The 265,709-nt window shown below is 43.9% G+C and overlaps 3 protein-coding genes across 19 annotated transcripts; 1 reads left to right on the top strand and 2 right to left on the bottom strand.

The window, feature by feature from the left end:
* Positions 1 to 1,539: 1,539 nt before the first annotated feature.
* STAM2 (signal transducing adaptor molecule 2) lies at positions 1,540 to 29,348 on the bottom strand. Of its 6 annotated transcripts, none has more exons than XM_030485575.1 (14): positions 29,138 to 29,348; positions 19,878 to 19,980; positions 16,971 to 17,046; positions 16,657 to 16,752; positions 13,819 to 13,965; positions 11,822 to 11,891; positions 10,906 to 11,092; positions 9,952 to 10,046; positions 9,125 to 9,207; positions 8,813 to 8,900; positions 7,981 to 8,035; positions 7,162 to 7,315; positions 5,476 to 5,645; positions 1,540 to 5,250 (listed from the first exon to the last, which is right to left on the bottom strand). In XM_030485575.1, the coding sequence occupies exons 1-14, from the start codon at positions 29,175 to 29,177 to the stop codon at positions 5,016 to 5,018; spliced, it is 1,599 nt and encodes a 532-aa protein (XP_030341435.1). In that variant the 5' UTR covers positions 29,178 to 29,348; the 3' UTR covers positions 1,540 to 5,015. The 6 variants fall into 6 exon arrangements, with proteins under 6 accessions (XP_030341435.1, XP_030341436.1, XP_030341437.1 ...); XM_030485576.1 differs by having other exon boundaries at positions 19,878 to 19,962; positions 29,138 to 29,346; XM_030485577.1 differs by lacking the exon at positions 16,657 to 16,752.
* Positions 29,349 to 54,623: 25,275 nt separating this feature from the next.
* On the top strand, positions 54,624 to 199,446 carry FMNL2 (formin like 2). 8 transcript variants are annotated; one of them, XR_003991434.1, is made up of 28 exons: positions 54,624 to 54,969; positions 130,545 to 130,628; positions 139,558 to 139,638; positions 143,229 to 143,305; positions 144,621 to 144,704; positions 146,510 to 146,662; positions 156,700 to 156,808; positions 158,055 to 158,131; positions 160,903 to 160,996; positions 173,086 to 173,160; positions 176,993 to 177,103; positions 178,436 to 178,585; positions 180,536 to 180,637; positions 181,613 to 181,928; positions 182,382 to 182,585; positions 183,809 to 183,829; positions 186,149 to 186,273; positions 186,913 to 187,115; positions 188,224 to 188,458; positions 189,070 to 189,138; positions 189,309 to 189,389; positions 189,732 to 189,861; positions 190,036 to 190,199; positions 190,480 to 190,581; positions 191,068 to 191,166; positions 192,636 to 192,759; positions 194,414 to 194,578; positions 197,315 to 197,394. XR_003991434.1 is itself a non-coding variant. In XM_030486175.1 (28 exons), coding segments are annotated over exons 1-28 (3,282 nt in total). In that variant the 5' UTR covers positions 54,624 to 54,852; the 3' UTR covers positions 197,316 to 199,446. The 8 variants fall into 8 exon arrangements, 7 of the variants coding, with proteins under 7 accessions (XP_030342035.1, XP_030342036.1, XP_030342038.1 ...); XM_030486175.1 differs by lacking the exon at positions 194,414 to 194,578 and adding an exon at positions 195,848 to 195,941 and having other exon boundaries at positions 197,315 to 199,446; XM_030486176.1 differs by having other exon boundaries at positions 194,414 to 194,547; positions 197,315 to 199,446.
* A 1,567-nt stretch (positions 199,447 to 201,013) lies between these two features.
* Positions 201,014 to 227,594, bottom strand: PRPF40A (pre-mRNA processing factor 40 homolog A). Of its 5 annotated transcripts, none has more exons than XM_030486183.1 (26): positions 226,930 to 227,594; positions 225,459 to 225,596; positions 222,457 to 222,537; positions 219,445 to 219,475; positions 219,159 to 219,181; positions 217,013 to 217,090; positions 216,795 to 216,908; positions 216,228 to 216,348; positions 214,953 to 214,977; positions 214,274 to 214,579; positions 213,312 to 213,420; positions 212,326 to 212,390; positions 211,529 to 211,693; positions 210,723 to 210,831; positions 209,815 to 209,965; positions 208,879 to 209,012; positions 208,382 to 208,496; positions 208,133 to 208,236; positions 207,841 to 207,957; positions 207,195 to 207,332; positions 206,402 to 206,497; positions 205,336 to 205,422; positions 205,153 to 205,249; positions 204,993 to 205,054; positions 203,334 to 203,468; positions 201,014 to 202,195 (listed from the first exon to the last, which is right to left on the bottom strand). In XM_030486183.1, exons 1-26 carry the CDS (start codon positions 227,290 to 227,292, stop codon positions 202,103 to 202,105), a joined length of 3,057 nt encoding a protein of 1,018 aa, XP_030342043.1. In that variant the 5' UTR covers positions 227,293 to 227,594; the 3' UTR covers positions 201,014 to 202,102. The 5 variants fall into 5 exon arrangements, with proteins under 5 accessions (XP_030342043.1, XP_030342041.1, XP_030342046.1 ...); XM_030486181.2 differs by having other exon boundaries at positions 217,013 to 217,114; positions 226,930 to 227,593; XM_030486185.2 differs by having other exon boundaries at positions 201,016 to 202,195; positions 208,133 to 208,224.
* Positions 227,595 to 265,709: the final 38,115 nt, after the last annotated feature.

Here is a 265,709-nt window from a genome sequence, read left to right as displayed (position 1 = left end):
AAAGCAACACTCCAAGTATTGATCGGAATTGATTTGCATCAACTACCAACCATGAGGATGGAGGAAAAAAAATGATAAATCAGGAACTTAAGTGATTTGCTTGAAGTTAAAGAGGAAATCTGGGGAAGAATTTGAAGCAGGATGTGGATTTCCGGCTTCCCATTCCTGCACTTTACCTACGAGCACATTACACCTCCCACCACAATGAGTAAGAGGGGAAACATGCACATCATTGAACTGACCTCACTTTTACACCAGAAAGCTCTGAACACATACACACTCTCACTCTCCTCTGGTGAAGGTCCAAAGCACAACAGAGCAACCGTTCCTTCCTCGCTACAAACTCTGTACTTCTTTAATTCCTTGGATGGAATTAGGCAGCCCGGTTTCTTTACCAGAGTTGAATGTGGGCCATGAGTGCTGTAGTCTAAATTAAGATGATTTTAAAACTCAGTTTAATCATTAAATCCATACTTGGAAGGGTACTTTGCTTCAATCTTCACGTAACCGAGTACCCAGCTGACTTCCCAAGTTTCGCTACCAGCCAGAACCCCACATCCCCTTGTCTCACATCATAGAATCACTGGATCATCTGGTCCAACCATTCATGACCTAGACCAGATGGCCCAAGACCCTGTCCAGCCAAATCTTAACAGTGTCCAGTGCTGGGGAGTCCACCACTTCCCTGGGGAGATTATGCCAATTGCTGATTGTACTCAGTGTGAAATGTCAGCGAGACACAACATTAAGGTTGAGATTCAAAAGGAAAACCAAACCAGTGTTTGTCATATAGGCTTCAGCTTCAGTAAAGACTTTGTAAGATTTAGGTTTACAGCCTGAAGCGACCTGAAATGAACCCACCAGGATGAGTAACGTGGCTGTAAACAAGTGCTGAAATGCAGCAATTTATGCCTCAGTAAAGTTCTTTGCAAGCAGTTTTTGGTGTCCATTCACAGCATTAGCAGAAGGTACATTTAACGCACAAGGATTTATTCTTATTTCGTATGAGCCAGAAATCTCCTTCTGAATAATTTGTTCAGTCTTTGTGAGAACCTACAGCAAAGCTGTAAGCAATCATGGCTCTCACTTGACATGCAATACAATCAACTTTAAAGCACAGTGTATTTGCTTTCTTTATCATTTGTGAAGTACATTATCACTTCCCCTCAGTTCCCCAGCAGTCAACACTCAGCATGGAGCAGTGTTCTCTTGCTAACCTGAGCCCCGCTGATGGGCACGGTAGGTGATGGACAGAGCCCTGGTTCCCCAGCAGAAGAGCTCTTCAACAGCAGTGAAGCTGTGAAATACATGTCCTTCCAGAGCAGCGTGTGGGAACACGCCCAGCTGGAAGCAGCTGGGCTGGCAGCCGAGCCTGCAGTGCCAGCCCAGGATGGGCACCCACAGGGGAGCAAGGCTAAGGGAAGCGGGGAAGGGGAGGAGGGAGGGCTGCAACAGTGGTGATCACACAACTCGCATAGCTTGTGCCTCATTTCTGGCAAGGACTTAAGGACATAATAAAGAGAAGACTCTTCACCCGTGTTCGTTAAACAAACTTTAATTCACACAAGGCAAATGCACACATATTGCCGACAGGAGGCCAAATGATATTGCGACAAAACAGATTCTCTATTCCTTAATACTGCAAACTCTTTCGGACAATTTTCTGGAAGAACTGCGATACGTCTTCGCTGTAAACCCCAGACCAGAGAGAAGCACAACCTTGATCGGAATCCAAAATTCAGGTGTGCTGTCTGCTGGTGGCCAGGTTGCTCACTGGCCGATCAGCGCCGTGAGAGGTCAGACACGCTCAGAACCTGCCCTGGCTGCGTTTCCTTTCCTTCATTTTTCGTTCTGACCAATTCAAAACAGTTTTGAGTCAGCTTCATGTAAAATTTAACTGGCAAGAGCCATAAATTCAATGATTCAACAGATACATATCACAGTGCTCAATGTAAGCAAGAGTAGTGACTTCTTAGAAAAGATGCATAGATAAAAATAATGATAATAATAAAAAAAATCATCTTCCTATCAGAAAATCATTCCTGTAAGAGATTGCAGCTGCAGCCATGTCCCACTCAATGCTCCTGGCTAAGGGGCTAAGGGCAGCCTTCAAAAGAACTACACTGTTCCCCAAGTCCATGAACATCTATGAACAAAACCTAACACAAAATGAACACACAACATTACCTGTTACAAAAACAATCTGATTTTTATAAAGTTGTCACTTCTGTACCGAATTAAATGGACAATGCGTTTGTCACACCACGGTTGGGTGAAAGACCACAGTGTCTCAAAATGTGTCTCTGTGTGGTGGCATTACAGACAAATTCAGTTGTTGCTTTCAGCTGACTGTAACTGAGACATAATAGGTTGCCAACTCATACTAGAAGAAAGTATATCTAGTATCGATCTTCTCAACACCCATGACACAAATATATTACACTAAAAATCTCGTTATAAAGTTGCACAGATTTTTATGTTAACCATTAAAGTTTATATGAAAAAGCAGAAGTTATCTACCTGTTGATTCCCAATATAAAACAGTAGGTAGAAACCTAATGTAGAAATCTGAAGTTAGATAAATCCTTTGGCAGCGTATTCATTTATAATCAGGCCTTAAAAATAAATATGATCATGTCTAGAAGTATGAAGAGAAAGAACAGATCGTATTAACACCAAAACCCTCTGAATACACTATTTTAATAATAATTAAATTATTTTACACTATCTACAAGTTGTGTATCACAGGTTTAGGAATATAAGAGATGACAGGATGACAAATCCCGCTTTCATAAAATGTCAGGCTTTAAGAGTATGCATATATGTAGCTGTGTAGAAAATCTCAGACAAATGAGTATATACATTATTTATATTTAATAATTAACTGAACATCACCAAATCACATCTGTCTACTGATCTCAATTTAAGTTATTACTCAGTATTTCTGCTGGACCAAAGTTTTGAATCCAATAAAAATACCCATCTTAATCTCAATTTACTAACAAACATGGAGAATCTATATAAATGACAGCAAAGTTTAGTTTGACCACATATCAACTTGGAACAAAGTAAACTCTTACCAAAAAATCTCCAAACAATAAGAAATTTGAACAGCAGCTTCAAAATTAATTATTTTTCCTTAGAGAATGCAAGGAACAAGTCATCAGAATACTTCAGTATTTCAACATGTTACTTGGCTACTTCAAGGGGAAGGAGAAAGATGAAGTCATGTCAAAAGGAAAGACAAAAGCTTCCTTCCAATTGCACAAATTTAAATAAAAATAAAAGATTTCAAGAGCAGGTACTGAATACCTTATTGCGTAAGCATGAAGCTGCAAATGAATAAGGCTGTGATGCCAAATAATTAAATAAAATGTAAAAGAAATGGAGGTGCCACTGAGCGAAGGGTGGTTTTTATTACTCGACAAGAGTCTGGAATCCAATAGTCCCAATTTGGTAGAGAATTTATATGCCAAATATGCTTATTTAGACATCTGGGAGTTTCATGCATTTAACCAAGATGTTTTTATCAGTGATTTGCTTCCATTATTTTTCCAATCCGAAGATTATTGCTAATCATAAAACTGTTAGAATAGGTATAAATGACTATGCTGAAGTGAGTAGGTGAGTAGAAGAACAAAGTGATTTTTTTTTTTCAGAGGTTGAAACAATTTAAGAAAGAAGTCCCACATTCCCAAAAAATAATTCAGCCCATCTGCTCCACTTGTACAAACCCCACCCCTTAAAAAAGTGCATCAGGGAAGAAATTCTTCAATTTCTTTTCTTAGCCACCAAATGCTGCACTTCCACAGTTTCGAGGCAATTCCTTTCCCAAAGACATGTCTGTCACTTTCAATATGCAACCACTCCATGTATTAAACAAGGAGCATAATCCCACTCACAAGGCACACATATTTTGCCTATACAGACTGGGCATTGCATGCACCTTTTCCACATGGTGTAAGTTTCACTGACTGCAATGAGTGTTTATTTAAACATGGTGGCAGAGAAAGGAAATTCAAGAGAGGCAAGAACCTTCTGGTCCCATGATGATTTCTGTTCTACTCCGCTCCCCGTTAAAAAGGTAACAGGGTAGATTCTCACAGCCTTAAGCTTCAAACATTCTTGAGCCCCCTCCTTTACCACAAGGAACCACAATACTCCTTCACTTCTAAGTACATCCAAAAAGGAAAAGAGAAGATATTCTGTACAAGTTTCTGGCTCAGCACCTTGTATCCACATAGTGCCCACGCAGTCAGCTGGGAGCATCCCTTGCCTGCGTTCGCAAAGGAGACTTGTGCTTGCAGTACCACCTCTGCTGAAAGACGCAGGCCAGTTCTAGCAAAACCCCACCTGTTTTCTTCAAGAGAAACACATCAGAAGTTCTCCAAAAATCTACCAGGCAGCACTGTAAAATCTCATTTCTCCTATTCCTGTAGGTACATGGTCCTCACTGTCACAATATCAAATCATTTTCTCTTCCAGCTCTCATGTGCTGAGCTTGCGCAGTTGTTCCCACTATGGAGTGCACATCATACTGTGAAACTCACTACAGCAGCACAGAGAGAAGGTGGTCTCTAAATCTGCAGAGATTCTCTAAAGCCACTTGGATAGAAGGATTATAATAAGATACCAGAGGAGGGAATGCAAAATGAGAGCAACACATAACAATGATTAAGCATCCTCAACTTTTCAGAAACACATTTATAGGAAAATTATGTTTGGACTATCTTGTAACTTAAGATTCACAAGTGGCACTTCTTGAAAGCACTGAAATAAGGGCTCAAAGTAATCTGAAATTATTTTAAACCATCAGCTAATCTAGTTCAAGCTATCTTTATGCAAATGCTTAACAATCAGATTCGATGCATATTTTTACTCTGCATCATTCTAATGCAGTGAGTTGGGTTATTTAAAAGGAAAATGTATCTTGATATCCCGTGACAGGTATTCATAAAAATCATAAGGTCAAGCAACCTTTATTCATTAATTCAGAAGTACGAGCTGGTTTCTTTTTAAAGAAGAGGCTGTTGATGGTAATTTGCTTGTTGCTGTAGAACAGAATGAGCAGGAACTGCCACGGGATAACCTGGTCCTTGAGGCAAGCTTGATGTATTATTCTGGTAAACTGACATATCCACTGACATTCCCATCTGCTGCTGCTGGGTGTATGCAGCTGTGCTGGCAGCCGATGCAAGGCTGGGGTTCTGGTTCACGTACGGCTGGTTTAACACAGAATCTGGTCCTGGGCTGTAACACAACAAAACAAATCAAATTCTGACAAGTTCATGTCTATTTATCTGACATGCAAATTTGCAAACAATACTGTTTAGTCCAAAAGCAATCTCCCTATTTTCAAAGTTATCAAACAGTATTACATGTCATTATAAATATCCCAAGAACACACAACCTTTAGACCAAGTAGTAAAATTACCATCAGGAAGAAGGTGATTTAACAGTTTGCTGAAGCGATACCTTAAATACGCAGCTTGAGCTGGCTGAGTTGCTCCAGAAGAATTTATACTTTGAGGCAGAGACCTCAGCTGCCCCATCTGATCCGGTCCTAGGTTATAGCCTGGGGAAATGGTGACTTGGTGAACACCCTGGATCATGTAGTTTCCACTAGGTGGCTGCACAGGATATGACTGTAAATAAAAAAAACCCTGACATTGTGTACCTTTCATTTTCAATTAACTAGCAGTAAACATGGCACAGAATGCCACTACAGTGGTAGGGTTCAAAGACTGAATGAGCATCAACTAACTTTTTCAACAAGGTTCTAAAACCGAAACATGTAACTTCTCAACACACATTTTAAATAGGCATCTTTTATTTCACCAGCAGCTCTCCTTTCCAGAAATGCACTGCTAATAAGGTCAGTGCTTAGTATCTGAAGGAAGAACACCACATACAAGGCCTCTGTCCCTCACAGAAACCTTATTTTTTTCCCCTCTAAACTGCTTTGTTTTTAAAACGTTTGATCCTTACATATTTTGATGCACAGAGTCAAGTAGAAAGACAGGCACCATACGAGATGTGTTACTTAATGCATTTTGTAAATTAAAACATAGGAATATTCTACGACTAACACAAAAAGAAAGCAGAAAATTTAGCTTCTTTCATTTCTGGTTTAAGATAATGCAGATCTTTAGCCAAAATTCAGATAGAACAGGTGGTATAACACGCTTCGTCTACAGAAGTCTACGCCGCTCATTGGTTTTGGACTTTTCATTGTATATGGACACTGAAGGAAGAGACAATTTTGTACCAAGTAACAACACTAAGCTCAGCATGCTTAACATTGTCTTATATTTTTCACCACTGAAGTATGCATCTTGGAAGAAACAGTAAACTTCAGTTGCCTTTCGGCTTAAATTACTTTTTAACCTTCAAATATAAAGAATTTTCCATCGTTACCAGAAGTTAAGGACACACAATTACTTTTAACTGACATATTTTCAGATCTAGCAGTTGCTATGGCAACTATTCTTTTCCCACTGAACAATTAACATTAAAGCAAAATTCACTTAAAGCAAAAACGCTCATCCTATGTTTTCTCCAAAAAGGATCTTTAAAAATATTTCTCCTCCATTTTTGTTTCTTAAAACATTAATATGGCACATTGGAGATACTGTAACAGTTTTGAGCAACTACACCCCCTAATACAACATGTTCATTTCTTAAGGGAAAAAAAGAGCTAAAACAAGACTAGTGTTTCTATATTTGAAAAAAGTACACCGCATTCATGATTAATGCATTAATATTAAAGTTCACTCACATCCCCCCGATTAGATAAGAAGGTAACATTTTACTTTAAGACGGAGGACATGACTCACAGCAAGAATTTCCACCAAGCTGCCGAAACACAGAATTCTAACTGTAAAAAATTAACCAGGGAAGGGATCTTTTAGTATTTTCAATACAGTATCTTTCTGTTAAGTAGAGCAAAATTAACAACTATACCTTATTGTACAAGCAGGTGACTGCAAACTGAAGTACGCTGGTTTAGCGTGTAGATGATATTTTATTCTGAATGATATAAAAAGTCACCAGGCAATTGTTCACAGGCTAGCAGGAAAGCGTGCACTTCATTTTTGCTGTCATCTTCTTAAATAGAAAGCTGTATTAGGAAAGTGTCTATTTCTAGACAGGGATACTGACCTGCACTGAAACACCAGAAGATGTAGGTGGGTATTGTGCAGAATGGTGGAGTTTTGAGTAGGCTGAATACATTGGTGTTTCATTCATCAGTTTGTTATAGAGTTCCAGAGCTTCTAGAACTTTCACATTCAATTCCGATAATTCTGAATGTTTTCTGTTTCAAAACAAATACATGCAAACACTAAGTTTCTCTAACATCTAGTGTTAGATGGTGAAAAGAATGTTTCATGAAGTGGTTTTGAATATGCAAGAAAAAACCCAAGCCCTTAAAAGGTCAATTTCTTACACATCTATATTGTAAAGTTGCCATTCTGTTTCTTACACCAAAGGGACTGGAAGGAGAGTTCAAGAAGAACTGTTCTTCCCTAATTGCAATAAGGTAAGCAACTCCACAAGTGTTATTTACCTTTTCTTTCCACCCTCAAGTATCCCTTGAAGTCTGAGGGGAAAGAGGTGAAGATAGAGATGGCAAGATTTTCCTGTCATAGAGGACAGTCAGCAGAAGACTGAAAATACCAAGCTCTAGACAGATTGCAAAAGGCTACAGTCAAAAATGGCTAATACAAAATGCATCCAGTAACCTATGCAGTAAATTTTGGAGAGCAGCAATCAAATCTTTGCATGCACACTGGGACCTTGGTACCTAAACGCTAAAAAAAAAAAAAAAAAAAAAAAAAAAGAGGTAGAGTTGCCAAAACTTGTTTCTTGCAAGATTTTCTAGCTGGGGAGATGGAAGACAAAGTACCCAAAAAAATAAGTACAACTGCACAATTTACAGTATATCATAGTAAATAACACAGAAGCTACATTATAGCTCACCTATCTATCTCTTCTAGTTTTTCATCTATCATTGGACCCATCTGTTGACAAATATCTGTGAAGATGAAAGTGTCAAGGTAGTTCATGTCTCACACAATTAGAAGATTAAATGCATCCGAAAATTACTTTATCCAATTATACTAAAATAGCATACAGAATTGAAGAGTGCACCTAGTTATCATGTGTGTCCCATTCCTCCAGCCCAAATAGACAGGAAAAATACTTTGGCAATTCTGCTTTGTTATCTTCTCTCCTCTCTTCTCTCTACCCACTCCAACAGAAGACTATTAATGAAACACATGGAAAATTTTGCATTTCTGCTTGCACTGTGCAAGATCTATGACTTTCATCTCCTACTGGAATATCCAATCTGTCTAAATCTGCTGTGCTGTAGAGCTTCCTTTACCTTCACGTTTTCCACTCTAGAAACACTCCTTTATTAATGTACACTCAATTGTTATTACATAGCTTGAACTAATTGGCTCTTAAGTGAATGGAACTGCCTCTCCCCTCCTAGCCAGCGGTATTTTAGGGACATTTTGACACGAAGTTAATTGCCTATTTCAAGAAGAGTTTGATAGGTAGATGGATCTTGCAAAGATCAGGCATTTTACACTAGCTGGAAGTTATGCAAATTACTCTGCTGAACATGGAGTTGTTGGCTTGGCAACTATTAGAAAATTTAGAGTTATACATATAGCCTCCTGCTTTCACTGTGAAATAGGCTATTCTACAGCACACTGTTAGCCCAGACCAGTTTCTCTAAGGTTAAACACAAAAGAATTACCAGCCCAAAGAAGAAATAAAAAAACTAGCTTAGTGCTCAAAGTACCTTCTGAGTCTAGAAGATCTGGAGAATCAAGCTTTAAATCTGTAGGATCTATACTCTGAAGTACCTGCAGCGTTTTATCCATTTTATCCTGAAAGGTGAAGAGAAGATGAGGAACAGTTATTTCTGAAGCATGGCAGAGACTGTTTTAACTTTCAAATTAAAAACAAAAAAACCAAAAAACAAACAAAAAAACAACCAACCCCAAAAATCTTTACATGAAAAGAACTGGCTGCTAACATTCAGTAACAAAAGAATGTTTCAACCAATGTAAAATCTCAGCAATTTTTTTTTTTATTGAAAGTGACTGCATACCTCATCTATATAAACTGGCTCAGGTTCTGCTTTCTTAATTTCTTCTGTAGTATCCTCAGGAACAGAATTTTTATCCACAGTTGCTGAAAGAACAAACATTAGTTTCTTTTCTGCAGCTGTCTTACTATGCTAAATTATACACAACTTTTTTCCATGCTTTCTATCAGTTCTTTCAATGAAAGCGAAGTTTGAAGAAGTACTTCAAGCAGTGATTACACCTAGCTACTGGAGAAGGGAATGTGGGTTTGCCTAGAAAGCCTTCTGACAAGCTGCTTCCTTTGGGCTGTTAGCCTGATTATGAACCTAGTCCCAGCAAGGGAAAGACAGTTGAGTCACATTAGCATCTAAAAACACCTCCAACACATGTACAATTACTTTCAGCCAAGTCACGAGTGTTAAGTTTTATTTTGGTACCATGAGCATGAATAAAGCTAACAATGTGATTCTTATGAACCACTGACATGGGTATGAATGTTGTTCTATGCTAGGTCTGATGTCTGAAAAGAGACTTGAACATTTTAAATGGCAAGTTACTAGATTCAGATCTAATATACTACTGACAAAGAACTATGGTAAATTGAACTTGAACAGAAATTGAATGAATTTCTGTAATAGGAAAAAGGTAGCAACTTAGCAGAGCATTAGAAGATACAAACTGTTAAAGTGATCTACAGCAGTGGTATATGCGTGCTTGTTTGAAACAAGGGCATGATGTCTCTCTCAATTCCTTCCTTGGGCTGATTTCATGTTGCTCATGGGCTAGTTAGTAGTTCCACCATAAGCCCACCTTTCTAAAATAATCTGTCAGCTTTTAGGAGCTAACTTACCTGCCTCAGGTTCCACATTTAAGTCAGAAGTCACAAAATTAGACGGAAACAGTCCTACTCCTCTGTGATTTTCACCTTTCCACCAATTGGTGTCACTGGGAAGATAAAGATGTATTACAAAACTCTGAACATTAACACTCAGCATCAGCAATATTTTCAGGCTTTTGACAGAAAACCTGTGACATTTAACGCAGTGTTTCCCTTCATATTCAACTACAAAGGCAAAGGAGAACTTCTGCAGAGATTAGGAGCAAAACCAAAGGCAGAAGCGGGGGCAGAGGGTGGGGAGAAGGGAATGATCAGGGGAAGCAAAATCATTCAGTAGCAATCACTCAGAATTTAACATAAGTCTTCAATTCTTTAGGCTGATAAGATGATAGCCCATTACAACTTCATTTGAAAGGCTGTAAGAAGTTCACGAGTGGGGCTAACATTAGAGATATAATTGATCTGTCACAGTCTATTAAATTAGAACAGCATTCAGAGGGGAAGAATTTCTGCTTCTTAGCTATCATTGGGGCAACAGTGATAACAACAATAGGTATTTTTTCTTCAGTTTTATTCTTAGCAAATGTCATGCTAGATAGCCAGAAATTCAACAATTTCTGAAAGTAGCTGGAATTCAGCACTGTAATGTGTATCCATATTCTTATGACATGTAACTAACATTTATCTTAAAAACTACAAACAAATTGCATGTACACCACAGTATGAAATATTCAGTGTAACACAGTGAGGTTCTCCCTGCACCAATCATGACTTGAGGTCAAGAACTTGGGTACAGGAAGAATAGCAAAAGATAAAGGGATTTAAGGAAGGCCCAGAGTCACAATATACATTTTGGGCAGGTGGGGGGGTGGTAAAGAGCAACAGAGGAAAAATTTGCTACTCTAAGAGAAGAAAAAAAAAAAATCAGTTCTGGAATAAAGGCACCTTCAACTGAGCATATTATACCTGTCATCCAAAACAAAAATAATTTCTCCACTTTTAAAGGTGAGCTCATTGTCCTCGACAGCTTCAAAGTCATACAGAGCTCGCACCTTCCTCAAGTTCTGATTGTTTTGCTGAATTTCTGCAGACGGGTACAAGGATTTAGTTTCCATTTGTTGCTGTTTCTGCTCTTGCAAAGACAATTCGATAGCTACAATTAGGGGAGGGGGGCAAAAAAAGAAAATAAGCTTGTATGTTTGATCTCTATATGTAAATGCAGTTTGCTTTTCTAATCAAAAATAAAAATATTTTTATTTTTTTATTTATACTGCTATATTATAAACATGGTCTGTACCTGCTTCTCTAATATTTTAAGTTTAAAATCTTTGCTCCAAGCTTTACTCTAACCTGCAACAGGATTAAAAGACAAGATGCAATCATTTACAAGTTATAAAACATTTAAAAAACCCTCTGCTCTTCATGGTACAGCCCACTACTTGTAGCAGTGCACACACTACTAATGTCAGTAGCATCATTAGCATGATCAGAAATACTGATAAATTCTTCACTTTGACATCTGATCAACAATAATTATATTCAATAGAGAGAAAGAAAAAAACATTTAAATGTTCTTTTTTTTTTTAAGCATCAAGATGTAGGCTAAAATAAAACATGTGGGTGCACAATAGAGAAGATCAATCTCTCTGGAGAGAAAGCAGTGACAAAACAATGCTAATGGCTACATGATGGGGAAGAATATATCTTTCCCCAAGTCCTCACCCACAAGGTAACACCTTGAATGATACACTATATTAATTACCAACCTGCCGTGCTCTTGCTTTCAGCTCAATGCAAAAGAAAGTAGACTTCCTATTTCTCTACATTTTAACAAAACTTCTAGAGCACAAGTCTTAACCCAAGGCTCTGACTAGCAATTTACCTTTTGCTATATCTTCATCTTCTTTGTTTTTACTTAATGATGAACCATTCTTAGCAGCATTTGTGGAAGCCTGCAAATGTATTAACAATAGAAGTAGTTCACATTACGAACAAAAAAGAAAGCCCTATAATTATATACTTTAAAATTAGTAATAAGTTGTTCCTGGTTATTTGCCTTACTGTAGTATTTCATTACTGAATCAAGATGACCTTCTAGAAGTAAAAAATTATCACTCTTCAGAATCTCACCCACGTTTTATTTTGTTTTCAGCAAGGAACAAAGTAAAATAAATAATCAGATCTAATTTAAATAACTGATCTCATTTAAATAATTATCTCCATCTCATTTATTAAAGTGAGACTACTCATTTAAATGACTACTCTTTCCACTTTTGTCATCTACTCCTCCACCCCAACCTTCAAAAGGGAAGAAGAGCTCTTTGGATTCCTATATCTGCAAACATCAGGAACTGTAGAGCTAGAACAAGGGATAATGGGTTTAAATTTACAACAGGGGAAGTTCAGGTTAGACATAAGGAAGAAATTCTTTACTGTGAGGGCGGTGAGGCACTGGAACAGGTTGCTCAGAGAAGTGGTAAATGCTCCATCCCTGGCAGTGCTCAAGGCCGGGTTGGACAGAGCCTTGGGTGACATGGTCTAGTGCAAGGCGTCCCTGCCCATGGCAGTGGGGTTGGAAGTCAGTGATCTTAAGGTCCTTTCCAACCCTAACCACTCTATGATTAAGCAGCAGCTGGACTTACTGAAAAGGGAGATCCCTCTCAGAGGAAAAAGCCACCCTCTTTCTCTGCTGGTGGGACAATGGGAAGGAAGAGCAAATGTACATCAATTTGGAAGCTGCTGACTTAAATAATACGAATCTCCACAATGGCATAGTGAAATCATTCTTGGAGTTTTCATTCCGATGAGGAAGTCTTTCCACACACACAAGGAATGAAGTTTCAGACCCTAGCCGTGTCTAGGACTTATCAGTGGTCCTAGAAAACAATTCTGTACAAGGGTACCAAATACTAATAAGCTTCAGCTTTGCTTGTTTGAAGCGAAGTGTATGAGGTAAAAAACATCAAGATATCATTTCATATGTATTTGTAGGAAAAGCAGCATAATTGGTTGCCAGTACTCTAGATCTTCCATGTTTCTGCCATATGTTTTAACACATATCCTAGATTTAGAAGTGAAAACATCTTTGTGGAGAAAGGAAAGATCGTAAAAGTAAAAAACCCCTCTGTGTTGAATATAGAGAAAAGTAAACTTCATTTAAGGAATATGTAATAGAAGCTGTAGTTCTAATTTTTATGACTGATCTTCACCTGACTTCTAATCAGCATGAAAATATTTAGAAGCATCAATAAAGCGTTGGGAAAAACACACCTGTCATTATATCTGCCAGCTCAAAGATCAGGCATAATACACCACCAGGAGTAAAATACAAAGGGTGAAGTTAGGGATTGGAGCACCCCACCTACTGCAGAGACACAGACAGGTAACTGAATAAACAAGAAATGGGGACTTGGAAAATGAAAGCATAGCACAGATCATCTTCAAAAATGTCTACATTCCAGATATTGCCCTTTGTTTTGTGAGGCAGTGTGAAGAAAAACAAAGGTATGTGCTCCAAGTCAGCCATCAGAACCATGAAACACCAAGTACAAAGTGTGGGTGTAGAATTGCTTAGATTTAAGGTGGTGACAGCTCAATGAAGCTCTGAAAATGATCAGAAGAAAACAAGGATCTAAAATGGAACAACTCATAAGGGCATCATGAAATAGTCTTTAGTCTGTTCTTGTTTTTCTCTGGAGTGCAAGGACATAAAAAAGAAGAATGAATAAAAGTGAACCTCAGTATAAGGACACTACTAGAACAAGGTTTCTACTCTCCTCTGACTGAAAAAACAGAAGATCTCATTTGAACAGTTTTTCATTTGTTCACCGCCAGGAACAGTGAACCTACCAGTACCATGTATCCCAACCCAGCTTTTACCTGAGATCCAACTGCAGGAAAAGTTACACCTTCTTCTTTTAAAGATTTAATAGTTGCAGATATTAAGCTACATTGTGGGTCTTTCTGAAATTCTTCCGACCACTCCACCATTAGAGTTTTTAGCTTTTCACATACTTTTGGATGAGCCTAGAAGACAAAATTACATAGAAAGGGATACTTGTACTTCAAAATATGAAGAAAGAGTTGTTCCCTCTCATTAAAACTTTGTTACCAAAACCGTTTTACTACAAATATACTTAGTAACTGTTTTGATTAAGAAAATTTGGAAAACAGAGCCTAGAATATATGGTCTTCTATACACCGATTTGTGACCTTACAGGTAACATGCTTAGCTTCTGGAGCATCATCCTTTCTTTGGAAAGCTGGCACAGCAGTTTGCAGCACCATTAACCCAGTGCAGTGACAGAATGCAGGTAGTTCAGATTTCCCTGATTCTACCAAACAACTGGTTATTTTAAATCAGGGCTACTTCAACCCTTACAGCAATCCTTGGAGGCAAATTCTCTTGCACAGTCAAAGCTTAGATCTTGCAGGCATCTCACCTACCTATGCTGCTGTTATTTTAGTCAATTTTAGGTGGTTAAGGATGGTTAAGAAAAAAGACTGACTAACTTTTTGACTTTTCAAATGTTAGTCATGTTTCCACCTCAATAGTTTCGGAGAAATTCAGGCTCTCTACCATACTTATCCCAACTTTTCTGCACCTCCATGTTAGTTACCCTCCATTTTACCTTCACTACTTCTAATTTGTATTGTCATTCCCCTCCCAGCCACTTAAGTTAGTCTAATATAAGATACCATTTTATAACCTCTGCTGTCTTCTCCTCACATGTCAGAACACGTTTCTCCCTGTAGACTTCTCAGGTGACAGGATCTCACAAAAACCTGATCTTTGTACCATCTCTGTATATACATACGTATGTATGTTTCCTTGACTCAGATTCTCTCACAGAAAGGAATTATATATCATGTATGCATTATATACAGTGCCACCTAGCTCCTCAATTAGTAACTGAGGTGCAGGGACATAGTCTGTTAAAGAAAGATAGCAGAGGCAAACCAAGATCAAGTTCATGCTCTGCCTGCAATTCCTCTGGCTCCCACATTTTTCTCCAGCCTCTCGAATGACAGAGCCCCTACAGCTCCCCTTCCTTTAAAGGACTTACACCTAAATCCACATAGGACCACCAATTTAATTCAACACTGCAAATTTAGTGTTAACAACCTCACCCAAAGTCATAATCCACCTTCAGAAAAGCAGGTCAGTCATGTATAACTCTACGGTATGGTTAAAGAACACCCTTCTCTAACATTAAACATCAGCTGATGTTAATCCTGTAATCATGTAATAGCCTTCAAAAATTTGCTGGAGCAAAAAGAGCAACTCTTGAATAGAGCAGTTAATATATGTGACGGTCATGCCAACATTATAAGGATAAAACGTGCACCTTCAGATTCTATACGCTTTCTGGTTTTGTTCACAGTTGATGAAAAGACTACAGTTTGAACCAAAAGCATTCAAACTAACCTCAGGACACTTGCTGCTGAATAAGCATTCTGGGACTGCTGGGCTCACCCACATCTCTTCCACTTGGCTTGGCTGGGTAAGAGCCTGGGGCTGCACGGAAGCAGTGCACGGACAAGATTTCTCATTTGAGTGATCACACTGTAAGCCCGTGCCTCACACGAAAACATATGCTGAACAGTAAGAACATTGGCAAGTTTGGGCTCAAGCATGCATTTAATTGAAAGAAGTGCTGCAGCTTGATAGGCTCAGTGTCAGCACAGAGACATTTGTTACACTTGCCTGAACTAATTTTCTTTTGGAGAAAAGGGAGAAAGTACAGTTTTATCTGCCCCCTGAAGATTATCCCTCCAAATGGGCCAGAGACACAGGTAAAACAAGTCTTTCCCAACAACAAAATAAACTATGCTCCAATAGACCACTCTTCAGTCTAATTAAAGGTTTCCTTTTACATCCCCAAAGTGCTGTCAGACCACGAAGGTCAATGTTCCGTTTCAGAGTGGACCACAGCTAATGAGAACAAAGGGGAGGACTTTAAGACCTATTTTTCCATACAAAGCAAGAAACGGAGAAGCTGTGAACTCATTTTGCTTCCCAGCAATTTTATTAGTTTCCTTAATTGCTTTGCTCAACCTCTGATGATTTCAGGCCTCCAATATATATGACGACTAAATTCTTTTTAACCCATTAGCCATTTTTGTCTTCAACTGGAGCAATAATTAGGGGATAGCTGTTTCTCCTCACTCCATTACATCCAGATTTGGTTCCCATCTGCTGCTTGACCCTAACCATTTAGGTCTTTCTTTCCTGGTTACCTCCTCATTCAACATTCTGAGAACCTCTAGCAACTAAGCAAGTTGTCTGAAGACTTTATTCTTTTCTTTGTAAAAATGGAAATTAACTTTCTCCCAGTTTTCCCTTTACACTTCAGCCTATGAATTTCATTCAAGCCAAATAAAAACTCTGTTCAAGAAAAGCTGCCTTCACCATTACCAAATTAACTGAGCTTAAGAAGAGCCACAGATTTTAATTAAAATTTCTTACGTAATTTTGTAACAGTTTGGAGTGGTATTATAAGCCTGTCACTATTTTAATACATTTGTTTTTCATAGTAAAAATCAAAGTACACAAATTTCAGTAATAAGACAGTCAGCGCTATCTGCAGTTGCACCAAAACTAGAAAATGCATATTAACTAGAACATTAGTTTTGCCAATTCTTTGCTATGCTGAAATAGAGCACAGAAGTTACCAAAATAATCCTCCCCCAGTACTTAAGATTATAAAAAGTTACCTTATTTATTATACCTCGAGCTTCACTAGCAAAATCCCGAGAACATACTTCTAAGTGAAATAGTCTCCCACAGTTTGATACACAGGCTCCTAAAAGCTGACAACAGAAATACAATCGTGAAAATGTATGACGGCAATTGAAATAATCCAAAACAAAAGCATACATAAAGAGTTAAATGTAATCATCTGTTCAGCATGCACTCTCTGACTACTACTGAAGATATATAAAGGTATTAATTGATAAGCACACATTTAATAGCTGCATTACATAAAAGAATACAAAAGGGTTTTTGAAAATAGCGATAGTCTACTCACTGTAAGTGCTTGCAAAGCCACATGGGGAACTTTATGATTCACTCTCTTCATGATGGCTTTAAGGCAATCCTTTGCTCTGAAAAAGCAGCAAAGAAACTGTTAGCAATAAAGGTTACTGACATACTCTGTGGAATGAATGATACCAGATACTCAAGCTGGGTCTGTTGGAAAAAAAAAAGAAAAAAAAAAAAAAAAAAAGTAACCCAACCTAAACTTTTCCCAGAGCTAGTCTGGAAAAAGTACTGAACAACTTGTTTGTTCTTATATGTATTGGACTGGAACAAACTCCATTTTTACAATGGCATTTTGTATTAATTTCCATAAAACTGCTGACAGGTCATAAAGGAAGCTATTGCCATTAAGTTGAGGAAATTGAAAATTTCCATTGAATTGAGCATTTGAAATAGACAATGAAAGTCTACATAAAAGAACAAGGAGCAGTGATGATTAAATAAATAGTTATTTTACTGGCTACTGTAAAGGGTCTCTATGGATTTAATATAAAAATCGTGCTCACAGGTTGTCAGCTCTTGGATCCCATTTTCAAGACCCTAAGGACACATGAAGATTTTAAAATTTGGTTCGGCAAAATCTGAGACAAGTATAGAACAACAATTAGTGTGCTAAATGTTACTCTACTAAGGAATTCCATACTTAAAATGAGCATTAACGGCATGCATGATCCACATATGTTGAGGCATACGTACGGCTTCATTAACAATATTATTTTGAACTCCCTAAAATCAAGAAATCTCTATGTAAAGAGCTGATGCTGTATCTTTACTACTAATATCACTTGCTGTGTACTTGAGCCGCTGTATTATCCAAGCACAGGAACGTCTCCGCAAGGTGGCACTCCTCCATGTCGCCCACCAAACTCGGCTCAAACAATAAGGCTCTGCTTCCCCAGTCACCTTACGCAGGCACAAGGGAAAGCCACTGATGAAAGTGGTGGACCAAACACCTACCGCAATGCAGTCCCCCTCCCTTCCTGCCTTGAGGCTTTAGCAGTCATGCACTGCCCAGATTCAGGAGATGATGTGGCTGAGCATGTTAGTTGTCAGTGAGATCACTGCCAAGATCAGATCACCAGGAATCCATCACACAAGGGGCTAGAGAAAACATTTGACAACCCTCTTCAACACAAACTCTCTCTCCTGTCAATTTAAAGTTGTCATGGAATTGTAACCTTAGGCAAAGTAAAAAAAAAAAAAATGCCTGTGCAAAGATGAAGCCAGAACAGTTTCGTTGTTAACACTGAAAAAGATGTTTGTTTCAAGGTTTTGCTTTGTTTCAAAAGATGTGTCTTCCAATTTATTGTGCGTACAGTAGTGAGAGTTTATGCCACTATATTAAACAAGGTAAGAAGCTGCATCTATATTCACATTTTGGTTAAAGCAATACTTTGGTTTTGAAACAAATTTTCTGATCATTCCCACATGTTGCACATTTAGCTCACAGTGGGAGTTTTGCGCATGCAAATATATTTCCTTTTGGAAGAAACCAAGCCAGAAGCTCCTCTGTGCACACCAAATGTGCTCCAACCTCTAGAGAAGCTATGAGAGTCAGAGCCACTGACAGGATCTGCAGATAAATTTTCACCAATGCTGGAGTAGATATAAAGCTCAGGAGAAGAGATTAAACCTGTTCTCAAGGGGGGAAAAAAACCCCCAATGCCCTGACCTGCAAACTGGATGCATGCAATGGCTTCAGCACCAATTTCTCTGGTTTTCTACTCCAGCCCTATTGTGCCAAGTTACTCAATGATGTCCACATAGCCAAAGTAGTATGGTTTTACTCCTAATATTGAGTATGTCTGGTCATAGTTAATTCACAAATAACCCAACAAAGTCAACCTACCTATTGTTAAGCTATATATTTATTTAAGGGTAGGCAACAATATTTATTATTTTCAGAAGATGGCTCCTAACAAAGGGCAGGAGGGAATAAAACTACACAAAACTGAAATATTTTATACATGTAGTTGTATATTTTGCATGAGTAATTAAAAATACATTGCCTTACAATCTCCCCTCCTCCCAAACAAGTAGATTTAAAACAGCTCCCTCTAAAAAGTCTTTTGGCACAGCAAAAAATAAAACAGATTTTTAATAACGGACCCAAAGGACATCTTACGCTTTTTTTCTTCAGGATGAAAGATTCTCAGAATAGATTTGCTATTCCCTTTGGGAGGCAATTAATACCAGAAAAACCCAAACCAAACCCTTTCTCAGTGTAGTAATCTTAAACTTCACACATAACTGATAAAAATTCTAGGACCACTTAAGAATTCAGCGTATGCACTAATTCAGGTTTACTTCAAAATTGAAAACAACAATGTTACCACTCAAAAAGATTACCTTGAAATTCAGCAAATACTTTCGGCTGTTCTAAAATCACTGACCTACCACTTATGTTTCAGTATTACCACTTAGGCTAAACTGATTCAGATTGTGTTTTGATCCCTATTTTTTTTCCCTTTCCCCCTCCATCAGTCCCACTCTTCCTAATGAATAAAAACAGCCAAGTTTCTCATCTTAAATAGCTAACTGTCCTAGCTAAAGGATTTTCTGCAAAGAAACTAGTTTACTTTTTCGTACTGGCACAGTTGCTTCTCAAAATTTATGCAAGATCATTAAATACGAATAACTCGGTGTACTGCGCAAAACTCCATAAAAATTGGAATGCACTCAGCATATCCAAACTGCTCTACTAGAAATCGTGTTGGAACATTTCTTTCAAAGAATTTTAAAGCCAACTACATATATTTGTAGAGCTTGCAGAGGCGGGGTGGAAGCACTTTTTGCATAGCTGACTACGATGAGCATTTTGAGACCCATTCTCTCTGACACAGTATTCTTCACATAAACACGAAATTACACGTCATAACTCTGAGGTACAGCTTACCCATTAGGAGTACTTCCAACTTTGTCACATATGTCCATAATAAGACCCCAGTCCTCACTGGTGTTACATTCATTTGTAGCTTTTTCTGCAAAGAAAAACAAGACTGATGAAGCATAATACCCTATTAGGTTCAGATGCTAGTCAACAGACACTTTCTCAGCCGTGCCGAAAAAGGAGACTTCACACACAAATTGCTGAGAGGCAGCATCTTCTACACATTAGCACCGACTCTTGCTCTCTTGTAAAGTGTTACGTGCAGTTTTCAGCACTGGACTAAGAGATGTGATAAATATTAAAAAGTTCCAAAAATAGAAGAGACTCTCGAAGTGAGATGTTGTAAATGATGAAAAAGAAACTCCTTCTGTACAGTTCGTTTAGTTTCTCCAGGTTTAAGCCACAGCCCTAGTTTAGAGTTTGCTCAAGGTCTTCTAACATTTGCATGTCTTTAAATATTTCACATGGATATTCCAAGGAGGGGTGGAAGGAAATATCTCTTTAGGGCTTTAAAGGAAAGCCATCTCCTCACTCAAGACACTTATTAAAATAACTTTTTTCTACCAGGTTTTTCAGGAAATGTGCACACCACAGCAAGTGTTGAGAAAAATAAATGCCATGGAAGGCTTAATAAAAAAAACACAGAAAGGGGCAACAAAACCCAGACTGCTCTATTAAAAGAATGTATCTCTAATTAATACTTGCAGCATATAATTCTAAATACTAAATGATAAGGCTTAATTTTATTTGTGCTTTAAGTTTTTTTAGAGCCATGTTAATTTAATCACATGTAAATATAGCAGTTCTATTAAAATAGCTTATAAAGAGCAAATTAAATATTTTGTACGTTGCATTTGCTGCCTTAGGATTTAATTTTAACCCGTCAATTGAATATTTTAACTAAATTCAAAGATAGGTGCGTTTAGATTTTTATGTTGTATATTAATCCTATCAGAAAGCAATTTATAGTCATGGCAATATCACAGTCAGTGATATACTTTCTGTGGTAAGAGAGGCCACTAAATCCCTTTGGAACAGAGTATTTTAAAGACTATTTAGAAGATTAAAGCAGAACATAATGGTCACTCACTATTAATGTGATGGTGTTCTGTGACAGCAGCTGTTCCAAAATGACAAGGTTTGCTGACAGCAATATTACCGCAGGATAAACTCAATTTCATGTGTGCAATTAAGCATCTCTGATAATCTGCTTCACTACTTAGTTTTGCTGTCAAAAGTTACAATGATACTCAGGCTGGCTCAGCAGAATGCCTTCCACAAAGAAACTGCAAGCATACCAGCCAACAGTGCCCCTGAAACCTTTTGTTATAGATGTAAAAGCAGATCAAGAAGGAAGAATGGAAATTTGTAATTTTGGCCATAGGTTATCTTCATAGGGTAGACTACCTACTTAGAGGAAGCCAGTATTTTGTTGAAAGCACAAATGGTGCAAATAGTGTGAAGTATTGTTCCCGCAGCACAAACCTTTTCAAAAACTTACTCAGAAAGGACACCACTGTTAAGCTTTCTTTTAAGTATATCAGTATTTTTAGGACACTAAAAAATTAATTGCTTGTTCTTGAAAATAAATGAGTGCCTGCAATTTTAAACACTTTTAACATTCAATTTATGTACATTTCCTGGACAGGTGAACCCCAAGTACTGAAAAATCACAGAAGAACAGCATAACACAATGTTTGGTGCACACAACTTCAGCCTGGTATTTCCTATCAAGTTCTGCCAGTTAAAAATGCTTTTTAGAAGCATTGCCCTGCATGTCTCCATCCCAGTAGTATGGATCCTCACATCAAAACTTGTCAGTCAACTTAATCCATCTCATCAAATGACAGGAGCCATCAATTGTGTGTATAAAGCACAGATGCCTATAAAACACACTGGGCACGTTATTTAATGGCACTGCCTGGCTTCACTCTGATCTGAAACCTGTCTCCCCTCTGAAATTCCTGGAATATTTTAGAAATGCCTCTTTCTGCAAGTCTCCCTCTTCCATGAGCAGAGAGGGAGTAAATCATAAGAAACAACAGTAGGTCAACAAAAAGATGTGGAATCCAAGAAAAACTGAGGTTGTGTTTCACACCTGAGCCTTCAGAACCATAAAATGGCACAAACAGCAACAACCAATGCTGTACTCGGGCTCCTCCAGCTCTCAGCAATGCCCACTGATTCAGGAGGGTGCAAGCTCATCTGAGACCCTGGAGTGCTTCCATACAGGTGGGCACGCCAAGGGAAGCAAGCCTAAAGACAGGTATCATCACACACATCAGCTCTATTTCTCATTTCATTCGCTCCAAAACCCCAAAGCCAGACCTCCAAACTTTCCTCTTCCTACACTCCCTTCTCTTTCCCCTCACTACTCTCCTTTTAAAGTGGGAAACATACCAAATAATTTACTTTTGGAGAAGTTATTTAAAAAAAACCCATAACTGTATCCACAAAATACATCTAAGATGCTTTGAGAGGATACACCTATCTGATTTGCTAGTAAAAAGCACTCTTCTAAAGTACCACAGCAAGGAAACAACCTGAAATAGAACTCAGACATAAAAATATGTAGGAAATTTAACATTACTTTGATTGCTTACAAGCCAGTCAAATGCAAGCTTGTAAACTGATCCCACTGTATAAACACTGCAAAACCAAGCACCTCACTTTGTACATGCTGTCATGCAGAGCCAAGAAAAAGATACCCCACAAAGTGTAACAGATAAGGAACAGGGCAAAACAAGGGTGATGGCGCAGCTCTGTGGGGCTCCAACTCCTTCAGTCTGCTGGGACTCATCAACACCTCTCCTTCCCTTACGGTGTTTGTTAGGACAAGTGTCACTTTTGTCCTCTACAAAAGGCTCAAACGTGCTTGCCAGAGGATATACTGAAATGTTCCCCGACCCTTAGGGGAAATCAAAATCAGCTTTGCCCACCATAACAGATGTCCCATCTGTCCTAATCAATTCTTCCACTGTCAGTGGGAAAGTTTAATGTTTACCAGGCTTCACTGCGAAGTTTTCAACTCCATACCTTCCACACCTTGGAGAACAGCATAGCTACCAAGACACTTAGCTCTTCTTACTCATGGCTCCTTGCTTTTCCTCCTCTCCCCAGCGAGCATGTTCATGCATGGAGGCATGTCAAATGCAAACTCCCTCTCCTCTTGTATCTACATGCTGGTTCTAGAAGCAGATGCAGTCCCAGTGAGAATACGAAGGCTGCCCTACAGCAAACTCTCACAACTTCTGAGGTTTTCTTCCCTGCCAGCATGACAAATTAAACAGCATCTGGTTTTCAGCTTAACATGAGCTCCAGCTGAAGAATCATCTTGAACGATAATTACTTCACAGATACCGAAACATGGACTTTGATCAGAAGAGACAGATATGGGAAGATGCATTTTCCAAGATTTTCAGTGCTAAGAGAATATCAACTTTTTTTAAAAAAAGCTATGACTTACACTCTGTAGCCTTCCAATGAACGAAGGAACACCAGACTCGAGCTTACTTTTACAAAAATAACGATAAAAGAAAAATATGCTTCTTTTTATCACTGCTTGGTATATTTCTAAAAACCACTAAAGAATGCAAACCACAATTAATAATTTTTAACTGGATCAGTTCCCTGATCTGAATTGCCATGCAGCTGCGCAAAAAACTATGCCAACATAAAAGAGGAGAGAGTAGTAAAATGAGCATCTGGGAAAAGGATGGGAACTGTTTACTGATACCACTGCCAAAAGAAGAAATGCTTGTCAAGCTCCTGCCTTAAAACACTGTCACCAGCTCTTCCAGAGAAGAAGGCAATGCTTTACCCCTGCATGCTAAAGTCAAGTTTTTCAGGACTGTCCCTCTACCACACAACATCCAAAAGATGAGCTGAATGTTGGCCTTTCCAGCTGAACTGCATTAGTTCTTTTTCCCTTTTTCACAGAAAGGGATGGGTAATACACAAGAAATAAGACCAAAAGACGGGGGTTGGGGGGGGAAACACTGAGGACTGCAACTGGACAACACATTGCAATCCTCAAAAGCCTCCCTGTTTACATCTTTTCAAACACCAAGTCCTCAGCCTCTACAGATCCTGGCATAATGTCAAAGTGTCACAGATCTGCATTTGTCATTAAGTGTGCTACCACATGTTCACTCTTACAGGCCTGGAAACACCACACAAAGATCACAGCCTCCGTACCCTGCAGCTTCTCTTGAGGCCTGCTGTGATTTCAGCATTGGACAACCAGCACTGTGTTCCCTCGGGTTTGCAAATACAAAAGCAACACACCCCATTTTTTGTACGACACCGAGAATTCAGCAGATACATTAGGATCTATATTCACAATGGCAAGAAGCAAATAAAACAGCAAGAGCAACCAGGGGAATCTTAAAATACCTATATGAACTTGAAAAGGGAGGTAAAAAGGGAACTGCAAGAACCTCACAATCCCCGGAATTTCCCGAACATGATACAAGCACCCCAAAAGTTCTCTGGAAATCTCTGGCAAGGTAACCAACACTTTTGATTCATACCAAAAGTATATCACACTGTTGTACAACACAGATCTCTCACTGACTGCTTCTGCTGGAAATCTGTATCCCATTTAACACACAGTGTTAGCATTTGACACTGACACAGTGAAATCAGCAGTCCTGGTCTGATGACAGCTCTACCTCTATGCTGCCTAACCCATATGACCTTCAAACTTGCAAAATATTTTGTTATTTCAGTCCTGAATTCCCTGGAGCCAGGCTTGCCAACAGTGTCAAATAACATGCCTGTTAAAAAAAAAATAAAAATACTAGAAAGCAACAATTATTTTCCACCTGGGTCAATTTTTAAGTTAGAAACAAAGAAAACAAGCACCCAAGCACTGATTTAGCACAAAAAACTTTCCAACTTGATATGGCATTCACCAAAGACTGCAACCAGTAAAATACAATTTTCTAGAGATTGATTTGACCTGAAGCAATGTGAAATAAATCTTGTCTGTACATAAACATTTCAACATTCTACACAAAGCCTTTCCAAGTTTGCAAAAGCAGTGTTCATTGATGAAAAGTGAATATACAAAAAAAAAAAAAAAAAAATAGACTACAGCAGACTGCTGTTGTTCAAAAGATGAAGCAGAACCACATGGATGAAAACCAGAAATTTAATCCCACAGCCCCCTTTTTTTTTTTTTCTTTTTTTTGCCTTGCCTTTTTACAACTAAATTAGAAAATTCCAGTTTTGATTTTATTAGTGATTACAGACATGATGGCACTGTAATCATATGACTTGCATTTCCAGTAACACTGCATGGTCCACTTGGTCCTTGCTGAAAAGGCAACCCTACTCGTAATGATCCCTATTCATGCCACTGTATATTATAATCTAAAGTAACTTTTTGCAATGCAAATCCAGTTCACTGAGAAAGCTTTATGAGGTACAATTTTTGCTTAAAAAGCGAGCCTGACATTCTGTTTCATTGAGTCAATTTGCCAATAACTTGAAAAACAAACAATTCCATTTATCAGACAATCTGCAAACTACAAGAAAAACATTAAAAAGACTAGGGACGGATTAACAGAAACTTCTACTCTAGAGTCCAGAAAGAACCAAAATGAAAGCTACCAACAGTCACATATCATATAACAAAACATCCCTCACAGAAACAAAAGTGAGCCTACCATATAGTAAAAGAAAAATAATCAAGGCAGGGCTGGGGGAGCAGACCAGTAATAATCTCAAAAATTGATAAAGAAATGCCATAAAATTGCAGGCTCAGAATTTAGGAATTTTAATCAGGCAAATTAAGTTAAAGCTGTAGACTGAAGACTGGAATATATTGTTCCTACATTTCAAAAAAAGAAGAAACACCCAAGCAAAACCCCAATTATCTCATCCTCAAGTTTGCAAGACTTTAGTTCAGATGTTGAAGACAATAATTATTACAGACGGAGACATGAAGGGGAAACATGGTGAATTGTAACAGAAAGCAGCTACTCTTCTAGGCAAGGACACCTAATCAAAGACTCATCTAACATCAGTTGTCTGTTCAGACTGCAGAGAAACATACCATAGGATGCCACATGCAAGCTATTACCTACAGCTCTGGATCACTCTACAAGTAATGTAAAGCACTCTAATGAGGGTGGGAGAGTTTACTCCCCAAATGCCTCAAAAATCAGTTTTGAAATCAATATTAATATAACCTGGCTGACACTGACGGCAGGTTAAGGGTCTTATAAGGATGCTAGTGCAAAGTTGGTAGGTATCATCAACAAAAGGAAAAGCTAAAACATAAGGGGAAATGTAAACCCTTGATGACTGCATTAGGCAGAAAAAGAGAACAGGAGAACAAACTGCAAATTCACACAGAGTCAATAAAAGATTCTCCTAGAAACCTAAGTGCTCAGCAGTTGGAAACAAGAGGAGAATGACCAGCACGCAAAGTTCTAGCACAAGGTAAAGCCACCAAGGTAAAGCAGCCACAAAAAGGCAAATACGAACCCAGAATGAAACACACCAGGTAAACATTTCAGCAAAGCACAAGGAAACATGAAACACTACCGTACACATTATCAGCAATCGATGGTATGGTGTACAATTCTGGATGCCAGTCAAACTACACAGAAAAGCACTTCCTGCTCCCTGGATCATGTCAACAATCTTAGGAAAGAAGGCTAAATAAACAAAAGATGAAAGGGAATAGGCTTGTTGTCTACTGAAGGAGCGAGTACTTAAGAGATGAAGGTTATTTAAGAGGAAGGACAACGCTGGGAATACAGCAAGTGCACGTGAACTAACTATGAATAGATTTAGACAGGAAATCGAAAAGCTTCTAACAGTCTAAAGAACTGAAGTTCTGGTGTATGCTCTTAATAAGAAAAACAGATGGAAGAAACCACACTCCTCTAAAACACTATTCCATAGGTTAATCTTGCGACACACCATATCTATAACACAAAGACACCAAAGCAGATGCCAAGGAATTAAGGCTCTGCACAGCTCAGCTGAAGATCAAACATATGGGTTTAGAACCAAGGAAGCAAAACCAGCTGTGGCAAAGCAGAAGTGTGTTTACCTATGTTTTCTACAGGTGCCCTGAGAAAAGAGCAGTACTAGAAATGTGGTCTGAAGAGACCACTGGATCAACACTACTGCTTTCAGCTAACAAAAGCCAGGCCTCGCTCTTCCTATCAACCTTCCCAGGGGTGTCTTGCTCCTCTGTTTCACTCCCATTTTTCACAGCCTTTGCTGAGCTGATTTCAAGTCACCAAGCTTTCACCACCTCCATAGGTGATCAAACTCACCAGATAAATGCTTTCTTTTGGTAAATTAGTTTTCCAGTAAAAAAAGCGGAATCAGCTCAATGGTAAAAAACAAAAACAAAACTACACAAACCCAAAAAAAAAAAAAAAAAAAAAAGAGAAACCTGGGTGGATGGAGCCATGGAAAAGGATCTCTCCTTTCCAGTAGCATCAGGCCATCAGTTGGGCTTAACTGTTTCCTTGCTATGTACCTTATTTTTTTAAAGGAAAAAGAAAACAAAATGTAAAAAGTTCAATCCTGAAAGATGCATATTAAAGGCATGACAAAACACTCACATAAATACTGCAAGTTAAAGTACAGACCATCCCCATCTGATGAGTTCATATTCTGGATGGTTTCATTTACAATTGAATTATAAAAAAAAAAAAAAGTTTTGAAACTGCTCCTAATGGCAAACAGAGTTTGTTCCTGGCAAGAGACTGTAGGATTTACGTTCATTAATTGTGAAGTTCTCATTCCATTGCACTTGTTTAATTGTAATACGTGCAGACAGTTATGGTCAGTGTAAGTAATGCAGAATTTAAGAAACTGCAAGTGAACAGACTGCCACTTCTGAAGTACTACAGTCTTGAGGTTCTTAAAGCATTTGGGTTTGCCAAAGGCTTCTGCACAGCTGTGAGAGTCCCCAGTTCAAAAAAATCTTCATTTGTGCAAATACATTACAGCCACGTGAAAGATTAAGTCTGGCAAAATACACACAAAACTTAACAAACTATTTGAAATAACTCTGCGTAGCTGGTCTGGCAAGTTTCTGCTTTCAATTCAGTCATAGGTCAACACAATATCTCACGATGGTTTGTGAGGAAATAAAGAAGGGAATGCTTTTATTACACAAACTTTGAGGACACATTAAGAAAACTGTAATTTACACTCAACAAAAAAAAAAAAGAGATGGTGTGCTAATGTGAGCAATCACAACAACCTCTTCCATCTATATACATCCCCCCCCCCCGGCCTTGACAAAAATCCCAAGAATGTTGAATTCTTTTTTAACCTAAAATTCCAGTGTAAAAGAAATGCAAATCTGACTCTGGTATCTAGTGTAACTGAATCACTTTTTTGCCAGTGCTTCCATTCAGAATAGGCACTGTTTACAAAAAAAAAAAGGGCAACACACAGGTCAAGTTTGATGTTCGAGAAAGCACAGGACAGAGGAGAAGCACAAACCAAAACAACTGAGTCATCATCTTCACCCTGACGATGGCACCAACTCCAGGCCAAGCTGCTTCATGGTTTTGTAATGGGAAGAAATGTCAGCTCGGGCTTAACTTGATGTCCCCAGATCAGCCTCTAGACAATGCCTTGGCATTAGGTACTGAAACAGGCATAAGAATGGGATCCTAGTGACATTAATAGAGCCGGCTTTCACCCTCGAGAGTCCAGCATCAAAGCAAGCTTAACATACCACTTCACTCCACTGAAACTAAGCAAACCGAGCCACACGATGTCAGAGGCGGGAGATAACGAGACATTTCAGAGACACGCTGTAAAAGCTGTACAACTTTACAAGGCACTGCACGACGGGCCACAGAAACTTCCTTTAACTGAGGAGCGCAAGCGGGGCCACGCAGAGCCGGAGGCCGCCGCGCTGGAGCACCCGACCGGCCCCACAACTCCGCAAGAAAGCCGAGCAGGCAAGCGGGCAGGGCAGGGCAGGGCGGGCCGGGCCGGCGGCCCGGAGCTGCGGGACAGCCGGGTCCTGTCACAAACAGCACACCGGGTTTACCCCGAAGCTTGGCGGCGGGACTGCCCGCGCCCCGGCTGCTCACCAAACAGGCCTGGAGCCGCGGCACCCACCGCGGGCCGTCATTACTCTTCCTCCCTGAGTAGCCCAAGGCGCGCCGCGGGGAGCGGGAGGAGGCCGCCGTCCACAGACACCGGCCCTGCGCCCAGCCAGGCCCAGCCGCCGCTGCCCGCCCTCCCCGCGCCCCACCATCCCGCTCGCTTACCCACGTCCTGCTCGAAGGGGTTGGGAGCGAAGAGCGGCATCTCGGCACCCCCGGCCGCGCACCCGCTCCTCAGCCGAGAACGCCCCGGCCAGCGGCCGCCCGATCCGCCGCCGCGCCCGACCGCCGCCTCAGGCCCCCGCGGCTACCCCGCCGCGCCTGACCGCGTGCCGGAGGAAACGCCACAGCAAAACCGCGACGACGCGCCGGACAGGCGAGGGGTGCAAGAGGGCGCCAATATGTCCCGGTGGGACGGGCTGGAGCAGGGCGAGCAGCAGCCGCCGCGGCAGCGCGGCAAAGTCAGGCACTCGCTGGGGCACCCCGGCGGGACGGGGCCTCGCGGGGGCGGGGCTACGAGTGGCCTCCCCGGGGCGGGGCGGGGCGGGGCGGGACAGGGCCGAAACGGGGGCGCTATCGGCTGCTCGTGACGTCACACGGGCGCCATCTTGGCGCGGCGGGTGAGGGGAAGGTGGTTGTTACCGCCTGGTGTTTGCCCCCGTGCTCAAACCGGTGTTTAAAAGGTGCTTGAGGGCACGGGCTTTGTCGTCTGAGTGGCTGTGAGGAGGGGCGGAGGGCGAGAAAAGCGTGTCCGGCAGCGGGTGCGGTGGGAGTGTGGTTTGGGGGGCGGCTGTGGCTGAGGACATGGTGGCTGACGGGGCGCGGTTGGGGTGTATGGCTGGGGGAAGTACGACATATCGGGGCATGTAGGGCTTTTAGGGATGTAATATACAGTATTTCACTGTATATAGAGACTTAGGGCTACAAGGTTTCTTAAACTAGTTTTCACTGTATATAGACTTACACAGACAAGGCTGTAAAGATCCTCAAGGAAGGCGTGCAACAAGAGGAAGAGATGTATTCTCTCAAACCAGTGTAGGCCTTCCTCCTGTTGGTAAGGCCTAGGAAATAGGTAAATGGCTGCGAAAGAAAACAAACCAAGGAGCATCTCGGGGTCATAAATTAGACCAAAGAAGAACGTGTAGTTAATTGGCAAAACTAAAGACGCATTCCAGTGTCCTTAGCTAACAGATTTCCATAAAAGGATAAAATGAGTGGGGGTATTTCTCCCCAGCTGACCACCATGACTTCCAGAGATCACTCCTCAACATTCACAGCGCCTGAGCCGTACCCTTATCCATCCAGATTACTGTATGCATGAGTAATGAGAACTGGGTGGGTATTTTGTGGAATTATAACGAATATGTATATAATGAAGATGTATAAGCTGTAAACTTACCTTGGTGTACATGATATGTGGGGCTATCACTCATGCACCCAATACTGTAATAATGACGGTTTCTAACCTGTCATTCTGGTTGGAGAGTTTGCTTCCTGGATTTCAGTGACACATGGCTGAAGGGAGTATGGCCCATCTTGAGGGAGGGGAGGCATGCAGCCTCCTGCCGACTGTCCCCACAGCCACACAGGCAGAGTTGTGCAACCAGGAGGGGAAGCTTCCTGAAAAACCACTTTCTGGGCACACCTGAGGCCTCCTGGCCCTGTCCCCCTTGTGGGCAGCCATCAACAGCTGCTTGCAGGAACATGGGAGCTCCATGCTGCTGCCCGGTGTACCTCCTTTCTCAGAGGGATAATATGGCTTCAGATGAACTCAGACCAGTCGGGATGTGAGTCGGTGGTTTCGTACCCAGCACCACGTGCTTGCTGGAATATGCACAGTCATATGTGTTAGAGCCACGTCTCAGAGCAGTCGTGAGCCTTAGTCATCACTGTGGTGGTGTCAGTGCATTAGTCAGAGCCTATTTTTGAGTTCAACAAGAGAACTCGTGGAAAAGCGAGTCACAGCAGCACTACAATGGCAGTATTTCTTTTAGAAGGGTAGGACTTTGAAGCTACTGAGAACAAGATTCCTGAAAGCTTCCTGTATGACTATGGCTCTCTGGTATTTTCCTGCCCTCTCATCTCAAAGTTACAGCACACATCTCTTGCCTCACTTGTGATGTGCAAGTATAAAACCTAAAGATACCTAGGTTTTACTTACACATATGAAAAATATTTTTAGCATATTTCGTAAGGAATTTTAGATTATATGTTAGAAATTAAAATATTTCTTAAAAAGTATAGCAGAGTTCATATTTCTCGAAAGTTTTGTACATCAGAAGAATTTATTTTAAATCATCTGGGGTCTACCACGGTGCGCTATTGTCAAATGTGCTGTGGTTTTTGTTTGGTTACAAAGTTGCATTAGCTGATCCCTTGCTCAGGTGTACAGCCGGTCTCGCCTCTTGGATGCAGTTCCCATTTTGTTCGGGTTTTCCAGGGTTTGAGGCAGTCTGCAGGTGGCACCGTTGTCTCACGTTCATGGCCATCATTGCCCATCCTGAACTGACTGCTGGAAATGAACTCTTCGCGTCAGATATTTAAGGCAAAATGGAGTGTCTTTTTCTCAGTCTTAAATTTCCTAATTACATTGAAACTTACAATTTCATTTAATGAATCAGACCAAAAAAAAAGGCACTAATTTGTTCAATTGCCTTCAAAAAGGAAGGATGAATCAACTTGTCCAGTAACAATAAACATTAATGTTGTCTAGCTGAAACAGAAAACTGTAATGAGTTCCACATCATTCGAGACAATGAATTTTCCATTAACTCCGCAGTATTGCATGTGGTGTGATAATCACAGCAGCTGCACATGGAAATGAACGGATAGCTTCTCCAGTTCTTCAGATCCTGTAATGCTGGTTTTGTCACCTTGCTATTGAATCAGATGTCACCCATCTTCAGGTATGTTGGCTCTGTTTTTCACCTGGTCATGGTGGGACAATGCATCTGACATCTCCATCCTTCCTAGAAATGAAGAACTGCAAAGGACCATCCACTGGGACTAAGTCCCTGGGTTCAAGTAATCGTGTAGAACATACAGTCCAGGGACATCTACAGATCTTCTGTTCTAGGGGACACCACAACCAAAGCCACAGATCATTTTCCCAATGGGAAAACCTGAATCCCACAGTAAATGATAAAATGCACAGTAATAATAAGAGCTGGGAAGAGAAAAGAAAATACTAGGGTACTGCTAGTTATCCCAAGTCCTGCAGGAACAAGTGGTTCATTAGGACAACTTTAGGAAGCACTAGAGAGGACAGAAAAAGAGCTATTAGAAAAAAAAAAGTGATTTCTGAACCTGTTTCTCCAGACTCCACGTCTGGCAATCCATCCCCGAGCAGTGAGTGGTCTGTGCCCCCCATCTTGGGTATTTTACCATCATTAGGGCTACCTGCAGACTCTGGTGTCCCTGTTGCTGACAGATCAGTGAGGCTTTGTGGAAGTTGACACTTCCTCCTGCTCACCACCCTGTCATGAAGCAAAGAGGCCAACTGTGAGCTTTCCCGCTTGCTTTGTAACAATGTGTTGTCATAATATTTAATGTCAAGCCTTGGCTTTAATAACAGATGTTTTAAAGGACAGTTTATATTGTCCAGAGTATTCGCTTTTAGAAAACTCATGTAACTCTCAGGAAGCTTTTTCCTAGTGCACAGAAGCAGCTCGCTAAGGCTTCTAGCTTTGTTTTTTATCTGACTGGATTCTCTCTATTTCTCCAGCTGCCCTCTAGTTTACTTTGTGGTTTACTGAAATATTTTTCCCTCCTTTTATAATGGTCTTGCTGCTCTGGTGCTCTGTGTAGGAGTCATGCAGACAGAGAAACTGATTAAATAGAGAAATGCTGAGAAGAATTCTGTATAAAACATTTCAAGATGTATGCGAGGTCTCTCTCCCCCTCAGTTCTGAGTTTACTCTTAGGTGACGCTTGTGACGAAGGAAGCCAGCGAGAAGTACACTCTTTAAAGAGTTAATATTGTGTTTTTACAGCTCTCTGCTCAGCAGATGAACTTTGTATCCATCATGCCCTTGCACAAGAAACAATACTGCATTAAACAAGTATGGAAAAGCTTGAGCGTTTTTATTAACAAATTTTACTGTACACACAGTCTGATGCCACTTCAATGGAACATACCCTTGGTGTTTAAAGACTTTGATTCATTATTGTGAAGTTTTCTTTGGCTTTTGTTGTTCAGCTTGGGCACTCAAGTTCCCCAGTTTCCCCATAAAAGCATCTCAGACACTTTTTCATGTGTGGCTCTTACAGCACACTTGGAAACATGTTGATGTTAACTGGAATACATTTATTTTTCTAATCATAGATTAGCTGCCATGGAGGAGAAAGAGGGAGAGAGATTCGGCAGCTGAAACTGATGCATCCCACTTTTTGCCACTTCTTTCATGCACAGCACCCACGCAGCGTCTAAATCCAATAGCCGCCCAAATGCAGAGAGATGATTTCAGTGGCCAAGGACCTGGTTAATGGACTTGCCCTTGGGTTTTAGCACCTCCTTCCAAAAAATAGCCTCAGCCAGGGTGGGGTTCTACCAGTGGGATGACCACTAGTGGGAAGACCATCCAGTTCCAACCCCCCTGCCATGGGCAGGCCTACCACTAGACCAGGTTGCTCCAAGCCCCGTCCAACCTGGCCTTGAGCACTGCCAGGGATGGGGCAGCCACAGCTTCTCTGGGCAACCTGTGCCAGCGCCTCACCACCCTCACAGTGAAGAACTTCTTCCTAGAATCTATTGTTCTTTCATGGCAGCAGAGGCAGGGAGACTAGGGTCATTCTGGGACCATCTTTCCTACCCACCCATCCCCTCCAGCCAGCAGTCAAGAGGAGATGGGTGTTTTGGCATGTGGGATAAGTGCTCCAGTAACCTAGTAAATTTGCCTGCAAGAAGTGGTTTTGCTCAATGGTGGGTTACGTGGAGAGTTTCTGTGCCTGTCCTATATGGCAGAGGATACTAAACCAGAGTCGCAGGTTTTGTTAACAAATTTGCCTCACTTTGGTACCATATGGCCTCCCGGCCGTGTCCTTGTATCTGAATGAATGTATGCTGGGAGGAATGTGGCCATCAGGCAATATCAGTTGTTTCACAGTGCAAGCCAAATTTCAGATCAGATGCTTCCTCTCATGAGCTCAAAAGTTCAATGTCCTTTCACTGCAAGCATTTATGCTCTGAATGAAAAATGCCGGCATCCTGCTTTGTATCTCGTTATCCGATAACAACATGTGCCCAGACAGTGTGTAAGCAATTCTTTCTGCAGGGCCAGGGACCAGATTTGGATCTGTCTGCGTCTCTACCAGTGAGACTGCATTTAGTGTACTGGGGCAGCTCTAGCTTTATACTCCTTCACGACTGCCATATCCTAAGATACATAAAACTGTAAGAGTCCCTTATGAAATCGGCACATGCTTTTCAGAACTGTGGCTACAAACAGTCAGAACTCAGTGCTCAGCAAGTTTGCTGGTGATACTAAGCTGTGTGGTGTGGTCAACACGCTGGAGGGAAGGGATGCCATCCACAGAGACCTTGACATGCCTGAGAGGAGGGTCCGTGCAAACCTCATGAAGTTCAACAAGGTGAAGTGCAAGGTCCTACATCTGGCTCGGGGCAATTCCAAGCACAAATATAGGCTGGGTGGAGACTGGATTAAGAGAATCTGCCCTGCAGAGGACTTGGGGGTGTTGGTTGACGAGAACTTCACCATGACCTGGCAGTGTGTGCTTGCAGCCCACAAAAGCAATCGTGTCCTGGGCTATATCATCATCAGCATGACCAGCAGGTCAAGGGAGGGGATTCTTCCCCTTTGCTCTTGTGAGACACCCCCCCTGCAGTGCTGTGTCCAGCTCTGGGGCCCCCAACACACAAAGGACATGGACCTGTTGGAGTGAGTCCAGAGGAGGCCATGGAGATGCTTTGAGGGCTGGAGCACCTCTCCTATGGAGACAGGCTGAGAGAGCTGGGCTGGTTCAGCCGTGAGAAGATTCCAGGGAGACCTTAGAGCAGCTTCCAGTACCTGAAGGGGCCAACAAGAAAGCTGGAGAGGGACTTCTGACAAGGGCCGGTAGGGATAGGACAAGGGGGAATGGCTTTAAAATGACACAGGGTATATTGAGATTAGATATTACGGAGAAGTTTTTCACTGTGAGGGTGGTGAGGCGCTGGCACAGGTTGCCCAGAGAAGCTGTGGCTGCCCCATCCCTGGCAGTGTTCAAGGCCAGGTTGGACGGGGCTTTGAGCAACCTGGTCTAGTGGAAGGTGTCCCTGCCTGTGGCAGGTGGGTTGGAAGTAAGTGATCTTTAAGGTCCCTTCCAGCCCAAACCATTCTGTGATTCTATGATAAGTAAATGTGCATTTTTAATTAGTTCTAAATACATACAACCACCTGTATGGATGTACAAGTAGGGGAGAGGACAGAGCGCCATAGCTACACCCCAGACAACCAGTCACAGTGTCAGAGACGCCTACTTCATCATGTACATTTATGTATGCTCAGCAATCAGCTGATTCCAAATTACAAAACCTGTGTCCGGTTTGTGCTGCCAGTCTTGTTCCAGTTCTTCACAGAAAACCAGAACAAATCAAAACAGAACCAGGTCAAAGAGAGACTCGGGAGGACATGAGACACATTAGCAAGCTTGACAAAATTAACCCCTGCAGGTAAGGAGCAACACAGGTTAAAATTAAATGTGTCCAAAAAATGGATGCAGTGGGAAGTAAAAGGAACCAATAAATTAAGCACTGGATTATGTCTTTCAGCTTCAGATACGATTTAGAAATCCAGACTAACACTCATCAGCAGGATGCGGACTGTGACTTCAGCATAGTCTAGAACAGGGCTGCGCAGGGAGGCTGAAATCGTGCATCCCACAGCTGGGGCCCACGCTGAGGGCAGCAGTAACACTGTCAGCCACAGTCCCTGCTTCCTCACTGGGTAGGGGCTGTTCCCCCCGGCACGGTGGTGTGTAATACTGTTGGCAATTCAGAGTTTAACCTGTAACTTCCTGAACTATTTTAAAGTGTTGCCCCATCAACTCTCTTCCTCTCCTAAATGGTATAAAATACCATTTTTTTTTCTAATGTCAAAGCAATTAAAGTGGGAGATACTTGAAGAATTGTATTGTCCTTACTCCAGTCCCAGCACCTATGGTATGTTTAAAAGCGGAGGCACCCGAAGGTCTGCGCTGGGCACAAGGCTTGAGGACGGGTCAAGAGGCACCTCTAGAGAGGAAGTCTGAAAAAGAAGGGATGCTCCTGGGACTGACAGCAGCGCAGAGCAGAGGAGAGGCAAGTGCACACCCTTTCCTGTCCAGGGGCATTGTCCAGGACCAGGCTAGCAGCCAGCCTCATGGGGGTGGGGGGCAGAGGAGCCCATGCTCTCTGCTCCCTCTGGCAGCTTGCCTTTCAGAGTGTTTTCTAGATAATTCTGCTTTCTCTGGTGTTAGAATCATGGAATAGAATCATAGAACAGTTTGGGTTGGAAGGGACCTTCAAAGGTCATCTAGTCCAACCCTTCTGCAACGAGCAGGGACATCTTCAACTAGATCAGGTTGCCCAGAACCACATCCAGCCTGGCCTTGAATGTCTCCAGGGATGGCACATCCACCACCTCACTGGGCAACATGTGCCAGTATTTTATCACCATCACTGTAAAAAATTTCTTCCTGATATCCAGTCTGAATCTCCCCTCTTCTAGTTTAAAACCATTACCCCTCGGCCTATTGCAACAGGCCCTGCTAAAAAGTCTCCTCAACTTTCTTACAAGCCTCTTTTAAGAACTGAAAGGCTACAATAAGGTCTCCCTAGAAACTTTTCTTCTCCAGGCTGACCAACTTGCTCAGCCTTGCCTCATAGGAGAGGTGTTCCATCCCTCCAAAAGAGTTAACAGTGCCTTTGGAAGTGATCAGGAGCAGAAACATCCTTTGCTCCCAGGTGTATATCCCGCTCACAGCAGGATCCTGTTGTACTTCTATGAGTAAGAGCAGAGGATTGCCTGGGTACCCAGATGCGATGCCAGGGTGTTCTTGCCTCAGGAGCAGCAACGCCGTGCTGGTGCAGTTTGCAGTCAGCACTGCATTGGAGAGGATTGCCTGAATTTTCCATTTTAATAGTGCCTTTAAGAAAATGTTTCCTTCAGTTTTCCTGTCGTGTTTTCTTTTTTTTTTTTTTGTATGAATTTAAAATCTGCCACAGTGAGACTTAAGGGAAATTCCCCAAACTGTAAAGAAATAGCATCTCCTGTGCAAAGCTGGGCAAGCCCTCTTTCTGATTACACAGTGTACTGATTACACACTTGTTGGACAAGTATGAGAGGATTGGCCCTGCATGGGTGTTTTGTGGCTTCATTCATGTTTATAAACTACTCCGAGATCTTCAGATGAAAAAGGATTTATGAGTGCAAAATAGTAAGTTGCCAAACTGTTTCTAACCTCATAAACAGATAATTTTAAATTCAAGGAGGCACTGGGGAGGGCAAGATCGCACAAGTGGTCTGGGAACAGTTTCCATTGCTTGTCCTGAGAGCTCCAAATGCAGAATTCCCTCTGTTGCTGTAAACCCAGCTAGTGTTTTATCATAAATTGAGAAAAGCCTTTCTAAATTTATTTCTAAGTTTTAAAAATGGAAAACTCATTTGTTTTCAGCTGGCCTCCTCCTCCTTTTGTTTCTCTATTTCTGCTATACAGACACAGTGTTAGAACAAAACTTCCTGTAAATGTTAACTGAAATATGGGAATCAATTCAGCTGAGTTTGACTTTGTTCCTTTCTGTCACATAAACTACAGCAAACGTGTTTGTTGTAAGGCCATTCACTGAAACAGCTACTTCAAACAACTGTGAGCTGAGTTGGGATCCTGTGTCTCCATTTCAACTTGTGCTTACAGTCTCGCCACCGGAAAGCCAAAATCAGTGTGCAGGCAGCCTGCGAGCTGCCCAAGGCAGGGCTGGACCCTGCCAGTCACGGACGCACTTAGCAAACGCTGAACACATTGGGGAGGTTTATGAGTTATTCACGGGCCAGTTTGCAGAGTGGGCTGATCATTAACTGGAGGCAGCAGTGGGCGCCTGGGCTGGACCTGTACATGGCTTGGTGGCCACAAGCTGCTCACGCGGCCACCCTGGGCTTCCCTGTCCCAGGGAGTGCGCAACCTCAGCCCTCCAGTTCCTTCAAGGATGCACGACCCCTTCCTGGGCCGGTGCTTTATGAGTATTTCTACCTGTAAAGGCAGAAGCTCCCCTCAGCCCCAAGTAGAGCAAATCTCTAGATAGAGCGTTTCCCTTCAGAGTGTTTCAGAGGCTCCTTCCAGCACATAGAGGGAACCTTTTGCATTCAGTGGGAGTCCAGCATGCCTGCAGGGAGGCACCTGCCCATGGACATTCATCACCGGGGCCAAAAGCAGAGGATGCGGAGTCTCCATGCAAGCCATGGTGCTCCTCAGGCACTCGGGTGGACAACTGGAGGGGTTTAAAGCCAGGTTGGACGGGTCTTTGAGCAACCTGGTCTAGTGGAAGGTGTCCCTGCCCATGGCAGGGGGGTGGAACTAGATGGTCTTTGAGGTCCCTTCCAACCCAAACCGTTCTGTGATTCCATGATTGGCAGCAGAACTGCCTTCCAGAAACAAGCTGTTCTCCATGCAATGGATGTTGTGCTATTTAATATTTTAACAGAAGGCAACATAATTACAGCTTACTCTAATTAAGGAATCCTGGTAAGACCCATTGTGATATTTCCTGTTCAGTACTTGTGCTGCAGTTAGTGTTTGGCGCTCGGTATGGAGCAATGAGTTGGCAAGTCAAAACTGGCCACCCATGGCCAGGGACACTGTGCACATGCAGATGCTGCCGCTGAGTGGGGGTAAATGCAAAATAAACAGCATGGACAGCCATCTGCCACTTCGAAAGCAGCAGCCAGCACTAACACCCCATTAGGACACGGACCAAAAGCACAAATCTGGTGGTTTGGCCACCGGTGATTTTAATTTTTCTATAGAAAAGGCTTCTGGCATTTGTTAAAAAAGGAAAAAAAAAAAGAAAAAGGAAGAGGGCCAAGGGATTTGAGGACTTGTTTAAATAATAGAAAGGCTGCTGCTGCCCATTTTGCTTATGTCATCAAAAAAGGTTACAGCTTTGAACTTACTCATGGGCAACCACAGAGTTGACTTAATGCAGTAGAACTGTGGCGTTGCTGGTTTGCTCACCTTCCCAGAGTGGAGATTCTCTCCAGGTGACTGCATCTGAGCGGGCTGGGCGCTTACTCCCCTGTTTCTGTCTGCACCAGGGCTGCTGACCTCAGAACTAACTGATTATTTTTTGGTTTTAATATAGAAAAAGGAGAAGGCAAGGATCTTAACATTCCTTTCCCCAAAGCATTTGATGTGCTACAGCCTACTCCTATGTCTATGAAATGCTACTGGAAATCCAACAAAGCACAAACCAGGGGGAGTGTCACCTGTCCTGGCTGTAACTGAAGCTCATCCTCCTGGTCTGAGACCTCCAGATATTAGGACCAATTAATTGACTTTTAAAATCATTTTATCCTTCATTCACCCTGTTATCCCTCATTCTCCCTGTTCTAATCTCCAGTTAGTGAGCAGCTCCAAGAAAATGCATTCATGCAGTCCATCTTGTGTTCTACCTTTATTTCTAAATAAAGCCAAGCTGGATTATATACATAGGACAAATGTGACATAGCCAGCACAGCTTCTACCAGCTAGTGATTTATCAGGAGTTATTTAATTAACAGAAAAAGCATCGTGTCTGCTGGCATAACCCCTGCTTGGCCAGGCCAGCCAGGTAAGGGTTTGCCTGCTGCAGCCCTGTGACTGTGATGAAGCCGGGCCAGGGAGAGGGAAAGGAGGTTTCTCCATACTGAGAAACATGTAGATGTGTAAATGCCTGATCTAGACATGTTGGTATTGTTGAATAATTCCTGTTTAACTACTTCTAACTCACTGCATTTCCCCATCAAATACTAGATGGGTCATTTGAATACCTCCTCTCACATCTCCCTGTCTCTTGTTTGTGTTGAAATCCAAACTGTTCTCCCTTGCCCGAATCTCAAAAAATGAGTACAATGAGTAAACGAGTGTATGAGTTGAAATACTGTCATACAAGATTTTTTTTATGTTTAAAAAGATGCTATTTCATTGCTGCTCCAGAAACAGCCTTGTATGACGTTTACAGTGGGACACTAATTGGGTTTGGCCGCTTTGGCTGGAGAGGAGAGCAGGCACTGGTGGTGCCTGCTGGGCTGTGTGGGATCTAGTGCACATTTAATAGCTACCCAAAAATGAACATCATCTTGTCCAAAAGCTTGTGCGTAAAATCGCTTGGCCATTAGAGCACTACAGGTCCTCTGTGATTTGCACCCCCACCGCTTCAAATCCCCACTGCAGGCTTCAACCGAACTGCTCCAAGTTTACCCTCTGGGCAGGATCCAGCTCCATCCGCTCACCAAACTGCATCAGTGGGTCACACTGGAAGCAGCAACTGAGCTCGGGAGACCATGCCACCATAGCTTGAATTGCTCCATCAGTCCTGCTTCTAACCTAGAAACAAGGCCTCAGCAAAGCTTATGCCTTGGCATGGGAGTGTGAACAGTCGTGGGTTCCTCAGGGTTGCTAGTAGTATCACTTTTACCCTTCTGATTGCAATTATTGGTGTTAATGATTCACAGAAGGTTGCTGGGAGGACTCTGCTATTACAGCTGGGTTTTCTAGTAGATTCATTAATGCTAATGCTGGCGTGCAGGAGTGATTTGTATGATTGACAGTTCAGGCAATGAAGTTTACCTTGTTTCAGTGAGGGACTTGATGGGTTCACAACAGGACAGGGCTCTGGCAACCAGGCAGGTCTCCCCAAGCCCACAAGGATGGCAGTGCTGTGGTCCAATGCTGTGCACCACTTTAGGAAGCTTTGGCTTGCTGGGCAAACTTTGGGAAGAACAGCTCTATCCCAGGGGATGCCTGCTCTGGAGATCAGACGTTAACCATTGCTGCTTCCTATGGATTTTAGAGGAAAGAAAACTCAGTTAAAAAAGCTGGAGGAATGTCACTGACTGCATTCTACATCTGTTACATCTCAGAATAATTTATTTTAACCTCTGAAGATATAAGTGAAAATATTTGAAGGAGATGGAGGCTTGCCAGTATTTCCAGTTCATTATAAGCAAAGAACTGTTGCTTATAGCACTTTTTTGGAGCAGAGAGTAGTCTGGTTTTAAATCCCTCAAGCAATGAGGAATCATGTACTCGCCAATGGAAATTGTTCTTCAGTAAAGAATTTACTAATTAAAAAAGTTTAATTTTAAAATTCAGTCTAAATTTCCTCCTTTTACATAAACGTTCTGCCTGCTTTCTCTGGGCATTGCTGGGTCCCTGCTAACCTCAGCCAGGGTTCACCCAAGTGTCTTGCCTTGGCAAGCACACAGGCTTACACAGCGGGGCTGGCTCCATGTGGGGAGCAAAGCTCTGGGCTTAGGTGTGCTCAGAGCTGGGGGAAAGCAGGGCAGGAGCAGATGGAATCGTGATTGTCTTGGAAGATGCTAAAACTCTCTGAACAGGTAAGGCCAAGGACAAGTGGTGGGCAGTGGTGGATCTGCATTTTGGCCACTCTGGGAGCAATGAGACCTTCCGTGGGGGCAGTGGGGACATTGGCACTGGTGGGTGCTGCTGAGCAAGGTGTGACAAATGGCTCTGCCACAGGGGAGGTAGCAGATGCAGCCGCTCCAGCCCATGACCAGCCCGTGCAGTCCCTGCTTCACCACCACCAAAATGCAAATTAACTAGAAATGGCTCATTTCCCGCTGCAGACCGCTCGTTCAGTAGTGCTTTGCACAGAACCACGAGCGCACAAAAAGGCAGTTTCTCTCCACTCTGCTTGTGTGTGAGAACGGATTGAAGGACCTGGGGGCAGAGGGACTTGCTCAAGCAGGATCATCTCTAGCTGTGCTGGGTGAGAAATGTGAGCAGGCTTGATGACAAGTGTCCAGCAAACTGAATTAAGAAGACCCAGAGACATAAATAGTGAAGCAGCTTTATTTGAAAATGACACTGTATAAGCAGATATGTATGTGTGTTATCCAGATTAAAATTTAATTAAATTCCTGCAAGATTTTTGGGTCTTCATAAATTTCCTTTGAGCTTTCTGCCAACTAGGATATGCTCACTGGCTTCAGAATATAAAAGCAAGTGTTGTTGTGTTTTGCAAATATATTTTATAATGCAGGCAAGTGCTGACTACGCAAAAGTCTCACTGGTTTCCACGATTAACAAAATTACAAAAGCACAAAGGGTAGCAGTTCTTGTTTTTGACTATCCTTTAAAAACAAGAGATGGATCAAAGTATCCTGTGATTAAGTTAATTAATCACACCCACGTCATGAAAAACCATTGACTCTTCTGAACCCACTTTTCACAGAGGGAGGACGTGAAGAGATGGCCAGGGTGGATTCTGGTGTGGGCTGGTTGGTTATTTACTCATTTTTCCCAAACAAGGACCTGGATGGGTTGGCATGGCTGGAGGGCAGGGATGTCTCTGGCTGGGAGCAGCCGGGTGGGCAAGCAGTGGCAAACTCCCTGCCCAGCCCTCAGGGATTGGGGCGCACAAAAAGCTGTGCTGCTTTTAGCCTGTTTGTGAGTGATCCCTAAAGTGAGGGACTAAGCTGCAGTGGCAAGGGCTCAGCGGGCAAGATGGGCGCAGAGACATCTGTCCTGAACACAGCAGGAATGGACTGACAGACAGCGGTGCACTGGAAACCCACCCCAGGAGTGGGATTCCCCTGCCCTCTCATGCTGCTCCCACAGGGTTTGTATCATCTTCCTCGCTTTTAATCCAGTGCTTGTCCTTGTCAACACAGTGACGGCTTACCTAACATAAAGACCTTTTATCTAGTATATCTGGCAACTGAGTGCCACAAGACCCTTCATGAGAAGGACATGCAGATCATCACCCCTGAGCTCAGTCCCCCCCTCACATTGCCCACATCACACTCATTTAAAAGGCTGTTGTAAATGTGCTCTCTCTGGGACCCCGTAGCAATCTTGCCAGATGTGTGTTAAAGCACTTGGAAAATTCAACAGCAAACTGACAGTAACGTTCCCAAGGTTTCAGATAAACAAGAAAGAGATTTCATGTGATTCAAGTGCTAGCCATAGCTCCATCCCTACAAGCGGCATCTGACCGTGGGAGGTACACTTGTGCTGCTCTGAGAAGCACAACCAGCCAGGAAATCACAGCAACCTGCTTAGGACATACATGTCACCTGCTATATTTAGCAAAAACTAGAGCTTTTTTCCATGCCTGACAATTAAGTGGACACTGAGAAGGACGTGTACCTATGCAGGACCTCCTATCGTGCAAACATAGAGCACCTGGCCCTGGTTTCTGCCCAAAGACATCCCTGTCTGAACGGCGCATCCCAGGCTCTTACTTGTGCTACCTCCTGCCCCTCCAGCCCACAGATGAGTTTTTGATCAAATCCTACCTCTCCGCCCTCAAAAGCAAACCTGCATCAGCTTTGGTGGGGCAGGGGTCAATGTCTGCCGCTTATGTTGGCTGCAGAGGCCCGATCTGACAGGGGCTGGCTGGGGGAGGAAGGGAGCGTTTTCTCACCCACCCTTCAAAAATATTTTAAAGTGCTTTACCAATTCTGTGGCTGGCTGATAAACACACTCTTTTTAATTCTGAGTTTCACTGAATAATGGGAAATAGAACTGGTTTGCTGGTAAATGGTGATTGTGAGGTCTCTCCCTAGCCTTGCAGCTTTTGGCTCCAGCCCCTCCAAAAGGATGGGCAGGGTCCCACCCAGTAGCCACAGCAAGGAAGGACGCACGCAGTGATGTTGCTTAGTGCTGTCTGACCTCCTGGCATGCGCTGCATTTTCTGTCCACACTCAAAATCTGGGAATTTCAGCTGGAAAGGAGATGAAGATTTAAAAGACAGGAGAACCAAAGGTCCAGCCAGCTTTCTGTCCCAGAGAATTGCCAGTACAGGATACACTGAGAAATGTATGAAACAGAGAGATGTTCTTCCACTGGTCATTTGCCACGTGGAGCATCCTCAGTCCAGAGATGGGACCTTCTCGCTCTGAGGCTGCGCCTGCACTGCTCTGTTGAATAAACCTCCTCCTCCATGAGTTAAGCCAGTTTTGAGTCCCAGAACTGACTAATTTTTTGCAAATTAGTGAACAGCGTCCCATGATGGTACAGACTTCCATCACACATCCTCTTCGTTGTCTCCCAGGCAGAGGTGTCCCACCTTTTACAATCTCTGTCACAAGACTTTTGCCATCCCTCCCATCCCTCTGTCTCCATCTCTCACACTAGCCTCCGTAACACAGAGCCAAGCCGGGGAACACTGCAGCCCACGGAGAGACAAAGGTGTCCAGTACAGATCCAGGAAAGCTGCTTGCCCAGCAAACAGCAGCCCAGGTTGGGGATGGGAAAACAAGGAGGGTGAGGTTTGACTTTAACCCTTCTCCAGGGTGAAGTGCCTAAATCTGGAGTGCTGAATGCTACATGGGGTTCACAGTGTGAATGTTTTGCTGTAACTGAGCTCAAGAGGAGAGAGCTGAGAGTGTCTTGCACACCAGAGTAAGTGATCTGCTACTGAGACATTGGATAAAACACCCAATATGCTTCTCCTTCAGCTGCTTTCTGGAGAGGATCAGGCCCAGCAACAGTGAAGGCTGTGAAGATTGTAATTTTGTGTGAAAATGTTAAAAAATTTTCTTCAGCCCACACCCACAGATTAAGACACAACCAGAGATGAAAACACCTGATTATCGGTGAATTTGCACCAAACTGAATACTCTGCACATGGAGAATGAATTGCTTTCAGTAAGTGGCATGGTACCACCCTGTCATCCCACTTGGTCTGCTATGTGCTAGGTGCAAAATAAGCCTTTATATGCCACCGCTATTTGTTTAAAATTTAAATTAATGATAGGGCAGGGTCTGCAGAGTTTAAATCTCAGTGCAGCATCGAAGGGGTTATACCAATAAGCCAGCAGCTCCACGTGGAACAAAGCTGGCATTTCAGGGAGAAGACAATGGATTGTGTTTTCTGTGTTCATTTTAGTCATCCATTTGGCATTGAGACTGAGGTCACCCACCCAGTCATGCACTGCAGTATCTCTGTTCTAGCTAGCAAGGAGAAGCGAAACAAAGAGGAGCTGAGTCGGCAGGAATCAAATAGCAATCATGTATGGAAAAGTGCTCTGTTAAATGGCTTTTAGATAACGTTGTTGCAGTCCATTTCAGGACACTGTTTAAAATCCTTCTGAATAAGCATTTTCTCTGACACACATCTTAGCACTTTGCATGGCCACTGGTCACACTCAATTCCCGTTTCACATCCCAAACAATAATTACTAGCTTGGCCTGGTTTTGTGGCTGAATGATATGATTTGCAATGCAAGCATTCAAACACCAGCCAAAAGGATGTAGCGACTGCTATCCATCTGTAAATATTTTCTCTAGCAACAGCTTCATTTCCTTTGAAACATTAAAAAGGTTGTAGTTCTAACATGCACGCGTATGCAGGCACGTGCCTTAAAAAAAATACACTAGGCACGCACATACACAAGTCTTGGTTTAGCCTGAGTTTTGAGCCATGCAAAGAAGAGGCTCAGTTTGTCACCTCATCCAGTTTTCGAAGAAATGTGCTTTAATTGTGTTACCACCAATTCAGAAAACGGCATTCTCTGTTGTATGGCTTTATCCCCAGGGAGGTGGTGCTGCGAGCTCCTCCGCCTTGTCAGCCAAAAGTGCATACAGACAAGTATGAGATGCAATCCTTCCAGCTGTGCAGCTGCTGCTGGTAGAGGAGAGCATGCAGTGGGCTCTAAAGGAGTGCTTTAGTGTTTGTTCCTTGCTTTGTTTTGAAACAAATGGGGTGTGAGCCAGTATGGGACTACTCCACCATCACACTTTTCGAAGCTCCTCAGATCAGGTGTCTTCGTGCTGGCTGGGAGCACCAGAGCTCTGAGGTAGGGGTTACCCTGAACCCCGGCCAACCAACATCACAAGCATCTCTCCAGAGGTAGGAGGATTTGGGATGTGCCTTTCCAAGGCGATGTATACATGTATACAGACATAGCTGTATAGTGGCCCGGAAAGCGACAGGGACATTAGAAGTCATATCAGCTGGTCTCTCCAATCCCCCACAGCTGACTTCTTAAAACAGCTATTAAAGATGCAGCAAGTTGTCTTCATGCTTCCTGCATCTAACATCATTTCACTCTTGTCTGGGTTCAGCCAAAGCGAGCCAGTCTGCCTTCAGTCCCCTGTTTCACTAAAGCAGTAAATAATTCAGTGTGAACTTCTGTTATCCTTGTCTTGTAACAGAAGTGGAGATGTTTTGAGTTGGTTGGAAAGGGGAAATTTTTGTTTTATAGGAAAACCCGCATGGTTGACCTTTCATTTAATTTAGCATCGGAACAAAACCTTGCACTGTGGGACTTGGAGGGAAACAGACCTGCTGGCCACAGGGCAGGAGCAAAGCAATGACTTGTCCAAGTGTCCAGCTCCCAGCAAGCTTGCTGGTCAGCTGAGGAACTCCAGATCCATGTACCTGAGCTCACATAGCAGTGTTTTTTGCTCCCCTGAAAAGCTGTCAGCTGAGACTGATGAATCTCAAATCAGTATCCACCACAAATAGGCCCTTAGAGGTAAAGACAGTCACACCAGTTTGGTGAAAATCTGATCCGTGAAGCCCGTGACAGCAGTTATCCTACTGACCCTACACACACCATAGGAGCAGGTGGGACCTCACAGGCTGCAGCTACACGCAGAGACCCCATCCCCACCTTCACAGTGTTGCCTGTTTGGTGAGCGGTGGAAAGCATTTCCAGGAAAGCTCACACCCCACACTCCTCCAGTTCTCAGGGATGCGGACATGGGTGCAAGCAACTCTTTCACTTGGGAAATGCAGAAGAGACCCTAAATTTAAAACAAAAGCAAAGAGAGGGCTGCAGCACTGCCTGCCCTGCATTGCCCTGGTGTCTGCATGGGAGGGGAGGGCTGAGGCGGGGGCCATGCCCAGCACAGCACTGCTGGGACCTTCGACCACTGCAAGATGTTGACAAAGAGAGAGCTGGTGAGATCAGAAAACATGCTTTAAAGTGCAAGGTCTGGAAAAGGTATTTCCAGTGACTGCATAAACCCTGCTCTTGGAAATCCTCCCCCTCCCCCTGCCTTGCTGGGAGACAAATGTTATTAATCAGTTCTGTAAATTGAAATCCATATTTTTCTCATGAGTTCTGAAACCCATTTAAGGCCTCTAAACAGCTTCTATCAGCTGAAATGATTAAATTAATTTTATTCCTCTTGCCTAACCATCCTTGGGAGTTCTTTGTCAAGAGCCTTTGGTGGAAAAACAATGGAAACTTGTGGGGCATTTCTGTCCGAAGCCTGCGTGGAAGCACACGGAGCTTTTCTCCTGCTGTGGGTACAATGGCCGGCATTGTCCCATGGCTGTCGTTCGGAGCGATGAGCCAGCTGAGGGCTGAGAAGCTGATTGAATACAGCCCCTCCATTCCACACACTGATAGCTGCCCCAGGAAAAAAAAGAGAGAGAAAAATCTTTTTGCAATTAATAACAACAGTCCGCAAAGGTTAGAAAATGTCCCCATCTTAAAAGATTATTCTGCCCTAGCTATGGTTTTTACAGCCAGTTTAAAGCTGACAGACAAGCACACAGATACACATCTAGTCTAGCCGCTGTCTCCGAGTCCAGAAAGTGCTGCTTTATACTCAGATATAAGCGTTATTAAATTTTGACTCATTCTCTCCCATTATTTTCTGCTCCATTATCTCAGTTTCATTAGCATTTACAATTCTTTGCCTTTCTGGGAATTCAGAAGCTGTGTTTTGTCCGCTTGCCTTCCTGCCAATAAATCATGAATGAGCTCCTGGCCAGGGTGCATCATACCAGAAAATAACACTTGTGTTACATTTACTCATGAGTGAGATGGCATGAGGCTGAACACAGAAATCCCATGTACTGCTCTGGACGTCACCGTCACAGGCTCTCCTCACCACCCCAGTCCAGAAGGGCACATGCCGGGGCTTCTCTAGTGAGCACTGCCTGTGAGCTGGAGGCTCTGATGCTATTAAGGGCTTTGAGACACAGGAGGTGCTCAGTGCCCTCTCACTGTCCAGTGCTCTTCTGGGGGATCCTCTGCCCCAGCCTTTGCACCCTGTTTCCATGTGTGATGCTCAAACAATTTACAATGTGTTGGGAAGAGGGAGGACGCAGGGGGTGTGGGTTGTGTGCCAGCTGGGTTCCTCATGCTGGGGAGAACCCCATGTCCCCTTAGCTCAGCTTTGCTGGCTTGCCATTTGCTTTAATGTGACTGCATTTGCAGGCTGTGAGCCACTGGCAGTGTCCAGACCCTCCTCAGCAGTTCACCTCCTCCATCAGGCAGCCCAGCCTTGCAGCAAACTTAATGTACACTCTCCAAGCATCTCCTAGTCAGCGCACATCCTGGGAGCTTCTCTGACATGCACAGATACAGGCTGAGTGAGGATCACAAATCTATACCCTCTTATTTTCAGTGCATGGAAAGTTTTAGCCTTAGTTTTTGTTAATTTCTTGAAGAAGTGTAACAGATGAGCAAGGACCCTGTTTTTTAAGTGCCTCTCTTGGGGACAAGTTTTAAAAGCAGATACTCTCTGTACTACATCCCACAGAACAAATGCTCATGCTGTTTTCTAGAACTGATTTTTTTCTCCAAACTGTAGCAAATCATTCAGACTAGCTGTCCGGAGAAGAAAAAGAATCTGAGCTTTACTAAAAATAAATTGGACTGAGTCCTCAGCAGCCCATGGTGCCAGGCAGGTTTGCACTTGACTGAGGAGAACCACCCCAGTTCTGCTGAAACAGTGCAGCCTCATCTTTAAAAATGAACAGGATCCTGCACTGCTCCTGCCTGCCGAGATCCTGGGGTTATGGTCTGTCAGGGTGGAGTGGGGTGGCAGGCAGCACCCCTCCTCTGCTGCTGGCTTGGAGGCAGAGGGAGCTGGGCTTGCTGGGGGTGTTTTCCCAGGAGCCATTCCAGTGCTGATCTGGGGCGGACTGCTGCTGGTCTGTGTGGGACTACAGACAGGGGAAGGTGGGGGTTCTGTGCGCATGCTTCCCCAAGGTCCACTTCAACTGTATGATGCCACCGAGGGCACCTGGGTCTGCAGGCAAGAGACTTGTTCCCTCAAATGCAGCTCTCAAGCTCTGCAGCCCTAGGATGCTTGTGAAGGTGGAGGGTGCTGTCAGATAGAGTCCAGGCAGCGCTGATGCAAAAGCTGCTGCAAAATACAGACCTCCATCATGGTCTTGTGATCCTGCGCCTGCTCTTCCTACCAGCCTTCCCTCCATAGGAGAGGGAAGGGATGACAGACTGCTACCCCCTCCAAAAAAAAAAAAAAAAAAGGAAAGGGAAAAGAAAAAGACCCCTGTGCTATGGGCTGCCCACTGGTTTGAACAGATGGCAGCAGCATGGACCAGGACCAGCACAAGGCACAAGCAGCTGATGTTGTATTTAAGGACAACATCAGGCTCTGGGTGCCTGCCTGAAGAGTCAGATAGCAGGTGTGTTCCAAGCCCTGCCCTTGAGCAGCCGGGTGGGACAGGCTGACTCCTCAGCTCTGCCTTCTGCCTAGTTAGTGGGCAGAGAACCAAGGTGTGGGCCCCACGGAGATATGGCAAATGAGTATGGGGGCCTTAATTCACCTCTCAGAAATCCAGGTCAGTAAACCAGCAGTGGCAGAAACAGAGCTGTTTGCCATTACTGCAGCTTTTCTGCTAAACACATCTGCTCAGGCTTCCTCTGAAGAGCACACTCTCTGGACTAGCAAGAGATCTCACTGCTGAGCTCTGACCCACTCCCCTCGCCATGCTGCTCTTGCACACAGGTCCCTCAATTTCCGATTAAGCCCACGTATTTTTAAGCAATAACTCAAAAATCAGAAGAAAGATGCAAAATCATTGTGCTAAGTATTTCCACGTGGTACTTCTCAAAGCTGAGAAAAAGCAGTACTGTCAGGGTTGCACTTAACCCTGTTGCATGTTGCTGTGTGTCATTCCACGCTTGGTGTGGGGCTCGCACACAGCCTGGCTTCAGTCTTGTCAGTCCAGTGCCACGGGCTGGGAGGTGTCCCTGTGCCTCGGGAAGAAGCAGCGAGTCTGAAAGGATCGATTGGTCTTGGATTAAGCGGGCGTAACTGCATGCACCCTTCCTGCAGGAGATCTGGATGTGATATTTAGTGTTTACTGGCGGCAGAGGAGTGGTCCTGAGCAGAAACTGGAGGCTGATCTCATCACTATTGACATCACAGTTTGCTTTGATGAAGCTGCATCTGATCTGCACAAGCAAGTGTTGGAAGTGGACGTCAGCACAGTTAAACCAGAGCATAGCTGCTGCAAGTATATCAGATTCAAAGTTAACAATTTGATTTCTAGGAGACAGAGAAAAATCAGAGGGCTAATAATATGTGAACCTAATAACTCTGTGTACTAGGACTCAGCATTTCCATCTGTTATCACCAGCTCCAATCTCAGCACAAGATGCAGAAACAGCAATTGCGCAACAAGGATGTGAACACAGGCACAGAAAGAGAGAGTAGAAGACAGACAGACATGCCCACCTACGTGGCAGAGGGTAGGATCAAAGCCAATGAGGCTTTATGTGCTGAGCATACTGTAGAAAAGGTGTCGATATGGCAATATCAGTAAGGTCCTTTGGAATGACTGCAAACTTTTCAGGTTCCAGGTGGTTTTTAGATTTGTATTTCATTAATTCTCAAACAAAATGCATGCTGTTCTAAGATAACCTACAATAACACTAAGGCTAACAGGCCTGACCATTATTTTGCAACTTATTTCTACAATCTGTGGAGGCTAGATAAGGCAGGTTTCTGGTACTTGTCGGAAATTGCTATAAATAAAAGACTAATAGGCACTGAAGTAGATAGCAGATATGTTGTGCTAGGTAAAACATGAAGAACCAAAGTGAAACCTCATCTTCTTTAACAGTGGACATGCATGAGGATGAAGACTAGCAAGCATTTAATTCCCACCATCGGAAAGTCCCTACAGAAGCTGATTTTCCTTGAAAACACTGTTCTCAGAAAGCAGCCTATTTTTTATTCTTTTTTACCTTTATTGCAGAAGAAGTCCTCTGTAGCTGTCTAGGCAAGGTCAGCTGCTCATGCACTGCAATCAATAATCTCGTCTTAAGTGTACACAGCTCAGCTCTCGTGATGGGAGTTTATGGTTGCACTACATCTTTATTATGAATGAATACTACCTTTATCACTGCTGAGCTAGGATCTAGCTATTTATTAAAGCCTGACCCTCCAGCTTTAAGAACATTTTATCAGATCACCTGGAACTTCACTGAAGTGTCAGTTCAGGATCTGTTTGGAAATGCTGAGCAGTGGGGGCACATGAAGGTTCATAAAATAATCTTATTTTCTCTTTGGAGTTTCTTCCATAGAACGCTGGTTCAGAGGAGATTAAGAAAGACTTGGCCCTAAATTTCCAGTTTTGTTTCAATGTGGAGATGTTGGTGACAAACAGAAGTATTGGTTAGCTTCAGTAAAGGCTGAGAAGTATTTGCCTCATTTCCCAGTGAAATTCCACACGCGCACAAGGCACAGGGCCTTGCAGAGCTGATGCAGCCATTAACCCCAGTGCAGACAACAACTTTCCTAGTGGCATCCCCCAGCATGAGCTGCTCAGGTGCCTGGGATGAGCTCTATAAATTACACATTGTGTAGCTGGTTTTTATAAATAAATGTAAAAATGAAGGTCTTGTTTATTAATTTTGATCCCAGAATAGGCTCTTTAGCTGAAGTGTGAGCCAGGTAGGTAGCTCTTTTACTTAGCAATGCTGCCACGCTAATTTTGACATTTGCAAATGTCAACATCCCAGTTACAGACTACAACAAATTGCTCAAAAATCATCTTGTTCTTTTAAAAGAATCCTTTTCCTTTGCACTACTGCATTGATGTTAAACCATCACCATACGCATGATGGTTAAGTTTCATTAAAAATTTTGCAAGTCTGTTTTTGAACTGAATATGCCTCATAGCACAACTTAGAGCTGCCTTTGGCTTCTTGCCTAAATGTAAGCCAAAGAATCCAGTTTGCCCTGCAATTATCCTAACCTTTCCCAGGTATGCATGGCTAGCAGCGGCTCTCAGTCCCCAAACGTCTCCCTTTGTCCAGAGTGATTTAAAAATCCCCTTGATTCAGAAAACTAAGGCTCCCAAGTGCTTCCATGGTGGGAGGTATTGACTGGAAAATGTCAGGACTCCTCATATTGGAGTAAGTTTGTTGTTGTAGGTAATTAACAGGTTTCTCTGTAAAGCTGTGTCATGTTCCTTTTCCCGTATGCAATGTAAGGTAAGTAACGCTTCCCTACACCATGTAACTGCTGTATCAGGGACACTTCAGCACCGCGTTTTCTGCTGGCTTTGAAAGGGAGCTGAGGGCTAAGGGTGGGTGATTCCCGGTTTGCAGTGCTCAGCTTCAGGCACCCTGCCTCGCAACAGGAGGCTGGGGAATGCCTGTGCTGAGCGACTGCTCAGCACAGCTGGCAATCCGCCGCTGGGAGAGTGAAGGATCCCTGGCTAGAGACTGTCTTCAGTGCCCTGACCCTCATCTCTTATCTGTGATAGTCTAATGCTCCCTTATCTCACAGCAGCTTAATAAACTGATTAATCTTTCAAAGAATTGTGATAGTCTCAGATAAAAGACATCAGGCAAAGGATCTATTACTAATTCCTTCACTATTGACACTAACATTGTTATTAACTCCCAAGAACTGTCCAGGATTTTAAGACTTTGTTTAATAAGGATACTGCAAGAATATTAGGCTTTTAACAAAAGAGTTGTATGAAATTCTCACCTGTCCCTCGGGTAACCCTCCCTGGCACCTGCGGAGCGGGAATCCACACCTTCAGCATCACTCGGGGTCCTGGGCCAAGTCCTGCGCTGGCTGATGCTCCACGGGCAAGGTGCCCTAGTGAGGTGCAAGCCAGGATGTGCTGCTCACCATCCCAGTTGTGAATGTATTATGTCTTTGTTTAATTAGAATTAGTGCATTGAATTTAGAGGTTTAGAGGACACACAGAGAAAAGTGTACTGTCACTTCCTTGGGTTTCGACTGAAGGAGTGCGTGTTGCAGCACGACTCCCAGCGCGTTGCTTTTGGGGCACCTTTGTAAGCTGTGCCTCTAGCACAACCGTCATCACAGATAATGAAAATCAGGAAATGGTCATTTTCTAAACAATAATGCTTATCTTTTTGCCTTCCCCCTCCCTAGTTAATCGCCATGTAGATAGCTACCATCTCCTACCAGGCAAAGCCAGAAATGCTTCCACATCACAGCAGAAATTTACAGATCTGGACAAATCCCACTGCAGAGCCCGCTGGTACGTTTACTGCTGGCTGCCAGGTAACAGTGTTAGTAAATCCTCGTGTAGCTTGATTCATGTTACTGAGTTCCCTGAACTAGCTGGCAGCTAAAGGCAGAACTTCACAAATAATCATGGAGAGCCCTTAGCAATGTTTGTAGTTTTATCTGTAACTGTGAGCTGGCACAATGCAGAGCACCAAAGTGGCACACATGCACACCCCTGTGCTGGAATGACAAAGCAGGAATGGACTGAAGTGATGATCGGGAGGAGAAACAGCAGTAGGAGTGTCATTGTGAAAGTGAAAGCTGAGTGAAAATCATTCTTCCCTGGAAGGATAATCGAATGGTAATATAAGACAATGGAATATGGATTGTAGGGGGGTGACAGGAGAGGAATTAGGTCTTGCACTGGAGAATAAACCAGATGTAAGTGCAATGCAGCACAGTCACCTTAGGGGTTGATAGCATCTCAAGTTGCGTGGCAGAATTTTCTCCGAACTGGAGGTAGGTACTGAGGTACCATGCCACTGGGGCTGGTGTTTTGATTCAGCCTCTGCACAACGGCCCAGCTTAAAGTATTAGTGGGGTCTGAGTTTAAACACCACCAACGCTTAAACACACCTTGTTGGAGAGCACTTGCAGGGAATGACAAAGAAACGATAAATACCATCTGAAGACCAGGCAGCTTTGATACACTTGGGAGGAGGATGATCCTCCTAATTACGCTGAGGCTGCATTGTCTGGATTACAGATTTGTTTGGGTGGTGTCACCCTGAGACTGATCATCCCGTTGTTCCGATATCAGTAAATCAAGGTGTGGACTGTGGGGGCAGCAAGCAGGGCCGCGGCTCGCTGTAAGCCCCTCGGCGTACAGAAAGCTTCTCCGCCATTCGAAGCCAATAGGGCCCCGAGCCGCAGAAGCCGTGTCCCTCAGTGCAGCACCACTTCAGGTATCTGCAGATGCACACCGCGGGCCCGACTGGCCCGGCACACACACACCCCCCCAGGCAAGGCTGGGGATCGCCGGCGACAGGCTGCCTTACCAGGGAAGGTACGCGGGGCCACTGCCACCCGCTGAGGTAAAATGGACGCCGAGGGGTCGCCCCAGCCCCCGCCCACCCTCAAGGCCCCCGCCAGCCCCACAGCCAGCCCCTTCCCCGCCCGCCCTCCCCCGGACGGCGGTGGGACTACGAGTCCCAGCGCACCCCGGGCCGGGGGCGGAGCGGGGCTTTGTGCGGGCCGTGCCGGCCGCGGGGCGGCATGCGGGGGAGCCGTCGCCGAGCCGCAGCCGTCGCGAGCCCGCCCCGGGGGGAGGGCGAGGGCGGCGAGCCATGACGGGCGGCGGCGCGGCGTTCCGCCGTCGGTGCTAGAGGGCGACCGCGGGGCGCGGAGCCCGCCTGGCTCGGCGGCGCGGAGCGCGGAGGTAGCGCGGAGGGGCCGCCGCTGCCGCCGCCATGGGCAACGCGGGGAGCGTGGACTCCCAGCAGACGGAGTTCAGGGCACACAGCGTACCTCTCAAGCTGCCCATGCCCGAGCCCGGCGAGCTGGAGGAGCGCTTCGCAGTGGTCCTGGTGAGTGCCGGCCCCATTGTCTGTGGGGAGCGGGTCGGGCCGCCGGGGAGGGGGCGCCGCGTTCTGCCGCCCGCGGGCCGCCGCGGAGGGGCCGATGAAGAGTTGGGGGCCCCGCGCCTGGCCCGGGGCCGTGCGCGGGGGGTGGCCGGTGCGCGGCTGGGAGCCGAGGAAAAGTTGGGAGACTGAGACGGGAGCTGCCCCGCCGCGCTCTCCCCTCAGCGGCGCGGCCGCCCCAGCTCCGCCGGGGCCGGTGGCACAGGTGGGCTCTGCGGGACGATGTCGCCCGCACCCCGCGGCCCGGCCGGAGGCGGCGGGACGGGGCCGGGGCCGCGGCGCAGGGGGGCGGGAGGGCAGCGGAGCGGGGGCCAGGCGTGTGTGCCGGCTGCGGCTCTTTGTCTCGGGAGCCCCCGAAGAGCCGCCTTCCCCCGAGCCGAGGCGGTTCCCACACGCCCTGGTCTGCTCCTCCTCGCGGGCGAACCTGCGAGGAACTGCCGGGAGAGCAGAGCCCGCGGCGGGTTGTGGCGGTGCCGGCGCCGGCCGCCGGCGGAGAGCAGCGGACGGACCTGTGCGGAGCCCGTGGTGCGGCCTCGCCTCGGCCTGGCCCCTTCCAAGAGCCCGGGCTGTGAGGAGCCCGCGCCCCCCGGCCGGCTGTGGGGCGGTGGGTCCCCTGGGCACACTGGACCTGCCGCCCCCGAGTCCCCGGCACGTGTGTGCGGTTCATCCGGGCTGGTTCTGGGCTGCCGGCGGTCCTGTCGAGCTCTGGTCTTCGTTCCATTCCTTTCCCTTCTCCTGAGTAGCTCGACGGACTCGGTGTTTAGGATCACAGCCACAGGAGAACTTAGCAAGCAAAGGCAGTGGTTCTCTTGGTGTTGCATGGGAGTGTTTTGGGCAGACGTCCTGTTTTCTAGGCGAGTAGATTATCACGACCCATCTATTCTTCCATGTGTTTCTTACTTCTGACCAATGTTTATATGAAAACCAGAAGCTAGGTCAGGAGAACGAATAAAACCCATGTGCATGCCGTGCCCTGCGTTCCCTGTAATGCCATGTGAAACCCAGCAAGGCGAGCTGTTGCAAGAGTAATCCTGTATCAGATACTAGAGCAACCCCCCTGGTATTTTAAATACTCCTGGTGCTGAATGAGGATTCACAAACTGGTGTGTGTTGGGGATTATTTCTGGTTAGACCCAATTAGATTATCACGTCTAAGAAAAGAATAAGCCTATTCAATCAGGAACCCCCACTGACGAGCCAAATGGTGAGTGAGATGTTACGATTATTAGACACAGTGGAAAACGCCTGATCTCGTCTTGCTCTCGTTGAGGGAACCTGTGGTCATTTTACAGATGGAGGATGCCCCTGCAAGCAGCACCATGGCTCAGAATCAAGTCTTGGTTCATCAAAACCTACCAAAAGGGTGCCTGGCTTAATCGGTGTGCATGGTCTGTGGGAGGAAATTAGTGGTTTTGAGTTAGGACCGATTGATGAGATCAGTGCAAGGAAGAGACATCATTTGGGAAAGCAGAGTGCATTAGATACATATAACGTAAATATGGGAGATAACAGGACCGTGTCTAATTTCTTGAGGTACTTGAAAGGAGTGGATGGCATCTGTTTTTAGAAGATGGATTTAAATGAAAGGTTAGAGAATGAGTGCTGTAGCTTTGCTGGAGGGGGAAGCAGGCCATGCAGATGCATGCCTGTACAAGTGGCATGTTGGATGCTCTGCTCCCATTGGGAGGAGCTGTGAGATGGGGTCCAAACACTACTGCTGGAACAGCCCAAAATTGCCTTCAGCCTGTTCTTGAAGCCAGCTGAGGATGGCTGGTGTTTGTTGCAGCTTCCAGGAAATATCTGACCAGTTTATGAAAGGATGAACTTCTAGGCTGTTATTATTTTGTTTTCTCTGTGGCTCTGAGGGGAAGATGACTGTGCCACTGGTCAAACCCCAGAATGGAGTAGGCAGTGGAAAAGTAGGGATTAAGGAGAAAGGAATGATGGTCGGGGGAAAAGAAGATGAGGAATATCTTCTGTAGGGAGAAGGGATTAGTCAGGAGATGAGAGTATGAAGAAGGAGATGTTGAAGGTTATAGGACTAAATCTCACCTTCTCTGCATGCTGCCTTAAGAAATTAGCCTGGCACGGGCATTGCTTACGCACTTGGGAGAGCCTTGGTGAGGTCCTGAAGGGCTTTGCTGGCAGTAGCAATTTTCGTACCACTAATGAAGTTTCCAAGACTGTTTTTGACATTGATGAACATGCAGCTTGGTTGAGGTGCAGCTGCATGCAGGTACAGTCGTCACATTGAGTGGTTCATTTCTGTTTCTGTATGTAAAGAGTAGGACCATGCGGGAAGGGTTCTTCCTGTGCAGCCTCACAAAATTATTTTCAGGTTTTATTCATCTTGTGCAGAACCAGTACAGTGAGCCGTAGCTCTATTAAACACATTCATGTCTGTGGGGGGAGCACAGGTTGGCCACATTTTTGCCGCAGATGCCATGACATTGACTTTTATTTTTTTCCCTTTGAACATACTCTCCTGATCTCCAGCATCTCCGTGGTCCCTTCAGCAAAGAGATGGATGAGCAGCAGTGCGCCTGGAGCAGACTTAGTCTTGAGGAAGATCTCTGGTGAAGTAGCTTGTCCACTTCAAACATACGTAGTCACCTTACTGCCTCCTTGGTTAGCCTTGCTCTTTGAGGTTTGAGGTGCATAAATTGCAGGAGATGATGGGAAGTGCTCCAGGTCATGCTTTTTTTGGTGAAGCTCTCAAATCTAACTGTGCGAATACACTCCTCCAGTCTGTAGCGGTGCTATTGACATTACTGAGGATGCGTTGAGTGTGTGTGTGGCAGTGGCCAACCGAGGTGAAGGACAGCGTTGCTGGGTCTACCTGTGTCACACCTCTTGGTCCGCTGGGCAAATGACATGAGAGGATTTTCCCTGTGGGTTTGTGTCTCCTGGTACTGGTTTTGGGACTGGTGCAGTAAATGTGCTTCCCTGGCTTGTTTGTTGTGTTGAGATTTGTCCTTTCTCTGCTAATGAGGTGCAGGGTCTGTCTCTGTGTTTCAGGAAGACATCGTATTTGATGGGATGTACTTCAAGGTGAAAAATGTGGAGAATAACCCAAGAGAGATGCAGGTTTCTGTCTGTAAGCCAAGTGTTTTTTCCATCCTTTCAAGCTGATGAAAATTCTCCTCTTTTGGTATGACATGTGAAATAACTCCCTTAGTTTAAAGTTTACGCAAGAGTGTGAAGTCCAGGGAAGTGACAGTGTGTTATTGCCACCAAGTTCCCAATTTGCCCAGGAGGGGTGCTGGATAAGCTGAGAGTCGGATCCCAGCCCCAGCGCTGATTTTGAGCTTGCCAGCGCTCAGGTACGAGTCGGCAGGAACCTCCCACCATTGCCCCTTCCCCAACATTCTTGCTTTTCCTTCTCAGCTGTGTTGGATTCTTTTCCTGGCTTTATTATATGGACACATGGGAGAAGAGTGCATAAATCATGAATTCTGGTAACCAACCCTAGTTTATTGCATAGGAAACCATTGCTCGGTGTGCGCGAGCGCCGTTGCAAACCAAGTGTGCTGAATGTGTCTGTAGACATTATGGCACCGGTGCAGGGAGTCGTGTGTTTGGAGATGCAGGGGTAAAATCCAGGCTTCCAGCTCCTGTAGCAGGGTGGTCTTTCTCTGAACTGGTAACGGGGTTGCACGTTTGCAAATGACACGTGGTTTGGAGGAAGCAGCCAGGACGGAGTTGGCAGGGTAAATTGTTGCCTAATGAGCTGTGATTGACATAATTTGACTGCTGGATTACAAATCTGCAGTGAGGTTAACAGGAAATATCCTCTTACCCCCACCAAGTGGTGTTTTATTTTACAAAGGAGTCTTCTGTGCCCGGTCCTGGAGGATGGAGGGAGGCGTCTGAAACGTGAGGAAAATGGGGAGGAAAGAGGTGTTTCTGTTGTCCCGCTCCCAGCCCTGCTGTGCTCTGTCCTCAGTTTAACATAATGGTACCTACCTCGAGGCAGGACATCAGCTCTGCTGCTGTTGAATGCACGTGAGGCTTTGCTCAGAGGAACTTATTTGTTTCTCTAGAATTTCCTTCTTCATCGTAGATTTTGTCTGAGCATCGTTTTCCATACCAGTCAGGGGAGTTTTAGTGTCTATTGGTGAAGAATTCGGAAGCTCAGTGTGAAAACTCTGTAACATTTTCCAGCTGTTTTCCATTCCTCTTCCTAATCGTCTATCAAATATATTGTGCATTGTTTTATAATATGTATGGTTTAGAGTCTGCAAATCATTAAAGAGCATGACATGGCCGCAGGAGATATCTGCGAGGTAGTATTAATTCCCTTGCTTCAGTGGGGTTGGTGGAGCACTGGATTCCTTCTCGTAATTCCTAAATTTAACAGAACTGTCCTGGAATGAATTTCAGTTGAGATCCTTTGCTCTCCTGTCAGGGTAACTTGAATTAGTTTTGTGGAATTTGAAAGCAATGCTGTGGAAGTTGGGAGACACTAAAATTAGATTTAGGAGCCACCTTCAGGAGAAGAGGGATTCTAAAATTCAGATATTGAAAAAACCTCTTGTGTTTTCTTGTTCAGGCTTCGTCTCTGACAGACTCTACCATTGGGCTCTTTCCTCAAGGTATTATTTAAATGATTCAATCAATGATGCCAGTTGCTTGAAGAAACAGTCTAATAAGTCACATTGTTTTTTATATATATATCTATATATTTATCTAATGAGTTAAACTTACAGAGAGAAGTATTACTTGGTGGTGACACATCTGTCAAGCTGCTTTGTAAATCAGTAGATGGCATTTGTAAGTTTTTCCACCTAGACATCACAGGAGAATATTTCTGTAAAACGGGGTTTTTTTTTTTTAGTGGAATATGAGAACACTATAGTGGGTATTTAGATACTAGCAAGTTAGTCACATTCCTAAAATTAATTTCAGATCCTGGAAACCTGGAAGACTTAAAAAATAGCTTAGATGATGTAGATGCATGTATTTTTCTGTGTACTGTTTTTCCATACAAAATAATATATTGGGCTATAATGATGGAGGTATGAACCCATTCTGTCAAACGGCGTGTGTCATGTTCATAAGCTCTGAATAGCCTGAGAGAAAGTAGTCAGCTTTTTATCAAAAGACCCAGGTGAAAGGGATAGCTGTTTGATGCCCAAGCAGTGGGGCAGGATCCCTCTCCCCAAAGGGCCTGGGCTGTTCTGGGAAGGGGCTGCTGCTCCGGGTGGGTGTCAAAGCCTCAATCTGCAAACCCAGTTATGGTAATGATGGCAAAGAGGTTTCCTAAGCATTTTTGTGCTGTGTGCTTTATAAACCCATCATCATCATGTCGTATTTCCTTCCAAATTACCCTGAGCTTTTGTCTAAGGTGAATAACAACAGGTCAATCAACTGCTTAAGGTGGAAAACCAAGCAGGGTGAGAAACCCGTGCTTCTATGAACTCTGCAGTATGCTTACTTCTTTTTTTATTTTTTTCCTCCCTTTAAGTGTCCCCAGGGTTTGTTTGCAGTACAGACCCTGCTTCCCACCTGCAGCTCCTTTGCTGTGCAGGGAGCTGGGGAGGACCCCGTAGCCACTGCTCTTGGTGGCTGAAGTCCCATGTTTCTTCTGGGAAGCGGACAGGCCTCTGCACAGTGTTGGTGGGGTTAGCTCACAGTGTGGTCCCTGGCTGCTCCATGCCTCTGGGATGGCTTGCGTGCACTGCCTCTAGGGCTCATGGGGTGATCACTTCTGCGGGTGTTGAATTCCTCCTCCTGAGCATGAGCTAGCAGGCCCCCCTGTCTTTACCCTTAGCCTGCACCATTGTCTTTCCTCCAGTGCATTGAAGCTTTGTCAAGCATCTCTATCAACTTCCTTAACCTTGTGTTCAAGGTAAAGTTTTGTTTGTTTTAATTTGTTTTATCTGTCTTCACAAGCAAGGTCATGCAAAACTTGGCCCTGAAGTGTTAAATGGTCACTTCTGACATGGTGTGTAATGGGAGTGTAATGGGTGCTGCTGAGGAAAGAATTTGAGAGGTGCAAAGTGAAATTCAGAATTTACAAGATGATCTTAAGTAAAACAGTAGCTGTTGAATTGTTTTCGATTGACACGTGAATTACTTGGAGCCACTGGAGTCTGCCTTTAGTCTTTCATTAAAAAAACCCAAATCACTAGCTTTCCATGCTGTGTGAAAAGGTATTAAAGTCTACAGAAACTCCCTCTCCCCCTCCCTGAATAGCAAACCCCAGCACAAACACAAAACCAAACAAAAATGTTTGATTTCCCTCATATGTTTGTTCAAAAGTTCGTGGTGGTACTTACTATTTTTATTATATTTTTGCATCGTTTGACAAAGATTGTAAATTATTCAGGCAACTTTTAAAATAAATCCTTTTTAAAACAAACCAGCTGTCTGAAGCTGCATGTGCTAATTATCAAACCATTTCTGATGCTTATATAGCTACTTAAGAGAAGAAGGGAAGTATTTTTCCCTGCTGGGGTTTTAGGTGCTGGGTGCTCCTTGCAGTTGCAAAAGTCTGGTGCGTTGTGTTGGGTCAACGCCATATCTGTCCTTAAGAGGGTCCAGGCAGTCTTTTGCTCTTCTATTGAGGCTGGCACCTGCTGAATAAAATATTTTTTTTCCCCCGGTCTGTTAGAAAAGGTGGTTTAAATCTGTCATCTTGGTCTGTCAGTTCTTAGCTAAGGGAGTGAAATGCCCTACAGGAATTTTTCCTCATTATTTGTAGCTTGGAATGCATCCTAAAGTGAAACCAAGCTTTGGCATTCTCTTTCTGATCTTTTGTTTGGTCATTGGGGTGTTACTAAAGGCAAACCTAGCACCAGTTCCTGCCTGCTCCCCCAAATACATTTTTAGACTTGAGCTTTCAGCATTTATGCTAATTTTCCAGTGGTGGTGTTCTTCCAACTTGATAGCAGAGAAGCAAGCATGAATACAGCCTACTGTTCATTTTTAGAAGTGGAAAATCCCTGTGACTGATTTCAGTTTTGCTTTTACTTTCCTGTGCTGACCCAACTACTGTTCTTTCTGTGACACTTGCTTTGGAGCTGCAGCTTCTTGAGGGGGTGTGAGCAGGAGGTGGCTGGGCAAGGGTGTTGTGGGGCAGGTTTCTGCTCCAGTGGGCACCATCATGACTTATGTCCAGATGAAATGGTCCCACGTCAGCACTGATGCCCAGTGCTGACTTGCAGCATGGGGAAGTTAAATCAGCCTCTTCGGTTCTGCTGCAGATTCTGCTGCAGAAGCTGTTGTTAGGAGTCAGTGATGTCCCTCAGTGGCGTTTAGTGCTGTTCACACCATGGCTCACTGATGCGCTCCTGTGTGCGAGGGGACACGTCTGGCAGATGTTGGAGAGCTGGCTTGTGCCTAACCAAATGTGAAGCTTCATGTGAAAGGGTGTCATCAACCTGACTCTTCTTGAGCTCCTTTTAAGTCAAGGTGCTAACAGGGTACTCCTAAATACAGTGTTCTTCTATACCAGGATTTGAAAATTGTTTAAAAAATGGTAGGGTCTTTGCCCTGCTTACAGTTTTCAAGGGTGATCTTCCAGGGGAGACAGTGAAACAGGCCTGGAGGTAATACCATCATCTCTGCAGCCACCTCCTGTGTCGCTTGCAGACCTTTTCCTCAGCTTGATTCAGTTGGGCAGGGAATGCTGATGCCTGGCTCTGCCCGGAGGAAGCCATGAAGGAGCACGTGCCTGCACTGCCATTGTGACCTTGCATGGAGCGGGAACTGAAGAGCTCTCCACAGCACGATGAAATGAATTATGCAAAACATGCTAATGCAGCAAGGCTCTTTGGTACCAGTTTGTTTTTAAGCATCTGGGCTGCCTCTTGAGTTTGAATTAAGCACATTATGATCAGGATCAAAATATTTTCCAGTGCAGGAAGCCATAAAGAAAACTGCAAGGGAAGTGGTTGTTTTTCCTGGTTCCTTTTGGGTGCTGCGTCTTTGGGAGGTGTGCGTGACAGCAGAAGGCATGGGTGTTTCAGACAGGCTTTCCAGGGTGCTGGTTGGTCCCCTGGAAGCGCTTGTGGATGGAGCTTACCCCACTCTGGAGGTTTTTCCCTCACTGCTGGGAGAGGTGAGCATGGTTTCCTTTGGTACCCAAAAGATTAGACCTGAAAACTAGCTGAGGAGCAACTAGTTCCAAGAGGAATCATTTGAATTGTGTGTGCAGGCAGCGAAGCAGCCGTTCCAGCCACTGGAGGACTTCTGCAGCAAGCAGTGCGCAGCCACATTTTAGACAAACTGAGCTGAATTATTGTTTGTTTTCTTCTTTCTTTGTTCGGAAGAGTCCATTTGGGAATTTGGTATAGGAAATAAGTGACACCAAATTATTTAATTTGATTTATAATTGTGTTAAAAAAAATCTAGCCCAGGCCTCCAGCAGTTAGGAGCTGCAGCATCACTGGAACCAAAGGCCTCACTCAGCCTGCGTGTCAGGTAAAAGCACTTTCAGCTGTTTAAAAAAGCAGTAATTTCCCATTTATCACATCCTGCTGATTTCAATTCTGAAGAGTCAGTGTAGTAAAATGAACAGGTTTTTAGTGCTTGGACTTCATACGATCGCTCCAGTTCACCCTGTAGGGCTGTGCTCTTAACCACATAGCATTGCCCCTGAGAAATGCTGTGTTCCCAGTTACTTTTGCAAAGGACTCCCAGGTCTGTAGGTGGCAGAAGGTATGTGATATGCACCCCTGCTTTAAGTGAATATCATTTCCCTTGGGCTGATTGTTTTGACATTGATCATCTGTTTTGTTGTTTTAATAAGTCAAGATGCACAGCATTCTATATAGATATATTGAAAAATATAAGCATATCTTTTTCCTAGGCTTTGTCTCTTCCTAAAATAGTGTCTTACTGTTTTTTACAAGTGTTTCATTGCATGAAGACTTGGATGATATTTAACTTGCCTATACTCTGTTATAACTAACATACGGTAAAAATTTGACGTGTTGGTTTTCAGTTTACTATGGCATCTCTAACAAAACAAGTGCTTGTCTTCTGTAAGTGTGCAGCGTTAAACATATATTTGGGGAGGATATTCATAAAGCAACATAATAGTTGTATTGTATTGGACATGAATGGTCCTCAGATGCGTGCTGTGCAATGCGTGGACCTCCAGGATTCTGCATTGCAACTCTTGAGACCAACTGTGTGTACTTGATCATAAGCTGGAAACTTGCCCGACGGCTTCCCAGCTCGAGTGTTGGAGAGGCAAGCAGGGATGCCTCTGCATGGGGACTCTGTGGCCCTTCGCCCTGGAAACTGACCTGCAATGTGCTAGGACTGCTGGGGTGATGGCAGCCAGTGCAGCCTGGTCTGTGCCCCAGAGAAAACTCCCGTGTTGGAAGGATCCTTGGGAAAAAATCCTGGAAATTGTGACTTCTTTCATGTTGCCTGAGCAACACGGAGAGTTAATGGTGACCTCCTGCCCTTTCAGAAATCATATCCTGGTCCAGTGGGCAGAAGTGCTTGGTGATGGCAGCAAGAGCCTAGAGAGCTGCCCTTGCCTTCTGCGATGTTTGTGGTCTGTTCTGGCCACTCTGCCCTGTGGGGTGTTGCCTGAGGGCAGAAGTTGCTCGTGGATTCTTGAGGCCTTAAGGAGTATATGAAGAACACTTGGCTTGATTTTTTTTTTTTTCTTTAGTGTGTGTTTGGGTGTTGTAGGAGATATCTTAAAATACAAGAATTAGTGGTGTCTTTTTTTTTTGTTTGTTTGTTTAACATGTATTATTTAGCCAGGAATCATTTTACTATAAAAGGATTTGGGGTGAATATAGATTGTACATCTGTTACTTGTTTGTCTGCGAAATGACTGTATAGTTGAGGCCAAAAGTGAAGAATAGAGGGTTGCACAAATTGGCAAAGTTTCTAAAGTCTTTCAGAAGCCAGCAATTAAAATGAAGCAGCAAATTGTTAAATCCAGAAATTCTGGTTGTACATCCATCTAATGCTATCCATCTAATGCTCTAGCATGTCCCTTTACTGACTTCTCTTGTCCTGCTTTCCATCCCACAAGAGAGGCAAACAAACAGCACATGCCTACCTCTGATGGTTTGAAGCCAGCTATTCAGCAGAGGTAGGTGGCACCATTATTGAAAGGGTCCATGAAGCATCGGAGGTAGCCTGGCAGAGTTTATACAGCAGTTTTCTGACAAACGTTTCCAATAATTTAGTGTGTTTGAGAGTGCTTCAGAGGGCTTTCTGCCCAGTGCTGAGCCTTGCAAATACAGAAGATCAAATAAATTGACTATCACAAATATTTAACTTAAAGCATGGTCAGATAGGAGCTTTGATGTTGCATGTGTATGAGAGCCTCTGTGTATGTGTACATTCTCACAGATATGTTAGGTCATTGTTGTATTCGTCTCTTCTCTCAGACATAATAAGACTAATACTGCAAATCTAAATAATTGTGTTCCACCTTCATAGGCAAGCATGTTGCCTGCCATCAAAATGAAATGCAGTGGTCGCAGTTTTACTGGGGAGCCAATGGTAAGCAAATCATTGCATGGTGTAGTCATACCATTGAGGATTGTGGGCTTGGTTGGCATGCCACCACTACAGAAGGCATTGGCTCTAAGGTTATTTTTCATTGCATTTGCATAAGATGTTGTTTGGTGGCCAACAACACTCTTCAGGTAAACTGAGTAAGTCAATTTAACGTAGTGATAATTATTAAAGTGCACCGTGGATTGAGCCAGGAAGCCTTTGGTAATATTAATACTTCTGCAATAGCATCTAGCTTACAGGTAATTCTCATGAATTGTTGTTCGTCTTGTTCTCTAAAAACTACAGCTTCTTAAAATTATCTCGAAGTTGACTTGTCTTCTCAGCAGTCCTCTCCCACCACACAGGGAAGCGGCAGTGTGTCTGCAAAAACACAGTTCTGCTCTGTGTCAGGGCTTTGAGTACCAATGCCTGTTCTCTTGATCGTGTAAATGAATATCTAAGTGTGGCAAATGTACAGAATTCTTTTTGGTAAATAAAACAAGAACTTTACAGAATTTTTATCCATGAATCTTTCACAAGCTTCGCAGTGCTGCAGAGGAAGATAAGGAGTGAGAGATACGCTTGTTACCTTTTGAAAAGGGAAGCCTGAATTTCTGTGAGCCCCCCACAATCTGAGCAACAGGACAGAAGTTAGAAATAATGTTTCCCGACTTCCCAGCACTTGTTGTAACTCCTAGGAAAAGAAAATGGGAATGTTGGCTGCCTCCCCCTGTGAACATATGTTTGACACATTGGGAAGCCCACGCTGTGTCTCTCCAGCTAGAGTGGGGATCTGGGACGTGGCAGCTGGCATTTGGCTCTTTGAAGTCACCTTTGCAGATCCATGTCAGCTTTCCTTTAAAGTCTTTCATTTGTCTAGTACAGTTAAACGGAAGCTGAAGAGCAGCATTTTAGTTTGTGTATTTTGTGGCGTTTCAGGGCATCTTTTCTCTTTGATGTGTTTAAAAAAAATAATCTCATTTTGTACTGGTTTTGTCTGGGAGTTAATGGCTTTGTTTGCTTCTTACCTTCTCTTCCAGCTTTTAATTTTCTGATGTATTCTGGAGGTGAGATGAGGTTTTTGTCCCTCTTTGAGTATGTACATATGTATGAATTGAAACATTTCTTTTTGACTACAAGGTCTATTTCAAAGATAATTGGCCTTTGAGTCCAGATGAAGGTGAGAGAGATTATATTCATCCGCAGATGCTTCAGTCTGAAAAAGCTGGTTGGTGCTGCAGTCTGTTCAGCACACCCTGCAAAGTGCTGTGGCACTGATGCTGTGCAGGAGACCTCTTCTGGAGAGGTGATGGCAGTATCAAAGCAGTGGTGGAGCTTGTTTTGGGGGACAAAACGGGAGCTTGTTTCAGGGGAGAGGATGAAAGGAGGTCATGAGGGTCTGAAGAATCGTCTTGACTTGGAAGCAAATTCTGTGTTTTCTATCAGTAGGAAAAAGGACAATTTTCTTCTTTAATGTAGAGATGTCTGAGCAGATGGATAATGTACACAAAACACTGGGGAAATGCTTTTAATATTATTTTAAAAATCCTTTTATATCAGAACCTGTAGTATCTGAGATAGACAGTCAACAGTGTTTTCCTTGCGTGTGTTTGCTGTGCTGAATGTATTTGTGAAAAGTAAGAGATTCAGCTGGCTTGGATCAAATGGCAAAGGAATAGGAGAAGAGGAATTTAGGAAGCTGTCAGCTTCTGTATGGATTAAAATTAAACGACCTTTCAGGTCGGCACACAGGAAGGTTTATGTGATCCACGTATGTGACTGATGACCTTTCCTCCTAAGCAAGGTATCTCTTTCACACACGGTGAGTCTGCAAAAGCTTTGTACAGCAAATTGTTGGTACCTTATCTTTACCACAGTTGTCCAGCTATCTGTTTGTAGGCCATTGCTTGGTATGTGAGCAACAGAGATGTTTTCCAGAAATAAAGCTGTGCCCGCAAATTCAGACTGTTGTTCAGACTAGAAGGCAGGAGGGCTTTCTCTGTGCTAGAGAAGGATTTTGGCAGAAGATTAAGTGCTTCAATTAGAATATAAAAGAAATTGTGCAAGAGTTTACATGAGCTGAGTCCTTGTGTTCAGCAGCAGCAGGATCCTTCATCAGCAAGTGAGATGAAAATGAATTTGTTGTTTCACTGAGCAGGGCAGGAAAACCAGCTCGCAGTTTTTGCATGCTGATACTGCTCCTGTATCCCCAGATACTGCAGTGATTGCAGAGGGCAGTCAGTGCATCATGAGCACACAGGATTTTCAGTTGAGATGAGGAACTCTGATACCTACAAATGTGAGTGAGGCAAAAATTGATTAAGCATGAAATTCTTCTCTGGCAGTGAATTCTTGGTTGGCTCAGAGACAAAAGGTTGCACAACTGAAAAGGAAAAGGACTTCTACTTAGAAAGCTCAAAGCTATTGTTTGTTTGGTTTTGCTAATGTTTATTTTATGTCTGATGGCAAATCTTTATTAAAGGTGAATTATTCCTTCTGTTTAGCAAGTGGAGTGAAAACTGCCCGGATGCACTTGTAAGGCATTCAGTAAATTGTTAAAATTGTTTTAGGTGCTCTGAGGAGGTGGTGATCCTTGAGGTGAGATAGCCCGTGTAGACCAAAGTAATACTTGCGTTTCTAGTGCAAAGCACAGTGTTTATGTTGAAATAACCCAGGCTGTATACATAAATAAGCATATAAATGTATACAGCAAAAAAGAAAAAAAGAATACCTGTTGTAATATTTTTAAGGTTAATCTATAAGCTTATTTGGGTACGTTTTCCCAATTGGTACTGCTGTGCCAAAATGTATTCCACAGAAAAATGTGTAAGGAGAAAACCACCTCCTTTTTAACAATGAAAAAAAAAAAATCCTACTTGGATTTATTCCATTTTCAGAAATGGTGGGTTTAGGAATCACTTGTTAAGAAGATGCTCCTCATGTGACAGCTCTGCATCGGAGGTGCACGCATTGCATTTGCCCCGGTGCTGCCTCTCCCAGCTGAGGTGGTGGCTCGTGGGGGAGCCGTGTGTTAACGCTTCGGTGAACCATCAGCACTGCGGTTTACTGCAGCGAGAACTTTTCTCACAAAGATGCTAGTGAAAAACAGGGAGTGTTTCCCTGAACTGTGGAGCAGCATAGCCAAAACACCGATTAAGGCCTTGAATGTGGCTGCTCCTATCCTGCTGAGCTTTTAGCGTGGCTGACCTTGTGCTGTGTGATAGATACCACGTCTATGGACACATCTGCTGTACTTCCCTGGAAGCTGCATTCATTGACTCTCTAGTGCTCAGTAATGACCTAATTTTGGTTTCTGAGTTGCTGCTACTTACTCAAGGTGCCAGGGGCCTTGTTGTGGGCTGCTTCCTCTTCTTTCAATTAGTAGAGATTTTTAGTTTTCTGCTTATTTCCTTGATTAGTAATTTTTGGGTTGAAACTTTCCCTTTCCTCACAGGAGTGGGAATCAGCAGCTATTGCAGCATCTCAGTGCATAATAACAGTAATGGCTTTAGAGAGTGGTTAAAAGAGAGCAGATCATTAGATTAGTGGAATTTTTCTGGCCAAACTCCATTGCTGGAGATGTCTCTGTGGGGCCCTTCCCGCAAGTACTTCTCAGAAGTTGTGCACAGCTGAGAGTGGAGTCTGGTCCTCAGCAACGGTGGTGTTTGCATCGCTGTTACTGCCATGTTAACTGCCAGTGCAGGGCAGGCTTTAAAATGATGGATATCTTTGTGTTTGCATCTTGCACTCTGGGAGTTTTACCATGTGGCATCTTCTAGCTACCAAATAGTGCCTTCTGGTGAGGTTGGCTTTGCTCCTGTTGAACCACCAGGGTTGTGGAGCAGGAGAGACCCAAGAGGGCTCTTGGAGCGGTTGCAAGCATTATTTATTACCTATGTGGGAACCTTGAAGGCATTTTAGTACTTTCATGAGCGCTGGCCTAAACACAGACTATGCTTTGGGTTGCTGTGCTTTGTTTGTGGATCCATGCAGTCATGGGGGGAGGTGTTGTGGTCTTCCATGGGAAAAAATAGGAGGAGCTGGGCAGTCAGTTGGCACGTTCAGTATGTTTATTAGAAAAGCAAGGGGCACCCTAGCTTTATTGCAGGCATTGATTTTACATGAACAGGACACTTGAAACACGGCTGAGGAACTGACTTAGGAGCAGCCTGCTTTGCTTCCCCTTAGTTAACTTGAAGGCATTTCTAACTTTGTGGGAGGGAATGCAGCTGAAGAAATATCAACATGCCATGAGCAAATACACTTCATTAGGGAGCACAGTTTAAAATTTTTTGCATTAGTAGGAGGGTGAACTCTGTTTCTTCTGTCTTGTTTGTGTACTTGGTGGTGGATTGAGGGAGGGTTCTTGTGTGCTGTGCATTGGAGCAGCATGGAGCAATTTGACAGTATATAATAAAAATTCATCATAACGATAAAGCTGCGGGAGGAGGGGAGGAGGGCTTGGGTTTGCTGTCCCACAGCCACACCAGCCCCTGACTTGGTGGAGCAACTTTCCCGTGTTGGGCACCCTGAGGAGCATAGAAGGCTGCTGTGGGAAGCAGTGCTCCTCTTTAGGGGATGCTGCAGTTTAAAGAAGTTGGGTTTATCTGTGCCTTCACTTGATGCAGATATCTTGTCTGTCAGCTGAGGAAGTATGTCCTGTGATAAGTGATGTGATCTGCCACAGTTATATCATGTTGGGATTACTCTTACACTCTTCATTCTCTTTATTTTTGATTGGCGCAGCCTGTAGCTTACAAAACGACCAGGCTTTTTTTGGGCATGTCTCTGTGGTTTTTGTCGTGAGAACCCGGTGGTGGCTGCATATCATCTTCATCGCGCGCGTTAGTGCAGCACACATTTCTGCAAATATGTAACTGTGATGCCATTTTTTTCTACTTTTATGTCACATTGTGATCTCTCGAAAGTGTCACGAAGTGTTTCAGTTGAATAAGAAATTACAAGACAAGCCCTCTCTTTCTAGGATAATTGCCTGCCATTGCTGCTCCCTCCCCAGGGAGTAGAAGCATTTGTATGTCTTTGGGCTCTGCCCAGTGCAAGCCTGTATGTCATAGGCTTATCCAGGTGTTAAAATAGCCCCTCAGGTCACCTGCAAGTGACCAGACATGTGGCCACAGGCTAATGCTGGAGTGTGTTTGTCTTAGAAGCAGGATTTGTGCCTCCTGAACGCTTCTTCCCACCCCACTGGACCCAGGTCTGAGGGTGGTGGGCAGGGCTGAGTGGCTGGTTATCAGGCTATGGTGAGCAGTCATAGCCCAGGGTGCAGGAGAGGGAACAGCCTTTCACCCCTAACAGTGAGGACATCCTCACCTTCCTGGGCTGGTATGGCAGTGGATGGGGTCAGCTTGCTCAGAGATTATGTTAATCAAAAAATCATCTTTTTGCAGGTGTCTCAGTACACTAATGAGTTTGGCTTTTTAATTCTTTGGAGACTGTATGTATTGGAGCACTCAATGTGCAAGCAAGAAGGTCTGCTGAAGCAAATATTCCCCGATCTGATGGTCTCTGCCCTCTGAAACGTATGGCTTGTTGGTAACATCTGGTGGATACCACTTTTAATTTGAATGGCACTGATGTTTCTGAAGGATGCTTTTCAGTACATTCATGGAGCCTGATTTTGCTAGTGTCAGAGCTCTTCCACTTTTAGAGTGATACGTGGGTGTGCTGGGGGGATAAAAATCAGGGCCTTGGTTTATTTAAAATTAAACCATCTGGTTGTGCTGGGCGTGAGGTGCAACAGCAGCAAAAAGTACTAACTTGCAAAATATCTGTATCTAAGGTTGGCAAGGACTGTTGGTGGTTGTGTCTGTAGATGCAAAGCTAGTCCTTTGTCCTAATCTGACAAATTTAGGAGGAGTTGATGGACTCCAGAGGTGGTCTCTGCTCTTCCTTCTTGGTCAAAAATAGTCTTCCTTGCAAGTATGGTAATTCTCTGCATTACGAGATAGGACAAATGGGTTTTATTCTCTTGTCTGGATGCGCAAGATGAAATTAATACTCAGAGTTCTCTCTGAAAGCTTTACTGAGGCAGCTGAGGGCTGAATTTGACCTGCATTTTTGTAGTTTTAATCTACAGTGGTCTGCATTCCTAAATTGGAAAAGATTTGCACTAGACATACAGACTCTAAGCATTTTGAAATACCCTGAGCTTGGAGTAGGGAATCACGAGGCGGCTGGGTTTCATCTCAAGGGGTTTGTGTCAGGGCTGTGCCTTTTGCTATCCGCAGAGCACTTCTAATATGGGTGAAACTGCTATTTTATCTTGCCTGGCTCTTGTAAGGAACAGAAAAATCTTGGGTTGAATATTCAGCCTGAGACAGACCCAACTTAGAGACTTCAATGAAGTAGTCAATGCTTGTCACAGTTAAAAGCATCTGGAGATAAACTGGCAGGAAGGACAGAGCAATATATCGTGTTGTTAGCCTAGCAAGATGGACTTTCATGTAACTCTAAGTACAAATTTAATTGGAAGTTTAGGAGAGAAACTGACTCCTGGCTGCTTACAATATTATCTCCTTACCTAGCAGGAATAGCGTATGTTTATTTCTGAATATAGCATATTATATGTGAGCTCCTATAAAAGGAAAAGGTTTTATTTTACTTCAGATAAAACAATAACCATACTTATAAACATCTACATGAAGATTTCTTTGGATAGTGTTTTACAGTGGATTCTTTACTTCTTTCCATAATGTGCTCAAACCCTTAGATTACATGAAAATACAAACCTTCTGTTTTAATACGCAACATCTTTTACAAAGATTTTCCAGAGTCCCTGACTTGTGGTAGCACTGTAATGTGCGGAGGTTATATTACATGAATAACCACTTCACTTGTAGTCTTAGTCATACACGATTTAGGATCTATAGAGTTTTTTATTGTTCTTTTAATAGTCAAATCATCTGGAAAACATACTTAAGTTTTTACATTGTCTATTTTTTCTGATGTTAAACCAGTCTAAAAGTCAACATAAGTTTTCCTCAGCGTACAGCCCTGAGCAGCCAGGAATCACGTTTCACCTCAGCAGAGCATCTGTGGTCAGAGTGGGGTATGTCAGAAATAGCTTAATAGTTTTTAAAATCTGATGCAGAAGTTCCAGATGATGAGAAATTCTCTTTACGTGGTAAGCTTGCAGGCCGCCCTCCCTGAGTCTAGTTGTTCTAAGCTTCCTTTTTCAAGGCTCTAATACTGTAATAATCCAAAGAATAAGCACACAGCACAGGTTTTTATCTTTCCTTTTAAATAGATATTGTAACTGAGAACCAGGTAGAAGCAGATGTTATTTCAGGGGCGTGGAAATAAAGAAATCCCAGTCTTTTATTTTAAAGCTCATGTGCTAGGGAACAGTAATTTTACGTGAGGATACAGATGCGCTGTTTCAGTCTGCCCTGTTCCCTGGCACTCTGCTCTGCATCCGCAGATAACAGTCTTGTCCCAGCTTTTCCTTTGCTGTCCTGGAAGGCAGGAGGGGAAGTTAGCTGAATGGTGTGAACAGAAGATGCTAAAAGGCTGCCAGGATGCAGCGACCTTGGTCTGTTTCAATACCAGTCTGGTAACTGTGAATGCAGTTTTTCAGGCTGGGTGTCCTGCCTGTGCAAGCAGTGACAAAGTGTGTGGCAGTCACACTCCTGGTATAATTTTATGGTTGAAAAATACAAGAGAAAATTCTGCAGGAGAGTAATCTGGATGTGTGGTCCAGGGGCGTTTACTCAGAAACAGTTACCAGTAGAAGAGTTTTCTTAATAATGATGAAACCATTTACTCATATAGGAATTTTAGGTTAAATTACTTAAAACCACAGTTTCTTGCCATATTGTTAGAAAAAGTAATGTACTGGCCTATACATCATACCCGAGTTCAGTGTAATCTGGGCAGCAACTTGGTTTTGGTTGTCAATGGATTGATTACCTATGTTGCAGATAAGTAGTTCAGCACTTTGCACATGAACTTCACCCAAAGATGTGTTGTTATCAGATTTCATATATTGAATCCTTAAAAGCTGTTCTTGTAAACATCAGATAGTTTTTGTCAATTATCAGGAAGCTGGGAAAACCTTGAATGAGATTTAATAAATTCTATTACCAGTATTTATGCATAAATACTGGTAATATGTATTGAATGCTGAATGAATGATAAAAAATTTAATTATAGAAAAAAGATGAATTGAGTGATAGAAAAAAGAAAACAGAGCTTTGTTCCATGTATCCCCTTTCTTGGTATCCTGAAAATGAGTTAGAAGCGTTGAGTGTGATGGAGACAGTGTGTCGAACAGGAGAATTTATGCTAACTGACAGCTAATGGATCAGCTACTTTCTAAATAAAGATCAAGAGCAGGCAGTCTTACATCCTGCTTAATGAAGTTTAATAATCATTTGGAGTAGAAATCCAGTGAGAAACAAAGCACTCTCCCATTCAAATATAGCATTTTTAGAGTGCTAAAAATGCAGGAAGTTTTAGGTTTTGGTAATTGGACAGTAACCCGCAAGCCACTTGGGATGGTCAGAAAGTAATTCTGCCCTAAGTCAGTTACGTTTCTCACCAGACCAAATGTGATTTTGTCTCTGAAAATGTATAATTTAAAGAGTGACTTCCAGCTCTCTGAATAGTTATTTTCATCTTAGCATATGGATGAATATTAGAGCTGGAAATTCACCAAAGGTGCAGCCAGTTGTTTAGATTCATGAGGGACTGACCAACTGCCTGCCTTCCAGTGGTCCTTTCCACCCTTGGATGGTTCTGCACTTGCCTCACCCTTGTGCCTAGCTGCGAGGCTCACAGCTTCTTGTTCCTTCCACAGCTTTTTGTGTTGCATCTGGTTACTTTTGTCTGGACTGAGCTAGAAGAGCTGCTTTTCCATATCTTAATCCTCATCTGTCTAAATCCATTTTTTTTTTCCCCTCACAGATAATATTATCCCCTGGTTGTCTCTGTTCAGTATTCCACAGGTTTACTTGCATGTCCGTTATGTAGCTTACATATAAAAATGAGGATAACTTTCTAGTAATTTCCTGGGCTACCCAATAAAAATGTATTTGTTCCAGTAGTTCGGTGCAAGGGTTACTTATAGCACAATTGCATTACACATGTAGAATCAGTTGTGGAGTCTCAGTGTATCCTGGAGCGCTTGACCTCACTGAGACCCTGGTTGGGGAAGGTGTGACCACACACGCTTGACAGGAACGTGCTGCCCATGAAGGGACAGTTGTGACTTGCTTGGCTTCCTGCAAGTGCGCCTGGGCAGAAAATGCAATATATTTTGTCTGTTCATAGAAATGCCTTAGCCTGTATTTTCAAAGTGGAGTGCAATGCAGAGGCATTAGTTGGTTGCAGCGTGGCCGGCAGCGTGTTGGGGGTTAGCAAGGAACAATGCAGTGAGGCAAACTGTTCTCAGCTGCGCTGTTCCAGTGGATGAAGCACTGGGCCTGGCCGTCATTCCCCTTTTGCCAAGAGGCCTTGGTGCAAACCAACTTAAACACAGCCTAATGTAAAGAAGTGTGGCTCTGGCCCACAGATGTTTAAAATGAATCACACTGCTTGTCTCAGCTGGGGTTAACTCCTGGACTATGGAAAATAAAAATGGTCTTTTTATTGCTTTGGAGGCTGCATTGTTGAGCTAATGCCATGGATGCTTGGTGATGAATACTGTAGCACCAAACAGCTGTCTGAGAGAGCAATGCAATTGTGAGGCAATATGCAGTTTACCGTCCAGCAAGATGATGTGATTGAATCACAAATAGATCAACAGAGCTTTGTGTTTTCTCCATGTATTTTCTGAACACGGGCTTCTCTTCTTTGTGATTTCTAAAAGATTAAAACTTACAAAAATCAGTAATATATTAGCTAAGCAGCACAACACTTACAGCAGTAATCCTCCCTGCTAGATTTCTTGTGATAAATCTCCATAAATTTCTTTGAAGGCAGTAGCATTAATGACATAATGCTCATAACTATATAGTAACTCACAAGCAGCAATAATAATCTTTCTGGCATTAATTTAGGACATAGATTGGAAAAGCTTAGAAGTCCTAAGAGCTGGGATATTTCTAGGCTCTGTCAGCCCTCCTATTTGCCTGATGCTTTTGGCTGTCACCAAAACAACACCTGGCCTTCAAAGTAGAGCGCTTTCACAGACCTTGACTGATGTAGGAATACATGCATAAATATAAGCATACATAACTCAGAGTTGATTGACTAATACTATAATTATGACATTAGTTGAGAATATTAGTAGAGGTGGATAGTTAATACAATTGAAAAGATGTTCTTATGAAAATCATTCTAGCAAATGTTTTTGATGTAGGCTAAACCATACTAAAATACACAAAGTTCATTTTAACTTCTCAATTTCTTAAACTTTCTTGACAGCAAACCCAAATCTATGCTTATTAGTGCAAAATGAACATTACTGAGGGCTGTTTATTGACTCTGCACTGTAATAAATCTTTCTTCATGGTTTTTGGCAATCATTGCCTAGACTCAGCTGTACAGCCTGGAGTTAGTGCTGCAGTCTTGTTTCTGAAAGCAATTCCTAGGGAAGATGGGACACAAGTGGTTAAGGGCAGCTTAAGAAAAATTAAGGATTGAAGATGGATGAGGTACAGTGAAAAGAGATTACATTAATTTAAATACTGCCCACCCCTTCACCAATATGAAACTTTATCTGGTTTGCCCTGGCCGTGGAAATTGCCCAGTGGAGCTAATGTAGCGGAGCACTGTGAGAGAAACTTTACTGAAAGATGCTCATTGTTGAACGTGGAAGGTGTTAATCAGGAAAATGGGGCATTCTTTTAAGGAAAATTAATTTAATTGCAGTTCAGATTTTCTGCGCAAAGAGGGAGTAATCAAAGTAATTTCACTCAACTGGAACACAAGATGGATAGACATCTCTTTTTGAAGGGCAGTGTATTAGTGATAGTTACCATGAGAGCACCCTAGTTCAAAGACTTTCAATAGTCTGGTGTGCATTTTGCTGTGCTTCAGCCATTAACACTTTGGGACAAAAAATTCACCCTAATTAGGCCTTATTTCTCAACTGGCCATCTGTTCATTGAACCCTCTCTAAATCTTCCTCTGCTGCAAACTCTCTCTGGCTGCATTGAGATCCTGGCTGTCTCTCAGCTGCTTTGTAAAGTGAAACAGACTGAGCTGAAACAAGTTGATGTTGAGTCTTCATACCGGGAACCTGTAAGTAGCCTGCGCTATAGAATTGTTTTTGGATGGACTTAATAAATGAGTCTATCTGGACAAGAAAAGCCCCAAAAGGCACACATGACAGCAAGTTAACAAACAGCTATTGAAGACAATGGCCTTTTTCCCAGCCTCAGACTGCATGTCTCTGGCTCCCTTTTCTTTTTGTGAAATGCCAGGGTTCTTTTCTCTCCCCCTGCTCCCCTTTTAAACTCTGTTTTTCTCTCAAAAACCTTCTTTTAACTCTCATAAGACTAGTGCTTTTGGGACATCTACTGCAATATATTTTGCAGGTGGTGTGCACTGGAGATTAGTCCAGCTGATCAGCTTTCCGTAAGCATGATGGGAAATCTCTTTGCTATTATTGCTTAACAAAGAGAAGTGAGAAATCTGGGAAGGTTTCACCCTCCTAATCTGTGTTTATGTGACAGCCCCCTAAGCTGTGCTCTGTTTGGGTGGATAGCCTGTGGTTATATACCGAGGTACAGGATAGCTTCCACAATTGCCCTGCCTCACCAGGTCTTAAACCTTACAGCTTAGCTAGCTTGTTAGGTCTGAATGTATCTGCATTTTGGCCTCGGGGTTCAAGATATATTTAATAATAATTCTATATTTTTAAACCTGTATAGTTTCCTTTGCATGTTTTGCAGTGCTAGCATTAATACATCTTAAAGTGTGAATCCTTCCTGCAAAGGCATCCTGTGCACTTGCGAGTCTAGCTCTGCTGCTTTGGGGGTGAATTTTGCTGTGAGCACTCCTCTGCCTTAAAGGGACTTCTCACTTGAAGGCCAGTGACAAATTTGCAGTGTTTTTGTTTTGGTTTTTTGTTTTGTTTGGGTTTTTTTTTCTACCAACTTTTCATTTGTTTTTATAATCACTGCAGATACAAAATGAAAGAACAACAAAAAAAGTTGAGTACCAAAAGGTTTGTGAGTCATTAGACATCGTGATACTAAAAACTGGTGTTACCTTCTGTCAAAATAGAGCAGAGAGGAAATACAGATCTGACAAAGGAACAAAACCTTAAATAACGCTTTCTTGACGTTGGATTAGAAGACACGTTTCTGTCTAGTAATGTTAATTTGACATAATGCTTGTTCAGTTGAGACAACTGTAGTGTACAGTGAGAAGTAATGTTGCCGTGTCCAGAACAGAGCACCTTCCTCTCTCCTCTTGCTCACACCGTGCCCTGTACGATGCTGCTGGGTAGCTTTCCATGTGGAGCCACTCTCTCTTTCATGGAAATGTACACCAGAATGTTTCATGGAGTCTGTGTTGCTCCTGTGCTGTCTGTGGCTTGTGGCCCAAAAGCCCCTTGTAGCCACTAAGGCTCTGCATCTTCTCTCTTGGGAGGGGCTTGGACGTGTCACTGTGCCAGCCGTGTGACTTTCAAAACTCACACAGAAAGAGGGAATCATTTTAAACTGACAGAAGGTAGAGCCAGATTAGGTATTAGGAAGAATTTCTTCCCTGTGAGGGTGGTGAGGCACTGGCACAGGTTGCCCAGAGGAGCTGTGGCTGCCCCATCCCTGGCAGTGTTCAAGGCCAGGTTGGACGGGGCTTTGAGCAACCTGGTCTAGTGCAAGGCGTCCTGCCTATGGCAGGGGGGTTATAACTGGGTGATCTTTAAGGTCCCTTCCAACCCAAACTGTTCTAGGATTCTGTGATTCTGTGGAAGACTCTCTGGATCAGTGGTAGAGCTGTCTTCCTGCTGACTTCGTAGTAGGCACCAGCTGGAGCAGCCACCTGCTCTTACCTTGCAGCCAGTTTTGTGATCATCAGCCATCTATGCAGACATGTTCCTGGGGGTCCTCGCTTGATACCTTGGGGTCCTGTCAGCACTGTGAGGGAGCGGGGCTTGGAAGCAAAGGTGGTGGTGCCATCTTGGAGCATAAGCAAGTTGCAAAAGAATGAGTCATTTCCAGTTTTCAGGAGTGACAGTGGGGATTTTTCTTTTTGCTAGCACTCAGAGAGAGAGAGTGAAAGGCATTTGCCATTCTGTTAAGCAAATGTGAGCCTGGGCTTAGCGATCCTTTATCTGGGAATAGTTTCACAATGGGATGAGCTGTGCTTTGGTCAGTTTTGCCACCTTTCATTTGTGACCATCAAGGCATAAATTAACACTGCCCAGGGGATCCTGGCACACTTTATTTTTCAGTTTTTTGGGGGGTCTCATCTGTGGTTTGAGGTTTGCCTCTCTCTCTTTGCCCAGGCTGTTGCAACATGCTATCCCATTCTTTAGGACACGATAGAAGATGGTATAGTGTTAATACTTTTTTCGTAATATCACTGTGTATCTTATAATCGTAGAACGACATAATAATAAGTTTAGAGATACATATGAAAGGTTTCTATTTTCTAGCCATTGCATAAGAGTTAAGATTTGTGTATATGCAATTTATGATTTATTTTCAGGAAGGATGGAAATTTTGTCCCTGTGGTAGCTTCTCTTGTGTAATCAGTTTCATCCTTCATATTTCCTGTGTTTTCTTTTGTAGCAGAATATAGTCTCTTTAGAAGAGTTCATTTTACATTTAATTTGTGTTCAGTTCTGTATATATTCATGGTCAAATTCTGGTTTTAGTTAACTTATAGACAACTTCATTGACGTCAAGAGAAGCTGGATGCAAGTAACAGTATGGCTCTCCATGATTTTATGCATTTATTGCTTTCGTTTTGGCTCACAGATACAGATCTCTGGTGTCTGCCATTACAAAGAACAGATTCCCCTCATTTCAGACCCAAATTTATTCCTATCCCACACAGATCTGGTTAGTGTTCTTGCCCTGTTATTGTTACACACCACACAAATGCATTTGAAGTGGGAGGTCAAGGAATCAAGAGTACAAACAGTGCTATATATTTAAATTTTGCAATCTCATAATATTAACAGTTTCTTACTTTGCTTTTTCCACATTCTTCATTTGGGGTTCTTATGCTTGAGTGAAAGCTAGACACTTGGTTCCCATTTGTGAATTTGTATGTGTTTGTATTTAGGGACATGGTTTTGGGTGCTGGGGTACACATTTGTCACTTTGAAACGAAGTGGCTTTGTAGACATGGACTGAATTCTGTTTCCTGGATAGGTACAGATTTGCACAGATGTAAATGAATCTGGAATTGCATCTTTCAGCTTGGATGCTGTCCTGCTTCTTTGATACCTCATTTCTGAATCTGAGTGAGCTGAGAGTGCTGCCTGTGTGCCCTGTGGGTATTGTATCTGCACTGGATAGGGCCAGGAGCCGGGGATCCTTCTCTTCGTGCTCAAGTTGCTCTTACAGATGTGCAATCTCCGAACCTGCTGGCACCTGGTCTGAGTGCATTGGTTCTCCAGGTGGGATGCTCTGAAGTGTGAAGGGGAAGCCCAAAAGGAATAGCTCTTTAGTTGGCATGAGGGTAACACCTTCTGACCCAAGTATGGCTGGGCTAAGCATCAGCTCTCCCTGACACCCCTCCCTCATTTTCCCCTCCCCCAAAAAGTCTATTCTTATTACTTGCAGAGCATTATTTATTTATTTATTTATTTTAATCTGAGTTCCTGGAGAAGAGCAAGAGGGGATTTGCGGCAGCTGTGATCTTGTTCCTGTTTGATCACCAAAAAGCTGTCCGAGCCACTGGGCTTTGTCCTGACTCGACCCTCGCCCTTGGTGGGCCTTTGATTTTTGGCATCTGCGGAAGCTGCTGGCAAAGATGGCGCTAGTGCCGTCTGTTGTGCCAATTTCAACACACATTCTTGCAGGCTACAGTGCAGGAGCAGACTGCGCGCGCCCTCACGGCAATTGTCACTGCTGGCATGGGGCTCTTCACCAGTCATGCTGCTTGGTGCCCTTGAAGCACCTCTCTGCTTTTGCCTTTAGATGAGTAAAATGTAGGTCTCAGAGAAAGCAGCAATCTCATCTTGGGAGCCATTAGTGACAAATCTTAAGACGTATGAACATTAGCACTGTAAAATGTTCAATGGCAAAGGGAACTATACAGTCTTGGGAGCCATGAGGCGTTGGGATGGGTGTAGCCACTTCAGGCAGTCTTGTGTCCCTTTTGTGCGATGAACACGAAGATTCAACTGTGTTCTGGGCTTCTGTCCCTTTTGTGTGATGAACACCAGTGTGAGCAGCAGGTCAAGGAAGGTGATTCCTCCCCTCTGCTCCACTCATGTGAGACCCCACCTGCAGTCCTGAGTCCAGCTCTGAAGCCCCCAACATAAGAAGGACATGGACCTGTTGGAGTGATTCCAGAGGAGTCCACAAAGATGGTCGAGGGCTGGAGCGCCTTTCCTATGGAGGCAGGCTGAGAGAGCTGGGCTTGTTCAGGCTGGAGAAGAGAAAGGTCTGGGGAGACCTTAGACCAGCTTCCAGTGCCTAAAGGGGCCAATAAGAAAGCTGGAGAGAGGCTTTTTTACAAGGGCCTGTACGGACAGGACAAGGGGGAACGGCTTTAAACTGGCAGAGGGTAGATTTAAATTAGATACTAGGAAAAAGCTCTTCCCTGTGAGGGTGCTGAGGCGCTGGCACAGGTTGCCCAGAGAAGCTGCCCCATCCCTGGCAGTGTTCAAGAATAGGTTGGACAGGGCTTTGAGCAGCCTGGTTTAGTGGAAGGTGTCCCTGCCCATGGCAGAGGGGTTGGAACTGGATGATCTTTAAGGTTGCTTCCAACCCAAACCAGTCTGTGACTCTGTGATTTAGTGTGGCTTCTGCAAGAGGTGGGCTGGGGTCTGCGAAAAGCCGCAGAGCTGTAGCACTGCAGGGCTGCGGTGGTGGTGGAACAGCCCAGGCTGCTGCAGCCACGTTCTGCCTGTGCCTGTTCTGGTCCAGACACGTGTGCTTGTGAAGGGATCCTGGGAATGGCAGGGGGGCTGGAGCAAGGCAGAAATAGGCAGTCTCCTTCCCTTCTTCTCTTTATTACTAGGGGTAATTTATAGATGCTGATACAAAAGCTCCCTGTTGAAGCCTCATTGAGTTTAATGAAGTGAGTTTGCTGTGCTTGGAAATGAAATAAAAACCCTAACAAGTCAGTAACCTTCAAATGAACAAGAGCATGATTAAAATGCTTTGTTCTGAACTGCCTGTGATCCTGAGCCATTTACCAGATATACTTACTGATTAAATAGTATCCTAACTAAAAATTAAGGATCAGCAAAAGAGGATTGTATTAAAAAATAACAATAAAACATGATACTGATACCAGCAGGGTAACATCTTTCCTGAACCACTCTTCCAGATTCGCACCATAAAGCCGCTGGTGCTTCCAAGTCAGACCACATGTCTGAACAAACAATTTTTGCATTTTTTGCACTGGGATAACTGTAAATACCTGCCCACATTCATGGGAAGGCGTTTCACAGGAGCTTCTTCCTTCTGCAAAATTACAGCTTCAGCGCTGGGCTTGCCTAAACAGATTCTTGTCCCCAGAGCTGCTCTGACAGAGGAGCCCTGGTCCCAAGCCTTTGGAAGGGGGATGCTGTGTGGCTGGGGTGCTATGCGTGGCTTAGCCAAAACCATGCGGAGAGGAGACCAAAGGGCCGCGGGGCAGATTGGAAACCTGGGCTCTGTATCTGGGTATCCACACAGGGAGGTGAACACTGTAATGCCTTGGTTACAGCAAGGACCTGTTAGAAGTCTGGAGCATTAACATATTAGTAAAAATTAACCTTCCATGGATCCCTCAAACTTGGAAGATATTGTAATGTACGTATCTGTCTTAAAGCATTTGGATATCTAAGGATGAGAAGTAAAATGTGAGTACAAAATCATTGCTGTAAAGTAAAATCTGAGTGCAAAACATTACTACTGTAAGGTAGGTGTAGGAAAAAAGTATTTTGTGGAGCCATTAACTGTGAGCTCAGGAATGTTAATTTCTGTATGATTGTCATAGACAAAGGATATTATCTCTAATAATTATGTGGATTGCACATCCAAACATGCTAGCAAAGAGCAGAAATAATATTAGCCTTAATTCACCCAAGCACACTGATTTGACTTGATGAGAATGGCATAGTCAGATTTAAGTCTGAAATGAGGCCTTTGCAGAATGGGCAGCTGGGCTCATGTTCAAGTCTCTGCCTACAGCAGAGCTTCCATAGAGATCGCTCATTCTGGTTTTATTTAAGCAGCATAAAAATGCATCAAAGCTGGGGGTGTTTTTGAAAAGAGGTAGTGAATTCTGACTTGAGTGTTTGGGAAAGCATGAGCTGCTTTTAAAGATGTATTGCAAGAGAAAGCAGGACCTCTAAGTGACTTAAACGCAACGTGGTTTAAATTTCTTTGAGTGACTTGAAAACAGTTTTGTGAATTCTTCTGTTTCTCCAAAGGATTTTGTGATGCTGGGTTTTTTGGTGTTTTTAGATGCACACTGCTCCACTCCAATTCCAAGAGGATGAGGCTCTGATGGGCTTTGATGTGGTTGCATGAACATGTGCTCCCTTGTAGGGTTGCATAGGTGTTTGCTTTTCTAGTAGATGAAGTGACAGAAGGAAAGCGAGCCTGGACTTCAACTCTTTACACTTAGAGGAGACATGTAGTCAGTTCAGTTTTATTTCCTATTGGACATCTGGATAAACCCTTTTAAATTTGTTTCTGACTTGTCACTAAATGTTCCTTTGTGGAGGGGAGCCTGTAGATTACCTGGCATGGGGCTGGCCCTGGTGGTGGAGACTCCAGGAGATGCTCCTTTGGCTCCTGCCCAAGGCAGTTGATGGTCTTGATCCAAAAACAGTAGGGAGATTTGCAGTAGCAGGCTGGGAAACGAAAAGTGAAAGAAAACCACGAGCCCTTCTGGTCTATAGACAAAATTCCCCTCAGCGAAGATCAGGGCAGGGAGGAGTTGGGTGGTGAGGGAGCTGCAGAGATGCTCACCTTAGAAAGAAGGTGTTTTCCAGACACGTTTTCCCTCCTTTCCTTTGCTTGATTATCTGAGAGAGATGGAGTTTGAGGGAGGATTTTACCCTTTGGTCAGCCTCAGTCCCCTGTGAGCTGTAGTGGAGCAGCCTCTGCCTGCTGGGGAGCATGGGGTGCTCCCTCCTGTGCTGCCCTTCCACCAGCACCCCCTGCTCTCCTCCCTGGGGCTCGGCCAGCGAGGGGTGCAGTGTGGCCCAAGAAGGTAAGGGAGGGGGAGGCAACTCAAGAAAGATGTTTGCAGATCTTCAGCACGAGCAGCATTCCTGCCGTTTCAGACACTGTGATGGGTCAAACCCTGGGTTCAGCTGTGATCCTGCACCTGCTCTAGCGCTGCAGGAGATGCCGGAGTATCAATAGACACAGAACTGGCCTCTTGAGTTGGCATGAGGAAGAGGCTGGGGTGGGGCCTTGCCGGGTCACCACATGGGTGCTCACCAGAAGTGCTGCAGGTCTGCAGTGGGCACTCTGCCTTGGAGCCACTGAGACTATTTTCCTTCATGTCTCTGGGTAAGATGGAGGCAGGGGAAGAGCCATAACATGGACTTTCTCCCCCAGATTTTCCATAAGGCTTCAGTAATGTTTTAAAGTCGGCCCAGAGCTGCAGTCAGTAGGTGTAACTCCAGCGGCTTCAGGGCAGCTTCCCGAGATAGCAGAAGGGAGGTTTTAAGGGGGTAACTGAGGGGTGCAGGCTTTGTGCACATCTCAGAGACACCACTACCCGCTCGTGCTGCGAAACGTTGGACTGGCCGAGTACAAAACAGCAGAAGCACGCCTGGATTTTCTTGTTGTTTTAGAGATTATGTTAAGTGTTGCTTAAATGAAAAGGCTTTATTTTCTTACACCCACGTGCATGTTTACTTCCTTGTCGTACCTTGTGGAGTTGAAAGGGCTCTTTCATTAAAAAAAATTCCCCTGCAAACCAGGACTTTTGTTGTGGTTTTGTATGATGATGGACCGGTGAGTTTGTGTCTGCGTTTCCAGTAAGAGCTTGGCATATCCTGGGGTCCATGGGCTCCTTTCTGTCTTCATGCCATTGAGTCACCATGTGCCAGTGACTTGATGATGGTTCCTATGGGAACGGGCTATGGATCCTCTTAAGAGAGGAGGAGGAGTGGGCAGAAGGACAAGGGCTTCAGCTGAAACATGGCCAGGATTGCAAGGAAAACATGATGGCATGAGTCCTTGAGCATGTGTTTGTGCTCATTTGTGCTATGTTGAGCATTGCTGCTCCTGTTTTTTTTGAGCATTGCTGCGATGTTATCACTAATATCGCTCTTTTTAAGTAAGATGGGGGTGGAGATGACACACAGACAGATGGGGCAGTGGTGCCAGCTCCTTGCTGGGTCTGGTGCAGGCTATCAAATGAGGTGAAACACACCTTGCAGTTTGGTTTCCAGAAGCAGTGTGTAACATGGGAACAACGTTTTGCTTTGTCTGTCAAACCTGTCCTCCCCGGAACCCGTGCTGGGTTCCGGCTGTGTAAAAATGCCTCCTTACAAACCTGGCAGTAAGTGCTGCTGTCCCCTCCCAGGGGACTTTGTGAGCAAGTGCTACAGCTATTGGGCTGCTCCTGTCAAGGTGTCTTCATTAAAATTTTATCCCTTACTTGTTCCTTCCTAAATGCCCAAGGAAACACAGGGACAGGGTCCACCACTGCGCCAGAGCTTGGGCAGGCAGGCTTGGCACTGCGTTCTGCTTTGGCATTGCTACATGATCTCTTAGGGCTTTGCTGGACTGCCTTGGGCCTGCCTCATCGGGGGACACCTCTCTGTGTCTTCATAGGTCATCATCTTGGCAAGTGCTTTGGTCTATTTTCATGCAGTTGATTTTTGGCAAATAACAAAATTGTGACTTTAATAATAAAAATGTAACCCCTAAAAATTACAAGACCCTTCCTGGTGATACTTGAATGTTTGCTTCTATATTGTTTCAGAGAATTAAAATAAACTCCAGTCAGTTTGGAGGGTTTGCAGTTAAAAGCCTGTGTCTACAGGATTTGCTGCTGGAATTTATCATCATAAAATGCAAGAAAAAAATCAAAGGCATAAAGCATGCATCTGTGCTTGTGATGTGAATCAGTTACTGTAGGAAGGTAAGAGAGAAAGCGGGTTGGTGTTGATGCTATTCTGGAGACAGTTTTGTATATGTGGGTGTGTCTGTTTTTATTATGAGCAAGTCTCCTATTTTTAAAGATTATGTCAGCAAATAAAGGGAAATGTCATTGTCTCAGATTGATAAAGACCAAGTACCCAAACCTTGCTAACATCCTGCACAGGCTGGATACTCAGTAGTGTTCAGTGGGGATTGCAATGAAATCAAATTTAGGATGGGAGCTGCATAGATAAGACCCATGTCTGACATCTCTCTCAAATCAGACACGTGATTTAAGCTCCAGTGATGCAGTGCGCCCCTTGCGTCCTTGTGCCACTGATTCTAGTGGTGAGTAGAAGGATGTGAATTCCAGCCCGTGACGTTCACCGTGTGTTAGAAGACCGCAGAGGCTCAGGGACTTGCAATGGCCCTGGGGCTGGAAGGGACCCAAGGATGTCTCTGGTCCTCCTGCTCAAAGTGGGGGTCAAGACTGGCATCAGACCATGGGGTATTATTGAGCATGAGAAGAACACTGCCTTTTTGCTGCTGCTGTATTCGATGATACCGAAGAAAGAATGCAAACAGGGAGGGCTTTTCTAGGACTTTATTTTTTCCCCTTTGGTCCAGCTGCACATACAGGTTTTGGGGCTTGGTGATGCTTGTTCTGGAGTTGTGACAGGGTGGTTTACATGGCTGCAGAGTATTGCTCAAGTGAAAACCTTTATTGCAAATGAGCCAGCAAACACATTTCCTTTTAAGCGTTAAAAATGTAGGGGTGTAAACAGCTTTGGAGTATGGCTCCACAGTGGACGGAAACTTACTTTTTTCCGGTCTGTCTTCTGGTTATGTTGCAGGAGTCTTTTCCCAGCATGCAGGAGCATTAGCCAGCACAGCCTCTCTTAGTTCATCTTTTGGTTTTACCTGTGGGAGCACCTTTAAAAGGTCTGGTGTTGCTGGAGGTGCTTGTCTCATGTCAGTGCTGGGGCGGCACATGTGGCTGCCTGCAGTTAGTGTGTTACTGGGTTAGCGGCACATCTATATCCTCAGCTGGCACTGAGCGCTGTGCTGCAGAGTTTTAAGATTGTTTTGGATGAGCTGTGTGGCATCCTGCCATGTTTTTTCCAGGCTCTCCATTGCTCAGAGTCGGGAAGCTCTTTCTGAGCACTAATAACTTCCTGCAGTATGTGCAGAAGGACCAGGGAGGTGTGGGTGGGACAGGGGAGCACTTCCCTGGGTTCACCTGTGCTCATCCCTTGATATGCTTGTGTACATTGCAGCTGCGAGTGCAGTACGTGGAGTCCTGCAGCAGGCAAGCATGCTGGAGGTGGTGGTGGGGCAGAGCAAAAGGCTGTGTGACTTGCCATCTGACGAAGGCAAGCAGTCAGCCGTCTTGAAAGCTGGAAATGGACCAGCATTAGTGCTCCTGCCATTGAATGTTGCTCGGAGTACCTGGGGAGAAAATTTCAGGCTAGCACTTCCACAAAGTGAGCGACGCCTTTGTTCGGCTACCTCTGTGCCCAAACAGCCCACTTTGGGTTTGTTTGTAGAGGCTTTCTAGATGTCTGCCTGGGAAATGCTTGGCCCTTGAGGGTATAACAGAGAAATGAAGGGTTTTCATTTGAGCCGTACGCCTGTTCTGCTTGCTGGTAAATTGCTGGCGATGCACTTTCCTATGGCTTTTAAGCCTTTGGGATAAAATGGGAAACAATCAGAGGTCAACTGAAAGAGTTTTGCTGAAGAAGTGGAGAATGAGGCTGGGATGTAGGTCAGATGCACACAGCACAGGACTTTAAAGGCTATTTTCTACAGCTAAATTGTACTTAGAGACTTTTTGAAGTTCACATCTGGTGAGCAGATTTAAGGTATAAGCCTCCAGTGTTTGCATAGTAGTTTCTTTGCTTGCTCTCTAAACACATGACCTGGAGACCTCTCTTTTGGTGGAAATGTTGAGAATCTTGCTGGGCTTCTTTTCCTTGCACATTGCAGAAGTGCCCATGGAGGCTCCAGAAATGCAAAGGCAGATTAAGGCTTCCTATTTTTGGATTACTAACCACCTGCCTCTCAGGTTTTGCAAGTCCAGCCCTGGGCAAGGGACCAGAGAGCCTCTGGGAGCATCCTTGGGAGACCTTTGGGATACCGGTTGGCACAGCGTTATCATAGTGTGCCCCAGCCACCTGGGAGGCCTGTGGGGCTGCCTGCCTGGTGAGATGGGCAAAGAGATTTGGGTGAAGTCTTTGGGAGGAGAGGAGTGGTACGAGATGATATGTGTGGGTTATGCCTGATTCTTCCTTTGCTCTGGTGTTGCTCTTGTGTTTGATCTCGCTTGGAGTTGCTCCAGGCTTGCGTCAGAGTCGGCCCCAGCTCTCCTTTCCTCTGAGAGAAATCTGGAAGAGCTCTGTTGAAGGCAGCAGAGCAGCAGAAAAATATTTATAGACAGGAAGGGAATCTGGTCTCCCCCCACCCTTTGGCAGAATAACTATCAGTTTCCTTAAGATACATGCTTGGCAGCAGTGAAATGTAATTCATCCCAGTGAGTGAGTATACTTCTCCTCGGCATTCATCAGATGTAAAATGTCATGGATTTGTCATGTAATTTAATTTTTTCCATTTGGATATATGTTAGGAATGAAGTCAGCTGAGGAGATGACAAAAGGAGTATTGATGCTGTGGTCCCCACACATATTTCGATGGGAGGAATGAAATGCCAGTCAGCTGGCAGTGCACACTGCTATGCGGCCTGTGCAGCACCTGCCGTGCCCACCCGTCCCCAACACCTGGGACTAGCAAGTTGGACCAAGAGATGACATCTGGACACCCCAAGAAGCTGGGAGGTGTGCAGGCTCTCTACAGGCAGCCCAGGGAGAGCTGCAGGGAAGCCCATTGCCATCCTAGGCAAGCATTCCTACTCATAGCCTGCAAATGCTAGTTTAAACAAGTGTTAAAAAGAACCAGTAAATTATCTTATTGGTTTATTGGGTGCTTTTGGAAACTGTCACGTTCTTCCTATAAACTGTAGCTGTAGGTTCACATTTTATTCTGCCTTGTATTTAAGACAAGACAGGCTACGACTTGATGGTGGTTCTGTCACCACTTGTAACATTTGAGGAAAACCCTGCATTGTTTCTTCATTTTTAATAGGAGTATTATTCACCTTGAAGTAATGGCAATAATCCTTTTGAAATAGATGAGAACTGAAGTGACTTTATGGGAAGAATGAGAGCAGTGAAAATACTGTTTTGTAACTAACAGCGATCTGTTTTGCAAAGGGGAATGCTGTTGCCTTTATGCATAGAAATTCTTGGCCAGATCTGCAGTGCCATCCTGCCTGCGGGGAGCTGGGTGCGGTGTCTTCCATCAGCTGAGATCTGTATGGCGCCAGAGGCAATTTTATCTTTTGGCTGCTAGGACTGGGAAGGAGGCTTAGTCCCCGCTCCTCCTCCTTGCCTCAGTGAGTGTGTGGAGCACCAGCTCTGCTTCACGGGACAGCAGTAAAGTTGCTGTGGGTGCTGGGCTGGCCATGCACTGGGGATTGCAGTCTGTACCTCAGTGGGGATTGCGGGCTTCCTGACTGTGGGGGGCTAATCCCAAGCAGATGTGAAGGCAGGAGAAGAGGGCTGTTTGCCTGTGTCGGTTGCACTTGGCAGGGGTTACTTTGTGGGACCCTGCCTGGGGCAGTTCCTGGTGTTCCTGTGGAGAGCGACTTCCCTCCCCAGGGCTGGCTGGTGCCCTGGAAGTGCCTGTGACAAACAATAGTTATTCCCTGTGAAATGCTCCTTGGATGGTTTTCCAAGCGCGCTGCGGCTGGCCAAACAGCGCGCACGTTACTCCTCCATGCCCGGAGCCTGGCAGCAGGGGCAGGGTGGGCAGCCTGGGCTCAGTCCTGGAGGCGTCCCTGCTCTGTCTTGCTGTGCGTTAGCAAATAAGGGGACAGCCATGGGTTAACATGGACATGGGAGGATGCACTAGGGAAGGATCAACAAGCGTGCAGCCTTTTCTATGGAAAACTCAAAGGAAGTTATTGGCTTTCCTGACCCACAGGAGCAGGAAAAAGAGTTGTGAAAGATGGGGACCCATGCTGGCTGAGGCATGGGACAGCCAGATAGGCTGGTGGCTGCCAGCTACAAGGGAGAGGATGAGCCAAGCATATATGTTTGTAATGTAATTCAATGTTTGGCTTAAACTTGTGTTTTTGTATAAATAGCGTTAGTGGGCTTCATATGAGGGCAGAATCCCTTTAATCATCGCAATCTCCTCCATGCCTGCTTGCCGCTCAACTCTTCTATTTTCTGGAGTCGCTGGTCTGTGGAGCTGAGGCTTGAAGATGGCAGTGGGCTGCAGAGGTGCACAGTACGTCCCCTGGTGTGCATTGTATTTCCTAAGGCAAAATATGGGCTGCTCTCTGGGACAGACCATCATTTGATGGGAACCAGTGTAGCTGCATATATTCTAGTGCATCATTGCCTCTTCACGCCAGATGGGGATCTGAGTATGATGGTCACATGGCGTGTTTAATTGGTGTAGCTGTAACACTGTAACAATTAATTACTACCTTATGATCTCCTTGCGTTGCCCCAGCTCCTGGCATTGACCCATCATGTTTCTGTTCCTGGAGTAGGGTTATCCTGGTGTTGGGGTCCTGCTGGGGCAGCGGTGAGGGCATGTGGTTGGGGTCAGCTTCTGCAGCAGAAGCTCCCTTGCCTGAGGAGCTGCTCAGTGCCTGGAAGGAGAGTATGGTACTGAAGGTAAGAAAAGGGTGACAGGAAAGATCTGTACGAGAACACTCAGCTGTGGGAGTGTTGCAATAGCAATCTCTGCTGAGGGCTGCCAGTGGAGCCCATCTTGGGGGAAAGTGATTTCAGTGCTGTGGCTCTTGCCAAGTGGATGTGGTCACTGCCGGCAATAGCAGCAGCAGTCTTCCCCCAGACAAGTGCACAGCCTTCAGTCAGAGGCGCCTTTTCGCATGCTGGTAGGCTAGTTGTGTGTGTGAGTTTCTGTTTGTTTATAATTTCTTTTTTTTCTAGTTAAATATGTAGTGATTTTTATGCCCCAGAAAGTGGAAGACCATAAGCGTTGGTGCAGGTGACCTTGCGTGACTGCACTACAGAATCCAGGGCTAACCAGTCTCCCCAGTCCCTGCTCCCTCCCCATCCCTGCTTTTTCCTGTACATCTCTTGGGAAGAGATTTTCATCTGTCAGAACCTGCAGGGATTTTGTGCTTGGGATGCATATCCTCCCTGGGATTAATTTAAGACTTGTTTTATTAGTGACCTAATCCATATCTGCCAGTGGGGGCACTAGCCAGACCTCCTAACTCAACTGTGGTTTCTTCTCCCGGCAGCTCTGCAGTAGGAGACTGCCGGACAACTGATGCAACTGTCTGTGACCACCACCAATGGGTATATATAGACTTTCTCCTGCTCCCTGTCTGTCATCAGATGTGATGAGTAGTTGAGGAAATACTGTGGGAATGGGGATGAGAAGACTCCTACCTTGCTGCCTCTGGTTTTACTGTGCAATGGCCACGAAATAAGAGGAGGCCCGTAGACACAGTGGTATGCTTTCTGTTGTAGGGTGTACCCCTTGGCTCTCTTCTTGGGGAGCATACAGTTTTTGAGCCATGCTGTTGTGTGTGTCACTGAAGGTAATACTTTCACAATCCTTCCCAGGAAGGGAGACTGCAGTTTGCCTGACAGAGCCCCGGCGGAGGAGGTTTATATATTAAATACCTTTTAATTAAAGGTGAAGAAACTGAGATGTGGAGAGATTAAGGACCAGTTTTCTAAAGAAGCTCGGTGGCTAGTCAAGACTAGATTTTTCAAAAGAGCTTAGCTCCTATTGAAGTAATAAATGAACAACTGGATTTTCAAAGCATCCGATCACGTTGGATGCTGAGCTCTTCCAGGCTGGGCTGTAATTGCCAGTGGGAACTGCCCACCCCAGGCAAAGGGAGGGTGTTCCTCTCCCGCTGTAGTCGGTAATGGAGTTGTTTACATCTGAGCCAGCCCCTTGTAGTGTGGGGAGAAACAGGCGCTTGGGCTGTGAGAGGTTTGTGTTTTGCAGGGGGGAGGTGGATATTGGATGTGTTCGTTCCGCTGTGTTTGTCACAAAGGACCATGGCCTGAGAGGGACATGTCTATGTGCAGGGTGAACCTCCCATCGTTTCTGTTGTGCTCTATCAACTTCAACATCATCTACACAGAAGTTCAACATCATCTACTGTAAAGTTCCCAATGCTTTCTGAGCGAGAGGGCTGTGGGGGTAGTTGTAAGCAGATGCTTAAACCAAGCATCTATGAAAGAAGATACTAAAATTATTGAAGATGCTGTAGTTTGGTGCCTTTATTGAATTAGCACTGGAAATGTTTTCTGCTTTCCCTGAAAGCTATTGAATTCTGTGAAAAATAAAAGGACATGAAAGACTCTGTAAGTGGTATGCCACATTATTGCTGTTAAAAATACTGAATCTGAAGATCAGAAAATGACTGAACTATCACGAAAGCTTTTCTTCTCCAGTAATTGCCTAGTTTTGAGTGGAGGCCCCAGAGGGGCAGGACTGCCCAAGGAAGGAAGGAGGAACATAGTGTGTATTGTCCGATTATATTCTAGGAAAAAAATGTGTAGGAAATTAAAGAAAATGTATTTTCCTGTGGAGATGCTTAAGCTCATGCTGTGTTTGCATGAAAGGCTGCTGCAGGAAGCTCCGTGTCAAAAGGGAATGACAAATAAGGAAAATTTTGCCACTATGCTCAGAACTTGCATCAGTGTCCTGCATTTGTTGCAGGGTGGTAGGGGGACGTGGTGGTCCCTGTTTCTCCCTCATGTCCATCAGTCATTCAGAGCAGCCATGTGGAGGCTGCTCTGCATCAACGGTGCTGCTCAGGTAGCTGTCATGTCCCAGCGTGCTCCGCAGCAGTGGGAAGTGAAGTTCCTCTGTCTTAATTCTTGTGGCCCTTTCCCGGAGCTGTGCCATGGACTCCACCAGCTGCAGCTGTCCTCGCTTGATGTGGCTGTCTTCAGATGGCTTCCATCAGCTCCACTAACGAGCAGTGTGGCTTTGTTATTAAAAAGCACATGAAAGATGCCCACGGAAGTTGCTGATTTCCCTCCCTGGCTTTTCCTAAAATCATAAAACGAAATCTTGGGTTGTCTGTTGTGGCACAGATGCCAGCAGTAGTTCTGCTGCATAGCTCAGTGCAGGCACACACACCCCCAGCGCTTTGAGAGTGCTTTTTTATTTTATTTTTTCCTTTTTTTCTATTTTCTTTTTTCTTTTCTTTCTGTTTTCCCTGCCTTTTTTTTTTTTTACAATTATTATTTGTTTGTTTTCTGTGTATACATTCTAAATAATAAGAAACTGAGGAGAACCCAGTAGGGAGGAAGCCTGCGTTACTCTCCCTACTTTCAGTCCCGAGGGACCTGCTGTGCTGCATTTCCCCTCCGTGGAGCAGAGCCTGCGGCCTGCAGCTCTGCAGCATGTAAGTCATCACCAGTCCAAGTGCAGCAAAGCTTCTCCTCTCCTGAAAGTTGGTTGCCTCGAGTGGAAGTGGGCAGGACTGTCTCCGCTGGCAGCTCATCCTTTGGCAGGGACATGGTGCAGTGCTCTGTGCGCACATAATTCATGGGGCAAACTGAAAAACAGAGCTGCCTTGGTTCACCCAGGTAGCTCTTTGTGCCACTTTGCACAGTGGGGTGTTGTAGTGCTGAGAAATGGCATCATTGCCCCTCTATTTTCAACCAAGAAGGAAAAGTACATGATACTTGTGGAAGGATAGTTTTGGGGGTTTGAGTGAAGCGGTGTCCGGATGAGCTGAGCTCCTCTGGTGGAAAGCGTGGCCATCGTGTGCTGCTGGAGAGCTGCATGTTCAGCCGTCCGAGGCCAGCCCGAGGCCAGGGAAGCTGAGGTAACCCACCGCATCGCTTGCCATATGTTTCCAATCACTATTTTTTTGGCCGCCTCCGAGAATTAGCTGGTCTGACCTCACTGCAGCGCGAGGGCTGCGAGGAACAACGCCGCCTTCACCCTGCAGCGGAGTCCAGCCAGGGGGCCGGGGCTGGGGGCAAGCACAGCATGGTATGCCAGCTCCCTGCCCCGGAGAGTGGGGGACCTTTTTTCCCTTGTATTGCATGATGCACGAGAAAACCTCTCTGAAGAAAGTATTATTTTTATATAATTTCTTTTTCACTACCTGGTTGAGATGTATCTCCCCAAGGCAGTACAGCCAAGAGCGTTGCTGTTTTGAAGGGCGCATAGGTCGCTGCTGATTTGCTCCCAAGCAGGCATAACCCACTCTTCTGGGTAAGTGACAGAACAAGCTAGATGGTGATCTTAGCAAATCCTTCAAAGAGTGGAGGGTCAAGGAAAAGAGGAAATTCTCTAACAAATTAGAAGTTAATGGCAAGTTATTGCAGACCTGTCAGAAGCAAGATTGGGAAGGAAAGCCTTTTTTATGCATTTTTATTCTTCTCTTGCAAATTCATTGATGCCAACCTTTTATGCAGGTGCACAACCAGCAGGAGCCTAGCACAAAGGTGGAAGGGATCTGAACCCCCAAAATGGAGCTGGGTTAAAGAAAATACCAATATGACAATATTTGCCTTCGTATTTAGAGACCAGCTTTTTCTGCAGGGCAGATCTTACACTGACTTGCACAGTCACTTGAGCAAGTTCAGCAATGCAGTACTGTTTTCATCAGTCTGGATTAGGAGCTGGGCGAAGCAGAGGGCCTGTGTCAGCCCACGTGATGTGAGAGATGTCAGCCCACCTTAGAGTTGTCTACCTGAACTGCTGTGGCCGAGCGGGTGGTGGGGGACGGTGCGTGCCTGTGGAGTGGTAGTTGGATGAGGCTTGCGGTGGGAGAGCAGAGGATGTGTGCGTGTGCAGCAGGATCTGGCCTTTCTGAAGGTGGGTGGAAGCCCTGCTGCCCAGCCCCATGGCTGTTCCTACAGCACATGGCCAGGGCTTGTGCCACCCTGGCTGTGCTGTTACTGATTAATTTCTGCTTAAAGTACCTGTGGCCAGAGTGATATGTCTGGAAGAGACTCAGCGTCAGTTGGAAAAAGTGAAAATCCCTTCACTACTGCCTGCTTTTGCCTTTATGTGAGGAGGGAGACAGTGATTTGGTGCTCATCAGGAACGTCAGGTTCAGTGTCATTGGCAAAAGCTTGTCTCCCACCAGCTCACCCTGCTGCTGGAGGAGAGCTGCTCTGAGATGGTCTCATGCCAGATAAATTAGCATGGGCTAAACCAGTCTGACTGGCTGTGGTGTGTAAAGGCAGATCCTGCTCTTGCTGTGTCTCCTTTGCTCTAATTTAGACTGGTCCATCCAGTCTACAGTGCAGGACAGTAGCCAGCACCTTTCCAGGCACCCTCTAAACGAAGTAGGTGGCCACCGCAGCGTTGTTAACCTCTGCTCTGGCTGCCACAGCTTGTGCTGTCTCTGCAGCATCCCTAAATCCCGTGTGCCTGATCTTGCCTTCCTCCATAGCGCTGTGACCCAAAGGGGAGCCCTGTGCAGCTCTGTGCTTTTAAAAAGTGCTTTTTAGCATGAAACACCGTTTTCTTGTTCTCCTGGGCTAGATACTGTGCACAGTCCTTGTCTGCATGATAGCTGCAGTTACGGAAAGGGTTCTTGGGCTGAACTCATGACCCAAAGCTCTTGTGGGTGAAGGATGGGCTTGTGTGAATTGGAGCGCACAGCAGCAGCAGCGTCCAGCTTCCTGCTCTCCAGCGGTTATTTGTCTTTGCTTTGTATACAGTCACTGGCAGAATACTCTTTTTCAGGTTTCGAATTGGAGGAGGGTTTCTGAAGGTGATGTGTGTTTTGAAGGCAGAGCTGATGCATCCAAGAGTGAAATGATGCCTGGAGTATTGAAGCACTGGAAATTTTCCATAGATAGTAAAGGAGAAGTTATTGCAAGAATAGCTGTTATTAAAAACAGTCACAAAATAAACTATCGGGAGAATTTTTTGTGTCTGATAAGGAAAGTAAGAAGATAAAATGTTAGATCCAGGCAGTGAAAATTTAAGCTAAGAGGGATTTTTGCTGTTTTCTTCTCAGTGGCCAGGATTTTGTTCTCTACTCAGACTTGTTAGAAATCTCCAGGCTTGGTTATAATTTGAGGGCGACTTCCCATCTTGTGTAAGACCAGTCATAACATCGTGGAGCAGTCTCTGTGCCTGTGTGAGCTGGACAGCATCTTGCAGGAAGCGGTCCTGTTGGGCGACGAGCCTGACTGGCAATCCCACGCAGGGAAAATTCCCAGTGACATCAAAAGGAAGTATATGGGGAGCAGGGAACACAGGATCAAACCCGAGAGATTATAATTGTTTATGTAAATCCATTCTGATGATCCACTGAAACACCTAGAAGCAACAAGCTGGCTAAATACTCTTTTTGCATATTGCATGTGTTTATCTTGTTGGGTGGCTCACCAGCTTGGAAGGAAGGCTGTGCTTCAAATTAAAAGAGCCTAAGGTTGCTCCCTACCCTCTCCCCACCTTTTGTTGTCTTAGATGGCAGTTTAATTGGGTCGGGAACAATATTTTTGTCTTAGCTGGGGCAGCAATGAGCTCAAGGAGCAAACACAGCCATAATAAAATGCCAGATTAATTCCTGGTGAATTTGCATCACATTGCATTGGTTGTGCCCTGGCAGTTTGGTTCTTGCAGAGCACAAATGGCATGTACAGATGAGTAAAGCTGCTCAGCTGCAAGTTGCTTTGAAGCTTTCTCAGCCTTGAGCTCCCAGGAGCATGAGCATCACCTGTCCTGCTTTTGGGGTTGCGCCCCTTCTGTAGTGGATGCGCACGGAGAGTTTTGAGCTCTCAAGATGAAAAATGCTCTTGTGAGTGCCGTGTGCTGTGATAGTCACTGGCAGGGCAGCACAGCACCTGGAGCAGGATTTAGTGGAGCCAAGGTAGCATGGAAAAGTAAACAGTGTCTTGCTGAGAGCTTGGACTTGTGTCACGAGTTGAGAGATTCTGCAGTGCTCTGTGCCGGGAGAGGCAGGACAGAACAGCTTGGCGCCAGGCCTGTTCCCTGCTCCAGCAGGCAGAAAGTAACAGCGGGGTGAGCACTGCTGGCTACTCCATGTCTTGAAATAGCAGGAAGACTGCAGCAGGATTTCAGGCTTACGTTTTTATAAACGTAACCAACAAGTTGTTGTTAGAAGTGTAACCAGTGCAGCCTACTTGGATGTCTTCAGGTGCTACTAGAAAAACACACCACCTAGCTGCGGAAGAGAGTTCACGGGTGCAAGCAAGGGGTGGGCAGAGCTCAGTATTCCTATGCCATATTCTTATACTTGCAAGAACAGGTTTACTTAAAAAAGCTTTTATTACCTTTTTCTGGTTGCACTCGCTTTTGTTTCCCAGTAATTTTTTAAGCACAGATTTGTGTGTTTGCTGCATGAATAGCAAAATAAAATGATGCCAAAAGCTTAATTTAAAGTTGTTATTCTGATTTCTATCCAAAAAGTAATTGTTTACTTTACCATTGCAATATGTACACATGGCACCAGCAGCTGGCTGAAATGATTTTTGGGCCGGATTCATTGAAAGTGGTGTAATTTCGAAATAGTCCCTTCATCTGGATTCTCGCCGGACAAAGGCCCTGAACCCACGGCTGTGGAGAGTATGGCTGGTGTGTGTTGTGAGTATACACAAAATCTGTGTTAGTATATGGGAAACCAGCAAAATATTTTGTTCACACTTTAAATGGGTTTGTCAGCATTCTGCTGATACTTTATTGAGAAATAGAACAAAATAAGAATCCTGTAGCCAGACACAAAATCCCCACCCTCTGTCTTCTCTTTGACCCAAATGCCTGGATCAAATGGGTTTGCTTTTTGGGCTGCCAAGGAAGATCAGGAAGTTTAGAGGATTTATCTGATGGAGCAACTGGGACACAGCATGTGTACTCTGTGTTCTCTGCATGGCATATAGGAATCAATAGCATGAAAACTGAAATAATTTCCTTGCATTTCTCTTAAAGAGGGGAGAAACAAAGTGATGGGGGTTTGTTGCGATGGGAGTGAGGAAATGCATTCTGTGAGTGAAAACTGGTGGTAGATCTGGAATACTTCAGAACAGGGATTTTGCTTGTTTAAGGCTTATTAGGAATATTTCCTTCTGAGCACATTTATATGCATGCCGGGCATTAATCTTGGAGCCCAGGTACATTCTAGAGGTACTTAGATAAGTAGTGCTGTAGTAGCTAGTATCCGAGGTAAACTGTGTGCACGTCGCAGGCAGCCAACAAGCGCTAGTCCCCTTGCCTTCCAAGGAGACTGTATTTCACAGAATCATATCACAAAATGATTTGGGATGGAAGCATCCTTAAAGTTCATCTAGTTCTAACCCCCTGCCATGGGCATGGACACCTTCCGCTCGAGCAGGTTGCTCAAAGCCCCGTCCAACCTGGCCTTGAACACTGCCAGGGATGGGACAGCCACAGCTTCTCTGGGCAGCCTGTGCCAGCGCCTCACCACCCTCACAGGGAAGAATTTTATTAGAATTTCTTAGAGGACCACACAAGACTTCTGCGAGTGTATATTTACAGTGCTCACTTCTTCCTTTTCCTGCAAGGTCCCTACAGTTTTCATTTATATCTCTGTTGGTGGAGGTGCAGGATGCTGCAGTCAGGTTTTCCAGTGCTGTTTTTTGCAATTGCTGGTGTAGAGACTTCAGATGCCAGCGGCTGTCAGCGACTGTCACCCAGGCTGGCTGGGGCTGGCCTTGCTGGGATGCCCGATGCAGTTTTTGGCATCCAGAAGGGACACAGCACCGCTGTGCAGCAGAGCCATCTTGATGCGTGAGCTTTTAAAGCTCTTTTCAGAGTGTGAAGGATTGTTATACTTTGAAGGCAAAAAAACTACAGTGGTAATTAGTTATGCAAATACAGTTAAGGTGAGGGTCATACAATGGGAAAGAAAATGAGAGAAATACACTTTCCGTGGATGGTGTCAGGGCATGAGGCTGTATTGCAAGTATATCCTGTGTTTGCATAGTTTTCAACATAAACTTATGACTTTTTGAAACATCCTACAGAACTTTCAGTGATCCCGAATAACTAAATAATCTTCAAAGGAACATTAGTGTGTCTCCTCTCAAACTCAGTTTGGCAGAAGGCTCTGTTTGAAGAAATATTAATGACATGGTGTGTGATTCACATAGGCTTTGTGAATCTTAATTGGTTCAGGTTCGTGAAGAACTTTGATCCAGGAATGAAAGGCATTCAAGAGATGTGACCAATTTCAAGTGACAATTATCCTTTATTTGGAGGTACTCCCTAGTTTTGCTGTAATTAATTTGTATTCTTCACACACAAGCGGTGATGGGGATGATATTTCCTAGTCCACAGATGACTCCTGTTGAGTTCAGGCTCTCGGGGTGAGTCCGAAGTGCGCGTCTGGCCTTGCTGCACCTCTCCCCTACACCCACACCGTCTGCTCGCCTGGGCTCACCAAGCGTGTTAAAGCCTGACATCACCGCTCAGCCCCGGCCTGATTTCGCAATCATAAAAAGCAGGATTTGGAGAGCGAGCTGCCCGTTTTAATAAGCTCTGAAACATACCCAGCCAAGTTTACTTTATTGTTCTTGGGATACACAAAAAAAATTGTTTGTACAATAACATATTTTGGAGGGTTTGGCTGACTCCGGCCTTTCCTGCCTCCTCCTTTGTTTTCCGGATGTATCACCAGATGTCCATGAAAGTGCTAAATCTGCACCCTGCCTGACCTTTACCACTGAGGAAGGTAAATCACTTCTGGCAGGAGGCTTCCCAGAATATCTCCCAAACGGTACTAGTGCTATTGTAAACAAATCTAATTAAACAGGAATCTTAAGAAGGGTTTTTTTCTGTTGTTTTTTTTTTTTTTTTCCCTGCTAATGTTTTAATTAGTAACCTACATCATCACGTTGCCTATGCAGGGTTTTACACTTTGGTGCTTTCTCAAGAAATGAAAAATTTGCTGATGATTTGAATTTTAGGGTTTTATGTTCTTGCTTCTTTAAAAGACAGAGAATAATTTAAGAGATTAGGCCACCAAAATGAGAAATAATATTAGAAATATTAAGACTGCATTTGGTGCATACAGTGGTGGTGGACTCCTCTGGGCTCTCCTAACCTGGTCCCTGGCGCTTCGGGGCTAAGAGAAACTAGCTGGAAGGAGTAGAGGGTGGGAGCAGTTACTCAAGCTCCCAGCCTCAAAGCAGTAGATGTTGACACTCTGCCCAGATACATCTTGTCAGGTTCATCTGCTGTTGCTGTGTGTCCATGGGTTTTAATTTCTGTCAGTCCTATCACTTTTACTAACACATTTAGGTAATGTGATCACCTAAATAAGCATATTCCTGTCCCAAGGGTGCGTCTTTTAAGTTCTTAAGTACACATCTGGTAAGCAGCCAACTTCGAAAGCTGGGCTCAGCCCTCCTTCGAGGACATCCTGGTCCTTGTCCTGGTTCTAGTCCTGTCCCTGGAGCATGTTCAAGTGAGTTTTGCAAAGTTCCCCTGAGCAGGAAGAGAGGGGGAGCCCTGAGTCCCAGGTCCCATCTTCTGCAGGTGTGACCCTGGGAGTGGCTGTGTTGGTCTCCAGAAGGGCTCATCTGGAATAACTTACAAGTCAAATTTTCCAATGTACGTGTGAATGTGGGTTTATAAAGTGAATTACAGCAGAGTGAGTTGTTCTATGTAGGGGTAGGGAATGGTGTTCATTCGAAAATGAACAAATGTTACTTGGAAAAATGACCAGGATGGTGAAGACTTCCTGCTGACTTGCATAGGAGTTTTTGGCATGTACTGTTTGCCAAATAGCTCTTGACCCTAAGAAATGTAATCAAATTATTCTAATTTTGTTTGTTTGTTTGTTTTTTCGTTGTTAGTCTTAAAATAAAAATAAACCCACTATATTTAAGTTGTGCCATGTACATGTTAGCAACACGAACCTCAGCAAAACTATGAGACTTTGACTTAAAACAACTCATACAGGAAAACTAATACCAACGCCCATTTCAACAGATGTCGTGTGCCAGGAAATCAATATAATACATTTCCAAATAAGAGACACGTTCTCCATGAGAACTGAGTAATGAAGTTATGACTTAACACACATACAGTGTCAGAGCCCTTCAAAGGTGTGAATTATTTGCCATGGGGAAGAACAGATCACACAGGTGTTTGCATGGAAGGTGCTGAAGATGATAGGCTTTGTGCTTGGTCCTCACCTCCCCTAAATGCTGTGCCACGTTGCTCCCACCACTGGCATTTTGTCAGAATGTTCAATTCCCTGCCCTGGGATGGGAGGACGAGCCTGTTGGGAGCTGCGCCTGAGGGAGCATTGGATGTGTCTCCTCCTGTGGATCACTCGGGGCAGAGAACAGTCTTATTGTTGATCAGAGAAATCACACTTAAATATCCTCAGGGTGTTGGGTGGCAGTCCTCTTTCTTGACCCAGGGTTGTTACAAATACCCTCTACACTCACCTTTGTCTAAGCAGTACCTCATGCCAGATTTTTTCTGGCTGCCAGGAGCTCCTGGACGTTACCAGAGCAGTAACAAGTTTTCAGGGATGTAAACTCCTGCTTTGGTCTCCCATTAAAGAAGCTATGCAGTCCTATGCTTAACCCCCAAGAACCAAAACGGTCTCACTGGATTTTGGGGCTGAAGTGGGGTTTTTGTTGTGAGGAATGTCTTCTCTCCTTCTGTGTTTGTATGCTCCAACTCCATAGGTACCAGACGGAGAAGGAAGGGTCTGTAGGCACGTGGGTGCTTTGCATGTCCCTTCTCCTGGGTGAGCTTTGGGGAAAAGCAAGTGAAAGCTTTGAAATGCAAAATAAAGGTGATAAAGACGTCAGGGTGTGGTATGGTATTGGAAATTTGGGGTGCGATAGGCGCCTTGTTTTTGCTTTGCAGGGGTGGGGGGCAGGAAGGGGAGTGCTTCCTGGGCATGTCAAGGCGTCTGTGTGGCTTTGGCTCAGGATCCCCTCTTATGGAGCAGCCGAGACAGGAGAGATACAATCAAGATGCTGTGCCTTTTTTTTTTTTTTTGTTTGGTAAGACTGGCCAAGTTTATTAAGATAAATATATATGAAATTTGCATAACTGGCAGAAGAAGATTGTTTACTGAATCCTGAGAAAACTGCCTGTGTTTTTATTAGTAATGCATTAAAATAACTGAACACACAGCCAGAGCTCCCTCTGGGTTAGTTTTGGTGTACAGATGGGTCCCTGGGATGCAGTCTCTCCTCAGGCTGAGCCTTTCCTCAGGACTTCTCTGGGCATCCTCCTTGTGTTGCCCTTCTTCCAGAGGCTGAGGATCACTGAGTCTAGCTCAGGACATCAGGGATTATGGAGCTTGTTTTGCTGCTGCATTTTAAGGGTGGGTTTGCACGCTGTTGCTGCTGCTGTTCCTCTGTGTCAGGAGCTGCTCTGGTGTCTCCCTGTGCAACTGCCTGGGCATTGGTGCTGCTTGTGCTCCAGCCACTGGTTGTGCCATTCATCACCACAGGTAGGGTGTCTGCTTTGCTCTCGCACCACGTGGTGTTTTCTCACTGGGCTGAAATCAGGTGATAGTAAATAAGAAAAAAATCAGTTCTAAAATCTGCTTGGTAATGCCATTAGGAGTGCCTTCTGACTTTGGAAGAAATCAGAGTGCTGTTGTGTCCTGACCTCATTTATGCGCTGCATCCTCAAGGACATTTGCATTTTAGTAATTTTTATTGAGTTACTATCACAGCATTTATAAATGATCCCTAGCATACCTGGGTTGTGGAAGCAAGGAGCATCCTCTGACACATTTATATGCAGAATACTGCAGTTGTTCTTTTTACTGGGCAGAAGCAGCTGTGGCTGCCAGCGTGGTGTCAAACTCCATGAGCTTGTTATGTTTGATTGAATAGTACAGGGTGGGAAGGAGTTTTCATTTTAATAAGAGGCAGAATGGTTCCTGTTTTCTGCTAAACGAAATCATAACAGGCCTTGGTCAATGCTAATATCTCTGTATTATTCATAATTCCCTAGTGTTCCTCCCCTGACAGGGTTTGCCAGGCGCCCGCGTAGGTGTTTGGTACAGAAGCCAGCCATCTCCCTCCCTTGGCAGCTCTGAGGACCCAGAGACTTTTATACCTCTCGGAGCAGAAAATGGCCGTGGCAGAGCATGTGTGTGGAAATCTGCAGTGGAAGAAAATCCTGAGTAATGAAGTTTTAAACATGCCTAAAGGGAGAAATAGTGTGACTTGGATGACAAGGGACTATAATTAATTAAACCCACTTAGGCAGACTTCACAGGGTTCTGGTGGACAATGGTGCAGCCAGGAGAAGAAAGGACCCACAGCTTGAGGTGGTACCTGTAAAACCCCAATACGTATGTTGAGCTTTATTAATGGCTTTGCTGTGTGGTGTTGGATGTTTTGATGGATACCACGAGGTCCTAATTGGTAAAACATGTTTTATGAAAATAGCCCTCTGCCCTCATGCTTGGCTCTCTGCAGAGACAGTGTTTGTCAGAAAAGATGGGAAGTGCAGGAATGCTGAAATCCCTGCAGGGCTCCGCCCGGATTTCACTGGCGTGAGGTTTGCATGGGTGTATCTGTGAGGAGCTCGGGTCCAGCTGGACTCCAGGCTGCAGTCCCAGCCGACTGCCGTGCTGCTTGCCCCGCTTCGTTTGCAAGCCACAGGCTGTCTTAGCTAATAGGATGTGAAAGCTCCACTGGGTTTTTCTCACACTTGCAAAGTCACGTCCTTCGTGGGCAGCACCAGGAGGTGCAGCAGGTAGCAAGGCTGAGGCTGGAGCTTTGGTGCTTGGCTATGCCGGGAGTGCTGGATCCCTCAGACACACTAATGACCTCGTCTCTGCCTGGTCCTGCTCAACTGGCAGAATAAGCGTCTTCCTGGGTACCTGGTGTAACAGCGCAGGCTGGGGTGTTCTTTGCTTTTTGTATTTATGGCAGGTCCTGGGGCTCCTCAGCCTCTTGCCCTTCAGGGATCCAATAATCATGGTTTAAATGGCCAGCAGTCGCACTGGTGGTCTGTGGTTGGGAAGGGAAAATAAAGTCAGATTTAGAGATTCAAATGCAGTTTTGCTGTTTATGTTATTTCTTGTGAAAATATTTTTTTCTAGTGCAACAGTTGTCTTTATCCTTATAAACATAAGTACTCACGATCCCACTTTTGGAGTGGTTTGAAGCAATAAGTGTCACAGTCGGTTTGTATTAGGTGCTTTTTAGCATAAAGGTGTTTTCTCTGGTCTTTCTTTCTATGGAAGGTATGAGGGGTAGCATAGCTCCCGCTGTTAGCTCATTCTCTGCTTGTTGGGAAACACTCACTCATAAATATTGTCAGACTGCAGCAAACGTGGCATAAATCCCTGTCCTGGCTTTTTAATTCGTTAGTTTGCAGACATCTCAGACTGCTGTTGATGAAGCTGTCCATCTCTCCCTTCTGCTGCTTGCTTACCCTTTCTCTTTTCTAAGTCCTTTCTCTTTTTTTAAGTAGTTGAGTGATGTTCAATTTTGGGTGGTTCTGTTTTTCTTCTGACAAATGCTTTTGGACAAAGGCGTGTGTTTCTCATGGTGGTGGAGAACTGATTGCACAAGCTGATTCATCACCATCGGCAGCAGGGACTTGACAAGCCAGATCAGGGTGCAGGGCTGTGGTTTCTCGGGGCTGATGGCTGCTGGGTCTGGCAGTACCCAGTTCCTTCTTTCCAGTTAAACTGAGGTGTTCTGAAGCAGGGTCCCTTGCAATGTGTTTCCAAAAGTGATCTGATTGCTTCTTTTCTCGTATCAATAATAAAGATTACCTTTAACCTGGGAACTTGGAGCACTTGCTAAAAATGTATTAATGAACCAGAGAGGTGTTTTCACAGTCCTGTTACAGACAGAGGCACAAAGGGAGATGCAAGAAATACATTACAGTGTTATATTGTTCTCCTCTTTCACAGATGGTTATTTTTTTGTTCACCGTGACCTTTTGTGTCTGATCCTGTGTGTCTTGTGGTATTGCTTTGTTATTTAGGAGTTTTTTGCATGTGCATGTCCTTCTTCAGCTGTAAGCACGGCTTTCACACTGCAGTGTAAAGACTGGAAGCTGGAAACTGTTCTTTCTTGGCACACCTTCTCTGGGTTGCTATGCTGCAGTTCTAGCAGAAGGAATTTCCAGGTGCAAATGAGTGTAGCCACATCTCTGATAACGTTAAGAATGCTTAAGCATTAGCAAACCAGGGGTTCCCCTGGTCAGGAGAGGGCTGCTTAGGCAGGCCTGCTGCTGCTCCAAAAGTCATTTGCTGCAGACTAGTGACCGTTAGCTCCCCGACGCCTTGGGAGTGAATGTGTCTGCCTGTAAGAAGCATTAATTATGATGTTTTGAGTTATGTGATTTGGGAATTGATCATCTTTTCTAATCCCATAGTGCTATAGCGTGTCTGATGCTTTGTGTTTTTCTTGGCAAACTGTTAGGATGGGTATTACCCAGCCAGATCCTGCATTTATTCCTGCAGAGAGGAATTAAGATGGATATGGTGTTCAGAGGGTTTCATGCTGGCTTTATAATACTCTCTTTCTGTCTCATTTTAAACCATCAGCCTGTAATTCTAGCTGGTATGAATTGTGTCACTGAGCAGTAAAACGACCCATTTTAATGGTATGAATAGCAGTTAATGGAAATACTGGCTGTGAAATCACACCACTTACCTCCAAATATTAACATTCCCTTTTCCTAACAACCTGACTAGTGGGCATATTGGGCAAAATGATAGTCAAGAGTTCCTTCTTGCCTGCCCCAAGGACATGCAGGATTAGCTGCAGTGAGCAGATGGCTTGAAAATCAATGCTCCTTCAGGCCAAGAGGTGGTAAGGTACCATTTGTTTGCAGAGGATGGGTGGTATTCTTGTTTAGCTGCCTTGTACTAGGTGTCTACACAGTCTAGTATCACAGACCAGATTTTGCAAGGGAAGCACTGCAGCTTGCACAGAGGTGAACATGCCTTGGGGCTTCAGCTCTCCACCAGGAAGTAAAGCCAAAGCAAGAAACAAAGAAAAGCGTTAGTTTTCATGGCACTGCTGGTTTTGATGTCATGTGGGTGCTGAAGCAGAGACAGCGTTTGTTGTTTTGGAGGAACTACTGAGGAAGAAGGAGCTCCTGTGCCCCACTGGTGTTTGTAAGGACTGGTGGAGGTCTGTGCTGGGGGATTGACACTTCACCTTTGGGGTCTGAGCTTTGCCCTTGGGCGTACCTTTGCTGATGGTACGAGTTCATTTAAGAAATTGTGAACTAGGAGAAGCGGAACCCGGTGCCTGTGAAGAAGTGTCTGTTTGTCCATGGCCAGTAGTGGTGGATGTTTAATGGGTGTTGGGTATTCAGTATCAGTGCACAAACTGGCTTGAAATTGGTGTAAACCTGATCAGTGCTGATGTCTTGCTCTTTCCGTGCTCTTTTCCTGCAGAGTGGGCTTGAAGGAGGACTTGACTCATGTGGCTCTTTTAGAAGTTGATTTTTTTAATGTTGTTTAACAGGCATTTGGAAAGCAGGATTTCACATTGGTCTTTTCTACTACCATCTTCCCTGGGATGATCTCGCCTCTCCTAGCCCTTGTGGTGCCAGCCATGCTTCTGCGCTGTGTCTGGCTGTGGTGACGGTGTGGTAACCCTTGGATCTTCAAGGATTTGAAGCTCGGCCCTGTTGGCTTGCTCCTGGCCAAAAGCTGATGGGCAGGGTATAAGCTGGGGAAGGGAATTTTGTTATGTCAAATTTAATAAAGCCTTATGAGCATCCAGCACATGTTTGAATTCCTGAAAAATCACAGAAATTCAGAGTGTTCGGTGTTTGTGGAGTGAAACAAGGTAATCTGCAGCCTGACCGTGCTCCGGTGGCTCTGAGCCCACGGCAGCCCCGTGCACAGAATTGGCTGTGGGGTGAGCTGAGGCCACCCGGCATTCCGGGGGGGCCAGGGATGGTCCAGGCCAGCGCCACCCTGGATGCAGCAGCATCCAGGGCCTCACTCAGGCTTGTTTGGGAACAGGAGTGGTGTTGGAGACTGCTCCCAGATAACAGCGTACCAGGAGGAGCAGAAACACAATGTTTTGGAGACAGTCAAGGTCCTTCACGTGTGAACAATGTGGCTGCCAGTGGAATGGGTCTCTTGCAGTTTGCTGGCAACCTCCGCCTGCCCTGGGTGCGGTGCCCGAGGGCTGCTGTTGTGTCCACACGGCCTCCTGCTCTGTGATGGTCCCATGGAGGCGTGTGTCCGACTGGGGTGAAGGTGTTCCCATCTGCCTCCCAAAGCTGCTGGCTATGGCCAAGCACAGCAGCGCTCCAGCCACCCACTGGCCTCCGAACAGCACAGAGCGGTTTCACCACTCCTTGTTCTCTGTCCTAATTTTTTCTTTTATCTGTGCTTGTTTTCCTGTCTGTGTTTGGACAGAGAAGCTGTTTCAGCTTTAGCTTTTTGCTTTTAACTTGTTTATGAAGGGTTTGCGTTTCAGCCTGTGGTGTTTGCAGTGCTCCAGTTGTTTGGGTTTCAAGTGCTACAAGGGAATCTCTAGCAACAGGTTTCAGTTGCCACTTTCTACAATGGAGAAAAAGTGTTTTGAATATTTCTGTTTTTATTAGGCTTTGCTGCAAATATTTATAAAAATAACGTTTTGGCCTCAGTCTTCTCTGAAGTGAAAGCTCTTGTTCTGTTAGCCTGAAGCTGGGAGCGTTCCCCTGGCCCCATCCCAGGAGGGATGCTTGTTTTCCATCTCAAAGTGCGAGCTGGGGAGGAAGCTGGGGAAGCCAAGAGGCAGGTGAGGAGGCAGAGCAGTGCCTTGGCATGCCTGGACAGCAGAGGTCCTCCAGCCACTGGGCAGAGGGCTTGCCGCCAGCTCTGATGGGGTGCCCAGGGCTCTATTCCCCACTCCCCAGCACTGTGCCTGCTGGCAGTGGGCTGGGGCAGTGGAGGCGGGCACCTAGGAGCAAAATTCTTCTGTAAATGCTAGATTTGTTTTAGTTATTTTGCTGCCTTAAAGAAAAAGTGCCCAGTTATTTAGTCCCCAGACACACTGTCATGCTTATATTACAATGTTATAGGCAAAATCAGAATATTAGATCTGCAAAATGAAGGAGGCATTAACTGATGGGAGTTCAGATATGATATGCTGACTACACTTCCTTATAGTTGCTGCCGTACAGATCAGCTTGGATGCGTGCTAAGCCCCTAGCCCATGCAGTGTTTTATCTTTTATCCACACAAAATTTTCCCAGTCCCCATTAAAACCAGCCTCATTCATACATTGGCAAAGCACGGCAGTAAGTACGTGTGCCAGCTGCAGGGAGAAATTCCCATGTGGGGGGGGTTGCTGGGGTCGGTGCCGTGACTACTGCTCCTTTGAAGCTGGTATTTCTTTCGGGGGACATCAGTCTTGTTTCAAGGCATGAGCCAAACTCCTGACTAATGACTATGAGGTGTAAACATTGCCTGTGGGTGAGGGCTCTTGTCCGCCTTCTGCAAAGTGCCATACATCCTCCTCTGCTGCTCCTCATGCTGGTGAGTATCGGAGGCAGGACCTCCAGTAGCCGGAGCTCACTGGGCAGTGAAGGTGTTTCCTGGTCTTCGAGGTGGCTGGGTCTCATCAGCAACACTCATACCAAATTATTTTCGGGTTGCTGACATGAGTTCTGCTCATCTTTTGCCTTGGTGGCAGGAAAGGTGGCTGTTCTGCAGTTTGGCAGCTGCTGCTGGTGGCTTCTGTCCTTCTGAGGAGGCTGATTAATGCAGAGGTTTTAATTGTGAACGAAGTCCTGTTTTGGTGACCCATGTCCTAGCCGCTCCTCTTGTCCCTCTGTGGATCCTTTGTAGAGTGACAGCTCTAGTGTCAAGCAAGCATGGATTCATATACATCACTCTTTCACTTTTGGCATTAGGTGAAAACTTGCTTTTTAAGCATTTACTGTTATCCTTTGAAACACGGAGGGAGAGGTTTGCTTCTCTCCCACAGCTGTCCATGGAGGTGCGAGGACCTGTCCTCTCTCACTGTGCAGAAGAAACTTATCCCAGTCCTTTATTCAGCTGAGCAGCTCCAGCCAGGAAAGCTTTTCATGTCAGCCTCCTGGAATACAGACATCACAGTGACAGTGCAGTGCTCATTTCCCACCCTCATTAGCTTAGCAGAAAAGGAAGACTAATTAGCCTGTGCTGTTCTTAGTGTGGGCCTGCTGTGTGCTGTTCCTAGGAGCGGAGCCAGCCTCCCTCATCAGCATTACCCTCCACTGCGTGGCAGTCTGGGGATGTCCGGGCAGGCTGCCCTGAGCTGCCTGTGCACCCATCCTGCACGGCCGCAGTGCTGCAGCTCCCATCGAGCTCCCATTCTTGCTGCTTTGTGGTGGTCCCACACTTCCCCCTGCCCCGATCTCACCCTGCAGGTAGTCCCCCTGTGCATTTTTGGGAGCTGGCTGGTGCAGGTGCTTTCTGGAGGAGGGAATTGTCAGCCCAGCACAATGCAGCAGTTGTGGGACTGCAGGCACTTGAAAGCTCTCTCTGCACTTCTGAATTCCAAGCAGTATCTGTTGAGGATGGGGGGGGGGCTGCATGGGGGTTAAGAAGGGGTTTTCCTTTACACCTGCCTCTAAGACATGCCTCCATACCCTCCTTGTTAGTGAAAAAGTCAAAATAGTGATCTGGTAGGTCCTGCTACTTCTCCTGAGGACCAGGAGTTGCTATCTTTTATAAAAACACACAGTTGCTATTTGAAGCATACTTAAAAATGCTTGCTTGAGTTTCCAGTGCCATGCATAATGTGGAAAGTTAACTTGGCTACAAGAAGACTGCAATTTATGCTAGCAATGTACAGCCCAAATGCATTCCTCTAAGGTATGAATTTCAACTGATGCATAAATAAATGTACACAGTGGATAGGCAGGAGACCGCATAATTGGAAAAGCTGAGGTTCCTTTTGAAGTTGTATCCCCCAACATGTTGGCCTCAGCTTCATTCTTCACTGATGTTGTTTTTGAATACTTGGTTGATTAAACATTGTGATGGGATTTGTCTCACCTTTCTTTAGTTTTGAAGTCAGGTATTTGGTCTCAGCTCTCCGTAACTCTGTCTGCAGTCAGTGTAGCAAGTCAGTCATAAATTGCCTGTCCTGTTGTGCCTCTGAAAGTTTAGGTCACTAAAACCTGTATTTAGGCGTTTCATTTGAAGTAGGTAAGTTTTGAAAACTTTCACCCCAGTTTTTCTGTGCCTGTTTTGTCCTTTGTGTAGCAGAGGAGCAAGGATGGGGATGTCCCAAGGATGTCGTGGAGCACTGCTGTGCAGCAACCCCAGCGCCTCTCATCAAAAGCAGGGTTTCATGTTGGGAGTGTGAAATCCTGTTTGTGGGACTGCCACTGGTACTGTTCTGCTTCATCTGCTTTCAAAGCCTACTTTGTGTTTAAGACAGAAGGCTGAGCATATGTTCATAAGAGGCATTATTAGGAGCAATTAGTTGCAACCTTGGTAATACTGAGATTTACAGTCCTCCAATAATCCTGGGTGCCCATCAGGGTTGAGAAGACTCTTCCGAAGGCGGCTGAGGAGTTGAAGCCTTCTGAAAGGTTGTGTCTGGCTGATGCCTGGCTGTCTCCGAACTGGGATCAGCCGCATCCAGGCTGGGACCTGGCAGGGGGCTGGTGTTGCCACGCTGCTGCGGGCTCTGTATCATGCTGAAACACCATCCAAGAAAGCCATCGCCATCCATTGCTGCATTTGCATTTATTACGAAGGCAGCTGCTACGCTGGCCATGCTGTCACTCCTTCAGTCCTGCGGGACATCAGCGTCACTGCTCCAAACCAGTGGCAGTGTGGGCTAGTGGGTGCTGGCCAGACCCACGGCTCTGCATTTGTTTCTGGTGCTCTCTCCTTTCCTGTGAGTTTGTGCTAAGGAGTTTGTGCTATTAACCCACAAGTCATACTGGTCATCTCTTAGAGGTTCCCAAAGTCATGCTGGCTGTCTCTTAGAGGTTCCCAGTCATGCTGGCCATCTCTTAGAGGTCCCAAAGAACTGGAAGGACAGGTGAGGATCGTGGGGGGGGCTGGTGAGGACAGAAGCACTGGGATGAGATTTCCCAAAGCTGTCCAGGTGCATGTTGCACGAGGGCCCAAAATGCAGGTCCCATAGGAATACTTCAAACAAGGCTTCCAGAAACGGTCACTTGTTTTTAAGAGCTGCAGAACTCATGGGCCTGTCTTGTGGTGAAGCACTGGAGCTGACGTCCCACCTCAGTGGAAGCACAGCAGCTCCAGGGAGCACACTGCTCCTGAGCAGGAATTGTCTCCATTGTGGGCCATGAGCTTTTGTTGGCAGTGGGACTTGTGCCGAGGCTTGGAAAGGGAGCTGGCCTGGCTGCTTTCCAGTACACCTTATAAAGCAAGTATATCTGAACTCATACATGTGAATTTGATGGGTTTTTGACATTTCTTCCTTGAGGCATCATCAGCCATGAAATTGCATGGTAAGGATTTGGCCGATAGCATCTTCAAGTTTTTGCAGATAAGAATAATGAAGCATGAGTATGATAAGGATGTACGATTGCTAGGAAGGATCTGTTTTCCTTGCCAAGTCCAACTAAGGGTAAAGGCTGTTTGTGATCCAGAGCACAAAACTTCCTTTGGATCTGTCTGTCAGAGAAAACGTGCTTTGCTGTGGCGTTGGTTCTGCTTGTCCTGTTGTCAGCAGATCTTGTGAGTTCTCCATGGTGGGTCGTTTGAGTCAATGATGGGCTGAGACAGTCCCAGCCCCAGCGCAAGGCAGGTTGCTCGAGGCTGGGCCCCATTTGACCTCCGAGGATGGGGGCTGCACAACCTCTCTAGGCAGCCGTGCCAGTGTTGGGTCATACTTACCATATAAAAGGTTAGGGTTTTTGTTGTTTGTTTTTTGCCTGAGTGGAATTTAAGGTATTTCAGCCTGTGCCCATAGCTTTTTGTCCTGATGCCAAGTTGGGGGCTGGTTGCTGCTGGCATGGGATTAATTCTGCTTGTCATCACAGTCATATGCTGGACGGGGGCTTTTGCTCGCACACAGGCTTGTTTTCATTCAGTACCATGCTCTGCTTCAGTATGAGCCTGTGAGCTGTTTCACCTAATTACCATCCCAGGGATGGCCTGAGCTCCCAGCGTGGGAAGCCGAGGGAAGGTGGAGCTCGATTTAAGAAAGATATCTTCATTTCAGCGCTTCTGAAGAGCTGTGACTGCAGTGTGTGCCCAAGTGACTGAAAACATTAAAACCCCAGGTTTTCACTCCTGCGTGACAATGCCATTGCATGTGGGTGCTGCTCAGGGTGTGTAGCAGGCAGTACAGGTAATGAATAACTGTGCCTCCAAGTGAAGCAATTACTCAACGTGCAACAGGGACTAAAATGTTTCCAGAAAAGTCTCCTTATAAATAGCTGTTTCCAGCTGTTTCTCTCTTTTGATATTTTTAAGCTCAAATCTATTCAGTTTACTGATTTTGCTGACAGCCAACCCAGCTCCTTCTGATGGGGATCTGCAAGTCAAGGTCCTTGGTTATTTAGTGAAAGACTGTGAAGCATAATTGAATCCAGCTTCCTCCTCTGTAACCATCTTGACTCTCTTAAGTAATTAAGAGGCAGTTTATAGTCAGCAATTAAGGACAGCAGCTCTGGCTTAAAGAAGTCAAGGGTGAGCAGGTATGTGGAGTAAGTTTGCCATTTTTATGCCAGGGGCTGGGGCTGTGGTGAGGCAGGACCTTACTGCTCAGGTTTCCACTGACAATACTGTCCCTGCTCCCTGCCGGTATTGCAGTGAAAGTAGGAAATGTGCTCGAGCTACTTTGAAAACTGGGGTTCTCTGTTCAGTATCTGGATTTGCGGACACAAACCCATGCAACCTCCTCAAGTGGAGTGCAGCTTTTTAATCGCTCGTGGAGTGCCTGGAGGCTTGTTTACTGCTCAGGAAGAGTTGGGCTGTTAAATGGTGACAGCTTAGTTGGCTTGAGGTCTCTGCTGGTAGACCTCATCCTGGCAATGCTGTACTGGATAACTGATTTAGGGATGATTTAGGGAGGAAATGCTGGTTACATGTTGGAGATAAAGACAGGAGAGGCATTACCCTGGGTTTGCCTGACTTGTTTGAAGTGTGCTGCTGTGTGTAATGGTTGCAGCTGCGCGAATGCTGCACAGAAGCAGCAGGCGAGGAGATCTGCTAAAAAGATGGGACACTTTTTTCTAGGAGTAGTGATTTTGCTGGGTCTGTGTGCTTGGGTGTGTGTTGTATGGGCAGCACCTTCCTATGGACTGGAGAGAGCTTGCACATTCTCCAAGCCCCTTTTGCAAAAATCAGTAATGCGGATACCTTGGCAGTAAAGTCAAAGCCCATTTGCGCAGTGTGCAGGTCTGTGACCCCTTTCTGATTAGGAGCATGGCTGAACTAAGACCCTGTCCCATAGGGAACGTCAGATTCAGGGAAGCGATAACGGGATGTTACTTGCTTCAAGCAGCATCTGAGGATGCTAGCTGTGCCGATGTGCATCAATAAACTTCCCCAAGTGTGCTGCTCTGCACTGCTCTGGCAGCTCCTTCTGTGCCGTGTTGACATTGTTAGGGTTCACATACTGGTGTGGTCACTGTGTGAATAAATCCAACCCCTATTATGAAGGAAACAGGCAACACTTTTGGTTTTCCAGCACTTTTCCATGCCAGCCTAGCAGGGTGGCACTTCAGTGAGACCAAGTGGTGAGGAGGCAGCTGCCCTCTCCCTGGGCTGGGGGCAGCAGGGTGGGTACGCACAGATCAGCCCCTCACCCTTCTGCCTTCGCTGTCCTCAGGTTTAGAGACACTTAAAAACCTCTGCAAATGGCCTTCACTTGTTAATGGGGGTTAATCAAAAGAGCATCACCACTTAATTTGCGACTCTCAAAGAGCAGCAGAGCCTTCTGGAAAGGCATTAGATAGCTTAGTCTCCTTTTTTTTTTTTCCTTTCGTCTTTGTTGATATTTACAGTGTCAAGGTCATAAAAAGAGAATTACAGGAGACGCATGGGAGAGCTGTGTACTCTGAGCTTTCTTTTATAGGGGTGAGGTATTTGCCATTTGCCTGGCAGTATTTCCCAGGATGTCCTGTCTGGATGGTTGTGCAACAGCCTCCCACTCGCTGTTACCCGATAAAATTTTTCACAGCAATGACAAAGCATGAAGGGCTTATAATGCAGTGGATTGGATTTTCATCTGGTGTGATCTGATGCTGTCCCCTTGCCAGAACTGAGAGCCTGGAGGAGCAGAGCTGTAGTGCTTGCTGGGAGTGTGCTTTTCCAACGATGCTGGGAGTGGTAACATTGCTGTGTGCTGTAGGGAGCCCGTGCAAAGCTCACCTACAGCTCCATCTTCACAAGGGGAGGGCAGTTGGTTTGTACCATGGCCAGGGTAGTAGGCGCTGGGCTCTCCTGAGCACTGAGTTCCACACCAACAGCTTGTGCCAGCCAGGTTGCTTCCCTGTGCTCCAGCGCTGGAGCAGGCAGGACCACTGAATCCGTGTGCCTCTGATTGCAGTCTGGGCTTCACAGCAGCTGCCCTGTTAAATGGAAAATACTCTGATTAACTCAGGGAGAGAGCTTTTAGTTTGAGTAGCAGGCAGCTTCCAAAGTGTAAGCTAGACAGTGATAAACTGTGTATATATTCTTCTAATATCAATGTGATCTGTATTTTGTGAACACCTGTAGATTTTCTGCATCTCTTTGACAGTGAGCGAGGGATTTTAGGAGGATGCCCCACCCCTGGCAGTGCTCAAGGTCAGGCTGGACGGGGCTTTGAGCAACCTGCTCTAGTGGAAGGTGTCCCTGCCCGTGGCATGGGGGTTAGCACTAGGTGGTCTTTAAGGTCCCTTCCAACTCAAACTGTTCTAGGATTTTGTGATTCAGATGTTCAGTCACCTAAATGTCTTTTTGAGCACCATGGGTAACCTGCTTGACTTCCAGCTCCTACTCTACAAGTGTAGAGTGAGTAGTGTTTCCTACTTGCTCCACCCTCTCCCCGCCCCATGCTGGTGTCCTGGAACTTGGGGGATATCCCTAATGGACATTGTCAAAGAGACACCAATATTTAGGCAATTAAATTCTGCTCTCAACAGCCACCATCCTTGGCATGCTCCAGGCAGGAGATGTTAAGTATACAGTGCTGCAGTGTGATGCTGTGTCACATGTATGGTTGCTTTGTAGTTTATAAACATTCATCAAAGGGATTTTGATGAAATACATGTTTCATCTGTTTACAGTCTGCATGCACCAGAAAAATCACGAGGTGGATATCTTGGAGTGTGAGCAGGTGAAGTATTTCTGAGATGAAAAGATTAAATTAGGAACATATTTGTGGATAAACAAAGGCCATTGTAGTATGTGTGTTATCATCCGGTGAGAAATCCTGTGGGAATTGGTAATAAAGACGACCCTGGGAGCATGACTGGAGCTAGAGAGAAAGCCACCAGCTGGCATGTTGGAGTACGCCCTTTGGGCAGTGACTTTCCTCCTGGTGTCCTGGCACATCTTATGAGTGAGGAATCAGGTGGTAACTTTTGTCCTGCAGTAAAGAGTGAAGCTAAGAAAAACAAAAAAAGGAAATATTTCCATTGCAGTGTGTGTGCCGTGGGTTTGATTTGTGCACAGCACCTGCACAGAGTTAAGACCTAATTGAATACACAAAGCACTTTTAGCTATTTGTACGTAGCGTGTATAAAGAATTAAGCCTGTATTTCTGTCTATAGGTATCCATGTATGTGTGGTACAGACGGGAAGTTTCCAGAAATTTGGTATACATCTTCTTACAGAGTTTAAAAATAGCATCCAGAATTGCCTCATCATTTTCCAACACACGCATTTTAAGCAAGTTAACTTTAGGGCACAAGCCTCTGCATTAAGCCTCTTTATTTGGTTCATGTCTGAGCGTGGTGTTAGGTAATGTGTATTGTAGACGACTTGCTGACTTGCTGTGAAAGTTTATTAGAAGTGAATTAGAAACCATGCAAGGAAAGCTGAGGTCTATGAAGTGCCAGTGACTGGTGTGCGCTGGAAACTTCAGCGTGCTGATTATAAGCAGGAGCCCGGAAAATGTGGTTAGGGCTTTATTTGGAAAAAGTAACATAGTAGAAACTTTTATGGGTGAGTTCAAACATTTATTGGTCTAGCATCTACCTTTAGGACTGGTTTTGGGATGGCCGCAGTAAAAGCGCTTAAAGAATAACCGAAGTGTGTTTCCCAAAGCGGAGCTTTTCTGAGGAGGGTTTTGTCCCACTGGAGCCTGGGAGCTCAGCAGGGTTTCTGTAAGGCTGCGACCCTCTCAGTACTGCATGGCCAGCTCAGCGTGCCGGACTGCGGGTCTTTGATCCCAGATGCCGGGGAGCACCGCTGGGATGAGGGGGGTCAGCTGCATCAACACTGGTCCTTAATGCTGCTTATATTGAGTGTCCTGAGGCTTCAGGGTTAAAACCCATGCAGGATGAGTGAGGAAAGTTTATGCTTGTAAAAATTCGTTTACTTAACTAAAGAGCTGGTGGCATTGTAGCATCTTGGGTCGCTATATGAGGTCTGCTTGCCTGCTATGGGAGCTGTTAGTGTGGCAATAAATACTTGTAGAAAAAATGATGGAGACTGATGTAATGCACGTGTCTGAATTTTCAGTGAACCTTCAGCTGGGTTAGTGCAAAATAATGTGTACTGTGACCGGGCTGCAAGAGGGAATTCTGGTTCTGTGAGAGGCAGGGGAGTATTTTTGCAGCACACGTTCAGTGTTGTGGTTGCATTTAGGACAGTGTTGTGTGTGCCCTCGTGCAAGGAGCCATGCATGGCAAGTCTGCACTTCAGCAAACCTGCGCGCAATGCTTGAGGCCATTTCCCCGCTGCAGCAACTCTTCATTTATATTTCATGCCAAGTTGTCTGGCAGGGTGCGCACTATGCAAACACTAATGTATTGTTCAGTTTGACATCTGTAGTGCTGTAAAATGTCCCTCTCGAGCATAGAGGGTGCAGAGGAGGGAGCGGGAGCTTGCCGGCGAGGGCTACCCAAGCGAGACACGTGGACACATTCAGAATGAGAACAGAGCAAGTGCTGCCAGTGCCCATCAAGGACAGGTTTTCTAGGAAAGGAACAAAGGGAGCAAAGAGAGAGGTGTTTGCTCAGCGGCCACGTGATTATTCAGTCGAATCCTGATGCCTCATACTTGGCAAATACTTGGAGCCTAACACTTGAGCACTGAAATGCAATGGAAAAAACCCCCCATTTTAAGAAAGTTACATGAAACTGTGACTGGTGAAACAGCAAACACCAGGAGTGGTAGTTTGAACATGCATAATTTTTAGGCGCTTAAAATTATCTGTATGATGTGCATGCTTGTATGTCATATATTTTTACTGATTTTTTCATTGTCAACCTCAGCAGGCATAATGTAAGGGAGCCTTGGGGGGCAGTTACAACAGAGTAAAAGACAAAGCAATCCTGCTGTATGAAGTATTCCTCATTATGGCTAGAAAGTCACACATCTGTGGTTTACTTTGGCTTCCTGTACACCTCTTCTGTGGGGTTGTGGTGGTGCCTGCAGTAGTTAGACCTGTAAATATTTCCAACATAAACCAAAGTTTACAACTTGCCTTTAAAAATTCTCTCGGGATTGAAGTTTGGCATATGAGCGTCTTTCCTTGCGTTTACATTTTTACGCGTGGTGAACTTTCAGGTGAATTCCTTTCACTGTTAATCAGGTACTTGAGTGAATAAAAGAGGGACATAAATAATTTGCAATTTTAAAGAAGTGCTTATCACTGCTCTCCTCTGGGCAGTGTGAAGCAAGCCACAAGGACCTGGACTCACTGGCTATATGGAAAGACTATCAGGCAAAGAAGAGAGCTCGGCTGTGTACAGGGAAAATAAAAAATAGGCACTAAAGGCTGCTTTTGCTGAAGTGACTCTGAGCACCTGATCAGTGAGTTCACGTCTGCTTCAGAAGCAGAAGAGTTTTGTCTGAGACGTGGTTTTGCAAGGAGGGCTTGTGCTGACATCCGTCGGAGACATAGAACCTGGGACCGGGATGGGGGCCAGGCTTTTTATCCCTGAGTTCATTTATTTTTCTTGGTTTATTCAGCCCTTAGTATTATTCAAATGAAGATTTTTTTTATAGACCAACATAAATCAGGGAAGCTGCCAACCTACACTGTTTCTTCTGTGTCCTTAGGACTAAAATGTGGTGGCTGTGTGGGTTTTATTTGCTTTTAGTTTTTATTTGTTGTCTGGTTTATATGTGTATCAACTTAAGCAGGAGCAGAAGAGTGGGTTGGGACAGGCCAGCAGCCTCTCTATTGCTCGTATGGGTACCTCACTGGGCAAGGGGTGCAGAGCAAGCGAGTGTCCCCCTGGGGTTCTTGTCCCAGCCTGCAGGTGATGGAGAAGCGGGAGGAGATGGAGGTGGCTGGGGAGTGACTGCCCGCCCGCCCGCCCTCTGTGCGAAAGGGTCTGGTCTCATATTTTGAGTGAAATTTCCCATATTTCAGTTTGTGCCTACTGTATGTATCACTGTATTTTATTCTGGTTTTAGAGGTCTTTTATACATATTTTTGTGTGTTGATGGTGTTTGGATTTTGTCATAGTTTTGGGGTTTTTTTTAGGGCACTTTAAAATAGAACAGTTCAAATACCAGTATGCATTTGCATAAGAAACTCACTCTGAATAAATTACATGTATTTATATCCATCTGTGTATGTGCGTAGGGGAAAAGGTGTATTCATATATATGAAACTGTTCAAGCTTTTGCTGAATTCGGGCTTTTTTAGCTGTGCTACCACACAAATCTACCTGTGCAATTAGCATCTTCAATGTGATGTATGTTCTTAAAATGGTAGGTTGAGAATGGGAGTGCTTTCTTTTTGCATTTGATGTACACTAGTGTGAAAAACACAAGTTCTTCTGTGCTTTAGAAACATTCTCACAGATTCGTGACAGAAATAGCTATGTTTTCCTTCCTGTATAGGCATTCAGTAGAGCAATAACACACAGTCATGAGAGGAAAAAGTGCCTGCAATAACACAAACCCCATTTTTCTTACTCTTGACATCTAATTCCAAAGCACTTCTTTCACCATATTTTTGCAGGGAAAAAGCTTCAGCGATGTTGCATTATATTTTTGCCAAACACCTTTAGTGCAGGCCTGGTGCTAAATCGAAGAGTTTGTGAGCAGCAGCTTGCCCTTTAATGCATGGGGACAGTGCTGCCTGCCCAGGCAGCATGGACTTGGCCATTTCACCCGCCTCTGCTCGAAAAGCAGGATTGCTGCTTCTCCCAGCTTTCACCAGGGAAGTTTCCCACTTGTATGTGTGAAAAGTGGTAAGCTCTGAGCGCAGCTGAGCACAAGTAGGACGGCTCCTCTCTTGTTTCCCATTGTTTCTGGATAAGGGAGTTGTCCCTCTGTTGAAGCAGCATATTGCTGCTCTTTGAATCCTGTGGGCTCACCCTACATCACAGATATATTTGTTGTAGGAAAAGACTTGTTTCTCTATTGAAGAAGTGCGTGTAGGGTAATTTGTGATCGTCAGCTGGTTTTAAAATTGCAGTTACGTGAAGTTTAGCTGCCGTTTTTATGGGAGCTTGCAGCTTTTACCCAGTGAGGCTGGCTTTGCCAGACTGTCTGTGACCAGGTCATTGCTTTAGGTCCTGGGGAAGTTAGGAGTTCTCTGTGCTGGCGGGGAGGTCGGAGGTACTGTATTCCACCCGCCCTCTGCAAATCAGTTCTCTGCTCCTCAGGGATGTCATCTAAAACGGTGCTCCAAAACGTTAAGGGTGTGTATGGGTAGCATCCTTCTTGCCCTTGTTGTCCTGCTTGCTGGGCCATCTGGTTGACTTCAACCCCAGGGCATCCTCTCGCCACCTAAGCTCTTCCTGGGGTGGCAGAAGGGTGCAGTAGGGGACTAGTGGAGAAGCACTGAGGCAAAATGCTTCTGTTCCCTCCTCTGTCACGGGCTGGGGAGCGAGCCCACTGCAGGGTGCTTGGGGCTGGCTCTGCTCCTCTTTAAATCAAGGGGCTGTTACACAGTACCGCTTCATTTCGCAGATGAGATTTACCCCTTTGGAAAGAATGTGGCCTTTGAACCAACTGTTCTTTGCAGCTGCTTTAATGCCAAGATTCTGCAGTCATCTTGCATTCACAGATGGCAGATGGTTTTTGGCAGCTGCTGATAGGTGCTGCTGCCCTTAATTTTAATTTTTCTTTTCAACAGAGTGATTGATGAACAGCAGCTTGGTTACACAGGTAGCTCTGCAACATTTGCTCTTATTTCCATAGGGTTTGTAGTGAACAACGTCACAAGGGTTTGGGATCCTCTGATGTACAGTAAAGCTTTTTTTTCCAGTGAGATCTGGAGTTTAGGAGAACAACTGAAAACCATCAGTGAATTTGGGATAATTGTTGGGATGCTTAGACTTCGCCTCTCTGTCTGTACTGCTGTGTGTGTGTGCCAGCATAGGGTTGGAAAAGATGTAAAAATTGCTGAAAACCCTTGTCTGTGTCTTCCACCATTTCCCTGTCCTGCAGCCTCCTGCAGCCAGGGTGAGTGCCTGGTGGCAAGGACACCTCTCACCCTGAGTGTCTGGGGTCATGCAGACTGACCACAGTCTGTGCAAGTCCAAGCACAGCCTTTGGTGTATTTATTTTGGTTCTTTGGAAGTCACTTTCTCAGACATTTCACTAAAACGGCTTTAATTTTGGATTTTGTGGTTTGCCTTATCAGTAGTGAGTGCCTTTGAATGATTTAGTAAAGCCACAGGGCTTGCTTGGAGCAATCTTCCAGGCTGGGTGAGTCAGTGGTGAGTTGGACTTTGAAGCTTTTGTAGCATGAAACTATTTTTCAATGGTGAATTAATGAGGTTTCAGCTTTTCCAAAATGTGAAACGCATTAGGCCAAGGCTGAGTTTCTGACAGGAACAAGCAGCTCTGTGGTACCAGCAGTCGTCCTTGGCCACCAAAACCTTTGACAGGTTTCCCAGATGAAGTTTCAGCAGCGGCATCAAAGGCATCATGACTGCTCAGCGAGACCTCACTTGCCGAGGCAAAGGGGTTCTCACCCAGATTCTGACCCAGCTGTGGCTGTGTCTGCCTGGGCACAAGTCTGCAGCAGCAGCAGGAAATGCTGAGATGCCTGCTTGCGCCTGCAGCTTCATTTGCAGCAGTGTTAAATGTCTCCGTGTTGGTGCTTTCATCTGTACAGCACCCGTACTAGTATTTATAGTGTGGGGATTAACCTCTGTGAAGAGCTTTGAAGTTGAATGCTAATTTATTATAAATATGCAAATGTCAATGCTGATATAACAAAGCAGGGAAGCAAAGTGAAAAGCATTTCATGGAAGCTCAGAGGAACGCTGATGAGAGTGGCCAGACGTGGAGGGGCTCGGGAAGTTGTGGAGAACCACAGTGATGGTAAAACACCGGCATTGAAACAAACCTCTTGGCATCTGAGCATCAGCCTTGCACATGGACATTGTCCACTGCCACTGTGTGGGGCAGGGACCCCTTGGCTTTCTTGCTGGGAGTGTCTCTGGGCTGTGCTCCATCAGGGTTCAGGGCTGATGCGCTGCCAGCAGAACTGCTGCTAGTGGGGCTGTTTGTCTGTAAACACCCAGGAGGTGATTGACCTCCCAAGAAGTATTTGTCCTTCCCTGACACTGGATTTCTGGATGGTTTAGTCCTTCCTTGCCTGCTGGGGAACTGCAGGTACTCACAGCAGTTTTCTGGATCCCAGCTTTCTGCTTCGATGTGTGAAGTAGACATTGCTGGATGACCTCGTCAGGCCCACTGAGATGTATGTGGGGAATCACACGTCCAGAGTTCAAGAATTTGCCTTGTTTTGTTCCAGCCGTGTTTCTGAGGATGAGCTTCATGCAGGTGTCCTCCCCACTGCAGCCCTGGGCCGTGATGACTCCTCACATGCTGTGTCCTCTGAGAGGGGATGCTGCAGCCCCCAGGAAGTTACCCTGTGCTGACAAGTCTGATCCTGCTCTTCCAGTGCTCTCCCTGTAGAGCCAGGGTGTGTGTAGGAGGAGAAAGGACTCGTGCAGCAAGAACATTTGTATTTTTAGATCAAACACCAGTTTAACAAAATAAAAAAGAAAAGAAAGAAAAGAAGGAGGATTAGAACAATAAGTACATTTAATTTTGGCCTAGCTTGGATTCCTCATAAAGTCAGCAAACTTTGAGATTACTTCACTTGCCTCTAGCTTTCCTAAATAAACACACCGTAGCAGGACTGAGAAGTTAAGTAGCACAGAAAATTGCAAAAAGTTAAATTTTAATATTGTAGAAGAATATTAAGGGCTGTTTTATGGGCCAGGTGCTGGAATTAATTTTAATACCAAACAAAAATATCAAGGGTTGGTTTAGTAGGCAGCTACTGAAGTTAACAATAGACTTCTTTCTTTCTTTCCCTTGCAGAAGGGGTCAGAGTGAGGGGCAGGGTGAGGGATGGGACAAGGGGTCTCCTCCTGGGCAGCGCCATGCGGCAGTGCTGTGAGCTGACCTCATGCAATGGGAAGTGAGGTGAGTTTGGGGCTGGGGTGTAGTTCCTACAAAGTTTTACCCCAGGCTAAGTGACCTGATTGCCACCAGCCTCCTGCACTGCGGCACTGGGTGATCTGGTTGGTGTGTGTTTCGCCTGGGAAGTGCTTTGAGATGAAGAATGCTGTACCAAGGCTTTAGATGTTGTAGGGCTTTAATAGACCTCAGGTCAGAAGTAACATAAGTGAGTGGGGTAAGAAAGGAAGTCTTATGATGGCTTGATGGCCCCAAGTCAATACCAAGCAGCCGCTGTCTCTGGAGTTGGCTGTGCCAGCAGAGGGCAAGAGCTGAGTTAGGTGGGAGCCATCCTTCATCACTCAAGCTTGCCGCTGCTGCCTGTGCATCCTCTGCTCAGTAAAGATGTCCTCTCTTTGTAATATTATGAACTGGTTTCTTTGCACACCGACTAAATTTAGAAAATGTGAAGGAACATTTACAAACTCAGGAACCATACATATCCGACAGCAAAGGGTGACAATGTCAATGTCTTTATGAATATACATGAACAAATCTGAACTGCATGTTATGTTGCTTTCCATTATCTTTATTATTTTTGGATTCTGGTTTCTGGGAAGACGTAGGCACCTCACAGGGCCAAGAAATAAACCTGGATCCACTCAGGAGCTGGTGTTTCGTTCTCAGGCTTGCTCTAGCCAGGGAAGAGGGCTGCTCTGTCTCAGTTTTACGAAGGTGGGAGGTATGGATTTTACTTATGGACCAAATATGGACCTACTTTGTAAGAACTCACTAGATATTAATAAAAGTTTAAAATAGTTTAGGTTGTGCCTTATAACAGCCCTGACGATAATGCAGAAAAAATGAAGATTGCAGCTCATCATAGTGGAGACAGTGGAGATAAAACCAGGAGAGCTGGAGGCAAAATGCAATAGGCATGGCTGTTAGGAAACTCTGCAAGGAATTGAGAAATGTAACTGATGAGCTGAAGAATAAACTCAGATTAGGAAATTCCAGGTGAGGACAGGGGTCCATGAAGTCTGCAGGTGCCGGCATAATGAGAAGAGCTTTGATGTCGGTACAGAAATCTGAATCTAATTTACAAGGACCAGGAATATTGTTTTAAAAGTATTAAAGCTGTGACCATTTTCATCAGTGCTGTTGTGAAGCCAAAAAAGTACCTAGGTTTGTTTTTCTGTCTTTCTGGTAGTAGTGGAAGGCAGGAATAATCCCAGTCAGAGGAAGGGCGGGAGGAGAAAGCGAGCTGAGAATTAAGTTTCAGGAATATAAACTACTCTGTCAGGTCTCATGGAGGAGTGGGTATTACCTACACTGTTCCCTGCCATGCTGGAAGTGCTATCGTTGCACATAAGGGATACCTTAATTTCATTTGAAGTTAACTGTGCCATTATGGAAGTGTGAGGCTTAACTCTTTGCTGAAACAGCTTTAAATGTTGCCTTCCTCCAGTTCTGAAGTTCTCAGCATTGGCTGACTTGTCTTGCCTTGCCTTGTCTTGCCAGGCTGAGCTTTGCTGCCATTCCAGCGCCTGGAGTGATGCAGGGCTGCTTTTTCCATCACCATCTGGCGGATAGGAGTTGGCTGATGGAAACATGTCTTATTTTAGGGATACATGTCCTCCAGTTGTCTTACTAACGCATGCAGGGCCATTCATGGGAACGAATGGATGAGGACTACTCTATCGTGTTTGTTGCTAGTACATTAATGTCATGATTCATAAATAGAAGGGATTTAGACTTGAAGATGATAAGATTAATAAGAGTGGGCATCAGCCTAATGCTATTAATTAGCAATCCTTAGGCTTTCGAGTCAGTCACGTTGCTGCTACACTTGTTTTCCAAAACATTGAGCCTTTAATTGACATTAAAATGATGAATAACTGAGAAAGAATACAGCTCAGTCATCCCACCACCAGCATCTAGCGTGTGGTGCTGATGCCAGCATGACCTGATCTGCAGTTCAGACCTGTAGTTTTGTGCTGGCCCTTTCCTTACCTAAACTGCAGATGCTGCTGAACATTTTGATGTTTCTGTGATATGAATAAACTCAGGCAGTTGGGTGCTTTATCCCTCTGCAGCACGTGGGCTACTTCTTTAACATTTTTTCTGGATAATGCTGATAATACATGGTGCTGCAGGAGTGCTTTACCCCTGACGCCTGGAGCCACCATATGTGGCCACTGATGGCTCCATGGGCCAAGCCGGTGCCTTCCTTTTCTGTTGAAGGGGATGGTGTGCATATCCCAAGGGCCACGTTCGAAGCAAAGAGCGAAGCCAAGTGCCATGGCGGTGGTGCCCACGTCTTGGAAATCAGCTACAAAAGTAGATTTTAGTGTCAAAAAGTTTCTGTAGCAAAGTCAGATGCTCCGTTGGCTCAAAACCTAAGTTGAAACCGTTTTTGTATGGAGAGTTCTGGAGGACAGAGGTAAGAAGGTTACAAGCAGCAAGCCAGCCTGTCATAGTAGATGGCACAAAATTTGTTCAATTTTAAACAGGGCGGCAAAGTGCAGCCCACAGCTTTTACCTTGAGTTATGGAGTATTTTGGCCGTCAGCGATGAAGCTGTAATTACAGTTGCTCTTCTCTTTCTGGGGGGTGGCATGTGAAGTGCTAAGCTGAGATACCCGCACTAGTGTCCTGCTTTCCTCCATCTGCTCACGGCCAGAAGATAACGTTGCTGCATGGGAAACAACGTTTTCCTGCCCTGTGCTGGACCACTGGTCTCATTGTCACACTGGGATTGGTGGAATCGCCTCCTTGGGATGAGGCTCAGTCTCAACGTGTGCTGGTACACAGCACAGTTAGCGAGGCATCTGGCCCCGTGCTTCGGAGACGCTGTCGGGACTGCCAGTTTGGACGGAGCTGGCCTTTGTTTCATAGGTTAAAAATACATATATTTCCTTGATGCGCTGCTGGTTTTATTTTTAACTCTTAAGCAATTTAGTATTTTGTAGGTCTGCTAGTATTTCCCCCAGTTTTCCGTCTGCTACTGTGATTAATTTAAGTTCTAGCTTTATAATGCCAACCCAGAGCAAACGGAATGGAAACCTTACCTATTTTATTTGGCATGTAGAAGTAGACATGAATAACTTTGGAATTTGTGGGGAAAAAGAGAAGTTATGTGGTTTTGGAGCCAAAATATGATTGGAAACCAGCCCTTGCAGGCAGCACGATGCCTTGTAGGATCTCATTGCAGTTACTCTTGAGTGCAGTGCTCCAGATTTGTGTTTGTAGGTGTTTCTGAGGAGTCGGAAACCTTACTCAGAGGCTGTAAAGCAGCGGTACGCACCAATTTCCTATTGCCTCGCAGACAGTGAGGCAGAATGATGTGCCAGAGGGTTTTTCCAACCCCCGCCTTCAGTCCTAGAAGTGGTGTGATGTTATGGAAACTTGCAGTACAGTGAGGAAGGTGGGACTCATTTCCTAAAGCTGTGGGTCTGTGGGAGGAAGGAGTGGAGCAAAGCTGCAGAGCTCACCTGGGCGCAGATGCTCAGCCAGGACCGGCGGCTGCCAGTGTTTTACGCTGGGCTGTGTGACCTTGGGTAATGACAGGGCAATGAAAGAGGCAAAAACCCCGACACAGGGAGGTGGTATCACAGCTACTATGAGGTCCAGCATGAGCTGTGGCATGGCCCTGGCAGCCTCTCAGTTGGTGCCACTGTGCAGTTTGTTGGACTCAGGGCACTGACTTGAATTAAAAATAGCTTGACCAGAAATGGTTATTTTTAATCTAGATTATGTTTAGTACGACCCATGCAGGTGTGTGTGCAGACCCAGCTGGGGATGGGGATGCAGAGCAGTGGGGTATAAGGCAATGGGGCTGCTTTAACTGCTGTTGCCACTAAAAGAAATGGTCTTTTATGGCTCGAGGTGGGATCCTAATGGAAGATGGGTACCCAGTATAAAAGTGCAGTTCTTCCTTGAGCTGATCGAAGTCTGTGCTGCTGGCAAAGGGCCTCCATGCATCAGTGCTGGTGGTGATATGGGGGGAAGGTAAGGGACAACCTGGCTGGGGACACAGGCAGGGGAGTAGAGTGCCATCCCTTCTGGCAACAGGAAGGGTTTAGGTTGTATCAGGAGTGGAATAGTTATGCTATCAAAAGCCTTCAAAGCATGAACTCTAATTAGGGTGAAGAAGGAAAGAGAAATCCCAGGTCATAGACCTGTAGTTAACTAAAAAACGCTGGTATGTGTGAAGCCTGTAGTCGTAAGAGCTGGAAGTGGCCAGGAGACGTTTGTGAGTCATTTCACTGATCCACAGAGAACAAGAAATCCAGACTGCTAATGCATCTGGTTAGTTATGACTAAAGTCAAAACTATTGCAATTGGTCAGGTTAAGCCAGCCAATTCAGTAGCCTTCTTTGCCATAGTTACTGATGCAACAGCTAAAGGTTATGCAATTAGATATAGTATGCTTTGATTTCAGAAAGCCAATTGGTATAATGCCATGCATAAACATAAGGAAAATATATTGCTTCCCATTTAAGTAAAAATATCATGGTTTAGAAGGTAGTTTTCTAGCAGGGAACAGTTGTTAACAGGAAGACATGAAGACCAGTATTAGTCCTGCTTTTAGAGAAGGTACGATCTACACCTGTGTTATTTTGTACAATGAAACAAGGGTTATTTGGTTCATTCATCAAGACTGACGGCCTTGATGAAGGTGGATGTTGAGTGGGGTCAGGTGTGCTGGGACACCAGCCTGGAGGCTGGAGGAAAGCTGGGCTGAAGGACAGGGAGCTCCAGGGGAGCAGGAGATCCAATTCACCAGGTGTCTTGGATGGGGAAAAGGGCATGCGTGGTGCAGAAATGAGCCTGCATGACAAGGCGAGAGTGAGAATGTCTTGCAATGGTTTCCAGTAGATGAGTGCAGTCTGGTGCAGTTGCTAAGAAAGCCATTCAAACTGATTTATGTATAAGACATAAAAGTTAATGTCAAATTGACTCTGCCAGCGTGAAAAGCCCTGGTCCAGGTGCATTCCCTCCTAGTCCAAGTGCATTCCCTCCTTACCACATGAGTGATGAGGCCAGAGGGGCTGCAGACAGCAGAAGTAGTAGTTTCCTTCCAGTTTCCTCCTGAAGACATGAAGGAAGAAGCTAGAAGGGCTGCAGGGGTGACCCACCATGGTTTGCTGCAGTGGAAGATCCTGTCTAAGCGCATGGTAATGGGCTTGCACACAAGCAGGTTTTAAAACTGCTTTAAATCTCTTATTGAGAAGTGAGTAGTACTTACACACAGGGATTTGAACCTGGTTGCACACAATGTATTCATAAATAAGTTTGCTTGTCGGACTAGGGTGGGAGGTATCTGAAGTGAATTGCAGTAATTGTTGAAATACGTTGAATGGTTGCGTGTAGCAGAATGATGTGAAGCAAAGGAGTTCACATTTCAGAATGAGATCAGATGTAATTCAGCTTGAAATGAGATCACTGGAACCTGCTGCCTGGGTCTTGTTTTCCCTGTTTCAGGCTTTCATCCACACTGAACTCTTGCCATGACGGAATTCTGCAAAGGTTTCCAGGCAGGTTTCTTGTCCGAGTGCCAGCCTGGTTGGGTAAGCTGATGAGCTATAAGAAGATCAGAGTTTGACAAGGGGTGTATTGCAGGTAAACAGTGAAGCTTTTCCTACAGCTGAGATTTAGCATAGCTATGAAATATGTTGCATCCTCAGAGGTAAGGAATGATGCTTGAAGAAGCCCCAGGAAAAATACCAAGTAGTGCATTAAAATGATAAGTAGAACTGATAAGTTACATGGTGAGTGACTGAGGGGAGAATCAAGCACAGATATGATCACAGCCTATAAATACTGTCAACATGACAGCACAGATGAGCAAAAGGAAGGGTATTTGTTATCTGATGGAAAACAAGCTTCAGGAAGAGCAGTCATCACAGCAGCAGGGTGGTGGAGGGGATCCCCAGGAGTGCGTGTCACTCATCAGCCGGGATGGATGGAGGTAAGGTCTTGTGGGACAATAGCAAATACAGCTGCAACATGCAGACAGATGGGTTGGAGACCCGTGCTGTCCTTGCCTCTCTCGATGGTCTTGCATGGACTGGAAGGTACAAGTTCAAAACAGGGAGGCCCTCAGGGGTCTGCAGTATTTCCGGTAAAGAAGCAGCATTTGCTGTCCCACTGAAGATGTGGAAGGACGGTGTTTAGGGCATGCATCACTGTTCCTGCCTGTGCTACCGTGCTTTCAGGCAGGGTGCTGGCGGAGCACAGCAGTGGAGGGAAGGTGGTGGCTGCATCATGTTAGGGCAGCGGGCGAGGGGGACCCTTACACCCAGCCTCAGGCAGGGGGAACGCAGATGACTGCAGCAGCCTCTGCCCCTCTGCCCTGCCTCCTCACAGCTACCACTGCCTGCCAGCAGGAATGCCACATCTGCTCCTGAGTCACGCCCAAGCCCTCCTGTTTTCCAGCTCAGGCTGCGCAAGTAAACCCAGGGAGAAGGAAGCTGTGTCTAGGAGGGAGCTGGGTCAGGAGCAGCCCCGGCCCTGTGGCTGCCTCCCCCCGGGCTGAGCTGGGCTGGGAGCAGGCTGACAGCCTGGCCTGTGAGTTAGCAGGGCAGCTGGGATGTGAAAGGCCTGCAGGAGGTGTGGGGCAAGGTAGTCCTGCATCATACCCTACCCCTGGAACATGAGCAGGGAAAGCCTTGTCTTTGCAATGGGAACATAGTGCTCAGTCACCCAGAAACTGTTGGAAAGCTTTGCCATTGGTGGCCAGCTGCTGCCAGTGAACCTCTCAGCTTTCCTTCAAAGCCCCTCATCCCCCAAAGCTCACCTCGTTGTTGCAGTGCCTGTCAGTGCGGTCAGCATCGTGCACACTGTCCCAGCAGGACGGGGATTGCACTTGGCTCCTGCAGTCCCTGTCTGGGAACTTATGTGAATTTTGATTTTATGGTGTGCCATTCAGGGTAAACAGACTGGGGGGTCATCAGGTAGGGCTGATCATAACAGATGTTCTTGTTGGTGTCTGGGAGTGTTTCTGAGGACTCCCAGGACAGCCTGCTTTTAATAAATCTGTAAAGCTGCCTATCGCATGGCTTGTGAAGATGTGCACTTCTAGAGCAGGGTGTTTCAGTACCTAAATGCCAGTGTATTGATTACTGCTTCATTACAGGCTTATTTAACAGCCTTTGGTTCTGGCCTCTTTTTATGCCTCCCGCAGCCTTTTAAAAATTAAATGCAGAAGGGTAGTGCCTGCTGGTGCTGGAGATGTGCACAGCACTGGCCTGCCTGCCTCTGGTGTGCTGCGGGGACTGACCGACACTTTGCTCCTGCCCCAGCAGCAGTCCAGATGGACCACCAGAGGCTGTTGTCCTGAGGGTTAACTGAGGATAACTCCGGCTGGTCTGGGAATCCAAGCTGGAGACCAGCAAGTACTGAAGATGAAGAGGTGCTTGGCTGGTTTTCATTCAGCCACTTCACCTTGCTGTGCTGATAGGGAGGCTCTCTGGACCTGGTGTTTGCGAAGCTCTCAAGGCGTTCCTGGGTTCTCCAGCAGTGTAAGCACGACAGTTATGCTGTGTATTTAGAGATACAGCTCTTAGGAAAACTGCCTTGAGAGCGAGTAGCCGGCCTGTGCCGCCCTACCCCAGACAGCTGCCCATAGAAAGGTATCTCAACTGACATCAAAGGAGCCAGCAAACGATAGGCATCATTTAATTGCTGCCTCTCCCCTGCCTTCTGACTCGTTACTGCAGGTTGTCATTCACAGTCTCAGGATTGTTATCTTTGTGTATGCGAGTAGCACAACGTCAGGATGGGCAGCAGCAATTCTGCCTCTGGGATCTGTGTTATTCAGATAAAGCTGCATGCAGTGACATTGAAAAACCTGAATAGTGTCCCACTGTTGAAATAAAATGAAATGGCATTTCAAGATCTTGTTTGGAGAGAACTGGCCTTCTGCAGTCCCCAGCCTGCAGCTGGAGTTTGTGTTTCCCCAATGAGAGAGCTCAGGCCAGGGCTGGCAAAGGGAAGAGGGGATGTGGTGTGCCACAGGGACCCATCTGGACTCAAAGGTGACTCCTGGCAGCAGGAGGAAGCCCTGTCCTTTCCTTTGGATGGAGGTGGCTGGTCATGAGCTCCAGTCACTAACCTCCTCCTACGTCCCAGCACCAAGCTTTGTCCGTCAGTGCCTTGTGATTCACTGGTGCTTTTGGGGCCAAAGATGACATTTAGAGGGAATGTTTCTGAATAACCCTATCAATGGGAATTCACATAAAACAATTAAAGCAACCGCAGCCACTTTGCCTTGGTTTGCTCATGTCTGACTCCACCAGAGCCTGAGCCCTCTGCGGTCCCTTACGTTTGCTTTCTCTTTCTCTGCAGAATGCGATGAACTTGCCGCCTGACAAAGCCCGGCTTCTGCGGCAGTATGACAACGAGAAGAAGTGGGAGCTCATCTGTGACCAGGTAAGGGAGGTCCAGAGGGCTTTTGGCACGTCTCATTGAGAGCAACAACTGGGTTTCATCACCAGCGTCCCTGGGCTTAGAAGAGGGACCTTGCAGAGGACAAGTATTTGAATAGTTTCAAACACTCATTTCTTTGGGTTTATGCTCCATTATTGGTAACAACTCATAGAAGTCTTGCAATAAGAATTCCATTTTTTTTTGCCACAGAGCAATATTTCTTTCCCCTCTGATGTTACCATCACCCCTGTGCCTGTTTCCTCTGAATGGTGAATGCTGATTAATTTGTCTGGCACAGACTCAAAAAGACTGACCTTCAGTCACCTCTCAGTGAGGGCTTTGAGTTTGGTCTGTCTTGACCTGTGTAACATGAACGAATGGTCTCTATCCAGTGAGTATTTGGCTTTCCATATCACGAGCCATTGTCACAGGAGGCGGTGGCTGTTGCCTTCAGGGAGAGGTGAATGGTGATGCACCCTGCACTCCTCTTCGCCTTAGAGGCTGAACAACAACCTGGGATTAAGCAGCCCCAGATGCTGAGGTATCTTCTGTGTGTGAGCTCTGCTGTGGCATGCACACTTGGCAGCAGTATAGAACAATTAACAGGTTGGCTCTGCCATGGCAAATGAAAAGAAACGGCATGATTTAGAGAAAGTGAAGCATGCTAAAGGTAGGATCTGCATTTGTGAGCCAACAGCAAAATGAGGTTCTGCCATAAACTTCAAAAGTAATCACTAGTGAAAATAATTGATCCAAGACTATGAAAGTAGGATGTTTCCTTGAAATGTAAACACAGCGGTACCAGGATGAGAGTTTGGCAGAAGGTACAGTCATGCTGTGAGGTCAGGAACATTTTAATAAATAGGTTTTTGGGGCATTTCCTATTCAGCTATTCCCGTGGTGGAGCCTCTGATAAAATCCAGCTACCTTAAAGTAAAGCTGAATAAAGAATTACTAGCTTTTTTTCCATGAGTTTTCTGTGCAGAGAATGTAAAGTGTTGAGCTATTTAAAGTTTCAGTTTAGTGAGACACTGAACAAATTGCTTAATCTACTGTGATTTGTTTCATGGATGTTTGCTTAGAGCATGCACACTCAGAGCATGTACAAGTAAGTGTGAGCTTTGTGCTGGACTTGGCAGTGGGGCAGGCAGAAGCAGTTAGATCACAGCCTCACTGTGCAAACTCCCACCTCAGAGCTGACCCACCCTTTGCAACATGCAGCTGCTGCTGATTCACTCCTGAACTCTGCAGCAAGATAGGAGGGATGAGCAGATGGAAATGCAGTGAAGGAAATTTGCAATCTGGAGTAATCACGTATCTTAATGGCTCCTTGCACAACACTGAGTCCACCCCCGGGTTGGGATGAGTCTCCTTCCCATCGCTTGAAGAGGGTAGGCAGGGAAGCAGCGCAGGACTGTTGTAACCAGCACCATGAAGCTCAACACTGCAAGGATCCCGAAGGGGTGGGAGATGACCGTGTGCCACGCTTCCAGGGTCCGGCCATCTGAGGGGAGGTGCTTGGGCAGTAAGGGGCTATGTATCTGTGATCTGTCACAGCTCCACAGCCTCCCTGGCATTCCTTGTGGGTGCTTGCCAGCCACTGTAAATTAGAGCATTGTGAAGCAGGTGTCTGTAAACCACTGTAATACAGCGTATGGGGTGTGAAATATTTATATCTGTCCACATAATTATGGTGCATAGCTAAAAGTACTTCCAGGAATAGATTTTGTACAGAGTGTTTTTAGTGTAGATGCAAATTTTTCCATTGATATCGCCTGTTGCACCATTTTTACCCAGTTTTGCTTAATGAAGAGCTGAGGATGTTAATTAATGTAACAGCTTGAGGAAATTAACTCTTACCCTTCTGTGCTGGTTTTCAACTTATATCTGAAAGGAAAACGTGTGCAGAGATTGCTCTTAAGTGATATTTTCTAAACGGTCTGTAAAGCAGACCCTGCCTGATCTGTGAAATATTTTGAAACTACTAGGGGAAAGAGTTCTGCTCCCAAAAGGAACTCTCACTTTTGCGGAAGTGAGATTTACAAAAGTGGGGAGCTACCAGCCTCGTGGTGATGGTAATAACAACAACAACAACAACAACAACAACAACAACAACAACAATAATAATAATAATAATAATAATAATCTACCGTAAGTAGGGTTGTGCATGTTGTAGTGAATCATTGTAAGGGTTCCTGGGCTGGTTGTGGCGGACTCATCCTGTGTGGTATTTTCTACTCCTTTGTCTATAAACCTTGCAAGTCATCTAAATGTTGGTGCTGGTGTCCTGAAAGTTTGCTCCCTACCTCTCCAGCTTAGCTTATGAGGAGAAGAGCAAAGCTGGTAAACCTGTTGCCCATCCTCTTGAGGGCTGAGGGTCATCTGGGGGGTGAGTGTTGGGAAGGATCCAGGCAGGCAAGAGGGTACCATTTCCTGGCGTAGTGAGCCACCCTTTTGGTGTAGTCTAGGCCTCTATCCAGATGCTTGCCATGAGGCATATAGAGGGGGCACAGATGTTGAGGGAAGAGGTTGGGGACATCTTAACAAAGTTCTTCATTGCCCTCTAATGGCAAATTGTGGCAGGGGCATCACCATGTCCTCACCTTTGGAGACGCTGGAGGTGTGTGTGTGGAATAATGAATTAAGAGACCAAAGATGAAAGTCATGTGGTTTACATCCAAAATATCATCACTGGGGTATTTGTAGATCTCTCTCCCTTTCCTAGTGAAACTCTGAATGAACGCAGGTGCCGGCTGTTTTGGAGGCTAGCGGCCAGTATGGAGCTTACCAGGATGGCAGTGGGTTTCTCTAGCAGCCTCTTGGGTGAGGGTCCTCTGCTGCCCCTCGGCTTTGCTTCCAGGGACTGCCTGTGTTGGGGGTAATTTCACCTGAAACATGGCCACTCGGTCTAATTAGTGCAGGGATAAACAGCTGTTATAATCTCATTCTGTAATAAGACATAAGTCTCATATAATGTAATAAGTCATATATAAAGTTACATACTGTCCTGCTGGTGAGCTGGCTGGATTGCTGGAGCCAGGGCTGAGCCACTCTCCAGGTCTGTGTGGCATGGGGGCCGGGTGGTGGAAATCGGTACCCCATTTATGACCTGGTGTGAGAAGACACTGGCCTCCAGCCCTGCTTGTCCACCTCCTTTCACCAGTGTTCACCATCCATGTGCTTCATGCACTCCTAGCAGTTACTGTCTGCCTGTTGGGATTTCTGGCAAGCTGGGATACAGAGTTGGATGTGCTGAGTGCTTACCTAATGTGTGTGAATGCTAAGAATGAAACAAGTTAGCAAGAGTAATAATAATAATAATAACATAATAATGCAGAAAATGTCCTGAATGTTTTTGAAAGCAAAAAATCTTTGGAAAAGCCACAATTTCCTGGTTATGGAATTAATATGTTTTCCAGATTCGGGTGAACAAGAGATGTGTTGAGTTCTTTGTAGAATCTCATGAAAAAGGAAATGCAGAAATCCAGCAGTTCCTCTTTGATGCTGAAGTAAAGCACCCTTCCTGATTTGGTATCCATCAGGAAATAAAGTGCTAATTCTGGAGATTGCTGGTAAAAGAAGCACAGGAGTGGTATTGTGCTCCCCCATCCAAGGTTTTTCCCTGAATACTCCTAATTTATTACCCTAAAGGGAGGTCTTGGAGACCAAGTCATCTCACTGCTCTCTGGTCCGATGCCGCTGGCTCCTTGCATGCACTTCTTTACGTTTGTCTGTTGTTCTGGCTTATAGCACTGCTCCTCAGCAATTTTTCAAGTAAGAAAGGACCTTTTATCCTTGGGGAATTCAGTTAGTTTGCTTTCTAGGTGGTTGACAAAGCGGGGTCGAGTTATTGCTGGTCTGTGCCTTTCTTCTTTCAGGGCTGTAGATAGCATTGGTGCTTATATGAGTCATGTAGTGGAGGTAAAATAGGTTTCATCGGGATTTATTAGCTTTGTTATGTCTGAATGGCCCAGTCCCGGGTCGACTGGGAGAGGAAGCCACCATGTCCCAGTCATGATGTCACTCACTGGCTTACGCTTTTTGCTTTGGAGACTCAAGTACGGATTTTAAACTTTATATGTGTGTGGTAAAAATCCCCAGCCTCGTTGTTCAAATAGCGTTAAACCCTATGCCATATGAATTCTTATTTTGAAAGCAGATTTGGCCACTGAGCGATTGGGAATTGCCAAAAGTGGAGAGGAGGAGCAGACAGGAAAAAGCAGTGATTTTTAACTCCTGATTTACAGTATCTAAGGCAAGTGGGTTACATGTGAATAGCAGTACCTCAGTGTTAGCCGAGAAGCGTGTTTGTCTCTGCAGGAGGGACTATGGGGAAGTAAATGCTCTAAAGAAGGACCAGAGGACCTTGAGAGGACCCCATGCTGGCCAACCTGCACACTTACAGCATTCACAGCAAACGAAATACCAGACTGCAGTCATGCTGGTCCGACGAGCCCTGTGCCTTCCCACCTTGTGTGAGCTCTGGCAGAGCATCAGGTTTTTTGGGAGGACGATGGCTGCAAGCAGACGTTTAGAGTGTCCCAGAGGCGTCGGGAGCCTCAGGCTGCCATTGCTGCACAGCACTGAGCCCTAGTTCTTGCAGCTTGCGACGTACCAGACTCTAATATAAAACAGTCAAAGCTGGATAAATTGAGACAGTAATCATAGCCAGGAAAGGACAGTTTTAAAGGCTAATCCCTCATGGCTTTCCAAAGCAGAAAAAACACTTTAAGGGGCTGTAAAATGTTTCCAGGACTAGTAGATGTCTACCACAAGTGGATCTTGGTCACTAGTTAGGAAGAGCATTTCTGGTATCTGCTGTTCATGGATAATGTCTTTAAAATCCTTCTGCCCAAATAATTCCACTATCCAGTAATGAGCAACATCTTTTTAAATGAAATCACAGAACCATAGAATCCTAGAATGGTTTGGGTTGGAAAGGACCTTAAGATCATCTAGGTCCAACCTGCTGCCACGGTCAGGGACACCTTCCACTAGACCAGGTTGCTCAAGGCCCTGTCCAACCTGGCCTTGAACACTGCCAGGGATGGAGCATGCACAACTTTCTTTGGCAGCCTGTTCCAGTGCCTCACCACCCTCACAGTAAAGAATTTCTTCCTTATATCTAACTTAAATCACTGAAGAGAGTATTACATAAATATATAATTACAACTGGGTTTTAAGAAAACAAAGAAAACCGTATAGTATCTGCATCACAGTCTACTAAATGTGCTTGTTGAATCTCTTTAAACATTTCATTTTGAAATTGCCTGATATTAAAACTGGCAGTTAGGAAAAGCTCCTGTTGCTTTAGCAGATGATGGCTGATTAGTCAGTAAGAGAAGTAAATCCATAAGAGCAAAATAGCTTCCCTGGGTGATTAGACCAAATACAGCAGAGCTACACATCAGCATGAGAAAATCCCCAAAAAGGGGAGGAATAAATAGGAGAGCTAATGTGGAGCATTGGTAGTCTGAGACTCTGCAGTCAGGAGCAGGCTCCTGCCATGCCTACTGCTTGCTGGTGCTCTCACATTGCCTACTTTTCTTCAAGAGCGGACTTTCAGATTGGTGCTCTACCACATGCAAATGCAAAGAATAATATTTGGACATAGTTGTCAAGTGGTACAGTGAAAACACTTCTACTTTTGTGGGAGTTTTTTGTAGAGAAGGACATGGTTATTCAAATGCTGTAATGTCTCTGGAGCTGATACTAAACTATTGAGGGGGAAAGTGAGAAACAGTGGTGGTCTCCAAGGTACAGATACCCCTGTGACTCTTTACTAGTCTGCAGTGGGCCAGATTCTCATCTACTGCAAAGTGGTTTTTTGTCTGTTTGCCAGTGTAAAGAAGTTTTAAAGTGGGTTAATGGGTGGAAACTGCTTCTACATAACTTAATATTTATGCCCACTGTAAAGCCACAGTATCCTGAGGGGGCTGTAAGTCTGACAGAGAAACTGGTCTAACAGTGTCCTGTAAAAAGTGCAAAAATGAAGCAAGCAGTTAGGGTACTTTTGAATATTGACGTCTTCATCTTTTGACTGTTTTATGTGCTTCTGTTTTTTTGTTTTAATTTTTCTATTTCCTTTAAAGCTCCAGTCAACATCTGTGGGTGTGCCTGCTCCCATTTGTTGGATGCTTGGGCTAACCATTGTGCGCTTCTTGGGAAGTGGCAGATGATTTCTGCTTGTGCCAGTGGAGCTGTGTGATGGAGCCCTGGCACGTCATTCCGAAACCTGTCTGTAACTCCATGCATCTGTCTTATGTCTCTGTCCTTCTTAACACAGCAGTAGCAGTTCCAGTTAGCAGCAAATTGAACTACAAGAGGGTGAAAGGGACTGGCAATGAGGAACTTTGCATTTTCTGAACTGTTTTTTAAATAAAAAGGAAATGCCAATTCCAGAACTGTGTTTGGTCCATATATGTGAAGGTGCATGGAAAAAAAATCTGGTTGTAAATGAGGAAAGAAATGTCTGCACTCTTACAGAGCTCTCGCCTGGGGCCAAGGGACCACAGACTGGCAGACTTTTTAGTTCATTTTTTCCTGCTCACCACGATTAATTATTTTTGTTACAACAAGCAGCAAGATAGTAACAGGAACAACTTCTGGTGTTCCAACAATACGTTCTGGTAACTGGGCAGCAGTGTCCTACTCATTACGAAATAACTTTCAGATAATGTAGTCAAAATTGCATCCTGACCTAATAAGGGGAGGTTTCAGATATCAGTTATAAAATGCAAAATTTCAGGAGGAAATTGTTATGACATCTTTCCTCAAGGGAAAAGGCAGAATAGTTGAAAATTCTTCAAGGTACACACAGTATCAGAACTTTCGGTCATGCTCTTAACAGGTTTGGACACAGCATACTTCTTGCAGAACAACTTGTGTTTCACAGCAACTTTTGTAGGATAGATTTCAAACTCGCCACGCAACTGGTAAAGCAAGCAAAAATCAAGCAGCTCTCAGAATACAAAATTTGCAAACTTTGTATTTGTCATCAAAATCTTTAATTCGGTTCTGAATGTGGCCGATGCTGGGTTGCAGGTCAAGCATCCCCCTGTATGGTTAGGCATTGGGAAACTTTCGGTGAGAAGTGAGTCTCAAAGGCAGGTAGGAATTTTTCTGCACTGGGATAGCAGCAGGTGAGTGAGGTGGGGATGGGACGTCAGGCATGCTGCTGGCATATGACAGGAAGCAGGAATGCAGGCATGCATGATTAGATGTTTTACTTGGGTAAAGCCCACCATTGCAGGCAAGCTGCCTTCCTCTGTCTCCTGAGGTTGATCAGACTTCAACCTTAGCAGAGGCACATGGTGTTTCCCAGGCTTTCCCAGTGGGACAGGGATGGGCATCTGGTCCATAATTTCACTGGTAAGTGGATCGGTGTCCTCAGTAGCGTTTAGCAGCTCGCTTCCCACCATGCCGGAAATCCCTCAGCTTGGCCCCCGTGTGACACAGGAGTGGAAGGAAACCCTGGGAACTGTGGGTGGATGGGACAAGCTCAACTATTGACGTGCTTCCCGTGCTAGTGGTGCTGGCAGAAATGGTGCAGGGAGCTGATCCCAAGGCACAAGGAGCATGGTGGTGCTCGAGCATTGTGTTGTCGTAGGAAGCAGGATGCTGCTGGGAGTAGGTATATTCACATAGACTTGCCTTACAAAGGCAATCCAATTTAATATCCTGGAGTTAAAATATTACTTGTTTATTGCTAACATATTACTCTTGCATTCATTTGTCTGGAACCCGAACAATAAAATGAGACTAGACCATGCAGTGTGTTTTCAGACCTGTTCCAAGTGATAAAAAAGGTGTCTGGCTTTTGTGGTCGTGGCTTTCAATCAAACATGGGCACACATCTGCTCTTCTAAGCTTTGTCTTTCCTCTTGGTACTCCTGGCTAGCAGAAACTCTGTTATTTCAGATGTGTGTGTTTGTATGTGTAAGTAACATTCAGAATTGTCATTGAATATGTAAGGTATATTTTATATATCAAATTTCAGAATATCAAGATATGTGTAAATGTATTGTATTTGTATGCATAGAAATGCGTAAATTGTATACTTACAAATATTCCCGCCAGCGCTGGGGCGCGTCAGGGACGTTGGTTGTTGGGAGCGGGAGAGGGGCGGCCATGAGGGGTGAGAGGAGATCGTGAGGGGACAGGAGAGGTGGCCATGAGGGGTGAGGGGAGATAGTGAGGGGAGAGCAGGGGTGGCTGTGAGGGGTGAAGGGGGAGATAGTGAGGGGAGAGCACGGGTGGCCATGAGGGAAGATAATGAGGGAGAGGAGGGGTGGTGATGAGGGGAGAGCAGGGGCAGCCGTGAAGGATGAGGGGAGATCATGAGGGGATAGGAGGGACAGCCATGAGAGGTGAGAGCAGGGGCGGCCATGAGGGAAGATCATGAGGGGAGAGGAGGGGAGGTGATGAGGGGAGAGCAGGGGCAGCCATGAGGGATGAGGGGAGATCATGAGGGGATAGGAGGGACATCCATGAGAGGTGAGAGCAGGGGCAGCCATGAGGGAAGATCATGAGGGGAGATGATGAGGAGACAGGAGGGGTGGCCATGAGGGGAGATATTGAGGGGAGATTAGGGGTGGCCATGAGGGGTAGGGGTGGCAGCTATATAGTGTGGGGCACTATGAGGGGGCAGATGAGTGGTGGCTGTGACTGGAGATCATGAGGGGCAGCCATGAGGGGAGATCAGTTTGCCGTTAGTGACATGGTTTAGTGGTGGGCTTGACAGTCCTGGGGTAACATTTGGGCTCGATGATCTTAAAGGTCTTTTCTAACCTAGTTGATTCTATGATTCTATAAGGTATGCACTTATAAAATGATATCACAAAGATACACTGTTAGAGTGTGCGTGTGTATTTTATATAGTAAGTAAATATAGTTATTAAATGGCTGATGTTTATTCTTGTATCCTTTGCAGGAAAGATTTCAAGTGAAGAATCCTCCACACACATACATCCAGAAGTTGAAGGGCTATCTGGACCCAGCTGTAACCAGGAAGGTGAGGAGTGTCCTGTTTCCTCTTGCCCATCCCTCATTCCGTCCCTCATTCCTCGGCAAGGATAGTCCCGAGGTCCGGGTTCCTTCCTGCCTTTGTATAAAAAGCCCAGTAAAAGTCTCTGAGAAGAGTCTCAGAGATGCAACAAACTGCAGAGAGAAGCAAAGAGAAGTTGGAAGGACACTGCAGTTTTCATAGCTCAGCAAGGAGAACAGATGTTGCAAAGAAAAGGACCATCTGACACATGAAACAACTTGTTTTAATAATTTTAGCTTCGATTAATAGTCTGACAAATTATCACTGTGCTGTACTCCAAGTCTGACTTTTCATGTGGCCAGTGATAGTGAATAAAACCTCTGTCAGATGGCACTTTTCTCACCCGTGTGAAGGGGATGTTGAAGTTTTGAGTCCTTTTCTCTGGGTATTTGCGTGACAGGAGTTAAGTACAGCTGGCACCACTCCCCTCTCACTTGCACTCTCATCTGCAGTTTCAGGGTTGTGAAGTAAAGGTATAACCTCGGGTGTATTCACATGGCAGAGTCTCATTCATCCTTTTATGTATTGTTTTTCCAAAACAGTTGGATAATCACTCATGAAAGACTCACGAACTTCACTTGGCCTTTCATAATCATAGTCATACAATGATTTAATGTGAATGTTGTGCATCCCTGAATGTGGCTTCTGTACCTGCTTGTATTTGTGACTGGTTCTGATATTTCTGCACTGCTTTGATGGGCTTAGTAATAGCCTCCTGGATTCTAGAATAACAGTAAACCTACATCCCATTTAGAGGACCTTGGCTGAACCTTTGGTATTTAACCACTTTGGATATCAGCTCATATCCTGTGTTGATAGCTATAATAGCCTTTAAAAAATAAAACCAGAAAAAGGCAGCATGAGCATAACAGATCCTGCCATTGACTGGCTGTGCCTTGTCCTCCACAATCACTGCTTTGTGTGGCCATACAATGAGCTGAGGTTGGTACCCTGCGGTAAAATACGTATCTTCACACAGGGCTTCCAGGCTGGGGCCGACTCCAGCTGTGGCAGAGGTGCACCTCTGTCCCTGCAACAGGCAAGGGACAAACACTGGGCACCCTGTGCTGCAGTGTGCCGTCACTAGCTCCTGTCTTTAGGGATGCAGTAATGTCTTCTGACAGTGCTTCTCTTGTTGCAGGCTCTGACAAGGAGTAGGAAGCCATTTAGTAGGAAACCCTTAAATTTGCCTGTAGCCAAGAATAGTTTAAAAAAGAAAATAATGGTGAACAGGGGTCTTTGTGTGTTTTTTCCTGAAGGGTTTTTGAAATTCATCTAGTGTTTGGCTTTGCTCTGTGGTTACTCCATGTGCACACATTGAAGCCTTTCTTATCCTAATACCACTATAAGAGTCCCATGACAAATGACAAAACTGAAGGAGCCTAAAAATAACTCCATTGAGTTCCTCTCTTTTGTTTTGTTATTCTGTATCACCAGCAGCCTTTCCTCAGCCTGCGCTGTGAGGCAGAAAGATTTACAAATGGGCTTCTGGACGGATGCGTGATATTGTGGGGAGAGCTCATCTTACCAGGATTATTGCTGTAATTGAAGTGGTGTCAGCGTTTTGGCTGCTGATCCCCAGTGTGGCCAAATGAAGGTGGCTCCAAACGCTGCTGAAAAATGTGCCTTTTGGCTTGTAATTGGGGTCATGGTGGCTCTTCCTGGGAAAACAGTTGCTTTTCGGCTGAGTTGAATTTTGAAACAGGAAAATGAAAGTGTTGAAATTACACATCTTTAAAGGAATTGCAGTTTGGTGGCTTCTGGACCCCTGTAAAGCATGGAGCCGGTTCATTGCTCTCTGCTGTGGTTGCAAAGAGCAGCCTGGCCTCGCTGGGGGGTAACGGCCCCATGTGGGGCACATGGGAACTTGCTGCCTATTTCTGCTGTGCCCTCCCACCCCAGCCTCCTGCCTGCCTCTTGCTACACCAGTATTTTACCTTTACTTCTAGAGAGCTGAGGTTTTATACTGCTTGCAGTTATATTGTGTAAACTCTCTTGGGAGAGAAGGTACTGTGTTTTTGTACTCTGAGCTAATTAACCAAGGTCCAGAGAAACTGTACGTCTGCTCTCAACGACCTGTTTCAAAGTAAAAATTAATAGCACCTTCTGTCTACTAGGACTTTACAACGAGATTTCTATTTCAGTCTGCCAGTGGCTTTCTGAGCTGGGATTTAGTCTTGCCTCAAGAAAGCCAGTGGTGCTAACTAACATGTGATAAAAGCCTGGTGTAAAAGGCAGCTGATAATTTTCACATAGGTCAGCAAGGCAAGGTAAATCCTCTCCTTTCATCATATTCACCTCAGCAAATGAACTCAAGAGAATTATTAACTGGCAAGTAGCCTCCTTGATTTTATTGTGGTGCACTGAGAACAAATCCTTTTTTCCCTTGTATTCAGTGCAGTCCTGCTTGCAGCAGCATTGCTTGCATCCTAAGCTTTTATAAACTCTTTCCAACCACGTCAAGACTGTGTGTGTGATAAGGGGCGACCAAGTTGGTTGTGAAGTACTGCAGTTCTAAGATACTATTGCCCATCCACTTCTGCTCTCATTTACCTTGATCACAAATGAGAATTTACGAGAACATCTGCTCCAGGATAATTTATCCAGCTGTTTTAGTACTTTTCCATGGACAAGAAGCAGGAGGAAGGAGAGAAGGGGACAGTCTGTCTCTGGCTGGGAGAGAATGCATTGCTGGCTCACTCTGCCTGCATACCAAAAGCCCTACTGCAGCCCTCCTGCACGTTGGTTTTGCAGAGGATGAAGACGAGCTGCTTGACCCGACTCAAGATGAGTCAGTGTGCATTTAGAGATCTTCTGTTGTGACCAGTGCCTGCTCTGAGCCGTGGAGTGAAGTGGGGCTCTCACTGCGTCCCAGTCAGGTTTTGCCAGGTTGCCCTTTCTTCTCCCATATAGAGATGACAGAAAACCTCATCTCCTTCCTACTGCAGTGTTTTAGTTCTGCCATTTTATGGCCTTTCCTCAGCGTCTAATTTTGCAGATACAATTTAGCATGCACAGATTATTAAAGCATGCAGATGGCAGCACGTGTGTATTTCATTATTGGCTTGCACCCCCAGATCTGGTAATTATACAGAAAGGATGGCAGGTTTTTTGGTGTGGGTGTAAAGTCATGAGAGCAAGATTAAAGCACCAGACTGAGAATGAAGCCCAAACGCTGTAGTTCTCAGTGGAGAGTTCAATATATCTATATTGAGAGTGGAGAGTATATCTATATATAAAATATATAATATATATTATATGTCTATAATATATAATAATAAACTTGTATTATAAAGACGTCTATTTATCTACAGGCTTTTAATTATCTTAATCCTAGAAACTCAAAAATGTGCATGGGAACAGAAGTTGGGGTTTTTTTTTTGTGCATGTTTTTGTTGACTGCCAGACTGTTGCTGTTGCATTCTTCAGGATTTAAAGGGGTTCTCAGTTTACCTTAATATTTTATTTTTCAGTCTGTGATTCATGAGGTGTTGATATTTTCAATAGCATCACATGAATCTAATTGGGGTTTTTTTTGCCTGCTCGCTCAATTACAGAAATTCAGAAGACGAGTCCAAGAGTCTACTCAAGTCCTCCGAGAACTGGAAATTTCTTTAAGAACAAATCACATCGGGTAAGAATTTTTGATGACATCTGGTTTAAGAATTTTTTTTTTTTTTTTTACATCTATTGATGAATGTCTTTGAGGAAATATCTCTTTGCATGTGGAGCAGTGATACCACTTGATTGATCGTTAAAGCCTGAAGGGCTCAGTTAAGGGATAACTGGGCATCTCAGGAGAATAATTCAACTTTAATCCTTTCATGATAAGGTTCATCCACATCTCTGTGAAGGCTGCAAAAAGATTGCAGTCAACTTCTGCTCCCCCTACATCAATCAGAGCAAGAGTGGGCATGATGTGTCTAGAATAATAATAGTACTGTAGCTATAAATATATGTATAAATAACACCCCCATGCTGTTTTATAGCTTTTACATGATGCAGTTCATGAAGCCTGGCTGTGAGTAATGTTGCCAGGATTTACTTCCACAAATAGCTTTCTCTTAAATAGCAAAAGTAAAGGATCGCCAGAGACTTAGTTCTTTATCAAACACGTCATTTCCATTTGCATTTCCATTGGTCTTACCTCTGGATCTTGGGACCAGAAGCTGATTCAGAACTGGTTCAATCTTTACTTGGTGTTTTTGAGATTTTGAAAGCTTTGGAAGATACAGACTTTTCTGAATTGCAGATTATTTTGCATAACTCTCAGTAGCCAAAATTTGCAGTAACAGGTTAATACCTTTTAAAAAAAAAAAGGGAAAGGCAAAATTACTGTTAGATGTGCATCCAGGATGTCAGATTACTCTTTTGCTGGTGTCAAAGACTGCTAGAGATCAGGATGTGATAAAAATTAAGCCAGGTCCCTGAAACTCATGCGTTAAAAGGTGGCTGTAGTCACTGCCGGGTGGTTTGCGCAGCATCGTGTGTTGGAGATGAGCCTGAGTTTGGAGTGAAGCTGGGCAGCAGCTGAACTCCTCAGAGCACCCAGGGCCTCTTCCAGCACCACCACTATGATGGGAAGGGCACTTACCAGTTCCGGAGCTCAGTACTTGGAAGAGCAAACACCTAGTTTCTGAGCAATGCAGAGTGTGCATAGGAGGGGGGTTATGTGCTTTTTTGTTTGTTTCATGGCATTTTTCCCATCATAGTACTGCAAAAAAGCTTGTTTCGGTACATTTGTAAAGTCCTCTAAAGGACCGTTTTAAAATCCTCTAATTAATAAAGGGCATTTTTAAAAAGTCCTGTTTTCCTGAGTGAGAAAGCAAAGGTCTACTCAGCAGTGCTGCCTTTCCTGCAATGGATCTGTCTCTAGTTTATCTGACAAGAATTCCAGTAACCTCACAAAGACCACTAAATGCTCTGATGTCTGATGATTTTTCTAACAGATGGGTCAGGGAGTTCCTGAATGAAGAAAACAAAGGCCTGGATGTTCTGGTGGAGTACTTGTCGTTTGCACAGTATGCAGTCACGTAAGTAAGACTTGCCTGGTATTCTCTGCGCTTGCAAGGCAGAACAAGAACGCTGCCATCCATACAGAGTGACAGACTCTATACAGAGTAATGTACACACATCAGAGCAGAGAAAATGCTAATAGTGCAAACCTGTTGCCTTATAGGGAGGGGTCCTATGCAAACCTATTACTTCATAGGCAGTCCTGGGGTAACAGTTGGACTTGATGATCTTAAAGGTCTTTCCCAACCTAGTTGATTCTATGATTCCGTGATAACATTTTGCAGAGAAAAAAAAAGTTTAAGCCTTGAGATTATTTCTAAGACTGTACTGACATAGTTTTTAACTTTGGCCTCTGACTGTCATAGGGGTACAGTGAAAAAAAACATTCAGCAAATGTGTGGAAGCAGCCAGAAATCAGTTTTTAATTAGTGCCCAACTCCAAGGCATTATAATACTGCCTATCATGTTCAAAGTGACATCCACACACAAACCACTTCTCACAAGGCTCCTGACAAGCAAAGCTGTTGGCGTCCTGTGCAGTGTTTGCGCTGCAGGACAGCAATTTCAAGGAATTTCGAGACAGCTTTTACAGTTCTGATGTCTGGCTAGTTGGGAGTCAGATTTAGTCATTTAGGTAATAAATCATTAAACAGACTCTCTTAAAACAAATCAGGGGAAAAAAATCAGCTTTCATTAGTCGTTATACAATTGGAAATAGATGTTCAGCTGAGGTTCTATTTTTGTATATCCACAGGCTTTCATTCAGGATATTGCAGCAGTACATTTTGGTATAAAAGTGTGAAAAGAAGCAGTAGGTTAAAGATATTGTAGTTAGGAACTCAAGCTGAGTAGAGCTGATATTTTATTTTTAGAAAAGATGCCATCAGATGTATATATATCATTGCACAGAAAAGCGATTTTTAGTGGGGCTGCAATAAAATTAATGAAGGAAAATTACATGGTTTAAAATGTTACTAACACTGGAAAAAACTCTGCACAGCAAAAAAGAAGTGTTTGCATAAAGACTTTCTTCCTAAAATTATACGAATGTATGCAACTTAGCTTGCTGGGTTTTTCCTCTCTAACGTGGTAAACATGAGTAATAACCTCAAAAGCTGTAAAGGGAAGAAGCAATTTTTGCTTGAAATAGCAGTACAATGGGCAATGAGTCAGAAATCAAAGAAAATCTGTAACGATTATGATAATATATTACATATGCTGGGAGATGTGTGAGGGCCAACAAGGCTGTGTGAATGCTCGGTCACATATTGATGGAGGAAAATGAATTAGTACTTGCACAACGTATTAATTTATTCAAATAAAATGGAGACAGCTTTAAGCATTCTCGTTCTTCAAGGCAGAGCCTATTCATCAGCAAAGCAGTCAATGTTGTATTTATTTTGCATTGAAGTAGAATAATACGTAGCTCTTTGATCCTTCTGAAATTGGATGCTCATGTGGTTAGCTGCTCCCTTTGTCAAGGTCCAAATTTGCTGCACTATGCATTTGAAGCTCACACTGAATTGCAGCCGAACGGAAGTTAGCCTGCATTGCTTTCTTCCTTTCTTTTTGATATCTTTTGGGACCTATCCCCAGAGATATATTTAAAAGACATGTAGATGTGGCACTTAAGGACGTGGTTTAGTGGTGGACTTAGCAGTGCTGGGTTAACAGTTGGACTTGATGATCTTGAAGGTTTTTTCCAACCTAAACAATTCTGTGATTCTGATTCTACTAAAATCTGCAGATGTTGAACAGGAAGGAAGATGCTATGTGCATCTTTTGTGTCTAACCTGGTGATGGAATTTCTATTTCCTTTCAGGTTTGACTTTGAAAGTTTGGAGAACAATGTGGAAAACTCAATGGACAAGTCCAAACCTTGGAGCCGATCTATTGAGGACCTGCACAGAGGCAGTAATTTACCCTCACCAGTTGGCAACAGCATTTCCCGTTCTGGCAGACACTCGACTTTACGGTAGGGCCTTTAATCAGGCAGTGGGTAACCTGCAAACAGCGAGAGCCTGAGTGAGAAAAGTCAGTATGGTTTTCCAATTAGAATATTTTTCATCTTCCCTCTTTTTTCACAGTATAGGCTTGACGTATGTTGGAAACATGTCATTGTAGTGATGGTTTTGAGGTGGAAAGAAATGCTAAGCTAGTAGCACGGGGCAGCATTACATGGCAGTTGAGGAAGAGACAAGAATAACTCTGCCTCCCTTTCCAATGGCAGAATGACCTAAGGATGCATGTTACATTTCCATCAGGTACAATGTGGCTTGCACAGAGGAAGCAATTCCTCTTCTCCAAAATGTATCTCAAGATTTCCGTGGTCCTGGCCAGTCTGGTGCTCTGATCTGGTGTCTCATCCGAAAAGGTCTCTTCTAGCCGCACATTCTTTCCATGCTGCTATGAACAAGACTTTTTTTTTATTCAAACCTGCTGTTAATTCTCGCACCGCCGTGGGCTTTACTATGAAGTCTCTCTTTCCAAATACTGTTGGGTTTTTTTTAACCCAGTTCGTGGAAAAGGACCGAATGACAGTCAACTCTGTTACATTCCTTTGACGCTTTACCATTATGAAACATACTGAATACCAGCTTCAAACTAGCAGCGCTGTTACCTAGGGGCGCAGCTCAGAGTGCTGAATGCTTTTTGACTTTTATGGAGTTTTGTTACATAATATTGTGAGCATAGAAGAGTCCAAAAAAGATGAAGCCAGTGAGAGGAGCTTTTTCCTGCGTCTTGGACCAGAGTTTCAGTTTTCTTTTGTCAGTCAATGGTAATGTTAGCTCATCAGTTGATGTTGGGTGCCTTCCATCTATGGCCTGAGTGGTCGTGGATGTGATACCTGGAAGATGTAGTTTACAGACATCAAGCAGTGGAGAGGAGGAGACAGTTCTGGTAAAGAAATACAGTCTGTGAGTGCAGCAAAATCACTTGACCAGTTGATCTTTTTTTGTAATATTGCAAAGGTATTCTTAGTGATTTTGGTTTTCTTTGGTCTTTAATGACTATGGCAGAGAAATGGTAGAGTCTTGTAGGAGAATGTCTGATTCTGCTCTCTTTGGGAGGCATGCTTGTGATTAGTTGCACTAGAAATGCATGTCAGGTATACGTTACATGTCTCTTACATTTTTTTTCTCTTCGTTTCCTTCCATCCTTTTTCCTTTTTCACATCCCCCTTTATTCCTTACCTTTTTTATTGTCAATGTCTCCTTCCTTTCATACGTCATTCCCCTCCCTCTTTCAAATCCTCTTCTCCAATTCTTTCTCTCTCACATCCTTCCCTCCTCTGCTCTCATCCACCTTTCACATATCATCAGATTGGTTTCTCTCCCTGAGCAACTGCAGTTCAAACGCTGCCAGAGCTGCTTTTCAACCAGCTGCCTCTGGAGCAGCTTCACTTTGTGCTCTGCTGATGAGGCTTCGAGCCGGAAAACCTCGTAAGTCCCAGGTGCAAGGTTACCCGCAACATGGGCTGTGCAGGGCATAGGAGCTGCGTGGCCAGCACTGCTCCCTTATGCCTTACAATCTGGTAATCGTATGTCTTGGTAAAGCAACCACCTGAGCATCAGGGGGAGTTTTCAGTCTCCAAAACGAGTGGTTATCACATTATAACTTCAAAGTGTAGTTTGCTTCTGTAGAGTGGGATTTTCTAAAAGAAAGTAAAATGTGTTTTACTTCGAAACAGGGGACTAGTTTCCTTTATCATATTGCAAATAGTATTATTACTTTCGTACCTCAGACGTAGAGCCCTTAGTCATTGTCCATTTTATTTTTTATTGCAAATAGAGGCTTCACTCATATCCAAACAGACACAGAAATGCAACCTAGTACAGTGTTTTTCAGCCAAGTGCCCCTCCTGCCTGCAGAGCCATCTTTTTACCTGGACAGCAGGTAAAAACTGTCCCACATTTAAATGGAATTAGCATTTTTGGACATGAGGACACTCAAGCCATAAGTTCTTCTGTGTGGAAGCTCCTCTTCTATCTTTGCCTTGAAACCCATTCAAATAGAGAGAATGGAAGAAGTGGTCCTCCCTCTTGGATGAAGAAGGAAGAGGCTGATAATCTTAACAGGGTAATTTAAAATTCAGGAGCTGGACTCATCCCTGCAATGCCATATCAGTATGAAAAATGAGAACAGATTTATTTTTTTCCTTTCCTTTTTATTAAAATAGCAAGAAGATTTGGGGAGACAGTATTTAACTTGCCAGCTTTAACACCATGTTTTCTCATTTTTGGTGTCTATATGGCAGCGTCATTGCACCAGCTCTCCTGCCTGTCCTCAGGGTTCAATAGCAGTAAACCTACTATAGTCCTCAGAACCCTGAGGCTTAATTATACAAAAGGAACAGAAGGTAAGCACAAAGCAACACTAGAAAGTGCTGGCAGGGTTATACCCCATGCACGCTTGCAAACAGCGTGGCTCCATTGTAGTGAGCAGTTTCTGGGCAAGCTTGCTGTGATGTGAACTCACCCGGTGGTGACGTGGGCACGGAGGCTTCCTCTTCGTTTGCGTGGCTTAGGCTATCCATTTCTAATTGTGACTTTCACTAGCTTCCAGTAGGTCTTTTTTAGTAGTGCTAAACCCTGCCAATTCCCTGCTCACTGGGTTTCCTTGGCAACTGAGGGTTTTTTTTAAGAGGAGGCACAGGGATTTGGGAAGCAAACACCAAAATGAGGGCAGAAGGATAAAAGCAGGGATGAACCTTTGGGGATTTTATTGCTGCTTTTTTGGGGGGAGAAGGAGCATTACTTTCACATGAGAGTCATACTCTACTGTCAGATAAATATTAATGCAGACTTTGTAATGTCCCAGCCCATTAGAAATTCCCTTTCTTCTGAGTCAAATACTTCAGTTTTTATATGGATTGAACCTGAGAAACTTACTTTCTTTCTTCAGAATCTGTGGAGTCCATAAGGAGAGCAATTTAGGCAAACGTATCTTAATCTATAAATGGGCTTTGAATGCATTCAACAATTGAACTCAAATTTGACACTGACTTTGTATGCTGCAAAGATTTAATTTGGACTTTGCCATTAACACTTTCGGTGCTCAGGGATCAGCTGACTTTGTCGTCGTAATTTGTGTCAGATACTTGCTAATTTAGAAGAGCATATTTTTGAGCAGCCAGTTGTTGGTCTTGTAATTCTTCTGGTTCCTCTACCTGAAGACCACAATCTTCATAGACCTTAGACAGGCACTAGGCGGGCAGCAGTGTCCCTGGCAGCTGAGGGTAACTCCAATGCAGCGTGTGCCTGTTTTCACATAGCCTGCTTGGTTGTGCTGTGAGATGTTTGTAGGTGACTGTTCTGGTCGAAGTGGGGGAGAATCCCCATCTGTGCGTGTTTGTGGAAGTGGAGAAACGCTCATTCCCTTGCTGGAGGTTACATGGGATGCACATGACGTAGCAGAGCTGAGCACCACCTGGGTGTGTATTGGCATCTCTACATACGCATGGGCTGCGTAGCCTGGGAGGAGGGAGGGAGACCAAACCTGGCTGTTTCCATTTCTTTTCTCACCTTTTTGAAGTAGCAAATATATCCTCAGATTTAAGCATGAATAGTTTTCCCAGATTGTGTTAGATTAAGACAAAACCAGCAGGCTTGAAGTCATTTATTCTCTTTACATATGTGGGACCAAACCAGCTTTCCTGCCCTGTTGGAAGTGGCAGAACGGAGACATTTTGGGGCAGCACAGCTATCTGCTTTCCCTTTCCTTGCACAAATGAAGGAGCTGATTATTCCTCACTGGTTTTAAAGCTTCTGGGGGCCAGTGAGCACACGCTCATGGTCTTTCCCTCTCTCGGCCTCATCCGCTGCAGAAGGGTGCAAGTTCAGGGTCCCCATGGCCAGCAGACCCAGCTTGTAACTTGCTCTAAGAGATGAGACAGATCCAAAATTAGTAGGAAGCACCAAGACCTTCCCCATCCAGAGTCCCTTTCTGCTGTCAGAAGGACATTCATAATACAAACACCGCCACCTCCAGACAACAACAAAACTGCAGAAAGGCGATCCAAACCCCACTAAGACCTGATGAAAACCAGCAGTCCCTGCCCACATAGTGCTGGGCGAGCTGCTAGTCCACTCTGGACCTCTGTCTGCTCTCCTTGCTTCTACTCTGAAGGAGCTGGTATAGGCAAATGAGGGCGTGATATTCTTTAGCAGGTAATAAGATAAAAATGATGGGAGAAACCATCTATAATTTATATTCATTATTAATGCAGTGCATTAGAAGTCTGCACTGTTGTACTGGGCACATGTCCTCATTTTAAGTATGTTAGTCCTCCCATTGCCATTGGTGGAAATGGCAGGAGTTTGTATTGAGATTCGTGCTCACTTACAATGGTGGAAAGGGCTTTTATTTACTTTGAGTATCCCAGTTTGTTGTGTAGGTGTTTTGATGATCCATCTGTGGGCCTTCAGTGTCAGTGTGAGCTGTTTTGCACCAGAAGACGCCCTTGCATGTTGTGTTTTCTAGGTCTTGGTTGTACAAAGTGTTGAGTGAGTCCGGGACACACTGCATGTTTTCACCAGTTCTGACTGATCATGTTAACAAAGTAAGTGGGACATGGAGGAAGGAGTAGTTTAGCAAAATGAATTTCTTCAGGCTGCCTGGGCTGAATGGTCCTTTTCACCTTTCTGTAGGAGGCTGGTGGGTAAAAGCCCAGCCTGGTTCCAGAGGCATCATGGCAGTGCCTTTACAAGCACTGCATTAACTAAATTGTTAACAAATTGAATAAAAATGATGAATGAGTTATTCTTGAACAGAAATGTACTTCTGTTAGAGCTGGGAGAGAAAAAGAACCTTAAACTATAATGTTTCAGCACAGATTTAGCCTTGGTTTTAGCCGTTGTTGGTTTTCCCGCCTGGGTGCAGTGTCCCAGCTGTGGAGACACTGGATCCCGCGTACTCCCCCTCAGCCTCCAGCACCAAAGGCATGAAGCTGTGGAGCAGCTCTCTCTCCACGTGTGACATCCCATACCCACCGCTGGTGGCTGGCAGGAGGAAAGCATTACACGCTGCAGGAGCTTGCACATGGTCAGGTTTTTTGTTTCTGCCTTTTTTCAGAAGTAAGGTTTTTATAGTTCTTTAAGGGAGGGGCAGGGGAAATAAAAGAGGAACCATCTGAATTTAATTACCAGGATAAATATACTCTTGGTGACATAATCTTTGACCTGCAGCAGACAGGAAATCAAAACCAACGACTCATCCAGATGCTCGGATCAGCCTAATGTTTAGTAACAAGAAATGAAATAAAAGCAAAAGAAGATCATCCTCCCTGGTTTGGCTCATGTTGCATAAAAGGAGGTGTTAGAGCTACTGCCGGTCTGCCTTGCCTTTAGGAAAGAAACAAATAACATCAGGGGTCGTTGCAGTTGCTGCTAATACAGGGAAAGCGTCTTGAGCCTTAGTTCCAGTGTGCAGAGTTGTTGTAGAAGAGTTTCTGTACAAAAAAAAAAAATCCTTATTAATTCTTGGCATTCATGTCTGTGTGAAGAAATTTGCATCTGTTGAAGGGAAGAGATCTAAATCTAGGGCAGAATCCCATCTGTGCTAGAGAGATTTTCTCTGCACTGCAACTCTCTATTGCATGTTCTGTACCCGTTTCTCAGCCTAATCATAAATTAACACAGGTGAAATCTCTGCGAGCCGGAGGGTGCAGGCTCTGAATGTCACTGGCGATAGCACTGAGTAACACACTGCCGACTAGGGGTGTGCAGGGTGGTGGGGAGGGCAGGAGGACTGCTGTGGAGAGAGCGTGACATGCAGCTTGGGGCTGGAGCAGAGTCCCAGAGGTGAAGGTTATCTTGGGTTTTCGGAGGAGAACACAACAGCTACCTCTGGCTGGTCATAAGACTTCTCCAAGTGAACATCTCCAGGCTTCAGAACAGCAGTTTTCCTGCAGGCAGGTAGTGCTGTACAGGATGTTTGCAGACCTCATCAGTCTTTTCCATCTCTTCAGAAGAGGTGAATATTGTTTTCACCTCAACCCTTCCTTTTGGTGCCTGCATTGCTCAGCAGTGCGGGGTTTTTGATTAGGTGCCTAGAAAGGCAGTGAGCAGTGTAGAGGGGAGCATCTCCATCTCCCAGCCTGGGAAGACTCCATCCAGGTAGCTGGATCTCAAGCTGAGTGCCCAGGGAACTCAAACTCAGCATGCTTCAGGGTCCTGCTGCATTGCAGAGTATCTTTGCTCCCTGATCCTGTTTCTCCTCACTCCCTAAGCGGCTGGAAATGCCGAATTCTGGCTTTATGGTCATCTTTTATTAGTTTAAGAAGACTTGCTCCCATTCATTACAGCTGACAAAACTTTGTCAGATGGTTGAAGGCATTCTGAAATTGAAGGAATTGATACACCAGGCCCTGAGGAAGATTTTTTTTCTCTTCTATCAGTGGCATGATAACAATCTAATTATTCTGCTTATTTAAAATTTAAAGGAAAATAATGCATGCAGCCTTTAGTAGTTTAAAACTGAGATAAATCATTTTAGGAATGATCTCTGTATGACTAGAAATTACTTTTAAATCTTCTTATTGCAGTGTTTTTCATATTTAGTGAAATGAATGTATGAAAATATGCTAGTTACACATTCTCTAGACAACACTGGCGGTGCTTCCATGCTTCCCAGTTCAGACTCAGCATAGGGCTCCCAGTTAAAGGTTGCACTACTCCTCTTTTGTCTTGGGAAGGGAGATTTGGGAAAGAAATGAGTCCCCAAGTACAGGGTCTGTGTGTGAGTGCTCAGCCTGTCCATGGGGACACAGGCCAAGATGCCTGTCACATTCCCACCAGGAGCAGCCAGACAAAGTGCCCTGGAGTTGAGGTGTGAGGTGCAGTGCAGCACCCATCCAAAGTGCTCATGGTGGCTTGCGGCCGGCTGGGATGGCTCTGCAGTGCAGGGAACAACCTTGTCCTGTCCCGGTCCTCCGAGGCACAGCCTGCACCCCTCCTCGGGTCTGGTCCCCAAAACACAGGTCCAATGCTGCAACCATTCGCCGTTCTCAGGCAAAACTAGGTCATGTTTCCCGCAAACCTGAAATCCGTCTGGAGTGCCCTGAGCTGATTTATGCATTCATATATATGGAAAAAAAAGAAGTAATTTGACTGAATTCTGCTTTGAATTTTAGGGTTTCTTTCATCTTGGTGCTCCTGGAAAATGAAAGCAAAGGAAAGTAATTGCTGAAGCCCGAGAGTCATTGGCTGTTCGTGGGCAGAGTGGTTTAGCACTGCGATTCTGAGTGTTCTCACTGTGTGTTCTGCTTTTGTCCTGTGCTGGAGCTGCAGGGTGGGGAGGGCTCCTGCAGCCATTGAAGGCAGACACAGCAAGGGTGCTGCAGAGCTGTGATTGCTGCCCAGCACACTGGTCGCCCATACCCTCCTATGAGCTACCTCATTTGGTTTGTTTCGTACATTTAAAGTGAGAAAATTTGCAAGTATGTTCTTGTGTCAGAGAATGAGCTAATGAGTCAGAATAAAACAAGTCTGCTATTACTCGTTCATGTATTATTATTAATCATTAATATTATATATCATTATTAATTACTGTTATTAATATAATAATGTTAATCACTGATTTTAAAAGCTACACCTCTTTTAAACAAGATGAGTAGCACAGATTAGACAAGTAGCTGCACAGCAGCATCAGCAATAAACAGGGTAACTGCCCAAATGCACTTAAAATATGGAGAGGGAAGAAAGAGGAAAACAGTCAAGTGTGATAACAACAAAGCTGTATCTAACACCGCTCTGTCATATTGCTCAGGAGCAGATGCTTAGTGCAGGAGATGCTTAGGGCACTTGCTTAGTACTAGCAAGGCAGATACCCAGAGATGTTTCCCCTGGTTCAGGCTCCTGCAGACATGCTTCCAGCAGTCTGGAGATTTAAGCATCCTGATCTAAGGATTGCATCTCCTGTTTAATAGTTCTTGATGGAACTTTTTTCCTCTGTGAATTAGTGTGCTTTTGGAGCCTGTGACAGGCTGTGGGCTCTGCAGTGGTCGTGCTGAACTCCTGCTCTCCAGAGCTGTGTGTGGAGGAGTGCCTCGAAAATTACTAGGTTTGCTTTGATCCTGTCACCTGATAATTATGTGTGATGCCACATAATTACAGGTTATTCCCCATTGACTCCTTCCATGACACTCATACTTTCTTGGAGTGCTGGGATAGTTCTCGTATGGAAGAGGCTGGATCTGCATGGCCCCTAGAAGCCCTCTTGTTCCCCACCTCACATCTTGTTCTGCCTTGGTGTGCGTTTGCAGTTGTGCTTTGAGTCATTGCTGGGTACCAGCACTGATTCATTTAACTCCTGGTTAGGGACTGTGATGAGAGCTAAGGATGCTGTAATCCAGCAGCTTTCCCCACTGCAGTTGTTTTCCCGAATCAAAGAGAAGTGAAGCCTTCCCTTGTATGTTCTTCAGGCTCCAAAGGTGGCGTTGGTGAGTGTGAGGCCAGCTGCAGTTGTCTGAAGAAGCCTTGTTTTTACTGGAGGTTGTATTTAATTCAGCAGTCAAGCTTTGTCTATGAATTTCTCTTCCCTTCCCCAGTGGAGTTGCTCTTTGCATAAGAAATGTCAGAATTTGCACAGCACTGCATGTGCATCACATTATTTTGCTTTCTGTCTTTCTGTCAGCAAATTTTATACTTTCTTCTTCATTTTCAGCCCAGGTATGATAACTGAAAATGTAAAAGGATTACTGTGCCTGCCTAGAGGTTTTGCTAGCTGGTGAGCCGATGCCCTTCTGGTCTCTTCTCTCACCTGCATTGGTCTAAATTGGGAGAAAACTCTGGATTCTGCAGCCATGTGACTAGTTGAGAACCTGCCTGGGCCTCCTCTCTGGGCTGTTTTTACACTGTAGATTGGAGGAGCGGCATCAATAATGTGTTTTTCCAAGCCCAAACACCACCCTTTGCCTTCGCTGTCAGCATTACCTGCGATGCTGCTGGCTGGGGCTGCTCAGGGCACCCTCTACAGCTTTGCAGAGATCCTCCATATCCCTGGCACAGCTGGGGCAGCCCCACAGGTCCCCACAGCTTGTATGGGGCTTGTGCTGGTCCTGGGGCTTGCCATCGGCACCACAAACACCATCAGCTGATTGCAGCAGTTGGTGCATCACTGTCAAAAGAGGTTTTGACCATAATCATAATTTTCTCATTGCTTATTCAGTTTCACATACATAAGAACATATACGTATTTCATGTGGCAGTCTGTCTCCTTGTCTCCAATTTCCTGTGCTCAGCTCATGAAGCATGTTTTTTCTTAAAGAAAATAAGCAGTATCTGAAGAAGAGCTGAAATGTGGTTTTCATTTACTATGCCATAGAAACAACAGATTTAAAGATTTCCCTTTGTGTTTATTCTGTGTACTTATTTAATTGAATTCAAGGTTGATTTACTAGTTAGGGGTTGCCATTAAAATAATTAATGCCTCTGTTCTGAGGAAAGTTCCTAAGGGCTGTATTTTCCTCAAATAATTTGGAGGGCTTTCAGAAAGCTCAGCTGCAGAACAGAAGAGAGGCACCATTCTGAAACGAAATGCAGCAGGAATTAATACATTTGCTGATGCCTTCGAATGTTCAGTTCCATTAAAAGCCTGTGCCATTGCCCATGCAAGTAAAGTGCATGGAAAAAAATCCAAAATACCTCTGCTTGCGGGTAGATCATTTTTTCCCTGTTGCATGCTGTGAGAGATGGAGGTACCTGGCTCCAGACAAGTCACACTGTGGCTGGTGGCATGGGCAGCTCTGGGCAGAAGGGCTAGGACCGGCAGCTTGTGGTCTGTGCTGGCCCAGGGCTGGGTGGCCAGCAGCCTGTCATGGAGCTGTGCATCCGGAGCTCCCTACACTGCCAACGTAAACAGCACACAACCTTTTTTCTGCTTTATTTGCATGTGTATTGTCCGATGGTTGTCTGCTCTGCAGAACTGAAATATGTCTGCATTTTCGTATTCCTTTATTCTTACCAGCTTAAAAATAGTCTTGTGATTGATGAGAGCTGTTTTTGTTTGCAGGTATAACACCTTGCCAAGCCGAAGAACGCTAAAAAATTCCAGATTAGTGAGTAAAAAAGATGATGTTCATGTCTGCATCATGTGTTTACGGGCCATAATGAATTATCAGGTATTTCCCTTTTTGTTCTTTTGGACCACATAACTGTTTTGTTGTTGGGAGGGGGGAGCAAAAGTTTAGTGGCTGGTTGTTAAAGAAAAACTAGTGCAAAGGTTTAAATTCTTACTCATTCTTAGGCAGCGTGGCTGGGAAGCAGTATAACACAGTCCTTGTGTACCCATGCAGATGATTTAGTACAGGTGTGAAGAAACACATAGACAAGAGCATGTGCATGTCGGGCCAATTCCTGTTTGCAGTGATGGGCTCAGTTTGCACTAACTGATTAGACATGCAGCTGCCCAATTGAAGTTACAATTTATCTCAGCATTTAGTACTGACACTTAGGAAATGCATAAATTTTTCAGAAGAGCTATACACTGATGGAAGATCCAAGCCTTTACTTTTGTTACATTTTTATGCCAAGGCAATTGCAGTAACTGCAAGTCAAAGAATAAAATAGACCAAAGCTAATCTTATTTTTATGAGGTTTTTTTTCTCTTTAGTGGGGTGCTGTGATCATATGGCATGCCCAGGTAGCTTCAGAGACCTGGGATTTTTTGCTAAAACAGTAGTAGCTAAAAGTATGTGCTTCAAAGAAAGCCTGTGGTGAACACCTTTATTATGAATTGTACAGTCATACAAGGTATTTGTAACACTGCTGCGTATGAGTTCTGCCCGTGGGGATACCAGCTCCCTGGGATTTACAGGGTGTCTTACCTCTGATGGGAAGGATGCCAACAACGATCTTGTGCTAATAACCAATACAGTATTTTCCAAAGGAATTCTTTTTTCATTTTTTGAAAGCAAAGCCAGCAGTATTTGTGCAAAAACTGCATGATGCAGTTGCTGTGTGGCAGCATGCATCCTGGAAAAGAAGAGATTTTTGGCAGCTGAATTGCAAAATCCTCTTTAGAGAGTAAGTAATACACTTTGCTGTCAGAATTTAAAAGGGGTTGGAGGGAGAAAAGGAGAAGCAGAGAGGCTGGTAGTGGTGTAGGAGCAGCTCTGGGACCCCTTTTAGTTGGCTGACATGGCTAAACCAAGTACTTTTGACACTGTTAGTGGCAGAGCAGTTGTTAGGCACAGTGGTATATGGAAATGTTCTGGCTGACTTGGTAAACTCTACAACATTTTGCTTGGTTTACAGTGTTGTGATAGACTGCCTCCAGATCTGGTCAGAGATATATAATTTGTTGGATTTTTAAAGTAGTAATTTCAGTCTCAAAACTGAAATAATATTTTCCCCTTCTCTTTTCAGTATGGATTCAATATGGTCATGTCACATCCACATGCCGTTAATGAAATTGCACTAAGTTTGAACAACAAGAATCCCAGGTAGGCTTCACTTGCTTTTAGAGAGTTTAAGAAGTAGGTAAGTAAAGAGTACCTGAAAGGGATTTTCAGGAGTATGTTTCTGCATAAACCTGTAGCAAAAATCAGACTTCATTCTGTATTGGCTTAAATCTGTATAATTGTGCAAATAGATGAGCAGTTGCCATCTAGTTTGACAGGCTGGGAGAGCAGGGCTTGTTCAGCCTGGAGAAGAGAAGGCTCCAGGGAGCCTTAGAGCAGCTTCCAGTGCCTAAAGGGGCCAACAAGAAATCTGGAGAGGGGCTTCTGACAAGGGCCTGTAGGGAGAGGACAAGGGGAAATGGCTTTAAAATGACGGAGAGAAGATGAGGCACTGGCACAGGTTGCCCAGAGAAGCTGTGGCTGCCCCATCCCCGGCAGTATTCAAGGCCAGGTTGGACGGGGCTTTGAGCAACCTGGTCCAGTAGAAGGTGTCCCTGCCTGTGGTAGGGGTGTTGGAACTGGGTGATCTTTAAGGTCGCTTCCAATCCAAACCTTTCTATGGTTCTATGACTCAGCTGAAAGTTTGGTGCTTGAGCCTTCCAGCTCTGTTGCAGTGCAAAGAAGACCCTGTTGATAATGAGCAGGTTAGCATGGGATTTCCTTGAAGAGTAGGAAAATCTTCACAAAGTTTTGTCGAAAAGTTCCTTAGGTTTGAAATTTTTTGTGAGGAGGTTTCATTCCTGTTCTGTATCGGGTTGCTATTCAGCCACAGCAGTGGTGACGTAATTGCGCAAGGGAACTGATGGCTGAGAGGCTGTCCCCCCTTTTCGCCCCCCCTACTTGTGACCCTGGCAGCCCCTTCCAGCAAAGCCTGGAGCTGAGAACCTCTTGCATGTCTAATGAAACCAAATCTGACATACTGATGTTTGCAAGGAAAGGTAAAACTAGAGGATGAAACAAAACTAAAGAGCACTGTATATGTTTGTGTGTGTATATATATATATACGTACTTTGCATAGGCTGTCTGCTTGCCTTACAGTGCACTGCTTGAAATTTTATCCTGATGGAAGTAGGTACTTGCTTCCTTTCTTTCATTGAGCCCTAAGTCAGCAAGCCTAGGAGCCTAGGCGCCTAGGCACAGGATAAGTGGGAAGGGTATGTGAAGTTTATTGTTTTTATCATTTTTGGTGTTCTGTGCCTGGAAATCAGGTGATCAAGAGAGCCTGTGTTTTCATTTTTCAAGGAAGTGGGTTGTTTAGATTTCTGTCTGTAAAAGAAAAATTGCTTTAAAATTTGGCTAAAATAATCTGAAGACAAAACTTAATGTTAGTGCTGTTCCAGACTGATCTCTTTTTTGTTTTAGCCCCATCATAATTCCTGAAGAAACCTAGGGTTTGATTGCTTAGGGTTGGTTGGGTTATGCAAAAAAGGAAGCAGCAGCTCTGAGGGATGCTACAGAGCTGATCCCATCCCAAGACCATGCACGCTGTGAGCTGAATGCTGCAGGATTGGGCAGGCCAGGTGAAGGATGACTGTAGGGACTCCCTCTTCTCTGGTTGTGCCCTATGGTTGCCATAGACACAGCTGCACCTGTCCGCTCCCTGACTCCACCCCAGATGTGTGAGCAGCTGGTGGGTGAGTGTTCTGGGCAGCATTGAAGACCTGGGCATCCCCTGAGTGCTCTGCTCACAGAGATCACCCTCCCCTCTCTCCACACACACAGCTCATAAGTTGCCCTTGGAGGGGATAAGATCCATAGTAACAGCTCCTTGATGCTGTCTGAAAGAGCTTGGGTTTTCTTCTTGTGGCAGGAGAAAAAATGGATGAGTAAGAATTGAAAACTATACATTTAAAATTTCCTAGGAAAGTGAACATTTTATCTGGTTTCCAAAGATAACCTTGACACTTTGAGAGCCAAAAGGTATTTCTTTTTCTGTAACATCTGGTTTGAGTCAATGCTTTAGCATGAGACTAATTTCATGTGTCTGCATGATTTTACTACCTGCTCAAAGCTCATCTGGCCATAAAGTCCGGTTGGTGCTTTTGCCTTACGTGAACCCTGTAAGAAAATACCAGGGATGGTTTGTATTAGGGTTACACTGAGTCTGCTGCATGCTTTTCTCTCAGTACTCTGTTGTCTTCCCTCATTAATATGCCTGTGATGTCTTCCCTCATTAATAATGCTGCTGTCAATGAGTTGCCCAGATTTCTGATTCAAGAGGGGAAAGACATGCTAAGGCATCCTATATTTACTGCAGTGAACCATGTCTGTCTTTTATTTTTTATGGCTATCGATAATACAAATTATAGAAAATAATTCAGATTTGTATCACGAAAAATACAGATTTGAATTATAAGCACATCCATTAAAAACTGGGCTCAGTGAAATGGGCTGTGTTGCTGTGAAGACTAATGGCTGATGTGTGGTGATCCTGGCTTGTGTAAAACTGCCTTCTCTTCGGGTTTGTGCAGGTGAACTCTCCGGGAGAACAAGCTATCAAAGGCTGACATTGTCTGCCTTTACCGGAGTTACGGAACTGCCTTTGGTTTGCTTGAATTTCCACAAATGCAATTTGTGATTTAAAGTTTTGCATGTTTTCAGTAGCATTAAACTGGGGCAAAACTGCATGATCCTGGGAGAGTCAAAATGCCCTGGATGATGCATCTTGCAGGTGTTCTAGTTTTCGGGGATTTAAAAATACACAGGATGCAAACCATGTCTCCCTATGTCTCCACATCTGTTTCCAGCAGGTAGAAAGAAGGTGGTTCAGCACGCGGTGGTCATTGACTGTTACTGTTTCGTTTCTTCACAGGACGAAGGCCCTTGTCTTAGAACTTCTAGCAGCTGTTTGCCTCGTCAGAGGAGGACACGAAATCATTTTATCTGCATTCGATAACTTCAAGGAGGTACATTATTCTGCTTTATTAGAATTTGGTGTGTGTGTTGATAATCTCCTTATTATTGGCTAGGTGTTTCTTACTCAGCTAAATTTCCTAGAGTAAGGATTTTCCATAAATGGTGGATTTTCCATAAGTCACTTCGATCTGCAAAGAAGTAGACGGTGGTGTCAGTGCCATCATTTTGTTCATGTTTGGGTATAAGAGCCATAATCCCAACAAGATGAATCCAGACTGTGAATTGCTCCCTTTACCTTTTGGTCAGTCAAGCTGTGTCCCTGAAGTGGAAAACTAATGGAGGTCTTGAGAGTTTCACTCCCATTCTTCTGTCTCTGAAACAACTGGGAATGGTGTATAAGGTCTCCCATTTTCAGAGCCGTTTACACAAGCTCTTGAAACCCAAACCTGGTTTTACTATCAGTAGGAATTTTATTTGTGAATAAACTACAAAGCAAGGCTCTGTGATGGAACACTGACTGCTGAAATCAATACAGGTATTCCAGTTGGCTCAAGTGGGACAAAAAGGTATCATTCATAAGTGTATACGTTCAGGCCTATCACATGTTTGCATACAGTGGTTGGTGGGATTTGAGAACATTGTATGAAGGTTCAGAAGCACTAGTGGGGGAATCAAGTCCTAGAAAGCTGCTCTTCTAGTTTATTTTGGGTATTGGTTGTATGTGTGGATTTATTATCCAAGAAAAAAAACGGATCTAGACTTTCCAGCTCAAAAATTGTTAAGACTTGATGAGTCCTGACTGGACTACGTATGAACATGTATCATGTTTTTCCTTAATGCAGCTGTTCCTATAAGTGGGTTAATGCAGATGATTAACAAGCCAGGTTGTTATTTTTTTTTCTTTTTGTGTTTGGGGAATTATTTCTGGTTGGGAGATACCAATCTCTGATTTACATTCCCTGTAAATAATTGCATGTCATAGACAAATAGCTGTGTTTCTGAGGTGCTCATCATTATACAGAGCCAGAGCAAAAGGTCTGAGGTAATCTCTGGTGCAGGCCTGTTGTAGAAACCTCAACTTTGCAAGACTAGACCTGTCCTAGCTGTGTTGTGTGTGCAGAGCTACCGAAGGAAAGAGGTAAATGGGAATGGCACAGCTGCTGGTGAGGCTTCCCCGGCTGTGAAGTGAAAGTTGAGTTGGAAGCGTTTGTTGTGTGACCATAGACAAAGCTTTGCTTCCGGGATACACCAGTGGGAGAGCTGGTCAGAACATGGAAATAAGACATTTTGCTTCCTGCTCGAGAAAGGTCTTCAGTCCTTTAGTGCAGCACAGAACTGGAACTTGTACTTTGGTACTTTAGTTTATTCATCTATAGCCTTGGGCAAGCTGCCAGTATCTTTGTCTTTATTTGTACCTTTGTGAAGTGAAGGAATCACAGAAGCAAATGCAAATGAGGTTGTTAAGAAGAACAATTGGGTAATATGAGAGAAGTGCTTTAAATGGGGAAAGTGCTGTAAATATGCAAGGTACAATGTTATTATTCCAGTCTTAAATTCTTCTGGCTTATGTACTATAGAAGAAATATGACTCATTAGGTAGGATGGTGTGAGGGATTACTGATAAGTTGGGCAAAACACCACTGTTTGGAATGGTCTGTAAACCTCATTAAATAGGCCCTTGACATACCATACAGAAGGATGTGTACAGTCGCATTTACTTTCCTACCTTCCTGACATCTGTAGTCAAGGTTTTGCTCTGTCGTCTCTCTTTTCTGCTGCTGACATTCAATAATTCCTATGTAAAACATCCAGTTTGTCTGCCATTATTTACTTACTCCATTCCTGTTTGTGCTTGATCAAGTCTTTTGCTACAGTGGAACTGTTGGATGTTGCAGGTGAAGCGCGTATGCAAGAAGGGGATTTTGCTTTTCTCAGTTCTGCATTTAGCTGTTCTTTTTATCCAATTATGCTGTTTGTTTCATGTTCTGTGCTATTGTTTTCCAATTTCCTCCTGGACAAGTTTTCAGTAATGGTTTCAAGTTTTCATGTTTATAACTCATTCAATGGTATATTGAGAATCTCTGAGTTGCTGACATATAAAGTACTCAGGGTTAGATTTCTAGCAGTATACTTCCAATTTAAATTGCTCTAAGATGAATAATATTCGTGTGGCTTCTGTAACTGTGCGTTGCAGGGCTGCATAACTTCTCTCTGGTCTTTCATCAGACACTGTGTGCATATTTAGGACAGATTAGACTTGTCGAACTAGATCTCTGCCACTCTATCTCCTTGCCATAAAATAACTTCAAAAGAAACCTGAACTCCTGCCTTACACTTACCCTGTAATAAAGTCAGTAGGGAAAACAGGATATTTTGGACCAAATTCTACTCTCATTTACATCAGGGTGAACATCAAATATTTCATCAAGCTTTGAGCTTTGCTCTGATGTAAATGAGAACAGAATTTGGTTCTCAGGGTCTGACTGAGCTGGAAAACCACAGTTGATATGAATCTTGTCAAGAATTCTTTTTGAAAATGACTTTTCATTTGAAAATGTTTTTACAGGCCAGTCTTGTTCTGGCTGGGCTCAGGATGTTCAAATGGAGGACTGTTTGTTTTGTTAGCTGTCGTTTCAAAATTGTTCTTGTGCAGTTCCTTCACCTGAAATCACTGATTCTTGTGCTCAGGTTATTTCTCTTTGCAGGGGACTTGGCTCTGCACATTACAGACATAGCCCAGTGCTCGCTTTTCAGTACAGGGTTAAGATCACGTTGAACAGGTCACTTCTGAAAACAGAGACATGGGGCTATTTGGAAGCCACCAAGGAGGTACAAGAAACAAGGAGCTTGAGATGGAATTGAATAAGGCTGAATTCAACAGGGAAAAAAAAAATACAGAACCATTGTTACTGACAGGGAATGGAGACCAGGGGAGGGAAGGAGTAGGTTGGGATGGATGGATGGAAGGAAAGGCAAGTGGTTTGTGGAAAGTGAATTAGTGCTGAGGAAACCAGGCTTCACACAGTTGCACTTGTGGCAGGAAAAGTGAGCGCCATGTTTCAGGCCAGTGAGTGGCAGAGCTGTTGAATACTTTTTTTAATGAATTTTGCCGAAAGGCAGTGAGCAGTTACAGTGAAATCCATGTCTGTTGTACAGAATGAATCAGGAGTTTTAAGGGAGACACCAGTATTATTTTCTCATCTGTCTTTGTATTGTGTTGTGTAATGTTGAAGGAGTTTGCATGTGGAGTACAAGCAGAGGATGGTTTAGCTCACTCTTTTCTTAGTGCACATGTCTGCTTTCTGCACCCTGCTCCGCGTTTTGGAAATGTTTGGCATTGACAGAACAGCAGCTTCCAGCTCTGTGAGAGAGATATGCCCCAAATGTACTCATGCCTTCTGGGTTTGGTTGTTCCTCGCAGACCAGTGCCGATGTTGGTAACTCGTAACTCGCAGACGTTTGCTATTCCCTTATCTTTTTGACACTTTGTGGCCTGCTGTTGGTTCTGTTTGCAATCACCTCTTATTCCCAGCGCCTTGCACTGAAGGCAAATGCTGCTTGAATGGGGTATCGCAGCCTTGACTGGGTGAGCTCCTCAGCACAGCCATGACCCCTGCATTTACCCGCTTGCCAGCGGGCTTCCTCAGCAGTGTCCCGGTCCTTTGTGCTTGTTTCCATGGATTTGTGAGAACTGGCTACACATTTTTATCCAAGTTGCCACAGATTTGTGTTGCAGGACAAGCAAATGCACTTCAGCAGAATGCCAGGGAAAGAAAAGAGAGCAGAGTTAGCTGCAAGACAGCTTTAGGGGAGCTCCGAGGGTCAAAGACCAGATGCTAAGAGCTTGTGCCTCACTTATATTGAAGCAGGCTGAGGGCACTGTTAGAAAATAAGATATATTTTCCTAATGCTTATTCAGGTAGTTATTTCATTTTAATAGTGTGATTGCATGTGCGGGAATACAGAGAATTAAGCTGATGTCTTTTACTGCCAAGAATAAGCCGTTGTTTTACCATTATTTCATTGCTTACTCCCCTTACTGTTTCCTGGAAACGCTGTTTGGAATTTGCAAAGGTGCGTTGTGCTGGAGCTTAAGCATGTTTGTGTCCTGGTGAATCTGCTCGTGGCTGTCAGAAATGGTGAGAGCCAGCATGGTGCAAGTGTGGGGTTTCTCACACTTCTGCTCACTTCACATGGATGTGGCATGGAGACAGTGTTGCTTAAACCACAGCATAGCCATGAGGTGGTAACTCACTCAGGACCCAGAATGAGCATTGTTCAAAGCTGCCCTTGCTGTCTGTTTACTGACATCTTGCCATAATCAAACTGCTTTTGTTCATGGCTGCCTTGTCAAGGAAAGATGTTTTCGTGTTGATGAGATTCTACAGGTTAAGAAGATCTTTTAATCACCACTGCCATGGACTGGATACTTCTAATATGTAACTTGTATGCCAAGAGCAAAATGCGCAGGAAATGTTTTGCTGAAATTGATCTTGGTTGGAAGATAAAGAAGGTTTTACAGAGCTGACAAAAAGAATATGAGGATAACCAAACCTGCTATTCTTGTGTCAAGATTTTTGTGGTGAGAGAAAGGTGTCTTCCACAGGTTGAAAACCCAAGCACTTCCCATCCGAGAGGGCAGCTGTAATTCCAGTCAACTGAACCCTGCTGGGTCTTGGTCCAGGAAACAGTGTGTGGGAAAATTCATCTTTTCACCTGGCCGGCATTTTGAATTCGGGGAAAAGAAATTTTGAATGTAACAAACTGCTGAAGGGGGAAATTTCAACACACTGCAGATGCGTGTGGCTTGACTTCATCAGTGGGATAATGAATGGCTGATCACTGACTCTCCTACCTGCAAGGCAGGGGAGGAATCCCCATAGGCTGGATTGCAGCGGCATGGTGTCTGCTGAGGCACAGAAATCATGTGGACAGGCTAACTGTGAGCAAGGTAATGAAGTCAGGTGAGAACATCCAGAAATAGAAATAACACAAAAGTTATAGTTCAACAGTATTAAAGCTTGTTGAGGCTATGAGTGTTTTCCAACTCGCTTATGGCCTTGCTTCAAAATTGAAATATTTTGTGGCATTTCTAGTTAGCTGTTTTATTTACATGGTTTGCATGGTTTTCATTTACTGGAGGGATAGCAGCCAATAAACAAATAGCTTCAATAAGTTTGCAGATATGCTGAAAAAAATCACAACCCAACAGCACTAATGCAGTTGCATAATAAAAGGTTACAAAGAAGTTTTGGGTTGTTTTGCAAATATTAATTTCCTCAGCTTTAGTTAAGATCTGAAAATGACAGTTTTTGAATATACTTCATAGCACTCTGGACTAACATTTTAAGGAGGACAGTCTTAGATCCTTAGGCAGCTTTTTGTTAATCTCCAATTTAAATATAGTAGGATTTACTTTCGTAACAACTAAATATTTCTGAGAGAAGACCAGGTGACTCTACCACTTCCTTTTTTTCTTTTTTTTTTTTCTTTTTTTTTTCTTTTTTGGATGAGCACAACAGTAGTTTTAAAATGGATCCAAACTGAGGAGGCAAAAGAATTGATTGGGGTCTGTAGTGAGACAGAAAGCCAGCCAGAAATAATCCTGGCTCTCTGCAGGGAACACTTCCTGACTTTGGCTCTCATCCAGCAAAGCAGTTAAATTGCTTATTATACAAGCATATACGAGAATAATTGAATTCAGTAAGGTGAGTGTAACCACTTTTTTTGCTCCAAGATCAAAAGAAATGCCAAAAAATAAATTGGAATTCAGATAATCTGAAAATTTGGGGGAATCTCATCTTCTGGTGGTTATTCCAGCATCTGAGCTTCCCAGGGTGCTGGGGAGAGAAAAGCTGGCCTAACTTGTTGGAGGCCAGGGGACGAGAGAGGAGCGGGGTCCAGCACGCTGGCGCTCCCTCTTGTTTTAACATCAATTTAATTGACTTATGTGTTTGCTGCTCTAAAATATCTGACAGGTGAGAAGAATTGTGATCTCATCACACATCACCCAGTTGTGACTATTAATGCTGAGCTTACAGAAGCCATCTGTAAGCCAGTTCAGAGGGTTCATCTGAATTGCTGGGCAGCACCCTGAAGGCGGGGGCATGGCAAATGAACCTCATTGTTTACCTCCGTCTGTTTTCACTCTGGCGAAGACAGACAATATTGTTCAGCCCTTGATTTTCACAATGGTTAATTCAGAGTCAGATTTCTCTTATTTGAATGATGAATGGCAGCACTGAAAACAGCAGTTCTGAATTATTCTTACCAGCCATTATAATAACTCAGTACTAGAAGAAACTCTGTGTAAGTGCTGGAAAATGTATATGCATTTGTTGTCTTTTGCACTGCAGCAGTATTTTGAGAGTGTCTTAACCCTGCTGGTAGAGAAGTAAAGGGTATTTTAACCTAGTAAGTATTAAATAACTGTTTACTTAACCAGTAACTTATGGGAAAACTCGTTTTTTGTTCTTCAGCAAACTGCAAAAATGTCAGCATGGTCAGTCCAAACAAAGTGTTCCTGTGGAGTTCTGCTTGCTGGTGGTGGGATCTGCTGATCTCAGTGGGCTGTTGTGGGGGAGAGAAAGACAGCATTGTCCCTCTGGACAAAGGAGCACAGACGGCAGAAAAGGTTCACAAAGGGTCCCATGAATATTTTTGGGTTGCGTATACATCAGGCTGTTTATAATACCACATCCAGTATGGGCTGTGTTCATCTACACAGTGTGTATTTGCTGTGAAATTGAGCTGCCACTTCTTGCTCTTGCAGAACTCAAAAGTTATTGAAGGAGGAGAGAGCACCTTAGAACAACCTTTGGGCGACAACACATGGTTAGATAGTCATTTTAACATCTGTACTGACGAAAATGTCCTGTATAGCAAAGCCTTTCCTAAGGTCTAGGGATTTTAAATTTGGCCCATCAAAATTTGCTTTCCCTGCCTTGAGGTCACTGTTAGCTGCCTTTGCCATGCCAGACCATATTCAACTCAAGTGTAAATGCAGCCAAAATGATTTAATTTTCTGTATGGAATTTGGGAACACCAGGTGTTACCTGCTTCCTGGCACAAGGCATTTTGTTTCTACGAACATATGCTAGTAGCTCAGAGCTGCCATTCTCTTGCCCTGCTTTGCTGACAGACCAACACTCGCCTCAAGGCAGTTGCAGTATGTAGTTGCTGTGTCTGGATGAGGCACTGTATCTCAAGCTTAGGAGCATCAGTCCTCCAGATGTGGAGAAGAGAGCAGTCTGGCAGCTGCGTCTCGTAGTGTGTGTTCTGTACTGTTGGCCAACACACTGCAGCTCCAAAGCCTGAAATACTGCTGGTGTTTGCTGCCATCTCCATATGGAACACACTGTATTTGCTTATGGTGAGGTTTAGTTAGGAGCTGCGCTCTCAAGCAAGATGAGGTGGTGCTTCATGTTCTTAGGTAACTGTCTGAGGTAGGAGGACAATGGATGTGCTTTGGTCAGCCTGCATTTTCACTTTCTCCCTGACATTGCACATGAAAACATCTTCAGTTTTTCCAAAATAACCTTGTTGTCTTTTGCTGTCTGCCCAGGTTGCCTTTTTGGAGCATCTTACAGTAATATAGCCTTGTGAGCAGGATCAATGCAAGGGTTGTCATAGTTGAACTTTGCTCTTGGGTGGTGTGGGTGTGAGCTGTATGACCTGAGCTGTGTGCCGGGTGGATATGGATATAATCGTCTAAATTTTTCATAGTGGTTCCTTTTACTTCCTTATAGGATTGTATTTTACCTTCGTAATAGATCTGTGATGGGTTTACTTCATTGGCACCCAAAGTCTTTCCAGAGAAAGGACCCTTCGTGGGTGGTTTTCCATAAAGCCACATTGTTCTTCTAGAATGACGTGGGCTTAATGCAACCTAAGTTTTTTTCACAGCACAAGTAGAGACAGAGGTTTTTTTATAGCTGTGGTAACCCATTTAATCTTGCTTCTTACACAGAATAATGCTAATAAAAGAAAGATCAGCCTTTCTTAGTCCCAGCCATGCTTTCAAATGACAGACCCTGGAAATTTATTCAAATATAAATGGCAACATATGGTTTTATGTGGTGGGATTTGATTTCAGCATTCGTCTTGGATTTTGGCCAATCTTCAGGCTGTAGGCTTCATCTTCAGTTTCACTCTCTTTAATCTTCCAGGATAAATTATATCATTTCATGAAAGGCAGTTCGCTGTCTCTGGAAACACACATGTTCCCAGCACTGACTCATCTGATGATAGTGTGAAATAGCTGCAAGTAGCCACCGAAAGCCGCAGGTTGTTGTTGCTTTTCCTCTTGCTATCAGCTGCTGTATCCCAGCCAGCCAGGGCTGCTTGCATCCCCAGATCGGCAGTTCTCTGCTGGGGCTGTATCACTTCAGGTTGCTCCTTGATTTAGTCAGCCGTAAATGGCTTGTAGTTGTTTATGTCAGCTTTCCTCATCCATGGGGAATGGTTTACATTAGATTTCCCAGAAATCAGTCCTTCTGGCTTTTATTGTTGAGTGATTGTGTGCACCGTTGTTATGGTTCTTTCCACAATACATGATTTTGTTCAAATCGGCTCCATTTTCTCTGAAGTGGGTACAAGAGAGATGCTATTGTTTAGAGCTCAAAGTTGAGATGAACCTACTTTTTTCTTTAGTGATGTTGACGCTTAACTGTTTTGTGGGGAGGGGAGAGTATGGAGAGTGCTGGAAGAACTTGCAGTTGGTCTAACTGAAATACCATCCCATTTACTATAGTAGGAAAAAAGCGGCCTGGGATGATAACATAAGGATAAGTGCACCTAAGCAGCCTGTGGTGCAAGAGGAGAAGGTTCCTGGGGTTTGCTTTGAGCGAGGGTTGGATCAGGCCCAGTGTATGCCTCCAAAATCAAATTATATCAGTGGGCAGCTGCTGCCTTTGATCTTTGCAGTGCCAGTAGGTTCCTGAAACTCAGCCAGGTTCTGGTTTTCTCTGGCTCTTGCTGACAGAGGCTGGTGTTTTCTCAGCGTTTCATCTCTTTCCCTCCTGAAGGGCATGTTGCTCCTGCATGGAAGCATGTGTGTCCTGGGAGGGGCATATGCTGCAGCAGAGTTATATGCCTGCAGGCTGTACCCTGCCAGGATTACTTTTGGTGGGCCCTGTGTAAGAAGGTGCCTGGTAAGGCATTTGTGGTGCGAGTAGGTCACATTGCTGCATGTTCAATGAGCTTGAGTTTCTTCAAGACAAAATGATTCCCAGTCCTGCATGCAGAGAGCAGGGGAGCCGGATGGGATGCCAAACAAGCGCTGGTGGTGTCTGGTGCGGAGATGCTCTGGATGAGCTGCGTGTGCTCATCCCACCGCATGCTTTTGACTGCATGCTTGTGAAACCAGGATAGTCATGCCAAAATGCTCACGATGATCTCCTTGTTTTCCCAGGGGTGCTCCTGGCCACCTTGAGTTTGGACATTTGGTAGCTTTGCAGAGCCTAAGGCTCTTCACCAGTGATGCCAGCTCTTGAGCCACCCACTGCAAAGCACAGCACACTGGAAGGCTGGGGCAGGGGCTGGCTTGCTTGCTCTCAGTTTTTGTTGGAGTTGCTCTGTTGGCAATCTGCATGCAGTGTTTGGGCTTTGATCTCCCAGCAAGGTGATTCCTGACACTGCAGGGAGGCTTTATGATCATTGAAGAAGAAAAGCTCAAGATTAAACTAAAGATTTACAACCTGCAGTTGAACAGCAGTGGCTCTCCAAACTCCCTGTCCTTTCCACATCCCAGGGCCCCCATCTCTGCTAGGCAGAGACAGGTCGTGCATGCTTCACCCCTTGCACAACTGCAGGCCAGGTAGAACAAGAGACCTGCTCCATCCAAGAGTGAGTCTGTCTTGGCTCCATTTTACTCTATCTTAGATCTTAATGTGTGTTTTATGAGCCATGTGGAACAGCCCCTGTAAAGGTGTTTAATCCTTCAAAACCACTATCATGGCATAAAGTGCAGAGAGAGCTGAATCCTTTGGGTTGAAGATCATGATAATTTGCTTGACCAGCAAGTGTAATCTGTTTTTCATGAGGGTGCATGCTTTGTTATTTGTTTATTCTACATTGTGTGTTTTTAAGGTTGAGCTGGACACATTTAAACACAACTTCAAGTGTTTGTGTGCGACTTCAGCACCCTTCTAGCAGAAGCTGTGTGAGTGGGGGTGGCTGAGCCCACACAGAGCCCATTAGTTGCAACTTGTGGGATTGTGACCATGAATATTGATGGTAGTGTTATCAAATAGTTCATCATAACCAGTGTCCCTGTCCTCTCACAGAGATCCAGTGGCAGAATTCCCGTTGACGTCAGGTACTGACCACAAATATCTGAATAATAATCCAGCTGTGGCAATTTTGCTTAGGAACGACAGAAGTTGTATCACATACACCACAAGTATGTTTTATTCAGTTGTAACAGCAGAAGTGTGGCAAGAGGTCACCCAGCAGGCCATTACTTGCAGTACTTTGCAAATCTTGTGATTAGCTCAGTTTAGGTGCTACTAAACTCTCTGTGACTTCAGTGAGGTCTGCTTGGTGCCTTAATCTTTGTGAGGTACATACTATAGGATAGATACAGTTACAAGAGGAAGCTGATACGGGAATAGTAATAATAGTGCATACTTTGTGAAGTTTTGGGAGGATGTAGAGACCCTTGTTGGGGGTTTGGTTTCCTTGTGGAGGTCACAAACATAGAAATATGTACAAAGAACTGGTACCTGCCCCAGAGAGGATAGCTTCTAAAGAAGCAGCAGCCAGTGCTCTCACTTATCCTTAATTACCATCCACTGGCTAATTTCATATAACAATTGTGCCATAATCTGGTTGTTAAGGAAGACAGCAGCTGATGTCTGGAGGGGTGTGCTGCTCAGAGGCCAGTCAACCCTAACCAGATAGCCCAGGTTGGAGGTCCCACTGCCGTGTCCCCTGCTCCTGGTCAGTAGCACCCAGTGCTCCTGGGACATTTGAGTGAAATCTGGTTGAGGAAGGAAGGAGCCTCTTGGGCTCACCGAGGGTTTTGTCCCTCAGTAGAAGGTCAGTCTCAGTTCTCCAGATGACCTGACTCTTTTTCAGGACCTTTAGGAGCAAAACGGCTTCTTTCATGGCTCCTTGTGTCCCTCTGTAAGTAGCCAGCTTCTAAGGAGGGTGAAGCTGGGAGCGGGATTGAACAGTGTTAGTGCATGGATGTGCCTACCCAGGCACTTACCACTTTGTTCAGAAGAGCATGTCTGTGCTCTTCCTGAATTCACTGCTCAGTTTGACAGGAAAATCCAGTAAGTGAGAAGTCAACTCATGGTGCAGGGTATGAGGAAGTTCTCAGTGAATTTTGGAACATGTGGGACGCTTTGCATTTCTCCCATCGCGTCCCATCTGACCGTGCTGGGGCAGCTGTGTGCAGGGCAGCTGCCCTGCACTGGCTCCCAGCCCTACAGCTTAGGTGTTTGGAGTAGTCTGTTTGTGGGGGGGCAGAAAAAATATCCCAAATGATTCACCACAGAGGGAGGAGTTGCAGTTGCTAAGCAGAGAGAATGGGGGAATAGGTGCACCTCCTGGTGCTCACCTCTGCTCCCTTCTGCTTTCTGACTTAATATTCTGTGATTTTGGTGTGGATTACTCTAGGTCATTTGTGTGCTGGGAAAAGTAGGATTGAGCCAGAGAAGCTGCTGAGAACTAGTAAGATTTAACAATATCCTGCTTTATCTTAGATCTTATTTCTCCCTCAAATTGCTTGTATTTCCTGCCAACCCCCCTGTATTACAGCTCTGTAATTCTGACGAGATGATAGTTACGCTGATGTATTTCACTCCCCGTTTAGCTGGTGATAATTTTTTGTTTTTCCTCCCTGTAACTTGGTCATCTTCTTAATTAAATTGTATTACAGTGGAAAGCCAGTTCTGAAGTGTGAGAGAGGCCAAGTCTTCCTGTGATATAGCCTACTGCAACTCTGTTGCTTACATTTGTACCATCAGTGAGTATAACTAAATTTTGTAGGGGAAAAGAGATACAAAGGATTATAATTGTACCTGACCTGTTAGAGAGGTTTTGAGCAAGGAGATGGTGTTCGCTTTTTAAACATTTTTCATGCTCTCTCTTGCAAGCTGTAGTTTAACAACACATGGTGATTCCTTTGTAGGTGTGTGGAGAGAAACAGCGCTTTGAGAAGCTGATGGAGCACTTCCGAAATGAAGACAACAATATAGACTTCATGGTGAGGGCTATTTATCACCAGCAAACGTTGGTTTCAGTGTTTACTATGTCTGGTCCTGCTGTTGTGGGCAGAGATGTATTTGTCTTCTTATCCTTAGCCTAAAATTAACACAGTAAAATGTTTTATATTCCAAACTATATAATATGCATTTCATTTTTAGCTTCTGTTCAATTCAGTTATCTTCAAGAAATGCCTTGTTACCATACTGCAGGTAAGAGGAAAGCGGCCTTTTGGTCATGTGTGCTATTTCGCTGTGGCAAAGCAGCAGCTTCTGCAACATCAAAATGTGTATTCTGTCTGTGTGCCAACATCCTCAGAGTCACAGACAGGGAAGTGTGGCAGAGACTCACTGCAGCTGCTGTCTGTCCTTATCTGCTGATAAATATAGCAGTAGTTTGCACCACTTTTAGTTCCTCAGTGTGCATATGCATGATTATTCACCAAATCCACTTCCCTTGGAGCACAAGAGGGAACGGCAAGAGAGGAAGCTCTGGCTGGCACCCACAAACACCAGCGCCAGCTTGCATGTTGGCATCGCGTGAAAGGCAGAGGTCGTGACAGTGAGGATGAGCCAGCTGCTTATGTGTCTGGTATCAAAAATGCTTCTGTATCCATTTTTTTAAAGTCTAAGGCAAGTGAGTGCTCCTGTCAGAAGTGTGAGAAATTTAAGTCCTATTTTTAATAAGAAAACAAATGCTGGCATGGTCAGTGCAGCCTCCCTTGTGCTGCTCATGCTCAGTGCTTCAGATCTGATGTGATCCTCTTCTGAGGTGAGAGCAGAGTAGGAGGGCTTTAATCCGGAAGCCTCTGTTAAATATCTGTGACACTTCATCCTGGTTTAGTGCTGAGCTTTGTGTTAAAGACCTCCTTCTGCCAGAAATTAGGTGTTAAAGCACCCAGTGTGGTCTTTCCTACAGGCTTTGTACACTCCTGCATCAGTGGCTTGCAGCCCTAATGGCCAAGGCAGGCTCACACCCTTGAGGGGACAACAGAATAAAAAGGAGGTGGTGTGAGCAAGATAGAATGGTCTCTTTCTTCTGTTAAAATAAAAAGTTAGTGATCCTTGCAATTTTACTCTAGTTAGCAAGCTGCTCTCAGTAACTCTGACGCGTTACAGTCAGTTTTGTTCCTTGTTACTGCAGTCCCAGTAAGGACATGTTGGTAGTCACAGTATACATTAAGTATTCTCAGATGTACCTACAGTTTAGTCTGTAATGTAGCAGAAAGATTTGTCAGTCCTCAACATCCACTCTTAGTCATTTTTCCTGTGCTTACAGGGAGGGGTAATCGTATTTGGGGAGTGAGAGAATAGCACAGCTTGGAGCAGCCTGGAAGCAAGAGGGTGGCAGCAGCCTGCAGCCAGCCAGCTTGCTGTGAGCTGTTTTAAAAATAAAATAATCCCTCATTGTTATTTAAGATATTAATTAGAGCATTGTAAGGATATAGTAGGGAATATTATATTGCATGTGAGATTATAATGCATGTGAGTGTGTGTCCGTACAAGCCTTTGAATAGTCAACATCCAGACGGCATGTGAGAAAATTGCCTGGTTCTCTCAGGCCATAGGTTGAAGGTAGTGATGAAATTTGCTTGAAAAAGAATAAATACGGGTTTTTTTAGGTCTTGCCCAAATACTAATAAAATCTGCATCTTTGGGCTGCTTCCACCAGCTATGGGCTTGACTCTGACAAGCCTAAAGCTAGAAGAGAGCGCTCATGACAAGCGATTTGGCAATCCTCTCCTTGTCACCATCTGGCCCTAACGAGCTCCACATGCTGTGCTCGGTGAGCGCTAGCTGGCAGGCGCACTTCAGCGGGCACATGGGGAGCACTGCGGGCCCTGGCGCTGTGGGAGCCTGTGGGTCACACCAGCTGTGCCCAGGGCAGGCATCCCTCCTTTATGCAGGTCAGGATAAAATGGGTGCCAGAGCCCAGGCCCCAGGATGTTAAGTTAAAGCTCAAGTAATTCAAGGAGTTGCAACGACTGAACATAAACAAAGAGCTGTTCCCTCAGGACCCGGCTTTCACACTGCCCTAAATGGAGAAGGCAAGAGCTGTCTTGGAAGCTGGAGCTGGAAGGGGCTGTGTTTAATTGCATGGATCGAGAGGGAGGGAAGAGCAACAAAAAGGCAAAAGTATTTTAGAGAAGGTCCCTGTTGTTGACATTCTCTTCATTTTAAAAGCAACTTTCTTAGATTAATTTTCTTTGTCTTGATAAATTCCTTAGTGGTGTATGTAAGGATCTGAGAAAGGAAATGAGAATTTGGCCCTAACGTTGTGAAAGCCAAAGCAAGTATAACAAAAGCACTTTTCAAATAGGGGAATTTGGCTCCGGGTGATATGACAGGAGAGCAGGGTTCAGCCGGCGAGGGCCAGTACCAGCACCGGGAGGAAACAGGGTTCACCACAGGAACTGGAAAGGGCCCCGCAAAGACTCAAAACCTGGAGATAGGTTTCCAGCTGCATGGATGGGATTGTTCATGTAAGAGATGCGTACACACTGAGAGGTGGGGATGAGATATCACAGGGGTTCCACGATGAGTCTCTAGACCATCTTCCTCTCTTCCTTGAGGTTATCAGTGTTATGAGTCTCACAGCTTTGCATTATCTAGGGTTGAAGTCCTTTTGGAAACAGAGTGGTTAAAGCTGATCAGTTCTACATGGGAAGATGTAGCTGAAAGATTTTGGCTGACCTGTGTTGGGTCCCTGTGGTCCCACTTACTCCTAAGCTGGGTGGTACTGGGCAGTTTGGCTGGGAAAGTTTCTATGGCAGCTCAGCAGCTGCTGGGACTTCCGGCTGAAAGGAGCAGCTCAGGGCATCCTGGACAGACCTGTAGTCAAAGGCCCCCGTACAGCAGATGCCTGCCGATGAGTTTATCCTTTGGGCCCTGTAAGAGATGACAGAAAATTCGCCAATTTCCTGTATCAAACTGGTGATCCAGCGAGAGGCCTTCAGTTTGTTCTTCCCACAAAATGACCCACAGATGTGGGGTCTCCTGGAGACTTTTCCTGCAGGTAGAATCAGGTTGCTTCTTTTTTATCTTCTCAGGTTCATTCTGGAAATCTGGGAAGTATCTCAGTAGATGTTGAAAAGCTGGTTACTACCCCTGTTGCAGTGTTGTTAGCAGGGTAGGGTTATGCCCTTGAGAAGCCCAGGAAGGACCAGGCAAACCCTCTCTTAAAGCAGCTCAGAGGGCAATAGACATGATGATCTGTGAGCTGAAAGAGGGCTGGGGAAATTTGGGCAGAGCAGGATCTGGCTGTGCCTTACATTCAAGTAAAGGGCAAACCTTTTGAGATTTGTAGCCCAATTCCTGCTGCTCTGCAGGAGGTTTCCCTCACTGCTCATACCGCTGGTGACCTGCTTCACCCTTTGCCTTTCCTTCACTGTGTTGGGACGTGTTTGGATGCCAGCTCCTATGATCTGGTTCAGTTACCAAATCACAGCTTTGGAAATATGATTTTTGCAAACAACAAAGTGCCTTTTGTGAAAGTCCGTTTCCTAAGCTAGGGATTCCAGTTGCAAAATTAATCTCACTTTTACAGGCCTTCGTAGAGATGGCATTACTTTCTTAAGAGCTTGTGTGCTTGTACAATGTCTGGCCATGCAAGCTGTAAAGGTAGACTGCAGACATGACTCAATTTCTGGAACCCATGTTTCCCTTTATCACAGCAGATGAACACTCTGTAAGCCCCAGTCCAGCACCGACTTGGAAAAGACCTGCAGAATAGCAGATCAGAGTTTCCCCTCGTAATAACTGCAAGGAAACGTGGTCATTCGTTGTGTCTGACCCTCTGATGCCCCCTCTCATGTGCAGCGTTTTTCCTTACAGGTGGCCTGCATGCAGTTCATCAACATCGTTGTCCACTCGGTAGAGGACATGAACTTCAGAGTTCACCTGCAGTACGAATTTACGAAGCTTGGCCTGGACGAGTACTTGGACGTGAGTATGATCTGGGTCTCCACTACCTTGCAGCAAGGATCTGTTCCCCAAGGCTGGGCACGTGTGAGCCAGGCCCACCTGCAGCCATGGTGGGTCCACACCACATCCCCCAGCTCTGCCATTGCTCAGCCTAGCCTTAAACCTCCTTAAAGCCCTCACCCAAGACCTTTTGGGAGGGCAGAGCAGGGTTGTCCCATAGTCTTTGCTAAAAATGCCGTCCCTTGGCTGCTGACTGGAGGCTGTGGCCTGGAGCCATCCCTGCAGAAAGAAAATCAGCTGCAACTGACTGCAATTACAGACTGGGAGCTAAATTTTTAGCTTTGCCTTATAACAAAGGGAGGATGAACCACAGTCGTCCTCGCCCATGCCACGTCCCTGACCTCCAGCTGCAGGCTACACGCCTCCTGTTGACCCCAGCTCAGGTACTTGCCAGGGCCCCCTCCATCTCTGCATGAAAAAATCCTCGTTTGAGTTTTCTCCTGACAGTCAGGTGTTTTCTGGTGTCCTCAGGGAAATGCTCTGTTTCTGAAGAAAGCTGCTTTTATATTTCTCGTTCTTGTATTTTTCTTTCTCATCCTGTTCCTGCCCTTGGGAGTGCACATGAACACAGCACTGGTGTTGACAAGGGATTGATCTGTCCCTGCTGACTTCCACTCAGCAGTAACCAGGAGAGAGGTTTTCTGCTGTCTGCAAGAAGTAATTTGTACATGGTGATACTGAGCACAGGTCTGTTTGGGGTCCCAGGAAGGCAGAAACCCTGCAGTCCATTGGGAACAGGCAGAGCATTTCAAAACGTGCTATGGTGTTATCTTTGGAGATAAAGCATGATCATTTTGAACACAGCAAACCCCAACGCAAGGTCAGCGAGAGCAATCGGAGGATTTGCTCCAGGCCACGTGGCTGCTTTGAACCCAAACACAGGTCTCACCTCTGCCTACTGGCCACTGAACTGGTGACCACCATGGGCAGCCAGAAGGCCAGCCCCGCTGGCTGCACACCTCCCTGGCCTCGCACTGTCCCAGAGCTGGGACGTGGCATTCAGAGCTTGCCACAGTCAAGGAGCAAGCACAGAGGAAAGCAGTAATATTCTCTGTAGTAACAGAAGATAAGATGCTGCTTAGCTTTATTTGAAAGGTCTGGATTTTTGGTCTGAAAAAAATGACTTTATTATTTATGACCCCAGCTAACATTACATTAGTGAAGTGTTGTCCTGGCTGTGATGGAAGTGGCCTGAGCTCACACTGCTCTCCCCACCCTGTTTGCTGTCTGTGTCCCTCTTGCTGTGAAGGGCTGCCAGTGCTGAGTGACACGCTTGTCTTCTTGGGTTTGCAGAAACTGAAACACACGGAGAGTGACAAACTGCAGGTGCAGATTCAAGCTTACCTGGATAACGTTTTTGATGTAGGAGCTTTACTGGAGGATGCTGAAACCAAGAACGCAGCCCTGGAAAGAGTTGAAGAACTGGAAGAAAACATTTCCCATGTTAGTACCACACTTTGTCACCTTTGCCTCTGAAGTAGTTCAGAGCCTGCTCTGTACATGGGCTTTGCTATGGCCCATTTTGGGAGGTGGAAGCACAGACACAGCAGGGCTACAACCTTTAGAGTGAGATTCACTTAGAAAAAGCCTTAGGACTACTATGCTTCTGCACTGGGGGCATAATCAGGTATTTGGCAAATGAAGGAATCTGGGAGATCTTGGGCAGGTAAACTTCCTGGGTGCTTTCATGCTATATTTTGAACCTCATATTCTGTGTGTTTAGTTTTCTGGGTGCTCCGCTTGCTGCACGGATTTGTTCACAAGCTGTTTGTTGACCTGATGAGAAAATGTCTTATTCTGTCATTTTATTTACTCTCCTATCTGATGCAACCCCTAGTTTCTTACAAAGTGGTAGCATTGCCTTGTTAATATGGGGCTTGACACAGTGTTTCTGTGTACATCAAGGGACAGTTTGGCCTGTGCTGTGCAGTATCTGTCTGTCTCACTGCTTAGGTGGACAAAGCTGCAGTGCTCGCACACCTCAGTAGCATCGGCCAGTTTATCCCCCAAAGCTGCCATGAGCTGGGAGGGGATGACCACCTGTGCCTGGGGGCCAGCTGAGCAGAGGTCCCCCAAGGCCCTGGTGCAGCAGGTTTGCAGCTTCAGAGGCTTCAGCTTCAGTTTGGCTGCATTTCCAGGTGGAGTCATTTGGTGCATGGAGCCTCTGTGCAAGGTTATCTCGTAAGCTGGGAAAGCTAATTTACATAGAAATTGCAAATTCCTCAGCAATGCAGTACTGGTAAATAGAGCAGATAAGCACCCCATCAGTGTCTTAAAACACATTACTGGGCTTAAGAGGGAAAGGACTGAAAAAGAGATACTCAGTGCTTGCTCAATTCATTGTTTGCTCACGGCTTTTCTGTCCCGTACCTTCTTATTGTCAATTACTGTAGTCCAGAAAACATGGCTTGGCTTTTTTAAAATCAAAATGTTTTCCATAAATTAAAAATCATAAAAGGGTTATCATTCTCTTACAATTCCTATATTGCCATCACTTAGAATAAATATGTTCTTAAAACAACTTGCTGTGCAGTATTTGCCCCTCTGAGATGCCTTTTTGCTAGAGACAAGCTATTCAGTAGAAATGGCAGTGTTTGCTTCATAGATCTCCTTCTAGCTCTTTAGAAACTTAATGGCTTACTCTGGTGGCAAATTTTTAAGGGCTGTTTCTGATCTAGTTACATAAACTAGACTCATCCGAAGAACATGGACATCATTTTCTGTCATGTGTTGACAGAAATACTAATAATAGAATTACGGAAGTTTTATTTCAAAAACACAGCAACCAGTCCCACCTCACCGCTGCAGCCGTGCCTGAGGCAGCGTGATCGGTGGTGATGGAAAAAGCCAGAAAGAACTGCGAGGCTTTCAGATCTCAGGGCTGGCAAAAAATAAAAATGGATCAGAAGACAGTGGAAGGAAAAAAGAAAATAAACTCTTTCATTCATAAATAATCAAATTAGCCTCTGTGTGAGAGGTGATATTTATACATTCCACCATTTCAGCATCTATTTGGTTTGCTATAGTGCCATTGTGGTATTCTGTGGGGTTTTGGGGTTTCAGATCAGACTTAGTGTGTATGAAAACAATTGCATTTTAAGTGCTTTATTGTAGAGTAGGCTTTATTAACCTGGTCAGGTTCATAGCTACATTCCAGCCAGGTTACGTGCTGGTCATAGCTGAAGGATAGCATTCTTCATCAGAATAACCTTCAGCAGGGCACTCAGTGCCCTCTGATCACATGCAGGAACCCTATCTCTTTCCAAAGAAAGACAGGATTTGGTGGAAGATCAATAATTTACCATGTACCACTGCACCAAGTGTTCCTGACATTTTGGTTGATAAAACTACTGTTACCCACTTAAATAATCTATTTCTCTTTTTGAATGATAGTTATCTGAAAAACTCCAAGATACGGAGAATGAAGCCATGGCAAAGATTGTGGAACTGGAAAAACAGCTTATGCAAAGAAACAAAGAACTGGATGTGATTCGGGTAAGTGCAATGGGAAGGCTCTGGCTGGATGCCACGCTTCAGGGGAGCGATCTGCTGTGCACTTGGTGTATGGGAGGTAATGACTCCGGGACAAGTGACTTCTGGTAGCTTCCTAATTCTGAACCTACGACAGATTTCAAGTAGAGTTACTTGCGCATGCACTCAAAGATGGACATAAAGCTCTTTGAACGTGCCAGCATATCAGCGAATGTGGTACATCTTAGCGCTCTGGTCTGTAGCATCGCTATTTGGAGCTTTGCACATGTAGGTTGGCTGTGGAGGGACATTCAAGGTGGACCTGGAGTCCTTCTTGGGCTGCACAGCTGCAGGACAGGAGTGAGTGCCCTGTGTCTGTGCAGTCAAGCACAGCCAGCTTTCTGTGCACAATCCAGACTCATTACTTCTTAGTGTACAAACTTAGTAACAAAAATATTAATGTAATATTAACTAACTTCACCCTAAATGTCATCCGAAAGGGTGGCTGCTTCTAGGATTCCTTCGAAGGGTCTGCCCTGGGTTTGTGCAGACACAATCTCCTCTCTAGATCAGGAGCTCTGTTCCTGCTTCTCATTATGGGCCAACATCTGCTTATACATAGAACAACCAACAACGTGGCAGATAATCTGCTGAAGTCAAAACTGAGGTAGTGTACCAATGCTACATATTCAAGACTAGCATAAGAAATGAGAGACATCATGAAAAAGCAATGATGAGGAGTTCTGCACCCCCAGGTGTTGGTGCCCATGGGTGAGATTTCTCCCAGGACTCAGTATTGTACACAGCCTTGCTGCTACCTTGGGAAAAACACAAAATGAATTCTTCCTCACCAGTGAAGACATGCTTTGCATCAGAGCTCATTGTTAGATAGAGCCTGGCGCAGTGACCATCCAGTGGCAGGCTATTCTTCTGTTTCTGGCATTGGTATTCTGTTCTGTGAATACAAGTGCAAATTCCTTGTTTCTGTGGCATTATCAGGAAATCTACAAAGATGCAAATACCCAGGTTCACACCTTGAGAAAAATGGTGAAAGAAAAAGAAGAAGCCATCCAGCGACAGTCAACACTGGAGAAAAAGATCCATGAACTGGAGAAGCAGGGAACCATTAAGATCCAGAAGAAAGGTGATGGTGACATCTCTATCCTTCCTGTGGCTCTGGCCTCTGGTATGGTGCCGGCAGGGTCAGAGGCTGGGTCTGGAACATGTGTTGCACCAGTTGCTGGAGCTGCATCTTCAGTACCATTGCCACCACCTCCACCACCATTACCCGCCTTAGCAGCGGCATCTGAGGCAGGTAAGAAACATTTTGTCCCTGACACGTGGGCTGGTTGGGAGCTGAAGCTGGAGTTTGTTGTGCTGGGGACAGTCACAGCAGCCTTACGCTGATAAAACCACCTTCAGTTGTAATGACCCTGCAGGTCGTGGCACCTTGCAGCAGCTGAGGATGCTGAGGTCCCCAGCTCTGTTTGCACTCTCACTCTCTGGGTGGCTCCCATTTTTGTCTGATCCATTTCTGAGCCCTTCAGTCAACATTAAAAAATACTGGTTTCTTTCATTAGGGTAGTTTCCTCCCACGTTAATGCACTGTAGTACTTTGGGGAAGGGTGCACTAATGCTTGGGCCAGTCTGGTGGTGAAGAGGAGATGTATAGTGGGGGATAAGGTGGATGTTGTGACTTTTTCTGAGTGTGCTTGTACTATTTCAGTCTGTGTTCATGGAAATACCTAATTTTTCCTTAATCTCGTAGTGCAAAACGGTCCTGTGTCAGTGCCGATGTCACCTCCACCACCGCCTCCACCGCCGCCTCCACCGCCGCCACCACCGCCTCCTCTCCCAGGTCCAGCTTTGGAGACAGCTCCTGCAGCTCCGCTGCCTCCACCACCCCCGCCGTCAGCACCCCCTCTGCCCGGCACAGCCTCTCCCACCGTGGTGTTCAACTCAGGGCTTGCAGGTAAAACACCTGTCCATCTCTCTGGCGTGCTGCGGGTCACTGGCAAAGTATGCAAAGGCAAGGTCAGGGCACATCAGCTAGAGCGGACAGGGTGGGACTTAGTCACCTGTTATCTCTTACTGGTATTAGAGCCGGAAGGATTTATAAAAGGAAAGAGCATTTATCAAGCAAACAGTTTTGGTTTGGTCTGGAAGAGATGCCTTCTTCAGTGAAACTAAAGCTATTGCCAAAAATATTTTTCAAACATGATCATTTTTGGCTTTAAGCAAACAAAATGTGGTTTTGAAAGAAACACAAAGCTTCATGGTTTTGATTTCTTCTGAGAATTTTGTGAAGAAATATCTGTGCAAACAAATGGTAATTTTTTGGAAGGAAGAAAGAATTTACTTGACCATCTTCAGTCATGTTTTTACGCACTCTGACGTATGCCAAGCATCTCGGGCAGCAAGTGAATGCTAACTGGCATCACACCACTCCCCCTCCCCAGGAAGTCTCAAGAGCACTTATGAGCCCAGAAAGAGAGACTGAGGAGCTCTGATTAATCGGGGTTTTTTTAATTTTTAAACTGATTAAGTATTCCAGCCTTTCAAGTTTCCTCTGAAAGCAAAAAGCGTCATGGAACTCAAGGCTCCCAGAGCATATTACAACAAATAAAAAGCACAGAAGGCGCAACACAGCTGAGTTTACAGGCTGATCCTCCCTGGTGGGTTTGGCAGAGCAGGCAGTGGTCATTTGGCATGCGGTGCACAGTGGCAGGGGTGCTTGGATGTGGCCGTGGTGGGGCTTGGAGGGCTGCCAGGGGCACAGGAGCTGCTGCAAACAGCAGGATTTGTGCCACCAGGTGCCCAGACACCAAACTTTAGCCCCACATCCTTGTGGCATTAGTTGGGGATGGGAGCAGTGGGGCAAGCCCTGCTTCTGCACATGGCTCCTGTGAGCTGCATGAGTGGCAAGTGGCAAGCCCTGAAGCAAGAGCTTCTCACTTAGGTGCTTGAGTGAGATGCCCAAAGCCGAGTGGGATGGGTATTTTGTTCTTCAGTGGGTTAGGAGAGGGAAAGAGATGGAAAGTGCCTTGTCTTGGTCCAGTGGCTGCACAGAAAGGAGCGTTGGCAGAAACCAGGGCAGGAACTTTGTCTGGGTCAGAGGGAGTCAGTGAAAGAACAAATTTGCTTTTCTGACCATTGCTAACATTTTTTTCTCTGTTCTTTCTGCTTCCTGTTAAGATGGGCCAATCAAGCTCTTCTGTAGGTTGCTTTCTGCTAAGTATTTACCTACTTCTCCGCGTTCCCCTCTGTGCTGTGCCTGTGTGTGTCTGTGTGGACTTGTGTCCTGTGATGGGGAGGCAGGGGGAAGGCTGGTGCAGGGGTTTGCTGGCCAGAGCCGGAGCATGTGTTAGCTTTGGGGATGCTGCCAACCATCAGGATTTGGCACCCAGGAGACTCTGATTCAGCAAAGCACTTCAGCAAGTAATTAAGATATGTGGTTTCTTTTGAGCCATCCTCAAGCTGCACTCTCTGCACTGGTCACACCAGGGATGGGCTTTTCCCAAAGAGGCCAAGTGTGAAGCTGCAGTAGTTCTTGCCAGTGGCGAGTACCCTCTGCGGGGCCTGGTCCCCAGCGTGACCACATCCCCACTGCGCTGCTGGCAGCGGCATGATTCCTGGGAACATCATCTTGCCAGGTCTCTGGAATGGAGGAGGAAGGGAAATTTTAAGAGGTTTTGATTAGCTGTGTCAGGAACTGGCCCATGAGGCAGTTAGCTTCCTTTCCTGTCCTGAAATAACCCAGGAGCAGTTAATAATCTATTCTAATGTATGCACAAGTGGAAATGTTGTTTGGTTTGGTTTTTTTAATGGGTGTTTCAGATGGAAAAAGCAATTTATTTTTATTTTAGGGATTATTTTGAAGTAACCACATTAATTAAATAAAAATTAAAATTCTGTTTAGATGAGCAGAAGTCAATCACGTGTGTTCATGTCTTCTAGTTGGATATGTATAATTCCCAGAATACACAGCTGAATATTGTGTATATTCCCTGTTGTTCACTTATGGTTCTTTTTCAAGCAAATACTCTTGCCAGTAATTTATTCTTTTTGATGTCCCTGCAAAATGAGCACGAGCATGAAAGGGTCATGGACACACAACTTGATTCTTGTTTTTAAAGTGGGATGACAAAGTGAGAGAAATGTTTTCAGCATTCACCGAACTCCATTGCACAATGGGACTGTGCCCTGAGTTAGGTTGTCTCTGTCCTGGCGAAAACATACAGAATCATTATGGTAAAGTAAAATAATTACTTGCTCAAGTGCTTTGCAACCTGGGAACCTGGCATCTTCTGAAATGGAGGGATAAAAGTCTAGCGACCCTACAGAGCATGGAATACTTGTCAGGATCGCTCCTGCTACAAGTGCAGGGTACGCAGGAGTCAGGAGCAAACACTGGACTGCACTAAACCGAACGTGATCCATCCTCAGCTGGGGGTAGCGGTGAACCTGCTCGGGCATGCTGCAGGGCTGGGCATCCCCAGTGGGAGTACCCCTGCCTTTCCTCTGCCACCAACCAAGTGGCCAAATGGCTCTTTTTTTCCAGCACTGGAGAGGAAGGACCAGGATTTCTGTTTTATGTTTGCAGCTTGGAAAGAAACAGTTTATTTTCTAAGTAATTCAGGAGCAAAATGTTGATTGATGACTTTAATGAACAACCTGGTTTTGTAGCAACTAGCAACTCCATGTTTACATCAAGATACAAAGAAGTGAGAACTCAGTTACAGAAATTATTCATGTGCCTTCCAGACCTGTTTGCAGTAGAAATAGAAAAGTGTTGTTTTCCTTGCTCCAACATCGCTTTTCTGTACTCTTGCACAGATTAATGAGTAGTCAGTCTTCATTTTCGTAGCTTCTCTGTGTAAGTTACTAAAGAGTTTACTGGTTGTGCACAGCGCAGGAAGATTATTAAACCAGTTATTTCAGCCGTGTTAAAGCTCATGTGTGCTGCAGCCTACCTCTTTTTGCTTTAAAAGACAAACCTGGTGAGAATCAGCAGGCAGTGGGAGGGGCCGCTCCCTGTGCCAAAACCTTGGGAAAGGGGCTTTTTTTCCTTCTTGGCACCTATTCTGCATTGAGTTTTGTGACGGATGTCACAGATCAGCTGTGCATGGCTGTGCATCAGTTCACATGGCGGTGGGCTCTGCAACAAGCAGGACAGGGTTAAACTGGACCGCTCTCTCCATTTTCTGTAGTGTTTAAAAATAGCCCAGGCTTTTAAATCAATTCAGCATCATGCGGTAATAAACTAATAACACATTTCCTTTAGTGAAGTTGTCTCTGGCGTTTAGTCCCGTTCTGCAGAGGCTGGGCCTGAAAGAGATGAGGGGCTGGATGAAAGCCTTTTGGCACTGTTTACCTGTCCAGGCAGCAAGATCTTTCCAGGTTTTCCAGTGTGATAATTTAGCTCTGGCCAGTTCTTTCTCCAGTGCTGAAATGCCAACTCAAAAGCTGCAGTCTAGGCATGTGGCGTGTTTTTGCTGGGGGAATTTGTCATTTCCTCTCCTCTGGTATCTTTAGCTGTGAAAATCAAGAAGCCGATCAAGACCAAATTCCGCATGCCGGTGTTCAACTGGGTCGCCCTCAAACCCAACCAGATCAATGGGACGGTCTTCAATGAAATAGATGACGAAAGGATCCTGGAGGTATGAGTGCTGCTTGCTGCCTTCTGCTCCCACTTCTGTCCATAACACAAGTGAATATTGGTCATCGCAGCAATTGTGTTGGCAAATGGCTCATCCAGTGGCCCCTGGTGCCTAGTAGGTCAGCGTGAGTGCCTTGGTTGAGATTTAGGGATGGTAGCTGATAGTATTGATGGTAAAGGGTGCATACCTGTTGTGTGCATTTCTTTAAAACAGATGATCCAAGATGAGAATGATTTATTTTTTCCCAGCCTAAAATTGCTGATCAGTCTGTAGGAGTTAGGCTTGGGTGGTGGCTGCGTGCCAGGGAATGAAGCCTAAAGCAGCACAGAGCAGAGCTGAGCACGCAGGTCTTGCATGCTCCCTGTGCCCTGAAGACCCACGTGGCTGGATAAAGCACGAGTGCTAACATGAGTGTTTTCCTGAACTTTTGAATGTGTATAGGGCTGTTGGGGGTGGAGGCCAGATTTCCTGATCACTAACTCAGGAACGCATGGTGGTTACATCTGCAGCCCCTGATTGAAGTACTCTGTTATAGTCTCAGCCACCGCAAGGTTTTTATTGTAGTTCTGGCACGATATTAGGCAGCATGGGTTTTAGTGTTCACTGCAGGAGGGATAAATCGTTTTCTTTCCTTTTTAGGATTTAAATGTGGATGAATTTGAAGAAATATTTAAAACAAAAGCCCAAGGTCCAGCCATTGATCTTACTTCAAGCAAGCAAAAGATAACTCAGAAAGGGTCAAACAAAGTCACATTACTGGATGCCAACAGGGCGAAAAATCTTGCTATTACTTTAAGAAAAGCTGGAAAGACAGCAGATGAAATATGCAAAGCTATTCACGTGTAAGTAAAATACTTGTCAGCAAAGAAATCATATTCAAGATTTACTGTGATTTTGGTAAGTGGAATGGTTTTGAACTGGCAGTTGATGTAAATGTTTTTGCATCTGGAGAAAATCCATGAGTAAGGATGGAACCATTCTGAATTCCCAGAAATCAGATTCCCTTGAACAAAAATTAAAAACTTGCAGCTTTATGTCACTGTATCACTATTGAGGCTTATCAAATTAACACTTCTTTTATTAAAGAAGCTGATTCATATATATCCAGAGTATGCCATTGCCTACTGCATCTCTCGTTCTGTTTGCACAGTACTTTCTGTTACAGTGAACACTCAAAAGCCAGAGTATCAGAAAGAGGCAATTATTTTAGTTTTGCTCCATGAAGCACGAGTTTAGTCCAAGTGCACTGGAAGGTTTTGCATAGAATTAGGTTTATGTAATGGCCCCAGGCAGTGCCAAACCCCAATGCGATGCAGGTGTGTCCCATCCCATGCTGGTATGGACTGTTGCCTGCTGACTCCAGCAGGTCCTGGGGATGGAGCACAGGTGTACCTGCTCCTTGGGGCTGATCCTGAATCCATCCAGAAGCATTTAGTACTCGTGGCCATGACAAACATCTGCCATTTCTGCAGTAAGGAATATCTTCAAAGTTTGGATGCACAATTGTTACCTTTGGGCTGGTGAGGAGGGTGACCCAAACCTGCTGCGGATTGATGCAGGTTCAGCAGTTGGGGTTTATGGGGCTCTGGCCCAATTAAATAAAACTGCTGTTTGCTCCTCCCTTTCTTCTCTGATGAAAATTCTTTGGAATCAGAAACAGGGTGTCCAGCAGCACCATTCACATCAGCACAGTGACCTTGTTCACATCTTCATGTGCAGAGAGCTTTACATGCAGGACCATGCCCCCAAACCCAGCCAGGGCAACAAGAGCAGGAGTCAGTTCACAGCTTCTTCATAGTTTCTCATTGCTTTACTGACTCAGGCTAATGTGTAGCTGAGCAGTGTAGGAGGCAGAGCTGCCTTTAGCAGCTTTCTGTCTTCTTTTACTTTTCCATCATTTTGTGTAGAGCTTTGTCCTAACACCACTTTTTCTGGTTTGTTGTCACACAGGTTTGACCTGAAAACATTGCCAGTGGATTTTGTTGAATGCCTCATGCGGTTCCTGCCCACCGAGAACGAAGTGAAAGTGCTGCGGCTCTACGAGCGGGAAAGGAAGCCCATCGAGAACCTGTCCGACGAAGACCGGTTCATGATGCAGTTCAGCAAGATTGAGAGGCTGATGCAGAAGATGACCATCATGGCGTTTATAGGCAACTTCACAGAAAGCATCCAGATGCTGACCCCGGTGAGTGAGGGGCAACCTTGGGGACACTGGGGTGATGTGTGGGGTTCAGCCTCCGCCTAAAAGCTATGCTGCGTGGCACGGGTCAGCTTGTGGGGAGCGTTACAGGGTGTGGGGTGGTCAGTGAAGATTATCGAGATTTTGATTTTTCTAAGACAGGGAGATTGTTGTGGGGCAATTGCGAGTTCTGACAGGAACAGAATGAGAAACACACGAATGAAAAAGTGGTTTTCTAGCTATATTTTCATAAAGCAGTGACTCTGGTATCCCAGGGGCTGTTTGTATGGCAGCTGACAGCCTGGTCTGTTAGGGAAAGTTATCATCAGTGCTGGTCCGTGGGCTCTTTGAAGTGTGTACCGCTCAGCCTGATGCATTTTTCACACTCGTAAAGATTGAAATGTAAATATGGTTTTACCCAACCACATCTGAGTGTAGTAAATCTGTGGTGCAAATGAATTGTTGGAAATCCTGATGTGTCAGGGCAGGATAACAATCGTGCTAGGGCCCACAAGATGCATGAAAAACAAGAGGGTTTTTTCAGGGTTTTTTAGATTTTAATTTTACTCTTGGGTTGGATGTGCATTAACCAAAGCACTTCCTGTCTTTACCTGCAGCAACTTCATGCAATAATAGCTGCATCTGTCTCCATAAAGTCATCCCAAAAGCTTAAGAAAATACTGGAGGTAGGTGTGATTTTACATACGTTCAATGGCTCCATCACTCACTGGTGTGTCCCCTTACATGTACCAAAACAGTACATGGATGCTGACATACGAGCTCTCTTTCCAGAGGTTTCTGAAGTACCATGCATTTGTCCTGAAAATTCATCCTCTGTTCTGTTTCATCTTGGCAGATAATCTTGGCTCTTGGAAACTACATGAACAGCAGTAAACGGGGAGCTGTGTATGGATTTAAGCTACAGAGTTTAGACCTGGTAAGTAAACCAGAGGAGCCTTTTGGGCACCAGGTGGGAACATGTTTCATGTACATGGTGAGTGGCTTCTGTGGGGACGTGGTGAAGGCAGAGCGTGGCAGCAGGCAAGGCACTCCCTGCCGGGGGTGTTAAGTTTGCTTTGCTTATTGTTGTTTTGAGGGGCTGCTTAGAAGGCAGCACATGTCTTCAAAGGCTCTGCAGACCACAGCTTGAAAACCACCTCCTAAACAGCTAAATGAACTTTTACAGCCATGCCTATCATATGGAGAAGCTCTGGCTGAGTCACTTTGCTTGGAGCCTTCTGTACCTCCACCCAGCAATCTCTTTGCCTTTTCTCCCCAGCTCCTAGAAACAAAGTCAACAGACCGAAAGCAGACTCTGCTGCACTATATTTCTAATGTGGTCAAGGAGAAGTACCAGCACGTATCCCTTTTTTACAATGAACTTCATTACGTGGAGAAGGCTGCTGCAGGTACTGTGACCCTCCTGTCCCTGGTGAGCGGTCGTGGCATGCATGCCATGCAAGGGACTTCACAGCACACCATGCGTGGGCTGTGGGGGCTCTTCTTGGTGGGGAATTGTTCAAGCTGTAGCTTCAGGCACTTGCACAGCAGGAGTGATGCAGCATTTTTGTTTCATTTCCCAGTGTCTCTTGAAAATGTCCTCTTGGATGTGAAGGAGCTGCAGAGAGGCCTGGATCTGACAAAGCGCGAGTACACCATGCATGACCACAACACGATGCTGAAGGAGTTCATTCAGAACAATGAAGGGAAGCTAAAGAAACTGCAGGATGATGCCAAAATAGCCCAGGTATTTCTTTATTCTCAGGGGTTGAAGAGAGGGTGTGAGTGACACAGTAGCAGCATGTCACTGCAAGGGATGTGCTTTATATATACAGCAGGGATGAGAAGGTGCAGCAATGTTAGAATCGTAGAATGGTTTGTGTTCAAGTGCTAGATGTAGATGTGCTGGTCTGAGCCGGGGTTTCATATGCAGATGAAATCTAGATCCCTTATGCTGAATACTGCAGTAGTGGATTGTGAGTTTATCTGGAAATACATGCTGTGCAGTAGATCTGTGCTTTTTGTAGGATGCCTTTGATGATGCTGTGAAGTACTTCGGGGAGAATCCCAAGACGACACCCCCCTCGGTCTTTTTCCCAGTGTTTGTCCGGTTTGTGAAGGCCTACAAGGTAAACAGGAGCATCCTCCTCTTCTGTCCTTCCAAACCCAATTTGGTACCTGCACTGCTCCGGGCTCCCAACAAAACAGCTTATGGCTCCCTCTAGCTTTGATGCAATGTAAGTTATCCCTGACAGCACGGCAACAACAGCCTGAGGCAGCAGAAATAGTTGTTTTGGGATTATTTTCAGGGCTGAAAGACAACATGGCTGTCATAGATACTGGAGGAATCCTCAGAATGTCTGAGTGGCTGCAGCTTACACCTTTAACACTGAATATGTGCCTTTTGAGACTGGGGGAGGATGGTTTGTGCAACCTAGGAAGGTCTCTCCCAGCCTAGTGTTTTCAGACTGTGTTGAGAGGCAGCTAAATTGCTGCACCTGATCTTTCTTCCTTGGAAAGCCCCATGGTAGCAAGTGATAATGTTACTCATTTGTAATTTTTAGGTTCCCTATAGCAATTGAAAGCTATAACCTCTGTTTTTTTGTAATAAATAGCAAGCAGAAGAAGAGAATGAGTTGAGAAAAAAGCAGGAACAGGCCTTAATGGAAAAACTTATGGAGCAGGAAGCATTGATGGAGCAACAGGACCAAAAGGTAAGAAACAGGTACATCTTAACTAGCAGGAGCCATCTCGTGTTTTTCCAGAAAGTTAAGAAACCTGTCCTGGGTTCAGCTATAGCAGTCATTTTTCTCCTGCTTAGTAGCTGGTGCAGTGCTGTGTTTTTTAACTTTCAGCCTGGGAACAACGCTGATAACACCGATGTTTTTAGTTGTTGCTAAGTAATGTTTATTCCAACCAAGGACTTTCTCAGTCTCATGCTTTGCCAGGGAGGAGGGGAAGCCGGGAGGAAGCAGAGACAGGACACCTGACCCAAACTAGCCAAAGGGGTATTCCATACCACAGCACGTCATGCCCAGTATATAAACCGGGGGGACTTACCTGGAAGGCCCAGATCACTGCTCGGGTCGGGCTGGGTATCGGTCGGCGGGTGGTGAGCAATTGTATCCTCTCCCCTTGTTATTTCACTAATCGTTATTATCATTGGTGGTAGCAGTAGTGGTTTTGTGTTATACCTTAGTTGCGGGACTGCTCTTATCTCAACCCGTGGGAGTTACATTCTTCCCATTCTCCTCCCCATCCCTCCGGGAGCGGGGGGAGGAAGAAGGGGGGGAGGGGGGAGTGAGCGAGCGGCTGTGTGGTTCTGAGTTACCGGCTGGGCTCAAACCACAACAAAACCTCAGCTTTGCATAAGAAATTTAGTTGCCCAACTTTCAGTTCCCTAGAAATAGGGACTCTGGATGTTTTCTTCTTACATGGAGAGAACTGAAATAAGCTAAAAGAGTTATGGTGTATGGTTCTGCTACTTTTGAAGTCTGCAAAATTAAGAAAAACTGAATAGACAGAAAGTCATCTCGTCCACACTGCCATTAGCTAAACTTCATTCTTCTCTGGCTTTCTATCTGTTAAAATCCTCCGGGTGTTCAGTGTGCAGAGCCTCCCATTGCTTACTGGGGCAAGGAACAATCCTCCCCAGTCCTAACCGGGCAGAGCTTGGTGGCAGGACTGAGCTCCACGTTACTGTTTTATAGCTATTTTCCTGACCTTTTTTTTTTTTTTTTGAGGTAACATTTCAGATGTGCTGGAGTTTCCCATGGCTCTAAACCAGCCACTTTGTCAGCTGCTGCTGCTTCCAGCAGCTGTTGTTGGGATCTTTAATTCCAGCCAAGCTTTTTCCCTCAGAAGGAAAGCTTGTTCTCCTTATTCTCCTAATGCTTTTCAGGGGTGAGAGCTCAAAGCTCCAGTTCCAAGTGCTGAGAAGGCCTGGAAGTAGGCTACAAATGTAAGAAGCTTGGCAACCAGGTTAACTTGTGACTCTGTCCATCCTCCTGGGATGTGAGCTGACTGCCATGTTTTCCTGGTCTTGCAAAATTGGGCAGAAAACTGGCAGTTGCTGTTGTCAGTCACCAGTTGCAGTGCAATCACCTGGTGTTTCACATTCAGGAAAAGAGAAACGGGATAGCTGGAGGTCAGTCCTTACAAATCCTCTCTTCTTTTCTTTCAGTCTCCTTCACATAAAACAAAGAGACAGCAGCAAGAGCTGATTGCAGAGCTCAGGCGGCGGCAAGTCAAGGATAACAGACATGTATACGAAGGGAAGGACGGTGCTATTGAAGATATTATAACAGGTAACCACGTTTTGTTCTGTAATCTCAGGGGCCCTTTCACAAAGGATAAAAATGTGTATCTGCCTAGTAGCTGTTGTAAATGCTTCCTGTACTTCTTGAAAAACCATTACTCGAGCTTAGGACAGTGTTTATATGATGTGAAGCAAGTATAGAAACCTTTGCTAATGGTATATAACAAACCAACCCAGTAACCTGCCTTCAGGTGTCCGATGCCAGTGCTGTGTGCACAGACCTCAGACACACGCTTGATTTCTTAGTTCTTCTCTTTCAGCATGTGGGTTGTACATGTTCTGTGATCTTTAGAGTAGCCAGCTCAGTGCCTCATCTCAGCAGACGCTCCGGTGGGGATATGCATGCTGTGCAGATCTTTCCCAGAAACCTTTTTTCCCCATAAATGGAATGAATGACAGATGTTTAACATTATTAAGAGCCTACATTTTCATTAAAATGTACTAACAGTAATTGCACCACATTATTGCACAGTTACAGCAAATCATTTAGTCAAACCGGAATGATTTATGACCCTAAACTGCTTCTGGTTTTACTGCTTCTCAGACTGGTAGGCAAAGTCCACACCGATGCCAACCGAGGGCCGGAGGTAGAGGTGCGGAACCCACTGTTGTAGCCCAACACAGTCAGGACTGTGGTGCCAATATTTGCTGATAAAAAGAGCCACCTTCTAAACTGCATTCTGCTCAGGAATCAGATAATTTTTAGTTTATACAGCTGCTCTGATTGCAGTACTTTACTGATTTTACTGCATATTCTTCACCTGTGGTGTGGAAGGAACATGATTTTAACACTTCAGTAGCTTAACAGTCATTTTTTGCCACAGAAGCTCAAAAAAAGCTCATTGGGTAGGATTTTCTTGGCTCCTGCTCCCGAAAGTTTTTCCTGTAGGAGGACAGGAGAACTGTTTTACCACTGACTAGGGAAAGCCAGGGAATTTTTGCCCAACTAGATGACAGGGCTGACATGCTTGAAGCTTTCACAACTCTTTTTAACCTTGATTAATAGCTTCCTAAGATACTATTCTTTATTTAAAGGGCAGAGTTGCTGTAAGATCTAATCTGTTACTGCTTCTACAACTCCTGCAGGCTCCTGGAAGCTTGGTTAATTGGTAAAGTGGTTCTCCTGCTCTGTGGGAGAAACAGGTTGTGTGGCGCAAGACCATGCGCATTCAAAAGGCAGTCCAGTGGGGGGAGTGCCCCCCAGACTAATAATAAAATAATAATAAAAGTTAGGCACAAAAAGTCAGGTAGGACCGAGGTCAGGTGAATACGGCCCATGAGATCTCTGTTAGTGGTATGGAAATGATCAAAAGTGTTGTTCTAAACTGGACAGTGCCTCATCAGATGCACAGGAAAGCTCTGCTGATGCACAGCACAGCTCTGTCTAACACCACACTGTTTTCTGGAGCACATTTAGCAGCAGTCTCTCAAACTGATTGAAAATGATGTAATATAAGAAATACTTACTCAAAGACTTGCAACTGCCTCGTTGAAAGCCTGCTGAAGTGCAGTGCTATTAGACAGCTGGTTGGAACATGTAAAACTGTCCCCGGGTGTCCGTAACCGAGCACTAACACTGTACTAATGCGATAGATCCGCTTCTCACGGCTCTGTTTGTCTGTTTGGCTGTTATTCCCATGCAGTGCTGAAGACTGTGCCCTTTACCGCTCGAACCGCCAAGCGGGGCTCTCGGTTTTTCTGCGAACCTGTTCTCACTGAGGAATTCCATTACTAAACTATTCCTTTTTCACATCTGATGCTCTTAGAAAAAAGAAAGGTTGCTGTAGATTTTTGACACTTCTCCATTTGTACGGATCTCAGCCAGGATCATGTGAATGTTGAGTGTATAGTAATGTCCAGCGTCCACCTGAAGTTGTATTTATGTCACCTCTGTTGCATGTCTATGTTTCAGTAACTTTTTATTCCATCCCATCAACTTTGCGCTTGATGCTTTTGGCCATCCTTGTGTTTCAAAGGCATCTCTCGCCCTCATGACAAATACCATAGAACAGCAAGTGGTGGAAGTCACAACAGATGTGGTGCAGGTTTCCTACAGTTCCCAAGACTTAGGAGATCAAATGCAGTCAAAAAGTGACAGTTCACTTGGCTTTTCTATGTCATCTCTTCTGGCCTACACATCTTTCTCTGTCTGCCAGTCTGCCGGTGTAAAATGCATGCAATACGTCAGCTGTATGCCAAAGCAAAATTACGGGCAGCATGAACTAAGTGGGACTTTCTTGGGGCTGGCTTTCTGGCTTGGAAGGGTTGTCTGTAATAACCTGCGTCCTCTGCGAGGAGTGTTGCGTTTTAGACTTCTTAACCAGCATGTCTGTCTGCATGTGAGATACAGGATAAAACAAACAGCATGAAATCTTCTCTCATTTGGTCACATCCATAATTAACTCTTTTCAGTTCCATGCCAACTTGATCTAAAGAAAATCAGAAGCGTGCACTGAGTGCTAACCAGTTCCAATTCACTTGGACTTTGGGCAGTGCTGGGGTTGGCCTCGGTATGTGAACCACAGGGGAGAGAGAAGGAGCAGAGCTGGGAAAACACTTTGGTACATGCCAGAACTGCAGAAATGATGACAATGAAAAACTTGACATGGAACTGAGCAGTTTACATCGTGTGGTGTAAAGTGTAAGAAGGGTGTGTTTAACCCAGCATGTCTGTTAACACTGTTGTCTTGAATTAAGGACTCCGTGGCTTAAGAAGACAACAGTGTTTCACTTCTGCGATATGTATTCTTATGAATGCTTCTAATAAAATTGCAAACTATAATCAGCTCAACGGTTATTTGCTCTTTCAAGTTAATTGCTGTATTATCTTCCTGGAGCCAATCTTCAAAGCAGCTTGGAATTTGGTTAGCGAGAGGCGAGGGTGGCCCTCCTGTCCTTTCCCCTCTGTGTCTAACCTCCTCTCGTAGCCTTGGCCTCCCCCCTCCTGCTCTGTTGGCTAACGTGCCTGGGAGTTTTGAATGCTGAGTTGACTTGCTCTTCATTTTCCATCCCATTTTTTACTTAACCATCATTTTGTGTTTTGTTTTGTTTTTTTGTTGTTTTTTTTTTCTGTTTAGCCCTAAAGAAGAATAATATCACTAAATTTCCAAATGTTCACTCGAGGGTAAGGATTTCTTCTAGCACACCGGTGGTGGAGGATACACAGAGCTGGCAAGCATCACTTTTTACTTAGCTTCCTCCTCTCTCTGTCTGCCAGACAGCCTGTTGGTAGATGTGGCTAAGCGTAATACTGGTGAGAGCCTAAAGGCCAGTGGAGACCAGGGCCATTTATTTTCACCTTCTGTGGTGCAGGGGATCCACAGGCCATTGGCTGGGGACTGTCTTCACGCTCTTTCCATTTTGGCCCTTTCTCTTCCCAGTTTAGCCTGAGGTAGGCAGTCTTGTCCCCCGGTTGTTTCAGACCCACATTAGCCCTGAATACTCTGCTGCCCCTGTCCTGGCCCTGCTACAGCCATTGAACAGGGCAGGAGTGGTGGACAGCCATCAGCTTGGAGCGTGGAGATGGGAGAGGGCAGCCTCGAACAAAGGCGCCGTCTGCTGGGTACACCAAGAGCTGAGAAGTCTGGGAGCTGTATTTAAGTCAAGGCATAAGTCATCCAGGAAATTGGAGGGAGGGTTTGCCCAGTCCAATGCAGAAGAAAAACCAAACCAAAACAACCCCCCCAAAACCATTTAAGGGCTTTTCCCAGTCCAACACAAATTTCTTTTCCAGCTTAAATTAGTCTTCAGGTGTCCCAAATGTGCTTATTATAGCATAGCCAGACATGTAACAGCACATGTAACGGGCTTTCACCAATGTGTCCATCTCCAGCTTCCTCCACTGTTCAGTCCATTGCATGTTCCATGTCACCTCTTCTTCCCTCTGAGCTCCCACCTCCCAACAGCAGCAGCAGCAGGGTGGGTTGAGGAGGAGGGAGGGGGTTGGCTGTTCTGCTGCAGCCTGGCAAGATGGTGCCAGTGGGGCAGGACAGCAGCTGGAGCTTTGCAAGCCAGTTGCAGCTGCCCTCTCTTAGATAAATGGGTACATAGGGATTGTAGATCTACTCTGTGATGCTAAACACTTGCACCATTGTATAATGGGTCACACATCTCCAGTGTGTCACACGTCATCCTGCCTTAGAAATCCCCTTCAGCGCACACTGATGTTTGAGAAGCTGTGTGAAGGACCAAGGCATACATCAGGCAAATTTCAATCGATGTTGCCTTTCTGACTGACGTTAACAACAGTAGCGGCCCCTGGGTGGGGAGACGGTCAGACTAACCTGTCGGTATAACTCCAGTTAGTTTGCCAGCATTTTGGCACATTTCACCAGTATTACCTGCTGCTTGGGGGCGTAGTAAAAGGGCACGTCAGTATTTGCTCACTTCTGCTCTGGTTGGGGTGAAGTCCCTTCTCCTGTTCCTACACAAGCTGCTTTGATTGGCTTCCAGCAGGACTTTTCCTTGTCTAGACTGCGTGTGTGTGTGTGTGCGTGCATGGGGCGAGCCGTGCGTGTTCACGAACACCACTTTCCTCTCCGCAGATCTTAGAAACCAGCCGTACCGACGGGCCGACGCGGTGAGGAGAAGCGTCAGGCGGCGCTTCGATGATCAGAACTTGCGCTCTGCAAACGGTGCTGAAATAACGATGTGAGCTGGAGGCCTGCAGGTGTCAAGGAAAGGGGGTGCTTGCATGATACCTTATCCGTGTCAGCTCTATGTTCTGCCACTCACTCACAGCCTGGGGAACGGTAAAATTTACTTTCTAAGGGGCTCAAAGACCTAGAAAATGCATAGGAACGTCAGCGATGGGCTCTCCACTCAACCATAGCTAACAAGTGCCTAAAATTGAAGTACCTGCTCAAATTAATCAAAGCAATAGGACTTGATTTGATTGGGTATCTTTTTACACCAATACATTATTCAGTATTTTTAACCAAAATGTAAAATACGTGTTGTTCTGGGTGTTTGGTTTGGTTATATAAAAATTTAGTGACTGGTCTCCTGTGGACCTGACCTGCATCCTGACTGGTTGTAAACAGGGAATACCTGGATGTGCTCTGCTTTTGAATGCATTCCTGTGCTGTCCACCGAGGGGTTAACCTTGGCTTCAGCTGCACTTACTGGCTTTTTCCTTTAAAAAAAAAAAAAACAAAACCCAAAAAAAAAAGGGAAGACATTTAAGGGCTTTCTGTATGTAATATGGAATTAGTTCCAGGAAGAGACCTGTACCTTTTCCCACCACAAGAGTTGGTGCCACCATAGTTAGGCTGTGCTACCATGTACGTCAGTGAGCACCAGGTGTGCAGCGAGCAGACACGAATCTTCATCTCGCAGCTGCAGTGGTTGTGGTGTGCAGTGCGGGGCTGAGGCCTTGGAGATGCTGGAGGGCAAACGCGAGTGCACAGCGTGAGGAGGGTGGCGAAGGCTCTCTAGCTAGCGTCAGCTTTGGAATAACTGTATTTATTAATTAGCACTAAGGTATTAACATCTCAATAATCAGTATTAGGGATTCTGAAGACTGTCGCAGTTCAGTTCCTGGCGCAGAGAACCATCCTGTGCCCTGCCCTGTGGGATTAACACCCTGCTCCAATGCCAAGTTCCCTGCACAATCTGGTTCAAATTCCCCACTAAGGATCCGTTGGTCAGCGAAGGGAAGCCCAGCCTAAAAATCCTGGTAGGTTTTAGGTTCTACGTTGCTTTTTAAAGATAAAAGGGACGTGAGAGTGACTGTAGCCACCCGATGCACCCCGCACTGCTGGTCTGCACCAGAATCCCCGAGCAGCAAGACGAAGCCGAGCTCGTGCCGGCAGGGCACACCATCGTCTCACACGTAAAGAACTGGACTGAACTGAACTGAACTTCCCGACATACGTTTTGCTTACAGCTTACCTTGCCTGGTCTCATCGCATCAATATGTTAATTGTAAAATTTACTGTATAGTATTTAACCACTGAATTTCTTTTTCTTTTATGTTGTGCTTACGTGAACCACTGGTGAAGGTCCCATTTTTTTTCTTGGATAATGTGTAGTTATATGATAATCTGTTTTTAAATGTACAGATATTTTGCTACAGAATTGGTGCAGTTTTTTATGGTTTTTACACTTCTCTTTTATTCCCACTTTAGCCTCTGGGTAATATTGTAAATATTGTTTAAAAAAAAAAATGCATCAGCCTGTGCTATACAATCTGAATGTTATTTTAACTTATAGTTTTTGTTTTTATATTTAACTAAATGGACAGTTTGGGGCTCAAAGTTACCACATTGACCTCTGCTTACCTATTTACAGGAAGTTTACTTTAAAAACTGCCACCTTCTTGCATTTACAGCAACGTGTACTTGACATGCTAAAGAGAACATGCCAAACTGCCTCTTTCTTCACGGGCAGTGACAGAAGAGTATTTTAATCTGCATAAGAAAATTTGACAGTTAATTTAATCGTTAGACAAAGGGTTCAAAGCACTTGCTCTCACATTCTTAAGCTCGACGGTCATTTTTTAATTGAAAGCAAAAATTATCATACAACTAGAATATAATGCTGGCATGTTCTCTTTAATATTTTTCTAGTAATAGACCTGCTTCTTAGCAATATTAGAAGTGTTTTATAAAAGCAGTTCATGTTACTTTCCTGGTCGGTTCCTGGCATAAGATCAAATAAACTATTTACACTACTACACGGTAATCCAGAGGGGTTTTTTGGGCCACTTTCAAGTTTTTTTCACAAATGGTGGCATGTGCCAGGTGACTGCTGGGGCAGAAGTGACTGTACTGACACTGCAGTATGATTTTTTGGGGCCGTTGGAGGTGGGGGAGGAAGGGAAGACACTCCCCGGGCACCTCTCCCACCCAGTGGGACCCCGAAGTTCACTTCCTGACCTCCACCAGCAGTGATAAACGCTGGAAATAATGCTCCAGGTCATTCACACCTTCATCAGTTCACCCTTGGCAACAGCACAGCTGGGCTCACAGGAGGCTGAGGGGATGAATTCCAGATCCCTGTTCAAGGCCTGCTGTGAGACACCAGGCGCTGGAATCCTCCTTGTGAAAACGAGTGACAAGAAGTAAAAAGTAGTTTGCCATAAATAAACAGAACCCACCAGGACAAACAAAAGTTGTAAATTTGAAGATAACAACCTGCAAAAAAGCCCGAACTCATTTCCCTTACAAAATCTAAACTAGGCCTTGCGAGGATTACTTGAAAGCAGTCTTAAGATGCACTTCTTTTGCAAAATCCAATTAAGACATACAGAAAAACCCCATTAGAGTAATTTACATTTAAAGTTGTGGGGTTTTATTTTTAATGGAACAATAAAGGCAAACCTTTTAAAAGTAATATTTACTTAGAAACACTTTTTCCTTAGGGTAGTTACACAAATGCAAGGCAGTAACAAAATATCGTGCAGAAGTTCTAACACATTTGCAAACTGTCACAGCTGACAGCTTCAGCACTCTGCTGTCTTTCCCCGCAGCCCAGTGCTGTGGCAGCTGTGTCACTCCATTACCCCCCTGTGCGGCTGTTCTCCACCCAGGCACTGCTGCCTGCTACACAAGCCGTGTGCTTCCATTTTTAAATCTCTAGCTAGGAAAAGGGGCTTTACACAGTTCACAACATACACATTTATGAAGTGGTGGCAGACCTGGGAGCATCAGGTGCTACCCACCCTCCCCAGCACAGGAGAGCCACCTGCTTTGAAGGGGGGAACCTGGGAAAGCTGCCACCAACACTGCCTCAGGTGGCAGCTTCCCAGACATGGACAGGAAATGCCACGTGATACAAAGAGTTGTTACTCAAGTCCTGTCTGGTCAAACTCAGGTGTTTTTCCCCCAAGGTTCTGCACTCCAGGGGAAATAATGCCGATATTGGCACGTGCTCTGTATGGAACCTCCTGAGAAGCCCAAAGGTATTGGTTATCAGTTATTCTGCCAATCCACAGGGATCAGCCATCACCAGCATTTTCTATTGCAAATTATTGCAATTTCAATCCAATAGTATTCTTAGTAAGTCTGAATCACAGAACCAGCCCAGCAGGAAAGCATGCTGTACAGATCAGGCCTGGCGGGGATTTATGCACTAGTAACTGCTGCTACCGGGAAAAAAATGCAGAGAGAAGGAAGCTGAACTTCAACTTGTCTCCCCCTTGTTGGTGTGAGTGCCTACATTGCTTAAATCCAACACACGGAAGACAGTAATAACTTACCACAGCTGTACAGAGCCTTTACAAGTACAAATAAGTACTAGAACACACTAGAAGAGAAGGTTTAATCATTGATAAAAATGTACAAAAATATTCCAACAAGAACAGTTTCTGACCTTGGTCTCTGCAGCCACCACTCCCCTGGTACAGCTGGGAATCCTCCCCCAACGCAGCTGGCCAGGGATGAGCACAGAGGGGCGGGGCAGCAGCCCAAGGTGGTGGTACATTCCTCAGCAGGTTAAGGCAACACATTGAGATTAATTTACAGTTTGATTTTTATTACTAAATTTTGTTCATGTGGAGATAAACACTGATGTAATGCCCGTGGCTGCTGGGAATGGGGTTTTAGGGGAACCCAAGGCAGCTGTGAGGCACACACCCCACTGCTGGCACCACAAGGAAGGGTCAGTCAACATCCCCATCAACCACAGGTCCAGGGCTTTGAAAATTTACAGGAAAAACTCACTCTAAAAGAGAGTATTCAGACTCGAGCCTGAGCCAGATATCAAGTCTCTGTACAAAAGCTTACACATGGTTTGGCCAGTGACGCAGTTCACAAAAGAGCAATTCTAACAGCGGGTAGGTTTTAGCAGTACAGATCAAGAACTGGATTCCTTACTCCCATTGCCTTCCCCTCTCCAAAATAAACACAAACCCATTAAACAAATTAAACCACAAGAAACTGTATTAAGAATCTCTTTCTACAAATAAAGTTTCACCTGCCTACACGGGCCAGGCGACCAGCGTTACTACCTTTCTAGGAAGGACTGGACTGAGGCGATGCTTTGCTAGGAAGGAGCCAACACTTCCCTGGGCCTGCAGACAAGATCCAGCGAGCACTGCGCTGCCTTCCTCGGCGGTGTTCCCTGCGGAGCGCTCCCTCTGGTGAGCAGAGCACCCATGCTGCCTGGCAGCTCCAGTACGGACACTCAGCTTTGCAATCGGAATTTCATTTGCTTCTCTAGATTTGATGCCAGGCCCGTAATAGTAGTACTCAACTGTGTTTATGTGGTAAAATTAAAACCCGCTGTTATTTCAGCAATGGAACTCAGGATATCAGAACCCGCATCCTGAATTAGACATTGGTTTCTTTTATTATGCCACAATGTAAACATATTTGGTATAAATAACTTTCTCATTGATCTTCATCCAGTTGTTCCAAAAGAGTCCTCCTCTGTTTTTCCAACTCCCCTTCGCTCAGTTCACTGCCAGAAGTGTCCCAGTTCCCCTGCAGAGAGAAGCAAGGTCAGTGGTGAGAACAACAGGGTTTCCAGGCCACGTTGGTGCCATCTGGGCCCAACCACTACTCCTGCGGCCTCGGCAGCAATACACGAGCACAGGGGTGCAGGAGGCTGCTCGTGTCATGCTCAGGAGTCCCAGGAGTGGTAGCCAGAATAAGTGGGGAGGGCACAGGAGACACAGCAGGCTAAGGCCCAGTCCTCCTGTAGACTGTGCTCTATCACACCTGAGTTCATGTTCTCAGGAGATGCCCACATCAGGCCAAGTCATTGGATTTTCTAAAGGCAGTTGGAGCTTTTCCAAGCAGCTTGTTTTAAGACAATAATGTAAAAAGTAGACACCTGCCCTACCATCTCTTCTTGAAGGTGAAATATATGGGGCTTTACCCAAGAGGAGGCCACCTCCACCACAATCACCACCACAATCTAAATAACCAAAGCAAGGCAAATAACTCCTCCTTCAAGAGACCCAAAAAATGTTGAACCACAAGCAGTTTGCCTTTTTCATTCGAACACCTGTATGCATCTTCTCGAACACTTCTAAACCTCTCCAAAACAAGTCAGAGAGCACAGCATGGCAGCCAAGGCACGGCTGCAGTCACAAACACACTCCCACAGGACTTGCCAGCTTGAAAAGTGCAAGAACTGCAGAACTTCGTTCCACTGAGATTTCCTCCCAGTGTCAGCCCAGCACTGCAGCTACTAAGATTCTAGAGGGCAGGTGTTGCAGAGTCACGCAGTGTTTAACCAGCTGTGTCCCCTGAGCTCAGTCTGGCCAACCAGATGGAAAAGAGCAGCAGTTCAGTCACATGCGCTTCTTTGTCAGAGTATGGACCAAACTTCAATGCCCTCTAGAAAATAATGTGCCTCAGTCACACTTTACATCCACAATAAATAGCATTTTATCAAATAGTCCTTTCACCCATCAGTAACAAAGCACTAAATGAGGGCATAGAAGCTATATGGTTAAGCTCTGCTTGAACATTTGGTCCTTTTTATGTATAAATGGAAGGAGGACATAAAGAAAGCTCCAGCACCTTACAGTACACCTGTACTGTACTATGCTACAGCATCCCAGCTACACAGGAAGCCCAAAGCACCAGATAAAAAGGAAACAAGAAAGCTTACAGAATCTTTTCCAGGTCTCTTTTTAGTAGGAGATTTATGTTTTGATTCAGATCTTTGCCTAGCTCTATCCTTTTCACTCTCCCTCTCTCTTTCCTTTTTGTCTTTCTCTCGTTCAATGTCCGATTCTGGTGAATCCTGTGTAAATAGAGAGGAAATATTAAATATATTAAATATTTGTTTCTAGAATAACCACACCTCAAAAAAGGCTGACTTCATATCAATATAGACCATATTAGGAAAACTGCGTGAAGTGGTTACAAATTAAGCACATCTTATTAACCCTCACAGAAATAAGTAATGCAAGAAACGTTACTGAAGCGATCTGAGAAGGAGAGAAGTTTGTTCAGTACCAAAGAACATTCACCATTCCCAGTGCATGCAGCATGGGGGCATGCTGGATGCCGTACAATACATCTCTCCTGGGTACAACTGTCATCTGTTCAGTAAGATCTCCAGAAAGGGTGACATCTGGTAAACACTTCTCTGTCACACAGCTGCTTGGCCGTGCTCAACTGCCTTAAAGCTGAGGGCCTTTTTCTAGATATTAACCATACTGTGAGGGATTAGGTGGCATGATGGTGGCTTTATTCCACATTTCATCCCAGCATTGCTAAACTTATGTGAACCTGTTTGTGTCGCAACCCTTCAGCACTAATGTCTTACTCAATAGGTAACTATTAATATCCCCCCCCTCGCTGTGGGCACTGTCTGCTGTTAGGTACAGCTAACTGCTTGTAAGTGACAGGCATAAAAGAATATGTTCTGAAGAGTTCTGCAGCCAGTGTGAGATCAGAGACACAAGTTGGTTTCTTTACCCAGGACAAAAAAACATTCTTTGCCCTCAACTGATACAGTGAAAGCTCTTTCTTTCTTCTCTTCACATCCTTTTGATGACCCAGAGCTTTTAATGTGACCCAGACACAAAAGCAGACAAAAGGAACGAAGCCCACCATTAGGCAAAAGGAAAAGATGGCTGGATACCTTCACAGCTCTCTACAGTAGAAGTGAACGCCAAGATTTGCCATGATAAACTGCAAATACCAGGCTGCTAGTACAGTCCTTTACACCTCGCTTGCATGGCTGCAATTAAACCTTAAAGCTCACCCAATTCCAACCCCCCTGCCACAGGCAGGGACACCTTCCACTAGACCAGGTTGCTCAAAGCCCCGTCCAACCTGGCCTTGAACACTGCCAGGGATGGGGCAGCCACAGCTTCTCTGGGCAACCTGTGCCAGTGCCTCAGCACCCTCACAGGGAAGAACTTCTTCCTAATATCTAATCTAAATCTCCCCTCTGCCAGTTTAAAGCCATTCCCCCTTGTCCTATCTCTACATGCCCTTGCCAAAAGCCCCTCTTCAGCTTTCTTGTCAGCCCCATTAGGCACTGGAAATTGCCCTAAGGTCTCCCCAGAGCTGCCTTTTCTCCAAGCTCTCTCAGCCTGTCTCCACAGGAGAGGTGCTCCAGCCCTCTGAGCATCTTCATGGCCTCCTCTGGACTTGCTCCAACAGGTCCATGTCCTTCTTATGTTGGGGACCCCAGAGCTGGACGCAGCACTCCCAAGTGGGGGTCTCAGCAGAGTGGACTAGATACCCAAAAAGCATGACTGAAACCCTAAGGTGTCAGGTTGTTCATTAGCCAACTCAAGTCAACTGTACTTACAGACTTATGTCTTCTCTTCTTGCTCTTCTTCTTGTGTTTTTTTGACTTCTTGTAACTTCTCTCTGCAGACATAGAAAGAAACAAAACCACATCAGTAAAATTATAAAGACTCAGAATAAAAGTAACATTAATTTAAAAATGAACAAGAAAAATCTCGTACCAGACTCTGCACTGGAAGAGCGCTCAGAAACTGATCTGGATTCTGAACGCTGCCTTTTCTTCTTTGAATGGCTGTCATCATCCTCAGACTCTGAGCCCTTGAGACACAAACCCAATGTGATCAGTAAGAACACCGCATTACCAGCAGGTACAGAAGCGGATTTTAAATCGTGTAACACCTTACCGAGCGAGAACGTGATCGCTTCCTGTGATGTTTTTTAGACTTTTTAGAATGCTTCTTGTTCTTTGAATGATGATGCTGACACTCGTGCTAGAGTACAAGAGAAGGGAAATGTTATCATTGCCTGTCTACAGGACACAGCAAGAAACTGTAACGATGTTTCTCATCATCCACAAACGCATCTATGGCTAGCAGTGGTGAAAAACCCCACATAATCACACATTTATTGCCACAAACCCCACGAACAGCTACCAGTATTCCCATGTTAAAGTTGACCTAACAAGCGTCTAGGAACAAGGAAATGATGCACACAGCTTCCATTACCTGGATCCCTGTTTCAGTGCTTCTCATTTAAAACCCGTGCTCAAGATGGCCTAGATCACACTGCATGCCCTGCTCTGCCAAATTTAAAATTCTGAAATTAAGCCATTTAAAAAAACCTCTTACAAACCCCAGGAACTGGAACAAAACCCCCACAGAGCACGTGCTGCAAAACCAAATCTAGCATTATCTAGGAAAAAACAGCACTGTATTTAACAAGAATGACTTGTCAAATCTTCTGCAGCTTAACTCTTACTGTGGCCCACCCAAAAATTAAGAATGAAATTGAACTACACCATCCCTTTTGGACACCAGCAAAAAATTTGCTACAGTAAAATAATAAAGTACATCTGCAGTGCTTAGTATGCTCTTGAAGTTCCAGATATGCAGTGAATAAAATACTGCAGAAGTTCTATTTTCTATTTCATCATGTTTTGAATGAAATCACAGCACTGAACAGTATTTCTCAAATAAACCAGGAAATTTTTATGTTAACTTCTGAAAATTCTTGTAGGGAAGCAGATTTAAAGTCTTAAGTAATATCAACTCTTAACACATTTCTTCTGTTCCCTCCTTTCACAATGAAGTTTTAATATCTGTTACTTTTAGATAACATAACCATGTCCACTGAAACAGGGATCTCTAGAATTCTGTTAAATCCCTCTCCCTTCCTACACAATTTAAGAGTCAAACAACTAAGAATCTTTTTGTATACCCTCAAATCAGGAAAAAATAAAATAATAATTACCTCTAGTACATGAATGAAATCTTTAAATATTCTTTTTCTTTCAGACTCCAGAGTGATGTCTTCAAACGCTGGCTCCTTCACAAATCTATCTCTGATCTGTAAGAAAAGCAGTAATGAAATACTAATATGAAATACAGCCAGTCAGAAATGAAAATAATAATAATGAGACCCAAGTTCACCAGTTGGAAAAGCCCTTGTACTGTTACAAGGCTAAACATTGGGGTTTTTTATGCCAGCTTCACAACCAGTCTTTATGAGACTGTAGCAGACGGAAGCAGACAGAATCAAACTGTGTTTTCTGCATGTGCCATGTAAGCCACACACACTTGTTAAAGCATGTATTTTTTTATACAAAGTATACTTTGAGAGGAAAGGTTTTTAAAGGTTATCTTGAGGAGAACAAAGTTACAGACTTCTGAGCAAGCAGAGTGCTTTATCTCCATTTAAATTAAGTTGGGGGGCACTCTGATTTTTAGGTTTTTTTTCTTTTTTTTAAGGGCTTTTTTGGGTCATTTGTTGTTGTTTGCAGTGCTTGTTTGCTTGGGGTTTTTTGTTTGGGGTTTGCTTTTTTGAGGGAGTTTTGTTATAAATTGTACCCAAATGAAAATATCAGTCAATAAAGTTATTCCCATCGAATCTTGATTTTTACTGAATAAATGGCAAGACAATTTTTATGAGAGTCTAAGTTACACTACGAGCTTCGAGAACCCAGGTTTACTTATCAAAGCATTAGGATGCAGCAGCCTGTTAAATATACTTGGAAAGACTTTCATAACTCAGTGACAATACGTACATCTTCCCAGACAGCGTCCAATTCAATTGGAGGAGTAGCTTGCTTCAACATACTCTTGAAGGCAGACTCTTTCCGTTTCATTTTGCGAGCTTCTTCCTTTTCCCTCTCTCTTTCACGGGCTTCTGCTTTTTCTAGCAGCTGTATCAAACAAAAGTCATGGGATTGTTTGAAAGATACCAAAATGGAAAACTAATAATTCAGTTCCATGCAAGTTTTGGAAAGCCCAATGACAGGTTGCCTTTAGAATTTTCTATTAGTCTCTTGGGCATACAGGAAAATTAACCAATTATTTATTTTTAAAGCATGCAACTGCTGTTTCTCAAGCAGAATCTCAGAGTTAATACATCATACCATCATGCAAGCAAGAACTACAGAAACACACAAAAACATTCCCTCATGAGAAAAGTACGAGATAAACATTTCAACTTCAGAAATTCTGTAGCAGGAATTAAGTAATGCTATGTTTTGAATAAAGATTTACCTCTGCAATCCTTATTTTGGGAACTCATGAGCATAAGCAACTCTAAAGCACAGCATCTCTCAAATATTTTGAAAGCAGTTGTAAGTGAAAACAATTGCTAATTCTTGTTTTTAGAAGAGATTTTGTATTGCAAGTTTTCAAACATTCCTACATATTAATACTTACACTGTTGAAAGCCAGCTTGATATTTCCTGCATCTAAAGTAGTAGCTCTTTTAGTTGAGCTGATGACTGTAACAAAATCTTCAAAGGAAGTATTCACTTCAACCACGAATCCTTTATCCTGTAAGAAAAGCACTTCTTTGGCATCAGGGAAGTCAGGAACTCTCACTTCAGTGCTAACGCATGTGACATTAATGCAATGTGAAATCCCGTCTCCCAGTAGCAAAGAGTTCACTTGAATGATGTATTCGGCATTAAAAGAAGAAACCACATAACGGAGCATTTTCCCCTCTCACCTTTAGGATATCTTTTATTATCTTCTTTTCATCATGGTAACGTGCTTTCAAGTCTTCAACATAGAACTTGAAAAGATCAAGTGCTGTGGATCCTGATGAAAAAACTAGATAAGTCAAAAGCTAGCTCTAATACAAGAGCTGCATTTTTTTAGACACTTAGAAAAATATACAAATAACCCTGCTCTAGACTGCCCCAAATCCAAGACTTTTACCTTACTTTCTAAGGGCTGCAAGAGACAGTATTCTTACCGGGCTGACCAAGCATATTAGTGAATCTGATGTCTGAGCTTATGGTTGGGTACAACTCCATCCAAGAGGACATTGAATGTAATTGTCCATGCTCGTGCAGTTCATCTAAAAATAGCTACAAAATACAAATGAAATGGAAATTTGTAGTCACTCATCATCCTTTTACTTGGCTAGGAGTTGGAATAGATACTACTGATAACTGGAATTCCGTTTTTGTTAAAAACGCGACTGAAAAATCATTTTATACGTCACCATTTCTTCCTGCCTTCCTCCACCATTTACAATGTTCCAATTGCATTTGCTTTCCATTCTGATCTATTTTCCTTTCCCCTAAACTTGTAGTTTTCTGGCAAACAGCTGTATTACACAGCAAACAAAATGCTACAATGTTGATAAAGGACATATATGCACCTGTCAGCCCACCCCAAGAAATGAAAAACCTGCAGAGAATATCTAACCACATGACACATCTAGGACAGAAAACAAAATCCACCAACCTGAAAAGATTCTCTATTTTTACGCTGCCGCCGCCTTTCCCTAAGCAAACTCTTCTGTTTTTCTTCTTCCTCCTCTTTCTCCAATGCCCTGATATGTTCCTCGAAACAGATCAGTGCATCCTCCTTATCCATGTCTAGCAACAAATAACAGTGACAAGAATAAAAATTAGGCATTTCTTCCCCCTAACTGTAAAGTTTCTTACTATAACGGTTGCTGACTGCTACTGTGAGTAGAAGCTTCACTGAGCACTGAAATATACGAATATCTGTGCAGTAGCAAAACCCAACCTGCCCCAACATGGATAAATTAGCATTGCCAATACAGAGCACAGAAGATACTTTATGAGAAAAGTATTGTGGATGAGCACTTGTGCATCTCCCAGCATTACCACAAGCATCTTAAACACAGGACAGAGGTAAGAACACAGAGCATCTTTGTCAAATGCCTTAGCAGCTCTGTAGGTGGGTATGCTGCTTTTAAAATACAGGATCAACTCGTTTTTGACAATAATGTGCTCATAATGGAAAAACTACCTTCTTACTCTAGAAGAGTAAAACCAATTACTTTTCTCAGAAAGCGAACACAGCAGGACCTCACTCAAGTCTAGGAGAAGGCAGTGTAAGTATCTGCAACACAGATTACATTGTCAAATAATACTTCAAATTTCAAAGGCTAACAACTACTAAGGCAATTCAATTCCCTCCTGGAGAAACGTATCCTTTGTTTAGTCATTAAGATTAATCGGTAAGGATTTTTGAAGCTGACATCTGCTTCCTAGGAACCAAACGAGACAGGGTCCTTTACACAGGCTGTTCAGTGGCTGTCGGAGCAGTTATGGACTGGGCAAGAGCAAGCCATACTCAGTCAGGAGTCCTCATGGCTAAAGGCAAATTCATTCCCACTTCCAAAAGAAACATATAAGACTTTCTACATACTCTGAAGTTCTTCATCTTCTGCAAATGTAGGATTGTCCATCAGATACTGCTGCGCCTCTGACCAAGTGGTACAGTAAGTGACATTAGCCATGTTATCTAGTATGTTCTTCAAAGCTTCCCAATTCCTCTTTCGTAACTGTTTGGCTTGTTCCTGAGGAGAAAACCGTGATTTTTTTTGTTGTTGTTGTTAAACTTGAGGTTGTGCAGACAAAAAATCATGACCCCTCAAGTCTGTTCTCCATGAAAACAAAGAAAAATAACCTTTCATTTACATGTAAAGCAACATATACTATTTGGACCTACACAGAATTTTTACATGCTATTATTGCTTGCATCCAGAGAAACTATTTCACTACTGTTATCTCTGTTTCTGAAAGATGGGAAAAGCTCATGAAATGGAGCTCATCTTCAGTTCTGTACTGTGCAGGAACAGAACTTCCAGTAGTTTATTTAGGTAAGAATTCATCACCTTCTGCCTGCTAACTCTACTGAACACCCTTTTTGTACTGTGTAATAAGAAATAAGGAACAACTGTCTCTAAAATCACATCTACAAAATCGGTCATAGTTTTCAAGAGTCCCACTAGTGCTTTTTCACTTGTGCCCCTGCCCCACTGCATCTTGCTAAAGTGAAGCTCCCTCTCTGCAGCGTCTCACAGTTGATAAACCTTGCCTCCCTTCTGTTCTTTTCTCTCTCTTGTCCTTTGGAGAGAGGGTAAACAGACCCTGGAACCTGCGAGCAGCACATGGTTCATACTAACACAGAAACATTCTCATTTGGCTCTCCATGCCTTTACTAGTGAACATTTTGACTGTCTCTGAACAACATTCAGAACAGCACTGCTTGCAAGATTTCTTTACTAAGGGGTATAAATTACCTTACAAATAGCAAGTTTGAAAGAAAGTTACCTTCTCTTTCTTAGACAGAAAAAACAAGACATCTTCATAAATTTCAAGACGATCACGCTCAGATATTGCATTCCAGACTTCCATCTCCCCAAACATTTGTTCAGCTTTTCTATGCAAAACAAAGAAAAAGCATACAATCATTTACTGGTAAACACTGACTTAAATTGTCCCATCAGCTTACAATAACAAGAATGAACTTTGTTCTAAGCAGTTTTGTATAGCACCTCCCCAATTTTCTCTCTTGGGAAACTTTTTCTGAGACACCTTTCTGTCTCTCATAAACAAAGGTAACAGCTAAAAATTAAAGCTGATGCCACTATACATGCCTCTGCACAGCAGTGCAACTTCACCTGCAGTGCACTGCACCAGTATCTCTTCTGAGGGCTAGCACACATATTCAGGTCACCGTTCTAGCAAACACCCTACAAGATCAGGTCTACATAATTTTCAGCAGCAAGCTTATTAGACATATCTCCATTTGGGCATGAACTTCCACAAACAAGCTACTTTGTTCTTAATGGCAGATGTAATATAGAACTCCTCTTACGTATCTTTCATTTCTATTTATTAGAAGCCCAACTCATCATCATCATCACATCACTCAGGAGTTGCCTTTTTTTTTCTGCCTGGGTCTTAAACATTCTATGAAAATCAGACTATTTGTGTTCCTATACGAATTTCAGTTACAGCCTTTTCCAGGCTGAACATATACTAAGGTTAGCATTCACTAAAAGCAAGCCAGCAAGATTTGACTATTAACTTGGCAAGCTAGGAAAGGCTGGAATTTCACTTAATACTGGTCTTACTTGTATCTCGTTGTGGATGTCATCTTTTCATGATTTTCAAGAAAACGCTGGAAGGATTCTTTAGCTTCTTTGTATTTTGATCTTGCTTCTTCTTTCTCTTCTTTTTCTGTTTGTACTTTGTATGCATTAAATGCTTGCTTTTTTTCACTTAATTTTGCCAAAGCACTTCCAAGTGAAAGAAAAGGAAAACAATGTCAATTATACAAAATGGAATTAAATTAGAAAAGCAAAACCAAAAACCCAAGAGAGAACAGATTCTAATAATCCAGATTTTTGAGACAAAACTAAATACAATCTAAATAGCCAGTCATTGCTCTACCTCTCCCTCAGGATGAATGGAAGATCATTAAAAAAACCCCCACAGTAAAACAAGCACTTACTAATAAAATCAGTTAATAATAAAACGCAAGCTACTATCATGCTTTCAGGTTGTATTTACAAATTTCACATTACAATACTATTTTTACCATTGATATCAACCACTTCTCTGCCAATTTTTATAGCAGTCACTCATTTCCAAAAGTAACATAGAAACTCTTCAGCTCCGTCCCTGTAAACACATGCTTTTATTCCGAAGAAAATAATACACAAAATACAACCAACAACTGCCACATCTTTTCCAAATGAAAAATTAAGCTTAGGACTTGCATTTCTTTACACAGAAAAGGAACAGAATTCCCTGACACATTCACAAATGCACAAAAAACTATTAACACAATCAGAAGTTATGTCAGTGAAGTCCAACTACCTAAAATAGCATTTGTGAGAAATCTAAGGAGGAAAGAATCAAGCAGTACCTGTATCTAGGATCATTAATGATCATTTTCATAGCTTGCTCCCAAGAAGCATTGGATGGTACCCGCTGTGAAGACATTAAATCATAAACTAATTAGATTTGGAATGAACATCCAACAGCGACCAACTCCTTAAAAAAAAAAATCCCTTAGGAAAAAAAGCAAGCGCTATGCTTTTGAGGTTAAGACAATACTCTGTCAAATTTTTTTTTTTTTTTTTAGATTTTATTAACAGTCAACATGGAAAATGAAACATGGTACTTCTGGGATTATCGCTGTCTCTACAATAAATTCTTCTGGAATTTTGTCTACTATAAAACTATGTTGACTCACTGTACAAAACACAAACAGACCCCATATACCCTGAGGGAAAACCCAAGCCAGTCTATTTTTACTCTCACTTCATCTTTAAAACAAAGATAAGTTGAGGGCTCAGGCGATCAGGTGACATGTTTATTAGAAATGTACCTCACTGTCATACAAAAATACTAAGAACCGTAATTTCCACAACACTTAAATACAGTTCTAGAATTACTACTTCATAGGGAAAAAAAATTAATGTCTTTAAATCAGACTAGCCAAGGAAACTAGATCTAACACTTTGTCCTTTTTCTATATGGACCTCTACACTGTCTCTAAAGCATCCAGTGAAGCTGTCCATCAAATCACTCACTGTTCCAGTTTGAATCTTTGACAAAGACCAGATTACAAGTTTGCATAATAGTGGGGATCATGTAAAAGGAAGAAATAAGAAAAAACTGAACTGAGAGCCCTGATGAAAATTCAGCACTTCCCCACTCACCCAAAGAGCTGGAAAAAAGTTTAAACTGTGAGTTTTTTCACTGTAGTATTCTTTCCCTCATTTCTTGTCTAGTACAAAAGTCCTCTTCCACAACAGTGAAGAATTCTTCACCAAAAAAGTCTAGCAATTTCTGACAAATGCAGTCTTTGCAGTTCAGTAATGCATTAAGAACAGTTGACCAAAATACCTTTTCTTTCAGCAGTTCTTTAAATGCTTGCTTTGCTTCTTCCTTTGTATTCCATGTGTAGGTTTTTTTAACCGGTTGGGCATCATCGTCCTCTTTCTTTAAAGCAGCACTATATACAGAAATCAACAATTTTAATATGTAAGCATTTTTATCTCAATTAGAGACATTGAAGTCGCAAACCATCATGAGACAGAGTAAGGTTTTTTATATAGCAACACAAAGGAAAATAATAATGCTACATCTAAGCTTCCTTACAGATACCATACAACAAAAACCCCCCTCCCTGTTTCAGAAAAGTATTACCACCTATGCAATTAGCTACCTGCTCAAGTTATCTAGAAAGGATTCATAAAACTAATACTTAAATATAGCAGGAATATTTATATATGTATTACATAAAAGTATAAAGGGGAGTCCCTAAAAATATGCCTCTTGCCCTTAATTATCTCCTGCTGGCTATAATTCCCCCAAGGCACGTTTCTTTTTGCTTGAATGATAAAAATCCTAAGCTCTAACTCGCTACATAATGAATTCTCCACTATTAAATAACAAAGGATCTCACTTCTGCTGGAAAAGATACAGATCTATTTAGTATTGCATTTCCTTCTACCAACAGCCAGTTGCTGACATCTATGGAACAGGAAACATTTAAGCATATTATGTTACCCTGGGAAACTATTAGAGCTACAAAAAATTTAGTAAATGTTCATGTCACTGTTGTTCTCTGCAGGGCTTAAGAATTTTGGGAGAGGGTTGGCAAAGGGAGGGCATTCATTTTTCTAAAACCATATTTAATCCTTCTTCCTCATTATTATTCTTTGCTGCCACTGATTCATGCTCATGTTTTGCTGCAGAAATGCTAACTGTCAAAGAAGCCTGGCCACCTACAATTGAAGACTAACCAGATCCTAGAAAAAAATACAAAACTTCAGCAAAGCCACATGCTTTGTCATTCCACTTACTCTGCGGAGGCCTCCTGCTTGGTAGAGTCGTCTGTGTTAGCTGCACTTTCTGCACTCTGTTCCTGCACAGCAGGTGCAGAAGTTGCTTGCCCCTGTTCCTCAGCTGTGGCTGTGCCAGTACTCTCATTTTCTACCCCAGAGGAAGCTGCAGCAGTTTCTGCTTCAGGGGCTGCTGTTCCTGCAGAAGCAGCAGTGGTGGTAGCAACAGCTGCAGCAGTTTCAGCAGCAGTTGTGGCTGTGGTGGTTGTCACTTCTGCTGCAGCAGCTGGAGTAGATATTGCTGGAGTTGATTCTTCAGTCTTTGTGCTACGGGTATCAAAAAACAGGAACAGTCACATACAAGCATGGGACAACTTAATGGCTTAGGGAAACACATAGTTCGAGTAAGTTAATAAAATATGAGAAGAGAGGTTTAGGTCTAGTGACAAAGACTTCTCAGAAGAACGCAAAACAATCTTGGCTCAGAGAAAGTAAATGCTTTACTGAAACTGCACATATGTAGATCAGTCAGTTCAGTTAAAAAGAAACCTAGAATACACTTTTTGAGGCTTTATATATTAAGCCACTATTTGGAATGAAAAGCTGCAAGGAGAATGTTACAAGATTCAAGGACGAGATTCTGTTTTTAAGAAAAAGGCAGCTTAATGTAAAAAACATCAGCATACCATTAAAAACATACCTGTTTTCTTCAGCTTTTATCATTGCTAGAGGAGAAAGGGGGGGAAAAAAAAAACAATTAAAACATAGCTTCTAAAATAGCTTATATATGCATGGTAAAAAATTACTGTTAACATTATTTAATAAAAGCATAGCTTTAAATATTTTTGTTATTAGCAATAATTTTAATATTTACACCCTTTAAAGACTGAAATAAATCCACACAAATCCCATTGAAGAAAGATCAGGGTATATAACGAACAACTTGGTTTGAAATAATTATTTCAACTTTAAAAGACTAGTTTAAAGAACAAAGTCAGGCTCACTGAAACAGATCTCTCCTTTTCCATTCTAACAGTCACTGGTGCTTATTCTTTGTAGTACTTTTCTAAAACACTAATTTCTTACCACAGCTGACACTGTAGATTTTTCATCACCTTACAATACCAAACAAAACCATTCTAACAGGGAAAAACAGGACCAGAACATCGTATGATGTTTGTACAAACGGGGACACTGCCTTTATGATACAGAAGGGCAATAAAAAGTTACTAATATCTGTGCCACACCATAGTTTCTCAAATAATTATTGTCAAAAATTAAACGTGGATTGATACCCAAGCAAAGCCTTACACACAATTTTGCCTTTCAGCAGACAGCCAGTACTACTGGTTAGAGTATAAAATACGTTACTGTTTTCAAAATTCTTTCAAGACACCAAACCAAAATGCAATTCTTACTCTATTATAAGCTATACTGTATTACGGAAGTCCAGCACCCTTCTACCCTGGTATCCCAGGTGAACGAGGATTAGTACAGATGCCTCTCTGCCTCTTGTCTTCCCCCATCAACCCGAACCCCATCACAAAACCTATTAAGTTTCTGCAATTTTCCAAAGGACTGGTGGCTATGTATGAATCAAATTCTACAACAGCCCCAAAATGAAGGAAGACTTGAAGCATTAGCTACTGCTAACACATAGAGAAAGCATGTATGAAGCCCTGAACAAGCCACAACGGGTTACATCACAACCCAGTTCCGGCTTAGGGACACAAGGGGGAGCTGATGCTGCTGCCACATAAGGAAGAACTAAAGGTAGAATGGAAAAAAAGGTTGTGATGAGGTGGTGAGGACAAAGGAGACAAGACTGCTCCATTAAAATCCCAGGCTGTATTAACTCTATTATACACAGTTTATTTCAGCAGATTTAGCTTTAACAGAAGTTTGACTGATATGCTTTGGTATGCACAGCTTGCAGCACACTGTCACCCTCTCAACTCATTTTTGTTAATATTACCTTCAAGATCCTCAAGCTCCTTGGGTTTTGCCCAGCGCGATTCCTTTGTTTGGGAATTATAATAGTAGGGCTTTCCAGAATCAGACTTATACTCTTTCCAGGGACACTTAGACAACAATTGCTAATGGACAGAAAACAAATACATAAAATCAAACTTGCAGTGGTGTTCTAAAATTAAAAGGATAGCTAGAAGTGAGACACAAACAGTACACCAAGAAATAACTTAAGGATCAATGAATACAAGGCGTGTACTTTCCAATGAAAATCCTTCCCAGTGGTAAACACACACATTAATTACGTAAAAATGAAGAATGCCATCTTTTTAATAAGGAAAATTTATTCAAAGATTGAAGAAATTAGTTGAGAGTTTTGTCCATTTTCAAGCCTCAAGTTCTACCAAGATAAGGATCGCGATATAAACATTTTTGCAGCATTTATTATTTGAAGAGTTTGATCCCATTAGAAAAAGATCTATTGACAAAGCTATCCTCCTGCACAACAGCTGTGCTAGCAAATTCTGGCGTTCACACAAACCCACACAGTAATCTTCATCTGAATTTAGTTTACCTCAGCAGGTGTTTTGAGGTCATCTGGCTTCTCCCATGTAGACTGCTTAGTTTCAGTATTATAATAATATGTTCTTCCATCAGGTGATTTGTGTTCTGTCCATGTAGAAGATTTCTAGCAAAAAATAAACGATACCATTAATGATGAACAATAATTGCTGACCAAAATGTCATCAAAAGCCACTAAAAAGGTTAAATACAAGTGGAAAGCAGATAAACCTGTTTAGAGTGCTCTTCACTAACAGAACTGTTGGTTGTGGCGGTTTGCTGGGCTGCACAGACTACAGGATGTGTTGTCTGAGGGCGAAACAAAACAGAGCTCTGAAAAGACATTCTGGTTAATATTTTTCATTTGCATGTGTATATTAAACATACTAAGTAATTTACCAGCAAAGGAAAGACAGCAATGCAAAATCTAAACACATTTAATCCAGTACTGTTTTCAAGAAACTGTTACTTTGTGAAGAGAGTTAAAGAGTCTCTCCCCACTCATTCAGCAATCCAAGGCAGCTAATTACCATCAGAAAAGAAAGCAAAAGTGAATGCAGTTGGGTCCTGACAACTGCAAGTGAAAGTCCCAGAAGCACACCCTGTTCTCAAAACTAAAAAAAATTTGCCTGAAGAAGATTCTGACTTCAAGAGTTCAGCCTGAACTTGGGAGCACCCTCCTACTGCTTTTCAGTGACAGTTTATATAAACTCACTGAAATAAGGACTGGCAGAACACAGCTTTAACCATCTACTCCATCTCAGTTACTGGATGCAGCTGAGGAGAAACAACTTCCCTATAGGTCCAACTGCCTTGTTCAATTACACAGCATACAAATCTCATAGGAATAAAAGGACAACTGATATTCACTAATATTTAATAATTAAGCTAGATATAAGATCCCCAAATTTCAAAGCAACAACCAAAAATTTAGAACGGGGTATCTTCGAGGCCACATGATTTATTTTCTCAGATTTCTGCCTCTTAGTTATTTAAACTATTTTCTTCATCATCTTAAAAACTAAAAGGTAAATGTCTGGGATATCTTCTAGAGAAGTAATTTAATATTTACAAAATTTTAAATAGAATTTTGATAGTGACTGAAAGTTATTTGTGGTCATCCAATGAAACAAATTTGAGATTACTTCCAGATGACCTGCCGATCTCAACACAAAGTTACCTTGATTTGTGATCCAAAAATTTCACTATTAAGATATATAGCACCAGTTTTGTTCCATCAGGTATTTCCCATCCATCTGGTGGAAAGGTGGAAGACTACTGAAAAATCACCTAATGAAGTAAGTCTGGCCTGCATGCCACCATCCTGCTTACAAGTTCTTTCTATGTTAAATCACCTTCCCTGCAACCTAGCCAATAGTTTTTCCTGTTTAAGCTACTGATTAATGTTAACAAACACGACAAGTTCCACAAACATGGAAGGAGACACTAACAGAGGCAAATTTCAAATAATATTAAGACATTGGGGGTGGAAGGAAGAGTTACTGTTTGTTGGTAATTTAGCTTAAAACTGATGAGGTGGTGATAACCATTCTTTTGAGGTTAGTAATTTATATTCTTCAAAAAACACGTTTTCAAAATTATTATGGATAACTAGATAGACTACTCATTTTATTGCTAAAGTGTTTGGTAACAAAATTCCCAGTAAGCTGACAATGCTAACAGAGGTTCCAGTAGGGCTCATGGGACTGAACAATACCAGAACTTTGACCTGTTTCTCCTACTAAGCGCAGGTGAGTTAAGGAACACCAAGGCAGACTTAATCATTGGCTACCAAATTCTGCTATACATATCAGAACTACCAAAGCAAAACACTCATAAATTTGTAACAGGTGAAAAGTTAACCAAATAGAAGTCTGCTTATAAACTGGTCACTGATATGGAAGGAAGGAACAAAAAAGGGGCGGGGGGAAGAACACAGTAAGAGGAATAACCTTCAGTCTTCTTCAATGCATATAACACCCCAGCTCCACCCTGAGTAACTCTCTAGCCCAACACCTGCAAAGATTTAAATCTGAAAACATGCAGTGTTAGGAGTAACAGAGATCTCTAGGCTACAATTCACTTGCTGCTCAGGCAGGGCAAAAAGACCTACAAGCATTACAAGAAACATCTCATATTGCTGTCCTGCATAGTGGAAGAACCAGAAACAAATAGATTTCAATGCTCAGAAATTAGTGGAAATATAACAGAAAAGACACCTACTTTAACATTAATTATAGACTGACAGTCAAATAAGCAAAGAAGCTCTATATGCGAAGAAAAGTAAGATATAAGGTTTTCTTTTCAACCTCTAAAGCCACATATGCACACCACCACACCGCCACTACAATCTTCTAGAATTTTGGTTTGCACATACCTGAGTTCCAGGAGGTGCTACACCTAAACAAAACAAACAAACAAAATTTAAAAGGGTTTGGCTGCTTTATTTTTCTATATAAAGTCTCTAATTACTCAATGTTTGAAAGAAAAAAACCCTGGGAATTAACGAAGATGTCAGCTACTGAAATACTAAATCACGGTTTACAGAAAAGGGTTCTGGTTTTTTGTTTGGTTGGGGTTTTTGTGGGGTGTTTTTTTTTTTTTAATACTTCACCTAATTTTGGTAACATATTTTGAAATGGTAACAAATTGTTTCTACTTACCTACTTGTGCATCCATACTGTTCACTCCTGGCTGTAGAAAAAAAAAAATTTAAAAATAATCAACATGTAAGTACTGAGTGCAACCGTTGTTAAATCATCAATAAATACAGCACATACCCAACCGAGTGCTTTCAGCAACAAAATGCTCTATAGCCTTCAATCTGGATTCCTAGCTTCTTGTCACCCACTTAATTATCGCTGCTCCTTAAACAGGCTGTTCCTTAAACAGGAACATCAAGCTACTTTTCAGAAAGGCAATAAATACAATAAACTACACCAGGGGGTCCCCTGCCATGTGTGCAGTACCCATCTTCATCTCCCAAAGGAGTAGGTTGGGAGGAAAAAAAGAAAAAGATTCTGAATTTCTGCTCAAGTAGCTTAGTAGGCCTCTGTTATAATCGTGTGGCTTAAGCCTTTGAATGTATTAGTGTTGCATTCATAAGGCTTCCTGAAAATAACCAAAGCTCTTACGGATGCCCTTCTTGAAAATCTTTCCACCTAAGGAAAAAGATTAACGATTCAAATAGTTTTCCCAATTTCTTCTTCTGTAAGCAACAATATAGCTTACATGTTTATCTCTTGCTATGTTTTATCTTTCAGCTCTCTTCTACAACCTATTAACTGAAAACTCCTTGAGGAGTAAAAAAAAGCAGAATGGTAAAAGTAGAAATTATCTTGGATCAATTATATTTGATATTATCCAATAGGACTAAACCAGATGGATCATCAACATACTTTACACCTTTAAAATGTATTTTGTATATTAAATATTTCAGCGACTGTGTGTGCACATATGCCTGTGAGCTAAGTACTGTCAGCTAAGCAAGGCCATAGTTAATTTTGTGTCTCCAGTAGCTAATCCTTCCAACATGCCTCTTTACTTGTGCCTATGTTTACTTTTCCAAATTCCATTCTAATTTGTATATTGTAAGAGCACTAACTGAAATAAGCATTTTTAGGAATTATACCAATTCTCATCAGCTTCCTGTAAGTAAACACTTTGCAGATCACAACAGATAGTGAACCTGCACAGGAGTGGTTTGAAAGACCACCGTACTTGGATGAAACAGCCAAGACTGAAGATCCCTTACACCAGTACAAATCATCCACTTGGCCTCAGTGAGCTGCAGATTACATTTTACACTTGAGAAGGTATTTTCCACCAGGCAGCCAAATTTATAACAAGTCAATCTCATGAAGTTTACCAAGCAAATAATCAAGGCTGCAAAGTTGATCACAATTATTTTTACATATCTACAAATTTCAAACTAGGAATTGCTAAAATCCTTTTCTTCCTAAAGCACTTTCCAGGCTCTGGTACACACGTGACAGAGAGGTACACAGATGCTGCTGTGACAGACAAATGCCTTCTACCCATGCGTGAACGTGTGAGGTCCTGGTATCACTATGAAAAGGTTTAACGGCAAAATTAAAAGCTGGAGCCCTCCACTATACTACTTTGCCTCACAAAAAACATGTCCACAGATTTAGTTCAAAATTTATTCCTAATCCAGTATTAGAAAGCCTTCTTGCCAAAATATATAAAAATGTACAGCAAAACTCAAGATTAGACTGATGTTAGTGTTGATCCTTCCCTCCCCGTTTAAGCCTCAATTGGCCATAGCACTTTAAAGATTTTTCTCTTAAGGTCTGAAATTATTTCAAAATTTTTTATGAGCATCACTTGCCAGAAATTCAGAACAACTTCTGCATGAGAAGTGGAGGAAAATCACTAACATCCTACTCGGTAGCTTCTAAAATATTTAGTGCATTAGAAAGTAGCTACGTGAGCACAAAAACTAATGAACCTCAGTTCCCAAGAATTTGCCCTGAGGAGTTACTGACTTCAATTTCATTAAGGCTGCAACATACGCTCACAGCTCATTAAACAGAGACCAGCACTGAGAAACAAACTTGTAACCAGCAGGAAGATTCTCTGGTGTCTGACAAAGCCGAAGCACTAAATTTAAGTTCTCCTCCACTGTTAAGATAATTAATGTCCCTTCTCTGGTATGAGTTCTTGGTCACTTAGCAGGTGTCAACATTTGACGTGACATTACATCCTTCTACTAACAGTCCCTTCTCCACTTATTTTGCAGAAACTTTGTATCTTTGTGATCTTTCTCTTGTTACTCCAGAGTAACAGATGGACTGTTTAACACAACACATCTGGTTACACATAGCCTATTTAGTAGATGAATTAAAGATGTCCTCCAGTAAACTCTTAACAAAGAAAACTCTTAACAAAGAAAAAAAATGGACTATTAACCAACTTATTTTCTAAAATAATTAACAAATGCAGTAGCAAAGGTTTTGTGCTTAGTGCTATTGAAAAATTCAAAGTTCTACAAGGATGAACTCTGACTTAGGGATATAGTATCTGCATGGCAAGAAAATAAAAAAAATAATTTATTTCTAAATTTAAGCTGCTAGAACTGTTTTTAAGTGGATCTCCTATAGCTACTTTAAATCTCCTAAAAGATTATGCTCATAGAAAAGTAGCTTTTTCCACTTTAGAGAGAGACTTCATCTGTAATTTAACTCCACTCTCTCCATTTCCACCCAAATAACTTCTTCATATCTCTAAAGATTTCAGCAAACTTTACTCAAGGCCTCAAATATGCTGAATTTCAGAAATATTTACAAAAAATCAAAACCAGAGTGGTCAGACAATCAGCTGTCACTCCAGACAGCCAGAGTTCACACTGGGTTCCTGCCAAGCTACAAGCAGGTGAGGGACAAGGGAGGTAGCCAGCAGAATCCATAGAGAAATAAGAAGGGAAAAACAAACACAGATACAGAGAAGAGTTTAAAGACTGTTGAAAATCCACAAGATACCAAGTATCACTAGTTCTTCTCACAGTAATTCAGGAGCTGAATACAACTTTATTGCAATTAGCAATACCTTTTTCATAATCCAGTTCAAGCAAACAAAGGCATCCCCAGACTGAAGTAATGACAACAACTTACATGAAGACCTTTTAAAAACCAGAAAAGTGGAGTTAAACTCACCGGAACTGTAGGCTGCATAGCAGCTTGAGACATGTGAGACATCATCATTCCAGGCATTACTGACTGCATCATTCCAGGCATCTATAATTAAATAGTATTTCAGATATATTTTATGATATTTTAAACAAATGTGAGGATTCTTTAATTTTATTTATTTTTGTTTTTATTTATTATCTGGTACTAGTTTTTAATCCAAAAACCCCTTGGCAAGAAAAGATAGGTTTGTAGAATTCTGATTCCCTTCACTACACTCCCACAAAACAGACATTAGGAATAACACATCTACAGTACTCCAAAGTCTGATATGAAATTTATTAATAAGATGACCATTTAAACTATAAAAGACATGATGCATGATCTGTTAATAAGCTATTACTGAAATCCTGGGTTAAAGCAGGAAAAATAAAGCTTGGGAAAGACTTCTGCAAAATTCCAAGGCCACATGGAACAAACTAAACAAAGGAAAGGCAAACTCAAAGTCCAATATTACTTCTGCTCACATTCTTTGACAATTTTCAACCTATCTCCCTTTCTTCTTACTTCTGCAAATAGGAAGAAACACTTTACAGGGACACTAGAAAAATGAAGTTATGCAAACAACTTCAAGGTGAAGAGAGCTATTCAATTTAAACATCAAACCTTTGAACCAGTTCTGCACTCTTTTTTTAAAAGGACTGGGAAAAAAAACCTTAATACAGACATACAATATTAAACAAAGCATGTACAGTGTGAACTTGGTAATGGGGACATCCCATGCTACAGAAGTGAAAAGTCTGAGTCTAGACTTGTATCTGAGTTTGTTGTGGTCAGATGAGACCAAAAACCCCATAGAATTGCTGCTCAGATAAGGCAGCTTTTGCTCAAATATTTACGCTTGCAGTCTCAAAGGAACAGTTACGCAAAAGTTATGCATCACTGAAGCAATGCACTGAAAAGATGCTAAAAATGCTGCTTAAAAGCATTTAATACCTTGCCCGTTTCCTGTTACATTTTGCTGATCCTGGCTTTTAAGAACTAACATTAAGAAGTGGCAAAACGAACAAAATATGTAATTTAAGTCATTATGAACATAAACTTTTGGCCACTCATCCCAAAGAGGTTAGGAGAAGCCAACCCCCTTCAACCTTTCCATTATGCCCCTTTACCTTTATTGTCCTTGGCAGGCTGGCCAAGTGACCCCATCCCCCTGTATCTTCAGGGAGCATCAGGTTACCACTCTCATCTTGCATCTCATGCGGAGAGAGGGATATGTGGTAGGGCTACTGCTCCACCCTCAAATCCACAAGGTTTTCTTGGGAGGGCAAGGGAGGAAGGAAAGACTGGAAGGCGGCCCCTCCTATTTCTTGCCATCCTGTAGAAGCAGGAGAAGAAAGCACTCTTGCCCCACCTCTACTTGTGACTAAGGGGGCTCTGAGAGTGTGAAACTCCTTAAAAGCCCTGGCTCAGGTCCTGAAGAAACCCTGAGCACTGCTCAGCTTCTGCGTAACACTAACCCAAAGTCACCAATGGAAAAAACAGTGGGAATGAGAGCAAATTCTTTTCCAAAAGACCTTCCTCTGAATGATGTTGAAAGAAGGCTATTGCTATTATCTATGAAAAGTACCTGTCTTACAGGGATTTCACCTAAGAAAGGAGAAAAACAAGCTACAAAACATCCCATCCAGCAAAGGCTCACAAATAAACCTCTGGTATCTGCTGGAAGAAAAAGCTTATCGATCAAGGAAACAAACCAACATGGGCTGATAATCCCAGCACGACAGGTCCGGTGTGAGAATGTCACCATCCTGCCTCATCCATAAAGCTGTAGGGTAACTGAGTCTCTGACCTCCTACCATGCCATTTATTTTGTTCTACATCTGTCAAGAAGCCCCAAGTTCTCTATACGGCTCACTAAAATATTAAATATTGACATCTTCGATGCATGAGTGAGAACAGTGGAACAAAAGCCACAAAAGAACTGTTAAGTAGAGCAATAAAACAGAACTGCTACTTCAGTTCCTAGTAAACACATAAAAGCTCATGCTATTAACAATCCTCATATTTTACAACTGTGTTAGTTTTACACCAGCAGCTCTAACAGGTGTAAAACCATGCTGAACGGACTCCTACCAAGCCTTTATATACCAGTTTAAAGAGACACATGCTCTATCCACAGTACTGCAAAGAAAGACAGAGTTGTCAGAATGACCTAGTGGGCTTTTCTCAAAGGGTTCATCCTTCTTGCCATCCTCTGCCTGTTTTGGTCTACTCCATCCTTCTAATCTAGTTGATGACACCCAGTTTCTGCTTATGTAGCCCTCCATTCACAAGTAATGTTACTAGAACATTTATTATATCCAGAAAGATAATTGTTTATTTTAGAAGTTTAGAATTTTACTAGAAACCACACATGAAACGATCTCTGACTACTGAAAAAAAAGCTTTAAAGCTGCAAAAAACACAGATACGATTATGGTTACTCTACCCGTCAACCTGGGTTCCCACCTGCCAATCTAAATGGTCAAGTCCATTTTTCAATCATATGGCTCCAGCAACAACTATGTATCCAGCATTATAAACCACTCCCTAGGATTCAAGAAGGAATTCTGCAGAAATTCAAAACTTAATTATTTCTTCCCTTGTATCTCCTTGTAATTTTCACCTATGTAGACATGTGAGTTAGACAAGAATTAAAGAAATATGAAGTTCTCTACTGTTACCACCTCTGGAAAGAACCATTACTTTATGCTTCTAGTATGTATTAGTAAGATCTTCTTCAAAATCTAAAGAAAACCACCAAACAGCTTTAATAAAGAAGAAATTATGCATTCATACTAACAGCTATTTACAATTACAGTTACACAAGAGGTCACAAATGAGGGGAGTTTCTGCATGGACAGGAACCCCAAGTCATTAATCCTACCATTTGCAAGCTACTGCATGAGACTTACCTCCCTCAAGGATTACCTGACATCACTATGGAAGGAAAGCAAGAACAAAAATGCTTTGTAAGGCTGCCCTACCTGCCCCATTGGTGGTCCTCCCATGGGAGGCATCATCTGAGGCATCATTCCGTGTGGAACTGGCGGCATATTTGGTGGTCTCTGACCCATGGGGTGCATCCCCATGGGAGGATAATGTGGCATGCCAGGGTGTCCCATCTGAAAGACAGCAACAAATGAGAAAAATTAGCATGAAGCCAACCACCTGCACCCCCACAGAACCATTAATACACAGCAGTGCTTAACACTGAACTGAAAAATATTTAGGCAATTTTAGACTGATATCACAAATCAGCAAGCAAGATCCCCTTCACTCTTCTAGATCCTCTAGAGCCAGAGTTAATCCTAATTAACAAATCCATTTGAAAATTTCAAAACCAGCATCCAAGTGAAAAAACAAAACAAACAAACGAAAACCAACAAAAACTAAACACAAAACCACCCCTCCCCCAAAAAACCCCACCAACCCCAAAATATTTCATCTTATGGTTTGTCACAGAAAAGCAGGCTAAATTCAGGAACACTCTTCCATACAATGACAATTAACTCAAGTAACCCTGTGGCACAGAAGTCAATCAGATAAACAAACCATCTTCTACTACTGATGTCCAACTTTGAAAGAGTTTCTACACTGACTACCACCCCTGCCTCCATACTCTTCTAAAAACATGAATCCTGACGCTGTTCTAATACTTAGCGCACTCACTGCAAGTATGAAAATGGATATGGACTTTTTTTCCTACTTTTTTTATTACCATAACACATTAAGAGCTTTCTACTCTAGACAGAAGTGACCTTAAAATAAACCCTGTAAACCATTTTACTTCAAAGAACATAAAACTTATACACACATACACAAATATGTCAGAAAAGTGCACAAATTCAATAATTTTAAAATTATTTCTAAGCAAAATACTACTTTAGAATGGTCCTTAGCAGATTAAAAAAAAAATATGGAACACTTCTTTATATATTTAAAAGGAATTGTCCTACTTTTTTTTTTTTTTGAAGTACCAGAAGGCTCTCTAAAGCTGGTTCACACAAAGAAATCACAATCACCTAAAAAGGTTTGAAGCTTCTGAAGCTAGCACTTGACCCCACCACCACATCCTTGAGTCTCACAAGACACGCAGAGGCAGCTCGCTCCTTTACCGAGTCTCAGGCGCTGCCCAAGTAACTCAAGGTAAAAGAAAACAACCTTAGAATCCACTCAGTCCCTCCACTAAGCGTAACCACGCTTTCTTTTGCTTTACTTTCTGAGGAACCCGCCAACCAAGCGCCGTTCCCCACGGTCGCTGTGGCGGGGGCTCTTACGAGGGGAAGGGCTAAGCCTCCACACCCCGCAGCCGCACACCCATTCGCGGGGCTCCACAGCAACGCGCCGCCTCCGGAGGCGGAAGCCCGCCGGGGCCGGGTGCCCTCGCAGCTCTGCCCTGCTTACACCACAAAGCGTGTCGGCGCCCGCCCGACGCCCCGCACCGCCCGCACTCACCATGAGAGAGCTGCGGTCGACGCCGCCGGGCCGCATCGAAGGGCTCAGCAGGCTGCCCCCGCTGCACCTGCCAAGAAGCCGTCCTCTGAGTGGCTGCCGCGACGAGGGGCCAAAGGGCATGAGCGGCTCGGGCTCCCCGCGGGGCGGGAGTAGAGGGGCCAGCAGGCTGACTGGCTTCCCAGCCGGCCAATCCGGGCGGCCCGCCAGTCGGGTGCTCTTCGGCGATTGGTCCGCAGCAGAGGCTACAGGGCGGACGGCGTCCCCCGGCGTCAGCTGCATGAGGGGAGGGGGCTTCGGCAAGGAGAACGGGAGCGGCTGCGGGGAGGCGGTCGCCGCCGCCGCCGCCGAGTCCCCACCTGACATCCTAGCCGCTGGCCCAGCCGTGAGGAGCTCTTCTCCGCCTCTCTTAGCGTCGGCGCCCGGAACCGCTGGCGGCGGCAAAGACCAGGCGGATGGAGAGAGGCCCCACGCTGGGGAGGGGGCGGGGGAGCCGCGGAGAAAAGACGGCTCGCCGGACCGGGAGCGCGGCAGCGGCGAGCAGAGGCGCCTCCCGGAGAGAGTGGGCCGCTGTCGGCGGGGAAAGGGGCTTCAGGCCCGGCGGGCCGCAGAGCTCGCGCGGGGGGAAGTGGCTGCGGCGGGGGCCGAGCGGAGGGGACGCTGGGAAAGAGCTCACGTGGGCCGGGGGCGGGCACTAGGAGCTGGGCGGCACCAAGAGAGTCTGAAGGAAAGGGGGGAAGACGCCCACCGCGTTCTTCGCCGCTCGTTCAAGTACGCCAGGAGGTGGTAGGCGCGCTCCCCTCCACCGTGCGGCAGATGGTGCGCGCCGGCCCGGGGGCTCGGCTTCATTATCCGTCTCCTCCCCACTCACCCTCCCTATCCCGGGCCGGGTTGGTATGTGCCGAGCGGGGCTGCTGGTGGCGCGCGGCGGCAGTGTTCCCCCCACCGCCCCGAGCCGCGGTGGTAGGCGCCGCCTGAGGGGGAAGTGGGCCGCGCGCGGCCGTCGCCATGGCCGGGCGGGCTGTTGGGGCGGGCCGCGGTTGGGAGCGGGAGCCTGGAGCTGCTCGGCCCGGCCGGGAGGCTGGGGTGGGCGCGCGGCGCCGCTCCGCGCCGGGGGTAGCTGCGTTGAGGCAGACGGCCCTTAAAAATCTTGTCGAGCATGGTTTAAGTTAGGGCTTTCCTGAGCACTGAAGCCTTTGAGCTTTTCCGAGAAGACTTGTAGAAAAAACTGAGAGGTTTTATCCTTTTTAGCAATCCCGTTCTGCCGGCTCACAGGAGAGTTGAGTAGGAGGCTCAGCTGGGCAAGGTGTGATGTTGCAAGTGTCGGTGTTTCATGGGTTCTGTGCAGCATTTTCATTAGCTCCCTATCCTGTGAGTCAGAACTTTTGAAAATGCTGTTACAGATAATATGATGGGCATTCATATGGATTCAGAGTAATCTTTAATGACGAAAAAACCCTGCTTCTTGCCTTTTATTTAGATAATCTGGGTTTGATAGAGCTTGGCTGTAACCAGCAGACTCTTTTAAACAGCAATTTCATGCTGTTTGTGTGTCTCCCCTCTCCTACCCTCTGCCCTGCTTCAGATCAGAAGGTGTTTTACCACTTCAGCCCTGCAGCAGGAACTGTCCTCGTCCTTCTGTCCACTTTCTAATTTGTGGTCATGTTCAGTGCTGGAAATGGGAGGGAGAGGCCAGAAAAGGCGAGCTGAAAATTGATCCATTGTTAAAACTCGTTGTAACTTCAACTGAAATTAAGTGTAAAATGTAACTTCATTTTTTAATAAAACGGTAAAAACTACGTTGGTCTGGGTTTGGGTTGTTTGGGTTTTTTTGCTTGTGTTATTTAGCTAGCTTTTTATAAGAATATATACACCTACTGAAAAGTTTCTCGTGAGGTGAAAGAAGTTAATTTGTTACAGTAAAAATTTTATGTGTCTTTATATAACATTCACTCGATGTTTTATGCCTCAGTATCTGTAACTTAGAGGTGACCATGATGTAAGTTTTTAAAACTTGTTGCATATGTGGACCTTTAGATGCAATAGTGTGGAAGGTTGTTTGGGTTTGGTTCTTCTGTTCCTGGTAGTAAGTGTGCCATCTTCTCAATGGGGGAAGTGTTTTGTACTCCTGTTGCTTCACAAGTCTGTTTAATAGTAGTCATAACTTTCATGCGATAACTAGTAGGATCTGTATAAGTTGCAATCCTTCAAAGATCCAAAGTTGTGGTCTGTGTGACCTTACAACAGGATCATCTTACTTTAGTGATATGCTTGGAGTGGAACTTGGAATTTGCTGATAGAAATAATTTCTAGTTCTGCCACTGGTTTCCCTCTATACCAAATGTGCCTGTCGAATCCATTTGTTATCCCTTAATAAAGAGCAAAACATATATTGAGGCTTAATTTATTTTGTGTGAAGTGCACAGATTATTTTAGAACTCTATAAATACTGTAATATGTGCTATATTATACTATAGTATATACTATAATAAAATATTTAGGCAGAAAGAATACATGTCTGATGTCACTGGGCTCGTGTGAGAGGCTCTAGTTAAGAGTTCTCATCTGAATAAGGTATTAAATTCTCAGCTAGTTTATAATGAGAGCAGAATGTGCAGCTCTGTCAGATGAGTGTAGATAAGCATTATCTTGATGCTTTCAGCTGGCTTTTGTAGGTGAATTATGAAAAAGTTGTTCACATTAAACAAACCTTCACATTTGTGTATTCAAGAAGACAAAAGCATTAGGCAATTGAACTACATACCTTGCTTCTAACTTCCAGCATCTTTTTGATTGACTCTTAGTTATCCTTTTGCGAAGAAACATGTTAAATTCGCTCAAGTTGATGTTAACTTTTACCAGGACCAAAAGAGGAAATTAAAAAGCAGGAGTAATAATGTAGAAGAATTGAGTTGTTGATTTATAACAGCGCTTTAATGCATTTTTTAACATGTCAAACTTTTGTACAGATGTTGCCATGTCATAAAGCAGGGCATCTTATGGACAGGTTATTGATTTCTGTCATACTAAAAATTGGTTTATCTTCATCAGTCTATAAAACTGGCATCCTTTCCTAACAGTTCATCCTGTCCTTCTGCATGGTGTAAGACTTGATTCTTAGGCTTCCATTTGTTTTCAAATGCAAAATTACGTATCTCAATTACTGCTACTTTGGCAAAAGTAAATTTGAAGTGATTATTTTGGAAACTGCTTGTATTTTGCACACTGACCAGTGTATGCTTTTCTAGCCAGCTTCAGGGTGTACGTGCAGCTGTGTGTTGCATGTCTTAAATGCACTTGCAGGCAGCAGACTGCTTGGCGAAAGATCTCCTCTGGTGTTCATCCTGCGAAGGAATCGTCACTGCCTGCGAAATGCTGGGTCTCACTGGATGAGTTATCAGTGCTATTCACCCGGTTTGCCCCTGTGATAAAGCGATGAATAAAAGGCTATTTTCTTTGTCAGAAAAGCGGTGGAAATTCACTTTTATAACCAGGTTTCTCTTAAAGATGTGGTCAGAACAACTGTGAAGAAATAGGTACTAACAGTGGAGCAGGTCTGCACCCTGGCAGGACGCACGGGTTCTGTGGCCGGTTTGGCTTTGCCATGTGTCGCCCTTGAGGTGGCAGCAGCTGAAAGACAGGAGACTCTCCTCTGCTTTCCACAGGGAAAGCTCCGCTGTGTTAGTGCACTGTTGCCTTCAGTAAAGATGATGCTTAGCTCTAACGCTCTGGCAAAGCAATTTCAGACATCGGTTTTGGTTTATGATAAATTTTTTTTTAAGGGAGGAGCAAGCAAGGGAGGAAACAAAGTTTAAGTTTTACAGACTTGTGTTTGTGAATGGATTCCTGGATGATTTCTCTCTGTTCAGGGAGGGTTGAACTTGAAAGGTGCTGTGCCCTTAGCAAAGGCAACAACTGTCTGTTCCGGAAAGTTTTGTGACAGTTACAGAAACTTGCTGTAGAAAAAACTACCAGTTTTTAATTCAAAACTGACAACAGGGATGGATGCCCGTAAGAGATGTGGACAGTATCCTAGAGACAATGAGGGCGAGAGTTTTGCCTGAGGAATTTACCTAATCTCTTGTTTAAAAACATGGCAGGAAGTTGAGCAGTTTGTTTGGACATAGCCAGCTGTGTGGCAGCTGTTCTGTGTTCTCAGTCTCTGCGGAGGGCAAGTGGGTGGATTTCTTCCTTTGCTGATGACACCAATACACTTCATTCACCAGACAGCTTGAGTCGCAAACCACTGAGAAGGAGTCTCAGAAGAAACCAGCCCTGTTGATTTTATATGATGTAGAGTTGTCCGCGTGGGCTGCCAGAATAACTGGAAGCCTTTCAAATGATTATTGGTGCGATGCGTATTGTTTCGATTATGATGTGCTTATTAAACTTGGACAAAATGCTCTGGTTTTAGAGAAAACAAAGCAATCTGATAGGAATGTACTGGTGAAACTGCATATGTAAGAAATAAATTCATATGACCTTAATACTAGAAGTACTGTCAGTGAATTTAGTCAGTGGGACAGATACTTGAATATAGCAGGAGAAGGGCTGCAGGGGTGGTAAAGGTGGAAAAATTCCAAATAGTTTATAATTTTGTTTTGTGACATTTAATTGAAACAGCAGATTTAGCTGTGATACAGGTTGTTTGCTAAGGTCCAGCTGTGGAAACAGCTGATGCAGCAGTGATGTAGGAAAGGGCCAAAGATGTTGAGTGCAGTGCGTTAACAGTGTCATGGTGCTGCAGAACTGGTGAGTGCTGTCCTGGAATTTGCAAGAGCACAGCTTAAGAGATCCTGGCAGTAATCTCTGCTTGGTGTTACTGTTGTAACTGAAGCGTACTTCCTCTAATTGCCAAACTTTAATGTTTCGCAGTTACTAGCCTCACGCTGCGTATCTCATGTTACCTTGTCTTCCCCATTGAAGAGAGTAGATACTCAGGGATGTGGATTTTATTTTTGTGCTGGTATAATGATTTCCACCATTATTATCAAACGCTATTCATATTGCACTTTGAGGGTACAGACATTTAAACCCCTTTTCTGCAGTCAGATGTGAGCTCCTTTAGCTAAGATACTGAGACAGCAACTTTGAGCCATCACAGATGGGGAGCTGGGCCAGCTCATTAGCACAGCTCTGCAGCTTATCAGGGCCAGAGTGCAGCAGCAACCAGCCGGAACCAAGGAGGAGGCACTGTAAGTGCCTTTTTAATCTTTCTTGGATTGCGGGATCAAGGAAAATTTCTTCATGAATACCAAGTGTAGTTCTTAAGTTGTGGATAAGAGATTAAAAATGAAACCAGCTTGTATAATTCTCACTCAAGTCTGTTCACGTGTGTATATGTATTGAAGGAATGTCTTATATGTTGCACAGAATCAGGCTGGGCAGGGGCTGGATTGAGAGCAGCCTCAAGGAGAAGGACCTAGGGGTGTTGGTTGATGAAAAGCTCAACATGAGCTGGCAGTGTGCACTTGCAGCCCAGAAAGCCAACCGTATCCTTGGGCTGCATCACCAGCACTGTGACCAGCCAGTCGGGGCAGGTGATTCTCCCCCTCTACTCCACTCTTGTGAGACCCCACCTGCAGTGCTGCACCCACCTTTTTCCCCCAATATAAGAAGGACATGAACCTGTTGGAGCAAGTCCAGAGGAGGCCACGGAAATGTTACAAGGGCTGGAGCACTTCTATGGAGACAGGCTGAGAGAGCTGGGCTTGTTCAGCCTGGAGAAGAGAAGGCAGCAGGAGACCTGAGAGCAGTTTCCAGTGCCTAAAGGGGCCAACAAGAAAGCTGGAGAGGGACTTTTGATGAGGGCAGGTGGTTACAGGACAAGGGGGAATGGTTTTAAACTGACAAAGGGCAGATTTAGGTTAGATATCAGGAAGAAGTTCTTCCCTGTAAGGGTGGTGAGGTGCTGGCACAGGTTGCCAAGAGAAGCTGTGGCTGCTCCATCCCTGGCAGTGTTCAAGGCCAGGTTGGACAGGGCTTAGAGCAACCATGTCTAGTGGAAGGCGTCCCTGTGTGTGGCAGGGGGTTGGAACTAGGTGGTATTTAAGGTCCCTTCCAACACAAACCATTCTGTGATTCTATGATTTTACATTGTTCGGTACATGAAATAATGGTATTCTGGTGAGGAATTTATGTGGTATCTCTGATGCGGGTGTTAGTGTTTTCTGTTGAATTAGGTGTTTACCCTTCAGTGCTATAGAAGAAAGCCAATTTTACCTCATTTGTAGACATTGCTTCTTCAGCTTTTAAGATTTGTTATAAATGGGGAAGTTCAGCCAAATGTTGTAACAGTATTAAAATCGAACAGGCAGTGCTTTTCCCATTCCTAGTGTCTCACCAAGCCCATTCTGCCACTTCAGGGTGGAGATATTGATCTGTGTGAAATAGCTTCTCAATCACTATTTTATGAAATTCATACATATATTGAAATCAGAGTTAAAACTGTAAATCATAATCCTTGCACCTCTGGCAGAGTTCAACTGAACTGTCTCTATATACATAAACATTAGAAGTCCTTTGTCAGGTTTTTCTGCCATGGTGAAATTAAATTTTTAAATCTTGTATTTGTTGCCTGGAATTAGCAGTTAATCGTCACTTTTAACCTGAAATGTCTTCCTGTCCAAAGGAGATCTGCTTGCCTGGTAGAGGAAAAGAAGGGGTCCTGTTCTAAATTCAAAGGTGCATGCTTCATTTTCTCCTGGTTCTGCCAGCCCTTCCGTGTCACTCTACTTAGCCTTATGCCTGACAATAGGTTCAGGCACTGGTCACTATAAGCTGTAGGTGTAGTTCCTCATTTCTTGGCTGCATCTTCCCAAATGAGGATACCTGAAAGACACCCTGCTCCTCTCATGTGAGCCCTTCACCCCTTTTGCATGCTTTTGCATCCTCAGGCTCTGACTCTCCCAGTGGCTGCTGCACCTCTTCACCCTCTGGCTCTTCCTCTTCTCTGCTGTTTGGGTACAGACTTGAATGCACATGAAGCGAGCCCCCAGCTTGCCACAGGAACCACCCAGCCTGGACTGATTTCAAAGCCCGAGTTGTCCAAGGAGTGATGAGATTGGTTTTGCATTGGTGTTCAGAGGAGGTGAGTTTGCCTGCTTTGGATTTTGCACAGTGAGCATAGCTTCAAGAGAGGGTTAAAGCTGATTTTGTTATCCTGAGCTGTAAGTTTGCTGTTTACAATCGTAGAATCACAGAATGGTTTGGGTTGGAAGGGACCTTAAGGATCATCTAGTTACAACCCAGCCGTTTTTTCTTTTTTTTCTTTTTTTCTTTTTTTTTTTTTTTTTTAAACATTGTTGCCTGAAAGAAGTCTTAAGTCAAGTGATTCCCACCCTCCCTGAAGTTTTTAGCTTTTTGCATTGGTTTGCATATGTTTGGATAGAGCACCTATCTTTCACCCTTCCTTCCTTTCTGGTCCTAGAGGAAAGTCCCCTGCCAGTACATGTGTATTTTGAAATACAAAATTCATAGGCAGCTAGAGGGAAGAGGAATGCTTATATTTCTTTTACAATGGCATGACAGCACTACTAGTTGGAGTATATTTAAATACACAGTGGTCTTTTATTTTTGCTCTTAGAAATGTGTTTACACTTAATATGTATAAACTAAATATAAAATTACTCTCCAGTGTCTTCTAGATGCCTGTCACTTTCTGTGAAGATGGTTACTTTCTGGAAACACAGTGCTTTCCAAGATAGGCGCTCTGTGGTCTGGCCAGTAGGGAGAGGGCTTGTACACAGAATATGCTTTTAAGACTGGGAATCTAAAAGGAAATATTAGTGAAGCTTCCCGCTTGTCTGCCTTGTCAGTTAATAAAACAGGAGCAGCTTGTTACAGAAGAAAAAACCTTTGTAAGATTACTTTTTTTTTTTTTTTTTAATTATTATTTATGTTGGAGTGCCATTTAGAATTCTGTCCTGCTTCATATGCTCTGGTAAAATATTTTCAAATGTTGGCATACTAAGCAAGAACAAGCAGGTCTAAAATGCAGTGTTGCCTTAGCAACTATGGTGTTAGTTTCTGGATAGATTAGAACTATTGGTTTCTAACACATTGAGTTAAAGAAATCTCTCTGGACGTAAAAAAAAACCCAAACAACCAGGCAAAATGGGTGAAATCCCATTGTGTGTGAAGCTAGCTGTGTTTCTGGTTTGCTGGTGTGTCTGATTATTTCACAACAGATGTGCTTCAAGTTATACAGAAAGATTTTTTTTCTCATTAAAGCTTCATGAGTTATTCAAGAATTGAAGTGATTCTGTTTTTTAAAAATACAGTTTTGATGTTGCAGTTTTTTACTTGCAAGGAATCCCAGGGATGTCCAAGATATTCTAGTTAGACATATTCAGCACATATCCCTAGTCTCTTTTGAAAAGAGTTGGGGGGAGCTTTTTCCCATGCTCTGAACATATTCTTTGCAGCTTATTTCTTCCTCTGAATAATTTTACGTAATTTTACTCTTTAGTCTGTGAAAAATGAATTCAAAATTTCCAACGATATATTTTGCTTTATAAACAGTGAGATTGTGTTTTATGCTGGGTGCTGCATTATTGCGGCATATTATTGTGATGGTGTTCTGCTTCTACTTGCACTGTCATAATGGAAAATGTCAGATCAGGAGCAGGCTGGATCCGGATCAGTCCAATATCAGGAAGAGTAACAGGAGTAATTTTGACTTTTTTTTCCCCAAGAAAAGTCTAAAGCTGAGAATGAGTACAGCATTATTTCTAGGGCATGCTTCATGTCATAGATATCAAAAGGAACAGAACAGGAATACCTCTGAAAATGAGGTGTCACCTCTGGGAGGGTCTGAATCTTCTGAGAATTTTGATCAGGGAGGTGTCCATTTCCGATCCTTTTTGGGAATCTGGGAGCTTGAAAAACTCGGGCTGTGGGGAAATCAGTTGAACCCCTACTTCTCAGTCATCTCAGGAAGGTCAGAGTTTAAGTGTCAGGCGCTGTGAGAAGCAGCATCCTAAACCCAGTGCTGCAGGAAGGATGTGAGGCAGTTGTAGAAAGTTAAGGCAAAATGCAAAGCAAAAGTATGTGACAATTAAAAAGAAATTAATATTCACCTTGGGTAGCTTATGGCTCTGTGATAGTGTGTTATGCCCAAGGGAAATCTCACTCTGAGCTGGATAATTTGTGTGTTTGCAGGTCTTGTATGGTAAATGTTAGACTTTTTCCACTTGATTTGCTTTTTAGTAGACTCTTAGTTAAAATTTGCTGCGAGTGACTAATTATTGATTTTGATAAAGCTAATAAGGGGTTTTGCGCTAAATAATTGTGTATCCCATTTCATTGTTTTCATATGCTTGTTTTGTTTCATAAAATCATACAATGAAATGTAGATCAGTAATGCTTGTTGCTTGATCCTACTGCTGTATAGCTGATGAATTCATGGATTTAAGACAAATAATCCGTATTTCATTACCAGCAAATGCTAGAAATAAAAATGTGCTCTGGACTATTGGTTGAAAAACAAATCCTGAAGTCATAAGAGAGGATTAAAGTTGGGGAAAGAAAATCTCTCAAGAGAAATGTTAAAAACCAAAGAGAGTAATGACATCTGCTTAATAGCATCCAGCCCTCTCAACCAACAGTTATGAATCTTCGAAATCTTTAAGTATAGGAAATAAAAGGGGGGAGGAGGGGGAAGCAGTGTATGAGAAAAATCAGAATAAAACAGCAGTCCAGGCTATCGGAAATGTTTATTCTCTACATGGGAAAGCTTCGAAGCCTTCCTGAAATGTGTTCTAAAGAGACTAATGAAGCTAAAGATAAAAGCATAGGGATAAAGCTTAAAGGGCAATAGAGCTACATTTAATTCACAAATGTTAGCTGTAGGAAGAGAAATCTTATAATGCCTGGACATTCTTCCTGTTTCTGAAGGTGGTTTCTTTCACTTCAGGGCACCTGTCAGCAGGAAAGGTTTTTAGTTGAGAGGAAAACAAGGACAGCCTTTCAACTTAATGTCAAGTGTGATGGAAAAGTCAGAACAAAACCCCTGAAAAGGTATATTTGGAACTAGTTGTGGAAGCGTAGCTTGCTCTGTTACCCCAGTGCGGCCTGTCCTTCAGGAAGGCAAATGAATTCTTTGATAAGTGCAGCAGGAGGGCCAGGAGACCTCCATGGATGGACAAGGAGCTGCCGAGGAAACTTAGAGGGAAAAAAGAAGCTTATAGAAGGTGGAAGCGAGGACAGGCGGCCTGGGAAGAATATAGGAGCATTGCCCGAGAAGCTAGGGACCAGGTTAGGAAAGCTAAGGCCCAGCTAGAATTAAGTTTGGCAAGGGATGTAAAAGATAACAGGAAAGGATTCTATAGATACGTAGCAAATAAAAGACAGACTAGGGACTAGCCCTCTCCAGAAGCTATCGGGAGAACTGGCTACCATGGATTTGGAGAAGGCTGAGGTTCTTAATGACTTCTTTGCCTCAGTCTTCACCAGCAAATGCTCTGACCACACCACGAAAGTCTTGGAAAGCAAATGCAGGGACTGTGAAAATGGAGACCTTAGGCCCGCTGTAGGAGAGTATCAGGTTCGAGACCATCTTAAGAACCTGAACGTGCACAAGTCCATGGGACCTGATGAATCCATCCACGGGTCCTGAAGGAGCTGGCGAATGAAGTTGCTAAACCACTGTCCATCATATTCGAAAAATCCTGGCAGTCAGGTGAAGTTCCCGATGACTGGAAGAAGAGTAATATAACCCCCATTTTCAAGAAGGGGAAGGTGGATGACCCAGGGAACTACAGACCAGTCAGCCTCTCCTCTGTGCCTGGCAAAATCTTGGAACAGTTTCTCCTGGAAAACATGCTAAGGCACATGAAAAACAACGAGGTGGTTGGTGACAGCCAACATGGCTTCACTAAGGGGAAATCCTGCCTGATCAATTTGGTGGCCTTCTATGATGGAGCCATGGAACTGATGGACAGGGGCGGAGCAGTTGACGTCCTCTACCTGGACTTGTGCAAAGCGTTCGACACTGTCCCGCACGACATCCTTGTCTCTAAATTGGAGAGACATGAATTTGATAGATGGACCACTCAGTGGATAAAGAACTGGCTCGATGGCCGCACGCAAAGAGTTGTGGTAAATGGCTCGATGTCCAGTTGGAAACCTGTAACGAGTGGTGTCCCTCAGGGATCGGTGTTGGGACCGATCCTGTTCAACATCTCTGTCAGCGACATGGACAGTGGGATTGAGTGCGCCCTCAGCAAGTTTGCTGACGACACCAAGCTGTGTGGTTTGGTTGATACGCTGGAGGGAAGGGATGCCATCCAGAGGGACCTTGACACGCTTGTGAGGTGGGCCAATGCCAACCTTATGAAGTTTAACCAAGCCAAGTGTAAGGTCCTACACCTGGATCGGGGCAATCCCAGGCACTGCTACAGGTTGGGTGGAGAAGAGATTCAAAGCAGCCCTGTGGAGAAGGACTTCAGGGTGTTGGTTGACGAGAAGCTTAACATGAGCCAGCAGTGTGCGCTTGCAGCCCAGAAAGCCAACCGTATCCTGGGCTGCATCAAAAGAAGCGTAACCAGCAGGTTGAAGGGGATGATCTTGCCCCTCTAGTCTGCTCTTGTGAGACCTCACTTGGAGTACTGCGTACAGGTCTGGTGTCCTCAACATAAAAAGGACATGGAGCTGCTGGAGCGAGTCCAGAGGAGGGCCACGAGGATGATAAGAGGGCTGGAGCACCTCCCGTATGAAGACAGGCTGAGAGAGTTGGGGCTGTTCAGCCTGGAGAAGAGAAGGCTGCGTGGAGACCTCAGAGCAGCCTTCCAGTATCTGAAGGGGGTCTACAAGGATGCTGGGGAGGGACTCTTCCTTAGGCGCTGTAGTGGTAGGACAAGGGGTAATGGGTTCAAACTTAAACAGGGGAAGTTTAGATTAGATATAAGGAAGAAGTTCTTTACAGTGAGGGTGGTGAAGCACTGGAATGGGTTGCCCAGGGAGGTTGTGGATGCTCCATCCCTGGCGGTGTTCAAGGCCAGGTTGGACAGAGCCTTGGACCACGTGGTTTAGGGCAAGATATCCCTGTCCATGGCAGGGGCATTGGAACTAGATGATCTTAAGGTCCTTTCCAACCCTTACGATTCTATGATTCTATAATCTTCCTGAATGCTATTTTTTTCCTCCCACCCCCAATGTACTAAGTCTTGTGTGCTTTTTTTCACTTCTGGAGTTCATGTCTTAGGGAAACTTCTTAATTCATTGAGAAAGGAGTCAATTTGTTGTGATCCAGGAAGTTGTCTCTGCAGTTAATTGTTTTCTGTGAATTTAAGCTTGAAAATCAGGGTAAATGGGGCTTGGCCACACAGAAGAATGTTGTTCATCAGGCTTCTGATGAAAATGTATTTCCTTGTTTATGGTGGCCTTGATTTGTACTTATATGGCTAAACATGGTATGAGTATTATTGGTATAAGCGAATCAATATTTAAATTTAGGTCTAATGGGTCACAGAAAGTAGGCTTTACTATCTGTAATACTGTTGCATAAAACCAAGATTACTCTTATTGTTAGTTTTATTCACTTTGTAGGATGGCGCTTTACTGTGACAGTCAATGTGAAAGTCATCGGTGTTGCAGAGCTTTTTATGGAGGTTGAGATGAATCCCTTAAGGATGTAAAATCGGAGCATTTCAAAAACAGGGTATCACCTAGCGGGGAGGGTCTGCTTGGATTGCTTTGGCTAAATCTTCTGGTGTTACTTTGCAGCACATCCTTGCATCCTGTTCTGAGCTCATTGTAAGGAAAGGTCCAGGAGTACATTTGCGAACAAAAGTTACCAAGACTACACATGATTAAATGTTTAAAAGAAACCATCCTATTTAATGGGCATTTTCTAATCTGCCACTTACCCTGCAAATAATAGTATGGGAGGAACAAAAGAACTAAAATAAATATGTTAACCTGATGCTGAATGTGGGAAATAAATTGAATGTGGGCAGAGATATAGGCACATGGGGAAAGTAGTTCCTTTTCTAATTGTGTCACACACCTGGAAGAGCCCTGTTCCAGAGGTGTTAGGTACGCATCTCCAAAGTGATGTTCTCTATAGTCACTTGAAAAAGCTTTTTAGTTACACTGACAAATGCTCATAGAATGAAATAATGGGGAAATTGAAAATGTCTCTTTCAATAATCCATTTGAAAAAATCCAGCACTTCCTGGCTGGTTATGCCGCCATGTTTCTATTCAGTTTAAAATGGCTTTTACAACGACTTGACTTTTTTTAGTGTTTCATTTGACTTTGACTTAAATATTTGCTACCCCTACCCCTTGCTATGGAGGCCTTTTTATAAAGAGAAGATTTCAGCCTGCCTTGCTGTAAAGTGTTTTTGCTTATTTTTTCCATCGTGTTCAAGTGTACTGGCAACCTGCATGGTGTGTAATGGAAAATGAAATCAGTTTGACAGTACCAAATGTTATCTGTACACCTGCTTCCTTTTGGCACCATTTAGCAGCTTTACTGTTCTTCCTAATGCACAATAGGAAAGTCTGGTAGAGGCAACTTTTTAAATGATGCCAACAATTAAAAGTTTTAGTCAAATTTTCACATTTTCCTGCTGGTACGTCGCTTCCCGCCGGGTGTGCTCACAGCGCAGGCAGCATGGAGAGCAGAACTGTCCCTCAACCAACGCTTTCTGCTGGCTGTGCATTTTCATGGGGAGCAGAAGCCCACAGGGCTACCACCTTGTCCAAAATCCGGGTTTGAAGAAGCGTTTGAAGATTAATTAAAGGAGGGGGATTTCCTGGTGGCTGGCTGATTCTGCAGATGGGCAAACCTGACAGATCAAAGCCTACCGTCATTAAGAAATGTAATTAATCAGTTTCTTATGCTTATGGAGTTGGCCATGATTATGAGAGAGTTCTTGAAGAATTTTTACATATTTTTATGTATGTTTAAAGATGTTGGATAAAATCAATTTTATTTTTAGTTTGTATACAAAATTCAAATAAAATATGTTGTATTTTAATTCTGGCAGTGTCTACTGTATTGAGCTAGGCCTAACTTCTGCACCAGTGCTGTCCATTTTCATGGATTAAATAATCTCAGTTGGAGAGAGTTCTTGCATATTTTCAGAAAGCAGTCATATGATTGGTTGTGTTCATGAACACCTTTAAATCTAGGAGTCCCTGTAGGCTGCCTAGTCTGAGCCAGCACTGGAGCAGAGACAGCTGTGGGTTTGCCCTTGAGGATCAGCTTCCCATAGCGAGGACCTTGTCCTATGGACTTCCAGCATCTCCCAGGGCAGAGGTCCTGCAGTGGGACATTTAGCTGCCTTCCTCCATGCAAATGCTGCACAGGGAACTAGTACTGCAATAACCAACACTTCCTCCAACAGCAGCATGTTGGTGTATAGCTATTTCATCACTATGGACAGCTAATGTGGGAATGGTGTCTTTTCTTATACTTTATAGCATTAAAATATCTGTTTTAGATCAGAGCAAAGCTGACAGCAGTTGTAGCAGCAACCTGATAGTGATGTGTGGGCTCAGGTGCTTGTAGCGCCAGGGACAGGCTTTTTGTTGTTGTTGTCCTTACCTGTGTTCTGGTTTTAGGACTCCTCCTTTTGCACCAATGCGCTTTTTTTTTTTGAATGCCAGAAGTTTTTCCTGACCAGAACTTCTCCCTGAATCCCATAGCGAAGAGTTTGTGGCTTAAATGTGTCTTCTGCAAAGATTACTTCTGAATTATTGTCATCATCATACATCCCCATCAGGGCCCTGAGGGGTGTGAGCAGTGCTGATTGCGTATCAGAGCTATTGTTTCTACCACAGACGGGGAAGGAGTGGAGAGTACAAGTACACTGCAGGACCTTGAAGATAATATGTTATAAATAAACATCTAAAATTCCTCTGAAGTCGCAGCATATGATAGTGTGGAAGATTGGATCCTGACCATGTTATATAAAGATTGCTGCTAATGGCTTTTGGCAATATAGTCTCTAAATTGGAAAGCTGAAATGATTGCAAATTGTCTGTCTCAGTATGGATCCTACAGCTGTCTGGAAGACAGTGGAAGGAGAGCTTAATTAATGTTTGTTCTTGTCAATGTACTGATCAGGTTTGCATGCAAGGTTCTCTTGTGCTTTTTTGCTCAAATTTTATTTTAAATTTATTTGCTATGCTACACAGTAGCTCCAGTGGAAGCATAAGCATCCACTAACAAGGAGTTTGCATTTAGGGCATGTTGTAGAAATCTGAGAACATTTTTCTGTTTAGATAAAAATGCTTTCTGGATTTTCTGCTGCTGCTATGGGATGCTTTAAAACAATAATCCAAGATGTTTCTTTCCAAAGTGTCTTTGCCCGTTTGGCCCTTTCTGCTGCTCTGCTTGGCTGTACATAGGCAGCAATCACACTTTGGTGGCTGCAGCCAGCAAGTCCTCCGTAAGCTGGAGCAGTTGAATTGATTTCTGAACTCCTAATCCTACAAAGCCTTTAGATAATGGTTATTTTACATTCATTTCTGATAAAGTGGAGCTTGTGAGATGAGGGCATATGCTATTTATTTCTTCTCTGTTTTGTTCCCCACCAACACCCAGAAGGGACCCTTGGAGCCTGCTGGGCAGCTTCAGCAAAACTGGGAGGATAGAAAAAAAGGGTAGGAAAGAAAAGGGGTGAGTGGAAGAACCGATGTTTTTCCCCAGCTCAAAGGGAAAACTGTTGGGTGATCTCAGCTCTTATTGTAGAACAAAAAATTCATATGAGAAACAGTATGAATGCCCGTGGAAAACATCAGAGTCTGCCCTTTGTTGTGCATAGATATGTATCTCAGAAAAGCATCTCATATCATTCATGCTTATAGGAGTCATAGAATCACAGAATGGTTGGGGGCCCCAGAGCTGGACACAGTACTCCGGGCGAGGTCTCAGTAGAGTGGAGTAGATGGGGAAGATCCCCTCCCTCAACCTGCTGGGACCTATAATGCTATCCAGAGTGGTATGTCTACTTACCCATGGCTTTCCCTTTTACCTTAGTCTTCTCGAGAAGGAGTCTGCCACAGGTAAAGCTTGGAGTTAGTTTGTTTTAAGGAATTTTGCTGTATTTATCAGCAGTCTGATTTCCTTCTGCAGGGACCAACAGGACATTCTGTATTGTTTGTACCATGGCAGCCCCAAATGGCGTGGTGGCTGCTCTTGTGTTTTTATGGTACCCGATGTGGCTGGTGTGGTGATCAATGGCATTTGCTAACTTGGAGCAAAGCATTGCATTGCTTGAAAATGCACTGAGAGCCTATTAGTGGAGTTTATTTTCTTAACACTGTAGAGACTGGTGGTTCAGGTTTTAAAATAGAATAGTTTGCTGTTCCGTGTGTGTTTCAGATCTACAGAGGAAGCCTTATACTTCGTGGGTGTTATGTGTAAGAAAAAAGGAAAGGGGACATATGGTTACATACAAGATATGACTGTCTTCTGGAAAAACAGCCAATGTTTCAAATCCATGGGATATTTTCTGTTTTGTAGGGTTTTTTGTTGTTTTTTGTTGTGGTGGGGGTTTTTTTTGGTTTGGGGGGTTTTTTTGTTTTTTGTTTTTTTTTTTTTGTTTTTTGTTTTTTTTTTTTTTTTTTTTTTTGTTTTTTGTTTTTTTTTTTGTTGTTTTTTGTTTTTTTTTTTGGTTGGGTGGTTGTTTTTTTTTTGGTGGTATTTGTGTCTGTGCTTTAGCGGCACAGGTAAAAGGAGACAGAACTAAGGTGCAGTTAGAAATATAATGAAGTCCAGTAACTTTTTTTCCCCCACTGCTCTTGCTGTTTAACTTACACCTAATAAAAATGAGCAATTTTTAGTTCATATAGTGAAATTCTTGGGCTGTCTTTGTACGGCACTGTTTTATTTTCTAACACTGCGGGGAATAAGTTATTTAAGCATTTTTATTTGATTCTGAGAAAATATGATTTCTTTTATATCTGATTTTAGATGTTACTGTCTCCTAGGTTTTTTATAAGCTATCTCAATCTTGTGTGTAAACTACTTGGTGTTTACCTGCAAGGAGTGCAGCTATTTGCTGCCATTACTGATCATACAAAAATAATTTTACTAGAGGATCTAAGACGTCTTTGACAGATAACAAAAGATTAAAATGCTGCTGTGTTCTTATACACTTACATCTGATCTATATTAGTGTTGCAGATGTACACACCGAAGAACTGCAGAAGGAACTATTGTGGGAGATTTTGTCTTTACAAAGTATATAAAATCACTTTCTTTTTCTGCAGTATTTTTTCTGTGTTTTGAGAAGGCCAGGTCTGCAGTCACTTATGGTGCAGTGACAGGTAATGGAGTTTGGTTTGTCTCACTTAATTTGCTTAATATAATTTATCAGGAAAAAAAAGTCTGTTTTAGAAAAATGTGAAGTGGTTTTATGTCATAACTAAAATTGTGAAGAAACATTCACTCTCTAATAAAAGTATATGCTTTCAAAGTCAATATCCTTAAGGACTTCTAGTCTTGACACTTGATTTGATAAATGCCACAGTAGCTAACTATACTCTAAAACCTGCTTCTGTATGAAAACACATGTATTTACAGTCGAATTTTCACTATGGACACTTACACATATAGCTGTCATCAAATGCAGTGTCTTCCTTTTTTCGCTTTTCACTGCACATAAAATACTGTAGATTAAAATACTACATTTTAATCTCTACATTTAACCTACATTTTCTTACCTGTGTTGTTGCAGAATATTATTGGTCTGTTTGTGCATACTTTTTCAAACACTGGTGGCAGGTGGAATGGTTCATCTGTGTTCTTTAACCATGTGAACCTTTCCTCGGTTTGAAACCCATTTGTCTCAAATTATTCCAGCCCGTAATTCTTACATTCTCTGCTTAAGGCAGAATTAGGGTCTATGTATGCAGCACTAGTCTAATCAAGGTAGTGGTTGTCTTTGGTTCTAGAAAGTCTAATGTAATTCTCTTCAGCTGGTGCATGTAAAGTGGTCTCCTTAAGTTGTATTACACTTGATTAAAATGGCTATATAAAATAGGATAAATATGTCTGTTATACGTTATGTATTGGGGGCGGGTCTGGAAGACTTCATTGTTTAATGCTTTCTCCTGTGTGCTGTGTCTGGTGCAGCTACTGATGGACTAGCTGGCATGGATGATTGCCAGGTGCCAGCTTGCCAGTGACTTCATAGCTGAGCACAGCAGCTGAAATCCAGGTACAATTACAACATACCCCTTAATTTGCCCACAGCTGGGAGTAAAGGCAAGGTAACTCATTGTTACTTCTCCAGTCTGCTTGTCAGCATCTAAAATGTCCAGTGTTCACCCAGTTTGGTATTAAAAAACTCCAGTAAGAAGATCCTTAAGCTCCCTTCTAAGCCCTTTTGAATGTGGGAGGCATGACCTGCAAAGCACTTTGGAATGCCCGATACAAGCAGCAGGAAAGGGACCTTATCTGCTGCTATTGGTATGTCCTGCCTATTGCACATGTAAGGGGCAGACCAAACATGAGCTGTGGTAAAGCCTGTAACACTCAGAACCTGTATTTGAGACCCCCAGCCTCTGCAGCGAAGTGTGGTGTTTGCCTGAAACGCTAATACGAACACAGAGGGGGCCTTTGCCCACAACTCTCTGGACATGGTGCAGACGGCTATTTTTGAGATCCAGCTAGTGTTGGGAGCCTGGACACCTTTCCAGGTCCTGCTCTCCAAAGTATTTCACACAGAAATACTCTTTGAGATTCAGGCTTTTTTCTTGTCTTGTGAAAAGCTCAGAAGGAAGCGAGATCTCTGTAAATTACACTTTCCTCCTCTCATACTATCCACATCCTTCTAGTGTCGCATGAAATAGGTTTGATGCTTCCTTTTGTGCCTCTCAGTGTCCTTTTGCATTCCTGTTGTCACTGTCCAATGAAGAACAGTTCCTTCAAAGGATGAGCAGTTGCAAAAATTTGGTTGGCACAGACAGCTTTAGCCAAAAGTGCCCTATTGTAGAACAATCCTTTACATGTTTGCCCTTCTTTACATGCTACTTTATTACAGTTTCAAAAAAAAAAAAAAAGGTACATGGATGAAGTGGATTTCGTGGGTATCACTGTGTAATGAGGTGGTTGATCTGGAAAAGGAGCTTTATTTAAAATGCAGCTGCATGGGAGGGTAAATTGCCGTGCTATCAAAAGTGTGCTGCATTTTTTGCTTTTATTAAAGTGCCTGGGAATGGATCACAGTTGTATTGAGTACAAGCTCACTGAAAAGATGAGCTTTCTTTGAATTAGGCTGGTAGTACCCTTCCCTTGCACCAGATCCCACTGAGAAAGGTGTTGTAATCATTTACCCTGCATGCCAGCTTGGCCATCCAGCTTGTCATCCAAGCTACACTTTGTGCTTTGCAGTGTAACTGTGAAAATGTGCCCGTCAAAGCGGGTTTCTTCAAAGATGTGAATAAAAAGCAGCCATAATCACAGTAAGTATTTTATGACTGACAACTCAAATTAAAAATGAATAAAAATACATTTTTAGTAATGCACACAATGTCTGTGAAATCTTATGCCAACTTTTTATACTTGTTATACAAAGCAGTCAAACAAGGTCTGTCCTGTTCCTCCTCCAGCTGTTGGGTGGGAAAACAAATGGCTGCTCCCTTTCCAAGTATCTTTTAACTATCACTGATTTGAAGAATTGGGGAAAAAAGCCTACCTTCTAAAGTCAATAGGATTCCACAGGGCCTGGTTAAGATATTTCAGAAAATATTTCTATTAAGTAAAATGCATTTTGAAACTTGGAAGGGCACTTGCTGGTTCAGAGTCCTGCCCAGTCAGTGAGGAAGAGCTGGTCTGCTGTGGGGAGGAAGGGCGCAATGCTCCCACGGGGAATGGAGACAAATCTCTTCTGTGTGCATGTTAGGCTGGCAAGCAAGTGACACATGGTGTACCTTGTCTCACTGGGGATAGTACTCTGCATGGTGGTTTTCCATCCAATTTTCTTGAAGCACACAAGTAGAGTGTTTGGTTCTTTTCACAGAGTGACTCCAAGGATGCTATATGGCCAGTGGCTGCATTTGACAGGCTGCCTGTCCCTGGCACACACCCTTGCACCCTTCCTTCTGAGCAGTCAGATTTTTGCTGTAGCTTTAGGATTTCTCTCACCACTGAGCTTTCAGGGAGCTCATAGCAATGATGGTCAATAAAGTCCAATTCCATGTCATTGAAAGAATGTTGAGAGTTAATGCAATCGTGCTTGCATGGCATTATACCTTCTAGCTTCTTTTTCACTCGTTTGTGGTTTAAAACATAATCTTTCAGCCCTACTCATTCTACACAGTGTCATCCCTCTGAATGTGTCCAAAATATCTTTAGCATTTGCAGGTGATTCACTATTTCCTTATTATACAGTGTGTGAAATCATTCTCTGCGCTTCCTAGAGCACGCGTAACATCCACTGGGGGTTTTTAAAGTTTATTTTTAGTGTTACCAAATAATTCACAGATTTGGATTAGATTTCACTCTGTGTAGCAATTTAAAACAGTTGCTGGATGCTAAACGTCTGTCGCTGAAAACCGTGACCTACAAAAACTGTGCTATAATATCCTAAGCAATGAATTATTCAGATGCTCACACATACTGTAGATGCAAGAGTGGCTTCAGAAATCCAGACTGAGCTTTTGATCCCATCGTTCCCCCCCCCCTTCTGGCACTTGGCCTGTGCTACGGTCGGGGAAAGGGCTACTGGAGGCCAGATAAAACCATGTGAAGTAAACTACAGAAGATGGAGAAAAGGCAGCAAGGGTAAAATGAGAGAGAGAGATTTTTGCTTTAGCTTGTTTCACTAATTTGAAAGAATAAACCTGATGAGAAAGAGGAGCTAAGGTTGACAAGGTGTTTAAGTACCTTCTAACTAAAACAAGACACCTTGATCAACCCCACCATTAAGAAACACAGAGTATCCATGGGAATCCCATCCCACCCCTGGCGATGTGCATGCAGCTGGTGGGGACCCCGGTCCCAGGCAGCCTCAGCTCCTAATGCAGCATTCCAGATATTTCTAACTCTTCCTGGAGCCCAGGGAGAGCTGGGTTCATTGGTGGTCTTCATCACCAGCCAGTGGTGATACAGGGATTTCCAAAATATTATTCCTTGTAGCCGTTACTGCTGCAGATGTCTGCATTTTCCTAGAGATACTGAATTGGTACAGCAATTTATACAGACTGTGGGAACCGTGAGCTTAACTGTTGAGAAATGGTCTCACCTATGAACTTCTGACTTGGCATGCTGGTGATCAGTCTGCTGATGGAGCCTGTGCAAGGAACTGAGCATGGAAGGAAGGCAAATGCCTTTCTAGTAAAATACGTCTTTAAATAGACCGTTACCTCTAATGTACTGTTTTGGTCTTGTAGGACTTTCAAATGTTACCCGATTTTTCTTTCTCTTTTGGAAACAGATCCTATTACTTGTTTTGATTTGCGTTTTTGTAATTGACTACACCATGTGAGAACAAGCCAGTTGTCCTCAAAAGCTGTAGGTAAAACAAGTGATGCTGTTTTAGCTGATTTATTCATCAATATAGCTCTCTGCAAGTTTACTGCAAGCTAGATGAGAATTTCGCGTTCTTTCAGCCATTCAAAACAGGTCTTTGCTGTCCTGCTTTGTCAGCAGTGAAGTATTGTGCATGTCTATTTTGAGATGCTTGCTGATTTATTTTTTTTAGCAATAAAGATGCATTACAAAAATACCCAGTGCATCTAGTGCAAAATCTTGAGAACAAAGCACAAAGCAAGAGCACTGAACACGTTGCCCAGAGAACTTGTGGCTGCCCCATCCCTCGAAGTGTTCAAGGGCAGGCTGGACGGGGTTTGGAGCAAGCCGGTCTAGTAGAAGGTGCCCCTGCCCATGGCAGGGGGTTGGAACTAGACGAACTTTATGTTCCTTTCCAAGCCAAACCATTCTAGTAGTCTATGAACATAGCTCTCAATGGGAGAAGGCAACAGTGCTGGTTGACCAAAAGAAGCCTTACTTTCCTCCCGATGGGGTGATGTAGGTATGTGGCAGTGAGAACAACTGTAAAACCCTGTTGCTCTCTTTCTGCTCTTGTTAGAAAATAAACACTACTGCTGTCATGGGTCTTTGCCAGTAGTACAGACCTCCTGACTGGACCAGTGACCAGCTGTTAGTCATGAACCTGGCAGTCCTTTCTATGATGTGCTTAGGGATGAATGGAGGTATGGTAGGAGGCCAAAAGGCATGAGAATACCAGCTGGTGTTACTGGAACTACCCTTGGCATTAGACACTCAACAACAGGATTAGCAGCACTGCAATGAGTATAACTGCCCAGTTCAGCCTCGCTCTAAAGAAGTTAGGACTAGGTCTTGTTTTTATGATACTGATTACGTTTTCTGCACTCTTGCTGCTCTCAGCAACATGCCACCCGTTCAATACCCTGAGAGTGGTCAAACGCCAGCTGTCAATCTGCCACTGCTGATACTCCTTGGGGCAAGAGGGCTAATACAGGCTAGAGGAGACTTAGCATAAATATAATCCTTCTCCCAGAGAGCTTTAGTCTTTGTATGTTCTTGCTAGACTCCAACATATAATTCTATTGCCAAATTTTATTGTATTAACTACAGACTGCTAGACTAAAATAATGTGTATGTATATTATCAAATACCCTTTTGTCAATGCAGACTTTGGTCACATCAGGACCTAGAGACAGTCTCTGTGTTGCAACATGCATTTTCCTACTATTTTACTTACCTTTGGGGTGGTAGTGGGGAAAGCTGTGTAAAGAAACCATGCACCTTCAACCGCATCCTGCAGTGGCACTAATTTTGTATTTTTTTATTTATTTTATCAAAGACAGAGACTGAAATAATGAGTAAAAAGAGGTTAAAAAAGCCCTACGAAAGTACTTTCTTCTTATCTTTTTAATGATAGCTAAGACAGAATTCTACTCTTCAAAGAATCACAGAATGGTTTGGGTTGGAAGGGACCTTAAGTTCCAATCCCCTGCCATAGGCAGAGGCACCTTCCGCTACACCAGGTTGCTCAAAGCCCGATCCAACCTGGAGGATTATTAATCTGAAGTGACTTAAAAACTATCTGTCTCAGTAGTTATAAAGTGATTTGTTGAGTTTGTTATGCTTTTAACATAAATAAATAGAAAATACTATTGTTCTGGGCTTTTATCTAAATATATTAGCATTTTTGAATGTGAGAAAGCTATTCATTTGTGGCACTGACATTTAATATATTTTAGTACTGACACTTGTACAATAACATTAAGTAGTACTTTGTGTGGAAGTTATATATAGGTATTAAATGATTTCCTAAAGGCTGCTCTTCACATAATGGTATCTTCCAAGCTCTCTGCAAATAGGGTGTAATTAAGGTCACAACAGGCTTGTGAAGTAGCTTGTAAGTACCATGGCTGTTGCGGCTGCTGGCTCACATGCAGAAAGCCCAACAGGTCCCTGGCAGCCCAAGCTGCCACCCCCAGCCCTGCTTACTCCTGACAGTGCTGACGGGCTCAGAAGAGCCTGGGTGGGAGGAAAACCCAAGTGTGTGTCACCAATGTGACTACCAATTTTCTTGGGAAATGATGGAGAAAAATGTTTTATTTTGTTTTCTTTGTTCCTGAGTGGAGTAACAGAAACAGATTTTGTAACTGAGATGATGAACATCGTTTTGCAGGGAAACATCTCTTGATGTGCCAATACACATAGTTTTTCTTCTTTGTGAATCTGTAAAAGAGGAATGAGAGGGAGTGGTGTGTCTGATTATTGTGGCCATAATCTGATTTCTTAGGAACCTTTTAAAATATCAGTTTGGGGAGGTCTGAGCAGCATGTTCTTCTGTAAAAAGGTGAACAGTTTGTAGGAGAGGCATGAGAAGCAGGTGGTGAAGCGAAATACAAACCCACCGTTTTCTCTCCTGTTCTTTTTCTCTCCTCTGATAAACTAAACTAAACTGCTTATAGTAGTGTTACTTTTGATAAGCTTGTCGGCTGGTTTCATAGAATCCTTGAATGGTTTGTGTTGGAAGGGACCTTAAAGATCATCCAGTTATAACCCCCCTGCCATGGGCACCTTCCACTAGACCAGGTTGCTCAAAGCCCCATCCAACCTGGCCTTGAACACTGTCAGGGATGGGGCAGCCACAGCTTTTCTGGGCAACCTGTGCCAGTGCGTCATCACCCTCACAGTGAAGAACTTCTTCGTAATATCTAATCTAAATCTCCCCTCTGTCAGTTTAAAGCCGTTCCACCTTGTCTGTAACTACCTGCCCTTGTAAAACGTCCCTCATTTTTGTTATTGGACGGTTGGTTACTAAGGGTCAATGGCATTTGCAGACCCTAGATGAGTGGTGGAGCAAGAGTTTCATTTTGCACATCACTGAGGAAAATGAGGACTGACACAAGTCTAGACAATGACTGCTGTCCAGCGCTGAGTTTTAGTTCAAGAGCTGAACCTGTGGTGATTTTGTTAAATACACATTTTGGCTTGTATCCCAACACTTGCCTTCTGCTTCTTAGCCCAGATTTGTGGGCTGGTGCCAGAGCATGGTGAAACGAGACGCTGCCCCATTGTGGCAGCCGCTGTTGTAGGGTGAAGATAGGTCACCCCGCATGCACAGTGCTGCCCGTCCCGGCAGCAAACTCATCAAAGCTCTCTGTCCCTTCCCTAGAGTATCGTGTGCTAATTGAGCAGCTGAAGTCTTACAAAAGGGTTTGCAAGCGATATAAACCAATTGTGTTCTGCTTTTGTCCACTTGCAAAGTGGCTGAGTCTTATCACTCAGCTAACTGCATGTTTTTATCTGAATTCTGGCGGCATTTCCACTCGTATCGTACAAAGAACCATTGAAACAGATTAAAAAATCTGCATACCTTAGTGGCATCCATGGCAACAATTTTCCAGTTGCAATTAGGTAGACTCAGGAGACAATAAGAGTGTTTATCATGCTAAAGGAGATAAATAAAGACTAATAGCTAACTTTTTAATAATGCTTCCCACTTATGTCTTCCATTTTTGCTGGATTAATGTTCTTTATTTATAGTTACGAATATTTTATCATGCAGATTGGCATTTTTTATTCAGACACTAATCTTTTACATCTTTTGGCATCTGGTCAGTGTTATTTCCTAAGCAGAATTTCCTAAGATGTATACCCAAACCCATTTTGTCTACTTGAGTGATAAAGCACTAGCCAGTTTCCCAAAAGTAGAAGCTGTGTGTGAAATATATGAAGTCAACAGCATATATCAATATAAATGCTAATTTCTCTCAGTTCAAAGAAGACTGTATCTTACCCACTGAGCTGGACAGATGTGATTGTCTCAATTGCTGTACCTCTGAATCCAGCTAAAAACCCTGAAAAAGATCCAAGTAGTTTGACAGTAAAGTTTGCCGTGAAAGCCATGCCCTTTTCCCCTCCCCTGTGCATTAGTGCCCTTGCAACTGCCACACCATCACCTTCTTCTCTGGTTCAGCTGTCCTCCTGGTAGGGGCTCCCACAGGGCAACTCCAGAATTAAGAAACGACAGTAGGGCAGAAAAATCAAGGGATCTCTGCTTCCATTAGCATCACAGACATTGCAGCACATGGGACATGATGATTATATATTTTTAACTAGCGTATTGCACAGTTTACAGTGCCTTGAACTTTCTGAAGATCACCATTTTTGAAATAGCTCCTCTGCTAATGCCAGGATGTTCATTTCATTAAGTCTTCTTAATATAAATATTGCAGAAAATATCTCATATTTTTTGGCAATGAACTATTTACAACAGATAACTAACACTGCAGCTCTTGCAAAATGTGGTGCCTGATTAAAAGGCTCAGTGTCATCAAAATGATGGAAGTGGATATTCTCAGGGTTGTTAGGTCCTACAGAGAACAATCAGAAAGTCGAGTTATGATCCCACAATTAGCTGCAGGGTTAACTTCTGATGAAAATGAGGCATCTAAAATGCCCCAAACTGTGTTTGACAAGGCTTTCTATAACGAATTGCTCAGTGGCTTTTTGTGCTAGCAGCATTCTTGGTCTGTTAAGCTGCAGAGATGGTATCTGTATGCTGGCATTTGTAAATCAGAGAATATAGGTTCTGTTTTTGGCTTACACTATTTTATCATAAGGATTATAGAATATCATTCTTAAATACCAAATACTCATTGCAGAGAATAACAATAATAATTTCTCTCACACTTCTAGAGCTGGGGCCAGTTGGAAGGCAGGGCTGGGCGCGCTCATTTGCTGAAGGTATATTACATTCAGATACTAGCCCCAAATATGCACAGCTGGGATCTCATCACTCAAAACTGAGGAAAAGATGTTGTACTGATCCCACAGAGCAGAGGAGGGCAAGAGGTAAATATAGAAAGCAAAAATAATCCAAGCAGACTGAGGGAGGGCAGGGGTGAGCAGCAGTATCTGTGGGAGGGGAGATGCTGAAGGATGCAGCAGCGCTTGTATCAGTCCTTGTTTCCCCTAGTGATGAGCCAAGGAACATCTTCAGTATTTGCATCATACTTGCACCCATTTTAAGCCATAGCACTGTAGTTTAGGCCAGGCTGATAACATGGGCATCGTACTTGGTGTATGTCCACAAAATGTACCAGGAGTAGTATGATACTGTGAGCTGGTATAGCTATGTCTAACAAGGGAGTATGATACTGTGAGCTGGTATAGCTATGTCTAACTTTCACAGAGTCATTTTACTCTGTGAAAATGACTCTGTGGTCAGAATTGATCTCTCCTGGTGTACAGCAACTTTACTAACAGCAGCTCCAGCCTAACCACCAGAGATTTATGAATTGTGTGGAAAAAAATATTTAAGAAATTCCTGGAAACAGAAGAAAGTGTTACAGCTGGTGAAATGTCTGGGAATTTTGATGCTGATTTACATGGCATGAGGGTGTTGTCCGTGACGCTCTACTGAGCACCTTAAAAATACTTTACATAGCCTGCTAAGTAGTTATTTTTAATTGCATGACTGCTGCTCATGCACAATACTTACATTTTAAAACAAGCTCCAAAAAGGTTCCCATTAATAGCCCTGGAACTTGTTTAGTATGTACAGCAAGCTTTTGGGCCATGGAGAACATAAAAGATCCAAAATAAATCTCACTTTACAGGTGGATGGTGCATATCTTAATGCCTCCATAATTCACTGTAACAGTATCAAATGATTAGAGCAAGCCAAATCACTTGATCCTGGGAAAAACTGTTCAAAGGGGAGATCACCATGTTGTTTATTCCTTTGCTTCACATAGACGATAACATAAGGTAACATGATAATAAGCAGATTTTCTCACTTATTCCCCATTTCTGTTGCTGTAAATACCAGGAGGAAAAAATGGAGAGTTATTATTGAGGAACTTCGTAATCAGGCTTGGCTACAGTCCTTAGCAAAAGAAACCTACATCTATGTCTTTTAATTTTACCTATCTCAGTTATAAAGGCCCTAAAATTTAATTCTTCTTATAAAATTTACTGTTAATCTTCATGGAATTTCTTCAGTAGAATCTAAACAAAAGAAATTAAAAAGCCACAAGTAAAACACTGTCAGTATATCCAATTGTGTAATAAACCATAAAATATATTCAAAGGTAACAGAAGAAAACCACAAGTAGAAAATGAGAGAGGTGAAAACACTCATGGCAAAGTTTTATGTGTTGTCCACCTAAAATGCAGTTGCTTTAAAAGAAGCAGCTAATCATTAGCAAAAGCAGAGCTTCGGTTTTATCCAAGTATTGCTGAATTTTATGTTTCCAAATCACCTAAAAACCCCTTTAACTGTTCAAGTGAGTTACTTTGAAATGGGGATCATTCTCCCACCACTGTGAGCATCTCCTGCACTTCTTGTGATGTCCAATTTAATTACCTGGGCTGATATTAAAATGGTATCTTAAACATTGATTAAGATGGAGGAAAGTAGCTCTTTTAAATTAGCCTTCAGCAGCAGACTGCAGTAGACTTTTTGATACGAAAAGTAAGGACTTTTCTGGGGCAAATGCTGCTGATGTTTTTTCAGACCTAGATAGCTCAGTGACAATTACTTGACGGGTTTCAGTCATCTCAGAATTCAACACATAAAAGGAATTTATGGTGGAAATGAGTAATTGTGAAATTAGAATTGATTTTGAAGTTCCTCATAGACTTGTTTTCTAACAAATACAATGTAACTGTTGTTACAATTACATAAGGCAAAAAAATGGTTGCATTTCAAGACTTTGTAGTTGCTTTCTACTGCCTCTTAGGCTCCTGGTGCTTGAGGGCTATGTCTGCAGAGCTTTGGAGCTGGACTGGGAATCTGGTGTATGTCTATTGGAGCAGACCATGGACCACCTGTAAAAACAAGCGACAGTGATGGAAAGATCCATTATGGCAAGGGTTTAGGAAAAACAGAGTGGAGATTCCCAAGTCTTGATTTTTGGAATGCAGGAATGGAAACGCAGGAATGGAAATGCAGGAATTCCCACGTGCTGGGGAATTTGGTGGCGGGATGTCTGTCTTCCGTTTTTGGGATTATTTTGTCTGATTTGACTGATAAAGAGCAATTTGCAGTCTGAAAGTGACAGATGCTGGGAGAGCTGGGCTCAAATCTCTGAGTAGTATTTCTACGGAGTGCAACTGTATGAGAAGTGGCTGGCAGAAGTCCCCCAGGTTCCTCCACAGCCTGATGTTTAGGTCATCTTGCTGTGATGATCAGCTCTGTTTACAACCCTGCAGAATGGGGCTTAGAAATGGGGCTGCAGGTTTTAGGGGGTGCTCAGGCAACACAATGGGGACGTGGGTCCATGTTTCTCTGGTTCTGCCACCCTTGCTTGTTAGAGTAGCTCAGTGTACATTGGTGAGTAAGGATTTGGACGCTGGGTCCTGGCAGAAGAGCTCAGCCCATCATCTTTCTTACAAAAGATTTTTCATGGAGAGATTTGTTTTCCCCTCCTCTCTTCCATATTTTAATTTTTCGTGTTCCTTCACGCTGTCAGGAGGACCCTCTGTGTGATATTCAAGAGAAGGTGGATGAATAGCATCCTGTCATTTCCCTTATTACAATGGATAGGCTGGAGATTTTTTGCTCACGCTGTTCTTAAACCTGTTGACGGTTCAGTCAGAACTGCAAATGGTTGTAGGAATAAATGTAGAGATAATCCATTTACTGATGGATATCTCTCAGGAAGCAGTTTATGCACAAATTTGGAGCCTATGCTACAAAATGAGAGTACTCTCAGTCAAACCTGGGCTTTATTTGAAGATTATCTAAAGAATAAAACAGATTCTCCATTGCCTGTGTTTAACAGTTCTCATCTGGAGCAACTGAATTGCCTGAAGAGCGCTGCTGTGGTTCATAGCATTCATTACTATGCATAATTTGTTAGTGATAACCTGAATTATGTCCTAATTTAAACCAGTATCAGCAATTCACATCTTCAAGGACAGTTGTGATGCTGGGGATGGGTTTCTTGTCACTTTGCTAGTTTTCATGTCAAAGCGGTCAGAAGACACAGCAAGCCCACCAGCAGAGCATCTGGTGTGCCATGAGTCATGTTTTCCTCTGCTCTTGCTGCTTATTCAGCTTCAGTTATCACCCACGGTCTGGTACAAATATACACTTAAAGCCATACTACAAGTTCATGTCAGCCACGCTGCCAGCTGTATGAGCAAGTATATTAACTAAAATAGTGTCAGGTGCCAACTTTGTTAGCTAGGACTTGTAGATATGCAGGTATATGAGAACAAAGACAAAGAACCTGGGCTCACTGCATCCCTGTGTGGTACTCAGGACATCAGGGCCGAGTGCATGGCCGCTCTCCTCCAGCTAATCCATCTCCAGCACTTCCATCAAAGGGAATCTTTAGAACGATATAAAATATTGTATCTGGACAGCCCGTTTATGGGAGAGCTTTAATGCTGCTTTTACTTACAATGGCAGGAAAGCAAAAAATAACATGAGCGATGTGACCTTTTTGTTTGGCTCTTCGACACTGAGTTTAAATTCTTCACTGATTGGAAACTTCTGGAATGAGATACAGAATGTGCAATTTGGCTGGAGTTTGCACAGCTGAATTCAAGAGCATGATCCAAGAAACCTGGCTGATGGTAGATGCCATAAGCTAGTTTCTGAGAAACATGTTGTTGGGCACCTTCAAGTTCTTCTATTGTACATACCTGTGCTAGTTTGAGCATTTAGGCTCATATATTCCCTGATAGTGCTCAACATTCAGAAAACGGCCCTACACACTGGGTCCCTTGCAGTTCACAAGGTATGATTTGATTGTACCAACATATACTGCCTGTATCGAATTCTGCTTCACATGATGGTGGTTGTAATGGCCCTTTGTCCATCACCAGCCTAAAAGACATAAGGGTCAAAGCCACCAGTGCCCACCATGGGGTCAGACCCTGGGCATAGAGTGGGCTACAGTCCCACTCCCCTTTGGCCACCCTGGTCCCAAACAACATTTCTGGAGAGTAGGTGGTGATGCTGGTTGCTCTCTGTTAGTCCTCAGGAGGGCGTTTCCCTAATGAAGGTTTTTGCTGGTGTCCCAGTGTTCACTTTTTGTCTCCTTGGTTCTTGTCCCTCTCTATGGCAGGTTTGTATGTGCTCCTTTTATTCCACATTTCCTATGTGTGTGTCCTAGGGCAGCAGAACGAATTTTCACCAGATGTCCAGCTTCTGCAGTGGCCAAGGACTTGCTTTGCCTTGCTTTGCCTAAAATCTGGGCAAAGATTTTAGCTCCCGTCAGATGTTGATGCCACCACACATGAGAGAGAAACGAATGCGGTGCTGGCAGTTGCCTCTCCTTAGATGAGATGAGGATGAAGGTCTGGAGGCTGTTTCTGGCAGAAGAGGGGGTTTGGAGCTCTTTGCATCCTGACTTTGGAGGAGGACAAAAGGAAATAACATCTTGGGCAATATTTGTTCCCTGATTAGCACTGGGAGATTAACTGCCAATGAAGTGTTCATGGCTGAGCACACACCGTGGCACTGCACTCACAAGTCAGCGATCCGAAAGACAGGCTCAGGCTGCTCCCGCTCCTCTGAGCAACTGATACGTTTCCTGAGCCCACCGAGAGCCATGCATGGGGACTTGAGCTTCGTCAGAGCTCATTAGCTGCCCTTTCCTTCCTTGGAAGGGGAAAAGCGTGGCATAAATATGTTTTTAAGTACTCTCAGCATAGCTAGCCTGTTTCTTTCAGTCTTCGATGCGGGTGGTTTCTTTGCTCTCTTGTACACCCCAACATGATCTCTTGGTAGTCCCAGCAATGCAGATTGGGCTGTCTGGGCAGCCAGGCTGCCTTCCCCGTGCTCCTCAGACCCTTGCCCTGAGACTCGGTGCTGAAAAACCTGCCTGTTACAGGCGATCGCTTTCACAAGCACTGCCAGCATCCACCTTTGCAAGTGTGCTATCTTGCCTTTTCCCAAACCCCAGTGAAAATGGGGCTAAAAATCTAGTGAATGTAACAAAAATGCCTTTAAATTGCTTTAACACCAAAAACACTGAACAGGCAGGAGGAATCTGGTGCTGGGCATAGAGAAGTTATGGGCAGTTCTGCTTGGAGCAGAGCTAATTCAGCTTATGGGAATTGTAAGAAATAGGGCCGGGATGGCTATGCTGGGATTTCCTTCCATGCAATTTCTTCCTCCCATCCCTCAGTCCAAGGAACGCTCTGTGCACGCATTCTGCAAGCACACTGCTGGGATTTCTGTGTGTTATGAAGCAGCAGCAGAGAAACCTGTCAGTGAGAGAGAAACCAAGTGAAAAAAAAGTCATCATTGCTCTTTTGTGGGGGTAAGCTTATCTCCAGTCAGGAGAAGAAGGAGCTTTACACATAACCAAATCCCACTCAGAAACAGGAGAAATCCAAGCCTTTTAAACACAAAAAGAAATGGCTCCTTCTGCCAAGGCTAACCTGCCTCGAAATGCAAGCTGTTTGATACTAGCATTTTCTTTTATCTGTTCTCATAGCATTTAATGCACGTCTTCAGCCCTCTCCCAGAAGCCAGAGTGTGCCGTGCCTGCAGTTCTGGGACAAAAAGAAACAAAGAAATGAAAAAACCCCAACAACCAGTGAAAAGTCTAATTCTTGCTGAAAGCAAAGCTGACCTTGACACATCTTTGGGTGGTGTTGGCTCACTGTTTCCTAATGCGCTGTCAATCTCCTGGCTTTTCTCCTCCTGCCATCTCTCATTGCCTGCAGAAGTGCAGGATCCTGCTCAATGTAGTGTTTGGATTTGAAGAGCTGTATTGAAAATTAGAAACTTGGAAAATTGGCAGAACAAATATTTTAGGCCACTCTCTGTTGGCTGACTGATTCAATTAGTATTTGGCTGTGAAAATATCTTACTGTGGGCAGGTTATTTGTCTGGCATGAAATTATCTAAGTGCTTGCCCTGCTTTCACATCATTTCTATTCAGAGCACCATTATCATTATGTTTTATTATTTGTGGGACTAATGTGTTCCCATGTGCCTTTATACAGACTGGTTCTTGCTTACGTTGCCAGCTGACTTAATGGTGAAAACAAATGCTTCAGTTAATTTTAGGCATGTGCTTGTACTTTTTTAATCTTCCAGATTTGTAATGAAGAATTTAATATACACTTACATGAATATACGTTTATATGAGAGTACAATATATACACGGTATATGTAAATATCATAATACTTAATATACAATATAACTACATTAATATGACAGTTTGGATGAAGTTCTCCCTTCAGATGGGAAAATTTAAAAGTCTTTGCAACCAATGGATGTTGAATTAAACAGCCTGCTAAATCTGACTCTCTGCCTGGATCATGCTCTCCTGCAGCTCTTGTAAACCACAAGAAATGCCATGGGAAGCAGAGCTCATGGCAAACCCACCCCATGGCATCCTGACCTTGTGCTGGCACAGCAACCGAACTGGGCATGGCACATGGTGTGTGTCCCCATCCTGTGCCCAGTTCCTGGTGATGGAGGAGTTCCCAATAGCCAAACTGCCTAACTGGGAAGCCGTGCCTGAAGCCTGCTGCAATGGGGACATCGGCTACAGGTCTGTGCTTGAGCTGTGTAGGAAGAAGGTGGATGTTTGGTTTGGTTTCAGCAATTCATGCAAAGTGAGTAAAATGATTTACTGAAGAAGTTTTGATAAAATTATGTAAGAATATCCACAATCCCAGAAAATAACTCTATGGTTTGGATCAGCTTACGACTACTTATTTTCCGCCTGCAGCCTTTTTCACTGCTGGCTTTTAAGGAGCTATTTGTTTTGGGTTTCATTTTGACTTCTTTTACACTCAATTGGAAAGCTTTGAATATATTGACATTAGCACAAAAAAGCTATTATGTTCAATTAGTTATTAAAAATGTTGGGATTTGACACTGCCTTGTAGTTCCACCTGCCTGCGTTTCTTGAGGACTGTCTCTGTGGGCTTTGGGCTATCAAATATGAATTACTAGTCTTGAAAGTCTGTACCAGTTCTTAATGAATTATTCAGTTCTTGGGAAAGCTGCATGCCGTTTAGAGGCACAGAGAACCTGAAATCTAAGACAAAACTTAACCAAAGGGCCTGAAATGACTTCCAAGTTTGGTGTTCTGAGTATTCTGACTTCTCATTGTAATAGCAGAGAACATAGCTTTGGATTATTGATTCCAGTTTTGAGTTTTTTTTCCTTCTTGCAGCTCCTGTACTAAATTGAAAGAATAAAATCTGGAGAGCTGTCTTGGCATCTAGCAGAGATCTGAATGCCGAAGAAACTGTTTGAATAATGTATTGCTGCTTCCCTGGCTGATGTCCCTAATATCAACTTCCCTATTCTCAAGTACGTTGGAGTGACTATTTTTAAATATTATATTGCAAGACCAAGTATATTAGTGCACAGTATCCTGGCTGGGAGTCAGCAGGTCCTTTCAGCTGCCTCACTGAGTCACTGCAGTATCTTGGCGTGTCTGCTTGACCTCCTTCCTGCTTCCCCATCTGTGCAACTGAGCAGTTAACATTACACAGTTACCCTGCAAAGCAATTTGGGACCCTGAGGTGGGAAGTGTTAGGTTTATTATTGTTATATGTTAGTCTGTTTATTCTACCATTCATTCTTCAAACCCTACCAACACACAAGAACTTGGAGATAATCAAGAGTTTAAAGCCACCATCTTTTATGGCAAATATTCTCCACTGTGCGTGTGGAGAGCTTTCTAAAAAGAGGTCATGCTTCACCTTAAAAAGTGGGCAGCCTGTGGGTCTAACTTTATGAGTTCTTTATGCATGTACACTACTCCCCAGTAAATAGTGCTATCAAAGTCAGTGTGACCTGAGCTTAAATAACTGGATTGTGTGTCATATAACAGGCCCTCGAAAGACAAACTGTGATTTTTCATCCCCTCTGGCAACCTTACCCTCAAGACTAGTGGAACAAGTGCAGCCATGCACTTAGTGTCAGTAATTTTCTTATTCATTAGTGCATCCAGATTTGGTCTGGGTCTCAGACCAGACAACATTAAAATGATGTTTAACTAAGTGACAGCCATTCTTCTGATGAGCAGGTGTTTCAAATTCTTCTGCGGGTGTGTTGCAACTTCAGTTATCATTGCCTGCAGTGATTCCTGCTTGTTTGGTATGTGGCCTTTCATAAAGGATCAGATAATTTTGCCAAAACTAAGCAAAATCCCACTGATTTTGACTGAAATCCCACTTCACTGAGTGCAGGGCTGGGGGCTTCAGTCTGTGATGTTATCGGAAGACTTCAGGGTGAGAGTTGGAGGTTTTTTTTCCTTGGTTGTTTTTCTTTTCATACCAGTCTGGTACAGCAAGTCAGCTTTGTCTTTGATATATCTGTTTTCAAAGGTTATGTTTACGTTTTGCCTTTGTACAGGCAAGAATACTTTAGTCCTAGTAGATATTTACTCTATGTTAAGTGCATGAATACGATACTATTTACCACATCTGATACTACTTGTGCTAGAGTTAGCCATGGATGGATAATACCAAAGGGAATATGCCCCAAAAGAAAATAAATTAAGAGGAAAGTCACAAACTGAGCTGACCCACTGGATTTAGGGACATACAGAGATTTAACAACCATTTGCATGCACATATCGTGAAGTTTGTGGTGTCAAGCAAAAATAAACTTTCAAGTGGTGAAAGCCTTGTGCTTATGATAGTCCCATGGTTACTGCCTCCTACCTTTTTCATTGCACGGTCTGTTTCCCTTCCTCTTGGCACAGGAATGACCTCCTCATGCCAGTTACAGCAAGGGGGTCTGTGGGAAACCAGTGCCAAGGCCTCTGTCAGAGCCTGCTGAGCCATCTCTGAACAGGGTTTAGCATCTGGGCAGTGGGAAGGGGTGCACCATGGGACCAACCAGCTGTTTCCAGACCATTGCCAATTGTTCTGCAGATAAGTTTGGATGAGGGATTTAGGCCAGCAGCAATGGAGACAAATAGTCAGAAAGGAATAAAGAGAGAAATTGCACTCTTCTTAATGAGTGCAACAAAACAATAAAAATGCAATTATGCAGTAAAACTATTGTCATTTTGGGTTTAGAAGATAATGTACTAGGCGATAGTACTCATTTTAGCCTGTGTTTCTAGGCATCTTTAACCTCTGACATAATAATTACGTACTAATATCTCATTCCTGCATCTCTTCATTTTTATGGGTACTGAAGTGTTGCAGCAGAACAATGTCAAATCCCCAAATCCTGCACACTCACACTGGTCCTTAATTTTGTTTTGCTTTGCCATGTGAAATCTAGAAATCGTGCATGAAGTATTTTTTCCAGCTTCCTCCACACCTCATATAATAGCATAATTTTATAGATGTTATAAATTATGGCTTCTGTTTGATTTTGAAAAATGTCCTAGTTCGTGTGGTTCAATTTCCACTTAATGACTAGAAATACTGACAAACTCAGAATAACCTGCCTTATTGGTTCTTTGTTTTTCTTTTTGGCAAATATTATTTTTCTCCCCCTGCCTCCTTGGTTTCCATCAGTTATTTCAGGTATCAGTTTGATATGGGCTATTAGAACAAAAGGATGAAAATATACTTTTGTATTTCTGTGCATTTATACTGTGCATATAATTTTGCTATTTCTGTGCATTTATACTTATTTTAATATGATCCCCTGGCTTTAGGCAGTTGTTTTCTATGTACTGTTACATCCTACTGTTGTGAAATTTTAACGATTTGTTAGACTCACCTGAGTGAAGGGATTTCTGTTTTGGGGTAGTCTAAAATGACCACCGGGGAGTTTGACCAAACTTCTTCCCTGTGTGCTAAAACCAAATGTTATTATTTAGATTTAAAGCTTTAACTTAAAGTTATATCTACATGACAATATAACACCAGAGGAAAGTCCTACTTCAACTCTAGTTTTAGGATTGTTGCAATGGTATAATCATTGTCATCCTCATCAGCTGTCCTTTAGTAAAGCACCATCCTTCAATTTTTAATTGACTTGGGTCTTATTCTTAACAGTGGTTCATCTTGAATGCCAGGATGTAGTCACTGCTTTTTTAAAGGTTAATATGAATCTGTAATGAATGGTATAGATTAAACACTGGTGACATTCTGTTTTCCCATCTTGTATAGATAAAATATTTACACTCTAACAGAGATCAATTTAGAGAGCAGATGCAGCTTTGATGTTTACATCTTTTAATCAGCAACCTTAATTAACAAGTTGTTTGCTAATGATTAATCACCTGCACAAATACTATGTGGATTTGTCAATTCTGAAGTTACGGGCATCTTGGATGTTGTTTTTTTTCACCCTAAGATGAAAAATGACAGAAGATGATAATAACCATGTCCTTTTGAGTGCTTGAGCTGGGAATGTAGAGAAGCAGGACTGTGTGTTTTCCAAATATGAAGTAGGAAAGCCTGATCGAAGTGGTGAAAGGTGTCTTTTGCAGAAACACAGATGTTACCTATCAGGCTTTGGTAATTGCTATAGTGTTTTTAATATCATCCTCCCAGATTCAGCTTTGCAGGGAGGAGGTTGGATTAGTCATTATCTACATCTGTTAGTAGCTCCTCTGCATATAAGTTAGGTTGGGTACATTGGTTGCAGGTAGTTTTAGCTTTTAAAAAAGGTTTTTAAAATCAGCACTCTTAGAGGTTTGTTTTGCTTTTGTATTTGTGGGGGTTTAGAGAATGAAGATGTCTAGGATGGAAAATTATCAGGTTAGGATGTGCACTGGATAAGAGGTAAAAAGTTAGAAAAGCAGGGTGGAAAGAAGGCATCAGGAGTTGGGGAAAATGTGTGTAAGTACTCAAACTTCTGGGATGTGTCCAATCCATTCCATCATTAGGCACTGTTTCCCCGAATGATGCTGCCCTGTGTCTCTCTGTCTTTGTTTCTGAGCTTAACTCTGTCTATCAAGGTATGATAGCATTGCTTAATAAGAATGAGAATTACAGTTTGAGGTAGCCTGTTACTGTTCTGACTAGTTTGGTATGGATTTGGTGACCTTTTCTGGCTCTGGGGGTTACTTTTATCCTTGATAGTGCTGTGTTTTTATTTTACAGAACTAAGCCTCTTGTATAGAATGGGATTGTGTTGGTGACTTGAAAGCTGCTAAAAGTGGCTAAATCAGAATACATTTGCCACAAAATCAGGTTGGGTGTAGTGTATTTTTTTTGTTGTTGTTTTTGTTTATTTGTTGTCTGCTTGTTTTTGCATCATTCCTAGTGGGCAATGGGGCCTCTTGCTTTCACAGAGCAAAACCTGCGAGTATTCCTGTCACTGACAAATTTCTGGGGAAGCTCATTGAAGATAAACTCTCTGCTGTACAGCCTGTAATGATTTATTTCTGTAATGCAATATCCTCCTTTCTGGTAACAAAGGGAGAGGCTGGAAACTGTTTCTGCTACAGTGGTGTCATTAAGCTTTAATTCACTGCTTTAGATTATGAAGTACTCTGTGGCTTCATTTATTTGTATGAAGATTTTTGATGTTGATAAAGGTAGAAAAGCCTGTGTCCTCCTTTATAGGCTTCATGGATGCTCTGTGAAAGCTCATACGCTCTTCATAACCAGATCATTTGCAGCAGTCTGTCAACTCCTCTTATTACTAGATTGTGAATATTGAAGCTGATCTCTAGAGTGTTGAGGAGGTGTTGAGATGACTTATATATATTCTGCTGGTTTATATTACTGTGCCTCCTGTGGAATGAATTATAATGCCGAAATATTCAGGAAATAGGTTTAAGGGAGGTTTTGTGAAATAAGTACAATATTTCAGGAAATGTAATTAGGAAATATTTAGAAGAACAAGTCACATTAATAACTGTCTTCAGTAGAAGTGGGAGTATCTGAATCCCCTCTAAGGCAAGGAATTGATTGCTCCAGAGTATGGTCCTCATATTGATTGGTAGCCTGTCTCTGTGGAGATGAGAGCTTGGCATTTAACCTTGCACAGCAGAGACATGGAATCTGAACCTGGGGTGCGAGGAGCTCTCTGTACTTTGCTTCATCTCTAGCTGCTCTCAAATGCTGGAACAAGAGCTTCTGCTCCCTAAACCAAACTTTTATTTGCTTGTTTGACAGGCCAATAGCAGCTGAATTTGTGAATGATTTGAGGATTACTGGAAATGTAGTATTTAGAAGTATGTCCTCCACCAGGGGCAAAATGCTGAACTGACATGAGGATGCATGTATGGCAGTGGGAGTTCCTTTTTGGTTACTTTTTCACTATTCTTTTACCGATGTGTGTCTTGGCTAACTACAGCTGATCTGGTATTTCTGGACTCATGAAAAAATAATTACCTACTGTGTTCTTGCACTGTGAGCTAGGGAATTAACAATACTGTCTACTCAATACCTGAAACTACCAGGT

This window comes from Strigops habroptila, chromosome 5, assembly GCF_004027225.2.
Source record: "Strigops habroptila isolate Jane chromosome 5, bStrHab1.2.pri, whole genome shotgun sequence".
Lineage (NCBI taxonomy): Eukaryota > Metazoa > Chordata > Aves > Psittaciformes > Psittacidae > Strigops > Strigops habroptila.
Note: the sequence above shows the minus strand (reverse complement) of the source record. Positions and strands in the feature narration are given on the sequence as shown.

Excerpts from the sequence above, each read along its gene's own strand:
- STAM2 (XM_030485575.1), bottom strand. The coding sequence starts at position 29,177 with ATGCCGCTCTTCGCTCCCAACCCCTTCGAGCAGGACGTGG. Across the intron at positions 8,901-9,124 it reads AGCCAGTTTATATAGATGAG|GATAAAATGGATAAAACGCT; the intron begins GTATGCAGTCAC and ends TTCACCTTTCAG. Across the intron at positions 5,251-5,475 it reads GCTCAAGCTGCGTATTTAAG|CCCAGGACCAGATTCTGTGT; the intron begins GTATCGCTTCAG and ends GTTGTGTTACAG.
- FMNL2 (XM_030486173.1), top strand. The coding sequence starts at position 54,853 with ATGGGCAACGCGGGGAGCGTGGACTCCCAGCAGACGGAGTTCAGGGCA. Across the intron at positions 143,306-144,620 it reads TTAAGAACAAATCACATCGG|ATGGGTCAGGGAGTTCCTGA; the intron begins GTAAGAATTTTT and ends TTTTTCTAACAG. Across the intron at positions 192,760-197,314 it reads TATTGAAGATATTATAACAG|ATCTTAGAAACCAGCCGTAC; the intron begins GTAACCACGTTT and ends TCCTCTCCGCAG.
- PRPF40A (XM_030486181.2), bottom strand. The coding sequence starts at position 227,292 with ATGTCAGGTGGGGACTCGGCGGCGGCGGCGGCGACCGCCTCCCCGCAG. Across the intron at positions 208,237-208,381 it reads TAATATGCTTGGTCAGCCCG|TTTTTTCATCAGGATCCACA; the intron begins GTAAGAATACTG and ends TGACTTATCTAG. Across the intron at positions 205,250-205,335 it reads AGCGATCACGTTCTCGCTCG|GGCTCAGAGTCTGAGGATGA; the intron begins GTAAGGTGTTAC and ends TTGTGTCTCAAG.